Raw genomic sequence first — 264,412 nt, forward strand, 5'->3', positions numbered from 1 at the left:
TCGCTTTCCTCATTACTCTTCCTGATATGATGCCAAATTGATCATTAGCCATTTATGTCAACTTCCAATCTATTTTCTGTTTAATCCGTCATTGCTTATTGACAGTACTTTTGATGCATGTGACAGAAGGGTTAGTGTTCATTAATTTGTACAGTCCTTTGCATTTGCCCTCTTGGGTAATGCAATAGTTTTCTACTTTATCTGATTTTCATCTCTTTAGTGCAAGAACTCTTCTTTTGTTATTGGTGTTTCCTTAATGTTTCCATCAATTAGTTTTTCGTCTTCAGTATACTTGCCTAAACTTCTGATTTCAGCACCACACAGGTCCTCAATATATTCTTTCCATCTGTCACTTACATATTCTATGTCAAGAAGCAGCTTCCCATTTTTATCTCTCATTATGTTGTGTTGCATTGCATGGTACTGGGGACCTAGAAACGATGAAGAGGCTTCGCCCCTGCCATAGCCCACAACAGGCTACAGCAGTCCACTCACTCCACTGCCGCCCCACACCGAACCCAGGGTTATTGTGTGGTTCGGCCCCCAGTGGACCCCCATGAGAATGTCTCACACCAGACGAGTGTAACCCCATTGTTTGCGTGATAAGAGTAATTATGGTATACATGTACAGTCTTAGACATACAAACTGACCGCCAGCCGGCCGCCACAGAGACTAGTCCGAGTCGTTCACTTAAGGTGGCCAACAAACCTGACCGCCTCTGACAACTCCGACCTTCTGCACAATCTGGCAACGCTGTAAGATGCGGAAGTGTGAAGAGGAAGTGTTGTCTACTTCCGAGATGTTGTTGCAGTGTGGGAAGCCGTGGTCTAGTGGTAATCGTCGTGCATTCGATACTTATAGTCGCCTGTTCACGTCCAACTTTTTTTTTTAACACATTTCGGCCCACGTCTAAACTTACGAGTCTGATTGAACATCTAAGATAATTCGCTTCACATTCTACCCACCAGCAATAACAAGTACTTCCAGAAACAATTCCACAGGACAGCTCGTGGCTGCGTCGCGATCAGAACAGCTTACGGTTAAGCATTGTAAAATTGAGTCGCAAATGGAAAGGGTGTAACATCTGCAACACAATATTTACTTTCGGTATAACAGAGGGGTGAATGCAGAGGAGGTAGCTAGAAATATTTGAACTGTGTGTGGAGCGAGTGCTTTTGGGAAAAATACGCCAGAAAAAGATATTCTTGTTTCAACAAAGATTGTTCTGGCATGAATGATTTTCCACATTAAGGAAGTCTCGACTACTGAAATATGTGATGGATTACCATTTAACCATCATGCGACATTTCTATTCAACAGGCAAATTTCAGAAGTCTGGTGTAAGAGTACTGCATGCTCTAATTCTAAATAACAAAAATCAACGGAGTGACTATTATTGAACATCATCAGGTCACTCATTGAGCATTCCTATGCAGTAAAAGAAGAAATGAAAGGCTGATCCTCACCAAAAGACGTAAACTCGAGCAAAGCGTAGTGTGAACATAATATTTTACATCTGATAGCTCCTAAAGTGTGTTTGGGCCACGAATTCTGCCCCAAGGGGTGCGTGCATCACAGCTGGAATTTGTTGCCAACGTCTGAGACACCTTTCGGTCGCAGTGTAAGAAAATCGACCGACAAAACTACATCACCTGTGCTACTGCATGATAACGCACTCTGTTGATTTGAGAAACAAAACTATCCTGGAGATTGATAGGAAAGTCGTTTCTCAGGCACTTGTCTTGATAGGGCAGCCCTCTCTCAAGCAATTGTCCCTCTCGTCATACACCCGTAAAATTTTACCTAGACGAAAATACTCTTCAGACTATACTGGTTTAATGACATCGTTAGAACCAGTAGGTTTCTACGGGCGAAGAATTTGTAAACTACTTGAGCATTGTCAGATTGTTTTAGATAAGCTGATGGAAAACGCGATTAAAATATTCATTGTACTAATACAAATTAAATTCAGCTTACTACAGAAACATCACGACTGCAGTCTATCTTAATAAAGCATTAAGTATCCGTAAGACGATTGAGCCTATTTTAACGCGAATTAGTAGGATGTTACCGACTTTTGACTTCGAAAAGGTCTGTATTTTCTTCATGTCCTGTATCATTCGCTAATATTGTGAAAATGTGGCAGTTCATAGATGAAAGTATGTATTCACAACAACAAAAAAGTATGTCAGCAGAAAACAATACCAGGATTATGAATTTTGCAGTACCGTCATGTTTTCGCTCTGACACTAAGAGGTACTAAAAGTAGCAAGGCGAATTTTGCTCGAGCGTTCAGTTACGATTCCCTTATTGAGTTTGTATCTGCCTGCTTGTAGCTCTGCTACAAACGAATTAAATACTGGCTTTCAGCGAGTCTCTAAAGGCGAACGAAAGCATTGTGTACCTGACAGGCAAGCATATTTCCTAGAAGCCTAGAAGCTAGCGAACAGGTGCGGTGTCTTTGTCTTACTTATTGGCCAGTAGCCGCTATGGCAGATAAATCGCAACATAAGAGACGAGAGTAGTTGTATTGCCCGTGTGGAACGACTTTTTTTCCTGGAATCTTCTTTTACGTTGGTTCTAAAATCAGAGCTGTTCTTATTAGGCAAAACCCCTCCGGCTCTCAAAAATGGCTCTGAGCACTATGGGACTTAACTTCTGAGGTCATCAGTTCCGTAGAACTTAGAACTACTTAAACCTAACTAACCTAAGGACATCACACACATCCATGCCCGAGGCAGGATTCGAATCTGCGATCGTACCCGTCGCGCGGTTCCAGACTGAAGCGCCTAGAACCGCTCGGCCACTCCGTCCGGCCCCTCCGGCTCTGCAATTTCTTTCATTTGTTGAAAAATATATGGCTTCCTTATAGACCTCATATGCATCCAGTGCTTAATAACTTAAAATTTGAAAATGTTTCTGAATGTGTGTTTGTTAGGTATTTTTCCGTCGCCCTTTTGACTGTTATAAATCGTGTTCTACAAGGAATGCACGCCATTGGGGCGGCAATCTGTAATTTATTTTACCTTAATTACTACTTCAAGTTTGTTCTACAATTTAAGGCATATATGGGAACAAACATGGAATACATGGAAACAATGCAGCTACTCAGTGACAGGTATGGGGGTGGCATTATGGCCAGGCCTCGGTCTTCGACCGCTGCCCTCTTTGTCTCCGCCTACCTTGTGCTGAAAGTCTTCTCAAACTTAAAAAAAAAAAAAAATAGTGCAGTGGTCAGCACGTCTGTCTAGTAAGCATGAGGTCCAGGTTCGAAGCCCGGTCGGTCACAAATTTTCATCTGCCGTCGCTGCTGTATTTCAAAGCGCTGTGACAGTGTGGACGTCGGTCCTTCGATATTTAAGATGCAATTGTTTTTGGGGCAACAGAGGTGATTTGCGAACATTAGTCTTGCCATCAATGTAAGGGCACTTCAACGGCATCCAACCCTTAGTCATTGCTTTGTGACGGCGCTAACCCATGTCACATACATGCTAATCAGATTGTAGCGCACATTTAGTCAAATAACGAATGGTCAGTATACAAGCATTTACGAACAGTAGAAGCGAGACTGCAGCTAACTGATCACTTAACCAAGTGCAACATAGAGTATCTGTGTAATGCGTCATTCCACCTGTATAGCTGATGCATATGGAATATGTTAAGCAATTCACTGCAGAATTAATGTAATACCCGCACGGGGATCTCAGTAGTCATACTGTATCATTAGCAGCTCGCGAATGGAGTACTACGTTCGTTAAATCGGATTACTTAAGCTTATGCCAAATAAAAAGAAGCGACGACGCCACCACACCATCTTTATCTAAGTAGGTAGTCAGCGCTAAATTATGTGCGCCACCATTAACGTTGCTATAAGCAGTTTGACAACAACACCACCACAACTACTGACAACATGTACCATTATCATCACACAGTTGTAACTCGCAGTGATTACAAGTTGCTGATGTTTGTCAAGAATAGCGGAAAGCGCCTCATGAATGTGAAGTTCCATTTGCATTACGCCTCGGACGGAGAGAATCCTAAATAACAGTAATAGGTCACCCAGCGAAGAGAAGAGTCCACGTATTGTCTCAAGTTTTTGCAGTTTGATATTAATGCTGTTCCCAATGGTTTCACACTAACGGGTTCTTTTGGCTGTCGGAATACTCATATGGGAATTATCAAAGTGTAATTGCTAGAACGCTCAACTACCTTAATAACACCTCATTCTGGATTGAATACGACGTTAATTTGACGGAAGTGCACGCACAGTTGAGTTGCCTGCCGCATGGATTCTGTGGAGTGTTGTGGCAGCTGGCAGTCATTGCTGAATACAGACAAGTGCAAATATCCTCACTGCTCTAGGGGAACTGGTCTTTCTTGCATTTTTCCATACCGTAATTAGCACAATAACATAAGGCTTATTCTGGTGAAGAACTTGATGCCCACAAGTCCTTAAATAAGAATCTCCGAGAGGTAGCAATGCATGAAAGGAAACAGGCTGTTGGTCAAAAGAATGGACAGCTCCCTGCTTTTTGCGTTTCCGATAGCGCCTACGATAAGAATCTGGTGTCATATTATGCTTCAGAACCCTAAAATGTTTATTTTTTTACTTTATACTAAAACAAAAGCAATGATATGAGAGGAGGAAATGACTTATATTCTTCTCAGGCACTTAAGTTTTTCGTGTTTATTTTCTCACTTAATACTAAAATAAGGGCGTTGATATGAGAAGAGGAAATGAAATATACACTTCCAAGACATAAGAGTGCGTACATGAAAGTCCTGCAGTTAATTTTTGTATGTTGGATAAATTTTGATATCACCTCACCTTCCTTTGTGAGAAGGTTCCTATTTTCTTGGGATTCAAGTAGAGTGGACATTTCATCACTGGTTAATACTCTGATGACTAATGACATGATACCCGTTCCAATTGCTCCATGGCACCTGTGAGCAGAGTCGCACGTTGGTTACTATAAGAACATGCAGGCAGTGAAGTCCGCTCACTGCAGTCAGAGCCAAGGTGATTTCTTTCTGTTTATGGCGAAGCGTCTGCTGCAGTGTCCGCTCTCAGCCAACATAAACAAAGCGCGGCGGCATTGGGAACTGCTAATCGCTGCACTTGTCGCGAGCCGCGACAAGAGCACACTGTCTCTCCTAACGATATTATGGAGTTAATAGATTTTACTTACTTAGCGTAATATGCAGGACATGGGTTGAGTAAAAATTCAGTTTGTAACTTCCCATCGCATTAAAATGCTTTACAGACATATTTGATGCAATATTTATTGTTGGTTGTCTCTCTAATATTAATAGTATTGATTCACATTGTGCGTGAACACGAAAACACACACACACACACACACACACACACACACACACACACACACCACACACACACACACACAAACACGCACACAAACAGTCATTGATTCCAGTGAGAGTGACAACTACTGTATGTTGAACAACACATGCACCAATCAATTCCTCAGTTGGCGTCGAGTGGATGAGATTTTTCAATTACCTTGCATTGCAAGAATTGTAAGGAGGAGACTGAAAGTAAATGGACTTGTATGCTAAAAGCTTGACCGATTATCAGATAACTGTCCACATGGGTTTTGTGGACAGTACACTTTTAGTAACCAACCCACCCACCATCATTACGTAAGATTTCTCGAAGGCATAGGGGCATTGATTTCATTGAGTCGTCGATAGTGTAGCGTGATAGTTTACTTCCCACCATAAGTTTTCTTTATTCATCCAAAGATCGCTTGCATTTGTAGGTCCACATGGCAGTGACCTTGTTACCTCTGCCTACATATTCCCTATCTGATTGATGTTCGGTGATCGTGGAACAAACGGCAACAGCTTTATCCTCTCTTGGTCCTGAAACCAATCTTGCACTACTTTGCTATGATGGATGGGGCTCTGCTCCTGTAAATAAACTGTTATCTAGTTACTTCAAATATTTGTATTTAAATAACGTGCTTGTAATATGCATATTGTATTAGTATTTTCCACAGTGTTTAAGAATTCAGGCCCTGTCATAGATAAGTGATTTAGATTCAACAGTCCGATTAAGAATGTGGTTTACACAGTATATCATATGATGAGAAGCGTAGTCGGATATCCACATTAAGACTGACTGGCTGAATCCGATTAGAACGATCTGGTATCGAAATGAAACTACAGAAATCGGATGATTTGAACGTCTGTATTGCAACAATGCTGCGCACATAAATTTCTTTGATGCAGTAACATTTAGCAACTATTTAAGAAAAAGTGAGTAATATGTCTACTAGCAGCAATTTAACGTAATTATAACCCATATTTATGTGATGGAAATATTGAATTGAACAATACAAAAATGGTTCAAATGGCTCTGAGCACTATGGGACTTAACGTCTGAGGTCATCAGTTCTCTAGACTTAGAACTACTTAAACCTAACTTACCTAAGGACATCACACACATCCATGCCCGAGGCAGGATTCGAACCTGCGACCGTAGCGGTCACGCGGTTCCAGACTGTAGCGCCTAGAACCGCTCGGCCACTCCCGCAGGCCGAACAACACACATCTATTTCAGTGGTGGGAAGATACTCCATATCGGATTTGCTGGTGATATAATGGTTATAATAATAATAATCCGTGTGGCGAATAGGGGAAACCACCCTCATATGGGTGGTACCGAGGAAATCAAATACTTGGGATGAACCAAATACTAACACAATCCTGAAAGGCTACTCAATCCGTTGAACCCAAAATCCAGACACGCCTGACTGAAAATCACCGGTACTCTGGTCACCGTCTGTTAGCTCAGTGAGCTCGGCTGAAAATATTTGTTTCCAAAGGCTTCAACACCCTCTGGACCTGCCCGGTCCATTTATCATCCAGGCCAAACCAATGAAACACAAGCAAACATGAATTGTGCAAGCAAAGTCAGCTTTACCCCAGGTGGTACACAACCTGCCCGTCGACAGGCGGCAGCTGGATTTTCGGATTTTGGGGAGTCCAGGCTAGCACGACAGAGAATATCGGAGATCTCTGGTAAATTTCCCTAAAAGCAGAAAATATGCATTTGAAAACTAAACATCGATACATTGATCCAAACACGGAAACTAAATAATTTCACATAAGAAATCGACCGACAAAAAATTCTCATCCTTGCTCTTCAAGAACCACGACTAACTAACAATGACACCTTGCATTACGGAACCATCGCATCTTCAAGAACAAAACACAAGAAAAGATACGGAAAGGCGCACCAATCTTCGACATGGCATTTCTCGAACACAGGTCTATCATCAACTGTGTCAAAGAAATCACACTCATCAACAATCGAGTTATGACTATGCTCATTCATAGCCCCAATAAAAAATATACACTCATCAATGGACATGCCCCCACCAACATCGAAAATAAGAAAAACACAAAAAATGTCGAAAAATTCTGGAACACCCTCGAAGAAACTATGAGCAAAATTCACCAAGATGACGTGAAATTACTAATGGGAGACTTCAACTCTCTATTTGGGACCGAAAAAGCTTATAGAAAAATCATTGGTACAAATTCAACACACCGAAACGCTTACAACAACGGTACACGTCGGACTGACATTTGCCAACAATTCAACCTCAAAATGATGTCTACCCACTTTAGGAAAAAAACAGTTTCCAGGTAACATGCTTGGCTACCAGCTGTAAGCTGCTTTCGTTCGCCTTTAGAGACTCGCTGAAAGCCAGATTTTTAATTCGTTTGTAGCAGAGCTACAAGCAGGCAGATACAAACTCAATAAGGGAATCATAAGTCAACGCTCGAGCAAAATTCGCCTTGTTACTTTTAGTACCTCTTAGTGTCAGAGCGAAAACATGACGGTACTGCAAAATTCATAATCCTAGTATTGTTTTCTGCTGACATACTTTTTTGTTGTTGTGAATACATAATTTTATCTATGAACTGCCACATTTTCACAATACTATCGAATGATACAGGACATGAAGTAAATACAGACCTTTTCGAAGTCAAAAGTCGGTAATATCCTACTAATTCGCGTTAAAATAGGCTCAATCGTCTTACAGGTACTTAATGCTTTATTAAGATAGACTGCAATTGTGATGTTTCTGTAGTAAGCTGAATTTAATTTGCATTAGTACAATGAATATTTTAATCGCGTTTTCCATTAGCTTACTAAACGCAACAGTAATCATCAAATAGAAATTTATCAGCAGCAGAATTTTCTTTCGCGATATCTAAAACAATCTGACAATGCTAAAGTAGTTTACAAATTCTACGCCCGTAGAAACCTACTGGTTCAAACGATGTCATTAAACCAGTGTAGTCTGAAGAGTATTTTCGTCTAGAAATGAATTGCCTTGACGGTTGATCGATCAAGAGCGGGAAAGGTAAAATTTTACGGGTGTATGACGAGAGGGACAATTGCTTGAGAGAGGACTGCCCTATCAAGACAAGTGCCTGAGAGACGACTTTCCTATCAATCTCCAGGATAGTTTTTTTTCTCAAATCAACAGAGTGCGTTATCATGCAGTAGCACAGGTGATGTAGTTTTGTCGGTCGATTTTCTTACACTGCGAGCGAAAGGTGACTCAGACGTTGGCAACAAATTCCAGCTGTGATGCACACACCCCTTGGGGCAGAATTCGTAGCCCAAACACACTTTAGGAGCTATCAGATGTAAAATATTATGTTCACACTACGCTTTGCTTGAGTTTACGTCTTTTGGTGAGGCTCAGCCTTTCATTTCTTCTTAGGAAGTTAACGATAAAGGCATTATAACTCGTCACCAGTAACAGTGCTGCATAGGAATGCTCAATGGGTGACCTGATGACGTTCGATAATAGTCACTCCGTTGATTTTTGTTGTTTCGAATTAGCGCATGCAGTACTCCTACACCAGACTTCTGAAATTTGCCTGTTGAATGCAAATGGTGCATGATGGTGAAATGGTAATCCATCACATATTTCAGTAGTCGAGACTTCCTTAATGTGGAAAATCATTCATGCCAGAACGATCTTTGTTGAAACAAGAATATCTTTTTCTGGCGTATTTTTTCCAAAAGCACTCGCTCCACACACAGTTCAAATATTTCTAGCTACCTCCTCTGCATTCACCCCTCTGTTATACCAAAAGTAAATATTGTGTTGCAGATGTTACACCTTTTTGCACTTGCGACTCAATTTTACAATGCTTAACCGTAGTTCATGATTTTCAAGTATGCAAAATCCAATGCTTAAATGCAAGATGATAACTAGAACTTCAAATTCGAAAATGACAGTTGATACATACACTGACAGCGTCGCGCCGCGTTCACCTGGGCGGCGCCGAATTTCAGGCGGCGGGTGGCGTTTGGCCGGTAGCCGCTGCAGCGCGAGGGAAATGGTGGAGCGTAAGCTGTTCTGATCGCGACGCAGCCACGAGCTGTCCTGCGGAATTGTTTCTGGAAGTACTTGTTATTGCTGGTGGGTAGAATGTGAAGCGAATTATCTTCGATGTTCAATCAGACTCGTAAGTTTAGACGTGGGCCGAAATGTGTTTGAAAAAAAATACAGTTGGACGCGAACAGGCGACTATAAGTTTCGAATGCACGACGATTACCACTTTTTTATTTTATTTTATTTCTTTCTTCTTCTTCCTGTACCACGGCTTCCCACACTGCAACAACATCTCGGAAGTAGACAACACTTTTTCTTGACACTTCCGCATCTTACAGTGTTGCCAGATTGTGCAGAAGGCCGGAGTTGTCAGAGGCGGTCAGATTTGTTGGCCACCTTAAGTGAACGACTCGGACTTAGTATCTGTGGCGGCCGGCCGGCGGTCAGTTTTTATGTCTAAGACTGTACATGGAGAAAGTGTTTGAGCATAGTGTAACTGAGGTGGAATAAGGGGAAGCAGCCCGCATTCGCCAAGGCAGATGCAAAACCGCCTTAAAAACCATCCACAGACTGGCCGGCACACCAGACCTCAACACTAATCAGCCGGGCAGATTCATGCCAGGAACCAACATGCCTTCCCACCCAGAAAGTAGTTTGTTAGACCATGAGGGTTCTCATTATGTTACTTATGGTACTTTGTCAGTGCTGCAACAGTTTAGTCTTGGACTGAGCTTCCTTCTTTTTCTCACATTTAAAATCGTCTTCCATTTCTCTACTAATTTTTCCCATCTTCTTAGCTTTCTTTAAATGGTCATCATTGTTATCTTGTTATTGATTGCTTTATAGTGATCAGGGCTCTTTCACTTTGCTATGACAAGTCGATAGTCATGATTTATTTTAGCACCAAGTAACTGTGACTAGATTATAATTGGTTCCTGTGCCTCTGCTTTACTATTACATGATCAGTCACACATCTCCCATTATCACCTGGTGTCTTCCATGTGTTGTGTCTTCTCTTTAGACTTTCATTATGTGTGTTTGTTATAGCTGCCTCATGTTGTTCACAAAATTCTAATACCTCTTCTCCTTTCACATTCATTTTGCCATCATAGTCTTCAGTGTGTATCATTTCCATTGATTCTTCAATGGAGTCATGTTTTACATTTCTTCATCATTACCATTTGCAGATGGCAAATGTGCTTGAATTATTGTAATGTTAATTGGGCTAACGTTTAACTTCATCATCATTAACATTCTATTACACATTTGGTAGGTATTCATTACATTATACATCCATTTCTTTGTTCACATTGTCGCTACTCCATTCTTCCCTGACAGTTAATTTTCACTATGAACCATTCTGAAATTTTCTGATCAGAAGTTGCCATTTCTGGCCCATATTGTCTCACAGAGTCCTAAAATATCCAGCTGATACTTTGTCATAGTCTTTTTGACTTTATCTAGTTTTTCAAGGTTTAATAGTGTTTGCACATTCTATGTCCCACTGTTAAATTTATCTTTTCCTTCTTTCCCGGTCTTCCTGCTTCTTCTCTCTGAGGATTTCATGGAATGATTACTTGAGAAGCCTTGCTACTCCTCCTACTGGATGCTGGGATACGAAATGCATGACCAGTAATGCAACGTACATTACTAGAGACTGCCATGGTTGCCACACATGGGATATCAAATAGATCTTTAACGCAGTAGTTTCCCATTGCTTCCCACATCTCCATGCCACTGGCTTTAGTGGCTCATCTGCCTTCTGTTAAATAAAATAGGCAAAATAGCATCAGAGTTCAAGAAGAATGTAATAACATCAAATCCAAATTCCAAAGAAGGCAGGTCCCAACAGGTGTGAATATTACTGAAACATAAGTTTAATAAGTCAGTGTTGCAAAATACTGACTGGCATTACTCCCAAAAGAATGGAGAAACTGGTAGAAGCTGTCCTTGGTAAGATCAGTTGGGGTCCCTGAGAAATGTAACAACACATGAGGCAATACTCACCATATGACGTATTTTAGAAGATAGACTGGAGAAAAGTAAACCTATGTTTATTTTAGAAGATAGACTGGAGAAAAGTAAACCTATGTTTATAGCCTTTGTAAATTTATAGAAAGCTTTTGAAAATGCTCACTGGCACACATTCTTTCAAATTCTGAAGGTAGCGGGGATCAAATACAGAGAGCAAAAAGTTATTTAAAACTTGTACAGAAATTAGACTGCAGGTTTAACAGTTGAAGGACGTGAAATGAAAGCAGTAATGAGCAAGGAAATGAGACAGTGTTGTAGCTTATCCTCAATGTTAGTGAATCTGTAGATTGTGCTAACAGTAAAGTATGCAAAGGAGAAATTTGGAAAGGGAATTAAAGTTCAGAGAGCAGAAATAAAAGCTTCATGAACTGCCAATGAGATAACTATGTCAGAGATGGCAGAGGACCTGGAAGATCAGTTGCGTGGAATGGGTAGTGTCTTGGAACGAAGTAATAATGAACATAAATGAAAGTAAAACAAGGGCGATGGAATGCACTCAAAGCAAATCAGATGATATTGATAAATTACATTAGGAAATGAAATATTAAAAGCAGTTCATTAATTTTGCTATTTGAGCAGCAAAATACGTAACTGCCAATGGCCAAAGTATATAGGAAATAAAATGCAGATGGAAAAAAAATCTGAAAAGGAGAAATCGGTTAACATCAAATACAAGTTTATATGTTAGGAAATCCTTTCTGAACGTATTTGTATGGAGTGTAGTAATGTACAGAGGTAAGACATGGATGATAAACAGTTCAGACAAGATTTTGAAATGTGTAAATTCAAGGGAGATGACTGCTATCAGCTGCACTGGGACACTAAGTGGAATCAGCAGCGACAAGTGAAAATGTGTACCAGACGAGGATTCCAACCCGGGATCTCCTGCTTACTACGCAGGTGCGGTAACCACTGCGCCATCTGGGACACAGCATTATCACAACTGCACGGACTATCTCGGTATGCCTCAGCCGATGCACACTACCATCGAGCGCCACCTATCCGCAGTCACAGCTACGGAATCTGTACAGTGTCTGTTCTTTCAAAGGAAGAGGCACCATGCATTAAAATAATTCATAAGCCTGGTTGGGCGATGGATTCACTTTCTTCAGTGTGAATGCACAAATACATCAAACCTCCTGTGGGAAACACTAAGTAGTGAACAGGAATATAATAGACAGGGATTGCAGATAGGTGGCACTCAGTGGGAGTGTGTGTCAGCCATGATGCGTACCGAGATACTCCGTGCAGTTGCAATAATGTGATGTCCCGGATCGCGCAGTGGTTACCGCACCTGCCTATTAATCAGGAGACCCCAGGTTCAAATCCTGCAGCTGATAGCAGTCATCCCCTTTCAATTTACATACAGTGTTTCACAGCTGCAGGACTAGTGTGGTGTCTGTTCTTTCAAAGGAACAGACACAATGCATTCAAATAATTTTGAAATGTGGTGTTACAGAAGAATTTCGAAGATTAAACAACTAATGAGGTACTCAGTCAGACTTGGGAAAAAGAAATTTATGGTTCAACTTGATTAAATAGAGGGACTAGCTGATAGGATACATCCTGAGGTATAGAGAAATCATGAATTTGGTAACGGGAGGAAGAGTGTGTCTATGTGTGTGTGTGTGTGTGTGTGAGAGAGAGAGAGAGAGAGAGAGAGTGTGTGTGTGTGTGTGTGTGTGTGTGTGTGTGTGTGTGTGTGTGTGTGTGTGTGGAGAGGGAGGGGGGGTAAAAACTGTAAAGAGAGACCAAGGTCTGAGTTCACTAAGAAGGTTCAAATCCATACAGGCTGCAGTAGTTATGCAAAGAAGATAAAGCTTGCACAGCACAGACCAGGCATGGGCAACCACTGATGACCTGTGGGTCTGATACACATTCTTACTTAAGCTTGCAGGCTGGCTCATCGCATGATGCAACAGCATCACTCCTAGCACATTAGCACATAAAATAAAAACTGTAGTACCCATGATGTTAATGTGTATGGGGTTATGCACCTGTATCAGTGGCACCCCTTTCCCGACATGACATGCCAAAAGCTATGCCTCACATCACATCTGTGAGACTTCATTTATTTTATGTTTGTCCCCTCCACATATCTTTAAATTTATTTATATGTTGTGAACATTATTTCTTTACTTATGATATTTTACAACAGCTGTCTGAAAAACTTATCTTAAAAAATTCTGCAATGCCATTAGTAAAGAAATAAAGTTCATGACACACAAATAAATGTACACATCTAAAGATGGGGTACCAAGCATCCTGAAATGTCAACAATGAGAAATAAATACCAATAGTAAAAGGAACTGGCTGCAGTTAAATCATTACAAACTACTTTCAGTTTAAACAGTTCAAAATGGTTCAAATGGCTCTGAGCACTATGGGACTCAACTGCTGAGGTCATTAGTCCCCTAGAACTTAGAACTAGTTAAACCTAACTAACCTAAGGACATCACAAACATCCATGCCCGAGGCAGGATTCGAACCTGCAACCGTAGCGGTCTTGCGGTTCCAGACTGCAGCGCCTTTAACCGCACAGCCACTTCGGCCGGCCCGTTTAAACAGTTGCAGTGATCTAACATGTCATGATGGACCAGAATTGTTTACTAATGTTAATACAAGAAAGAAACAGAAAAAAATATGGCAAAGAGAGAGGCAACACCAGCCAACACACAATTAGGGGTAACTTGGCAATTTTTGGCCACAGCTAGGTCATTAGGGAGTTTGAAACTTGGTGTGTTAATATCTACAAACATTATTAGCAAGCATTTTTGAAATATCTCTACAAAAATGCTTTTTATAACTGACCGCACATGTACAATTTTTTTTCTGTAATACTCAATATGAGGGCATGCTGAAGGTAATGCCTCCAAATTTTTTTATTCTGTTCTCAGTATTGGTTCAGGTAATGCATATTACACACGTACTCAGTCAACTTTCCTGCTTCACTAACACAAGCTACAGCCCTCTGCCACTAGAGGGCTCTGAATTGCAGCATATAACATGGTTGTGTGTAACATAAATATGTCACTGCATGAGAAACAGCATGCTGCAATAGAGTTTCTAACCACAGAAAACATGCCTCCAATTGAAATCCGTAGAAGAATGAAAGCTGTTTATGCTGATGATTATATCAATATCAACAATCTGTGCCACTGGGTTGTTGTTGCTCGTAATTAAGGAAATGGTGGTGCTAACCTCAACACATGTGACACAGCTTGGAATGGATAACCATGTACAGTAACCGACGAGACTCATTGGAATCAGGTTGATGAACTCATCAGAGAAAATTGTCAGGTAACACAGACAAATCAAGGGTAATTGCGGCATAACACAACAGTGTTTACAGGCCACCATTGCAGCCTGTGGTACATAAAACTGTGTGCATGGTGGGTGCCTCAGATGCTCAAATCTGACATGAAACAGAGGAGATTGGACATCTGTCAACAATTTCGTTTGGGTTTCGGGCATGAGACTGGTGGGTTCCTTAACAACATTGTGACAGGTGGTGAAAGTTGGTTTCACCATTTTCACCCCAAAAATAAGAAATCATCTATGGACATCCACTCCAATGGATCTCCTATCCCAAAAAATTTAAATACTATCCCATCAGTAGCAAAGCCATGCTCACAGTGTTCTGGGATGTCCAAGGTGTAGTGCATTTAGAATTCATGCCTAAATGCACCACCATAAACTCTGCAAGGTACTGTGAGACCCTCAGAAACTGGAAAAACGAATTCGAAGAGCTCGTCCACACATGGAGCACCCTCTCCTTCAACAGAACAATGCCACACCACACATGAGTGCTGTGGCATCTGTAACAATCCAATGCCTCGAATTCATTTTTGTCACTCATCCTCTGTACAGTCCCAATTTGGCCCCATCAAATTTTCATCTGTTTTCAACACTTAAAGAAGACCCTCGAGGATTTCAGTAGTGATGAGGCACTGCAAGCAGAGGTGAGGTTGTGGTTCAGTCAACAACATCAAACATTCTACAGTGACACTATGAACAAACTGGTCTCTTATCGAGAGAAATGTGTTTGTTGCCAGGGTGACTATCTTGAGAAATAAATATGTAGACATGAAGAATAAAGATTTAGAATGTTAATAAAGTTTGTTTTATTTAGAAACCTTTATGAGTCTTCAAATTAAAAATTCAAAGGCATTACCTTTCAGCATGACCTCATAAATTGGGCCATCATTTATTTGTTAAATTTAAAGAGCTTAAAAGTCTAAATCACTTGAACTTAGCATATATCTGCTGTATTTTACAGAAGCCAAACTGGAATAATGTGAACAACATAATGGCGAATATCCGAAAGTGTGTCAGGGACAGAGTGCAATGTGAGCATCAGACTCTCTCTCCCACGAGGTTTTTGTGCACTCTGGACTGAAACCAATAGCAGGCCAGACTCGGCTTGTGGGTCGCCAGTTGCCCACCTGTGGTATAGACAATCATGGACAGTTTCATAAAACCAGTCTTAGGACTAAACACAGCAATGATAGGACATCAGCTCGCCCTATTTGCCCAAGAAATTCACAGTGCCGTAGACACTGGCGAGCAGATTGATGCCGTATTCCTGGACTTCAGGAAGGCATTTGATACGGTTCCGCATTTACGTTTAGTGAAAAAAATACGAGCTTACGGAATATCGGACCAGGTTTGTGATTGGATTCAGGATTTCCTAGAAGAAAGAACACAACATGTCATTCTTAACGGTTCAAAATCTGCAGATGTAGAGGTAATTTCGGGAGTACCGCAGGGAAGCGTGATAGGACCTTTATTGTTTACAATATACATAAATGACTTAGTTGACAACATCGGTAGCTCCGTGAGGCTATTTGCAGATGACACGGTTGTCTACAAGAAAGTAGCAACATCAGAAGACTCGTACGTACTCCAGGAGGACCTGCAGAGGATTAATGCATGGTGCGACAGCTGGCAGCTTTCCCTAAACGTAGATAAATGTAATATAATGCGCATACATAGGGGCAGAAATCCATTCCAGTACGATTATGCCATAGGTGGTAAATCATTGGAAGCGGTAACGACCGTAAAATACTTAGGAGTTACTATCCGGAGCGATCTGAAGTGGAATGATCACATAAAACAAATAGTGGGAAAAGCAGGTGCCAGGTTGAGATTCATAGGAAGAATTCTAAGAAAATGTGACTCATCGACGAAAGAAGTAGCTTACAAAACGCTTGTTCGTCCGATTCTCGAGTATTGCTCATCAGTATGGGACCCTTACCAGGTTGGATTAATAGAAGAGATAGACATGATCCAGCGAAAAGCAGCGCGATTCGTCATGGGGACATTTAGTCAGCGCGAGAGCGTTACGGAGATGCTGAACAAGCTCCAGTGGCGGACACTTCAAGAAAGGCGTTACGCAATACGGAGAGGTTTATTATCGAAATTACGAGAGAGCACATTCCGGGAAGAGATGGGCAACATATTACTACCGCCCACATATATCTCGCGTAATGATCACAACGAAAAGATCCGAGAAATTAGAGCAAATACGGAGACTTACAAGCAGTCGTTCTTCCCACGCACAATTCGTGAATGGAACAGGGAAGGGGGGATCAGATAGTGGTACAATAAGTACCCTCCGCCACACACCGTAAGGTGGCTCGCGGAGTATAGATGTAGATGTAGAATAGAAACTTATAGCCTTCTATCTTTTTTATTTTTATTGATGCTCTACATTAATGGGTTGGATATTTCTGACAGTATGAAGCTGAGTAAGCTGCAGTTTTTCATACTTTAAATGTAATCCACATGTGCAAAATCAGTTAAAATCTTTAGCAAAAAATAGTTGATGTTTCTTTGCTCATCTTCACAATAATGTTTGTATCATCTGCTAGTTGTGTCTCCTGATTCAGGACCGTAATTGGCCCATGATTAAACACTGTGGACTGCCCATTGTCATTTCTTCCTGAATAATTTTCTAATACTGTTCCTTAAACATGAACTAAATCAGATATGCACTGAAACATGGATTCTACAAAAAATAATTTCTCTAATAGAATATTATTACCCACTCAGTCAAGGGTCTCCAGTAAGTCACAGTAGATACCAACTGTTAGTATTTTATCATTTAAAAATTTTATTATGTGGTCAATGAAAGTATGAATATCTGTCATCGTAGAGCACCCTTTTTGATATCCAAACTATGATTTACTAATCATTATCACATAGGTGGTTGCAACCCTGGAGTGGATTACCTTTTCAAACAGTTCGGAAGATTATATGAAGAATGAGATTAGTCTATGGATACAGACATCTCTGGAATAGCCTTTTTTATAGATAGAATTAACAATTGAATATTTTAATTTTCCTGGGAAACTACTCCGACATAATGGTGTAAATTGTTACACATGTAAATAAGAATTAACATATTATAGGGCCACAACCTTTTAGTGTCTAATTACAGAAATCTATAGCTGCGTATGAACTTTTACTGTTGAGGTCCATAATGATTTTCATTATTTTGGATGGGGATGTGTGAGAAATTTTCATATCACTAAATCTCCTCTTTATTGCATTTTTTCTTTTTTTTTCAGTGTAATGTTACACTTTCTCTACTGAATGTCTCGACTACATCTACTTTCCTACTTTAAAAAAGTAATTGTTAAAAATATCTGCTGTACAAGAAATGTCATTTGTAACATCCCATCCTCTTTTATACAAATGGCTTCTTTCCCTGTCTCCTTTTTAACAATACTCCATGCTGACTTTGTCTCATCTGTCAGTTTCTCAGTTTCTGAGATGCTCATATTCATGGATCTTTTGACAACTTGTCTGAAGATGATACAGCACTGTAAATAATTCAGATATATACAGAAATACTTTGAAAACCTTATTAGTTCCGGTTACTTTATGAAGTCCCTTTTTTGTTCTGAACATACTCTGATTCCTATAGTAATTCAAGATTTTGTGGAAGACTTTGTAGTACTGCTTTTGATTATGTTTTTAAGAAATCTGCTGTCAAAAATGATTACCTACTTACTAGCAAATATGCTAAATTCAGACTTGGAACTAGGCTTGTGTAAAGTCTGTCCCAGTCAACATTTTTTAAGCTTCCTCTACAATCCTCCTTTGGCTTGTCACTGATCACCTTAATTTTTTTCATTCAGTGGTGATAGTGAATCACATTCTGACAATCCATTTGCCATAGAAAATGCATATGTGTGTTCAACTTCTGCTCATTGTTACAAATACATTATCTAACATATTACTGCTCTCTTAAACTACTCAGGTAGGGAAAATTATGATTGATACTAAATTTTAAGTGTCTAAACCATCTGTAGATCACTTTTCAAGCCAGATTTCTTTAAGAAGTTTACTTTAAAATTGCCACAATTCAGTAATTCCTTCTTTCTGCCCAACAGGCAGCACAATAAAGCATCAAAATCTATCATGAAAATTTCAGGCATCAGGCACTTGCTAAGACATTATCTGACCCCAATAATCCCAGAGATTTGCCTTGTGTGTGTTGGTGGACCATCTTGTAATCCCATTGGACACACCAACAGATCAACTGACATAATCATGCAATAGTCTGCGAGGGCACTAGGCACAGCACAGAAGGATACATTCACTGGGCCAGGGCATGTGATAAAACACCCACGGCAGATTTAATGACTGCCTCAAACTGCCACACTCTCACTTGTCACAACCAGCTGATGTTTATAGCAAGGTCTTTGGTGTACCTATTGACAGTGTCTCTGTGTTAAATAGTTTATTCACAGACTGCGATTTGGACTTTGTTGTTGCCTACTGTTGGTGTTTGGCTAGCACACACACTTGCCTGTCTACCTAATGCTGTCTTTGCTCACAGTTCAACCAAATGTTATGTTTTCAGTGAATGTACTGACATCATATGGCTGGACTGAGTGTGTCGTTCATATTCAAGTGCTTCCCAGTTGAAACTACAAACTCTGTGCTTCTACACTAATATGTGAGCTATTCAACAAACTTCCAGAGTACTGCATAGACCAAGAAGTATCAAATACCAGAAGTCTTTCATTTTGTGTATTTCCTGAGGAGTCAGGAACTATAGCTACTTGTGATTTATTTGTACATAATTTGTGTTTAATTTTGCCAAAAAGCAGACTTACATACCCCTCAGGCTTTCTGCTAGTACAACTGCTAACTTGTCTTCACCTCTCCTGTTCAGGTGTAGGAGATAAGAAGTGTAGCCCCATATTCCACTGGAATAGCATCAATATGTGCAGCCATCTCAAGGAGCCAGTTTATCTCTGTGTTTAATCACTCTATAGCAGAGTTAACCTGTACGGGCCATAGTGCCACAGGACCTACACAAAGCCCATACTTGTGTGTTCAGTAGTTGCTCCTCGTTTGTCCCTGTCACACACCGTACTGTATTTTACATTATTAGCAATGCTATTTTCTGCTCCTCCAACTACTATCACATGATCATCATTGCTAAAATCATTACACATTTGTTCAAAGCTTGCTGTTGCATTGATAAGATTAACACCTGGTTTCACAAATCTTGTGACCTGGTACTGTCAGCTTCATTCTTCTTTGTGTCACTGGCCTACACCCTTCCTGTGACTGCTACATAATTCTGCAGAACTCTTCTTTTCAGTTCGTTTCTCTCCTGGCATATCTGTATGGATCCTAGCACTGTTCTGCTCCATCCAACATTCCTCTATACCTCTATGAGCGTCTCCCTTCTCTAATTCTGGTAGAAAGTGAGATTGATTGGTTAACTGAATTTTGAATTAGTTAATAATGTAAATGACATGTGGATCAAAAACTTAATATTGTGATACAGGAGTGATAACAATACATGATCTTATATGCTAAGATTGTAGGTTTTACACTCTCAGCTGCATGGTCATTAGTGCTTAGGAGTTGAATCTCACATCATGATACAACTCAAATCCACCACAATCAGATGGTGAAGCTACATGAATGGCACTGATTCCTCATCATTCACATTTCATGTGGCCCAGTTGCAAGCAGCCAGTAGTTCTTGCACTTGCCTTCACATGGGTGATAACTTACCAAGTGCATGATGCATGAACTACCACATGGGTGAGCAAACGTGGTGGCTAGCTAGGTCACAACATACACTAGAACTAAGTGAAGATTACAGTTTGGGCCTGAAGACCTCTACATCCAGCACACTATATCATTAACCTAGTTCAAACAGATGGAGCACAAGCTGCTTAGTAGCAAAAGATTTGAGACTGTTCTTACTGAATTCTATAAAAAAACATTAATAGTTACCTAACCTTACCAAGCTTTGGCACTGTCAATTTATCATTTACTGGTGTACCTTAAACATAAGTACTATACTACAGCCAATTGTTTATAGCTCTTACCTAACTTTAAACTCAATCTTTAAAGGTGTTATTCAACTTCAAACTATATATTCTGCTTATACTCTGGTTCAATTGAAGAGGAGAACTAGTAAATAAAAATTACAAAGTGCGACTTGTGGCTGTTTCCAAAAACTTAGTTACCAACACATTTTGATTGGGAAGAGGGGGGGTGTCAACTACAACGTAAGAATAATTTTTATGGTAATTTAATTAAAACAGCTATTATATGTGCAATACATCAAGACACTTTATTTCAGTTATATGGTAACTAAGTACCAAGGACACAAATTACATTTAAAATGGAGCTTACAGTCCACAAATTGTACACATACATCAAGGACTTCCATGCAAGCACAACAGACATACATATATTGATATATTGCCCAACTAAACATCAGTAAGCCAGGATAACAGTAGCGCCATTTTATCATGATATGTCTGAGAAACAGACATAAAGGTGTCCAAACCACAATGAAGTAAAGCATCTTTACCCTGAGAGGAACATAGAACTGTTAGTGACATTTCTGAACCTTATTTAGAAGTTTGCCACATTAAGTAATTTATAGTAGTTGTCAAAACATTGTAATGTGAAAGACATTTAAAAAGGTATTAAAATATTGTAATGTCAAACAAATTTCAGAAAACATAAAGACAGGCAATCTTTAACATCCTGAAATTGAGATTGTATGGAAATGAAAATTTACTGTTACACACTGAAAAACGAGCGAAATTTTTCACCACAGAGGAATTCCTATATATGGAACAGTGAAGAGTATAATTGCCCCTTTTCAAGGAATTTGTAAAGCTCAGCAAGTGACTCTTTTACATTATACTATAGTTCTCCATCTTTATCTTTTGATTCTTGTAGAAATTAAACAATTAAAATGTTTGCCAGATCTTATGCCATACTACCCGATCATTACTGAATTGACGGCGATCTAAAAAATTCATTTATGGAATTTTGTTCATAAATTGAGTGACATTATCTTCATATAAGAAGTGGAGGTTAATTTTATGAAGAATAACATATGGAGGGGAAATGTTGCATCCATAAAACGGCTCCAAAACGCAAGAGACATAAAACGTGTTTCCTTTTGTGTATTTCCCATTTTACAAATAATAAAGGAATGTTTGGTGGCTACTACTGCAAGGGAACTTATCGCTAATTTGTCTCCAACATTTAATGTGGATACTGGTTGGGCTGTTTTGTGGTTATTAGTTATCTACAAGCTGCACTTTTCACATCAAGTAGGTATCACATTTATTCCTTGAACTTCAAGCTCTATACTCATAATTCTAAAACAAATTAAATAATATGTAGTACTAAGTATGACACTAAAGAGGAGGGGAGAAAGCTACAAGTACAAAAGTTTCCTCCCTCTTCACACGTTTAATACAGTGCTGAAAGTTCATTCAAACTATAATCTTGTTCTGCCTTCTAAATGTTAGAGAAGCAGTCTAATTTCAGTTTTTACTTACTTCTTAAAGTAATTAAGACTTCAAACTATAATACAAGAGGAAAATGTACAGTACTAATTTCCTATCTTAGATAAGACAATCTAACATACCATGATAACACAAAATCATCCCAGTGCACATAAGAAAATAACACAATTCAATAGATGAAATCTTAGGTATGGTGGTTTAAAATAACTTAGTTGCATACAAATCCTACACAGTGCACATAGGAGAGAAAGACAATTCAACAGATTATAAATTCTTGTCATATAAAAAATGTATCCCTCTTTTTCATTCATACATGGCACAACAGCTTCGATAAACAAAATTTCTTCTAGTATGCTCAAAACACTATGTGATGAAATTTGAACATTCTTACAAGAGACATCTGAATAAGATTAGACATTTAGTCTAATGACAAAAAAACATTATAGTTTCTTCTGGTGTCAGGTTTACAAGCATGTCTTTCACCTGGCTCACTGGTTTAATCTACAACTATAAGCTAAATGATGTCAACACTGACAAATTTGCACAATAAATATTTACACAAAAAGCATATCTATCTACATGCCTTCTACAGCACAGAGTAAATACTTTTATTACATTTAAACACCATCTAATACATACACTTCAGTAATACACATTAACAGTCATATTATCACATAACAAACTTCGCTATACTTGTGGCAAGCCTGAGGTACCGCAAGGAGAGGGTAAAGAGGAGCTGCATGAGTAATAGCATGGAAAAAAATTGGATCACCTAGCTCTGGTGACAGTATCTTGCAAGAGCCCAAAGTCAGGGATACAGTGAAGACTCAAATGGCAGCTACGGCAGAAAGGAGTCCTTTGGAACGGCACAGCTGGTAGAAAAGGCACCCTCCCTCTTGAGGTTAATAAAAGAGAGAAGCTGTTGCCTCGCAGCTGGTGGGGTTGGTTCTCCAAAGATTAAGGGAAGAAAACCCTAATAAAACATCACCCATCCTTTGGCAGAGGTTGGACATAGGGCTGACACCCCTATCCGTAAGAAAACATATGTTGCAAAACTTCAACAAAGGAAAGCTGCACTGATTAAAGGAGATGGGTTCGACATGGAAGGGATTGACAGTAATGGACAAATAAGTCAGAGGAGAAAAAAAGAAAACATAAAGTACAAGTCAGATTTATATATTGGAAATGGAATGTGAGAACTATGTACCGACAAGGAGCTTGTGAGTGCTACTGGATCAAACAACCACACTGAAGCAGAGTATCATAGTGCTGCAAGATGTAAGGTGGTCAGGAAGTCAGATTCTAAAAAAGAGAGAAGCTAATATATTTTACAGCTGCAGTGAGAGTACGCACGAGTTTGGCACAGGGTTTGTGGTACATCACAAATTTAAACACTTAGTAACTGGGTTTACACATATTAGCCCACAATTATCAATACTCAGGATAAAAGGGAAATTCTTTAATTATTCTATATTTAATGCACATGCATCAACAGAAGAATCTGAGGAAGAAGAGACAGAGGTATTCTACAAACTTTTGGAAGGATTGTCTGAAGAATCATCAGCCCAATTTGTGAAAGAAGACTGTGGAGGAAAAGATACAATCATGAACTGTACAACATTTACAAAGACCCACCGATCAGAAAAATAGTGAAATCATCCTGATTGAGGTGGGCTGGGGGGATGTAGCATTGATGAGTGATGTGGAAGTACCCGAAAATGTATTACTAGGAAATCAAGGAGGACAGAGAGTGCGAGATTGGCCTAAAATCAGATGGGAGGATGGAGTCATTGAAGATCTCTGGAAAATGGTTTCCAGAAATTGGAGAGATCCAGCAACAATTGTAGAAGAGGACAAGTCTTACAATGAGCTGCTGAACCACAAAAGAAGAATATAGGCTAAATGATGCCAACAGTGAGGAATAATTCCGTAAAAACACGGGAGAACTGCCGGATGTCAGTAAAGTCCTGCCACGATATTTCGGAGCAGAGTCTTCTGGCCATCTTCAGGTGAGTACCACTGTAGTAGTACTACTACAGCGGTACTCACCTGGAGATGACCAGAAGACTCTGCTCCGAAATATCGTGGCAGGACGTTGCTGACATCCGGCACTTCTCCCGTGTTTTTACGGAACAATCAGTACATCGGGAAAGCTTTAAACATCAGTGAGGAATAATTTTTACATGAAAAAGCATACACTGTCTACATGTCTTCCACAGCATAGAGTAAATACATTTACTACATTTAAATATTATCTAATAGACACAAAACACTCAATAACAGTGAATATTATTTTACAACAAAAACTGCTCAACATAAACAATTTCATGCTGTGCAGTTAACAAGAATCATCTCATACAAAAGGAATGTGAGTTCTGATGAGTGGAGGGGAAAGAGTGGAAGCATTTTTAATAAGTCCAATTACAAATTTAAAATACTCTAAAAGCATAAAAGGTCAGTTATTTTACTTCCACAATGCCACTGTGGAAAGCCTATCTCGTACAGTGTCTCTGGTGACGACAATGCAGCACCTAAGAGACTTGAGTTTATCCTATACTTAAGTATTTAGCTCAGGCAACAATCACTACATGAAAGATACAAACTTTCCTTGAAACAAAATTACACTACAGCATCTTGAACTTCCAGGTTGTTATTCAAATGGCCACATAATGAACACAATTTTCCCCTCCATAATCTTTTTACTTGTGGTTCACATCCTTAGTCAATATCACAACTTCAGATTCCTTTTCGTGTATTGCCATTACATCGTTCCACCTTTTAAATAGATCAGATTATCAATAAACTTTTTGAGTATATGAACAAACAATACTTTTCCAATGTGGAAATGGGAAATCTGATTACCAATCATACAGCACACATCATCTAGTGTTGTAGGTACCAAATAAAGAAAACAACTGAAGCTATAGGTGAATATCTCATGCAAGATATGGAACTGAAAGTGATTTCTTCAACATAACTCACCCATTATCAAATAGGCTCCAACCTCTCAGTTTTTCTGGATGTTGAACATCCATGTTCTGTTGTCTACTGTATTTCACCCTACGCTTAAATAGAGGGTCTACATTTTTCCACACCTATATCTATATTTTGCAGTCATCCTTTCATGAGCACATCCATTTCACTTAATTTGCCTGTATCTCTGTAACTGAACATAAGACTGAGTTTCCATTCTTTTTTTACTATCATTACTTTCTCCCCATGAGCCCTTTCTTCAAAATATCATTTTATTTCTTTTTTCCATTTCAGTCAGAGCCTTCCTCAAATTACCAGATTGTTGAAAGCACAATTCCTTGTGGCTCCAGAAAAGCAACAATGTTCTGTTGTATTACTCTTTCTGTTTTTAAGGAAAACTTAACAAATCAGGAAGTTAAAAAGTAAATGCTGGACAGAGTGCACAGAACAACTGTGCCCATAAGGTACATAGTGGTTATTTTCAAGCTAGATGTGTAAACTAATCCAATCCTTACGTCAGACTCAAAATATGACACATCCATCCAAACTGATAGTTGTTTTGATACCTGAAACCACGACACAAGACAATTCTCACTATTTTTGAAGTTACATACAGAAATTAAAAATGATGATGGCTTGTAACTGTAGGTTACTGAAGTGGGAAAAACCTCTACTTATCAATAGAGCCAACTGAATTGTCTTTCCTGTGATGCAAGGACAGGAACAGAGAGATAGTTACTTGAAAATTTATGGTTAAAACAGGGAGGGAGAGAGAGAGAGAGAGAGAGAGAGAGAGAGAGAGAGAGAGAGAGAGAGAGATGGTGAACTGAAATATATGATAACAAGAGTCTTAGTAACAACAGTTATAACTCAGCAAATGCAAATAAATTATTTACTCGTACTTGTATAGACAAACCTACTCAAGAAAAAGCATACTGTCGTTCCCAAGGGGATAATAGCCAGCTTTCATTGTCTTTCAATGACACCCCTAACTTAGCTCATCTTACATTAACATACTGTACAAATCACATGTTTCAGCATAGTTCATTAATGCTCAGTAGTAGTAGTAGTAGTAGCAGTAGTAGTAACAGGAGCAGTTCTCCCTTTTAAGGGTAAAACTGGAATTATAAAACATGAAGCCAAAAAATTGTATTTGTTCAGCAGTAAGTGTTGCTTTCATCACAACAAACACTGACATAAAAATCTTGATACACAAATTCAATGTTTAACATTGTATATGACATTTAGTAATGATAATTCAATAATATAAGCATATATCATGCACAACAACACAGCTTAAAAGTACAACTAGGAACTATACACAGTACTACTTGTAATTTACACACACACACACTTTTCAGTTACACAGTTCACTTGATTACAATATGATCATAAGAAGTAATGTTACTCCCGGTCCATAGAGATCAAGTGAATGTAAATCAGAAATGCATACACCAAGCTGCCAAATGATACTGCATAAGAGCATCTGGTAAAATTGTTATCCTCTCATATTAATTATCAAATGAGGCATTATTCTCTCTGGACAATACAAATGATATGATTTTCCTTTGAGCACTTTCACAATCGTATTCAACAGCAGACAATCCTCATATATAGGTGCCATATTTACTCCCACTCTACAAGTAGTAAAGACCTGTACTGAACCCATGTCCCAAATTTTCTACTTTTCACCAAATAAAAGAATGACAATTACTTGATGTCTTTTGAAAGGGAGAGGTATTTGCAGTTTACCCCTATAAACTGCTTGCATCACAACACTGTTATTATTTTTCAGTTCTTCTAAACAATGTAGTCACATTTGAAACTTTGGTAAATGCAGCAGTTGTCTTACTTTTTCTGCCAAGTTTTCACAAGTGTGTGGAAAGCACAGTGTTCAGAACACCAAGTTTTCACTCAAAGAAGGCATTTGAGGGTGTCAGAAACAAAGGGGGAACAAGTAACATTTCATACAAAAATGACATAGTGCATCTAGAGCATGGTAAAGTATCACTGCTAAACTGTAAATAAAGAGAAAACTAGTAACAAGATGTTACAAAACAGTTATTTCCATGTGTTTATATATAAGAAAAAGGAAGTAACCCAGATGGGACAGTAAAATATACAATAATGGAATAACATATTAAACAGTAATCTTTCCTATTTTCTTTCGCTATTAAAACGAATGAAAGGCATGGTGCTCATGTAACATTACGTAAATGTTTTGTTGTAACTTCAAATAGCAATTTTATGACAACTGAATTGACAACAACCAATAACAAAAGCATTATAGAGAAAACATAATATACATTCTTTTTGATTCACAATATTCTGGAAGCAAATGGATACAAGTGCATACAGACTTTTACAAATTGTAACATAATACTGAACATGTATATTTACCTGTTATTTCAGCAAGCAAACAGAAAATTCTACAAAGTATTTTTATGTCTTGTATAAAAAATTAAAATAAAACAAAAATTAAGTTGAAGGGAATTCTAAAATCTTGTGAACTTAAACTCCAGTTTTCCAAAAACTAAAAGAAGTGTACTTATATACCTTTACTTCTGACCCCCCCCCCCCCCCCCCCACACTCACACACACACACACACACACACACACACACACATTTAGTACAAGATGCTTAGTCAATATTAAAACAATAAGATACCACCATATGTTTCCTGGGATTATTTTTAATCACTGTCTAGAGTTTATGTGTAGTTTCACAGTATTCATTTCTAAATAAAATGACAGTGTTTTAGCAGAGCTAATATTCTGTTGCCTTTGTTGAAAGATATAAAAACAACACACAACAGTGTTTAAACTTTTAGTTTTATAACAAGACAAATGATCAGAAAAAATAGTTGGAAGTGGTTAATAGTCTCACATAAGCTATGTTTATGAGAGTGTAGAACTTGGTGTTCCAATAGCATGTGGTTTTAAAACATCACATACACATGCATGCGGCATTATCAGTAGTCAAAATGTATCTTAATGAACAAACACACACTTATAAGATGACTGGAACACTAAAGAATGATATAGTTGTGATAAAGATGAGGACGCGTGAGAGCTAAAATTTTGTGCATACATCAAAAGTATCACTCAAAAACGCCACAATTTTCACTAGATGATTGTTCATCAATATAAATTTGTATAACCTTTCGTTTCAACCTCTCCCTTACACATACAAACATACTTCTCCACTACACTCATTTCATGGGATAGTATTTTCCATATTTTGGTGATATTTACTCATATTTGATAGTCTTCATTCCTATTCATGTCAAATACGTTACAGAAATAAATGCAATTAAAATGATGAGAATTACATTAATTTACAGTCATTTGTTTAACACTGATGAGCTATTTAAGTCCTGTAATTTTAGTTAAGTTCCTTTGTAGCTTCTGCTTATAACAAACTATATCACCAGGACTGAATATCTGCATTTATTACCTATTTCACAATGAATCTACTGGGGACAATAATAAAAACAACAATATTATGAAAAGAATAGTGTGTGACTCCTCATCTCCTCTATACAGTGAGTAGCAATCTCTCCTTTTCATAATAATGTTAACTGAATTATAGTTATACATCTCTGTTTCTCGGTTTTGTGTTTTTTTAGATTTTTGAAAGGTATTAGGCTGCCATTAACACATCTCAGTCCATTAAATGGGCAGGCAAGCTGCTTTAATCTTCTCTCCAGGATACCTAGAAAAAAAAGGCAGGTTGACTGGTAGCAAAGTAAAACTGAATACAGTGAGAAACTATGAATAATATATATGTGATGTCTGTTCTTTCAGACATGTCTAAAAGAACAGCTACCACATATATTATTAAGGCAAGGACACCCAAAGACCCCTTCAGTGCAAATGCTCACCAATCTCAAACTCTTGTGAGATCATCAAAATGCCATGAGTAATGAGAATAATTGACAAGGGGCACTACAACAATAGTGTGTGCATAAGTTGAGAAGTTGGATCTGACAGGGGGTACGCTAACGTTGTCCACAGGAGTGCGATGATCACTGTGTCTGCATCGCGCAGTGGTCAGTGCATCTGTCTAGTAAGCAATTGACCCAGTTTGAATCCTGGTCTGGCACAAATTTTCAACTTCACTCACTGATTTAAATCAGTGCCCACTGGCAGCTAATGTTTTTAATTTCTTCATGTCTAAATTATGAATAAAGTGACTAAAATATTCTTTGACAAGGATGCATCACTATTAATTACAAAAACTGACACAGGTGAAAGATATGGTAATAGATGCAATAATATTCCTGAACAGAAACCATTTTTGTGACAGTTGCATGGGCACTCTGTGTAATTCCAACTACATTCCACAATGTGTAAGCTGAATACAGAGGGGATTGAAGTCACTTGTGTGTAGTCACTGTTAGTGTGCCAAAGAAAACTGCTTTATAAATACACCAACAGTAATTAATACCTATATTTAATGCACACTTTTAATATGTACATTATCCAAAGTTTACATCTACAGATTGTCTAGTTGCCATTTGGCTTAGCCCACAGCTAATAATACTGATTAGCAGTACCTGCCTGATGGTTCCTCATAAGCTAAGAGCTTTAAAAGACCCTTATTTCTGGGAATACTCCTCTATAATTACTACAGCTGACTTCTAATACACTAGAAAAAATAAAAAAACTTACATTGTTCTCATTTTAACATTTACAACATTGCATTACAATGTTCCATTTTAAAATTTGATTGATATTTCCCTTCTAGTCATGATACGACTTGTTTTTGAGATATCACTCTGTAACAGCACAATAAGAACAAATGAGGAGGAAATATAAATATGAGCAATCTGTGATATTCTGCATTGAACACAGCATGAACTAGAATAGCTGTAATCTCATGATAGCTATGCACATTCAGTGGTGCATTGTGTGATGTAAAAAAACTAAAGTTGTCATCAACCCAAAGGTTAGTTTCAACACAACCACAGACATGGTATGCCACTGCCTTCATGTGACCTCTAAACTGACTTACACAGACAGTTATACAAGGACACACAGTTTAACGTAGATTCTCAACCATAGTGCAACTCATCATTTTTTTCACATCAAGAAACATTACTGCTTTGTCAGACAGACAACTGAATACTGTGATTACTTTTTTTTATTTATTTTTTAAAACTTTTTTAAAACTTTTATCTCCAGAAATTGCATATGCTAACACAAAATATGGTGAAAAACATAATATAAGAAAAAACAATGAGCAGTAATTTTAATGATCAGTATGAGCTACTAAACAATGAAAAATATTGATATCAACTACCAAAGTTTCCCCTGCACATGTAAGATGACACTGCATTTTCTTTCCCTTTAATGACAGATTTGGGAAAATAGCATTTTTACTTGAGTAAATATGGTATTAACATAAAGGATTAGGAATAAACAAAATTAAAGTTAAAAAGATATCTGTGGCAACAGAAAATGGCACCATGTCAATAGTATCAAGGGAACCACACTGTCTACAGATATCCAAGAGGATGTGGTGTGCATAGTGACATAAAAACAAAGGATTAATAAGAAGATGCAGAATTGCACACAATAGTCATTGTGGCATGAAGACTCACTAAATCAGTCTTTGGTGATTATACTACACCTAAAGTGAAATTACAAAGTAATAGTCTGAATTTTGATGGACAGGCACTCTCACAAAACATATATCTGGATGTAACAAGAGACTAGGTAACACAATATGCAACTAATTATAAAAAATATTTGAAAATTACCCAAAGTTTTGAAAATTACCCAAAGTTTTGAAAATTACCCAAAGTTTTGAAAATTCTTTTTCTCTTTTTAATCTTCCAATCCCTTTGCAGCTTATTGCAGAAATATTAGTCACCTCCTTAAAAGAGTACACTAGTCACTTTAGAGTGCAATATATCATGTAGAAACGATATCAGGCAGTCATGTGACCCTCTGCCACTGGAGACATGGCAAAATGACAGGAAGGAGCTATCACGATTCGATGTGCCCACGACAACATCATGAATGAAGTTGCCCAATTTGTTGGTGTATTAGTGCAGACTGTCCAGTGGAAGGCAGTGGCATACATGGCTGTGCCTGTGTTGAAATCAACCTTTGGGTTGATTAAAACTTTACTTTTTTTTACATCACACAATGCGCTGCTGAATGTGTATTGCTACCATAAGATTACGGCTATTTAAGTTCATGCTGTGTTCAAAATGGAATATCACAAAGAACATTGTGAACTGAATTGTGTATGGGATGCTGAAAATGAGATCGACATTGTGAATACAGTTTGCTTGCTCATATATATATTTTCTCATCATTTGTTCTTATTGTGATGTTACAGAGTGATACCTCAAAAATAAGTCATATCATGTGTCTGGCTAGAAGGGAAATGTCAATTCAATTTTAAAATGAAACACTGTAATGAAATGTTGCAAATGTTAAAATGAATAAATGCTGTACCACTCATCACCATGTAACATGGCATAACTACAATAGTCATAAAAAGATCATAACCAATTGGGACCACAGGTGAGTGTCACACCTTGTCAATGACAATCTGCCCCACACTGGATGGGAAGTGCTGCTGTGAGTGAAAGCAGTTCCAACGCAAGCAGTTCCTGAGTGAAAGTTGTGAAGAGAACTGCACACAGTCAACATTTGAATTCAGGTACCTCACAAAAGGTCATTGCTCAAATATAATTGAATGTCTTCGATGGGCCTAACAGCAAAGCATCTGGATAGTAGCTGACTAGAGGTGTGTAGCAACAAGCTGTGACTTTGCCTCTTTTCAAATTAGGCAAGCTGCTGAGTGTACCAATAGCCCATGAGGTGTTTAAACTGTAGTGTGTGGAGGCTGTAGTTCAGGCTGGTCTCTGATGTTTTGCAGCTATTTGTCGTTGTCCACTGATTCAGTTAACTACTGGACATGAACCGAGATGTTTATTTCAACATTCCTGGTGTTGCCTTTCCCTCTACATCTCCATGTTTACTATGCTGCATACACTCCAACCTTCCCAGATGACAACAGCTGCACAAATACATTCCTAGTTTGACAAACACTTGGAACCCCTATCGTGCCTCAATTGACCCACTAAATCACCGAAGCTTAATGCCACAGAAAATATCTGGGACAATTTGGAATAGCACTCAAAATATACCAATTAGCATCCCTGTAGTTTTGTAGCTCTGGAGGATCTAATCGTCAACGAGTGGCTTCAGCTGGATATGGCATACCTGAATAAATTTGTGGACAATTTTTCCTGCTGAACTGAGGACATCATCAAGACAAAAGACTGTGTTACATGATATTAGTATGTAGTCTCCTGCTGGTAATTGATTCTTTGTCTAATGTGCTTATATTACAACCTAGTACTGACAAAGAGAAAATCTGCAGCATGAAAAATCTTTTGTAACATGATGTTCTTGATCTTACACAGGGTGTATACGCAGACAAGGAAAAAAAATTCTTGGATTTTTCCTGGATTTCCTGGTTAAAAATGCACTTTCTCCTGAGTGAAAATACACTTTTTCCATGTTAAGTGACAGTATACTTTCCCTCAGAACTGTAAATCTTTTGAATGGCTATGGTTTTATACACCAGCGTAGAATTTTGTGGCACTTTAGAAAATGAAACTCAGGGGAAAAAAAATAATAAATAAATAAAATTCGGAATGATCTTTGATGTGCAGCAACAAATACACTGCATATTTTCATATAACGAAAGTATAAATGTGAATTTCATCAAACACCGCCTGTTACTTTCCAAAGCATTGAAATTGAGATTGAGACTGCAAAGCGCTTTTGTAAGCCAGTCATAGCTCATGTCAAGTTATCTCACCAGCTGATGACAGTGGATATTCAGAGTATAGGAGACGTGATTTAGTCAGCTAATAGCAACATCACTGCCTCAAGTAGTGTGAACACACAAACAGGAAAAAGTAATAGTTTAAATTAATATACATAGTGTTGCTACAAGAAAAGTGAAGCTTTCACATATAATATTGGTCTCGAAGATTTGTGGGGACGTAGAACTATTGGCTCTTCCTCCCAAAAATATCGCTCCTGTACCACAGCAAGATCAGTTCTCTGTAGTACGAGCTCTATGCCACATGCATTGTGAGAATAAAAGTATTCATAATAAGTGACAGGAGTGAGAGTGATTATTTATCATCGTAATTACCATGCACACTCACAACTACTAATAGATCAATAAGCTTTTTTGTGCATGTTACACTTCAAGATACATCACACAAATGTGCCAGTAAAATTTTTAATAATGACATTAATGTCATTCTTCTGGGCACAAAATTCTTCTAAATGGCTCATCCTCAAAGAGCTGAGTTTTAAATGAGAGTCAAACACTCTGTGATTTAAGAAATTCATCATACATTCTCACACACTGTTCATCTTGTGCAAAAGGAAATTTATTTTGAAAGTAACGCTTTTCAAACCACCATTCACTTTAATAAAAGCCAAATTTCTTTAACAAAATGACAAAAATAACATCATTGTTCAACAAGGCAATTAATTCTTCATTGTCAGAAAGATGGAAATAAAATAAGATCTGAAATTAATAACATATTTTAGCATTCCATAATTATGTGAATGTATTTTAATTCACTTGATAGCTCCCAGCCACATAAATCCATTTTGTTTTCATTTGACATGAGAGCTGTGAAGGAACAGGAAGCGGCAAAATCACTAAACGTTAAACAAGCCATACTCAAACTCAGACTGCTCTGCACATCAGACTCGGATCAATGATATTTCTGAACTGAGCAATATTAGATAGTGGAGACCTTCCCCCCAACTGACCCTCCCTCGAGAGTTTGAGATACGATGCCAAAAATTTAAAATAATCGACTTTTCAAAAATATGTTCATTTTGTAGTGCACATCTTCCTGAAGGAGCTGATACATAAAACATATATTTTCAACGTCTTAAGTGTGCCAACGTGCAGTGCCCTGCCTCTTCACACAGCATTCATCTATCGCACATCACCATATTTTGCTCTGTGGAATTCAAATGTGTATAGTCTGTAATGGATACCACCAAACTATATTCAGGACAATTCAAATTAAAACATCCTGTGGTGCCTCTCCTGCTCTCAGTCGGCCATTCTGACATCCTGCCTCTCTTTAAAACAAAAACTCAATTAGTGGTGGATGGGATTATTTGTAACCAGGAGAACAAGGACTCTTCAGAAAATTTGCACTCTTTATTGCCTGTTGTCGTTTTGTGTGACATAAAATTAAATATAGGATACATAAAACCAGTAAAGACAAGGGATAAGTAAGACAGTACACTTTTCTTCAATCCTTAGGTCCTAGCATTTTTTTCTCTCTAATCTTGCTACAGCTTTACATGCCGTGCTTCCCTTTCTGCGAAAGGATCTAATACCTCATCAAAATTCATCAAACATTTTGCTACATGAAAAATCTAACTGTCATCTAATATTTAAAAGTCTATTTTGCCAGTGTCCGCTAGATGAAACAAAATAGGCCTGTCTAATATTGCAGCAGTTGTAACACACACCAAATAAACGAGACTGTTTGGGCACAAATGGTCATTTTTATAGTGCAACAGGATATAACTCACAAAGTACCAATATCAAATGCCTATTAGGCCTACTACAAGCAAAAAGCTTTATGTTAGGAAATAGTTTCACATTTCATTCATACACTCCAGCTTCTCAAGCACGAAACTGAAAAGTAGTAGTACGAAATATTTGTATAAATTTGGAATTGTCATACTCTTTCATAATTTGTGTGATGTCCCCATTCTTCTTCTTCCTCATTGTAACAAACAATTTTGTTATAATTAATTCTTTAACTATTCCTGCCAGTGTCAAATTTTATTCTCTTGTTTCGTTATCTCGTGTTTATTCTACAGTTAGGCGTTATTACGTGTTCATACAACACATTTTCCACGCTTCTCCCAGAATAGAACTTAAGTGGCCCTTACTTGCGTAACGATCTGGCCAAACATTTTCTGTCACAATGTCATTTTTCTGGGTATACCGAGAAGATAATATGTAATCTTCCTTACCTGTTATTCCTGTTTGTCATTTATTTCCTCTCTGGTAATCTGAATCTATGGATTTTGCTAGTAATTATAACAAAGCTGATCATTCGTAAACACAGTCAACCACATAAACAAACAGCGATTGGCATTGGCCCGTTCAGGTTTATGCCACTCAGCTCATGTAGCCTGTCCCCTTTTGTCTATAGGAAATGAGCAATATTAGATAGTGGAGACCTTCCCTCCAACTGACCCTCCCTCGAGGATGGAAAGTTTATTTCCAGATGCGACCATGATTCCCCAGGCACGTACACTATGCACGCATTCAAAAATAAACTTATTATTCAATCTGTAATCAACTTAGAATGTGTTCAAAAATGTTTAAGAGCCAACAGGGTTGCGTTTCAAAATCATGTGAATAATCGATAGACCAATGTGCGCTGGGTGCTAGGCGCTTTGTGAAACAAGGCTTTTTTCCTCGAGAATATGAATTTGGCGACCCCATTGAAATTGCCGCCCGGGCAGATACACCCCCCCCCCCCCCTCCCCTGAACCCAAACCCTAGATCCAGGCCTGCAACGCATGCATGAATCTGGCAGCTTGGGAGCACCAGTAAAATTTTTCTGGGTAGCATCTGGCTGCTTGCTGCTACTGCTTATACAGCTAACAGCCACACTACTGTAGCCAGAAGTGGGAGAACGCACTAGTCATACTTAACTCCACTGTGCATGCACATGAGCCCACTCACCACTGCTCGAACAAATCTAATGTAAACAGTTGTGATGTCACGCTCATCGGAGGCAATTTGTTGTTACAAAGCATTGTATAGTCTTCCTAAGGCCTTTGACACAGTTTACTGTTGACAGACACTTGTATGAGCACTGTGTTCTGTTGTTGTATTTGGAAATTTCCCTTTGCAACTTAAGCTTTATTTTCGTTCCCCCCCTCCCCCCTCTCATTCATGTTATATTGCTGCAGTATTATTCTGCAGTAGCAGGCTAGAGTAATATCCTTTGTTAGAGTATCGGTTCTTACCAGTCAAAATTATAAAGATTTAACTGACAACTAAAACAATGAAAAGTTCCAGGAATTCTAAAAAATTCCCGGGTTTTTCCCAGATCTCCCGGTTGTCCCGGGTCATATACACCCTGTTACATGAATTCAGTAAAGTCCCAGTAGCTTGTGCATAATATCAAGCACACCTGATCCATGATTACATCTCTTGACAATTTCAGGCCTTAAGATTTCAATATATTTTCCATTTTTCTCATCCCACCTTGTGGCATGCTCCTCAATAACTATCCCTCCATAGTTAGAAGACAGCACAATGTCTTTATTGTCAATTAATTTAACAAAGACATCATCATTATGTACACTGATAACTTCTTCACTGTATCACCTTGGTTTCTCCTTTGGTGTAAGAGGGAAATTGCCACAGTGATTTATTCTTATGGTTCCAGCTGCACATATATATGTACTCATCATTTTCAATACTTACAGCAAAGCATATGATGAAAAGCAGCTATTAACTTACAATCTTTGGCCTGTAGAAGATATCCTCTGACTTAAGCGTAGAATCACAGAAGAACCTTAGCCATCCAAGGTAGGAAGGGTGTGAAGTATTTCAACAGTGCCTTGAAATAAGAGGAAATCAAAGGCCATTCCTGATTTTCACACAAATTGACTTTCCTTTTACATATTGCTTAACATTCAGTTTTCTGAAAAATGGAACTATCTGTTTATCACTACAAAATTCCATTTTCAAATGCAGTTGCGAGCGCACTTTTTAACTGAATCATGTGTTAGTCCCACCTTGAAACACACAACCTGGCAACTAACTGGACTTTTCAAACTCCTTACCAAGTATAAATTATTTCTCAACTGAATAATTAGAGATTCCATGTCATATTGGTATTTAAAATATGTATGACAAAGTATTATTTATTTCAATTCATTCTCAGGTGAGTTGCTTTTATAGCACCAATTTCTAAATGAAAGCCAATTAATTTTTTATTTCTTCAGAGGTTTGTGTTTTTCCCTTGTTATGGGCAGGATAGACATATACAAAAATTTGGTGTCTGACAATCTGACAATGAGATATTGTTGATTTTTCTTGTTAATAGTCCAGAGTTCTATACACCTCATCAAAATGTTCTTTAAATCACGTGACAAACGGATGCTGTTTTGTGAAGTTTGGTCAGAACATCCTCTACCATCCAACTGGTTTCCCATTCACATCATCTTTCCTAATAGTCATTCAGATGACACTACCAAATGATAATCTTGGCATATTGTTTTCCTTTTTTTAGTGACTGCCAAACGCACTGAGTTGCATTCCACTTCAATATAAACCAATAACCATGAATTTTAAATCAGTGGTTTATAGGTTAGGTATTTCCTGAACAGCAATGAAGCACAGTGTAGCAACGAATTTGTTTGGATTCTGTCTTCCACAGTGATTACTAAAACATAAAATGCAGTTTACCACTGCATGGAAAAATTTGAAATATTCGTACAAATAGCTTTCAATCTCACATCTTCCCTGATTCCCTCTAGTTTCGTTGATTAAACAATATTCTTGTTTTATTTTACACCATTCATTGCAAAACTAAAAGATTTCAATTGTAGCTAGTAAAACAAAGCATTTTTTGTGGGATCAGTTGATGCCAACAAAACTTGCTGGAGATCAAAGTTGCAACTTACAAAATCCCCATCTGACTTTAGTGCTCACTACTTATTTTGTTTCTCCTCCTCTCAAGCCATATCTTTTGTTAAAAGGTGAGATATAATTAGATGTAAGTTTATCTTTATTGACTTCAGCCATACAGTAGGCCATGCTTAGATGACAGAGATCTATTTTTGGAATGACAAAAACTGAGACTGTACTCCTCGGCAAATATGTCTGTAAATATGGACTTTAGCTGTTTCAAGACCATTTTCTGTATGTGCAGATTTGTAAAGGGAGTATATGAGTGTGATATTAAACAATGGACTTTTTGCCCAGAGTGACAATAGTGGCATTCAACAACACATTGGTGTCTGTTCTTTCGGACATGTCCAAAAGAATAGACACCACAACGCCACACATATAATTTTGATATTTTAGAGCTTGAGGTGCTGGACTCCCCATTACATCTTTATTGAGTGTTCATAGCAGCAACATTCTTCATGAAAGTTTGCCAGTTGAAAACGTCAAAATTAATGGAAGACTCAGAAACTACAGTAGAATATTATAGAAGTATATATTAAATGAACAAAAATGCACCCTCCTCCATCTTATTTTTATGGTAGATCTACAGAGTACACATATGATTAAAAAGGAGTAATAACCAGATGATAAGTAATTTGAAACATGTAACGTGAAGCAGTGTATTTGTCCCAAGTCCTATGTAGAGAGGCTTGTAAAATAAAAGACTTATTCATGAGCAACATTGAAAGCTACCCATAATTTTAAAAATGTAGCTAATCAATACAAAAATGTAACACACTGCACTTTCTTCAAAACCAACATGACAAAGCATAAAGACAGATCTGGCAATGTTCAGTGCTGTAGCTGAGAGGCTGCAGTTACCTTATATCTACATATTTATTAGCATAATTGATAGCTAACCTATGAAAATGTTGTTGCTCACCTTCACTGCCATGGATAATTGATAATTTCTTCCACAGATGGTCTTGCATCTTCAGCCCGTATCAAACACTGGCGTAAAACCTCAGTCAAACCCCTAGGGCAATCAGCCCTGTACGGATACTCTATTGGTATATCTGCGTCACTAATAGCCGATATCTTCTGATCAAGATCTTTAATATGTTCAAATGGTGTAACTTTGTACAGAAGGTGATACAATATGCACCCTAAACTCCAGACATCACTCTTGAAACTAGACTGCAAACACAAGAAAGAATTATTAATATGAACAGCCATATAGTGGCTAAAAGTTACATTTTTAAAAGGCTGCCAAAAAAATAAATAAATAAATGTGCTGTGAAATTAAAAACATTCTGGAGGTGATCTATAAAATAAATAAGAATAACTTAATACTGTTGAGTAAAGAGACAATATCTAAATTACAATTGTTGCACAGTTACCAATGCAAACAGTCACAAAGTACTGCATGAAGCTGTTAACATTCCCCATCAATTTCTACAAATAAACTGATAATTCCACACTACTGCAAATATAAGAACATGACAGTGATTGAATTCTGAATGTTTCCCAGTGAACCAAGTATGGTGTTTAAATGCATCTTAAGTTCATTGTCACGATTGGAGCACATCAATTTGCGATGGTTTTTTAGTGGCCCAAACACATGGAAGTCGCAGGGCGACATATCCAGATTGGAGAGGAGATGTTCAAGCTGCTCTCACTCTAACTTGGCCATTACACTTTGTGTGACCTTGGAGACGTAGGGATGCATTGGCGTGAAGCAGAATCACTCCCTCCATGATTAGCCCAGGCCATTTGCTCTTGATGGAATTGTGTAGGCTACAAAGTATCTCATACTACACATCACTGTAAATGGTTTTTCTGAGCTTGTGGAATTCTATCAGTATCAGCCTCTAAAAAAGAGTGTGAGCATCATGTTGCCTGCTGACAGCAAAGCTTTGAATTTTTTAAGGGGAGGTGATGGTGCATGCTTCCACTGCACGCCATCCTGCTTTGTCTCTGGCTTGAAGTGATGTCTCACTTCATTATCCCAAGTGGTCTATGCAAATTTCAACTGGTTTGTTTGTTAAGATGTTTCATACCTTTTCATCTGATCACTCCTTATACTTACTAATATGTGGCAACTTTAGATTATATGAGCATTTCTTTCCATCATAGTATGACAGACACACCTGTATTGAGGGCTATGGAACTTCTAAATTACAAACAGCACATGCAGACAGGCCTGATTATTCCCCTGTAATTACTTGTAAGTGACAAGAGGAAAGTTCCCACTATATCAATTGGTTGCCTAAATCATTAGTTATGTGTCCTCAGGGTCTTTCGCGACGGCATACATGAATAAAACGTTCTCGGATTTCAAGCCGCATCAATTCAAATAAAATCCTCAATCTTTCGATGACCATCTCCGCCATCATCGTCAGGAGTTCACTGACTGCCAGGGCTGCTTCAGTTTCTCGCTTATATAGGCATGATAGCATCATCAGCAGCCAATCAGATCGACCCAATGTGGCGCATGCCTCATCTTTCTGGCAGGTAGAAAGACTGAGGGCTGTGCGGTCTCAATAATCCACTGAAGATCATGTGGCAAGGCTTTCTGCAGTTTCAGAAAATCAGGCTTTAACTTGCTCTTTGGCAACTCCTTCCAAAAGGGAGGCATGGCATAACTCTGATCAACAGCATCCTGCATTATCTTGCTCCTCAGAACCTTTCACTTACAGGGGCTTAAAGTTACTTCTCTCCAACATAAAACCATAAAAGTAGAAATTTTGATAGGAAGAGATGCAAGTAAGTGAGTTTTTATACCCTGAATCCCACTTATCATTTCACTTTAAATGAGTACAGTTACTGGTGATCTTATGTTATGCCGTGACCATAAACAAGGCCAGAAACTGTGTGTTGCAGGCATGACGTTAGTGTCAGTCACTTTTCACATGGCTGGTTCTGCATGGCTCTCTGCCATGTTAGTAAACCAAACAAGCTCTTCTTTCATGTCCTCAGTCATACTGCTGCAAACTTTGTGTACAAAGAAGCTCTATAAGTCAAAACTAAATTCCATACAAAGAAAGTCTTGAACACAGCTATAAATACACAACCATTGCCAAGTTTCTCAGCTAGTGTCATAATAATAATTTTGCGGGCTCGTCTGTTGCTTGTACTTTTGCTGCAGTTAATACGCCTAGTTCCTCGTTTTCTGTGCCATTATTCTTTCCAACTAGGTTAATGGTCCTAATTTCCTCTTTGCTCCCATTCTCTTCTCCTCATGAATACGCATAAAACCTTGGTTACTATCAATAACTACTTTTACAGAAAATTTAAGTACTCTTCTATTGTCTTCTTTATAAACCCTTTCTCACATACAGCAAAATCTCTTTCTGCCTTGTGTTTTGCTAACTAGTCTGAGCCCATAATAATTACTATCTGTAATTTTGGAATCACTGCAGAAATTCTTCAAATTTGATATTTAACAGTACTTAAAGACTTTATTGGTTTGACATGCACTCTAACAGGACCTTATTGTAAAGCCACCAACTGGAAGGTATAGCTACCTCCTAGTTTAGTTCTTCATATTGCCCCTTTGAAATTGCATACAACTTGCCACCAGAACTGACAAAGCCTATAGTGTTCCCTCTACATACTTTCACCTTGACAGTAACAATGACCATCTCTCATTCACTCGCTTTTTCTTCATCCTATATCAGTTCTTGCTGCTCTTCACTAGTGCTTAAGTGTACGCAAATAGTAAATGCTTTTGCGTTGTTATAATCGTGTCAGCAGCAGCTATTGGCCCTCAGCAGTATGTCTCATCACAAGATTCATTTGGAACGAATGAGTGTTTCCTATGATGTCATTGTATGCCTTGTCATTGTGGCTTAAAATCCACTGCTTTTCTTACTCAGTGTTTGGAGGCTGTTTCTTTGGTGTCTTTTTCATATTAATGATGATAATGCTGATCTCCACTGTAACCTCCTGTATCACCCCTGATGCTGTGTCCTCATCCATCTGTTTCACGTTGGCCCCAATAATCTTCTTTCATCAGTGTTCTCCTTAGATACTGGTGTGATACCATCATATTGTCTATGAACAAGAACCTTGATGATGCCATTTTGGGAGATATGTGTTGCCATCTCCAACTGCTTACATGGCATGAAGTTGGTGACTGTGGTTTATGCCAGAGTTCAGACAATGTCTCAATACATCCCTCTGGCAAAATGAACAAGCGATTTTTCTTTGCAGTAGGTTCAAAGGTTACATAATGTAAGTGGTCCATGTGATGAATTTTGCATAATACTTTAGCTCACTTCTCAGAAATTACTTAATGTTCCTGCAGATTGGTTGATATTGCCGATCAGTTGCTTTTACATGGTTTGGTTTTCTATTCTTACAATGGATGTAATCTAAGAAGTTGACATGGTCAACATGGCTTAAGAAGAATCTGCATTTGTTCAATTTGCATGTGATACTGTTGTATTTCTGAGGTAATCCACATAGTTAGGTATTTACTTCGTGTGGAACTGAGAAGTCATGGGAAAATAGTATGGGTAGTGATGGCACTACTTGATTGTAATTTATAACACAATTGAAATAGGTTGTTAATAACAATGAATATTTGTGACACACCAAAGAAGGACAACAGTGGATAAGTATATTAATTCAGTGAATAATAATGGTCAGGAATAGGTTAGGCGTCAGTAAGTTACTGCACATTAAAGGCAACCATTTAAGTCCCTGCAGAATTGAAGCAAATAATTTAGCTTATACATAACTGCGATAGTGCAGCTCACATACTCAGTACAACTCGCTCTAGCATTCCTTGACATTGCTGTATATCTAATTTGTGTTTGAGTGGAGATATCAAAAATAAGAGAATTGGGTATGGATGGCAAAAACTTAAATGAAAAAATTTTTATAGTTTCAAAATTATTTACACAACCTTGTGTTGAAGAAAAAGAATGGATGTGAATGGTGTGCGTAAGTGAAGTGCTTACAACAAGATATTATCTAAAATGATAAGAACCTCATCCTGAGCAGTAAAATGAAATATAGAGAGGTCCCCAGCGAACAATGATAAAGTTTAATCTTCACCAAAGCAATACTGGCCAAGATAAAATAACTTGATTGACCCCATGCACTACTTTGCGCAGAGCAAGTGTGAATTTCTGGTGACTTTGAGCTGTTACATCTCGGGCAGTATTTTGTTGAAAGAAATGAAATCGGCCATCTTGTACAACTTTATGCATTCAATAATAATGAAAAGAATTTAATAGGCATATTCAGAAAGAAAATTTTGGCATAATCGCCTGAAAAAAATGGTGTCCGAAAAAAATTTCGTAGTTTGGCTTCCTATATTGTGGGGACTAGATGTATAATGAACATCAAACTTGGCAAGTAGTAACCTAACAACTCTAGGTTCCCAAATATTAAGTTTCATTTATATACTAGTGTCCAATACTGAATAAATTAAATGCAGATTTGAAGATTTTGTAAAAAAGTTAAAAACTACGGAATTTTTTGACCCGATTTTGCAAGAAACTGTTGCTTATAAAACTTTCCCAACTAGTCTTATTAATAAGACTACGCTTTTAACTGCAAAAAAGTGTATTTGATTATCCAACAGGGGGATGACAATGCTGGATAACTTGAATCAAAGTTGGGCACAAAAATCGTGGTACGAAAAATGTGAAAAATTCAGATTATTGTGTCTCATAGAGTTAACACATCCTAAAAATGAAACTTGACACATAATAGCTCAGTAGCACAAGGATGTGGAAAGCAAAATTTCATTCATGTACTATTTTCGAATAATCTACGAATTCTTCAGAAAAATGACAATTTTTGTGAAAAGCTGGACATAGAGCATATTCGACACTTATTTTATAAATAAAGTTTTCTATTAAAGCTAGAAACCAGTCTCATTTGAAATGTTTTTTAAGCCCCTACAGAACACTGGGCTTAATTTCCATCATGGGCTAACAATATTATATAAATTGTGGCAAAGTAACTGGAAAAATCGCGCTGCGAATAAAATTTTAACTTTGGCTTGTTGTATCTTGTTGATTAAAGGCACAATAAACATGAAACTTTGAACACAACAAGTTAGCAATCTAAGGTTTTCCAATAAAAACTATCATTCACTTGCTGCTTTCCAAATTTGTACAAAATCAGTTCAAGCTTGATTTTCATAAAGAATTACAAAAATAGATCACATTCAACTTGCTTGCAGAAAATCTGTTTTCCATTCTTAATTTCAAACATATCACAGCTGAAGAGAGCACATTTTCAAGCATTCAGAAAATCACATTTGATTTTCCAACTTGCAAAAACAATACCTGAAAATGATGGACAAATTTGTGAGTATGTACCACACCAACAGGCTACATTGCAGTACCATGTTGTCCGTGTTTTGTTGCACGTGGTTTTAATTTTTAAAGTGACAAGTAATATCACTCTATATTGTGTCGGTCCATGGTGGCATTGTCACAACTGGTTGAAGAACATGACCAGCAACCCCATTATTGTAGGGGTCACACATGCTTGTGGTGGTACCTATCTGCTTACAAAGCCGGTTGCCAAGTACCTTATCTCCAATTCTCTTATCTGTAGGAGTATCTCATATAGGCGGCAAGGAAAAAGTAATATCAACTGTTATTTTAAACTTGTTTACATTGTAGTTAACATTTTTTCTTAATTTTTGAGCCACTTACTGCAGTTCATTTTCTGGAAACTGATTACAGCGTAAACTGTAAACAGTATCACTGTATACCAACGCAATATAGTGACATATTACTTGTCAATGTACAAATAAAAGTATGTGCAACAAAACACGGTCAGCAATTTGTTGAAATTTAACCTGTTGCTGTGGTACATTTCAGGTACTGTTTGCGCTCACTGGAAAATTGAACATGATTTCCCGGATGCTTGTAAACATGCTCTTTCCAACTGAGGTTAGTTTGAAATCAGTTATGGAAAACATATTTTCTAAAACTAGTCAATGTGGTCGGTTTTTGAGGTATTTACAAAAATCAAGTTTGAACTGATTTTGAAGAAATTTAGAAAGCAATATGTGAATGATATTTTATACTGAAAAACCTTATGTTGCTAAGTTATTGTTGTTCAAAGTTTCATGTTTATCATGCCTTTAATGAACTAGAGACAAGAAGCCAAAGTTAAAACAACTTCATTCGCAGTGTAATTTTTCCAGCTAGTTCACTTCAGTTTATGTAGCATTGTTAGCCCATGTTGGAAATGAAACCTACTGTTTGTTGGTGGGGGGCTTAAAACATGCTGTTTCAAATGATACTGGTTTTGAAGCTTTAACAGAAAATAGTGTTTTTAAAAGAATTGTTGAACATACTCAATTTTCACATTTCACAAAAATTGTCATCTTATTGACAAATTGGTAGACTACTAGAACATAGTAGGTGAATGACATTTTGAATTCTACATCCTTGTGCTACTGAGCTATTGTGTATCAAGTTTAATGTACAACATGTGTTTACTACCACAATTTTCACTCACAATTTTGATTCAAATTATCTAGCATTGCTAGCCCACATTGAATAATCAAATACACTTTTTTGTGGTTAAAATAATTGTGTTTCTGATGAGAGAAGTTGGGAAAGCTTTATAAAACATATTTTTTTACAAAATCAGGTCAAAAATACATCTTTTATCTTTTACAAAATTGTCAATTTCGCCGTTCATTTATTTAGCACTGAAAAATGGTACATAATTGAAATTTTATATTTTGAGAACCTTGCATTATTACATTACTACACACTCAGTTTCACATTTGTCACACTTTTAGTCCCTGAGATATAAAAGGAAAACTTTGGAAATTTTTTGGGTGTCCATTTTTTCAGATGATTTTTCCAAGAAATTTCTGTTGAATATGGCTTTTAAAATTCTTTGAATTGTTATTCTTGAGAAAATGCATAAAGGTGTATGAGATGGCCAAATTCCATTTCTTTCAATAAAATATTGCCTCAAATATAACAGCTCATTGTTGCCAGAAATTCACACTCATTCTGCGCTAAGTTGCATATGCAGCCAAACAAGTGACTATATCTTGACCAGTATCACTTTGATGAATTTACTAATGTTCGTTGGACACATGTCCAAATGTTCACATAAAATTTGAACAAAATCCATGATGCCTGAGCAGAAAAACTTACAAAATGAGACGACTTATCATAGAATTACCCATATCCTACTCTTCTTTTGCATTTTTAAGTGGTGGTTATGCAGGGGATGATGGCTGATTTACCCTTTCACATGCACCTGTTGCTGCTGCAGCAATAGCTGCTGTTCCAAACAATCTAACCAGCACCATGGCAGCATCAGGAATTTTCGATCCATGGTTGTTGGAATCATGCAGTTGGTTACTTGCTCACTACCTTGTCATTAGTTATACATCTGGATTGCACAGAATGTAATTTACCCACAGTCATAGTTATAATGAGGTACACAACAGTAGCATCTGAGAAGACAAGTAATGGAAGTCAAATTTTTGTAAGTGAGCATTAAAAACTGGCAGTTAGTATCTTGCAGATTTGATGTAATAACCAGACATTGTCACCATCTTGGAGAGGGAGAGAGGGGCGAGGGAGGGAGGGAGGGAGGGAGGGAGGGAGGGAGGGGGGAGGGGGAGGTGGAGGTAGGGAGAGAGAGAGAGAGAGAGAGAGAGAGAGAGATGTACAACTTTAATATTAGGAAAAGGAAAGGAAAAATCATTGCCCATTCAGTATGTAGGATCCATTGCAGCATCTCCTGGAATAATTTGGAAAAAGAAAAACCTAAATTAGGATTCCTGTGTTATGTAAACAAGTCTCATTCTGTTTACATTAACTGCTTGCATAATTCCTAAGGACTTAACAACTCAAACAGAGTTGAAATACTCATAGGTGATTAGTAATGTCAAGTGTTCTATCCACTTTCCTCATAACAAATTCCTATCACACAAGTGAGTATTAAGTATTTTTGCAGAGTATGGAAGGAGCTTGCCAAGAGAAAAGCATTCAACTACTGTTGGATAACCTGTGGTTTTTGCAGTGTTTGATGTGGCAAGATCAGGTGGGGTATTGGGAATATTAGTGTAGAGGGAACTAATGATTTAATAAAACGTTCTCGGTTTTCAAGCCATGTTAATTCGAATAAAATCCTTGAGCTTTCGATGACCATCTCTGCCATCACCGACAGGAGTTCACTGACTGCCAGAGCTGCTTCAGTTTCTCACTTATATAGGCATGATGACATCATCAGCAGCCAATCAGATAGACCCAATGTGGCGCGTGTGCATAAATCACCCCAGGCAGCTAGCAAAGCTATTGCCCGTGGCAGCACCAGTGATGCCAGGTGGGACCAGGGGCAGGCGCCAAGTTGGAAACTGCCGCTCCAGCGTCGTGTATCTGTCTTTGCTTTCTTTCGATGTCCAATGCCTGCCCCCATGCCCTGCTGAGTGTGTACCACTGGTCTCTGTTGAAATTGTTGTTGTTTAAACAAATCTCAGCCACTTCCTTTATAGCGGAGTCACAATATGGAGGTGCATACTTTTGTATTTTTGAACTGTATTTTATGTCCATTTTCTAGGCAATGCTCCGCTATGGCCAACTTCTCAAGCTCCCTTTGTTTTATATGGCGCTTGTGCCCAGTACAACGTCCTGCAACCGTGCAAATTGTTTGTCCAATATACATGCTCCCACATTCACAGGGTACACCATACATGCCAGATACTCGAAGAGCAATGTCTTCTTTAACAGGGCGCAACATATCTCGTATCTTGGGGGCGGGCCAGAACACTGGTCTTAGCCCATCTTTCTGCAGCAGACGTCCTAACTTGCTGCTAGTTGCTCCACAGTATGGCAGGAATGCAGTCCATTTGGCCTCTTCTACTGATTCACCAGGTGTCTTTCATCGGCTGCCCTTGAGAGCACTTGTGATGTCTCTTTCGCTGAATCCATTTTCCCCGAAAACACATTTTAAGTTCTGCAATTCAGAGTGTAGGTGGTCACTGTCAGAGATAATCTTGGCTCTACGAAACAACGTGTTCAGAACCACTTTCTTGTGTACAGGGTGGTGGAAACTATTGGCGTTCAAGTACCAATCAGTGTGTGTTGGTTTCCGGTACACTGAATGACCACACTAAGCTCCTGCCTTCCGCTCAACCAAAACATCCAAGAATGGTAGCTTGCCGTGCTTCTCCATCTCGACAGTAAATTTAATGTTGGGATGGACACCATTCATGTGATCAACGAACTGCTGGAGTGTATCTTCACCATGAGGCCATATCATAGTGAAGATACACTACAACAGTTAACTGACTGCACTCACTGCCATCACAGCTTTCAGTTGTTATGGTGTATCGAGAAAGACTGGACTGTTTCCTTAGCATTTTTATCCATAAACAAAATGAAATCAAAATGTAATGAGTAGGCATCCAAATCACAAAGCAAACTTAATAAATTTGTTTTTCACGGCACACAATATAAAAACAGCCTATCGAATGAAGCAAGGCAAGTTCATCAAGTTTTTAATACACAAAGCAAAATAAGTAAATTTGTATATCATACCCACTGTTAGCTCATCTTCATAAAGGTAAGACTGTGGAGTTTAATTCTGTCACTGACATAAATTTGCAAAAATATGTCTGTCAGTTAGTTAAAAAAAACTAACAGTGCCATCCATGTACTAAGCCATGATTATTAAATATCCAAACTACTAAGAAATTTTGATGAAATAAAGCCTATACATAGCCCCAGCTACGTCATGAAAACCTCATAAAAATTTGTATAATAGTTTTGAAGAATAGAGTGTTCAAACAGACAGACAGACACAATGGTTTTATAGTTTTATTATTAGTATATGCACTGAATTGCCACAGAAACTGGTATAGGCATGTGGATTCAAATAGAGAGATATGTAAACAGGCGGAATATTGTGCTGCAATTGGCAATGCCTATATAAGACAATAAGTGTCTACCAAAGTTGTTACATCGGTTACTTCTGCTACAGTGGCAGGTTATCAAGATTTAAGCGAGTCTGATCGTGACGTTAGGGTCGGGGCACGAGTGATGCACACAGCATCTCTGAGGTAGTGATGAAGTGGGGATTTTCCCGTACAACCATTTCATGAGTGTACTGTGAAAATCAGGAATCCAGTAAAACATCAAATCTCTGACATCACTCTGGCTGGAAAAAGACCCTGCAAGAACGGGACCAACGACGACTGAAGAGAATTGTTGAATGTGACAAAAGTGCAACCCTTCTGCAAATTGCTGCACATTTCAATGACGGTCCATCAATAAGTGTCAGTGAGTGAATCATTCAATGAAACATCATTGACATGGGCTTTCGGAGCTGCAGACCTACTCGTGTACCTGTGATGACTGCACGACACAAAGTTTATGCCTTGCCTGGGCCCGTCAGTACAGACATTGGGCGGCTGTTGATGACTGGAAACATGTTGCCTGATCGGGTGAGTCTCATTTCAAACTGTATTGAGGGATGGACATGTATGGGTGTGGAGGCAATCTCATGAATCCATGGACCCTGCATGTCAGCAGGGGACTGTTCAAGCTGTAGAGGCTCTGTAATTGTGTGGCGCATGTGCAGTTGGAGTGATATGCAACACTTGATATGTCTAGATACCACTCTAACAGGTGACATGTACAGAAGCGTTCTTTCTGATCACCTGCATCCATTCATGTTCATTAAGCATTCCGACGGACCTGGGCAATTCCAGCAGGACAATATGACACCCTACACATCCAGAATTGCTACAGAGTGGCTTCAGGAATACTCTTCTGAATTTAAACACTTCCACTGGCCACCAAACTCCCCAGGCATGAACATTATTGAGCACATCTGGAATGCCTTGCAACGTGCTGTTCAGAAGGGATCTCACCCCCTTCTACTGTTATGGATTTATGGACAGCCCTGCAGGAGTCATGGTGTCAGTTCCCTCCAGTACTACTTCAGACATTATTCGAGTCCATGCCACATCGTGTTGCGGCACTTCTGCATGCTCACGGAGGGCCTACATGATATTAGGCAGGTGTACCAGTTTCTTTGACTCTTCAGTGTAGTTGGTGGTGACTTCAATTTATTACATTAACAGTATATATAGTATTAGTATATATCATATTATAAGTATATATTTGGACAATAACTATGAGTACATGTGTTCTTTCCTCCTCCCACTTTTCCAATGAAGACTAGTTGAGATTTACTATTTGTATAAACTACTTCACACAGAACTAAATTCTCCAAGCACTGTGATGCAAATGGACTCACATACTCAGTCTGTTTGTTCTGCAAAACAACCATTAAGTAATGTATTTGTAACCATTCCATGAAGCCACATTATCCAAGCACTGTAGTCCAAATAACACAACATGCTCACTGTGTTTGCTCTAAAGAAAGCTCAAGTTCATCAGCTACATTACTATGTTCAAGTTCTTGGGTAGAGGGCTATTCAGTGCTCTTCATCTTCACTGTACATTTATTGGTTACCTTTACTGATTTCACCATTTATATTGTGCAATGAGTATTTCAATATTGTTTTCAAATAGTATATTACTTGGAAATTTCTCACTTAAAAAAAAAAAAAAAAAAAAAAACTCAGTGAGGCAATGTATTAAGTGTATCATACTTTTAACTGGAGAAATGTAACAATATTATGAAAAGGTAGTTGATACTAACCATACAGTGGAGATGCTAAGTTGCAGCTGGCACAACAAAAAGGCTGTCAGAAAGTGAGCTTTCAGCTGCCTACGCCTTCGTCACAAGTAGACAAAACACACATACACACACACAACTGCCACACACATGACCACAGTCTCTGGCTACTGAAGCCACTGTTGTGGCTACTGTTGTGCCTATCTGTGACTCAGTGTCTCGACTATATGGTGAGTAGTAACTATGCTTTCCTCCATAATATTGTTACATTCCACCCTGGATTTTTCTTTGTTTTAACTGGAGAAGCCTGATTCAAATAATGTGACCATCTTGGTACTGTAAGATGATATTTCACTGTTTAATTTCTCTTTATCCCCCAACTTAAACCTACAACTGTCTCACATACAAAGCAGAATCCTTCAAAATCAGTTACTCATTCTAAGTGTTCAAACAAAGGCAACTTTCAATGTAAATCAAGAAAAAATTGTAGATACAATCACATACACAAATCTATCTTATATACAAGTAATTGCCACTTTTCAACTCACTATGTTATTTTGGGCTGTTTCGGGGCTCATGTAATTCACTGCTCCATGATACTTTGTCCTCCGAATTTTGTCACATGGAAGTACAGTTTTGTAAGACGATACAAAGTCTGTCAGCTTTAATACACCACGGAAGAACACAAAATTTGATGGTTTTAAGTCACCATGAATAACACCTGGAACATCATCAGCACAATAAATGAGGCTGCTTATAGACATAAATCTGAAATTTCATTTAATCTACAATAATCTTTACACTCACCGCATTTATGCACTTCATTGACTGTTGTTAACATTTCATTCCAAAAATACAAAATATCATGCATGTTTAAATCATCGACGCTTTCAATTAGTTGTGCTAAGTCCACATCTCCCATTTCCAGCTGAATGAACAGTGACCGTACAGCCTGGTATTCTTTGCTGAAACAGAGATTACTGTCATTTTTATCTACATCAGTATAAATGAAATGTTTGCACTGAGTCTTGTGGAACTGAGAATAACCTTAGTCATTAATAAACATCTGTAAGAAACTTACTACTGAAACATGGTAACTGCTCTTGGACATGTCTTCAAGTGCTTCAAGATATCAATTTCATTCTGCTGGTTTAAAGCTATTTCAACATCGTTTGATATCAACACACATTTTAGTGCATACATTTTCCGTTCTTGCATTTCTACAGTCTGTAAAGAGAAGAAACACAATGATCAACAGGTATTGTAGCTGAAATGTGATGTGATTATCTTGTGCATGGCATCGTTTGATATCAACACACATTTTAGTGCATACATTTTCAGTTCTTGCATTTCTATAGTCTGTAAAGAGAAGAAACACAATGATCAACAGGTATTGTAGCTGAAATGTGATGTGATTATCTTGTGCATGGCAAGCTCCAAGTGCCCCATTACAACTTTGTAAAGTAATTACAAATTGAAAGTGGAACAATAAAAATGTACATGAAATGATTGTATGGGGCTCTCATAAACCACAAGTCCAAACACTAATTATGGAGGCTATTTCTTAAGTAGCAATACAATGTAACAACAGAATTTGAAAAATATATTTGTTCTGAATAGAAAATCCCACTTTTCACTTTTTAACTAAAAAAAAAAAAGAGAATAATCCCTTAGAAAATAAAACCATCCAGTTATTTGATATGGTAGAGATATTCTTCAGTATCCCTTTATCACATTTCCTCAATTTCCATTCTCCTGGGGAGTTTTAAGGAATTGAAAAATATAAGTCAGAAATTCTTACAATGATTTTTTCCTCCTATCTTCATCATCTGCCAGGCCTCTGACCTAATGAACTGAAAGGCTGCTAGGTTATCTTCTGAGAGCCCGGAACTGAATTTTTGTAGTGCTGCCCACCTGTTTCATATAACAGACCAACATTTGTCATTTCAATAGGGGACAGGCTATTTCCTACATTATCTTGAACTTTTTGTGTGGATTCAGAGTGATATGGAAAATCATGTTTGTGATGTGATCCAACCAATTTTAGACACTATTTCCACTGAAACAGCCCAGTTAACAACCAGTTTTAGACACTATTCTGTTGAAACAGTCCGGTTGACTCCACTGAGCATTCAACACGGCAGTTGGCTTTCAGGACTGCTATGTCTAAAAGACATAGCAATACTGGAAAATTGTCATTGGACTGAAGATCAGCAGACATTTCATATTTGGTAATGTCAGCATGGGCAAGAGAAATGTCAGCATGGGTAAGGAAGCAAATGGAAATGTTAATAAGTAAGAGCAATCTTGTGGTTAGTTAAAATCTACCACTTGATTTCTGTTCAGAAGACAACTATGTTCCAATAACACAAGGCATTCAAGAACACAAGCCCTGGTAAGTTGTTTTTGTATGTCCACAGCATACAATATGCATCAAAATCTAAAACAAGGAAGAATGACAAGGAGAAATATTTAATTAGCTCTATGGGAGCTCTTTCATCAAATGGGCCACAAGGAAGAAAATATGGAGCAAATAATATGATTTTCAGTGTTGTGTGGATGACAATCATCACTGCCAGCTACCTGTTTGTTAGATGAACAGGAATGAAAATGTACGCAATATTCGTGAACACTGCTGCAACAATTTTCAGTCAATTTGCCTATAATGTCCATGCCTATTAATTAATTTGAGCCATTCTGGCATACTAATCTATTATTTAAACAATAGAAAATACAGGATGGAATAATGACAATATTATCAAAAGCATGGATTGCTACTCACCACATAGAGGAGACAAGCACAACAAAAAGATTGCTATACCCTTGATATTTTGGCCAAAGGGCCTTCTCCTAAAGTAGAAAACACAAACAAGAATGGCACGCACGCACACACACACACACACACACACACACACACACACACACACACACACACACACGATCACTGTCTCTAGTGTGCATGCTGGAATTAGGGAAAGAAAATGGGTGAGAGTGGTTCATAGGTCGAGGCTCAACAGGTTTCTCTAGCACACGAAAGTTTGGAAAATAAACTTGAAAATGCAAAGAAGAGTGGTCAATTTGATGGTCTAGGATTAATTATATTGGGTGGGAATAATGTCAGATGTGAAATACTGCACCCCTCATCAATGTGGTCAGATAGCTGTTATTTATTTTTATCTTAAAAATTTTGCCTCAGTGGTAGCCATCTAAAACAGTGGTGTACCAACATGAAGGTCAGCTGCTTTCACTGCCACATTGATAGACCCTAACATTTTAACTAACACAGGAAAGAGATACCTTCTTTGGATGTCACCTTCTGTCTTTTGATTAAAATCAATGAATCAAGATGAACTCATATCCTGTTACTTTGTTATTCTTACAAGTTAGTTCTTCTTGTGGACTATTCACTTGAGGTCTCATAATTGGTTATGTGTAGGCACTCATGTTGACACATTCATCCCAATGCTAATGTTGAAAGATTGGGGTTTATGAACCACATTGGTTAAATGAGAAGCATGGGAAGTACTGATTCATGCTGGTAGAGCTTGTGTACATGGGTAAACCTAATACCCATTTAGTCATATTCTCCCTTCCCATTGACAGGATCCATCTGCTCTTGCTAGAGCAAGGACATTGATGCAGAGCAAGTCAGAACTTGACCATCATTCTACAGGTCTCTCATTATTATAGTGCATCTAGCAACCAAATTGCACAAGCTGAAATGCAACCCACTGTGCAAAAACATGAACATTTGCATCACTTCAAGCCATATGCAACATTTCATCTGCAACAATGTGAAGTTCAGCAAGCCACCTTAGTGTTTAACCATCGTCAAGAGTGGCAGCTTGCCTAACGTACATGCAATGCTACAGCCAGAGAGCTCACCAAACAAATTAGGAATAGCTGACAGAGTTCCCTCAGATTCTCACTATTTAGCACCATCCAGGGAGCATGAGCATGTTAAAGAATGCTACATACATGGATGGCTAGCATTAGACCAGTTCACAGTTCTATGCATGTTAGCAAATACCAGTCACCAACCCCAGGTATTTCCTTGACTATTGAGCTTTTGTAGTTGTACACAGTTGGGGTATTTAATCTTTAAGGAGTAACACCGTCATAGAATTTCCAAGAAATCATTTGTTTTTTCTGGCTTAGAAGATGCTTTGAACCTTCTAAAATATGAGGCACAAAGTCTAATCCCTGAAAGAAAGTTTTCAATGGAACTCTGAGCTCCTCCTCTAGCACCTCAGATGGCCTTACACCATGTTCACCAAATTTATACCCCCTGTAGTGTCTGGATATAGTTAGAAGCATTTCAAAACAATAATACATTAGATTGGCATCAGTATATGTACCAAGAAGACAACTCGTTTGCTTAGAAACTTGATTTTTGTGTGCATTATTTATTTTTGATAGTTTATTTGTGATCTTATCCAATGCAGCACTGAAGCAGTATGTCATAAAAGCGTCCAAATAATAGATATGAGGCTGAGAGCAGTTTGGAAGGAGTCACTGCCTCTGCAAAGAAACTGAAATTCAGTGACCAAAATTTTGATGTGAAGTATGGATCGCACTATAGGCCTATAAATTTACTTTCAATTTTCTCTTTTATTTCTCAACACATTAAATGTAAAACATGCAATGCAGACATCACATTGCAAGAACAAAGTCATTGAGGCTTAGGCATCACAATAATTATTGCTTGTCAACTGCCCAGAAGTTACTATACCAAACAGTAAGAGTATCCAGCACACATATGAAATCAACTCCCAAATCATCAAAGCAATGCAACTGCTTGAAGTAAGGCTAAATGGAATTCTAAAGTTTTGTGCATTCATGTAATTGCCACAACCAATATTTCAGTTGTTCTATGATCAACTAGTGGATATGATTTCTATCACAATGGCAACAGTATGATAGGTCAGTCCTGGAATAGCAGATTAGTGGTAAGAGTTTATTGTTTTCGTTAGTGCATGTTTATAACCACATTTCAAAAGTTCAAATACATTTCTGCCAGAAAATGAATTTTCAAAAAATGTCACAGAACTCCAACAATTTTCAATCCTTTTATTTAAAAATTTAACAACAACTTTGAAATAACATTTCAAAGTGAATCATGTAAGAGATTTTTGATGAGTTAAATTAACACTCCATTACATGCTAAGTATGTGACAGATACACGTTTGAGCATGTTTGATGACAGGTTTAGCCATGCACGGGCAATGTTGTCTTCCTCTCTTCTGTTCCTCAAGCACGCGTTCCTTAACAGGTTAGTCAAGCATTGTTGCATATCCCACACATGAGAGGCAATTAATTTACTTTTGTATCTGATAGATATGTCTCATGTTTTTTAGTAAGTATTTCTAAATGTTTCATTTTTTTTATTTTACCCTTCAATTTTCGTTTTAGTGTAGATTGTGATACCTTGTGATTATAATTATTTTTGTGAAAATGCGATTTGTGTACCTGATACATACTCATGTAGCTCTCTGATACAATACATGTATTTATGTTAGTTTGTCTATTCCAAATTTTCTGACTAACTTTACTTTGTCCATGGTACTTGTACATAATTTGTTTTTCCAAAACCCAGATTTTTTACTGTCAGATTCAAAATAGTGACAAAAACAGCACAGTATGATCTTGATAACCCTGTCAACATCCAACAAATTCATCAACTTCTATTTGATGGCTTTGAGCAGAGTGATGACAAAGAAAGTCTACTTTCATTAACTTCAGCTCCTGAAAGGAATATCAAACCTCATTCTAGAGGTTCCACAAGATGGAGTAGACACTGAGAGGAGAGGTTCAAGAATACGAAGAGAATTATGACACTGAACAAAGTGATTCAGACCTCCACCTAATTTTAGAGACATTGAAACCTCTTATATTTGTCTCAAAAAGCAACTCCCAGGCACAGTCGGAAAGGCAAAAGAGTCACAGATCATTTTGGAAAGCTGGCTCTGTTTATTTTATGACAGCATGTTAAAAATAGTTGTAATGTTCACTAACTAATATACTGCTAGCATCCAACATAATTATTCATGTGAAGAGATGCTAAAAGACCGACAAAATTGAAATAAAAGCATTTATTGGTGTTCTCTATACTGCTGGAATTTATAAAGCAGGGAAACTGCGCCTTTCAGATTTATGGGCTGGTGATGGATTCTGAATTGAGATACTCTGTCTCACCACAGGCATCAACAGGTCTCACTTCTTATTTCAAACTCTAAAATTCAATGACAGGCAAACCAGAGAAGAGAAAAGAGCACTTAATTATCTTGCCCCTATAAGGGGCAATTTTTAAAAATTCATCAAGAGGTGTAAAGAGATATATCAAGCAGAAGACTTCACCATCGATGAGAAATTGGAGGCTTTTAGGGGTATGTGCAACTTTATTCAATATATATCTCCCAAGAGAGCCAAATATGGAGTTAAAATATTTGCTGCTGTAGATTCAAGCATGTATTATACATGCAACAAGGAAATTTATACAGGCAAGCAACCTGATGGCCCTTTCCAGGTTAGTAATAACTCTGTGGATGTTGTTCAATGCCTTGTAGCTCCTCTCAGAAAATCCAGTTGTAATATAACAGCTGAAAACTGGTTCAGTGATGTTACTCTCCTTCGGTCCTTGTCAACAAAAGACAGCCTGTCGTATGTGGGGACTTTAAAAAAGATCAAATGGCAAATTCCAAAAGAAATTAAAGATTTAAGAAACAGATAGGCATTCTGCAGCATTTTGCTTTCAAGAAAGAAGGCACTATAGTTTCATATGTGCCACACAACAAAAAGAATAAGAAGAATATGCTCCAGATTTCCAGTATGTATCTGGATGGAGCAATTGATGAAGTAAGTGGGGAAAAAAGAAAACCAGAAATGATTATGTATTATAATAAATATAAACTTGATGTGGACATGGTTGACAAAATTTGTTCTGCTTAGTGTCCACAGAGGCATGAAAAGGTGGCCAATGGCAGTGTCTAAACACAGTTGGTATCAACAGCTAAGTTATTTGCCTCGGAAATTGACAAAACATGCTACCTCTCTGACTTTTCCTTCCTCAGCTTGAGAAAAAGGGCATAAATGGATCATTGCATTAGGTGATCATGGCTCCCACTATGGCCTTATGTCATCAAGAACTTCTTCCTCAAGATCAAATACCACAAACTTCAAGCAATTCTGCAACATCTGATGCTGAAGCCCATAAATGTAAGTGCCACCAACCTTGCTGGGACAATGAAAACAAAACGGTCCAAAGGACGTGGCCAATATTTATGCCTACAACCAAGCAACTATTTTTGTGTTGGTAGCTGTAAAATTGATCATGACAATGATGAAAGTAATTCAGAGTGACGTTCTGTAAAAGTAGGGGTTATTGGGGACATTTTTTTGTTTGTTTCTTTTTTACTAGTACTTGTAGTACTAGTCAGGTTTAACTCTTTTGACTGAATTTCTATGAACTAGTTTATTCAAAAAGTTTATACATAGTTTATTTAATAAATAAAATCCTTACTTTGATGTTGTATGTGTACTTTTTCACCTGAGGAACCCAAAACGTTACTTTTTCTGTTAACTAAATGTGTATCTCACAGATACAAGGTGTGTATTGGAGTACAATTGGATGACGTGTGTAAATGAGTGTTAAACAATATCTGTTAACAAATAACTGTCCTTTTCTTTGGTGAAAACTGGTTCTCTTTATTCAAACACTTGCCAACTACACAAAAATTAATATTCCTAAAATCCCCTATGTGATTTACTAGCTATACTCTGTTATAACTTCTTTTTTGCACACTGTGTGGTTCTTTAGTGGATACAGGAGTGCAGAACAGATGCTGTTCATGAACAGAGGATGAAGAGACTAATTTATTCTACATCCCATATCAAATAGTAAAAACAATACAAACAATACATAACTCTGTAGCTGTAGTTGCAGCATCAGTCACTACCAGTGGCTTTGGATATTGAAACTTATACAGATACAAAAGATTTATAAATATGTCGCTCTTCAATACAATGTCTACACAGATGATGTCATGCCCTGGCCACTATAAAAATCTGTAAATGTTAGAGATGGCAAAAACATAAAAATGGCTCAGTGCATGAATGTTCAAACTTTAATACACCCACTGCTACAGCTCCGGAGAGGGAATGCTTGCATTTCACTTGCAACAGCATAATCGTTTGTGGCATCACCCTTGTCCTGCAGTGGCAGCTGTAGGAAATGCAGCGGCGTAACTGGAAGTATATGTATTTCAAAGTGTGGCTAACTGGGTAGTGGCTGATACTACAAACTCATGTAGATTACATAGATTATTTTCTTTTTTCCAGATTCAAACTGGCACTAGTTAAAATGTGTGTCACAGATAGGCTGTTACAGTCGTGTTATGCCTTAACACCCAACTCTGGCTCCAATTACAATGAACATCTTCATAATAGCAGCCTTCAAATACCCTACAAGTACAGACATATGTGGGATCAATGCATAGCTTGCTCCCTATTAAGTACTAATATTTTCATTTCCCAATCACAAGTGAATGTTGACTTGCTCAGATAGCTCAGCACCTTAAAGCATCCATTTCTAGGACATGGGCAGGAGCATCAGCCCATGATCAAATTCACCTTGCAGTTTAACTAAGGGGTCTTGTGTGCTGATCAGCCTGGATGTAATTTTTAGGTTGCTTTCCACATCCCTTTAGGCACATATCACACTGGTGCCCATGTTCCACCTCAGTTAAATGACGTGACACACAGAAGTACCATACCAGTCCCGATCTGGCATTTGGTGGATTTAAGGCACCACACTGGATAGATGGATGGATCTGGTATCTGATCAGGTTCTGTACCAACAACTGGGCACGTTCTGCTGAGGATATTCCTCTCTATTTTATGGAGGTTTAGGGTGTGCTACCAATTTCAAAGCTCACATCACAATGAAACCGACGACATGCCCAAAACTGATGGTGTGCCCCAGTTTTTTTCATGCCTACTCAGTCCCTGTAACTTTACTGGTGCAAGACAAATTGGAACTACATCTAGTTACATCTTTGGTTGTTATCAAACCTGTCTTCTCTATTGATAGGACTACTCTGTTGGTAATTGTGAAGAAAACTAACAGCAGCCTTCAGCTCTGTGGTGTTAAATTCACAGTCTATTACTGATACCTATCCCTTACCCTGCCTGGACGAACTCTTTATATGGCTTTCCAGGTGCCAATATTTTTTCCAAAATAGATTGTCAGAAGCCTGTTTACAATTCCCCCTGGGTGATGATACCAAATGTCTTCTCATAGTGAATACCCCCTTTGGGTTATATCAAGACCAGTGACTGCCATTTGGTGTGGCTAGCACCCATGTCAGTTTCCAATGATTTTTGGAGCAACTCACAACTTCTGTGCCAGGGTGCATTAACTACCTGGATAATACTGTGGTCTCAGGTTCCTCAGCAGATGAACATTTGTGCCTTGTTCACAGTGTTACAGGCCACCAGTTTGAAATGTCACTTGGACAAATCACAATTTCTTTCATCCACCTACCATCGCCCTCAGTTTTGAAGTCTTGCATGCTGGTGTCAAGCCTTTACTCTAGCACGTCAAAGCCATTACAGCTTTGCTGCATTCACCAACATCAAAGAGTTGCAAGCCATTCTCAGGAAGATTGCATACTACCATAAATGTCTTCCTGGTGCAGCCACACTGGCCCAGCCATATGCTCTCTTACAGAAAGATGTTCCTTTTCACTGGTCGCCCACCTGTGAGAGTGCTTTTACCCTATTAAATACACTTGGCACCTTGCTTGGTTAGCTTCCAACCAGGCCATCATCTTGTTTTCACCACAGATGCCTCCCTGTATGGCCTTAGGGTCGTTCTCATGCACAAATATGCAGACGGTTCCCAACGCCCTATTGCTTATGCTTCCAAAACTCTGAATCAGATGCAACAGCACTACTCACAGATACAAAAAGAAACCCTTGCTATTGTGTATGCGCTGAAAAAATTTCATATTTTCCTAAAAAATTCTAAGTTTCATTTGATTACTGATCATAAACCTGTGGTTTCTCTTTTCAACAATTCTGCATCTTTGCCAGACAAAGCAGCTCACCACCTGCAATGCTGGGCTCTGATTTATCATGCTATAAATATGAGATTCATTTACAACCCACACCACAAAACACTTATGTGGATGTTCTTTCTTGGTTGCTGATTGGTCCCGATCCAGCATTTAATCAGGATGAAAGCATTTAATCAGGATGAACTGTTGTGCTTCCATTTAGACATTGAAGTCAAAATACCGTGGACAAAATTGCTGGCCTCTCGGTATGTGTTTTGGCCGGGTATTAACAATGAGATCACATGCATTGTGACAGCCTGTCTGCAGTGTGCCACCCATCAAGTGGCGGCATGGGTATTTCTTTTCCCGTGGCCTGGCCCCAGCGCCTCTGGGAGTGTATTCATGCTGATTCTGTGGGACCTTTCCTTAACTCCTTTTGGCTTGAAGCGGATGCTTTCTCAAAGTTCCCTTATGTGGTTTGTTGCCCATCCATATCCATTGCAGCTACAGCTCTCAAAGATTTTTTTCCCTTAGAACGACTGCTGTATACACTTGTCACAGATAACGGTCCACTGTTTGTGTCTCACGATTTTGAAGATTTTTGTACAGATAGTGAGTGGCATCTGGCATGTTATATCCCCTCCCTTTCATCCTCAGTACAATGTAGAGGTGGAGCAGCTGGTGGTGTACATTCAACACCCAGATGAAAAAATATATCATTCAATCTTGTCTCGACACAGCACTTGATAGGTTCTTGAGTTCATATAGGTTCACTCCAGTCAGTGAACGCAGCCTGATCAAGCTGCTTCACAGCTGCCAGCCCCATATGCCACTTAATCTGCTCTGGCCAACACCCAGCCCCCCATCAGCACCCACACACAGTGATTCCATCCGGGCTCCATAGCCTGGGTCTGCAGGTCTGACCAGTGCATTAAGTGGATATTAGCAGTCATCCATCATTTTTCAGGCAATGCATCGTGCACACCTCTGATGGCTTGGTGTTATGACACAACAACCAGCTCCGACCACGTGTGACTGACAGTGCACCAGAGAGCCCTCTGCTCCTGTGGCCACATTCACCATCTGTGCTGGTCCACATGGCATGGTCCACACCTCCTCCAGCTCCAGTGCCATCTTCACTCTGGGGGCTGACTGAAGAGTAATCAATGCTGGGCCACCTTCATGTTCACAGCCCCTGTCACCGGAGTCGTCTTCTCCACTGCCTACATTTTTGAGTGGCTGACCAGATGTGGACATGGGTACAGCACCATCACCAATGCTCCCTTTGATCTCTCATGGTGGAGTGGGTGCCATATTTTCCTGTGCCAGCATGACACCTGCTCCAGCAGTCGTCACCTACCGATGAAGACATGGACATCTCTACATGAACACTTCTCCTCAAGAGGGAAGGAGTAATGTCATTATATAGTGTGAGTGAGCATACTCAAACAGTGCATGATACACGTGCCTCCGCAGCCAGCCTAGAGAGGTCGCTACACAACCTGGACCTCTGTGTGTACAACAGCCCAACATAAGCCCTTGGCCTCACTTACATTTACTTGATTATTGTATGCTTACCTACGAAACTGTATATTGATCTGCTCTATAGTTATTTGTACTGTTCCATACTTCATTCATTGTTATTGAGGATCTCTTCATGTGGAAGCAAAACAAAACTTGGTTGGTGTTACTTCTGATATTGTGTCCGTACAACATTACAACAGTTTTATAATTCTATAATTTATTATAAAATCACTTGGAAATTTCTTTTGAAACCTTCTGAAATGTGTGACACTGAAAGGGTTATAGCATATATAAAATAAAACAAGCTTTCTGACAAAAGTCTTATTTAAACTTAATTACCCGGCACATAACACTTGATGGTCCATAGCCCATAACATCCACAATTCTGAAACGTCTTCCTCTTACGTTGACATAGAGTGGGCTTCTGATGCGTGCATATTCAAGTCTGTTGGTATGCTCTTGTACATTGGCAGCAGAAGCAGATCTTGGAACATCATGTCCTCGACAATGCCTACAAAATATTTTAATGTGAATATTGTTCCATAAATACACTTCTAAAGAATAAACTTTATGTATCTATTCAAGAGACTATATCTCAATACAAAGTTCCATTTTTTGAAAATTGATATATAGTCAACTGGAAGTATGTGACTTTTGTAAATGTTTGTAAAATAACTGTATAGTGTATAGTATTTTGTCACAACTGAAGATGTCAGTTGTCTGCCATAATCAGTAATATGAATATTTTGCAAGCATTTAAATGATTGTTGATGAAATAAATTATTATACAAATTTAAGTTGTCATTAATACCTTTTACTACCAGTACCACTTTGGTTATTTGTTGCAGTATTGTCAGAAAAATCATCTGGGAGAGCTCGTTTATTGGACTGCTGCTGCCGTGGGCCTTCTTTAGTGGATTGCTCCTCTGATGTCTCTGTACTGTAATATGAACACAGATTAAATAATAACAATGATTTACATCCCTGCTCACACACCATTACATATCAGCTTTAGTTCCAAACCTCACACAAATGGGAGACAACAACTGAATTTAAAGCGCATGAAGAAATGCTTATAATGCAATATTCTCTACAGTAACTCTTGCTTGTCATTGCTTTTCTATAATATAATGTTTGAAACATTGTGTTTACTGTAAACTAAGGTGCTCTAAACTCTTCTGCCTATCTGAAAAAGCAAATACTAGAGACACTGAAAAATCTATGGTCATTGCTCACCATATAATTTAAACAGAAAGAATTTTATTACAATTTGGTTAGCTATTCAGTCACATATTTATTAGAATCAGCACTAAATATCAAAAACTCAATGCTGATGGCTGTTGAGATTATCATCTCACTAGCTTAAGTTGTATTTAAAATAGAGAAGTGCTTTTCACAGTCAGGGTGCCTACATGGACAAGGAAAAATAATTCCCGGATTTTTCGGTTGAAAATACACTTTCTCCCGGGTGAAAATACACTTTTTCCATGTTAAGTGACAGCATACTTTTTCTCGGCACTTATCAATCCTTTTATGGTTTATGGTTTTATACACCTGTGTAGAATTTCCCAGCACTTTAGAAAATGAAACTCAGGGGGAAAAAACACATTTTGGAAAGATCTTTGATGTGCAGCAACATATGCACTGCATATTTCCGTGTTACGAAGGTATAAATTTGAATTCCACCAAACACCGCATGTTGCCTTCCAAAGCATTAAAATCGAGATTGCAACGCGCTTTTGTAAGCGAGTCACAGCTCATGTCACCTAATCTCACCAGCTGATGACAGCATTTGACACGTGATGTAGTCAGATCACTCTTAAGTAGCGCTAACACACAAATAAGAAAAATTAATGGATTAAATTAATGTACAATTGTTGCTACAAGAAAAACAAAGCTATCACATATAACATTGGTCTCTAAGATTAATAAGCTGCAAGAGGAGCTAAGCTTCCACATGTATTGTTGATATTTTTTGCACGTCATACATCACATAAATGTGTCAGTAAATTTTTTTAATAACGACGTAAATGTCTGATCTTCTGGGCTCGAAATTCTTCATATGGTCGTCCCCAAACAGTTGATTTTTAAATGAGAGTGAAATGCTCTGTGATTTAAGAAATTCATCGTACACTCTCTCACATAGTTTATCTTACATAAAAGGAAATATACTTTGAAAGTAACGCTTTTCAAAGCAATATTTACAATATTTTTCCGTGACCATTTAGAAAGGTACATTTCAGCAGTTGCCAGAGAGCGCCAGATAACAGGCGTCACTGCACTTGCGCAGCTACAATGACACATGAAGCCCGCATGTTCGTACGTGTGAAACATTAAAAGATCTTGCATTAAAATGAATCTAATGTAAGAAACTGTCACGTCATGCTCATTGGAGGCAATTTGTTGTTAAGAAGCACTGCACAGTCTTCCTAAAGCCTTTGACACACTTTGCTGTTGGCAGACGCTTGTAAGAGCACTGTGTTTTGTTGTTGTATATGGCACATTTTCTTTGCGACTTAAGTTTTATTTTCGTTTTTTTCACTCGTTCATGTTTTGTTGCTGCAGTATTATTCTGCAGAAGCGGGATACAGGAAATTTTTTGGTTAGAGTATTGGTTCTTATCAGTCGAAGTCACAAAAATTTAACTGAAAACTAAAACAATGAAAAATTCCCGGAACTCAAAAAGATTCCCGGGTTTTTCCCGGTTTTCTCCCGGATGAAAAAATTCCCAGGTTTTTCCCGGATCTCCCGGTTGTCCCGGGTCGTAGACACCCTGACAGTACTGAGAAATTTAAAAATAACTTGATCATTAGCTTCACAATTTTTTCTAGTTCTTTTCAGAAGTAATCTGTTTTAGCAGCATCAACTATTAGTAATTAATATATCTGAAATTTTTTCACACAAGATGCTTCTCACTATGTTCCAATGGTATGGCGAGGAACACAAATGGTTACAAGGGAATAAAAAACTGTACATGACTAAATACTTCAAAATAAATGAATACTGGTTCATTTTATTTTCTGTCTTTTCAGAAGTATAAACTTTTGCTGTTGAAGCATTTCTCTGAAAACCTCTTACACGATAGTGATCACTGATGCCACTGAAATCCAGAAGAAACAGCATCTTGTTAGAAAGGGTATGCAATACATTACTTACAAATAAAAGGAAATTACAGCAGGAAGCCCTAACAAGTGAATAATCATTTAAAACATTCTAATTTTAACATTCTGTTTCCAATACATGCACCCTGCTAAAATAGAACTGGAGGAAACATTGCTTAAAAGCATCTGAATCAGAATAAAAGGGAAGAACGGAACCAAATGACTAACTGACTTGAATATATCATCACATTTAAAAACTGGTTCAGACAAATGACTTCAGTTATGTTTGTTTCTCTGTAATATTTAGGATCATCACTACTGAAAATGAAATAAACACCATGTATAAATCCAAAAAGCATAGTTTCTGGCAAAAATTAATAATACAAAAACATACACATCATTTTTCAAGATTAACTGGGAGGGATTTCATTGTGTTCTAAAATGCTAATATCATGTAATCTATAGCCCAACAAACTTGTGTTTCAGAGGAAAACAGACAAAGAACTTAGTGATCCCAAGATCAAATGAAAAATGGAACACTAAGAATGAAATTCTTAATCTATAGCCCAACAAACTTGTGTTTCAGAGGAAAACAGACAAAGAACTTAGTGATCCCAAGATCAAATGAAAAATGGAACACTAAGAATGAAATTCTATAGCCCGTAGTATTTTCTTCTCTGGAAAAACAATACCGTAACAAGTACGTATGCATAGTTCAGCTCAAGTAGTTTCATAGTTTCACAATACACCACTGTCCTTCCCAGTACACAGTCTGCTTTGGTACACTATACAAGGCACGACAATAAAGTAATGAGTCTGATGTGAAAAACAATGTTGCTTACCGTTTTAGTCAAGTTTAGTGTTGTCGCCTTCAAAGTAGTTCCCTTCTGATTGCACACACTTCTTCCAGCGCTTCTGCCATTGATGGTAACATTTCTGGAACTCATCTTCTGTAATATCCTCCAAGATTCTCATCACAGCTTTTTGGACATCTTGCGTTGTTTGAAAATGGTGTCCCTTGACTGCCGTTTTGACTCTTGGAAATAGAAACAAGTTGCACGGAGCGATATCTGGTGAATAAGGTGGCTGTGGTACTACTGAAATTTGTTTTGAGGTTAAAAATTGCTGTACTGACAGAGCAGTATGGGATGGTGCATTATCGTGATGCAGAATCCAATTATCAGCAATGTTGTCACGGACACGAAGAACTCTTTTATGAAGTCTTTCTAAAATTTCTTTGTAGTAATATTGGTTAACTGTTTGTCCAGGAGGCACCCACTCTTTATGAACAATTCCCTTGGAATCAAAGAGACACAGAAGCATGCATTTCACTTTTGACTTTGACATGTGAGCTTTTTTTGGTCTGGGTGATCCCTTTGAGCACCATTGCGAACTTTGGCATTTTGTCTCTGGATCGTACTAAAAAAACCAACTTTCATCACCAGTGATAACACGGTTCAACAATTCTGGATTGATTTCAGTTTGCTCTAACAGATTGGATGCCATATTTTTCCGTGTTTTCTCGCTGTTGTGGTGTGACATTTTTGGGGACTTTTTTCACACAAATCTTTCTCATACCCAGATCTTCAGTTATTATCAGACAAACCATTTCTCGATTGATGTTCAGTTCTAATGCAATCATTTTCATGGATAATCTTCAATCAGATCGTACAAGTTCACGCACCCTGGCCAAGTTGACATCCATCTGTGAGGTTGATGGTCGTCCACTGTGGTCTTCATCTTCAACATTCGTTCTGCCTTCACTAAACATTTTATGCCAACGAAAAACTTGAGCTCTTGACATAACCTCCTCTCCAAAAGCCTTCTGAAGCTTACCGTAAGTTGTCGTCACGTTTTCACCCAATTTAACGCAAAAAGAAATGGCATACAGTTGCGCAATATTATGCGGTTCCATTTCTGTGACGACAGACACAAACACGTGTTAACTTATTACAGCACAACTCATGACTGAGCAGTTGCATCGATGTCCCGCTTGGACTATAAGCAGCTTACAGACCAAGATCAAAGATATTATGCGTATGCAAGCCTGCAGGGTTGCCACATCTTGCAAAGAAAATCAGTCTCATTACTTTACTGTCGCACCTTGTATGTACATTTGAGTGTACTCACATACGTTTTCCCCTTTAAAATGTGTCTTGAATATGATTTTATACAATGTGTTCATGTTTTTAATGTTCTCTTTAACTGTACTAGTAAATTTCTTATTTAAATGAAAATAAACATACTACATGGGGTAGTCATAGCGTTTTAATTATCACCTAGGGTAAATGATGCTGTAACTATGAGCATCTGTATAAAATCATCCAAGAGGGGAAAAGACTCTAAAATTGACATTTTAATATAACTAATTCAGGGACTTTAAAAATGTGTTGCATCCTAATAACTTATTCTGACAGGGAATAGACAAAACTTATTGTACCTCATATGTCTGACAGTTATACTCTCAGTATGTATTTTAACCATACCTAAAAGATAAGCCCTTTTCATTAGTATCTGTGAAATCCAACAAGTTACTAAACGTAGTTCAATAATATTTGCAAAATGTATTTTTACTCATACATGAATGGTGTGTTGATACTGAAAGAAATCCTATTGGATATTAGCAAAAACATCCATCAAAAAATGCCCTTGTTTGATACTCCTCTAATTGGAGGAACAGGAAATAAACATATAAAAATAATGCTTATTCAACTTTGATACCATCAGTTTTGCTCGCAAAACTTCACGTCTGCTGAAGCTAATAGTTTTATTTCATTATTTTCATGGCTTCTTTTATTTAATGCCGACTGTCATAACAAAAGTACAACCAAATGTAATTTGAAAGCTGTATTTTTGGGTTATTTGAGTAGAATGTAAACCAGGGCCAGTGTTCAACAAGATGAATCTGAGAAATGTTTCAAAAACAAATCCCAAATTGACTGGTGGAACTGACTGTTCAACAAGATGAATCTGAGAAATGAAACTTCCTGGCAGATTAAAACTGTGTGCCAGACCGAGACTCGAACTCGGGACCTTTGCCTTTCACGGGCAAGTGCTCCACCATCTGAGCTACCCAAGCACGACTCACGCCCCGTCCTCATAGCTTTACTTCTGCCACACTCCGCTGAAGAGTGAAAAACTCATTCTGGAAACAAGCCCCAGGCTGTGGCTAAGCCATGTCTCCAGAATATCCTTTCTTCCAGGAGTGCTAGTTCCGCAAGGTTCACAGGAGAGCTTCCGTGAAGTTTGGAAGGTAGGAGACGAAATACTGGCAGAAGTAAAGCTGTGAGGATGGGGCATGAGTCATGCTTGGGTAGCTCACTTCTGGAGTGCTAGTTCTGCAAGGTTCACAGGAGAGCTTCTGTGAAGAGAAATGTTTCAAAAACAAATCCCAAATTGACTGGTGGAATTGACTCACCAAGCTAGGGCTGAACGAATATGGTCCTTGTTTCATTAGTTCCATGTGGTGTTGTGGAATCATGTCAAATGGACTATACAACTGGTAACACACAGCCTACATGTTACACTGTGATGAAAAGATTTGGGGCTGCATTTTGGTAATGTCCTCTAAAGGTGCCCATCCACCATCACTGTAAATCAGTACAGAAACTGCCGCCGTGCCCAGGAAATGCTATAATGTATCATCAACAGTCTAACAATCAAAGTACTTACTAAAGCCATAGTATTCCCCTATCCTCTCGGCATTGCTGAATTTGGGGTTTCGTAGTATAATAGACAATCATTTCTATAAAAGGTTGAGAATCCCATTCTGATTAAGGAGTCTGTGATCCAGATTCCAGGATGGGGTAAGTGCACCCTCTTGCCCCCCCCCCCCCCCCTCTCCACCGCATTGAGGATGCCTTTGGCTGTGACCATGAAATTTAGTGAGGGCATTAGTTCTCCTCCACATATTCATCCTTCAATGCCACACATTTTTTCCAAACAGTGGGAGACTGCAAGGAGATCTCAGTTGTTGTAGAAGTCTGTACTTTGGGTGATCAGAAAACATTCCACATTGAAAAACCCGTCTTCATCATTCTGGAAATGCTGGAGCAAGTGAGGGGAGCGGGTAATTTGACAGCCCTACGAATCTGCAAATGTAACTGTGTCTTCTTAGATATTAAATAGTTACACTTTTTCAAATGATTCATCAGTTCTTTTAATGCTGAAAATGTGATTGTCAAAAACATTAACTGTTCTGTTACTATTCACTACATTTTTATGAGCAGGCACACTGCTTGTTGACTACCCAGTGCTCTCTACCTGTCAGGTGGATGGTGTTATTACATGCCAGCCCACAAAGCCTGAGTAAGTGTTTTTAGACTTCACTGAAGTCCCTTGAAAAGCTAAAGAAACTGATGTCGACATGGTCAAGCAAGACCAGTACATCTGAGGTGTAGTAGGTGCTTCAGAGATGGCTCAGTAAACAGCATTTCGTTTCTGCACTCATGCACTTCTTGGCATACAGCACTGGGATCGAAGGGCTTTTTTTCTTTTAAATTTTTGTCAACCAGGTTGTTAATCCAAGATCCCCATTTTCTTATGACACACAATGTTCCACCACTGAGCCCAACAACAGCCTAAGAAGCATCAAGTAATTATAGCTCGAATGAGATAACTCTGTTACTAACAGGCTGCAGTAGCAGAGGTCAATGTTGCAGGTTGGCAGGCAGCTATACTTGATATGGATCTGCATGTACCTACAAGCAAGGCAACACCACAAGCATGTGATGCTTGAGAAAGAACTATGATCAGTTGGTGACTTGCCCCTACCACTTGACTTGCTGAAACGTGAAGACAAAGCTATTTTAATCAAATTGTAGTACTAAATTCTATCCACAACACAGCACTTTGAGGAGAAAATCTAACAGAATGTATGGAACCATAATTCTCCAATATTTATAGACTATTATTTTAAAGGATTCATGAAGCCAATAAAAGACACTGCTGATGTCTGTTTCTGTTTAAAATTATTAACTTCATCTTAAAAATGAAAAAAATGACTCCTCACCCTATAACATAGGAGCAAGAGTTACAGAACTACTTCCTCCAGTCTACCTGTACAAAGTAAAAGAAATTAAAACAGCATTAGGAAACACAATTTATGCTTCTGCCACCTTACTCAGATTTGCAACTAGAAGATATACAGCAGCTATAGCTATGAAGATTTCTGAGAATTTACTGGTATAATGACAACAGAAATAAAAATGCCGACTGATGCATGTAACCATAATGTTTATATTGTCAAAAAAATTTTAAAATATTTACTCACTATTAAAATATTTATTTACTATTAACCATCACGGGTTCATTCAAAACAAATCTCACCCAATGTCTTACGAAGTTCCTTAAAAGAAATAATACATTATTACTCATATGCATACTTACTCATCTTCAGGTACCGCCTTGAAGTAACAAGCTCCCAGTCTCACATAAAAATGTGGTTCCCTAAAATACAACAACCTTTTATTATTGAACTGTGTCACTGCACAAAAGTTATATGGTTTATTATAGGAAGTACATCACAAAAGCTGGATGCAGCCCACCTCATTTCAGTAGCATCAAATGTACTGACAAAGGCAGTGGCTGAGGCAAAAGAGGATCATTAACTTTTCAGGGCATACAGAAAGGAAAATTTTATTACATACACCTTCAAAAGCATTTGTAAAGTCAGAATAATTTATTATGTGTAGCAAGAAATTTTAATTTGCCATCTGACTGATTAGAATTTAACTATGTAAGACTAAGAGAAATGTATAGAACAGAAACTAGACAGAATATACACTACCTATTATCTCCACGTTTTACTTCTGACGCAGGCAAAACTTTATAAATATCAGTTGGTAACTGCAAATAGAAACCAGGCGAACTGCAAAAGGAATAAATTACTTCAGAATTGTTACAAGTAACTTTCGTTGTTGTAACTACAACATGTTAATCATACTAATAGCAATGACAGCAGACACTTTCAAGTAATTATGCCATTAGGTATTTCATTAATTTTATTTCTACATCTTTTCCAGAAATCATGTTATGATGTATATCTTCAGCAGGTGTCACAGGAGTGAAATTAATTTTGTGATGCCTTTGCACATGACTGGCTCAACATGAATAACAAAGTTATAAAAACATCTACATATATACTCTGCAAGTGATAATATATTGGATGGCCAAGTGTACTTTGTATGAGTATTAGCCATTCCCTGTCCTATTGCACTCATTAATGAAGTAAGGAAAAATGACAATGGCAATGTCTGTCTGTCTGTCTGTCTGGCTACTTGCCTCCATAAAGAACATAATTTCTATTATTTTATTCTTAGTATCCTTATACAAGATATGTGATGGAAATGGAATCGTTACACAACCTGCCTTGAATTCCAGTTCACTATATTTACCCAACACAGGTTCAACAATATTGTCTTCCATGAAGAGATTTCCATTTAAATTCCATTTAAATTTTCATTACATTTTCTATGGGCTTTACTGGCCTAGCAGCATGTAACCACATTCATTTAACATCTGCTGTCAGACATACCCAACAAGGTATCCAGATGGCACAGTGGAACTCTAGAACTGCTCAGAGTCCTTCATTTGGTTTCCCATTGCCTACAACTGATTTCTCATTCCCACTCCATTTCACATTGGCTCAAAGTATTAGCCCCATATACTTTAGCAATGTGACAAGCTCTAAATGTTTCAAATTAATATTATAAGCTTCCCTACCTTCTTTATGAACAGTATCTTACATTTACACACACCTAAAGAAAACTGCTCTATTCAACAATGATACTTCATTGTAAACAATAGGAACATCTGCAAAACACCTTTGAGTGTCACTGACCATTCCGAATAAGACACTGCTCTATGTTGAGAACATTAATGCCCTTATTGGGACTGATGACCATAGCAGTCTGGTCCTTTCCATCCCACAAACCAACCAACCAATGCCCTTATAACACGTCCTTGGGACTTATTCAAGATTACTTTTCTGATAAACATTCTCCACACATATTCCTCTGTCTTACTTTTTCAGCTTGATTATAGTATTAACTATGCCACCACGTATGGCTACCTCAACGTTAATATAATGGGGTGAATGTCCGAGAAAGTACCTATCATGCAGAACTTCAGGTGGAAGATGTGGAGGGTGCGAGGGTGGAGGGTGCAGAAGGGATAGGCAAATGAAGTTATCTTTTGACAATTTATATAACACGCACACATATTTAGGCATTTTTTAACTTAACAAGTGACTAAAACATCAAACACACCTTATTAGAAAATATTAAATCTAAAAATAGTTTTAAATACTTGTTACAAATTACATGAATTATGTCCTACGTTAAATCATAAAATTATGACTGAAATAAATAATCAGTTACAAATTTCCACATTTTGCTGTTTCTCTTTACTGATATGTTTCCTCTTAATTGACTGTGTTTACATGAGTAACGTTTTGTGAGACTGCATTACTTCTTTGAGAGAGGCTTCTTTCCCTCCAAAAACACCTCAGCTCTAGACTGAGTGCTGGCACATTCAGTACAAGATGCCATAGAGCACTGGATATTCTGCCTGCAGCCGTTACCAGCTATCTGCTGATGTAGATTACAGTTTCCTGCAGTGCCCAAATGCCCCACACCACCACAAACAGCACCACATCTGGTAATACAGTATACTGGCAAATTCAAGACATCTGCCTGTCAATGCCCTGAGTTTGTCTCAAACTCACAAAAATTTAAACCTAGAATAAGTGACTCATTGAGAGTTCATAAAAGGAATGGACAATAATTTTATCAAATACTGCGCAAAGTCGTGAACTTCTAATGATACTGTAGGTGTTGTGGCATTCTTAGATGAGGAATGACAAAAATTAGATGTCAAAATGATTCCTGGGAAACAGAAGTAAAGTAAATCTACTTCTGGCCCATTCTTGCTGACACTGAACATCTTACCTATGGTATCGATAGCTATGATGCCACAGCGTAGGTGCAAGTTCATAGGTTGGCACTACGACACCAACACAGATGACAGCACCCTCTAACCGGCGCTGCGCAGCTCTATGAGCGTCACTCCAGATTCAGCCCACTTGTTGCGAGTAGACGACCAAGCAACATTGTTTCTATTTCATAGTGGGCGAGCCACTACAGATTTTGCCTTTGTAACTTGATGGACGGCTTCGCACCTATGTTCTCATCTGTATGCAAAGTTTAGTAAAAGAGTTATAACACATACCCAGTACCGAAGCATTTCACCATTTCCTGCTCCTACTTGCTTCCTACATTCGGCCTACCCTTCAGATATGGAGCAGACCCACGCGCCGCCTTCCAGGTGGGATACAAAAGTCGGCGACGAGCAGGTACAAAAAATTTATTTTCCTCTCCTCTTATTTTTTTGCTCTGTACTGCTTTCTTTTCGTGCTAGCCCAGTGTGACTGCTTCCACCGTTCGCTATAAGACTTTCATTTGTGTAAACCATGGCTTCGCCACAGGAACAGGCTTCACTGTTCGATCTAGTACGTTTTCAGGCTCAGCAAATATCGCAGCTGCTTGTTGCCATAAATGGACTGGTCACACTACAAACTGCAGCTACTTCGGCACCTCTGAGTCCACCGCCTGTACCAACACTGATGATGCCTCCAGTGCCGCCATTTTGTGCCTTCAATCCTGATGTTGAACGTTGCCCAGAATAAATCGCCCAGCTAGAGGCACACTTCACAGAATACAACATACCAGGTACAGAGCGGCTTGCCTTTTTCATTACCAACGCAGGTGCTGTGTTACACCGTGTGCTTGTAAAATTGTTTCCCACCACCCACCCAGAAACTAAAACTTACGATGAAGTGATTGACACTTTGAACTCCCACTTCCGTGCTAGTGTAAATATGGTAGCTGCATGCTACAAATTCTTTTGTCTCCAGCGTGGCACTACTCATCCCAATAAATCATGGTTAGCAGACCTTCAGGGACTAACATCTGATTGTGACTTTAATTGCTCGTGTGGACGCTCATATGTGGATATCATGATTAGAGACGCTATTGTGCAGAATGTAGCAGATCACTGCACCCACGAACAAATCCTAAAATTTAAAAACCCGTCTTTGCAGGAAGTAGTGGACTTGCTAGGCAGACAAGATACATTAGACACGGCTGCTTCCACGTTCGACGTGACCCCGAGTGTGTGTACTGTTAGCATGGCACAACACGTGCCCTCCCGCCCGGCCCCAGCACAGCCAGCCACGCCACGCCGCTCGTGCACATGTGAACAAGTTTCACACCTGGCACCTACTCAGAAACTGAAATCATGTCCGAACTGCTTTTGTGCCCACCCACAGGACAGTTGCCCATCCTGTCAAGCACAGTGTTATTTTTATAATAAGAAAGGACATGTGCAAGCTGTGTGCAGTAAGAGAAATTCTAATTCACAACTTCTCTCCCGTTCGCGTGACTCGTGTTGGTGTCACCGCAATGGAAACTGCCGTGATCATGATTCACATCAGCCTATGGACATTAATGCCATTTATTGAAAGCCTCCTGCATCACGTGCTTCTACAGCTCTTCATGTGCATCAAGTTTTGCCAGACACTTCTTCTCGCATTCAGCGTGATGCGAGGAAACTTTTTGTGACTTTGCACATTTGTGGACGTTCTGTTCACATGCAGCTGGACACTGGTGCGTCAGTTTTTTTACTGAACAAATCAACATATGACCAGCTTGGTTCGCCCCCACTTCATCATTCGCATTCCACGCTGACTGCAATTATTGGACAGGAAATCTCAGTGCTCGGCGTGTGTAGTTTGCAAGCCACGTATGGTGCAATGACACGTACAGTGTCTTTCCATGTGTTCCGCTCTAGTGATGCTACAAACAATTTTGGCATGGACGCATTTGAACATTTTTGGCCTCGCAATTCAGACAATGCTGATGCTTTGTCTCCTTTACCTATCGGTCCTGACGCAGTGTTTGATTGTTTGAATTGTCATGCATGTTCATTGATTCGCAAGTTAAGGAATTAGCTGATGGTTTTCCGGTGGATTTTCGTCGCATTGCTTCCGCGACAGCCGCCAATGCGTCTTTGCAGATTCTTTTGCAGTATATTCGTACTCAATAGCTTCCATCTGCTACCCAGATTAGTGATCCCCTTGTAAAGTGTTACTTTGTGCAACGTCACAAATGGTCTGTACACCATGGTGTTATCTTGTTACGAACTGACAATGATCAGTCTCGTATGGTTGTACCTCATTCGTTGCAGTCGGAAAACCTCTCATTGCTGCACACTGGTCATTGGGGTATTGTGCGGATGAAACAATTAGCATGGCATCAATCTGCTCCATGCCAGCGCTTCTTTGCGTGGCTGACTACTACTGCGCCTTGGCAGTGCATTCATACTGATTTTGCGGGTCCTTTCTGGGACACCCATTGGTTGATAGTTATTGATGCATACAGCAACTTTCCTTTTGTTGTACCTATGTCTTCTACTACATCTGCCAGCACTATTCAGGCTTTGACGTCTATTTTTTGCATTGAGGGCCTTCCTGAAGTTATTGTCTCCGACAATGGCACCCAATTTGTGTCCTCAGAGTTTGAAGCGTTCTGTGCTGCTTATGGCATTCGCCATCTGACCTCAGCCCAATTCCACCCCCAGTCGAACGGCGAGGCTGAACACTTTGTGCGTATGTTTAAGTCACAGATGAGCAAGTTGCATGCCACGCACTCTCGCGAGCACGCACTCTGGACTTTCTTTGCTTCATATCGCTCCCAGCCGCATGGCACCCGTTCCCCAGCGGAATTGCTACATGGCCGCGTCCATCGGTCGCTCGTGCAGCTATTGCACCCATCGCCACGCGCTCCCACTGCTTCACTTCGTTCTGGCTTGGCGCCATAGCATCTGGTGTTCTATCATGTTTCCTCTGGCAGGCAGCGCTGGGAGCAGGGGCGCATTCTTCGCCAGCTTGGCCGCACCTTATTTGTCATTTCTGGTCCCTCCGGCACTGTGAAGCGACACCGGAACCAGATCCGTTTGTGCCATCCTCAGGTTTTTGCTGCTGGTTGTTTTTTGGCAGAATTGGAGGCTTCGTGGCTTCCACTGCCTGAGCCCAAGACTCCACCGACGGCGCCTCCATCGTTCGCGCCTCCGCCGTGAGCGCTCCTGCCGTTGTCGCCGCTGCCGGTCCGGTCACCTGCACCAGAAGGGCACCTCTCACTGCCACCACGGCCCCACCTCCGGCCGCCACCGTTGCCGTGTTCCTCCACAGTGCCGGAACTGATGGACACTGACGCTGCCATCATGATACCGCTGCCGTCGTCACCCATGGAGGCCGTTGCTCCGCCTCCTCATCCGAGCCTATTCAGTGGCAGTGCATGGCCTGGGCAAGTTTTCCAAGGGGCGTTTTCCTCGCCCCCTCGTGAGCAATTCGGAGTCGTGGGTGGGCAGCATGGCCCGGCAGTTCCGCTGTCCGCCGCCTCAGTTACACCACCTCTGGGTCCTTCCACCAGCCGTCGGAAGCCATACCCAATGACGCTGCATCATCTCAGGGGGGAGGGATGTGGTATCAATAGCTATGATGCCACGGCGTAGGCGCACGTTCGTAGGTTGGCACTACGACACCGACACAGGTGACAGCGCCCTCTAGCCAGCGCTGTGCAGCTCTACGAGCGCCGCTCCAGATTCAGCCCATTTGATTCCGAGTAGATGACGAGGCAACATTGTTTCTATTTCCTAGTGGGCGAGCCACTACAGATTTTGCCTTTGTAACTTGATGAATGGCTTGGCACCTACATGCTCATCTGTATGCAAAGTTAGGTAAAAGAGTTATAACCCATACGCAGTCCCGAAGCATTTCACCATTACCTGCTCCTTCTCACTTCCTACATTCGGCCTACCCTTCAGTTACAGGAGCAGACCCATATGTAGCCTTCCAGGCGGGATACAAAATTACCATTACACAATTAACAAGCTGAGATACCAGGCATTGCTGGGCATTTATTTATTCCAATCTTCTCCTAATCTATCTCTTTGTCTTTCCTCTCACTGCCCACCCTCTCCTCCTCCTCACGCCCACCCTTGCCACCAAATCCATCTACCTCATTCTTACCCTTCTCTCTATCCGTTACTTTTAAAAGTATGACATGCAATAAGTCTCTCATTTGTGCTGTCCAGGTCATGAGAATGAGCTCTGCAGTGAGCCAGTAATTTTGTCAGCGTCTTTCAGAACCTAAGATCAAGCCAAGAGATGTACAGGGGAGGAGGATATGAACAGAGAGGAGGGAGGAGGAAATGTAGGTGTTAAATATTAGACTTTATGTAAGCAAGAAGAAGTTTAAAAAGGTGTGAAATTGTGTTTCAAGTTTGCTGTAAGTCACTAAGTGCTCTTATTATCAAACACTGGATGAGTCTATTCTCGATAATTTGCACTCTATTTTAAGAAAACCTAGTTTTTCACACATCTCGTGTTTATGATGTCATATGTCCTGAACTATGTGTCTCATAATTACATAATCTTGCAGGTACAGTGGTGGCAAAATGTGTTGCAAATATAGATAGTAGTAAAAAAGTAATAAACTGAAATCTTATGCCTGATGCAGCAGTTTTACTGCATGAATAGTGAAATTGTAGCATTACATATAAATTGACGGTGGAGAGGGGAAGAAAGGTAAGGAAAGGGAGGGGATCACTGCTGTCAGCTGTATTGGGACATTATGTAGAATCAGCAGTGACAAGTGAAAATGTTACTAGAATGAAATTTTCACGCTACAGCAGAGCGTGCACTGATATGAAACTTCCTGGCAGGTTAAAACCGTGTGCCGGATTGAGACTCGAACTCGGGACCTTTACCTTTCGCGGGCAAGTGCTCTACCAACTGAGCTACCCAAGCATGACTCACACCCCGTCCTCACAGCTTCACTTCTGCCAGTACCTCGTCTCCTACCTTCCAAACTTTACAGAAGCTCTCCTGTGAACCTAGCAGAACTAGCACTCCTGAAAGAAAGGATATTGCGGAGACATGGCTTAGCCACAGCCTGGGGGATGTTTCTAGAATGAAATTTTCACTCTACAGCGGAGTGTGCGCTTATATGAAACTTCCTGGCAGATTAAAACTGTGTGCCGGATCGAGACTCAACGCGGGACATTTGCCTTTCGCGAGCAAGTGCTGTACCAACTGAGCTACCCAAGCACAACTCACGCCCCGTTCTCACAGCTTCACTTCTGCCAGTACCTCGGCTCCTACCTTCCAAACTTTACAGAAGCTCTCCTTTCTTTCAGGAGTGCTAGTTCTGCTAGGTTCGCAGGAGAGCTTCTGTAAAGTTTGGAAGGTAGGAGACGAGGTACTGCCAGAAATGAAGCTGTGAGGACGGGGCGTGAGTCGTGGTGGGGTAGCTCAGTTGGTAGAGCACTTGCCTGTGAAAGGTAAAGGTCCCGAGTTCGAGTCTCGGTCCGGCACACAGTTTTAATCTGCCAGGAAGTTTCATATCAGAGCACACTCCGCTGTAGAGTGAAAATTTCATTCTAGAACCTTCCCCCAGGCTGTGGCTAAGCCATGTCTCCGCAATATCCTTTCTTTCAGGAGTGCTAGTTCTGCTAGGTTCACAGGAGAGCTTCTGTAAAGTTTGGAAGGTAGGAGACGAGGTACTGGCAGAAGTGAAGCTGTGAGGACGGGGCGTGAGTCATGCTTGGGTAGCTCAGTTGGTAGAGCACTTGCCCGCGAAGGGCAAAGGTCCCGAGTTCGAGTCTTGGTCCGGCACACAGTTTTAATCTGCCAGGAAGTTTCAAGTGAAAATGTTGACCAGACCGGGATTCGGATCCAGGATCTCCTGCTTACTATGCACATGCATTAACCACTGCACCATCTGGGACACAGCATCACCACAACTACGCAGACTATCTCACCACACCTCATGGCCAATCCATATTCCCATTGAGTGTCACCTATCCACAGTCCCTGCCCATTTCCTCCACATTCGCTCTCCGAGATTACCACAGTAGGTCTGACATATTTGTGCATCTGCAGTGAAGACAGTGGATCTATTGCCCAGCTAGTCCCATCAAATTATATGAATGTGTGCTGTCTGTTCTTTCAGACATACTTTTTTTTCTTTTATTCTTTTGTCGGGGGGGGGGAGGGGGGGGGGGGGTTCAGTGAGAAACAGCTTCGTAAAGGTTTGAAATTATGTATAAAGTTTGCTTAAAGTTGCTACGAGCTCTCATTCTCAAATATTGGATAAATATAGTCTGTATATTTGCACGCAGTGTGTTACGCTTCTGTTTCATGCCCCCCTCCCCATGCCTTTGAGAGGTAAGTGGTTCTTACTCCCACTGTGCTTCTTTCCAAATAGCAAATGATATGTGAAACGAGTTTAGTTGAAATCAGTTCATTAGTTTAGGAAGAGATGTTATATATACAGGGTTGCACAAAAACACAGAAACACTATGAGAAATGCACGCTTGAACATAAATACAGATGATAGCTGGGTTGTGCCATTGTATTTGACCAAAAATGTCATCAATATGTTGCAAGTTTCAGTCATGTTCTGTGTAATTGTGAGGGCCTTATGTCATAGCTAAGTGAATATGAATGTGGCCAAATTGTTGGTGGTCTTATGATGGGTGGTTTAGGAGGCACAATATTGAATATTTATACCACATACAGGGAAAGCAGAGGAACATCATCCACTACATCACAACATGCATGAAAATGTGTGTTGAATTATCATGACAGACAGCCACTGAGGAGCATTGTGATTAAAGATAAGTGAACCACAGCTGCAAAAGTCACTGTAGAACTGATCATCACACTAGTTGAAGCCTTTCAATATCAAAACAACATAAAGGGTGATCCATAAGCAGAGAACTGCTGGGCAAGCTGGAATTCTAAAGCCACTCTTCAGTGATACAAGTGCCAGTGGGTTCGATGATGATTTAGGTACCTGTATCTTGGTATTCCGTGGGCCCCATCATTACTCTGCAAGGTTACATGACTGCCATGGTTTCTGCAACAAGTCTGGCTAATCACGTTCATACCAAGGTACGATGTTTGTTCCCTGTTGTTGATACAGTGTTCCACAATGACAGGGCCCTTCTTCACACAGCTTGCATCATCAAGGACTGGTTTTGTGAGGATGAGGCTGACTTGTTGCATCTACCCTGGCCACCACAGTCACGAGATCTCCATATTATTGAGCCTTTGTGGTATACGTTGGAGAGGATGGTGCTTGATCACTATCCAGCTCCATCATTGTTACCTGAACTTGCACTATTTTGCAGGAAAAACAATATAATATTCCCTTGAAAACAATACAGTTCAAGATGAACAGAAGCTGTTTGGAAAGCCAATGAGTTTCCCATGCCGAATTAAGCACGGTAATGTGTTATGGTTTTGGTGTTTCCATATTTTTGTCCAACCCTGTACAAATATCCATTTTCATAAGTTATAGAGATTATAACTACCGAACCAAGTTGTACAGAATTCCTCTATAAGCACACAGCAAGAAGTCGTGTAACTTGCTTTAATACATGAAGTTTTTCTGACGGTGAGGAAAAAGGGTACTGCATCACTTCACCCAATTCTTTTTACCATCCAACATAATGAACCATTAACAACGTATAATGAGGCTGAGTATATAAAAACCAGTCATGTGAATACATAAATACATGAATAAGTCTGACAATTTGCTAAATTTTGTAAAAACACGTTTTTTTTAAATGACCATATTTAGTTACTAAAGTACTTGATAAGTGTCCAAGGTTTGTTTCTAAAATATGTTACCCCTTGTAACTTGAAAATAAATTAATAGAGCAGTACAATAAATTTACATCAAGAGAAAATATAGCGTAATTAGCAATAGCATTACTGACAAAGAGAATGAACACAAAAGGTAATGTGTTACTCTGTACGTGGCTTTACATAATGATCTGGTTGCAATTCTTCTAGTTTAAGCTATTTGGGATTATCTGTCTGATTCTTACATTCAAAAACAGTGTAGTATTTGAAGTTAATCTCCTAAAAAGGAAGGAAGATAACAGTGTGACATACCACTGGCAACAAAACTCCAACTATGGTAGTACAATGATAAACAAATGGAATGGTTCTAGCATTCAGCTTAATGAATTTGGAAAAACCATGGCTGAAGATTTGAACCTATTCCTCCCAGATGTGGACATGATGTTATAACATCTGTGCTACATATCTCATTTAGTGTAAAATTGTTTTCGTTAGTATGATGTTAAAAGAGCACTAGCCCAGCAGTTGATGACAATAACTAAAAGAATGACGCAGTAGTTCACTGAGAGGTTAGATCCCATTAAATCAAGAATTAAGTTCATCTGCTTCCAGTCTCACTATGCAGATTTGCATTTAACTGAAATGTTAAACTAATAGCTAATTTAAAAAAATAAAACACAGAAATTTGAACTTAGAGCCAACTGTTTGTACTGTAAGTGCAAAATATGTAATTGAAATAATTAAAGGCACCCAGGAAAAGAATAATGAACATCTCACGAAACAGAAGGAAGCACTGATGGAAAGAAAGAAATTATGAGCCACAATTTCTCAGACGAAGTATTAAAAGTGAGGAAAAACATGTTGAAAAGTATCAAAACTGCTGCTAATGCAATCATACATTTACAAATTTCATTGTAACTACTACACTGAAGTACAAGTAGCTAGTTAATATTTAATTAGTTTACTTTTAATTTGAATTTGTCATTTTTATCCAGCGAACAAGGGAATTAACCATTATATAACTGGTTCCCAAACATGTGGCTGGACTATCTACAGGAAGTGAACATTACCCATCTCCAGCAGATATGGTCTTACTTTTAGAGAAATGTTAGGAACAAACAGGAATCAAGGACATGTATTCTGCATATTTCTTTAGCATATCAGTGCCCAATCAACGTTACATAAGGTAAGCACTGCAAATTTGTTTGAACATTTAACAAAATTCATATATGTGACTATTAAGGAACAGACTAACAACCACCAGAGAAACAATAAAAACTAAACTTGTAAGGTAACTGAAACCGTGATGTCTTAATTGTGCAGTTTAGGCAGCTTGGGATGGCAGCAATACAATATTTTTTAGCTGAGTACAAAATAAGATCACAGTTTTATTCATAACTACCAACCTTGAATTGCGGAAAATTGCCCTGTGACATACTGTTGCTCTACCAACAACTGGATTAAGCTCCCTAGGTACTACAAAAACAATTCTGTCACGTTTTGGATCAATTGGATGCTTCAAAAATGCAGCTAGAGCTCTGCACTTCACACAGTTCCCATCTGATCCATGCATACATTCGAAAGGTAGTGGTATGCTGTTCTGTTCAACTTGTTTTTGCTGTTCAACTTGTTTTTGTTGTTCAACTGTAACTTCCTGTTCAACTGCAACTTCCTGTTCGGCTGCAACGTCCCGTTCGACTGCAACTTCCTGTTCGACTGCAACTTCCTGCTCGACTCCGACTTCCTGCTCGACTCCGACTTCCCGCTCGATTCCAACTTCCTGTTCGACTCCAACTTCCTGTTCGACTCCAACTTGCCGTTCGACTCCAACTTGCTGTTCAACTCCTACTTCCTGTCCAACTCCTACTTCCTTTTCAACTCCATCTTCTTGTCCAACTCCAAACTCCTGTCCAATTCCAAATACCTCTCCAACCCCAAATTCCTCTCCTAATTCCTTTCCAACTCCAAATTCAAATTCCTCTCCAAATTCCTCTCCAACTCCGAATTCCTCTCCAACTCCAAATCCCTCTCCAACTCCGAATTCCTCTCCAACTCCGAATTCCTCTCCAACTCCAAATTCCTCTCCAACTCCGAATTCTTCTCCAACTCCAAATTCCTCTCCAACTCCCAATTCCTCTCCAACTCCCAATTCATCTCCAACTCCCAATTCCTCTCCAACTCCCAATTCCTCTCCAACTCCCAATTCCTCTCCAACTCCCAATTCATCTCCAACTCCCAAATCATCTCCAACTCCCAAATCATCTCCAACTCCCAATTCCTCTCCAACTCCCAATTCCTCTCCAACTCCAAATTCCTCTCCAACTCCAAATTCCTGTCCAACTCCAAATTCCTGCCCAACTTCAACTTCCTGTCCAACTTCAACTTCTTGTCCGACTTCAACATCCTGTTCAGTTACAACATCCTGTTCCATTTCAACTTCCCGTTCAACTTCAACCTCCTGTTCAACTATAAAGTCCTGTTCAACTTCAACTTCCTGTTCAACTTCAACTTCCTGTTCAACTGCAATTTCATGATCAACTGCAATTTTCTGTTTAGCTTCAATTTCCTTTTCAACTTCGATTTTCTTTTGAACTTCAGTTTGCTTTTCAGCTGCAATTTCCTGCGCAACTGCAGTGTCACGTTCAACTGCAATGTCAGGTTCAACTGCAATGTCATGTTCAAATGCAATATCATGTTCAAATGCAATGTCGTGTTCAAATGCAATGTCATGCTCAAATGCAATGTCAGGTTCAAATGCCATTTCATGTTCAAATGCCATTTCCTGCTCAAATTCCATATTCTCTTGCTCTTCATTCTGGTTATCCTGCTCAGCTACCTTCTCTTTTTCTATTGACTTGACCTGTTGATGCTGCTTGTCTTTTTCAGTCGGCTCAACAAGCTTTTCGTGTTCAACTGGCCCATCTTGTTCATATTCTTCAGCAACGCTGCAAACAAAACATAGACTTGTTAGAATGCAGTTACAAATACAATCAGCATTTTTGACAAAGGAAATCGTTTTAGCACTAAATCAACATATATAAGCCAATAAGGTGGGAAAGTATGAGACAATAATGAAGACTAATGCCACATGTCTAATTCAGCTTTTGAACATGTTAACACATAAACATATTTTAATATCATAAACAGTTTCCAATGCAGATACATTCGGTACTACTATCAGTTACCATACATTTGGATTGGTGAGGGGATGGAGAGCAGAAGGGAAGGGGGAGAGATGGAGAGAGAGGATGGAGGAGGACAGGGGTAGAGGAAAGTGGTAATGAAATGGAATATGATAAAATGATGGATGAAGTACTTAATACTCTTTTTCAAAACTGCTTCAGTCTTGGTAATCATAAGTACGTCATCATTGCGCAGATACAAAACTGAGATCAATAAATGTTTCCCAGGAATTCAAAAACAATTTTAATCGCCAAATATACTAAAAACCACTACACCTGTTGGGTTATCTGATAGATGCTAGTTCAAATATGCGAAATAACTGGTCTGTATGCCAAAAACAGTTGTCATGATTTTGTTTAATCATAGCGAGAGCACCAGCAATAGATTCTACAAAGAAGGTATTATGCATCTGAGACAACCTACTTCACAATAGGAGTCAAGAAACACGTTACTTTGTACAATGTAATCTCAGAGAATGACCACTAGTGGAAAATTATATTTACCTGGTTGCATGAAGAGTGGTATCGACATTCTTCTTGCATACTTTTCATAAATGGAATAAAAATAAGGAGAGGTACGTGACACACACCATATGATGGCTAGCAGAGTACACCCCAATGTAGATATAAAAGTCTGGCAATGAATTTGTCACCTGCAGCTCTTGAATAAGATATGTTCACCAAATTAAAACTACAGTGTAGATGGTACAAGAGAGGCGTTTTGCACTCTAATACATTGCTTCCATCTACAAATATTTTGCGCAAAGGCAATAAAAGCACGAGGGATTTGAACTAGTACGGAGATTTTTCAACAACCATTCTTCCTTCGCACCATTCACCATTAGATCAGTGTAGTGGAGAGATAACAATGTACACCACATGGTGGCTTCCTTCCTTCAGCACACACCATATGGTGGCTTCCTGAGCACAGATTTAGTAGTTATAGCCAACTCACTTGATCTAAATTTTACAGCATGTTGCAGAGTGGACGAAGTTAAGACTCTTCAACGTGGCCCCTCTAGCGATCTAGTAATTGACCAGTGAGCTGACACTTGAGTGTTGGTCAGATTTTATCATGACATGTCTAAGAACACTTTGACTGTATTTCTATTGCAAGCCAATAGTACTTAGCTTGCATACAGGGTTCAGAGTAGACATTTTTTCCTATATCTTCGTAAAAATGAACTGTGACTGTCTGTAATATTTATTAATTTCTGCAATTGCTTGAGCATTTTACGCATTTTAGTGTTGTGTCAGCTAACTTTGGAGTACTTTGGCGTAAGCGCCACTCTCGCTTCTTTCTGTCTGAATTTGTGACCGTTATGAACAGCCAGTAACAGGGTCACCATACTGGTCTCTTTCCGGCAAAAAAGAATAATCTGAATTTGTTGGCCTTTCCAGTCTTTGGGTACGGATCTTTTGTCGAGCAAACGGTTGTATATGATTGTTAAGTATGGAGCTAATGCATCAGCATACTTCGAAAGGAACCTAACTGGTATACAGTCTGGACCAGAAGACTTGCTTTTATTAAGTGATTTAAGTTGCTTCACTACTCCGAGGGTATTTACTTTTACGTTACTCACGTTAGCAACTGTTCTCGATTCGAATTCTGGAATACTTACTTCATCTTATGTTGTGAAGGCATTTCGAAACTCTGTGTTTAGTAACTCTGCTTTGGCGCACTGTCTTCGATAGTATCTCCATTGTTATCGCGCAGAGAAGGCATTGATTGTTTCTTGCCGCTAACATACTTCACATACGACCAGAATCTCTTTGGATTTTCTGCCAGGTTTCGAGACAAAGTTTCGATGTGGAAACTGTTATAAGCATCTCGCATTGAAGTCTGCGCTAAATTTTGAGCTTCTGTAAAAGATCACCAATCTTGGGGGATTTTGCGTCCGTTAAAATTTGGCATGTTTGTTTCGTTGTTTCTGCAACAGTGTTCTGACCCGTTTTGTGTACCAAGGAGGATCAGCTCCGTAGTTTGTTAATTTATTTGGTATAAATCTCTCAATTGCTGCCGAAACTATTTCTTTGAATTCAAGCCACATCTGGTCTACACTTATATTATATATTTGGAATGAGCGCAGATTGTTTCTCAGGAAGGCGTCAAGTGAATTTTTATCTGCTTTTTTGAATAGGTATATTTTTCATTTATTTTTGGAGGATTTGGGGATTACAATATGCAATCTCGCTACGACAACCCTGCGTTCACTAATCCCTGTATCGGTTTTGAGGCTCGTTATTAACTCAGGATTATTTGCTGCTAAGAGGTCAAGTGTGTTTTCGCAACCGCTTACTATTCGCGTGGCCTCATGAACTAACTGTTCGAAATCGTTCATCAAATTTCGGGCATGCAGCCGCGCAAATAAAATTTCCTCCACTTATATTTCGGCCACGTATGGTCCGGTCATCCTCAGAGTGAGTGACAGGACTGACGACAAGATGCCAAGCGTGGCCTTATATGCTCCACCGCGGCGGTACTGCGCATGCGGATCACAGATGCTGGTCGGTGGCAAAGAAATACGCTTACACATGCGGGTACAGACATTCGATTCGCTTATCGATGTATGATCGGCGGCGGTGACACCATGACGACTTCTCTGCAGTTTAATTACCCCAAGAGCCGGATTCCATGCTTTGTCCAAATTAAAGCCATTATCTCTGTTCACATTAATGGTGAATTTTATGAGCAGATTGATGGCGTTGCTATGGGAATCCCCCCTCTCTCCTCTGGTAGCTAATTTATTCATGGAAGACTTCGAGGACAAGGCCCTGGACTCAGCAAGTTTTAAACCAACGGTCTTCTGGAGGTACGTGGACGACACATTTGTGGTATGGTTGCACGGGATGGATGAATTACATCGATTTCTTGAGCATTTGAATTCCATCCATGCTAGCATCAAATTTACTACAGAAATAGAAAAAGACGGATGTCTCCCCTTTTTTGGATGTTGTCGTTCGCCGTAAAGTTGATGGGACATTAGTACATGCCATGTATCAGAAAGCAGCACACACAAATCTATATCTTCATGCCAGTAGCTGCCACCACCCTTCACAGACCATAAGTGTCCTTAAGACCTTAGGGCATAGGGCGCACTGTACATCCGATAAAGACAATTTGCAAGAAGAGCTCACATACCTCAAGAGCATTTTTAAATCGAATGGATTTTCTCTGCAACAAATTCGTAGAGCATTCAGTGCAAAACCTAGAATACAGGTATGTGATGGGGAAGAAGATAGTAATTCCTTCAGATCTAGCGCGTTTTCGCCCTATGTGGGTGCTCTTTCCCCGAATATAGGCCGTATTCTTGAGAAACACTGTGTTAACGTGATCTTCCGGCCCCCCACGAAGATTGCAGCTTTACTCGGCTCTGGGAAGGTCGATTTACAGCTTTGTAAAGCGGGTGTATATCAGATTCCATGCGGAAATTGTGAGAAGTCGTACATAGGTCAAACAACGCGCACCGTTCATGAGAGATGTGTGGAGCATCGAAGATACACACGCTTATTACAGCCAGACAAGTCAGCTGAGCCCGAACGTTGGATTGATACAGGACATTCCATGAATTACAGTGATGGAAAGATTTAAAAAATCCGCATGCGCAGTACCGCCGCGGTGGAGCATATAAGGTCGTGCTTGGCAGCTTGTCGTCTCCATCCTCACCCGACGCATCCACCAGTAGCGCCTCCTTCCCTCTACCCAATGTGGCTTTCGGCCGTCCTTCTCTACCGATGACCTTCTCCTTCAGCTCACTCACCACCTCACCGAACAGTTAAATTCCCGTCGCTCCGCCATCTTCGTCTCTCTCGATCTTGAGCGCGCCTACGACCGTGTCTGGCATTCCGGTCTCTTCTTCAAGCTCCAAACCTTCGCCCTTCCTCTTAACTACGTCCGTCTGATCGCCTCCTTCCTTTCTCACCGTCCTTCCTATGTCACCATCCATAACACGGATTCCTACACCTTCCACCTCTCCGCTGTTGTGCCCCAGGGTTCCGTCCTCTCCCCTCTTCTCCACCTTCTTTACACGGCGGACATGCCACCGCCTTCACCCCCCTTACACCTTCTCCAATACTTCGATGACACCGCCTTCCTTGCCCTCGCCCCCACCCTGCAACGCTCCCTGCACCTTCTCCAAGCCCATCTTCATTGGTTCACCACTTGGTGTAACCAGTGACAGCTCAAGGTCAATCCTTCCAAAACCCAGGCGATCATTGTAGGCAAAACCACCCCTTCCTTCCGCCTCCTTGATTTTTACCTCGCCGTATATGGCTGTCCTATTAACCTCACCCCCATCCTCAAGTATCTTGGCGTCACTCTTGACCGTCGTCTCTCCTGGAGCCCCCATCTCCGGACGATCCAAGCCAAGGCACACTCCCGACTCCGCCTCCTCAAGCTCCTTTCTGGCCGCACATGGGGTCTGGACCCCTCCACAATCCTCCACACCTATAAATCCCTCATCCGCCACATCCTCTGTTATGCCCATCCCACATGGATCTTTGCCCCTCCTACCTTCTACAAGTCCCTTCAAATCCTGGAACACCATGCGCTCCGTCTCGCCTATCGCATCCGCCTCCCTTCCCCCATGCGGATCCTCTACGACTTAATTCCTTTCCCACACCTCCTCCTCTTCCTTGAACGGATACAGATCCTTTACACCTCCCTTAAACTTGATCCCCTCACCCGTTTGTCTCTCCCATCCTTTCCCACCCCCATCCACTGCCGCACCTGTACATCTCCATCCCACCCACTCTCCAGCTTTCCACACTCCATACCCTTGCCCAGGGTGGCTTCCGCCAACTCCCACTCCCTGATGATGCTCTCGTCCTCTCCATCTAGCCCTCCTACCAGCTTTGATCCTCCCCTTCCTCTTCCTGTGTTTTTCCTCCAGCACACCCACTTTCCCTTCTCTCCCTCCTCCCTCCCTCCCCCACCCTGGGCTTCCACACCACCCTCTACCCTCCCCCTCCCTTCTTCTCTCGCACTGGCATCTTCCCCCACCCACTCCCTCCTACCATCACCTCTTTCCTCTGGCAGGCCCCTGGCTTTTTCGTGTGCACAGTATGTTTTTAGTGCGCTGGAGATCGTCGCTAGTGTTTGTCTTCCCGTCAGTTAGTGTTTCTCCTTCAGTGCTCTTCCGTTCACGTGGGAAACTGTGTGTCTCCGTTGTGTACAGTGCTGAACGTTTTTATATAACAGAGCGTCCTTGAACGCCTTCATTTATTTTAATATGTATGCCTCCTGTTTTTATCCTCCATGTATGTTTGTTTGCACGTCTTCCTGTTTCATGTTCGTTTTTTCTGAGACCGAAGAGCGGCATAGATAGCTGCTGCCGGCCTACCTTTCTGTAAAGGTTTTAAAATTACAATAAACAAAAAAAATCTTGTCGTCAGGCTTGTGACTCACTCTGAGGATGCCCAGACGATACGCGGCCGAAATATCAGTGGAGGAAATTTTATTTGCGCGGCTGCATGCCCGAAATTTAATGGACTATTTATTCCGCCGCGAGAAGTTGAAAATGCACAACTGCTCGAAATAATTTTCAGAGAATGCGTTTAGCACAATTTCGGATGATATTTTATGCGTACCTCCGGAATTAAACATGTAATATCGCCAACATATCGAGGGTAAATTAAAGTCACCACCAACTATAATCGTATGAGTCGGGTACGTGTTTGAAATCAAACTCAAGTTTTCTTTAAACCTTTCAGCAACTGTATCATCTGAATTGGGAGGTCGGTAAAAGGATCCAATCATTATTTTATCCCGTTGCCAACAATGACATCCACCCACACTAACTCCACTAACACTAATCTACTTCTATTTCGCGACAAGTTAAAGTACTTCTAACAGCAACAAACACGCCACCCGTTAGGTTCTTCACAAAAATTTCGGCTGAGCTTATATTCGGCTTTAGCCAGCTTTCAAAGATTTGACCATCAGTGTTTTCTATTAGCGCTTGGAGCTCTGGTACTTTCCCAACACAGCTACGAGAATTTACAACTGTTATACCAATGAGTCCTGTATCTACGTTCTTCCTGTGTTCGGCCTGCACCCTTTGTGACTGAAGCCCTTCTAGTGTTTTCCCGAGACCCTCTAACCTAAAAAAAACCGCCCAGTCCACGCCACACAGCCCCTGCTACCTGTGTAGCCGCCTCCTGCGCATAGTGGACACCTGACCTATTCAGAGGAACCCGAAACCCACCCACCCTTTGGCGCAAGTCGAGGAATCTGCAGCCTACACTGTTGCAGAACCTTCTGAGCCTCTGATTCAGACCCTTCACTAGGCTCTGTACCAGAGGTCCGCAATCGGTCCTGTCGACTATACTGCAAATGGTCAGCTCTGCTTTCATCTTGCAAGCGTTGTGCAAGTGTTTGTGCAAAACAATTTACAATGCTGAGATGAAATTTCACATTTTTTATCTATAACACAGCTGTGTGGTGGAGTCACAAGTAAAGCAGGAAATGAAAATAATGGTATTTATTGATTAAAAAAATCTAACGACGGGTCGACTGCAACATACTGCAACTTATGCCACTGCAACAGTATACCTAACAGTAGCAATCTTTTACATCATTAACAATCAAAAAAGCGCAAAGAAAATATTCCATCAAAATTTCACATGGAACTAGAGGCAAAGAAATTTCAGTGGTAAGATGATAATCCGGCAGAGCTACATATTGCCTACATCCCTGTCACTGTGTTCTTTGCATTGTAGACCAACTGATTGAAATTACCATAGATCATGACCATGGGAACACACTGTAATTCATTAAAGTTCGTATGATAGAATGAAACGCACTTCGTCGATTAAAAAAAATGACATTTCATCTGCACCAAAAGCAATCTCACTGTAAAAAAAATGTCGTGTCACTAGGGCCTCGCATCGGATACACCGTTCGCCGGGTGCAAGTCTTTCGATTTGACGCCACTTCGGCAACTTGCGCGTCGATGGGGATGAAATGATGATGATTAGGAGAACACAACACCCAGTCCTGAGCGGAGAAAATCTCCGACCTAGCCGGGAATCGAACCCGGACCCTTAGCATTATTGACAATTTTTTTTATCTCTGTGTCTGGTCGTTGCGGACATCACAATGACATCCGTTCAAGTTCGTTTGTTGACCCTTCCACTCAGTTTTTTTATCCACTCAGCTACCGGGGGCGGATTAGTAATCTCACTGAAGACCTTTGGAATAAGAAACTATGTTAAGACAGTCCAGCAAAATGTGAATCACCATCGAACAGGCATAACAACAACACAGAGGGGGGGGGGGGGGGGGCATCCTTGCGACAGAGGAGATGACCATGGGGCAGGCAAGTACAGCCGATGTGGAGCCTGCAGAGGATGAAGAAGTCCTTGCAAGAGGCCCGCATGCATGACCTTCACAAATTTGTTCGTTTCTTTATTGCTAGAATTTTGTTCGACAAAGTCAAGAGTACACCATTTCGTATTTCAAATCCCTAGAATCTGAGAGCATAACACCGACTGAAGGTCCAGTTCTGGAATACTGATCTCAAGAGGTGGCTTGCCGGAAGCCAATTTGGTAGGCCTGTCAGTACGTTCATTCCCTGGGATCCCGCCATGACTGGGGTCCAGACAAAGACCACCAAGTGTCCACATTGTTCGATGGCAAAAAGGGAGCCCTGTACAGTCAGGACCAAGGGATGGCGAGAGTAGCTCTGGTCAAGAGCTTGTAAACTGCTCAAAGAGACCCTGCAGATGAGGCAGGACTCACTAGTGTAGGAACAAATATGCCCAAGGGCTCAAGAGATGGCTACCATCTACACATTGAAAACACTGCACCCATCCAGCAAGGATTGGAGTTCATTGCATCCTGCATGAACATAAGCAAAGCTAACGTGACCAGCGACCACTGAGCCATCAGTATAGACTACTTCTGAATCACAATATGCAATGCACCAAGAATGTAGAAGAATTGGCAGTGGACGGCCTCAGGATGAGTTGAGTCTTTTGGACCTTGTGATAGGTCAAGACACAGTTGTGTACAGGGTATGCAGCAGAGTGTACATGAGCGGGCCCAGAGAAGAAGTGGTACAGGCAAAAGCTAGAGTTCAGATAAAAGGGACCCAGTGCAGATGGAGCTTTAAATCCAGACTAGGGCTACCATTGCAGATGGTGGATGTCCATATCTGGAAGAGGGGAAGGTAGTTTTGGTGCTCAGGAGAGCAGCAGATGCATAACAAACAAACAATCAACAGTTGTTGGTGCAGAACCCACAATGGTGGAACCCCTGCCCCTGCTAGAAGGCTGATCATGGAGTTTATCTGAGGGGCACCAGTTGGCAGTTGTACCGCATAATGGTGTATCAGGTCCTGCATCTGTAACATTGAAAATGATTCTGGGGCTGTATGCGAGACTCCCATAGTCCTGTAGTCTAGAAGGGACAACAACAATGCTGAGTAGAACTGTATTAGAGTAGAGTGGTCCACACACCATTTGGTGTTGCAAATGCATCAAAGAGCATTGAGGTGGAAGCATCATGATGGCTTTAGTTGACGAAGATGGGGAACCCATGTCAACTTGGCATCAAAGACGAGGCCCACAAAAAAATGACAGTCCACCACATTGAGGGACTGGCCATCAAGGTGCAGATCCAAATGAGACTGGACCATACAGCGTTGATAGAAATGCACAGCGAGGGTATTGGTAGCAGAGAAATGGAAGCCATGAGTGATAGCCCAAGATTGCACTCGGTGTATTCCTCCCTGCAGTCTGCTTTCAACAACAACCATCACAGATGAACAAAAATAAATGCAAAAATGTCAGTATACAAAGAGGGGGTCATCATATGCCCTGCAGCCGCCACCAGACCACTGATAGCCTCTAAAAATTGAGGGACACTAAAAACAGACTGCTGTGGAACCCCAGTCTCCTGCAGGTAGGAGTTGCCATGGGAGGTGCCGATCTGTACCTGAACAGTGTGACATGAAAGAAAGTTCAAGATAAAAATCGGAAGCAGGCCCAGAGACCCCACTCATGTAAGGTGGCAAGGATTTGGTGGCACCATGTGGTATCATAAGTTTTATGCAGATTGAGAAAGACTGCAACGAGATGTTGACACCAGGCAAAAGACGTTTGGATAGCAGACTCCAGGTGGACTAAATTATCTGCAGTAGAGTGGCCTTTTCGAAAACCATCCTGGATCTGAGCCAAAGTTTCGCAGGATTCAAGAACCCAACACAGCCTTCAACTCAGCAAACATTCAAGTAACTTACAGATGACACTGGTTAAAATGATCAGATGATAGCTGTCCATCTGAAGAGTTGGTTTACCTGATTTCAAAGCTGGAATAACGATGCTTTCTAGCCAATGGGAAGATAATTCCAACACTCTCCAGAAAATGTTGAAAAGGGCAAATATATGACGTTTGCTAGCCATCAATAAGTGCTGAAATGGCTCAAGAGCCATGTCGGGGCAGACAGCAAGGGAGTTAGCAAATTCACATTTGCTAAATGGGGCTTTATAAGGCTCCAGATGGTTAGGAAGGAAAGATAAAGGGGAGTAGTTCCAGATAATGTTTGAAAAGATGGAACGTGGGCGGATAGTGGACTGACACTGAGTCCTGGCTAGTGAGGATAACACTACTCATGGAAATTCCTGGGACACTAAAAGGACAGCAGCCAAAAATGCGCCCGATCTTTGCCCATACCTGCAAAGAGGGAGTGTGTGGCCCTATGGCAGTGGCGTATCATTCCCAACAAGTCCATTTCTGGCATTTCAGAACATAACAAGCCCAAGCATGAAGCCATTTAAAGGCCAGGAGGTGGTCAAGAGATGGATGCTCTTGGTAGCATTTGAGGGCATGACAGTGGTCTTCAATAGCTGCAGCAATTTCAGGGTCCACTACAGGACAGACTTCCTTCTGGCAGAACAAGAGAAAGAAGGAATCAGTGAAGCAGCTGCCAAAAGGATCATGTCAGTCAAACTCCATATAGACTCACCAATGCTGTCGTGGGGTGGAGCGGTTGGGATGGCAGCCAAGGAAAAGGCATCAAAATCCACATAAGTAAAGGCCCACTTTGGATGGTGTCCAGGCAAGTGATGCTGAAGAAAAGATAAGATGACTGGAAAATGATCTCTGCTGCACAAATCGTCATGAACTCCCCGTTGAATATAGGCGAGGAATGCAAGGCTGCAGATGAAAAGATCAATTGTCGAGAAAGTGCCATGTGCCACACTAAAGTATGTGGGGACTCCCATATTGAGGAAGCCGATATCAACCCCTGCCAGCAGGTCTTCAACAATCCTGCCCCAGTCAGTGGTCACATTACCATCCCACAGAGGGTTATGGGTGTTAAAATCCCAAAGGAGGAGGAAGGGAGGAGGGAACAGTGGAAGGAGGGCAAGAAGAACAAGAAGTGTAGGAAGCCACTCTGTGGGGAGATAAACACAGCATATCATCACCACAGAGTCCAAATGGATCCAAACAGCTACTGTTTCCAGCGCAGTATGAAGAGGAACTAACCGTGTCCCTGTAGATCAACATACAGCCACCAACAGAGGCTCGCATGGGGCTGACCTGGTTCTGACAGAGGTCTTGGAAACGAGTTGGTGAATCAGTATCCACAAAACGAGATCCCTGCAATACAACACAAGTTACTGAGTAGAAAGAAAGAAGTGACTGCAATTCCAGAAGGTGACGACAGTAACCATTATAGTTCCATTGGAGGAGAATACTACAAGAGAACGGATGGCCATCGATTGGGCCATAATTGGTCATTGTGCCGATTCAGTGACCATCAATGGTAAGGATGGAGTGACATCCATGAATGTCTGATTGGACCTTGATTTACAGGGAGGGGGCAACACCCCATGGGATGTCGGGGGGTGTCTCATCCCAGGACTTACGCATCTACTTCTCGTTTGGAGGGCGAGAGGTGGTGTGGTCAGGAATAGAGCAAGTCACAACAGTATCAGCATCTGAAAGAGAACAAGTAGCCTTGAAACCCACACAACGTGTCCTGGAGACGCCAGGAAGGGATATTCCCAGAGGGAGCCTGATCCCCAGTGGGTGCCAGAGCAGAGGGTTCCTTCTCCAGCCGAGGTTCTGTGAGCAGAGGGAACAGGAACCGCCACAGAGGACGAAAGGGTAGGGGGGCAGGATAGATGTAAGAAAGGAGGAGGAGGAGGAGGAGGAGGAAAGGACCCAACAAAAGCAAAGACTGACGTTAAAGATACCAGGTGGAGACAGTCAGATTTCTGTTGAGCCTCAAAGTTGGATAGACGGTCGACTGCCTTGTATTCCTTAATCTTCCTTTCCTTTTTGTAGATCTGGAAATCTACGAAGCGAGGAGAATTTGCGCCAGAACTGTTCATGCACTTGGGTCATCGGGTGCAAGGACTCCACACATGCAGAGGGCAGCTACAGTCGCCACTAATAGGATTTGTCTCACATCGCAAAGATGTGACCCAAATGGAGATACACAGGACGTGGGATATAGGGCCTCACATCACAATAGTAAACATAACTTTGACTTTTTCCAGAAGGGTAACCCTCAAAGGCCAGAATGAAAGTGCTGGTATCAAAATGATTGTCCTGAGGAGACCTCTGTACTTGCCAGACGTAACAAACGCCGCTCCACTCCAGATTAGAATGGGGTTCCTCGTCAGAGCCCCAGTAGAAAATATTGCCCTGGGTCATATTTAAGGACTAGTGAGGAGTAATGCTCCACTGGGACGTCTCCTAAGCACTCACAAGCACGAAGGGAAGCTGATCGATTGGCAGAAGAGGTTTTAATCAGTAGGCCACCAGATCACATCTTACTAAGTGAGTCAACATCGCCAAACTTAACTTCGAGATGTTCTACAAAAACAAGAGGTTTGGTAGCGGCGAAAGTCTCCACGTCTTTCCAAGAACAAATCAAGAAACGGGGAAAGGGTTTCGCCCCAAGCCAGTGGGCCTGCCCTTCCTCCCAGGGAGTGGCCAGAGAGAGAAGGCCGAGGAAGCAAAAGCAGCGGCAGAGAGATAACCGTTCCTGTCTGAAGAGATGGCTGTGGAAGAGTGGCCAAAAGTACGGAGCTTAGCACGCTTCATGTGCAGCGTTCACCCTGCTACCAGCCACTCTGATCAGGTGCTCACCCCGGAGGCGCCACCCTGCAGCGGCAAGGGCCACCTGCCTGGAGTTTCGATACCCCAAAAAGATGAGTAACCACTTCTAGACACACACAAGGCGGTGACAGACCTTGTACCTACAAATAGACCGGACCTTATCGGCAATGTCATTATAAAAACGGGGATTAGCGATCATGTTGTCATTATAACAATCTAGATTACGAAAGTTAATAAATCAGTCAAGAAGGCTAGGAGAGTGTTTCTGCTAGATAGAGCATACAAGCAATTACTAATATCTCATTTAGACGGCGAATTGCCATCACTTAGTTCCAGTGATATGGGTGAAGAATAATTATGGGCCAAGTTTAAGCAGATTGCAAATCATGGTCTGGAGAGTTATGTGCCTAACAAGTGGGTAAATGATGGAAAAGACCCACGATGGTTTAATAACGAAATTCGGAGGATGTTGAGGAAGCAGAGGCTGTTGCACTCTCGGTTCAAAGGGCAACGCACAAATGACGACAAGCGAATGTTAGATGAGATTCGGGCGTCTGTGAGAAGATCTATGCGCAGAGCATACAACTACCCCTATCACATCTCAGTAAAAGATCTGGCAGAGCACCCGAGGAAATTCTGGTCTTATATCAAATCGCTAAGCGGGTCTAAGGCTTCCATTTAGTCCCTTGTTGACAAGTCTGGTGTGGCAGTTGAAAACGAAAACAGTAGTTTTAAATTTTACGTTCAAGAATTCGTTCACATAGGAGAGTCGTACAACATACCGACATTTGACCGTCGGACGGACTCCCGTACGGACGACGTTGTAATATGCACTCCCGGCGCAAAGAAACAACTGAAAGATTTGAAAGTAAATAAATCACCAGGTCCGGATGGAATCCCAGTTCGATTTCACAAAGAGTACTCTACGGCATTGGCCCCTTACCTTGCTTGCATTTATCGTGAAACACTCGCCCAGCACAAAGTCCCACGCGACTGCAAAAAGGGCGCAGGTGACTCCAGTATACGAGAAGGGTAACAAAACGGAACCGCAAAATTACAGACCGATATCTGTAACTTCTGTCTGCTGCAGAATCTTTGAACATATTCTCAGTTCGCATACAATAAATTTTCTTGAGATGGTTGAAATAGCTCTGAGCACTATGGGACTTAACTTCTAGGCAGGATTTGAACCTGCGACCGTAGCGGTCGCGCGGTTCCAGACTGTAGCGCCTAGAATCGCTCGGCCACCTCGGCCAGCTCTTGAGATGGTCTTAGGAAGCATTGCTCGTGCGAAACTCAGCTTGCCCTTTCCTCAGATGATACACTGCGAACTATGGATGAAGGGCAACAGGCAGATTCCATACTTCTAGATTTCCGGAAAGCATTTGACACGGTGCCCCACTGCAGGAAGTTAAGAAAGGTACGAGCAATGGAATAAGTTCGCAGATATGTGAGTGGCTCGAAGACTTATTAAATAATAGAACCCAGTAGGACGGCGAATGTATATCAGAGACAAGGGTGTCGTCAGGAGTGCCCCAGGGAAGTGTGATAGGACCGCTGTTGTTCTCCATACACATAAAAGATTTGCCGGACAGGGTGGGCAGCAATCTGCGGTTGTTTGCTGATGATGCCGTGGAGTACGGTAAGGTGTCGAAGTTGTGTGACTGTGGGAAGACACAAGACGACTTAGCCAAAATTTCCAGTTGGTGATGAACGGCAGCTAGCCCTAAATGTGCAAAAATGTAAGTTAATGCGGATGAGTAGGAAGAACAAACCTGTACTGTTCGGATACAATATTACTAGAGTCTTGTTTGGCACAGTCAAGTCGTTTAAATATCTGGGTGTAACGTTGCAAAGACCGCGGCGCGTACGTTACGACGGTAGGCCTGAACACGCTCGCTCGCTCAGCTACAGACAAAATGCGTTTCTAAACCTGTTAACTAGCATCTGGGTGTTTAAGTACTAACTAGAATTGCATCTTCTATTGGAATCTGGCATTATGAAGACATATTGATTACCAGTATTACAACAAAATTTAATTTAAAGTTCAGTGCTTGTTTATAGCATTTCGTATCTTCTGCTTAACAGTCCTCATATCATGCATGATATCACAGGATATAATCATTTTGGCATGATTGTAATTTTATTGTACCCCAGTACAGCTGTAACAAATTACAGGCCTATGAACTTCCGGTCATTGTAGGATTAATAACAAAAAAAATGGATCTGTGCACTATGGGACTTAACTTCTGAGGTCATCAGTCCCCTAGCACTTAGAACTACTTAAACCTAACTAACCTAAGGACATCACACACATCCATGCCCGAGGCAGGATTCGAACCTGCGACCGTAGCGGTCGCGCGGTTCCAGACTGTAGCGCCTAGAACCGCTGGGCCATCGCGGCCGGCAGATTAATAACAGTAAGACTCCATAATAGCGGATTCCAGTAGAAGATGCATTTCTCATTTATACGTACACACCTATTTACGAGTTAATTTAAGCAGAAACATAGTTTGTCTGCTGAGCCGAGCGAGCGAGCGAGCTCAGGCCTTCCTTCGTGACGAATGTGCCGCAACCTGTCTTTTTCGTAGGCCTCGTTGCAAAGCTATATGAGATGGAGCGAGCATGTGAGAACTGTCATAGGGAGGATGAATAGTCGACTTCGGTTTATTAGGAGAATTTTAGGGAAGACAGGTTCACCTGTAAAGGAGACCGCATATAAGCGACCTATTCTTGAGTGTTGCTCGAGTGTTTGTGATCCATACCACGTCAGATTGAAGGAAGAAATCGAAGCAATTCAGAGCCGCGCTGCTAGATTTGTTACCGGTAGGTTCGAACAACACGTAAGTGTTACAGAGATGCTTCAGGAACTCAAATGGGAATCCCTGGAGGGAAGACGATGTTCTTTTCGAGAAACTCTGTTGACAAAATTTAGAGAACCGGCATTTGAAGCAACATTTCTACAGCCGCCAACATACACTGCGCGTAAGGACAACGAAGATAAGATACGAGAAATTAGGGCTCATACTGAGGCATACAGACAGTCATTTTCCCCACGATCTATTTGCGAGTGGAACAGGGAAGGAAATGACTGGTAGTGGTACACGGTACACTCCTCCACGCACCGTTCGGTACGTTGCGTAGTATCGATGTAGATGCAGATGTAGACAGCTCACATACCAGAAGGCTGATCTTTGTTGTCAGGAGTCCCAGAAAAGGGGGGGGGGGAGGAGGGGCGACAGGAACTGACGTGGGAGACGCGACGGGAGAGAGGGAGTTCTTTCCAAAATGGCTCACACAACGAAAACAGAATTTAAGTCAAACCCAAAGCCGAAAAAAAGGGAAGAATGGAAACACGAAACACAAGATGGAAAACGAACAGTGTAACCGAGGGAATAAACGGAAGGAGTGGATATGAGGAAGGGAATGAAACCTGGAAGAGAAGAAGGGCTGCAACACCTCGGGGCCTCGTGGGCGCCACGCACATAACCAAAAAAGGGCTGCAGGCCCCATGGGGGTTTTAAGTGAGAGGTCGAAGGGCATTTTGAATGCGCTTCTACGTCTGATTGTGGTGAGAAAGGATATAATAGATATCAATTTCTTCTTTATAGAAGAGGAAATCAAAAACTATGAGCAGAACTTCGGAAGCTGCGTGGGTGTTATGTCAGAAGGTGTATCAAACACGACTGGTTGCGGTAACTCTATCTGGTCGAGGCTGAAAGCCGAGTCTCAGTCTTGTGTGCAATTCAAATATGTCTGTCATTCACTAGTCCAAAGCATTCAACATGCAATAAGCAAGTTAGCATCATTCAAATGTTACTTCTCTGTCTGTCAAATGGTTTTGTCGTAGTGAACTAGGAACGAATAAAGAACTATTTAGTGTCATGAATGCTGCTATAGAATTTGAGCCAAATCGAATAGGCCTTTGACAAACCTTTCACAATTCGATGGCTTGTGTTTGGGAACGCTGCGTTCAATACTTTGGTGAACAGAGAAGAAATAAAAGCGTATTTCAGTGTGACGAAATAGCCAAATCCAACTGAGACTGATGGAGGAAATGACATCTGACTGTAAAAATTATTTGTTGTTTGTGCTGTACAGGAATTTGGAAGGCTGAATAGTCTTGTTCAGTTAGCAAAAGGAGGCCACCATTAGCTGCACCAACAGGTGATCGGACACCACAAGAACGCACAGAACGAACTATTTGATATCAATGGACAGAAGAAGAAAATTCTTCTAGTTAAATTTTGGAGTCAAATTTCGGACGGAATGTAATTGTTTCTTTCAGAAATGGAACAGTATTGTGGCTCACAAAGAACTGAGTTGAGAGGTGTATGTCTATGCAAGAGGAAACTCTTCATGACACGTAGGGATTTTCATTGGCATGGGAAATTTTTGAAAATTTGTCGAAATTAAATCCTGATATAATTTTAAAGAGAATTCAAAGGTCCATATCTTTCGAGTTATCATTTATCCACCTCGCTGGTTACACAGTCAGCATAAATGAAGAACAATATAGAAATTGCTGTTTGTTAACTGGAACGATGAAGCTGTCTTTGGGATTCCGAAAAACACTGCATGGATTTTCTTCAACATCAAGGATTTAAAGAGCTTAAGTGTACGCTTCCGCGGCTGTTGTTACAATCAATAAAATTCTTCTCTGTATGTGTCCACCGTCAATGTGTAAAATTCCCCGACGTTTCGGCCACATTGCAAATGGCCTTCCTCAGGGTGTTTTTGCTATCTGATACTTTGCAACAGTGGCCCAAAAGTCGGAAATTTTTACACATTGGCAATACGGTCACATAATCAGAAGAATCGACGTTTGTCTATACTTGCTTGATACCTCCGACAGCAATGTTGTAGTCCAGAGAATGTTTTCTGTTTTTCACTCTATTAAGATAAAATCTAAATCTTCTTGACACTATTGTGAGCATCAGGTCACGATTCCTAATCACAAAGAGATGTCGCAAAGCTTCGCTTAAGTTCCAGAAATGCCGAACTTCTCTCTTGAGAATATATATGTTCTACTGTTGCCCAGCGGAGATGTCTTTGATCTGGAAATTTTTTGGTGAGGTAAATATGAAAAAAATGAGTTTGGCTCTTTTAGGAAGGTTTGGTTTTTTCTCGGATAGTTTGGCCTTCAATTATAATTTTATCTGGTAACCCTCTATTAGTAATTATGTGGTCATTGACCAGTGAGTTGTAGACAGCAGCAGTAGCAGAACCTAGTTTATAAACAGCTTTCGGCTCAGTCGTTTCTTACGTGCTTCTGTGTAGAAATAAAGTGTAATTGTTTGTCTCCTTTGAGTAGTGCTCATTAATTTTAGTTAGTAAGTCAGCTGCATGTTCCATGATTCAAAAAAAAAAATAATAAATAAAGACTCTTAGCACTATGAGACTTAACATCTGAGGTCATCAGTCCCCTAGAACTTAGAACTACTTAAACCTAACTAATCTAAGGACATCACACACATCCATGCCCGAAGCAGGATTCGAACCTGCGACAATAGCGGTCGTGCGGTTCAGGACTGAAGCGCCTACAACCGCTCGGCAACATCGGCCGGCTCCATGATTCATTTTGCACGATAGATCGTAATGATGTGGAACGAGTCATTTTACATTCACATCGCAAATTACTTTGTACATATAGTTACAGTCTGGACATTTCTACGTTATTTTCTATTTTTTAATTACAAAATGGAAAAAGATATACAGATGAGGGTTAGTAATTCTTCCCCCCCCCCCCTTTCCTCCCACCTTTTACACATCACAGTAATATAAATTTTTCTACGGAATAGAAGGAGTGTTCGGGGAGAAGCTTCCTCAATTTGTTTTCAAATTTTACTTTGCTGTCTGTCAGACACTTCATGTCAGTGGATAAGTATCAAAAATTTTTGTTGTAGCATTGTGCACCCCTTTTTGTGCTAAAGACAGTCTAACTGTGGAGTAATGGTCATTTTTCCTTCTGGTACTGTAATTAGGTACATCACTGTTCCTTTTGAGCTATACTGTATTATTTACAACAAACTTCCTGAGGGAATAAATATAGTGTGAAGCAGTAATCAGAATGCCCAACTCTTTAAACAGATGTCTACAAGATGATCGTGGGTGAGCACCACACACAATTCTTACAGCATGGTTTTGCGTAATGAAGACTTTCTTTCTGAAAGATTGTTGCTACCAGTTTTACGAGTAACAGTGTCGTGCGAGCTGACTTTTTAATGTCTTTCGCACCATCATACGCGCGTCTGCCATTATGACTCAGATTAAGTATGCGAGCGTCGGAAATAGTCAGTAGTGCTCTTGTCGCTGACTATAGTATAATTCGCTGGCATTTGACGTTTAAGATCCGAAGTTGCAACGGTGTCGCGACAAGTACAGTATGTAGGCAGCAACCACGGCGCTCCACTCTCCGCGGCAACAGACCAGTCTTTGAAGTCTCTACCTCATATGCAACTTACGTAAAAGCTCAGTAATTCACATTCGTCATAGATCTTTATGGTGTCTCTAAACATGTAAAAATCTGTCCATTTATTTATCGCCAGTCTTACGCTAATGCAGTAATACCCGACCTATGTTACCCCGTTTTACGAAATAAACCCGGCTTACGAGAGGTTCGAACGTGTTTCTTGAGGAATCGTTTTATCCAAGGATCTGGCTTGACTGATGCATTCTATCTATGTCATTAAAACGAAGCAGAACTGATTCACGTGCCTCAAACAAGAAAAGAAAATCAGTACCTTTGGAATGTAAAATTAATATAAATTAATATAATCAAAAGACTTTGATGCAAAAATTAAAATTTGTAATTTGGCAAAGGAGTTTGACCTAGTGGAATTAACGGTCAGAACAATTACAAAAGGTTGTCGAAGCTGTGAAAATTGCTCAATTTTTGGATTCGAGTCTCATTTCTAAACGTCGTGGTATCATCGATCACACAGAAAGAATATTAAGATTATCGTTTGGTAATCAACTAAGAGTGAAAAAGTCTCCTGTTGATCAGAACACGGTGTGCTCTCCAGCTAAGCTGGTTTTTGAGATATTTTGACTAAAGTTCAGTCTTGATCACATCATGTATGTTTTAATGATATAGGTAACCGGTTTCGGTTCTTTCTACAAAACCATCATCAGACCTGTGGATAAATTTTAAGAAATACCAGATACCAATCTTTAAATAAAATGAAAGTGTCTAATGATGTCAAAATTTAACAAGGTAATAAAATTAATTATACCCATGGCTCCCTTAGGATGGTAGGCGGAGCTCTCCTCGCTGCTATACAGTCAACTGATGGTTATGAGTGCTGATCACGAGCTTAAATATGCAGAGGCTCCGCCTACTTCCTGTCACACTACTTCACAACTGCCAATCAGCGTTCATAATATGACGCCATCGTCAAAGTATAAAAGTAGGAAATACACTAATAACATAAAATTGATTCATTTAAATGTCTGATTAACAGATAGTTAGTATGTCAACAGCTTATTTACAGTTGAGCATGAAAATCGAAAATCTATTAACTACCTAGATCTCACTATAACTAATAACAATGGGAAACATTTATTCACCATATACAGGAAACCTACAACCACTGATGTTATTATTAATGCCACATCATGTCATCCTGACAAATATAAAAAAGCATTTTTTAAGTCTATGATACACCGAATACTAAAATTACCGCTAGATGCTAATGAGATCAAAAAGGAAATGACCATCTTAAAACAAATTGCAAAAACCAACTCTTTCGACACACGACAGGTAGATATCATTTTTAATAAAGTACAACAATCACAAAGTACTCCACTAATAGGTAATCCAAAATATATGAAGATGACATATATGGGAAACATATCAGATAGAATTACTAATTTATTCAAAAATTCTGGAATAACAATAGCATTTACAACTGACAATACTTTACAACAAAAATTAAGGCATACCGTAAGTAAAGATAATGGAAAATCTACCAGATCAGGAGTGTACAAGATCCAATGTAGAGACTGTGAGAAAATATATATCGGCCAAACAGGTCGAAATTTTGCAGTAAGGTACAAAGAACATACGTCGGGTACATCACGAACAAAGTCTGTATTTGGCCATCATATAGCATTCAATAATCATGCTGAGGGGACAGTACAACAGAATTTACAAGTTCTTCATTATGCAAATAAAGGCTTACTTATGAATATCCTATAAGAAATCGAGATATATGCTCATTTGAAAACCAAATCATCAATGCTGCTCAATGAACAATTAGATTTTCGCGAAAAATATTATTACGACCTTTTTGACGAAATTCTATAATAAAAGCATCTACTCTTTTGTTTTTTTTTTTAAATATAAGACTAGTTATACCCATGGCAAACGCAATGTATGTAAAATATGCTGCACAACATAAAAAAATTATTAAATTGACATTGATTATTATAAAAACTATTAGATCGATGATTTTAAAAAATTTAATCAGCACTCTCATCAGTTATTCAGATATACATAATGTGGAACGTACTCTTGGCTGCTACCCTACTGCTATAAAGAATATTGCTATAAAAGCTACAGTTAAAATAAGACGATTCTGCAGCATCCGACAAAGATGCAATTGTGATGTAGGCGACTCGGTATAATCGATATATACCACAACGCCAAGGACTTTCACATCTTTGATGTAACTGGCACTGTAATAGTATTAAGGTTGCCCATAGAGGGCACAACTATTACACATCGTAGTTCACTGTTTTTATCCAAAATATAAATAAGCTCTTGACATACTAACTATCTGTTAATCAGACATTTAAATGAATCAATTTTATGTTATTAGTGTATTTCCTACTTTTATACTTTGACGATGGCGTCATATTAAGAACGCTGATTGGCAGTTGTGAAGTAGTGTGACAGGAAGTAGGCGGAGCCTCTGCATATTTAAGCTCGTGCACAGCATTCATAACCATCAGTTGACTGTATAGCAGCGAGGAGAGCTCCACCTACCATCCTAAGGGAGCCATGGGTATAATTAATTTTATTATCTTGTTAAATTTTGACATCATTAGACACTTTCATTTTATTTAGAGATTGGTATCTAGTATTTCTTAAAATTTATCCACAGGTCTGATGATGGTTTTGTAGAAAGAACCGAAACCGGTTACCTATATCATTAAAACATACATGATGTGATCAAGACTGAACTTTAGTCAAAATATAACAATTAATTGATCACTGCTTTCCAAAAATGTTTACCAAAAATGGTTTTTGAGAGACTAAAAGAAGCTGGCGCGGCGTCGAAAGCTTAAATGTTTAAAGCTAGTAACGGTTGGTTTAGCCGATCCAAAAGTCGTCATAATTGGCATAACATCGCAGGAAGTGGAGAAGCGGCAAGCGCAGATAAAGAGACTGTGTCACTCTGTCCAGAGAAGATCAAGGTGATTACAGTAGAAGGTGGCTATAACATCCAAACCATATTCGACGCAGATGAAACTGATCTGCTCAGGAAGAAGATGCGTCAGAGAACTTACATCGCGTGTGCAGAGAAATCCTGACCAGATTTTAAAGCCACCAAAGATCTATTGATGGTGCTGGATAGCGCGAATGCAGTTGGTGATTGTAAATTAAAACTTGTCTTTATTATCGCTCAGACAATCCAAGAGCTTTACAAAATACATATAAAGCTGGGTTGCCCGTGATTTGAATGACAGGCTCTCTTGTTGAGGACTGGTTTGGTCAGTAATTCATACCTGAGAAGTCGAACGTTACTGCCAGTTAAAACAAATCCCATTTAAAGTGATGCTATTAATCGACAACGAACATGGGCATCCTCTTGTTACTGTAATTAATTTCGGCCCACGAGTGAAAGCTGTATATTTGCCACCGAATACAACCAGCTTGCTCCAACCTATGGACCAGGCAGTCGTTACAACATTGAAAGCTTACTACACGAGACGATCGTTTGCGCATCTGCATGAAGTTATGAGACAAAACAAAGAGGTCTCTGTCCTGAGTCTATAGACCCAGTTCAGCCAGAAGATCAAAATGACTGCTGCAAACTTGATAGAAGGCCTCAGTGGAATTGAGAAACAGTTACAAATTTTAGAAAAAATACGCTCCAACAAGAGGCGCATTTCCGCAACAAAAAGGGGATAAAAAATTTAGTACCGTGCTACGAGGAAGCTTTGTGTGAGAAGACAAAAATTTGACTCATCAGACGACACTGTTAGATTTTATGAAGCTTCCTATGTCATAGTAACTTCGGTTTACATTGCTGCATAATACTGTACTATAATTTGTTATTCTATTCAACATTTCAGTAAAATATTTTCTTCTAAATTACACAGTTTTCTTTAGTATCTGGTTCCAAGTGGACATAATTTTTATATATTTATAAGCAAAATTGGACCTAACACGATTATAGCTCTGTCCCACCACTATGCAGTATTTCAGGGGATGATTGTACGCATCTAAATAAGAAAAGCATGTCTTATAACTATGAATTCTTCAAAGCATACATTCTGACATATGAACACTTGCGCAGAGGAAATGCTCAACATAATGTCGATTCAGCTCACGGCATGCCGCTGCCCTTCGATGCAAGGACTCGCACTCTCTTTCAAATCGCTCTCGTTGTTTCTGAATGTGCTGAGATGCACGGATGACACGACTGCGTAGTGTCTGCACATCGTTTATTGGAGTGACATAGACGAATTGCTTCATGTGTCCCCATAACCAGGGAACGAGCAGCAAAGGTATTGAACCTTCCCGGCCAATCCACCGATTTTCAAATGTACTCGTCGTGTACCCGACGCACAATGCAGAGAAAATGTGCTTGTGCGCCATCATGCATGAACCACATCTGTAGTCTGTCCTGACAGGGTAGTACATCCTGCAGCAAGATAGGTAGTAGGTTCTTCAGGAGGTGATAACGAGCGCCGGTTATCTCTGTGGTAGCACGTATGGCCCTAGTAATCTATCGCCAAGAACGCCTTCCCATACACTGATTGAGAATCGATCCTGATGCGTTGTTTCTTGAAGCGCATGGGGATTTTCATCGACCCACACATGGAAATTTACAATGCCGGCTCATGTAAACCCTTCCTCATCACTAACTAAAATCTTGGAAGCAAATTGTGGATCTGCTAACACACTGTCGCAAGAACCACTAGCCGAACGGCACTCTGGCAGGATGATCTTGTGTCCGAAGGGCCTGGACGCGCTGAACATGGTACAGATACAATTGCTTATGACGTACCGGCCAGACCAGAGGATGACTAACATCTTCAGCTGCTGATATTCGTTGTCAGTCTGGAACCGAGCGACCGCTACGGTCGCGGATTCGAATCCTGCCTCGGGCATGGATGTGTGTGATGTCCTTAGGTTAGTTAGGTTTAATTAGTTCTAAGTTCTAGGCGACTGATGACCTCAGAAGTTAAGTCGCATAGTGCTCAGAGCCATTATTTTTTTTTTAGAACTGTTGATATTTTTAAAAATATTGGGCATCCAATATGCTGATATTTAAAGAAATCGTTTATCAGCCCTCCACATATCGAAAAAAAGTACTGATATGTCGATGGTAAAAATATCGACGTACCGGTCTATAAAAACATCGGCTGTACATTGTAAATATACTGCCCATTTTAGGACTGTATATTTAAGTCTTAATTTATAACTAGATATTCTGTTTATCAACAAGCCATCAGCCTGCTTATCCCCCATAGAGCAAGAATTGAAAAGAAAACGATGCACGTTCACTCTTGGCGATAACCACTTTGCTAACAATGACTACTACATGTAAGTGGCACAATGAAAGGTGTCCGATGGGTCCGTCGCTCGATTTCGCCAAATATCGGATTTGTCCGGAACACTTCACGTCGACGTCCCTGTATTTTCATTTCTACAAACGCCAACGACCTAGCAGTTGTGTCAAAACAGCGTGGTGAAGTTAAACGTTGCAGTCTGTTAGTAGCGCCGAGGGCCGCTTAAGTCAGCATTTCCCCTCACAAGTCTCCGCCCACCACGAAGACCAATCTTGTCATTTAGATTTTTGTTCATTATTTTTAGCAACTGTTTTTCAAGAATGCCGATGTGAAGTACTAGCACACTAGTTGCGTTAAAAATTGTTTTTTAATGCAACTGTTATGCTATTTCTTCACATTGGAAATTTTGTTACTCTATTACCCCCCCCCCCCGTGGGATCTGATTTCTTCTTTGTGTCACCTTTACTTGCTTCACACAGTCAAAGAGAAAGACTGGACGTGGTAAAAGCTCAAAAAACAATAAGAGTCCTTCACACAGTGGAAGTAAAATTGTGCTCTGCTACAATTTCAAACATTTACCGAAAATTGCGAAAAAATATAATATAAAATAGAAATATCGGCACCGGTATTGCCATTTTGATATCGATATGTCGGCAGAAAGTATCGCCGATGGATATCGATGGCTTTTGAAAAAAGTATTGATATTTTATCAACAGCCATAGTCCACTGCACCTATAACACGCTCCTCCATATCAGGTGTGCGAACTGAATGAGGCCTTCCACTGACTGCTTTGTTAGGTGCTATGGAACCTTTCCCCGAGACACTGGAACAGTCGGCTGAACAGGTTAACAGGTGGTACCCAGAATGCTGGAATTCGTTCAATGTACAGGTTATGGGGTCTCAGATTAACTCCATCTGCTAAACTATAGCAGCTAATCACGTCTGCCATTTCCCTTGTGAAATAACAGACCTCCATTTTTAGATTGTGTCAGAATATCTGCAAGAAAAAAAACTTGTTGTACAGCACCACAAAAATCACAGTAACATGTACTTTAAATGTGACATGTGCGTAGGTCAAACGTATTCGAACGTAAAGAGATTTAATAAGACTGCAGTACAATCACACAACGTAAACGGAACAACTCACTGCAGACCACTGAGCCAACTAATGTTTACATCGATACTGCACAGCAGTACGCTGTTGACCCTGGTACGACACGAACCGAGCGTCAACGCAGCAACGGCGCTCATATCCGTAACCACATCTTCGTGATGCGTTTCTACCTTGCAGTATTGCACGCCGGGGTTATAGTTAACGTTAATTATCGGGCAGTCGTCTGTACTGGTCCACTGGGGGCCGTACCGCACAATAACCCTGGGTTCGGTGTGGGGAGGCGGTGGGGCGAGTGGACTGCCTGTAGCCTGTTGTAAGGTTGTGAACCACTGAGGGCTATGGCGGGGACGAAGCCTCTCCGTCGTTTCTAGGTCCCCAGTTCCCATACAATACAATACAATACAATTATGGTGTACGCGTACGTGGACCCAGTATTTGCGCAGCAAGTAGGAACAGTCTGAAAAGCTTGTGAGGGTGTTCCTGGGTAGGCTGTGATGAGAAATATTCGTAACGAAAAAATTCGGTACGTTGCGCCGTTTCCGAGTTAATTAGCATTGAAGTTAGCCAATTACTCACTTGCGCGCTCAAATTCAAGCATTCCGCCAGAGACGGTGTTGTCTAACTCGTTCTTCAATTGGGTTCCTACAACAAAAAGAGCGCGATACAAAAACTGGACATGGGACGGTATTAAAGATCGAACACGAGCCATAGGCTGATCAGTCTCGTGTGCTATCATCTACGCTACGAGGACAACTGACACTCATTGTATCTGGCGAGCCAATTGGATTTGCACAGACAACCGCCTGATTGTCTGAATTCAAAAAAATGGTTCAAATGGCTCTGAGCACTATGGGACTTAACATCTGTGGTCATCAGCCCCCAAGAACTACTTAAACGTAACTAACCTGAGGACATCACACACATCCATGCCCGAGGCAGGATTCGAACCTGCGACCGTAGCGGTCACGCGGTTCCAGACTGAAGCGCCTAGAACCGCACGGCCACACCGGCCGGCTGTCAGAATTCAATGCTAATAACTCGGAAACAGGGCAAAATATCAATTTTTTTCCTGAATATTTATTTCTCAGCACAACCTACCCTGCAACGTCCTTATGAGCTTTTCAGACTATTTCTATAAACCCAACAAGAAGAAGGAGTTGTGAGAGATACACATAATTTGCTAGAAGTGATTTTACATATGAAAGATGACGTCGATTCAAATTTCGCGTCAGTCGCATAAATGTGGCGCTAGTAGCAAATCATGTTTGCTTTCAATACGCGCAGTGAGGGTGAGGGCATCAATTATCTTTGAGATTGCACGTAGTGAGTTAATGTTAGTCAAGAATGCCTTTAAGGCGACGAAGACGCCATTATCAACAGGTCACTGAGTTTGAACGAAGTGGTGTAATAGGGCTACGAGAAGCTGGATCTTCCTTCTGCGAAATCGCAGAAAGACTTGGCGGGGATGTAGCCAACATATGTGATTGCTGGCGGCGGTGGTCACGAAAATGAACGGTCGCGAGAAGACTGGGCTCCAGACTCCACGTGGGAATACCGAGAGGGAAGACCGTCTTGTTCGGCGTCGTCAGCATCGACAATTCAAGCAGCAGCTGGCACCAAAGTGATACAATGAACTGTTAAAAATCGATTACTTCAATGCTGCGTGCCAGCGTGCATTCCACTTAATCCAAACCACCTCCTCTTGCGACTTCCGTGGTGTCAAGCGAGAGCTCACTGCTGTGCAGAATGGACGTCTCTTAAGCCGTCGGCACACGGACCGTGCATCCGAACGTTGAGCGTTGAGGGTGCAAAGTTTCTGACGTCATAGCGTGGAATAGCACGCTCGGGAATCTTTCCGAACGTGCAGAGCAATATGTAGCATGTCAGATATTCTGAGCGTGCGTCTGAGCGTTGACCAATGAGATGGCACAACGTCACCTACGTCACAAGCACTCCGTGTCCCTTCAGTACAGAGTTGTGAGGCGCCATATTGGCATTCATTTCAAGCCTATATGTATATATGCCGTTTCTGAGCACCAGCAAATTGAGAATCACAGGAAAACCCGTTGCTAACTGTGTGATTCGTTACAATAAAATAATGAGAAACATCATATTCGTGGCAAAAGAATTATCGTAACTTGCGTATTATGAGAGCAGGCTATTTGAAGGCAGCGACACACTGAAGATCCACCCAAAATGCATTGTTCTTGGTGCAATTTGTTATAATTAAATTTCAATTAGTAACATATCTACGATTAAGGATTTTAGCACAGGGTAACATAACCTGATTAGTGGGAAAATGTTTGTTGTTGGTTTAGCGTAAGGAGTAGAGTCACTGGCCAATAAAGCGTTTTATAGCGACACAGTGGTTCGCGTCTTGATCCAACCAAAATTTTTTTTCCTAACATTCGTGTTTTTATTAGGTTCTGATACTTTATTATTAGTTTAACATAAGCATGTACTATAATATTTGATGTTATGTAAATATAAGTTCACCTTTTTTTTGAGGGGTGACTTTGTTGGATTGGCTTAATCTACAGGACAGCTTGCGCTACTTGTATGAAGATATTTTGCTCCTTTTTCTTTTACGCCTTATAGTTCACATGTTTCAAAGATTCTGCTACTGCGTAGGAATAGTGATCAAGTAAGACTGGCCTTGGGGTTTTACTAAAATGTGGGAGTGATGACATAATGTTTATTGCATGCAGAGAAGTATTCCAAATTTGTAATGCACTGTTTGTAATGGAACTTTTATAAGCCTGTTTCTTTATTAATTGGACATGGTACTTTCCTTTTCGTGGACGATGGAGGAAATGTGCGTTTTAATAGAGCTAGCGTGGGAATTTTACGCGCGCCCTTTGAGTAAACCGTGTGATTACGAACTAGAAGCATCCCTCAACTGCCGCTGGAGTGCGTTGCGATCGCGTATACCACGTTGGGGCCCATGTACCGTATGCACAAATCGCATCATTCCTGAGCGTTGAGCAGCACGTTGAACTTGGCACGCTCCACGTTAACGTTCGACACCACGGTCCGTGTGCCGAAGGCTTTACGATTTCTGATGAAAGCACGTTCTACCTTGGTGCCGCTTACTTGTTGGGAGGAGGCCAGGTGATCTTCCAACCAACCTGTCAGCGACCCAGACACACTGGATCTACACCTGATGTTATGGTCTAGAGCACGATTTTGCATGACAGCAGGAGCACTTTCGTGGTTATCTCATTCACCCAGACTGCAACTTTATATGTCAGTCTGGCGACTCGATCTACTGAACAGCAGTTCAGGGGGTGTTTTCCAACAGGATTACGCTCATCCACACGCCGCTGTTCTAAAACAACATGCTCTACAGAGTGTTGACATGTTGCCTTGGCCTGCTCGATCACCAAATCTGTCTCCAAACGGGCAAGTATGGGACATCATCGGACGACGACTCCAGGTCCGCCTCCGGTAGCTGAGTGGTCAGCGCGACAGATTGTCAATCCTAAAGCCGTCGGCACACGGACCGTGCATCCGAACGTTGAGTGTTGAGCGTGCCGAGTTTCTGACGTCACAGCATGGAATAGCACGCTCGGGAGTCTTTCCGAAGGTGCAGAGCAATATCTGGCATGTCAGATATTCTCAGCGTGCGTCTGAGCGTTGACCAATGACATGGCACAACGCCACCTACGTCACACGCACGCCGTCTCCCTTCAGTACAGAGTTGTGACGCGCCATATTGTCATTCATTTCAAGCCTATACGTATATATGCCGTTCCGAGCACCAGCAAATTGAGAATCACTGCAAAACTCATTGTTAACTGTGTGATTCGTTCCAATAAAATAATGAGAAACATCATATTCGCGGCAAAATAATTATTGTAACTTGCGTATAATGAGAGTAGGCTATTTGAAGGCAGCGACACACTGAAGATCCACCCAAAACGCATTGTTCTTGGTACAATGTGTTATAATTAAATTTCAGTTAATAAAATATCTACGATTAAAGTTTCTAGCAAGAGTTAAGCTACTATCATTAGATGCTGCAGACGCGATGTTGGTATAGCGTAATGAATAGCATCATTGTGTACTAGTGAGGTTTTTTTTGTTGGAGCGGTGGTTCGCGTCCTGACACGACAAATTTTTTTTTCCTAACATTCGTGTTTTTATTAGGTTCTGATACTTTATTATTAGTTTAATATAAGTATAGACTGTAATGTTTGATTTTATGTAAATACAAGTTCACCTTTTTTTGAGGGGTGACTTTGTTCGATTGGCTTAATCTAAAGGACGGCTTAAGCTACTTGTATAAAGGTATTTTTTCTCCTTTTTCTTTTACGCTTCGTAATTGACATGTTGCAAAGATTCTGCTACTGGGTACGAACAGTGATCAAGTAAGACTGACCTTGGGGTTTTACTAAAATGTGGGAATGATGAAATAATGTTTATCTTATGCGGAAAGTATTCCAATTTTGTAACGCACTGCTTGTAATGGAACTTTTATAAGCCTGTGTCCTTATTGATTGGACATGGTACTTTCCTTTTCGTGGACGATGGAAGAAATGTGCATTTTAATAGAGCTAACGTGGGAATTTTACGCGCCCGTTGAGTAAACAGTGTGATTAACGAACTAGAAACATCCCTCAACTGTCGCTTGAGTGCGTTGCGATCGCGTATACCACGTTGGGGTCCACGTACCGTATGCACAAATCGCATCATTCCTGAGCGTTGAGTAGCACGTTGAACTGGGCACGCCCAACGTTAACGTTCGGCAGCACGGTCCGTGTGCCGACGGCTTAAGGGGCTGGGTCTGATTCCCGGCTGGGTCGGCGATTTTCTCCGCTCAGGGACTGAGTGTTGTGTTGTCCCAATCAGACATCATTTCATCCCATAGACGCGCAAGTCGCCGACATGGTGTCAATTCGAAAGACTTGCACCCAGCGAACGGTCTACCCGACGGGAGGCCTTAGTCACACGACATTTACATTTTTGACGACTCCAGGGTCATCCACAAACAGTATCAACCGTCCCTGCACTGCCCGACCAAGTGCAATAGGCATGGAACTCCATCCCACAAACCGACAAGTCGCCTGTACGAAACAATGCACGCACGCTCACATTCAACTTTCTGACGGTGCCCCCAGTTATTATTGTACCAGCATTTTACGTTTGGAATGGCTTTTTCTTGGACTTACATTAACCTGTGAACCTGCAACGTTCATCACTTAAATACGTTACCTAGAAAAATGTATACATTAAGTTTCATCACTCTACATTAATTATTTTTTGGTGTTATGATTTTTTTCTGTCAATAACATATAATTAATGAAACTTTCCTCATGCCAGAGGAATAGTTAGAAACTTAACACGCCATATCTCGAAGACTACTGAAATAACTGAAATTTACTTTTGGCTAATTACCAAAATACCTAGCTCTACAACATAACTTTCGAACGCCTCATATTACATGTAGAAACGAAAAACTTTTTTCATGTTTTTCAGTATTTTACTCGCTTCAAGTATCAAGTTTAACAGTCTCTGTGTTCTACAAAAATCACGTAAAAATTCTGGAATTCATGTATGAGATACATCTCTGTAGTGCAGTGTGACCAGATGCCCCGTTTTTAACGGGACTGTCCCTTTTTTACGTTGTGTGTCCTGTTGTCCCGACAATTTTTAATGGGACGCCAAATGTCCCGTTTTTCTGCAGACCCTTACTTGTCATTAACTTTAACCTTTTTATTTAGTTTTCTCTGGGCTTTTATTGTTTTGTGCATCAGTTTTGTCTTATACGATTTCATACTTTCTTACCGATATCCAAGCGCAACCCCAATGTTTCAGGGAACACAACAGGCCTAATATGTAAAGACGGTGGAAGAAACCCACTGCACCACCAGAAATTCATTCAAACTTCTTTGTCAGTGGAAAAGTGAAAGACATTGTCGATGTTTCATGAGTAAACATGATTGAGACTACGCTAAAGACGCTGTTCAAGAATACAAGTCCATGGAGAACTGCTACAGATCACAAAGTCGACAATGAAAAGGGAACCAGAGATTCCTGGTGGGAAACAGTCCACAATAGGGCTAGTGACTGCATCAAAGAGGACAACACTTAGGATGGAGCCTTGAGACACCCCATACTCCTGGATAAAGCTGTCCAACAAGGCCAAACTCACATGTATCTTACAAATTCGTTCTTTTAAAAATTCCTGAAAGAATGGGGCAGTCGGCCTTGGAAGCCTGATGTGTATAAAGTAAGTAGTATTAGTAGTAGTAGTAGCTTTATTCATCCATAGATCTTTTTTACAAGGATATAGGGCATGTCAAAGTATTTACAAATTTAGATCAATTTGAAATAAGCTAAATCATAGACACATCTATTTACAGACCTCTAGTTAGAGACAATCATTAGATTTACTCCTGGTGTATAATACTTTTTTTACAAATAACTTATTAAATAATGTAATGCCACACTGTTCACTCATATCTCACTATCAGTCACTGCACACACTATACACACATTGTTTCATAACACTTCACTCACTGCACACACACACACACACACACACACACACACACACACACACACACACACACACACACACTCACTCACTCACTCACTCACTCACTCACTCACTCTCTCTTGATCTCTGGGCCATTTTCTGTACCGCAACATCCCATTTGCTATCCCGAAAAACTGATTCAGCATCCCTCTATAACAACTGAGATGTTGAGCTCAGAAAGAGTAACAGGTGTTAGTATTGTGCTATGTATAGCTTGGGGGTAAGTATTTCTAGAAAGGAAAAAAAAGAAGGAAAAAAACATAAAGTGAAGGTGTTATGTTGAATATTGGATATTTCATAATAATTATTATTTATTTGTATAACATTTTTTATCAAACCCCTACTCTGTTTTAACTAAGTAATCCTTCAATGTATAAAATGTATTGCATAACAGGTACTTCTAAGATGCCTTTTTAAATAAGTGTATTTTGGTAATTTCTTTAATCTCTTTTGGTAATTAATTGTACAGTTTTATTCCTTGGTAGAAGACGATGTTTTGAGTTTTATGTTTATTTTTTCCTGGTAAATGTAAGTTGAGTCTATCTCTTGTTACATGGTCATGGACAGGGCTGTTTGTGCAGAAATTACCAATGTTATTTTTGATGTGTACAACTGAGTGGTAAATGTATTCACATGGAGCAGTTAAAATCCCCAGTGTTCTGAACATATCTTTACAATGAACCCGAAAATTGTGTTCATATTTCGTGCATTTCTTCCCCAAAAACGAATTTCATAGTTAAGAATTGAGTGTACATATGAATAATATGTAACAGAAAGACACTGCATGTTACACACTGATGATAGGATTCTAAGGGCATAACATGCTGTTGACATTCTGTTTGCAAGTACCTTTGTGTGTTCACGCCACTTCAAATGAGAATCAATATTCATTCCTACAAGTCTTTAGAGGTGCCATCTACATTTAATTTAACATTATCAATTTTCCTCTTCAAACTGAAATTCATGGCATTAGGTTTCATTATGTCCAATGTCACTTTATTACTTATTGACCAATCATAAACTTCCTTGAGAATTTCATTTGCTTTCTCGGCAAGGAGTTCTCTTGTTTTCTCAGTGATTATAATATTGCTGTCATCAGCGAAGAGGATTTTTTCACCATGAGTAACACTACTGGGAAAGTCATTAATGTATATCAGGAACAGTATTGGTCCTAATATGCTACCTTGCGGAACCCCTATATTAATGTATTTTGGTTCTGATAAGTGTTTTACTAAATGTTTGGATATATTTTAAGTGTGTGTTAGCTTTACTCTTTGTACCCTATCTGTTAGGTATGATCGAAACCTGTCGTTAGCTAGCCCCCTTATTCCTAATGCTTCTAATTTATTTAATAGAATCTTGTGGTCAACTGTATCAAACACCTTAGAAAGATACAAAAGTATGCCTGTGACACACTCATCTTTATCAAGAGCATCAAGTACAACTTTTGTGAATTCTACTATGGCTGACTCCGTATTTTTGCCACTTTGGAAACCAAACTGTGATTCGCTTCAAATATTGTATTTATTCAGGTAATTAATTAATCTGTATTTCGTAATTGCTTCTATTATTTTTGAGAATGCTGACAGCAGGGAAATGGTCTGGTAATTTTCTATGTCTTCTGCATTACCTTGCTTACGCAAAGGTACTGTATTTAGTGCAACATTATTTACAGGTGTTATATTTGTTTCGGGGAACTTTTGCTGTAACTTCTCTGCAACACTTGAAAAATGCTCGTTTACATAGTTTGCTAAGTGCTGTGGATCATTTATTACTTTATCCCCCTCCCTTAGCAGTATAACATCCCAGACTGCTTTGCTTTTATTCTCTGCATCATATATTATTTTGTCATTAAATGACGTTTGCATCAATCAGCACCTTCCTATAGATCTTTTTGTATCTATGATAGAAATTTAAGAATTCTGGATCATTGCGAAGCTTTTTCATGGAACTGGTGTGTTTAAGTGATTGGGAGGACTTCTTAATACCTGCTGTTATCCATATGTTTTTGTGAGATGTTGATACAGACGTGCATACTTTTGGAAATGCCTTTTCAAAGTTCAATTTAAGCAATGTGGAGAATTTAGAGAATTTCATATGCACATTGGTTTCCTTACACAATTCACATTGCTTTCCTTATACACTTCGTCCCAGCTTTGTTTTTCTAGTTCTTTTGAAAAATCTTTTATTTTGATTTCTGATAGATGTCGTTTGTAGGCTCGTAGTTTACGGAATGATTCGATGCCTGACTTTACTGTTGTTATTTGACAGAGATGGTCTGATAGTCAGAGATCTTTTACAGCTACATTACATTTTTCCCTGTCCATATTTGTGGCCACATGGTCAATTACTGATGAAGTCGTTGTGATAACCCTTCTCTACATCTACATCCATACTCCGCAAGCCACCTGACGGTGTGTGGCGGAAGGTACCCTGAGTACCTCTATCGGTTCTCCCTTCTATTCCAGTCTCGCATTATTCGTGGAAAGAAGGATTGTCGGTATGCTTCTGTGTGGGCTCTAATCTCTCTGATTTTATCCTCATGGTCTCTTCGCGAGATATACGTAGGAGGGAGCAATATACTGCTTGACTCTTCAGTGAAGGTATGTTCTCGAAACTTTTAACAAAAGCCCGTACCGAGCTACTGAGCGTCTCTCCTGCAGAGTCTTCCACTGGAGTTTATCTATATCTCCTTAACGCTTTCGCGATTACTAAATGATCCTGTAACGAAGCGCGCTGCTCTCCGTTGGATCTTCTCTATCTCTTCTATCAACCCTATCTGGTACGGATCCCACACTGCTGAGCAGTATTCAAGCAGTGGGCGAACAAGCGTACTGTAACCTACATCCTTTGTTTCCGGATTGCATTTCATTAGGATTCTTCCAATGAATCTCAGTTTGGCATCTGCGTTACCGACGATCAACTTAATATGATCATTCCATTTTAAATCACTCCTAATGCGTACTCCCAGATAATTTATGGAATTAATTGCTTCCAGTTGCTGACCTGCTATTTTGTAGCTAAATGATCTATCTTTCTATGTATTCGCAGCACATTACATTTGTCTACATTGAGATTCAATTGCCATTCCCTGCACCATGCGTCAATTCGCTGCAGGTCCTCCTACATTTCAGTACAATATTCCATTGTTACAACCTCTCGATACACCACAGCATCATCTGCAAAAAGCCTCAGTGAACTTCCGATGTCATCCACAAGGTCATTTATGTACATTGTGAATAGCAACGGTCCTATGACACTCCCCTGCGGCACACCTGAAATCGCTCTTACTTCGGAAGACTTCTCTCCATTGAGAATGACATGCTGCGGTCTGTTATCTAGGAACTCTTCAATCCAATCACACAATTGGTCTGATAGTCCATATGCTCTTAACCTGTTGCCTGGATTTATCCTAAAAAAATACCTGCTTTTCCTATCTAAGACAACAGGTATTTGACCATGTGTGGCCCGAGATCCACCCCCTATACTTTCATGAGGGATACCAGTCATCCAGCAGGTGTTGTATGCTTTCTCCGAATAAAAAAACATACAGCAACAGTCCAGTATTTCTGCAGAAAACCGTACATGACATGGGCTGACAATGTGAAGAGATGGTCAACTGTGGAATGACGCACACGAAATCCACATTGTGCAGTGGTTAGTAAATTGTCAGGCTAGAGCCACCATATCAGCTGGTCATGAATCACAGCTGCTGAGAGGAATGAGGCGGTAGCTAGGAGGAGGATGTTTGTCCTCACTAGGCTTAGGTATGGATATTCACATCGGCATCTGGGAAAAGTGCCATGTGCCCAAATGCGATTGTATGTATGAAGGAGAAAGTGCTTGTCCACAAGAGAACAGTGCTGCACCGTCTGAATGTGAACATCGTCTGGCCCTGGGGTGGAAGATCAGGATCAGGTTTGTTCATGGTCGAACTCCCTAATAGTAAAGGCGGCACTGTAGCATTCACGATTCTGAGAGAAGAAGGATATCGCATGACCCTCCACTGCTCGTTTCTTAGGGAGGAAGGCGGGGTTATACTGGGTGGAGCTCGAAATCTCTGCAAAAACAAGGATAGCAGTAGGGTCCACGACGACATCATCTGCTATGATGAGGTTGGGAATCAGGAAGTGAACCTTGGTCCAGAGAGTGGACAGAGGTTGTCCCACACTACGGAAGAGGGAGTGAAACTGTTGAAAGAACTAGTAAAGGAAATCCAGCTAGCTTTTTTACTGTTCCCGAGAATGCGACGACATTGTGCAAGCAAATGTTTATAACGGATACAGTTTTTATTGTACAATGATGGATGCAAGTCTCCACACACAAATCGCATTGCGGCACACCTTGCTCCAGAAGAGGACTGAGACATGGCGCAATACAGAAGAAGTGCGCAGTATGGAAAATTCTGCAGTGGTAAAGATAATGTTCGCAAGATACTCTACCTGCTCATAACAACTGGGGAAATATTGTTTGTCAAAGGTTGCCACGGAAGAGTAAAGCCTCCAGTTGGTCTTAGTATGATGCCAACTGTGTTAACACCCAGGTGGGTCAGGAGTAACCACACGTATAGCGCACGGGAAATGGTTGCTCAAATATGTGTCTGAGAGAATGAACCACTCAGGACAACAGGCAAGCTGGGCAGTGCAGAACAAGAGATCGAAATGGGAATAGGTGTGTGTGGAGCCTGAAAGGAATGTGCAGGGTGAGGCATAAAGGACAGACATTTTATTTATATATTAATATTATATAATTACTTGTGCTTCAAAATTTTTTATTTACAGAACAATACTGGAATTATGTTGCCATTTTATAAAATTAATGCTTGAAAACAACAGCTTCCAAGTGATGGCCGTCTTCAGTGATGCACTTCTCAAGCCACTCTTGGAAGTTGGCTTCCACTCTCTCCAACATTGCTCTGTCAATTTGAACGACTTCCACACGAATTGCTTCTTTCAGTTCTTCAAGTGTACATGGCATACGCTTGTATACACGTGACTTAAGGTAACCCCATAAAAAGTAGTTGCACATAGCCAGGTCTGGGGAACGGGGAGACCAACCGTCACCAAATGGGAAATTACATGACCATGCAAAACAATCAGAACAACTTCTACTGACATTCTTGTTGTGTGTGCTGTGGTCCGTCCTGCTGAAACAAACTCAACATATAGGAATATGCTTTTTCTTGGTTCAGGTAGAACGAATTCAGTGATCACCCGTCCATAACGTTCTGAGGTTCCAGTTACAGTGTTTCCATTATCTTCTTGGAAAAGGTATGAACCAATGACACCTGTGCCAGTTACAGCACACCAAAAAGTCACCTTCCGACAATGTAATGGCCTCTCATCCATTAGTTTTGGATTTTCATAGGCCCAATAACGACAGTTCTCTGATTTACCATGTCGTTCAAATGAAAATGAGCTTCATAACTAATAATAAAAAATAAAAAAAATGTTGTCATTTTGCTAAAGTATGGTCTCCATTTCTCGAGCAAAATTTAGCCGCTTTACATAATCTGTAGGGTACATACAACTGTTGAACGATTGGCATTTTGTAGGGGTGAAACCCTAGATCAGTATGCAAAATACGCCTAACTGAACGATTACTGAGGCGCAGTTCAGTAGAATGTCTCCCAACAGATCAACCAGGGCTACAGAGTATGGCTTGCCAAATTCTTTCAACATTTATTGCAGTGCATATTAAGCGAGGAGCCAGTGGTGGTTTTCTATTCATTACTGTTCCTCGGAAACGAAATGATTCAGCCCAATGTAAAATGGTGTTGTCATTTTACGCGAGACTGAAATGGCGACGAAACTCACGCTGCAAAGCAGCGATAGACTCATTATTACGCACAAAACTATCATAAGGAAACACACAATGTTGCCCAGTCCACAGCTCCATGACCTCGACTAAATAAAACAACAGTATCTACCAAACATGTGACATCAAAATGGTTCAAATGGCTCTGAGCACTATGGGACTCAACTCCTGAGGTCATTAGTCCCCTAGAACTTAGAACTAGTTAAACCTAACTAACCTAAGGACATCACAAACATCCATGCCCGAGGCAGGATTCGAACCTGCGACCGTAGCGGTCTTGCGGTTCCAGACTGCAGCGCCTTTAAGCGCACGGCCACTTCGGCCGGCCATGTGACATCAGTTCCCCCAATTCTACTACCTGAGCGTGAATACTGTCTGCTATAAAAATGTCCATACTTTCTGCCTCACCCAATAGGTGCTCCAGTGTTAAGACAGGTGAGGCTGAGTTGACTAAGGAGGTCAGCCAAGAGAGAACATCTCATACAGATTCTGCAAGAACCCCAAAGGGGATGGTGGGTGTTAATGTCAAAGAACAGCAATAATTGGTGAAGCGGCCGGCCAATAACCTGGAGTAAGTCTGCCCTCATAACAGCCAATGATGAAGGGGTGTAGAAGTCACAAAGGGAAAATCTGGACTGCAACAGCTTTCAACCGGGTGTTCACTGAGAGGATTTCGCTATGGATATCATCCTGAATGCTCAGCATGCCTCCCCCATGAGAGGGAGTGCCATCCTCAGCGGAGAAGGTCAAAGTGGACCAGACACAAACGCGAGAGGTCAAAGCGGTCACGAGGACGTAATTTCGTTTCTTACAGACAGCAAACAACTGGACATTACGATGTCAAGAACATCAATAATTCCCCCTCGTTGGCTCTAATGAAACAAAAGTTCCACGGGAGCACAGTCATAGATGGGAATGGGCCGGAGGGAACAAACAAAGAGCAGTCACCTCGGCGGCTGTCGAGTGCCAGCCTGTGAAGACCCACTGTTACAGGCCACAGAGGCTTGAGGATCCTGTCCCATGAGATCTACACAGTCATCGGCATTCTCACTGGTTCGGCCTGCAGATTACAGGGCAGAAAAATGGTTGGCGGTGTGCACCGCCAAAATGTGGCGGGGTGAGGGTATCACACGGCGAAACTGCTGAAGACGATCTCTGAATCGGCAAAGGAGAAGACCATTTCCCTTTGTTTTAATTTTATAGAGCCTTTACGGTTGGCAGACGAAAACTAAAATGTCTGTTGGCTGGAGGGGCTAACAAGTCTTCACAGTAGTGTTCCTTTTGTCCTTTCTGATATGCCAGCTGTATAGCAGGTGATTTCGCTGCCGGGGCTGACGATCTGGTAGCTTGTTGCACAGCTGTAAGAAAAGAAGATGAGGACGCTACAGTGATACTGGGCGATTTTACAACTACAGTACTGAATTGGAGGTCACACGTCTGCGAGGCTATGTTCTTCCTAGAGCAAGGTGTAGCAAGAACAGTACTATAAGTGCCGGATGGTAAAATTCACCGCTTTCAAGTAATCAACAACTTGTGAGCAACAGCTTAGGATACTTTTCCCTTCACTCAGATCTGAACAGCAAGCTCATCGAGATACATGAGACACTCTTGGGATGACGTGACATGATCGCCATTACAACTGATACAGCGGGGAGAAGCAGGTGGGCAATCACCCTCAGGAACATCTCTACCACTAGTAACACATTTGGCCATGTTTTGACAGGATATGTGAATGTGATTATAATGTTGACACTGGTAGCAAAGCATTGGGTTTGGAATGTTCTGTTCGATCGTGATGATTTCATAGCCTGCCTTAATCTTGAATGAAAGCATTACTCAATCACACGTGAAATGTGAGAAAACCTGTGCGTGGAAGCATTAAGTTTGCATCAACCTTTTTCATTACACAGCGGACCACAGAGAGATAATTTTTGATTTCCCCCATGTAAGACCATCCAGCAGCTGAGGCTAAATAATATCACTTGAGGAATTCAGTATACGACAGGCCTTGATACAAACAGGATACCCATGGGGGAGCAAAGCTGTAAGTAGTTGTTGGGCTTGAAAATCACTATTGATCTCCAGAAGCAAAGTCCCATTATGTAAGCGAGAGCAGGATTTCACAGGGCCTCCACTTCCATCAAAACCTTTCTGCCTAATAAGCGAATTAACTGTAGCAAAAGACTGACTTTCTTCAGTACATGACACCATGAGGAATCAAGGTTCAGCTGGGACAGTCATTGAATCTTTAGCTTCAATCAATTTACAGTTAATATATGTTGACTGACATGGAGATGACTGGTTCATTACGAAAAAATACCCCATGACTGTCATGGTCTCTGATGGCACCCTCAGAGGGATGGGCTCACTTGCCTTAGGTGATTGTTCACACCTCAGATCACAACTTCCAAACTCCCTAAAGAGGGACCAGTTGGCAATTTGGTAGGTAATATCTGGGCAGTCATCCCTCCCTGGGCCTGGTCTGTAACAGGGGGTACATACGAACCCTACCTGTCGACATGGGGTTCGGAAATACGCGGTGCCCAGTCACATGTTACACGTCAAAAGCGTGGGCTGGCTTGGGAGGGAGAAGTGACAAAGAGAAACCTCAAATGCTGACGCGGAGGAAGGAAAAAACAGACGAGGGACTGTTCCAATGCCAGGCTACTGAAACTTCAGAGCATATTCCCGAAAATATCTACGACGTGTTCTCCAGTGAAAGGGAAAAAGAATAGCAGGAGGACAGACATGAAGCACAGAAAGAGGTGCTCCAAAGGCTTGGGCCCTGTAGTACAGAGGCACGAACTCACCAAGGAGTAGTGAACCCCTGGGGGGGGGGGGGGGGGGGGGGGGGAGAATGATGATTTGTAAACGAAGGCCACTGATTGTCATATCTGGGGGTAGCCATTAGATTGAAAACCAGGAACTCCTTGTAGGGACCACTGTCTCTTAACAGGGGCTATCCGCAGTGCCACCCACAACACATGCAACCTGAAGTATAAATTACCACAATACATACCCCTCTTTTCAAACAATTTGAGCGGGTATGATGCTCACTTTATCACTGAGCACTGATTTTGGTATAGAGAATAATCAGGTCAGCGCCCTACTTGACAGTGTTGAGAAATATATTTCATTCTCTAAATGAATGACGCCAAGAATTATGCTCCGTTTCCTGTACTCATTACATTTTATGCAGGCACCACTATGGAACTTGTGGAAACTCTGCCTCAGGAGGATACGCACATTACTCACAGTGCATATTCCAATAACACAAAGTTTCAATATGTGACAAGGAAGGTGGTTTTTCCATACGGGTATTGGGACTGAATGGGAAAACTCAACGAAAACAGACTACCCGACGTAACTGGATTCACCAGTACGCTTACCAGCAAAGCCATAGTGAATGCAGAGTATGAACAAGCTGTGAATCTTTGGCAAGAGTTCAACACCGTAAATTTAGGGGAGTACGTAATACTTTATATGGGCGGCACACTACAGCAAATGTGCATTTTCTTGCTGATGTTTTCGAGGAATTTCAGAGTGTATGCATGACCACATACACACTGGATCCTGCTTTTACTATACAGCTCCTGGGTTGTCTTGGAATGCTGCGCTCAAGAAAACGACCTTAAACTACAGGCCAATGCTGACATGCTTCTTTTCTTATGTACTGGATCTATGGCGGACTTTGCCAGCCGCTGTGACCGAGCTGTTCTACGCGCTTCAGTCCGGAACCGCACAGTTGCTACGGTCGCAGGTTCGGATCCTGCCTTGGGCATGGATGTGTGTGATGTCCTTAGGTTGGTTGGTCTTAAGTAGTTCTAAGTCTAGGGGACTGATGACCTTAGGTGTTACGTCCTACAGTGCTTAGAGCCACTTGAACCATTTTTATGGTGGACTTTGCCAATGTGTCGATAGGAACACCAAAGCAAATAACCCATGGCTGGATAGGAGGTCAACACATCCCTTGATTTGAACTACATCATGTACTTTGATGCAAATAACGTATATGGGCATGCCATACAACAACTGCTGCCTACTGGCGAAATTCAATGGCTGTCTGAAAACGAATCCACATGATGTACCAACGCATTCGACATGTCTCCTTACATGGCCAATAATCCTTACAGTAGTGTTCCACAAAACAAGACAGTTATCGTCCTAATGAAAGACGAGAAGAAAGGGTTGCCAATTGTGGAGTTTGTGGGTCTCAGGTCCAAAATATACGCATATCACAGCAAAGTGTGGCATCAAGGACCCTCACAACTGAAGATTGCTTGCAATGCATTTACAATGGTGTTTGCAGTGGTCCACCAAAGCCGCAGCACGTGGTACAGCAAACTAGTATTTAATTGTGAGGGCATTAGGTGTACACTGTTCTGCAACCTAAAATCAGTCCCTCGCCTCATGACAATGAGAGGGCCACCCATGAGGACGGGATTGAAATTCGCCCATACTCACATTCACTTGATGAAAGTGTCTGCGAATAGTGGTTTTATGTGGAATAGTATGATCCATTTACCACAGTGTAAATATTTTTGGTGTAAATATACATGAATATCAAATGTTCTGACATAGTTGTGTGCTCATAAATACACAGGGTGATATTTTTTCCATAGTGTACATACTCTAGGGATTGATGAATGAGAGGACACGGAAAAAAATGGTCTAATGAATTTGTGTCTGGGAATGCATGGTTTCCATGCGAGAGACCATTTATTCAATCATACTTTGTAACAGATACTACAGTCTAATACATGCTGTACCATGCAGCCACAGTTACAGAATGTATGGTTTCTTCCTACAGGATCGTGCCCAAGCACCCTCTCCTGCCATAGTCATTGGTAATGTTGTGTCCGATTCACTTCTCTTGCTGACTCACATTGTAGTGGATGTGATACAGTGTTGTACACAATGGTTTCATATTCAGATCGTGTGCTTGTTGACATAGCATTTTTCTTATGGAAAGGCAAATGGCAACGGGCATTGTTTGCTACAGTTTTCCACTGTTTAAGGCAGGATCATTTCAGGAAGAAAGAAATCACGGAGAATGTACCCGAAATGTTCAGACACCAGACTTGGAGGAAAATGTGATTAACACCATGAAAGGTGACCACCATGTCAGTACCAGGCAGTTGGCCCGTCACTACAGAGTACGCCGGACGACCACGTGGAACATTTTCCATGACAATTGTTACTACCCTTATCACTTACAGCGTGTGCAAGACTTACTAGCAACGGACTTTCCACATCGGGAGCTTTGTCACTGGTTTCTGCACCAGGCAACCACAAGTCCAGGATTTTTGTCATCCATTCTATTCACAGATGAGGCCACCTTTATGTATAGTCATATCTTCAACTTCCATAACAGTCGTCTGTGGAATAGTATGCAGAACCCCCTTGGTACGGTGACAGCGAATCATCGGCATCGGTGCAGCCGGGATAATTGGTGACAGTATTTTGGGACCAGCCATCCTTCCGTGTTGCTTAATAGGCCGGAACTGTCGGTATTTCTTGTGGGTGACTGCCTCTCCTGCTGGAAGCAGTGCCACTAATGATTCGAATGGTTATGTGCCTGCTCCATGCTGGTGCTCCAGCCTACTTCATTGTTAACAACCAGATGCATCTCAATCGTGTCTTCCCTGGTTGATGGATTGGACAAGGAGATCCAGTTGCATGGCCTGCTCATTCACCAGATCTCAACCTGTGCGATTCCTGGTTATGGAACCATCTCAAAAAACCATGTACACAGAGTTGATTCCAGATGTGGAAAAACTAGGAGTGTATTCATGCTGCCTTTGACACTGTGCAGACACAGCCTGGCCGATGTGAATGTGAGAGGCAGAACACACTATGCCACAAACATGCATGCGTTGAGGTGCATTGAAACCATTTTCAACACATACTGTAACTGTGGCTGCATGGTACAGTGCATATTAGACCGCAGTGTCTGTAACAATGTATGATTGAATAAACTGTCTGTAGCATGGAAACCAAGCATTTCTAGACATAAATTCATTAGACCTCTCTTGTTCCATATTCTCTCATTCATCAATCCCAAGAGTTTGTAGATGGTGGAAAAATCACCCTGTATATATATGCACACAATGTGTACAGTGGTAATGCAAATAGACAAAACTTGTGTAAAATATATACACAACATGTGTGCTGACAGAATGCATACTTGTTAACAGTACTTTTCGATGAAAAAATGTGTACACTTTAAATAGTCCCTGTACACCCATGGAAACAGAACAGTAATCCTCGTCTCATTAGTTTTAGTGTAGATATATTCAACACTCAATCCATGGAAAATATTGTGAATATTTTCAACCAGTGCTACCTATAAAAAAATTATGAACTGGATTGCTTTTTGTTGCTTTTTTTAGTTTATTGTGTATATAAATAGTGTGCATGACACACATAAGGCAGTTTTTAACATGAGGGATATTAAGAAAGTGAAGTTTAAGGTGGAGAATAACAAAATATATGTACTGTTTGCATGGTATTTCACCTATTGTGCTGCACATATTGGGGTATGGGAGCAGGTGGCAAATGACCATGTCTGCTTCCAATCACATACAGCAAACACGTGTATTTTACCTGTGTTTGAGGAGAACCACAGATGTAGTATCTGGACGAACTTACACACACACACACACACACACACACACACACACACACACACACACACACACACACATATATATATATATATATGTGTATCGATGTGGGAGCAGGATAAAATCAGTAAAAAAGTACATAGAATGTAAGATAAAAGATTTATTTCACATCCAACTTAAAAGCAATTTTACATTTTCATAAGCATACACAACGCTATTTTGACACTACTTCTTCGCAAGTCAATGGAGCACAGAGCACCATTAGAATTCCAGGTCTTCAATAGCTGCATACTTGTAGATTGCACGTATCTATGTGATGATTTTTCCTTTGGTGTAGACAATGGTATCTGTATAGTCGAATAATCAAAGCGATGTCACCATATCTTTGAAGAGTACGCCAGTGTTGTCCCAGTGAATTCCATGGAAGAAACATGTTAACCACTTTGCACTGCTCCGTGTTTTAGCTCACGTCGCATCCTTGAAAAGCTTCAGAGACAGCTTGCTGAAAATGTCTCTACTATACTACCATGTTTTGTCAATACTATGAATGCAATATATTTAGATACAAACTGTCTGCACTCATCATCATAGAAACCTTGAATGCCTGCAATGATGTTCACACTTTGAGAAGCCATAGTGAATTGCTCTGGGTATGGCACAACACTGTTCATTTATACAGCTCGCTGCACAACATCAGTGAGCAGGTAATACTTAATCACGCAGTCATGTACAACTTGAGGATATGCCACAGTGCAGTCTGGGAAATTTTGATTTTATTATGTCAATCTGTTTTGAGAAGTCTATACGATAATCAGTGTCAGCTCCTTGAATTTCTATGAGCTGAGTAGGCATCCTTCCCTTCAACATCCTCATAGTAAGATGCATGGAACTTCCAGTTCATTTCAAACGCTAGACTGTATACATTTTCATCCCACTGCAGCAGTAAATTGTCATATAGGTAGAACTCTGAATTCAAGTAGACCCAGGCACTAGTTAACTTGCAATAGTCGAATGCAGTGGAATTATTTGCTATTTACCTCATTCTATTGGTCTGAAATGCAAGTACGATTAAACTAGGTGGCTTTAATAGCCAATGTTTGCCTGGCTGCCATCAGCAGCACTGGGTATTCATACAGTTCCCATAAACAGCAACTTAACTGTAGATCTGCACCAGGATAAGAATTTTTAAAAGCTTCAAACACTCCCATCCACTATTGTGATGTGAGGCATTTTTCCATACCATTTTTTTAAAATAATAATCTCATTCTCCTCGGGTTCCTCCAATGTACGAGTTGTTACGCATCACACTCTGTACCACAGTAAGTTCCCGTTTAGCATTCATAATTATTTGTTGCATGTATTCAAAGTACCCTATAAGCAGTTTCAGAGGTATGCAGGCAGTAAATATCTTGTACTTGTCCACTGTTCTACCCACAGGCTCATCTATGAACCATCCTGCATTTTCTAATTCATTAAAACCCGAGGATGATGCACAGACATATGTATTACGGGTTAATACTATGAATAAATTAGACATACAGTCAATTTCAACCTCGTTAAATTCATGTAATATCTCCTGAAACAGGAATGCTAAGCCTTTACATGTAAGCTTCGACCCCCCTTGTAGAACCGTCCTTTTTCCTAAATACCCCATTCAAATATATGAAACTGTTGTATGGATAGGTTAAAGCGTCTTGGAGCTGGATGACAATCCTAATTTCATCATTCTGGTTAAATTTGGTTGACAAATAACGCTTATGCAAGAAGTATTCTTGGCATACAATTCGCCCATCATATTCCACAGGGACCATTATAATGGGCAACATCAGTGCAGGGTTTCCGGCCTGCTGACTTAATAAAGTTTTAGTTCGCACTTGTTATCTATCACCATAAGGTTCTGCTGTGAAGTGTTGTGCCACGGGTTGTGTGAACTGGTTTTATACCTTACACCCATCCTGTTTTAGATGTACTTGCACAATGATTTCCTCAGCACAAAAGTCAACAAGCTGTTTTTCTAATCCACAATATGCAACTCCAGATAGGTCAATGTCTGAACTGTCACTGGAAGGTATATAGCGTTGGTGGGAATCTCAACAACCTTGTACTCCGATTCAACTGACAGGAAGAATCCGTAAATTGTATGAATCAATCTATTGATGAGTCAGGAGTTCGTTGCAATGTTACACTTGATACAGATTGTAATGGCAGGGAGCATATCCACAGTCTGATCAGGTTTGTAAAACTTATTAGAATTTTCTTTCAAAACCTGTAATTTTGTGAAACCCAATAGTTGTCCTATTGCGTCTTTCTGATTAAAGTCAATCATTGCATTCACTGTCCTATTTCGGATTTAAGTGTGCGGTCGTTTGCACATAGCTTGATCTGCTTTCCACTGTTTCAAAACTTCATTTAAATCATCTGGGTTCTATTTTCACAATTTCTTTTCTATCATTAATTTCCAGATGCAGTGTGTTAGCCTCTGTGACATTGGGGAGGCTGTTGTATGTCTCCAGCCCAATACTCCATTTCCCAGCGTTTAAATCAATTGTTGGGAAGTAAGTTGCACATAATACTGACAATCGTTCTTTTAACGTCAGAGTACACTACATTGCGTCTGCATCTTAACTGGTGAATGGCTGCTTCATGCATCTCCTTATATATCCTCCTTCATAAATGTCAGGAACATGACGCATAGATAACTACGCAGGTAAGTATTGAAGTCTTGATAGCATTCAAATTTCGTAATACTTTTTTCTGCTGCTGAAGTACCGTAATTCTTCCGGAGGTTCGGAGGTTGCAGGTCACCAAATGAGTCGAAACAGGACAATTTTTTTTATTTTTTATTTTTACACATACGCCACCTAGTGGCCCTAACGTCAAGCTATAGAGTTCCAGATAGATCATGTGGCCATGGATCAGAAATTCCATAAGGAAATCTATAATGTTAAAGTGCTGCGTGGTGTCGATGTTGATTCAGACCACTACATTTCAAAAATTAAAATCGAACTGACACCTAAAAGAAAAGGCAAACCTCAAAAGTTAGATACAAAGAGAACATAAGACCCTAGTTATATTTATTAATAATCAGATATATTACGAGAGATCAAGAATACCTTTCAGTGATAATCTAGAAGCCACTGTCAATTGATTAAAAGCCTTGGCTGAAGAAGTAGCTCCTGTACGGAAACGCAAGAAACATGCTTATTGGAATGAGGAGTGCGATGTAGCGATTCATCATAAACATAAGGCCTGGTTAAATGCCCCCCCCCCCCCAAAAAAAAAAAACTGGAAGCTCCAGGGAGGAATTAATAAATGCTAGACGATCAACTGCCAAAGAAATTACAAGGGTCAAAAGGCAATTTCGTAAGGACTCGCTAAAATCTATCGAGAATGCTTTCAATCGCCAAAAGACAAGAGGTTACTATCAGACATTTAAACAGTACCAGTCGAAATACACTCCACCTACTCTTATGATGAAGGATACAAACAGCAAGGTAGCACATAACAATTGTGACACTTCAATGATACTGGCTAAATATTTCAAACAGTTACTACATAGCGCAGAACCTGAACATCGTTTGGGAATGGACCCTTATCCAAGAAATAAAACGCATTTAGAAAGAGCTATACCACCACATCCAGATAAAGTACAAGCAGCAATTAACTCACTTTGGACTTATAAAGCAGCAGGTGAGAACCAACTAGTGGCAGAACTTTTGGAGATGTGCAAATGTACAATATATTCGGAACTTAAGCAAACACCTTACTAACATTTGGAATACTGAGACGTTACCAGAGGAATGGAATGTTGCAATAATCCATCCACTACACAAAAAAGGAGATAGATCAGATCCAAATAATTATAGGGGTATATCCCTGCTGGATTTTACTTATAAATTTTTTTTTTCAAGGTTCTCTGTTTCAGAATTCATGAAGAGCTTCATGGTGAACTAGGAGAATATCGAGGAGACTTTCGTCCAGATCGAATTATTATTCTCAAATGGATAGTGAACCATCAAAGGGTCAAGAACAAGAAACTAGTGATCACCTTTGTCTATTTTAAAAAAGCCTACGATAGTATCCACCGTGAATCTCTACTGTCAGTTCTTGAAGTATTTAGTTTACATCAGAAACTTGTCAACCTCATTGCAGTCACCCTTCGAAATACCAAAGCTAGAGCAACGTTCAGAAATGAATTCTCTGAATGTTTTGAGATTCGTATTGGCCTTTGACAATTGACATTATTGTTCAGTTGTGTGCTGGAGAAAATCATGCGTGAATGGAACAAGATATGCCCACCATTTGTTAAGATTTGAAGAAAGATTCGACTTAACTGCCTTGCATTTGCAGATAATTTGGCGCTGTTAGCAAACTATATTGAAGAAGCAAAGGTTCAGATAGAACAACAAGAATGATTATCAGCAAAGGTTGGATTGCAAATTTCGTTTGAGAAAACAGAAATGATGCCCAGCTACCCAGTTGACACATCCCATATCATACTCCATAATGATCAAAAAATTAAAGTAGTAAAAAAGTTAAATATCTTGGTGAGATTATTACCTGGAATGCTAGTGAAAGAGCATCAATAGAGAGTAGAACTACATTGCGAGTGCTGAGAACCACATGGGCAACCTACAAAAAACGATCTCTCTCAATAAATGCTAAATTTCGACATTACTCCTCCGCCGTTAAACCGGAAGCAGCATATGCAAGTGAAACACTACTCAAACTAAATACTCAAGCAACAATTGACAACTGACAAATTGCAGAAAGTTGATATAAGAATACTCTGAACAATTATCAGTAAAAAATATCAAGTTAATGGGCAGTGGAGGCTTTTGCCCAATTCAGTAGTGTATAAAGAAAGTGAATCCATTATTGATACAATGCTACAATGCGGAAGAGAACGATTGCATTTTTTGGCCACATATCTCGCCTACCAAATACCAGAATCCTGAAGCAACTTTTTGAATACTTCTGAAACAATAAAACCAAAAACATATGGTTTAAAGAAGCACAAAGTGATCCGGATGAACTGAACATCACCACACACCAAATTCAACACAGAGAAGAGAAACTGCTTCTGAAGCACAAATACACACGGCTGACATTCAAACCATCAGAACGGAAGAAGTGCGTCATATCTGCAGAAGAACGAGCAGCCAGATAACAGCGAATGAAGAAAACGAAGAAATTGCTGACTGCTAAGACCTAAACTTAATCATTGTAGACTTTGTTGTATCACATTTGATTTCAGTGCTCCAATGAGGGCGTAAACTATGTAAATAAATAATCAAATAAGCCACCCAGTATGTTCCAGGTCCTCCAGCAATATCTAATTTCTCTATTGCTCATTCTCTGGATTTTCACAATGTCTTCAGTAATATATCCCACATAAACACAATGTGGAATCTTGGAATGTTGAACTTTTTTCTGACAAACTTAAGCACATCTGTATTTGTAAGTGCTGTATCTGGTAGGATGGCTAAGGGGCCTTTTTTTATTTATGAAGAGAGCTAGTCCTTTCTTGTCAGGGGTTCAGGTACAGTCCTCTACTGATGGTTGCCACTTCCATCATGTTGTTATGTCTTCTTGACTTCTCTAGTTGCTCCTGGGAGTTATGTGCATTCTTGACTGTCCTGGAGATAACTGCAGCACCGCCAACCAGTAAACCCACTGCCGAGAGACCTGTGAGGGCTGGAATGAGGAATAGTATAATTGCACCGAACGTCCTGGGTAGTAGCACAACCCTTGGTGCTTTAACCGCTCCTTAAAGCTTCAGAGTGCTTTTAGCTGCATACATCGCTGTCAGGTTCTAAATTTTTTTTTTAAAACACACCCGCCTCTTCTTCTTCTTCTTCATCATGTTATTGTTCTTCTTCCTTAATGTGTATGTTCTGCATTTATAATTTGCTTGAAATTCGTACCCACGCCCAACTTGATTTTACTATGCATGGTGTTTTCAACTGCAAATGCTGCAGCGTTGACCAAAACCAATATCCCTTCTCCTTGGCTTTATCAGATAAATCTGCAGCATATCGTCCTGGGAGGTCTTTCTTTGGTGCATATGCAAGGTCATGTTCCAAACACACCTTGTCAAACAGATTAAGCTTCGTATCACTATGTGCCAAGTGTTTTTGAAGCTTTGTTTCGGGTTCACATTAGTTATATCCCATAACATGTAATTTGACCGGCAGCTTGAGAAGCATACCACACAACCTCTAATGCATCTCCTATCACGTATGTTATACTCCTATGGTAATTGTGGTCTGTGCACCCCATTGTATCAATGGTAGGCAATGAGAGCCTCGCAACTCCATTTTCTTAAGTTTTACAGAAGCAAAAGAGGTTTCTTAAAAAATATAGAAAGTGATATAGATGCTTTTACAACATGTGTGACAATAAGAAGCATCTTGCAATTGACAGATTACAGAAATCCATGCACCTTCAAATCTTTCTTTCATAATGAAGTTACTGGTCACTGGAATCACTACATTTCGATAGGCAGATGGAGTTACAAGGTTTTCATTGCCTCCCATCGATATTGAAAATGGTCTGCATCAATCCAACTGATCAGTGTTGCAGGAAAACCAAGCCATTTAACTAGTGCTCTAGTCCCTTGATATTTTATGACAAGTCCTACGAGAAACACATCTGGTTCCAAGCTCTTCTGCATTTCCTCTCTGTGAAAGCAGTCATTAATTTCAGTACCACTGTTATTCTTTAAGATGTAGGTTCTGGGATTTGTTCTTTGCACTTTGGAAACTAAATATCTCAGTTGATCAGATTGGTAGGTATAATTTCTCAAATGCAGTCTTGTGTTTTGAGCTACGTCCCAAATCACCTACATAAAATTTTTGTTTACATGGCGCCAGCATTTTGATACAATTGTATGCTGTAGCCATGAGTCCATTATCAAGAACATCAATTAGTCTCATTTATTGTGCTACATTTGATTTGATTATACTCCGCAATTATTTGTGAGAAGATATCTATCCGTCTGTATGAGCTGCGAAGATTAAAATGCGTCCACATTTAACCCTATATTGTTCCATTCAGATATTCCATGATATTCGCCTTCAGGTGGTTGAATGTAGAGTAGTAGTGTATCCCACACCGCCCCATCATGGTCTTGAAATATCTGTAGCTGAACTCTCCACCATGGTCCATCGATTCATTCCTCTCTGCAACAAATGCGCGAACACTTGTCTACCATTTCTTCCCACATTTGTTTCCACAGGTAGTGCACAGGCAAATTTAGAGTGTATCAATGACCATTAAAATATACGAGGGCTATCCACAAAGTACATTACGTTTTGGAATTAAAAATAAATAAGTAAAGTATTGGAAATTTTTTTATTATATACAGATGAAAGCCACACTTAAATACTACTTTTCTACATAGTTGCCATTTAAATTAAGGCACTTATCGTAGCGATGGACGAGCTTGGAAATTCCTTCGTCGTAAAATTCGGCCGCCTGCGCCTTGAACCACGTGGTTACCTCTTTTGGGACAGAAAAGGTGTGATTTTTGTGGATTTCCGGGAAAGAGGAACTCTCAAAGGTATTGCCAAACTCTGCACAACCTCAGGAGAGCAATACAAAACAAGCGCAGGGGAAAGTTGGGCTCAAATATCTTGCTGATTCACGACAACGCCCGGGCCCACACGGCAAATGCCACTCGTGAAGTTCTCGAATCTTTTAAGTGGGAGTTGTTTCCTCATCCGCCGTACAGTCCCGACCTGGCACCGAACGACTTCCACTTATTCCCAGCAATGAAGAAGTGGTTGGCTATGCAGCGTTTTGATGACGACGCACAGCTTCAAGAAGAGGTAACCACATGGTTGAAGGCGCAAGCGGCCGAATTTTACGACAAAGGAATTTCCAAGCTCGTCCATCGCTACGATAAGTGCCTTAATTTAAATGTCAACTATGTAGAAAAGTAGTTTTTAGGTGTGGCTTTCATCTGTATATAATAAAAAAATTTCCAATACTTTATTTTTAATTCCAAAACGTAATGTACTTTGTGGATAACCCTCGTACTTCACAGTCACCTGTGAATATTCCCTCATATCTACAAGATCCACGTGGCATAGATCATCCAAATCTTTAATCATAACTTGTCTATGAGAGTACGTTTTGTGTGCTGGTTTGTGTAATTCTCAAAATACTGCCCCCATATTTATTCAATGATTCCTCTGTCACTAAGCTCAGAAATTACTGACTCCTCATCATTCAAGTAAGCTGTATTACTAGAAGCAACCAATGCCATGAGCAGTCATAGCCAATTTATTAGCTCATTGGGGTGGTCATAATACACACTCATGTCCAAAATTAAAGCAACAAGCAGAAATTTTGCAAAGTTGCATATATTTTGCCACGAAATAGTATGAACAGGTGATAGTAAGGTAGAAACTATGTAAAGAATATACGAGGCCTGTTCAGAAAGTAAGCTCCGATTGATTGCCAAATTGAAACCACAGTGAACATCAGAAATGTTTTACTTGTAACAATTAGCTACATCTTTCAGCTACTTCTCTACGTAGTCGCCGTTCTGACTTAGACTTTTGTCATAGCGTTGTACCAACTTTTCAATAGCCTCATCATAGAAGGCAGCCGCCAGTGCTTTCCGCCAATTCTCCACGCTGGCCTACACCTCGTTGTCTGTGTCAAAATGTTGTCTTCAAAGACAGCGGTTCATGTGACCAGAGATGAAACTCAGAGGGAGACAATTGCGGACTGTATTGTGTGTAATCTAACATTTCCATTTGAAAACGATGCAGGAGCATCTTCATTGCCCCTGCAGAATGCGGCTGAGAATTGTCGTGAAGACGAAACAGCACGACAGTTATGTAATGTTAGCTGCATAGCTTCAGGCGAAATTTCTCACCAGGCCCTCGTACTTAGTGGCAGACACTATTTTCTAGACATCTTTACGCACTCACTGCGAGCTCAGAAATGAGAAGAGCGACGTGATGCTAACTGGGGTTATACTAGAGACACTACCCAACACATCTGTGCAAAGCTTTATCGGATTTTCATAGTCGTTTCCATTTCGCGACCGATCGGAGCTTACTTTCTGAACGCCCCTCGTATAACACAAACAACTGCTACACGCATAGCGGTAGATAAAAATGTGCTTCGTTTTCTGGAACTTAATCAATTTGCACAAATATTCTGACAACTGGTTAATGTACTCAGTATGGGGTGTAGCCACCTCTGGCAGCAAAACAGGCCTGACAATGACGGGGCATGCTGTGAATGACGTCATAAATCTCATGTTGTAGCAGTAATGCCCTTTCTTCCCGCAGAGCTGCTTGGAGAGTGGTTGGTAGATGCTGATGTGATGCAACATGTCTCCCTAGTGCATCCTAGACACTCTATGGGATTCAAGTCGGGACAGGAGCAGGCCACACCCATTTCCACGAAAATATCAACGACCCATGATCTATGGGTAAGTATTATCGTCCATCAGTATGAAGTGTGGGCCCACAGCACCTTGTAACAACCGCACGAGATCCCTAGATCTCGTCATGATACTTGACAGCAGTTAAAAGTTGCCAATTTCATCAGAAGGTGTTCGAGTGGTAAACATAATCCCTGCCCACACCATTGCGGTCCTCCTCAATATCAGTCTCTTTCCACACTGTTTGGATCCCAAAATCATGTTCCACATGCCCACCAGATGCGAATCCATCGGGATTCATTCTGCACACCAAATTGGGACTCACCTGTGAAAAGAACATTGGCTTACTGTTTGACCGTCCAGGTGGCATGTTGACGACTCCACTCTAGACGGACCCTTCTGTGAAGATGCATCGGAGGTACACATACAGGAGGTCTCCAACAATAAAGGCCACTCTGCTGAATCCTTCCATACATGGGTTGCCTTGATAGAGGCATCCAGTACTAAGGTGGTAGCACCGTGCCCTTACACCCAATGCATTGTCTGTGACTGTGTACATAGCGATTATGGGTGTGGGACTAACTGGCAAACACTATCACATTTCATAGGTGTCCTGACATCATTGCTGGCATGATTGCCTGTTGACAGGAATGTGACCCTCTGAGTAGAACACAAATGTACTGACACCTGTTGAAAGTTCGTATGATTATATCATGACTTACACACATGACGGGGTAATAGCTGTTTGTTACTTTAATTTTGGACACCAGTGTACATACTGTGGGAATCAATCATTCACTCTTATATTGAGTGTCAATACCATCACCGGTGCATGTTCAGCATATAACATAGGTTTTATATTTTGTGCTGCTTTAGCTTTTTCGTACTCCATTTGCTTCCTGACGTACATCTGCCAAATGCAATATTTCACCACACATGTTCAGATCTTTTGATTAATAACTTAGGGATTACGGAAGTCTTAGAAAAATAAGGTTCGGTAGACCTGGTATTTGAAATTCCCTATCACCAATCTGTACTGTGTTACAAGTTAAACTTACAGGCTGCATGCCCAGCATGTATGCTTTTACCCTACTGATGCCATATATTCTATCATTAGCATCACTATGATGGTTAATAAAACTGGCAATGGCATCATCACATAATTTTACCAAGAGGTGCCCTTGGGATTTCGTAATATGCTTAACTGTTCCTCTTAGTGTCTTCTCCTGCTCCAAATGTCCTAATCTTATTCATTGTAATTTCTCTTGCATGGCCTTCTGGGTCTCAACAACTTTATGCTTAGTCAGCACCTTGTTATATACTACGCAGAGTTCTACATGGGGTATACGTCATGTACATTCTATTCAATTGCATCAACCTTTACAGTTAAGTTGTTTACTTTCTTTTAAATTACATTAATTGTATCACTTAATGAACTGATCAATCTCACAAGGATCTCACAATATGTCAGTAGTTCCTTGTGTACATTCCCAACTTTACGGTTGAGAACCTAAATTTTTCCATGCATGTGCAAGTGAGTATTCTGTCTATGTATACCCACCATCCTCTCAGGCTGAGTGCTCAATATGCATGCGAACTAGTCCATGGTGTGATGTGTACCGATGTAGTCACCTGTCATAATTTCATCTACACCTATCACCATTCAGTTTTCTTCTTTTATGAATAAAAAGAAACGTGTAATGTGTGTGATTCCAGCAATCTCCACATATCTGTACGAATTCATTGAATGACATATCAGTTATTACACGTTCTTGGTAAATGTGATTTAAAATTCAAACTGTCTCATTTGAAGGCTATACTGAGGTTTGCACTATCCCTCGCCAACTGTTTTGGGATTCTGGAATATGTCTAATTCCAATAAAATATGTCGATGCCCACATGATGTCCAAAATAGAAATACCTTCAAATTCGGCCCTGATTTTCCACATCATCATCGAATATAAACATGGTGTTTGACTTTTTCTGGTGGAGGGATATCGCTGCTTTCAGTGAATGTGGTGTATGTTACACCATCAACGCCTTGCAATATCTCTTGATCTGGGCTGAAACAGCACTGTTCAAAGCAGATTCCATCCCAGAGTGTTAGCAATGACATAAGAACAACTTGCTACAGTTAGATGGACCCACAAGTATCACATATATATTATCAGGTAGGAGTATCCCATTCTTCTTCTTCTTCTTCTTCTTCTTCTGCTTCTTCTTGTTGTTTTCCACACCATCACAGGACCACGCGCTTACAACAAAGCCCTGTGAGGAGGATGCTTCACCCACACTGCAACGATACCAATCACATATTGGCGTGCAACTGACTTTTATAGATGAAACATTTGTAATAACAGTAATAAGAATAATAATAATATGTAGCCGCTATAGCCCAATCACCTTTCTGACTGAGCTAAAATGGTTACATTATAATGAGATGGTTATGAGGTACGAAATATAAGAAATAACACACGATTTGCAACTGTATATATATACTACTTTTATTTATTTTATTTACACTTCAGCAATGGTACTTAGGATGCATTACATTAACAAAACCACTCACTGATTTTTCACAGTATTTCTTGAATAACTGTTTCTTGTATGCACTAATTACTGCACATATTTCTCTCAAACTGATGAGAGCCTCACAAAACTCAGCTACTCCACATGTAAATTTAATGCAGATGGCCTTCATAGCTATCAGTCAACTTTGGAATGGCACTGATACAAGAACTAAAGTGCTGTTCTAAATCATCTACATGTACACTACACAAATGTATATAGTTCACATTGTCATTGTACATAGCTTGATTACACGGTAGCTATAGTTCTGGACACACTAACAAAGATGTATCACCATCCATAATCCATATAATTTTGCTACACTGGGGTCCGTAGTCATCTTAGCATTGATTACATGACAGTTCTTTCCATTCGAGTCCAGTAATCTGCACATTGTCTTCATTGCATTTTTTATCTCCATCATCACCACACACCAGTCACTGTCTGCTGCTTCTGCGCCTATATTCAGATGTCTTGAGCCACTAGCAATTAAATTAGATCTGGAAATGACTACCAGTAGTGCACAGGGACCAACTGGTATCTTCTCATCCACCACATTCACACATTATCCTTGCAGTGTCACTGGAATGTTCTGTGGCTCAATGGATGGTGCATATGTTTCATAGCTTGATGAGAACCCCAGCGCACTTCCGCAAGTCAGGGACAGACTGGGTGTCTTCACTGATGAGTGACACAGTCAAAAGCAGCTCCTTGTCATGCTCAAACATGCCACGTGCCAGTTGCTGCTGCAGGTTCCAACAACCTGGAGGTCACTGCAGTCTTGCCAAGTCAGAGGCCACTGCCACAGCTGCAGGTCTCGCCAAACTGGAGATCATCTCAGCTGTTGAACAAAGGAGAAGAACCATTACATGGGGACAAAAAATGGCACTGGACAAAGAAGACGCAACAGCTAAGACTTGTAATGAGTACTTACTCTTCCATATTTTTATGTTCAGTTGGGACGTACTGGATGAAGTTGCCTGCTGTTGACGATGCTTCATGTTCCTTCCACTGACGGTCTGGTAGGTTAACGCACTCGCCTTATATCCCTAAACTCAAAATCTCTTGACAGGATGCAATTTTGCCATTGCTTTCCGCCAGTTTTTTCATCCTTGATGTCACAATTTTAAACACACACTTGTGGTGACACTGTAAACTAGCTCAGTTGGGCTGGGGTTGTTGAAGAGCATACGTTGATCTCTTAAGCATATCTACTGTCCACTTCTAAAAAGGTAGACAGTTCCAGCAAAACCACTATCTGCATGAGTAGCAAAATGCCACTGCATCACCATTATTTGCTGAAAAGTATTCCCTTCTTATGATCCTCCATTATCTTTCCTTTCCAGTCCTAATGTAGGGCACTATGGTCACAGTCCTCAATTGAACGCTCACATGAAATAAAGTTATTAAATTCCTCTCTGTTCAATACCAACATTTCATTAATTGAACAGATTTTGAGCATTTCCCACCAATTTCCAACAGGATACCAGCCGAAAGAAAGAAACTAAACTATGCCATGTCCTTCCACACCAACAGCTCATGTCAGTCTGAGCGATTTTTCCCAACACTTTTTTTCCAGGAGGGAGAGAGGAAGAGGGGAGAGTGTGGGTGGTATGGGGAGGGGATGGATGTCTCTGATTGGCTGTGGATTTCCCAGACGGGGATCAGAAGACAGCTGTGGAAGGAAGGGTCTGCCATCTTGAATAAATTAAAACTGCACCAAAATCACCCTTATTCCCATACCTATGATACTGTTTGTTTTTTTTTGTTTTAAATTCTGGCAGAATTCTGGGAAAGACTTTGTTAGAATATGATTCAACATGACAATATGTATATTTTTAAGTATGTTATTAAAATAAATGTCTATTTATGTGTATGAATGTTAGTTTTCAGCAGTGTTGATATATATGAAGTATATCTCTTATTACTACTGCCATGTTTTGTCCCTTTTTTATTTCTATTTTTCAGAAATGTCCTGTGTTTTTACATACAAAAACTGGTTACCCTACTGCCATGTGCCAAAATTTCAAATTTCAAAAACTTGCAGACTGCTTGGCGCAGCAGAACTGGCAACCCCTCAACAGGCAACAATGTGACTGTCCTTTTAATGTACTGCTTGTAGGAGCAGTCCAGCCCATTCACAACTAATTTGAATAGGACTGTACTAATACATCTCCAATTTTTAAGGAATCAAATGAACATGTACAAAATAATTTCAAATGTATTATTACAAATGTGTTTGTGTGTTAAATATCAGCTTTAAGTATTTAATAGAAAAAGTTTAGGAAAGGTTTGAAATTATGCTTCAAGGTTGTTGGGTCTTCCTAAGCACTCTCATTATGAAATGCCGCATGAATACAAACTGGGCAATTTGCACTGCATTTTAATCACAAGCGGTTTTATCACACATATGAATTTTTATGACATGTCTCCTGAACTGTGTGTCGTAAAATCACAATTTTGCAGGTACATTCAGTGTGTATATGTAGATACAGTTTGCAAACTGTGATGAAAACAGAGTTTGTAGTAAAGAAGTAATAAAGTTAAACATCATGCTTGGTGCAGCTGTTTTACTGCACGAACAGCAGAAATGTAGTAAGTGATAATTGTTTTTTTCCTTCCATCATTTTGTGAGAGGCGGAGGCAGTTAGCGAAAAAGTCTGTAATTGGTTTGAAATTATTCGTTAAATCTGTAGGAGGTCGCCATGTGCTCTCATTCTCAAATGCTGGATGTTTAATCCAGGCATTTGCAAACTTACTTATGTCACCTGAGACAAAAAGGTTGTAACTAAAATTTGTCTTCAACTTTTAACATAATATTATACCTAATAATGAGTAAAATATGACAGAATTTTGAATTTGGTCAATAATTATGTGAAATAGTGAAAATCAAATTTTAGTTGCCTCTGGAAGCTGTTAGGTAGGCAACCTACAGATCGGCCTGGGAACTGTGCCCTGGGTTCCTGGAAAGTAGTTTGGTAATACAGATACTCTGCTCAGAATTACTTCATGACTGGCAGCTACAAAGGAATAGTGGAGTGAGATTCATGCGAGAGGCACAATATTGTAGCCTACACCCTTTACATAGGTCTCGACAGTACGAATTCAGCCAATCTCACACAACCTGTAGCAGCAGCAACCATTCGTGTTTACCGAATGTTCACCCCCAAATCAGGCAGCTTGCTATCCAGTATTATGCTATATCTGGTTTCATTTCTTAAGGCTGCAGGAGCAAACATCACCATTTGTTGTGTCTTATGTGATGCTTAACAATTCTAGAGGCAAGTTATTCAGATGTTACGTTGTAATAGAACACCACCACATGCAAGAAAATCTACACGCGAGGAAATCTACACCCATCAAAAGAAGTTTTGCATCACTCCAGTTCCCAGAACTCCTGAAGATAGACGTTGACTTTGGATATTGTATCAAAGACACAGCCCCTTTGACTGTTCAGAGATGTCACTAAACCCAACCAAAGATGTAAACAACCATGCATGAGCAGCGCCTATTAGAAACAGGGAGGGGGGGGGGGGGGGGGGGGGGACCAACAGCCGATCAGTTCCAGTCATTCCACCAGGAAGGAGGTACACGGCTCATGTTGCCTGTACTTTAACCATGCCTAGATGGTCACTACCGCAGTTCAATCGCATCCGCATTGTTACCTTGTGCCAGGAAGGGCTCTTAACAAGGGAAGTGTCCAGGCATCTCGGAGTGAACCGAAGCGATGTTGTTCAGACATGGAGAAGATACAGAGAGACAGGAACTGTCGATGACATGCCTTGCTCAGGCCGCCCAAGGGCTGCCAATGCAGTGGATGATGGCTACCTACGGATTATGGCTCGGAGGAACCCTGACAACAATGCCACCACATTGAATAATGAATTTCGTGCAGCTGCAGGAGGTCTTGTTACGACTCAAACTGTGCGCAATAGGCTGCACAATACACAACTTCATTCCCGATGTCCACAGCCAGGTCCATCTTTGCAACCACGACACCATGCAGCGCGGTACAGATGGGCCCAACAACATGCCGAATGGACTATTCCGGATTGGCATCATGTTCTCTTCACTGACGAGTGTTGCATATGCCTTTAACTAGACAATTGTCAGAGACGTGTTTGAAGGCAACCCAGTCAGGCTGGTTGCCTTAGACACACTGTCCAGCGAGTGCAGCAAGATGGAGGTTCTCTGATGTATTTGGGTGGCATTATGTGGGGCTAACATACACCGCTGGTGATCACGGAAGGTGCCATAATGGCTGTATGATACGTGAATTCCGTCCCCCGGCCAATAGTGCAACCATATTCGTAGCATATTGGCGAGGCATTCGTCTTCATGGACGACAATTCGCACAGCCATTGTGAACATTTTGTGAATGACTTCCTTCAGGATAACGACATCACTCGAATAGAGTGGCCAGCATGTTCTCCAGACATGAACCGTATAGTACATGCCTGGGCTAGACTGAAAAGGGCTGTTTATGAACGACATGACCCACCAACCACTCTGAGGGACCTATGCCAAATCGCCATTGAGGAGTGGGACAATCAGGACCAACAGTGCCTTGATGAACTTGTGGATAGTACGCCACAATGAATAAAGGCATGCATCAATGCAAGAGGACGTGTTACTGGGTATTAGAGGTACCGGTGTGTACAGCAATCTGGACCACCACCTATGAAGGTCTTGCTGTATGGTGGTACAACGTGCAATGTGTGGTTTTCATTAGCAATAAAAAGGGCAGAAATGATGTTTATGTGAATTTATATTCCAATTTTCTGTACAGGTTTCAGAACCAAGGTGACGCAAAACCTTTTTGATGTGTGTATTAACAAATTTTCAAGAACCTGCTTTAAATGATTACTCTAGGGATGTACCACAACCCCCTACATATTGCTCACATAGGGATCATGAAGATAAGTTTAGAATAATTACTGCATGCACAGAGGCACTCAATCATTCTTCCTGAGCTCCATACATGAATGGAACAAGAAGAAACCCTAATAACTTTTACAATGGGACATACCCTCTGCCATGCACCTCACAGTGGTTTCTGCAGAGTATGGATGCAGATGGTAGCAGCTGTAGAACCACTTTGCCTCCTTACATGATATTGTGGTACAGCATCCAATTACCCACCTGTTTATGAATATTATACATTTCAACCCTTTGCTTCCCCTCCTTGTAGCAGAGAAGCACATCACATTCAATGAGAATCATTTGTACTACGTTCTTGCCAATACCTCAGTTCAGTGAGGATTACTTCCTTGTTTGGTTTATGTTAATATCATGATTGTTCCTTGTACAAATTCATGATCAACTTTGTATTCTATTTAAAGAAAATAAATGTAATTGTACATTTTTAGGATGGCATTCATCTGCTAAACAATCACACCCACCAGAACCCTTTCCCATCATCATTTTTGGATAACTTTGATCAATTAATTTAATGAATAAATTATACAAGAGGCTAGCTGCCCCACATACGATTTATATCAGGGCCATTATAAGATTGTGTTGCACACCTGGTGCAGATTCAATACAAACCACTTAGGTGTGATTTGCATAACATCATGCTTCTGCCCCCTAACTTGTATCAGTTAAGTGCCCCACAATAGCAAACACACAGCTAGTTCCCACAGTAAGTTACAAAAATATTTAAACAATGCCATCCTCTCAGCTGCTGTATGTTGTTCTTGGTATCCTATTTAAACAATAGGAATTCTGGAAAAAATATACACTATATGCTTAATTTTCTCAACATCTGCAAGGGATACAAGATAGGAATCTGCTCTCCTAACTTGTACCAGTGGCTGCACAGATTGTATAAACTTAACCTTTGAGCTTAAGGGTATGTACTAGTCTAATAAGGGGATGCCAAGACATTGGGATCACAGATTTACTTCAAACTTCTTACACCTTTAGTAGATCTTTAAAGCAACATAATGTGCAAGTAGTAAGGTGCACTACTTTGGCAATTCCGAGACAATCGCAAGAAGTGTTATGCCTCTATTACATAAGTGATGTATCTGTGTGAAGCAGCCAGTCATAAAAGGTTGTGGTAGTGAAGTGGTTAGCGTTAGTAGTTTGCAAGCAGGTTGTGGCTGATGCGGCTGCTAGAATCCCACCTACCACTAATTTTTTTATGTATATTTTTTTATCACTCTTCACATTATGTAATTTATATGATGTTCGAGAGGCAATATAATGAAAAAAAAAGTGTATTTACATGCAGTTTCACAATTTATGTTTTCCATGTCTGTATGACAAATACCATCCTGCAATGTGTGATGTCTAGAGCACATCCGATGAGTAATTGTGCATTACTCTCGTGGTCTAGCACATTGTGACTTACTATAGTACTGATTGTGAATAATGTCATTCATACCATTCTTGAAAATTGGATTACAAATAGTAAATAGTCAAATAACATGAAATTCATTACAACTTCATGAAAATTCACTTTTTTCATTATATTACCTATCAAATGTCATATAAATTAAATAATGTGACAAGTGATGAAAAAATATAGTTTAAAAAGTAAATGGTAGGCAGGATCAAACCATTACATGACCCACTTGCAAACCGCGAACACTAACCGCTTGACCGCCGCGACTTCTTAAACCAGCCCCTCCGTACAGATACAGCAGTTGCATAATAAAAGGCGTAAAACTTCTCCTGTGATTTTATCGGAATTGCCACAGTAGTGAACTTTACTACTTGCACATTACGTTGCTTTAACGGCCTACTAAAGGTGTACAAAATTTGAAGTAAATTCGTCATGCCAACGTAGTGGACTCCCCTTGTAAATTTAATGAAATGTTTCATATTTTATCTTAACAGACTCAATTTGTGGACAGTGCTTCACTTCATGATGATTGCACCACACACTAACTAAAGAACACTATCTCTCTTCAGTTTCTACTTATTCCTCTTTTACTTCTACAAATAAAAATTGTAACTTTATCCTTATTGAAATTTCATGACTGTAAACAACTACACTTGCAGTATCGTTTAACTTTTGACTGCTTATCCAACTGTTTCATGTTTACGACCATTTAGATGGGTCCATGATGTATTACATCATAGTGTTGTAACCTATATTTCTGTATATCAGCCATTTTGTATGCCCATTTTACGGAATAACCGCAAACAACTATGGTTAGAGTTTTTTGAACTTCAGTTTTCTATAGTTCATTATTTTACACTTTTGGCTACCTTAATGGGTAAATGAGATTTTGTGCCCAACTTATTTTGACGTAACTTACATATTTTTTCCTTTTAATGCTTCAGGCGTCATACTTTGTTATCTTGTGAGTTCCATGGATTATATCATCTGGAGGATTTGACATATAATAAGACAGTTGTCAGACTTACATACCAATAGTTGGTAACAACTAGTCAAAGTCGCAACTTTGAAATTGACCCTGTCAAACAAACACACCCTCACCTCCACGCCCCTTTGATGACAAATAATGGTGTCAGTCAAGCACTACTCTCACTGGCATTATGATCTAAGAGCAATATGCAATCACTTGCATGCATTTCTACAGGTCAACCTGCATGCCAGTACATATATGACTTCTAGCCACTGTTACAGCTCTCAGATCCTCTCCTGCTGGATGGCACATATCAGTATGACCACACCTTCTCTGTGGGAACCTTTAGCATCACCTAACTGCCATCTGTCTACGAGTTAATGATAAAAGCCCAAAGATGTATATTTATGTTCTCACAACAAATTATAATTGGATATCTCTTTTATACATACATTTGTCACAGACTGATTGAACACTATGTATACCAGGTACTTTATATAATGTAAGGCACCTATTTCTTTATTTGTTGTAAGCTTTTCTGTGACCATTTTATATATACTTTATTGTAAAAACTGTCCGATGTCCTGTATGCCTGATTGGCTATCGCTGATGTAATTGGTGTACAATGGGTGGAGCACCGTGTATTTAAGCAACAGCTGCCGTGTCACTCCTTAGCAGTTAGCATTCGTGAAGGTGCAGCACCTGCTCTGTTTACAGCCACAATCTACATCATGGTTATACTTTCATCTTTTATTACTTAAGATGCATTTTGTATATTACTACATCCTTCTGATTCTACTGAAGGTAAATATTTCTGTGTGGACCTGAAGATGGTCTAAAACAGACCGAAACTGGTAACCTCATATAAAAAATATTTAAAAAAGTGTATTGCAGATGTGACTGATATATTCAATTTTGAATAGCAGAATACTTGACTATCCATCATGGGTGGAGCAAAGACAGCTCTCTGGGAGAAGAACAACCAACAGCACGGTATGGCTGTCGGCTAAGTCTTCCAGAGGACTGCACTCAACGGGGCAGCAGATGCCATGGGAGCAGCCATTGAGATTGTGTCAACCACCCCACGCTGCCACCAGCTGCTTCCAGCAGCCTCTCTTAGACCATGCACTCTCCAAGCCTTTCAGCACTTAAAATTACAGTCTGTAGAGGTCTTGTCATGCATGTTGCCACTACATAAATTTCAGACAAACAATTATCAATACAGAACAGTGGGTTTTACGCTACCTATTCACATATCGGGAAAAAACAGTTTTGCATGCAACAGCAAGCTACAATTCGCATCCCCTCCAACCTCATTATTTTGTAACATCCAACTAAGTATAACTAGAAATCCAGTCTGTGGTATTATTGTCAATGACATATGAGCAAACTGCCAAGGTCAGAGCTCTGTAATAATCATTTTTGACATATTTACCTCAGTTGTACATATTTTCCATAAACTTTCATAATTTTACCCAATTACTCTAGTTCCAAATCACTGCTCTCGAAGGCTTGTCACATCAACAAAACATCTCATTGTGTTGATCTCGGGGTGCTACCAACCAATGACATTGCAGCATGGTTCTCAATTTTCGTATTGTTGCTGGATGTACCATGGACCCTGCCTGTTACACTGTCTACATCAAATGACACAAATACTGTTTTGTAGTGTGGTTATAGCAAACAGCAGAGGGAGATACTGAAACACTTTATAAATTCAGTAAGATTTTATTCTGACTGGCCCTCTCTCCCTATATGGATGAGAATCATACATTGCTCTCGCAATCATAGGATGAAGTCTGATATTGAAAGATGTCACCAACATCTTTGATGATTACCACCCCAACGAACGAATCATAGCCATAGCAGCACTCTGCTCTTTATTTTGAAACCACTTTCCCCTTCATTGACCCTATTGGCTAAGGATCCACTGAAAAACCCAAGATGGTCTATCTCTGCATCTTGTACACGTTCCTCAGTCTTTGACTCACAATCCATGCAACATTGTCTGTGTGATTGTTCCAACTTAATTTAAACACTGGCCAGAAGTGGATGCACTACCACCTTCTGTGTTTCATGGAGGCACAGAGTGAACTGAGTTAAGACAACTGGACTGTGTATTAACGACTCAGTGGAAAGAGAGAATGTTGTCACAGATCCGCCAATCGTGTACATGGTGTAAGACCACTGTTAATCAGTGCTACCTCCCAAGACATGAAGCAGTAGAGAGACAGTGTGTGAGTAGTTATGGTGGTGTTTATTATTGTCAAATTTGGAAGACTTCGAATCATACGGAATCTCTCAGAAAGACGAGGAGTTTACTGTTGGTCGCAGCATTGTGGAGTGTTTACAAACTAGAGGTACTACCGTCCAAACGAGATGATCTCTACATTGTGCAAGAACACCACGTCAAACTGCAACTGCATTTAACAGGACGCAATATCACAGGACAACTGCATGGTTGGGGGGTCTGAACAGTTGTGTGCCAACACCTGAACAGTTTGTGAAGAGGTCAAGAGCATACAGATTATGATCAGGTATGCTTCTTAGATGGAAGCTGTATCACATGGCATGACCCCAAAATCTGTGGACACATTCAACATTAGTATGGCACTGTGCACCTTTCAGGACTTACAATGTGTAACAGCATGTAGAGGAACTGTTGGTATGTTAGGATATTTGACACAACGTAAATCTCATCAACCACAGGTAGCATGCAGTACACCATTAGTCATCAACCACGCTGGTGGAGGAATGGAGTGATTTACCATGAGTTTCCTTCCAACCCTGTCAGCGTGTAGCACAGCGTGCACCACTGTACCACTCTGCCTGTGGTCATCACATCTGAACTTACAGGTAGCAGCGTAAACGTTGAGCAATCTGAAGGCATCAGCAGCAGGCATTTGAAATATGGCAGGTCTAACACCTACACCACGATATGGACACCAAATGAAACATTCACTGTATTCTCATTCCAATGCCATAACTAACATTCTGCGAAAATTAGCTCCCAGCCAGATAAGTACAACTACCATAAATTACAGGTGTATATCTGAACATTCAGATGAAATAAATTTTTATGGTTAAGGAGTGCTCCTCAAACAACAGATATATGCGCATGCTCGCGTGCAATTTAACAACTCAGACTAGAAGGAAGTCTGTCGCGTGACTGAGCGCGCACACACACACACACACACACACACACACACACACACACACACACACACACAAACAAAACCAGACCCATGTTGTAAGTGACTGCAAGATCAACATCATAGTCATTATCATATGATGTTACATTCCACTTCGCTGACAGTGGTGGTGGAGATGCTGAGGGTGATCCGGTGCTTTCTTCCAGTGGTAGTAGGTGCCACCTTGGTGGTGGAGGTGGTGATTGCGGGCTATCTTCCAGACTGTGGTGGTTGGGGCTATCTTCCAGAGGTAGTAGGTGCAACCTGGTGGTGAGGGTGATCTTGGTGAGTTGGGTGTACCACCTGCAAATAATAATAAAATGATATTAGCCCCATTGCACAGTCATTTAATCACTTCACATCTCATGCATGTAACCCCTGATGAGTCAGTCTTTGGCATAAGTAAAATTTTAACATCAGATACTTGTTCACAACAATCTCTACGTGAAAGTGATATCACAGATGTTTTGCATATAACACCAAACACATTGTGGCAGATTGAACTGCTCAAAGTAGTGATTAAAGATAATGAAAGTATTCAGCTCAGGGTACTTTACCTATCCTGGGTCATAGCATTTCATATGTAATTCTCACTGGATAGAAGCAGATGAAAATCAATCTTTTAGATTTGCAATCCCATATTCAGTCTGTAATGCAGATCCTCAGTCCTTATTGTGCTACAGACTGCACAAACTATGTATTTTCTTTGAATTTCAAACTTTTCTCTTTGTTAAGTTGCTCTATAATCTGTCTTAGTTTACCTGCACTAGAGGTTAACAGTATAGTGTTCCCAGGTAAAAACAAAGATGGTTCAACCATATTCCAATAAGAGATATTCCTTCGTTTTTTTTTCCGATCCACACTTCTTCTAGAAATGTCGTGGGATCTCTTTGCTGGATTCCTCTTTAATTTCTCTCGACCCTAAAGAAGTCTATTAGACTGTGCAGGTAGGACACACCCCTTTGAAACATAACATATCGATAGATTACACAGAAGGGGTCACATTTCCAATACATTTCTGAAACAGAATCATGCTTCTAGATGATGTTGGGTGAATAATGTAGTTGTCTTCAGATGTTGCTGCATGAAAGTACATACAGCACAAAAGAGCAGCTCTACAAGTTTGTATGAGTGAGCAACGTTCACACATATATTTAAACAACCACCATCTCATTGAGTAACTAATCTGAGAGTTGAACTCAACACTCATCCACAATACTGTCAAGGTTATTACTGTTTCTATAGAATATTGTAACTCAAAACAACCGACTATTATGCGTGAAATACATACATAATGAATGAAACTGAATGGCAGCTGATAATTCACAATGCATCCAAGTCTGCCCTGCATTTCAAAATATGATTTACACAATTCAGAGACACGAGACAATAATGACACACAAATTTATTTCTATATATGATAATTCATAAAAATTAAGTTGTCTGGGTGGTGCTACTTACTACGAGACTAAGACACTTTGAGAATACCTCACTTCAATATTTCAGTTAGACCATTAGCTTCCAACATTTGTGGCAGAAAACCACGTATAGCAAACGACAGGTCTCAGTTCATTTAGACTGGAGATCACAACTTGTAGGGTTGACTTCCTAACTTATCCGTTATGTCGTTAAGAAGGGATTCACCTTTAATAACCCTCATTAAATCGTCAAACCTCTAGTAACTTCTCAATATCAAATAATGAATCTCTCTCTCTCACACACACACACACACACACACACACCAAGGACAAGAGGCTACAGTGGGAGGTAGTTCGGTCGTCTGCAGGACGTGCTGTATTGTCTCCCTCACAGAAAGCATTCAGGATTAAATTTTACACGGTTATGTACTCACATTTGATCAGCTCCTCCTCCTCCTCCTCCTCACACTAGATCTTGTTGAGGAAGACCCTACTTCATCCCAGATCTCGTCCTCTGTGTACAACAGCAAAAACATTGCTTATATCATTAAAATTGCTGAAGCACATATGATTCAAAATGTAAGTAAGTATTTTTCAACTGTGGGAAAAGCACTCTAGATACTGAATTCCACACACACACACACACACACACACACACACACACACACACACACACACACTGCTGATTGAAGGTGCAACAACAATTTTATCACATACCTCTGTAAAATTTCTCCATCTCTGCTGCTGCTGCTGCTGCTGCTGAAAATGTTTCTTCATCCACATATGAATCCCCCTCGCCTGAGAATGTTGTGAAAAAAGAAAATACGATACTCATAATCACAGTCTTTCAAACTACACATGTATGTAGATGAATAAACACAAACAAACTACTGTTAAGTGAATAATTACAGAGAAAGAGATACTTACATCATCAAATCCTCAGAGCCATGGTGTGAAGTGCCCGATGACGACGTGGATAACTGCATGAGCCACACTCACTATCCTCCTGCATAATCAGAGCCAGCAAATTCGAAACAAACAGCTCACAGCTGCCTCATCAAGGAAAGTGGCACGTGTCCAGCATCACTTCATGACTGACACCGCTGCACTAGTCCACTGAGAGGGGGAACACAGATGAGACTGGCGTCAGTTCATGACGGAGATGTCCACCGGAATGATTAGCGCTCAAAACAGGTCATTGTCACATCAGCCTTCCCAGTGTGGGCCCTGGCACTGGCTACCAACAAAGACAAGACCTCGCATCTGCTGCCTCCTGCATCCAATTGTTGCCCAATATGACCACAGCAATCTCTCCCCCTCTGTATTCAGGTTGTAATAGTTTTTATGGCGATACCAATTTCACTTTACAAAAAGATCTACATTGTAATCAGAGAGAGAGAGAGAGAGAGAGAGAGAGAGAGAGAGAGAGAGAGAGAGAGAGAGAGAGAGAACGAACTTAAACATTTATTTACCCCTCTGAAAAGTATCCAAAACTAGGTAGCTGAAAGTATTGCAACCATCAGATTCTTCTTCATGAGACTCATCCATATTTCAATTTGAAGACATTGGTTGAGTCTAACTCAGGAGATGACACCATCCTTAGTCCGAATAAGTTAGCTTCAGATAAAAAAAAAAGATCATATCCTCTTCTTATTTCACTAGCAGAGCCGTCTTACTGTTATGTATAGTCAGACTGGTACAGTCGATGTGTGTGTGTTCATTCATGCAACATACTTTCCTCCAGTTGATCCAGTTGACGTTTATAAACTGCCCTTTAACACTTTTCAGTGCATTTTTGACACACACACACACACACACACACACACACACACACACACACACACACACACACACACACCAATCATTACATGTGTAACTGACTGTCGTTTGAGGAGCACTCCTTACCCATCGGATTCATTTCACCTGAATGTTCAGATATACACAAGTAATTTATGGTAGTTGTACTGCTCTTGCCGAGAGCTAATTTTCGCAGAACAGTAGTTACGGCATTGGAATGAAAATACAGTGCAAGTTTCATTTAGTGTCCATATCATTGTGTAGATATTAGACGCACACACATTTTTAATGGCTGGTGCTGATGCCTTCAGGTCGCTAAACATTTACACTGCTACCTATAAGCTCGGAAGTGATGACCGCAGGTAGAGTGGTACGATGAAGCATGCTCTGCAACACACTCGCAGAGTTGGTAGGAAATTTGTGTGGTATATCATTCAATTCCCACACCAACACAATTGATGGTGTACTGCATACTACCAATCCTTGATGAGATTTACGTTGTGCCAAATATTGTATCATACCAATACCCTATCACATCAAGAGTTCCTCTACATGTGGTTATCCAAGACCTGAAAGATGTGCAGGGTTACAGTAATGTTGACAGTGTCCACAGATTTTGAAATCATGCCATGTGATACTGCTTCCATCTAAGAAACATACCTGATCGTAATCCCTACGCTCTTGACCTCTTCACAAACTGTTTAGGTGTTGGCAGAACATTATACACAGATGATCAGAACCCCCAACCATGCAGCTGACCTGTGATATTGCGTCCTGTTAAATGCAGTTGCAGTTTGACGTAGTGTTCTTGCACAATGTAGAGGTCATCTCGTTTGGACGGTAGTACCTCTAGTTTGTAAACACTCCACAATGCTGTGACCAGCAACGACCTGCGCATATTTCTTCCAGTTTCTGTATGATTTGAAGTCTTCCAAATTTGACAATAATAAACACCACCATAACTGCTCACACACTGTCTCTCTCTACTGCTTCGTGTTTTGGGAGGTAGCACTGGTTAATGATGATCTTACACCGTGTACATGATTGGTGGACCTGTAACAACATGCTCACACTTCCACCGAGTGGTTAATACACAGTCTAGTTGTCTTACCTCAACTCCCTCTGTTTCTCCACAAGACACAGAAGGTGGTAGTCAAAGGCTGAGGCATATGTACAAGATGCATAGAGAGACCATCTGGAGTTTTACTGAGGATTCTTAGGCAATAGGTTCAATGAAGGGGAAACTGGGTTCAAAATAAAGGGCAGAGAGCTGCTATGGATCCGATTCATTTGCTGGGACGGTAATCATCAAAGGTGTTGGTGACATCTTTCAATATCTGACTATACCCTATGAATGTGAGAACACTGTGATTCTCATCCACATAGGAAGAGAGGGCCAGTCATAATAGAATCTTATCGAATTTATAAAGTGTTTCAGCTACGGAGCATAGTTTTTGCATCCCCCTCTGCTGCTGGCTATTCCCACACAACAAAACAGTATTTGTCATGTGTTGTAGACAGTGCAACAGGGTTTACAGTACGTCCATTTTTAAATGGTTCAAATGGCTCTAAGCACTATGGGACTTAACATCTGAGATCATCAGTCCCCCTAGACTTAGAACTACTTAAACCTAACTAACCTAAGGACATCACACACATCCATGCCTAGGGCAGGATTCAAACCTGCGACCATAGTAGCAGTGTGGTCCCGGACTGAAGCGCCTAGAACCACTCGGCCACAACAGCCAGCTCATCCATGTTTTATACTCACAAAGTAATGGAGGGGGTGGTTTAGCAACAATGCAGAAATTGAGAACCATGCTGCAATGTAATTGGTGGATAGCATCATGAGATCAACACAACAAGATTTTCTGTTGATGCCACCAGTCTTCGAGAGCAGCAGTTTGGAACTAGAGTAACTGGGTAAAAATCGTGGAAATAGAGGGAAAATACAAACAACTGAGTAAAATATGACAAAAATGATTATTACAGAGCTCCAATGTCGGCAGTTTGCTCATCCTTCATTGACAACAATATCTCTCACACTGGATTTGTAGTTCTACTTTGTTAGACGTTACAAAATAATGGGGTGGGAGGAGATGTGAATTGTAGCTTTCTGTTGCTTGCAAAACTGACTGTTTTTTCGCAATATGTGAATAAATAGAGTAAAAGCCACTGTTCTGTACTGATATTTGCGTGTCTGCAATTTATGTAGTAGCGACATGCATGACAGATCTCCACAGACTAAATTTAAGCACTGAGAGGCTAGGAGAGCATATGGGCTATGGGAGGCTGCTGGAAGTGGGCCACGGCAGTATGGGTTGGTCGGCATCAAGATAATGAATAGTGACCACCCACACTGACCTCAGCGGCCACTTATCTCGGAATCTGGCCCCCTGGTGAGTTACAGCCCCCTCGAGCTGCATCTTCCCACGACAAGATGTAGCCGAGGTTGGTAGGATGCTGTTGGCCATTCTTCTCCCAAAAATTTGTATTTGAGCCATTAGTGACAAACAGTCAAGTATTTCTCTATTCTTCCAGGGGTCAGCCTTTCGTAGATGTATGTTTGATTTCTGCAGACCTGAAACAGTGTATCATTGTCAACCCAATACCGACCAAAGCAGATCATCGCCAGTAGATGGATCCGAACCAAGGCCAGGATGCACTCTTAGTATAACATAGTCACTGCTGTTTTTTTAATAGTTGCTCACTTACAAGAGGACTACGTCCTTCGCCTCCTGAGAAACACACTGGACCCAGTCACAAGAAAAACATGTCTATCCATCCTGGACTGTTTGTTCAATATTGATTATCGTGAAGTCTTCTACTCAGCACAGTGTGTGGAACTTGCTAGCTTAATGCATGTTTAAGGACTACTGGATAGGGTTAAGTGCTTATTCTGTGGTATTCTAAGTAAGATTCAATGTTCTGGGTTCAACATTCATTGCAGCAAGCATAAGTTCATACCATGAGAGTAAGTTTACACTCATTTAGCTGGAGGTTTCTATGATTTTCGTACTATATCCACTATTTGCACAGTTGCCGTCACAGTATTTGTTTTAAAAGGGTAAGACCACACACTTTACAAAATGTGAGGTGAAGTCTGTTGGTACAGTATCCATTCTACCAAGCATAAAAATCACACCATGAGAATACTTGACGGAATACTTAATGCACCAAATGAGTGTTCTTGTTTATTGAGTCATTTTTTTAGGTAAAGAGCTGCTAAGAACGGCAACACTTTCAGCACACATGCAGCATTTTACATCACAAGGAGCAAGTGACATATAGCAAATGTGGGCACTGCTCTGCATCTGTCTTCTTCCTATTTAGTGGCCTGCAAAGAATCTAAAAAAGTACGTCATTTTACGATCGCCAGATTTGTGAATGAGGGTATTAGAAAAATATTTCCATCATCTTCTGTAGATAAAAAGGTGTTGGTGTTTATTTCACATGCTGCTCCGTATATGATCAGAGCAGGAAAAGCCCTCCGAGTATTTTATCCAAATTCGATTCATATGATGTGCATTGCTCATGGAATACGTCGTCTTGCTGAAGAAGTACATTACATGTTTGTTAATGTAAATGAACTGATTTCATCCACAAAGAAAGTATTTCTAAACGCTCCTGCTCGCATCAAGACCTACAAAGAAAAACTCCCAAATGGGCCTTTATCTCCCAAAACAGTGGTAACTAGTTGGGGTACGTGGGTCGAAGCTGCGTTGTTTTACGATGATCATTTCGAGGCCATTAGCGGGTTAGTAAATGACTTCGATAGTGCAGAGGCTTTGGCAGTTTGCTAGTGAAAGGAAGCTTTTAATGATCCTGGTACTGAAAAAGACATTGCTGAGATTGGCACTCATTTTCCCATATACCTGCAAGTATTAAAATGCTTGAAACTCAAAGTTTGGCGTTGAATGAATCTGTTCAGTTAAAGAATAAAATTATTGTAGTGAACTCATTGCCGGAAGTATTCTCAGGAAAACTTAAATAAAAGTTTGAAAACACTTTAAACAATAACCCAGGCTCTGAACCATTGTGCCAAACTGATAGTTTTATTAATAGGGCGGGTGAACTTTCGCCAGAAACAGTAAGTGCCAATACGGCACCCAAATTCAAATACCGCCCAGTTACCTCAATTGATGTTGAACGGTCCTTTTCTGATTTTAAGATGTTTTGAGTGATCGAAGACACAATCTTACTACCGAACATTTGAAACAGTACTAGATCGTTTATGTTTACAATAGTAGAAAAATGTAAAATAAGTTGTAAATGATGCTTTGTTCCAATAGTATTAACTAAAAGTTAATGCTGTTCAAAAAATTCATGATAGTATGTTGTTTTTTCAATAAAATATTGCGGAGTTTTTGAGCGTGCCCTTCTGCTTGCGATATATCTCGAAGCTGGTCCTGTACATACCGATTGTTTCGCTGCGACTCACTCGCATCGCATCCGCTTGTTACCGACAATTCTTGAAACGCGGTATGCGTCTCCATTTTGCAAACTTTTAAAAAATAATCCCAGAAAGGCCCCCTTCCTAACCTCTACAAGAAAGTATTCAGAAAATGATATCACCGATTCTTCGCGTGGCCGGCGCTCTTCCTTATAACTGATATGAACAGGTTCGAATCAGAAACATAATGCACGCAGTAACTACCATGTTTTTTATTATTATTTGATAGACACTTTTCATGCATTTTTTAGCCTTTTCATGCATATTTTTAGGTTTTTACGATGCATATAATCCGGTCTTTAGGATGACTAATAAGAAGGAGTGTTAACTCAAATGTAGGAAGTAATTCTGCACCTCTGATTGATTGGCTGTAAGACCTAAACGTTGGATCAATTCAGGGAACTGCTAGAGCTCATGAATTCTGAGAGCAGGCAAGCAGCCGTCTCAGGTGCTTTCTGGAGCTCAGGTTACGTCTGCAGGTTTTTCAAATTTCTGAAATCGGAAATGCTTGAAACACAGTGATCGATACAATTATTCTGCCAATATGGTAAGATTACAACAATTCGTAAGTGCGTTCTTATCAGCTCTTCCGGTTGTTGTAGGTGAGCGTTGCAGCTTAGTGAGGTTGCACAGTGTTGGTAGGTAGATAACTCTTATTCAAACTTTGAGTTATTAGCTGCCTCCATATGGTGTTACTTGGAAGTGAGGCACTTAGCGAGGGCCGGCCGGTGTGGCCGTGCGGTTAAAGGCGCTTCAGTCTGGAACCGCGTGACCGCTACGGTCACAGGTTCGAATCCTGCCTCGGGCATGGATGTGTGTGATGTCCTTAGGTTAGTTAGGTTTAGTTAGTTCTAAATTCTAGGCGACTGATGACCTCAGAAGTTAAGTCGCATAGTGCTCAGAGCCATTTGAACCATTTGAACTTAGCGAGGTTCATTGTAAGATGACTTGTTGGCGTGAAAACTCGCGAAATGTTTGGGTTTTGGTGTGACTCTCGACCCTGAACTGTTATCCAGTTCTATCTTCGTCAAGATTCGTGCGAAAGTTGCAAGAAAGCAGTTGGAGATGCTGTATTGACTATCACACAAGTGGTGGAATCTAGTAATTTTTCCAGTGTCGTTAAATTACAAGGCATTCACCATTAATATATTTATATTAATTTCAACCCCTGTCTCGAGGGTAACAATGAGGATGGAGATCCTTATTAAGGCTGTTTTACAGCTGTTGCAGTGGTGATGCTGGTTCAGGTCCGCCGACAGACGTTTGCTTCCTATCTGGTGGTGCAAAACCTCTCGCGCATCGCTCGACGGTAGCAGAGGATGTATTCCCACCGCCGCCGTTGGTGAGAATTCACGTGACGTCACAGCATCTCGGGAGACGAGATCATGTAACATTAAAAATGCATACTCACCGTTCTCAGTCGAGAAGCTGTGCTGGAACCGAAACTGTGATTCACTAAGTAAATTATTTCTACTTATCATAGAATGAAGGCTTTCACGAGCGGATGACGTAGCTGCTGGTTAACCTTCCAGGATGTGAGGTTGTGGTCCAAGAAACTCTTCTCTTGATAACGTTTCGTCTACGACTGCGCTGGAGATCCTCAGAGGCGCTCCTCCGCTGAGTCTTGGTCGGCAAGACTCAGCGCAGGAGCGTCTCTGAGGAAGTCCAGATCAGTCGTGGACGAAACGTCATCAAGAGAAGAGTTTCTTGGACCACGAACTCACATCCCGAGAGGTTTACCAGCAACTATTTCTACATGAAATTTGACACCACTACTGAGTACATTACTTTCACGAAATATTTTTGGAAATGTGTTAAAAATGAAACTGTTTAATAATTAGATATACATTACTTGACATCTTTCTTATGAAGACGTCTACAATGGGATTTTTAATCCGTCTGGAAAAATTTCGTGGGGCAGTGAAGCATTACATATCACTAAGTACATGACTCATCAAAGTAGAGTAGTAGAGTAGCTGTTTAGGAACATGTTCTGGATAAAACAGATACCACTCAAGCTTTTGGTTTTGAACACTTTTACATTTCTATTAATTTCATAAAAGGAAGTTGGTGCTACTTGGGTTGGCAGTCTTTTCTCTCATCACATTCCATATACGTTTAATTATATTATCAGCGTTATCTATTTATGCAATGACGTGCGTATTTCTGGACCTTAGAATAAAACTTTTATTAATATACGCCAGAAATATTTGTAAAATGCAACTAACAGACGATCTTTACTTACTGCGCTCCACCTCCACAAAGCCTTCGATATTTTGGTTGTGGTAATGGCTATTTTTGCGGAAGACATTTCGTAAGTGACTCAGTTCCTGTGGTAGATACGCACTATTGGGCGGTTTTCGATTTTAAAACTAGGACCCTCATAACAGTGCTGATCTGAGCCAATGACGGATGTGAGTATGCAAATACATTAACTTGTGAGTGCGATTTCTACACACATTGTTGCAGAAACAACCATTCAAAGTTTGACGGATGAAGACTTCAAGGACGAGCAACGCATCATCCGGCCAGAATAAATGAGTCAATAAATTCAAATTAATTATTCGGCCTATATCCTGAACTTCATTTGTTCATCGTTACTGAACTGATCGAAGAATCGAAAATCTTCAATTCTTTATGCCTTTCAGTTCAGAATGTGTTGCTGACGAAGCGACAAAAGCAACTACGCTTAGAGAGAAGAATGTCTAAGGCGACACCTTCAAAACTGTCCACAATCAGGTTTGCTATGGATACAACTAAAAGGTTCCACATCGCATTGTCATCCATCTGGTCGAAATTATGCCCGCCGTACAAAAAATACAACTATGTCAAATTGTCTTAAATAGTTCAAAAACTGTTTCTAAGGGAATGGAAAAACAGTTCTACAGACTTTGTTGTTAAAAATGGCGCAAATAATACAGTCATTCATCACTAGCAATGCTTAGACTTTGATCTGCATAGAGTGTGGCAGTCAGTTGTGAACTTGTCTAGTGCGTAGTACTCCTAAGTCAGCTGATTCGAGCTGTTTGAGGTAATGTTTTTTGTTATCTGACAAACAATGAACATAGGAGTAACTACAGAACAGTGTTATTTATTTTGCAAACACTGTAAAATATGACCATGATTACAGTGAAGTTTGTGGTCTGTTTGGGGAACTTTTGCAAATCTCCAGCCTCCATCTCGACAAGGTACCCGGATTTAAATTTAAGATTTGAAGATACTGGATGAGTACCCGAGCTTCCTCGTTCAAATAGGCCAAAGTCTGTTACAACAGAACATTCTTAATGTTGTCATGCGATGTTTTGTGCAATCACCGACTAAATCTCAAATAAAAGCGTCCAAAGAATATGGAGTAGCAGAAACTAGCCTACGAAGGATTAAAAAAACTGAAATTGAGGCTATATAAGCCTACTTCAAGCTCTCAATGAAAATGATCCGGACAGGCGTATGGAATTTTGCGAGTTGTACACAATTCGACAAGAAGCCGACGCCAAGTTATACAAAAGCATTCCACCCGGCAGATTAATGAGAAGTGGTCTGTGCGCCGGCCAGTCTGGATGTTGTTTTTAGACGTTTGCTACATCCCATTGAGTGAATACCGCGCTTGCTTCCATGTTCCGACTCAGACGCAAGCTACGCAAACATTTATAATATTTTCTCTCACTTGCACGCACAATTTAATCTATATAAGATCAGTCTGGATTCCGTTGAACTGTGGGAACACGCGAGGCAGTACTGACCCTACGACTTAACTCAGAAGATAGGTTAACGAAAGACAAACCTACGTCTATAGGGTTGCAGACTTCGGAAAAATTTTGACAATGTTGACTGGAATACTATCTTCGAAATTCTGAAGGTACCATTGGTAAAACACAGGGAGCGAAAGGCTATGTACAACTTGCACAAAAATCAGACATCTGTTATACAGAGTCGAGGGGCATGAAGGGAAAGAAGTGTTTAGGAAGGGCGTGAAACACGGTTGTAGCCTGTCCCCGATATTATTCAACCTGTACATCGAGCAAGCAGTTAAGGAAACCAAAGAAAAATTTGGAGTAGAAATTAAAGTTCACGGAGAAGAAATAAAAACTTTGAGGTTTGTCAATGACATTGTAATGCTATTACAGACGGCAAAGGACTAGGAAGTGCAGTTGAACGGAATGGATAGTGTCTTGAAAGATGGATATAGCACGGTCATCATCAAAAGCAAAACAAGAATAATGGAATGTAGTAGAATTAAATCAAGTGGTGCTGAGGGAATTAGAGTAGAAAACGAGACACTTTAAAGTAGTAGATGAGTTTTGATATTCGGGCAGTAAAGAAACCGATGATGACCAAAGCAGAGGGGACATAAAATTTAGACTAGCAATGGCAAGAAAATCATTTCTGAAGAACAGAAATTTATTTACACCCAATATAGACTTAAGTGTGCTGAAGTCTTTTCTGAAGGTATTTGCCTGGAGCGTAGCCGTGAGGATAATAAAAAATTTAGACAAGAAAAGAATAGAGCGTTTCTAGATGTGGTGCTACAGAATAATGCTAAGATTAGAAAAATTGGATGGGTAGATCATGTAACTAATAAGTAGGTACTGAACAGAACTGGGGAGACAAGGAATTTGTGACAAGACATTACTAAAATAAGGGAACAGTTGACAGAACACATCTGAGACATCAAGGACTCGCCAGTTTAGTATTGAAGGGAAGTATTGGGGAGGAGGGGGGGGATCGTAGAGGGAGACCAAGAGATACAGACAGTAAGCAGATTAAGAAATGTAGGTTGTACTAGTTGCTTGGAGATGATGATGCGTGTACAGGATAGAATAGCATAAAGAGCTGCATCAAACCAGTTTCGGATTGAAGGCCGCAACAACAACAACAACAACAACATCCGCAGACGGATGGAGCACACTGATTCTGTCTTGAGAAGTGAGTAGGAGACATGACCTTAACTGTTTGGTCTTCTTAACCGCTTACTTAGCTTCGGACACCGAGATTCTACGAATCCCCATGTAGTGATGAGATAAGAGAAACTCTCCTGGCGTGAGTTTATGGGCATGCATTTTCAGCACTGGGCTAACTTTTTTTTTTGTATAACTGCTGTCTATTGCCAATTCTGTAAGTTATCTAGGAATACTTCAAGAAGTGGTGTTAGAACTTTTGAACATGTGCATCTGGTTAGATAAAAGTTGATATGGCCACAAGATTGAACTCCCTCTGCGTTATGGAGTTATTGTGAGTGCCTTTCTAAACGAAAATTTTGATGACTGGATTGGCAGACCGGGTAGTTCAAATGGCTCTGAGCACTATGCGACTTAACTTCTGAGGTCATCAGTCGCCTAGAACTTAGTACTTAAACCTACCTAACCTAAAGACATCACATACATCCATGCCCTAGGCAGGACTCGAACCTGCGACAGTAGCAGTCGCATGGTTCCAGACTGTAGCGCCTAGAACCGCTCGGCCACGCTAGCCAGCGCCCCATCAGAATTTGAAAACCTACTGTGCCAGAAGATCTGCTACAAAATTTATGAGCCAGTGTTGAAAAGATGCGATGGTTGCTTAGAACAGTATGGCAACAATTTTAGCATCTTTTGTAGGTTCACTGAACTCTAAATGTGTTTCTGTGTTGATAATAAATCTGTATTTTCATTTGTTTAATATTACAGCACCAAACGCATTTTTGACAACTGACTTACGGCCCACCCAAGAACACTGGCCCGTTGTTTTGCTAGTATTCTTTCTTACCATAAGCATCTAGACACTTATCAGTGAACATATTATGGGACGAGTCCACACTTCGCCTTTATGACAGCTTTAACCCTACTGAGGGCACTTTCAATAAAATGTCTCAATCTCTGTGGAAGAGTGGCAGCCCATTCTACCTCAACAGCCGAAAACTAGGAAGACAGACGTAGGACGCTGGGCTCTGGAGCGAAATCGACGTTCTAACTCATCCCAAAGTTGTTACATTTTGGGTTGGGTCATACTGACACAAACAATAGTAGTCTCTGAACAATCCCTCTACTGTATGCAGCACACAATGCTGTAAAATGTGTTCACACCCTTCCACAGTCAGCGTTTTCTTATGTGAGTTTGTGGACCAAGCCTTAACCACGAAGACCACCCCCCCCCCCCCCTCCAAATCAAAAAACCATCTCCATCGTACTTCACTATTAGCACTACAGATGGCAGGTTAAGTTCTCTGGGCATTCGCCAAACCCCAGCCCTTCCACCCGACTGCCACAGGGTGTACTGCCATTGGTTGGAGGGGGGCAGGGACCAAACTGCTACGTCATCAGTCCCTCGTTCCGATTAAAAAAATTCCGCAAGGATTGGAGTAAAATAATCGAGACATACAAAAAAAAACACCTGGATAAAAGGAGAAAACCACAAGAATGACAGAAGGGCAACAAACACTAAAATGGACAAAATCGTACAAGAAAACGACAGAGAGACGCAAGAAACATGTAGAAGAGATCAAAACAAGAGAGCAGATTACCATGGCTGGTTGACCACGAGAATAAAATGGAGAAGCCAGCCACTCTGCAACACATTAAAACCTCCACCCTAAAAGCACTAGGGTGGAGGACACAGAGGGACAAAGGACATGCGCTAAAACTTAGATCAAATGATAAAACCCATCCTCACGAATAAAAAGTAAAACTAAAGCTGCTGTTGAGGCACTGTCGTCCAACACCGAAGGTACGGTGCTGGGAAAGTTAAAAGTCCCCCGCAGAGCGGCTAAAAGTAGGCAGTCCAGCAAGAGGTGGACGACCATTTGTGAGCCACAGCGACACAGAGGTGGGTCCTCGCGACGGAGGAGGTGACCATGCATTAGCCACGTATGGCCAATGCGGAGACGGTAGAGGACAACTGGTTCCTTGCGAGAGGACCGCATGGAAGACTTCCACATATTCGTAGTCTCCTTAATGACACACAGTTTGTTGTGCGTACTGTTATGCCATTCCGTCTCCAAAAACCGAAAAACCCTGTGGCGTAAGACAGAACGAAGGTCAGTTTCGGAGATGCCCATCTTCAGAAGCGGTTTCCGCGTAGCCTGTTTGGCCAGCCTGTCGGCAAGTTCGTTGCCTGGGATGCCGACGTGTACTGGGGTCCACACAAACACCACTGAACGACGGAACCATTCCAGGGCATAGATGGACTTCTGAATGGACGATACCAAAGGATGGCGTGGGTAGCACTGCTCGATAGCTTGTAGGCCACTCAAGGAGTCAGTAAACAGGAGAAATGACTTGCCAGGGCATGAGCGGATGTGCTCAAGAGAACGAGATATGGCCGCCAGCTCTGCAGCCATCTGGCAAGGAGTGCTGTTCAATATGTTTTCCACGAACAAGGCAAAGCCTACGTGACCATCAGCCATCGAGCCGTCGGTGTAAACCACTTCATGGCCCCGGTACAAGTCGAAAATCTAGAGGACGTGATAGCTGAGAGCCGCAGGGTTAACGGAGTCCTTAGGGCCATATGAAAGGTCCAGAAGAATCTGCGGCCTCCAGACAGAAGGGACCGGACGCGAACCGCAATCGTAAGCCCTGACCTGGGCCGCCGATGCGGAAGATGAACTGCCGTGGTTGGGAAAAGGAGACGGTAATTCGGATGTGCAAGAGAACTACGAACTTGTGCAACGTAACTGGCGAACAGTTGTGCACGCCTAACCTTCAATGGAGGGACTCGGGCCTCCACCAGGACACTGGTCACCGGACTCGTTCTAGAAGCTCCCGTCGCTAGGCGAACGCCACAGTGGTGCACTGGGTCGAGTAAAAGCAACGCTGAGGGCGCCGCCATACCGTAAACCGGACTCCCACAGCCAAGGCGGGATTGAACAAGGGCTCTGTAGAGCTGCAGCAGCTTAGAGCGATCTGCAGCCCAGTTGGTGTTGCTCAGGCAGTGGAGTGCATTGAGGTGATGCCAGCACTTCCCCGTAAGTTGACGAAGGTAAAGTAGCCGAGTAAATCGAGCGTCGAAAACCAGTCCTAAGAATCGATATATCTCCACTACAGCGAGTGGATGGTCACTAAGGTAAACTTCTGGTTCTGGATGAACGGTGCGGTGCGACGCCGACAGAAATGCATGACACACGACTTGGCAAGCTGAAAACTGGAAGCCGTGGGTTAGAGTCCATAGCTGCGCCTTGTGAATGGCTCCCTGTAGGCGCCACTCAGCAACACCAGTACTGGAGGAGCAATACGAAATGCCGAAGTCATCGGCATACAGAGAGGGTGAGACCGACGGCCCTACAGCTGCTGCTAGACCGTTAATAGCCACTAAAGAAAGAGACACTAAATACGGAGTGCCCCGCGGAACGCCATTCTCCTGAATATGGGGGCGGGGGGGGGGGGGGGGGGAAGACTATAAGAGGCACCTACTTGGACATGAAAAGTTCGGAGCAACAGGAAGTTTTGGATAAAAAACGGGACTGGGCCCCGGAGACCCCACCCATACAATGTGGCAAGGATATGATGTCGCCAGGTCGTGTCATACGCTTTGCATAAGTCAAAATAGATGGCAACCAGATGTTGGCTTCTGGAAAAAGCTGTTTTGATGGCAGACTCGGGGGACAAATGATTATCAGTGATAGAGTAACCCTGGCTGAAGCCGCCCTGATATGGGTCCAGTAGACCACGTGACTTCAGGACCCAACCCAACCGCCGACACACCATACATTCCAGCTGCTTACAAACAAAGTTGGTGAGGCTGATGGGCTGGTAGCTATCCACATCAAGCGGGTTTTGACCGGGTTTGAGCACCGGAATGATTGTTCTCTCCCACCATTGCGATGGAAAAACGGCATCGCACCAGATCCGGTTAGTGATGACGAGGAGATTTCGCTTGTCGTCAAACGAGAGATGATTAATCATCTGACAGTGGATCCGATCTGGCCCAGGAGCTGTGTCGGGGAAATTCGCAAGGGTGCTGAGGCGCTCCCACTCTGTAAATGGGGCGTTATAGGGTTCACTGTGGCGTGTAGTGGACGAGAGGACTTTCCATCCACCGTTTGAGGGTGGGAAAGGCTGTGGGGTAGTTCTCAGACACAGAGGCTCGAGCACAGTGCTCTGCAAAGTGCTTGGCAATCGCGTTTGCGACGGTAGATAACAAGCCATTTGTGTTAATGCCAGGGACACCTGTTGTGGTCTGGTACCCAAAAAGACGTCTGATCTTCGTCCAGACTTGGGAAGGTGACGCATGGCACCCAATGGTCGACACGTATCTCTCCCAACACTCCTGTTTCCGTCGTTTTATAAGCTGGCGAACGCGGTCACGGACCCGCTTAAAGGCTATTAGGTGCTCTAGGGAAGGGTGCTGCTCACGCCGCTGGAGAGCTCGCCGACGCTCTTTAATTGTCTCAGCGACTTCCGACAACCAACAAGGGACTGTCTTTCACCAGGGGCACCCTAAAGAACGAGGGATTGTGTTTCCAGCCACAGAAACCAATTGTTGCAGTGACCTACTCATCGATAAAGTTAATGGTACCATGTGGGTCAGATTCAGCGGTGACAGCAGAGGTGAAGGCTTTCCAGCCTGCCATATTTAAAGCCCATCTGGGTAGGCGTCTGTGAGCAGGACGATTTGGGGTTAAATGTCTTAGCATTGAAGTTAGACCTAGATCGCTTAGAGGCCAGCAAGAGATGACATAGTACGCTTCATGGCGTGTCATCCGCACTGACGCCACCCACTCCGACCAGGGGCCCTCCCCAAGGGGGCCACCCAGCCGCAACAAAGGCCATCTGGTAGGATGGCCATTGCCAGGAGTCCCGTTGCCCCAGGATGATGGCATCTACTCCTTGGCATACGTGGGGAGTTTACGGCGCAGGCATCAGCAGAGCAGTCCTTGTGTGGTCAGGGGGCTACAACCAGAAGGGTACATGGTGGCCACACAACGGACTGGCTACCCTGTTGGATATCAGGCGCAAACGAGCTAAGAAGTCCATTATCGTAGACTGCGCAGAAAGTGATACTGCACAGAGGATGGATGGAAATGCACCCAGGAAATTGACCTCGCCCAACAGCTGGAGAATGAGCGGAAGTGCAGATCCATGTCAATGAAGGATGCAAGAGGTCTCAGCACATGATGGACACTATGCACCATGTAAGGCGCTCTTCCCCAATTGGCTCGCTCTTCGGGAAAATTTTGAAAAATATAGGTCAAATCCTACAGGGGACCACCACCTCTTACGACAGGCAGGAATACCTCGGGCCTTTTCTAGCCCCTGGACCCACAGCAGGGTGTAACGCCATTCATCATCCTAAATCAGCCGTTTCCAATCACCCACTGTCCACTCTTTATGCCACCTCAAGCGTCGTTTAGCACTGACTACGAAAATGTGTGGCGTGCTATACCCCATTCCTTTTCACGTCCTACGCACAGTCACTGTGCTAACTGGGTTGTTCTTAGCACTTAGGAACTCACGAGATATTGCTTTCACTGATTTCATGCGATCTTTTTACGACCACCTTTTGCAATGCTCGACGGTCCTGTACATGTTTGGTCTTGGTATAGCTGTGGTTTTTCCTTCTTGATTCCACCTCACAACAACAGTCTACTCGGACACTTTTAGAAGGTTTGAAATTCCCTGATGGATTTGTTACTCGGGACATCCAATGAGTCCACGTTCGAAATCACTGAGCTCTCCGGACTGACCCATTCTCCTGCTACTGCTTTTCTACTGACAACCTAATACTACCCGCCTCCGCTGATACTGGTGGGCTGCATCTCGTGATATCTAGTGGTCAATTCCACACTACATAGGGGGTCCAGATACTTTTGGTCAGATGATACATATTATGGACGTCAGAGCTGATAGCACTTACCCTCTGAAGGAAATCATTCTTCGGAGGCTTTAAGGTACAGAAATGCGCTATAAAACTCGCCAGTAGTCTACAGCCAGACAGTCAGAGAAGTATCGTTAATGTGTTCAGAATAAGAATTAACGAAGATCATCTCGCAAGGCTGAACACGAGGGTTCATGTGTACATGAACAACCATTAAATTCCTGTTGACATGACGTGACAAAGAGCTGAGAATACCAGAGATAATAAGAACATTTCTAGAAAGTAACAAAAAGCGTTATTAACATGGTCTGGACTTAACAGCCACATGGCCGCGCGGTCTAGGGCTTCTTGTCACGGTTCGCGCGGCTCCTACCGTCGGAGGTTCGAGCCCTCCGTCGGGCATGTGAGTGTGCGCGCCGTCCTTAGCGTAACTTAGTTTAAGACAGGTTAAATAGTGTGAAGGCTTAGGGACCGATGACCTCAGCAGTTTGGTCCCATAAGATCTTACCACAAATTTCCAATTTTTAACACCTACATGTCCTGTGTAGCTTGACAGACATCTGTGGATTAGCTGCTACTAGTTCTGTTTTCTATTCATAGGGTAGTCCATTTTGTAACATCAAGTCTTTGGTACTGAAGGGTCTTACTACCCTTTTTCTTTCTTCTATAAGCACAGTTTACTTTGTAAGGGCACTACATGTACAGAGAGAACTTTTCAAAGACTTTGTGCAGATAAAAATGCAACAGGTTTAATAAATATAGCAATAAATAAGTAATTTCATGTTCGTGTTGTATGATGATTAATGAAAGATTTGAGAGGGTGAAACCTACAGCCGGCTCATAGCCTATATCAACATGTCCCAGGTCTATTCAAAATATTCCGGAACATTCCTATTTTCGCGCCAATGGTGTGCTGGAGCGAAATGCGGTTGGCATCTCTGCACACGGCTGTATTTAATATGTAGCTGCCGGAAGTTCCACTGTTGTATGTCTTTTAGTTACTGTCCAGTGCTGTATTGAGTAGAACGTTGTAACATTTTGCGAATTTCTAGATCGCGGAGTTAGAGAAGCAACGCGCCTGCATTAAATTTGGGGTGAAACTCAAGAAAACTATTACAGATACACACCAAATGATGCAGGTAGCCTACGGTGATGAGTGCTTAGGCGGTATTCAGTGTTACGAATGGTTCATCCAGTTTAAAAATGGCCGGACGGAATTTAAAGATGACCCTCGTTCACGACGCCCTTCGACGCCTACCGATGACACTCATGACAGGAACGACAACGAAACTGTGCGTTCCAATCGAAGACTGACTGTCCGAAAGATTGCAAAAGCATGTAACATTTCAGTTGGATTATGTCACGAAATACTGACACAGCATCTTGGAACGCAGCGCGTTGCTGCCAAGTTCGTCCTATGTCTCATGAGTCAAGATCATAAAGATCTTCGCCTCGAAATCTATGAAGAGCTTTCGGTTTGCGCAAATAAGAACCAAATGTTCCTTAAGAGAATCGTAACTGGGGACGAGACGTGGGTCTACAGTTATCATGTTGAGACCAAGGTTCAATCTCCACAATGGGTAGGGAAAGGTTCTTCAACACAAAAAATATCCTGTCAGGTCAAATGTCAAAACCATTCTGACAGTTATCTTTGACTTGGAAGGACTAGCTCATCACGAATTCGTGGCACAGGGGCCAACTGTTTATCGATGGTGCTAACGGGATATGTTGCGACGCCTGAGAGAAAATGAGGCGAGACAATTCATGGCTCTTGCATCACGATAACTCACCTGCACATTCATCCCTGTTGGTGTGTGACTATTGCACAAAAACCGAAATCACTGTGCTGCCTCATCCTCCGTACTCTCCACATCTGGCCCCAGCGGACTTTTTTTTTTTTACTTCCAATGTTGAAATCCCGTTGAAAGGACGAAGATTTACAACGGTAGACGAGCTAACAGAAAATTCGCAGACGGCGCTTCCAGCAAGAGGCGTACCAAGACTGCTTCCGGAAGCGAAAACCGCGTTGGGAGCTGTATCAATTGCTGAGGAGAATATTTCGAAGGAGACCATGCACGATAGGTAAAAAGTAAGAAAAATTATGTGGACCGAGTTTCGGAATTTTTTAAACAAACATCGTATACGGCGCAAGCCGCCTTACAGCGTGTGCAGGATGGTACTTCTTGTACCACTGTCATTTCCCCCTTTTCCTGCTCCAGTAGCGAACGGACCGCACGAATAACGATTGCTGGTGAGCCTCCGTGTGACACTGAATTACTGCAATTTTACCTTCATGGTCTTTTCGCTGAGATATATACTACTGGCCATTAAAATTGCTACACCAAGAAGAAATGCAAGATGATAAACGGGTATTCCTTGGACAAATATATTATACTAGAACTGACATGTGATTACATTTTCACGCAATTTGGGTGCATAGATCCTGAGAAATCAGTACCCAGAGCAACCACCTCTGGCCGTAATAACGGCGTTGATACGCCTGGGCATTGAGTCAAACAGAGCTTGGATGGCGTGTACAGGTACAGCTGCCCATGCACCTTCAACACGATACCACAGTTCATCAAGAGTAGTGACTGGCATATTGTGACGAGCCAGTTGCTCGGTCACCATGGACCCGACATTTTCATTTTCAATTGGTGAGAGATCTGGAGAATGTGCTGGCCAGGGCAGCAGTCGAACATTTTCTGTATTCAGAAAGGCCCGTACAGGACCTGCAACATGCGGTCGTGCATTATTCTGCTCAAATGTATGATTTCGTAGGCATCGAATGAAGGGTAGAGTCACGGGTCGTAACATCTGAAATGTAACGTCCACTCCTCGAAGTGCCGTCAGTGCGAACAAGAGGTGACCGAGACGTGTAACCAATGGCACCCCATACCATCACGCTGGGTGATACGCCAGTATGGCGATGACTAATACACTCTTCCAATGTGCGTTCACCGCGATGTCGCCCAACACGGATGCGACCATCATGATGCTGTAAACAGAACCTGGGTTCATCCGAAAAAATGTGTTTTGCCATTCGTACACCCAGGTTCGTCGTTGAGTACACCATCGCAGGCGCTCCTGTCTGTGATGCAGCGTCGAAGGGTAACCGCAGCCATGGTCTCCGAGCTGATAGTCCATGCTGCTGCAAACGTCGTCGAACTGTTCGTGCAGATGGTTGTTGTCTTGCAAACGTCCCCATCTGTTAACTCAGGGATCGAGACGTCGCTGGACGATCCGTTACAGCCATGCGGATAAGGTGCCTGTCATCTCGACTGCTAGTGATACGAGGCCGTTGGGATCCAGCACTGCGTTCCGTATTACCCTTCTGAACCCGCAGATTCCATATTCTGCTAACAGTCATTGGATCTCGACTAACGCGAGCAGCAGTGTCGCGATACGATAAACCGCAATCGCGATAGGCTACAATCCGACCTTTATCAAAGTCGGAAACGTGATGGTACGCATTTCTACTCCTTACACGAGGCATCACAACAACGTTTCACCAGGCAACGCCGGTCAACTGCTGTTTGTGTATGAAAAATCGGTTGGAAACTTTCCTCATGTCAGCACGTTGTAGGTGTCACCACCGTCGCCAACCTTGTGTGAATGCTCTGAAAAGCTAATCATTTGCATATCACAGCATCTTCTTCTTGTCGGTTAAATTTCGCGTCTGTAGCACGTAATCTTCGTGGTGTAGCAATTTTAATGGCCTGTAGTGTATGTACGAGGATGCAATTTCGGTTGGCCCTTCTAAGAAGTACGGTCTAATGCAGAACGCCTATCTTGCAGCATCAGGAGCGTTTCGCTCCTGCAGCAACCTATGGTCAATGCTGTTAGAAGAGCACGATCCTTCGCATACTCTACGTACGATCGTGGTGACGTCCCCTGAAGTCCAGTGGCGTACCCACTATTGAGCGATTTTAGTTGTTTATCCCATGGTCACTTATTTCGCTGTGATCTTGACATTCGTGCGACAATTTCAAGGAGGAACTAGAGAGCGGTCCTCCTCAGTGAAACAGTTCTGGAAAAGGCGTTTACTATTTCCACCACTGCCATCCTCTATTTCGATGCCACTAAAGTCGCAGGGCTGGATTCTATGCGTTTACTACTACTCACAGCTAGCACTAACATGGCCTCCCGATTAACCATCCCCATCCGATGGACGGATCAATACGGTAATGTGCCTACTCCATGAGAAAATCGCAGGGATTTGGAGTTTAATACACACGATTGGTGCAATATTTGGTGGTCAAGAAATCTGTCACCAACTCACCTCCCTTTACAACCCAAAAAATTGATAGTCCAACCCAAAAAATTGATAGTCCACATTTTTTCCACCTCCAGGATTTCCAAGCAGCTAGCTACGAGTCGAGCGACACAGCACAGACGTGCGTTTGTGACATCGACAGCGGAGACAGGGTGAAACGACAGAAATACACTGAAGCGCTAAAGAAACTGGTTCAGGCAAGCGTATTTAAATACAGAGATAGGTAAACAGCAGAATACGGCGCTGCGGTCGGCAACGCCTATACAAGAGAATAAGTGTCTGTGCAGTTGTTAGATCGGTTACTGCTGCTGCAATGGCAGGTTATCAAGATTTAAGTGAGTTTCAACGTGGTGTTACAGTCGGCACACGAGCGATGGGACACAGCATCTCCGAGATAGCGATAAAGTGGGAATTTTTCTGTACGACCATTTGTGTACATCAGGAATCCGGTAAAACATCAAATTTCCGACATCGCTGTGGCCGGAAAAAGATCCTGCAAGTACGGGACCAACGATGACTGAGGAGAATCTTTCAACTTGACAGAAGTGCAACCCTTCCGCAAATTGCTACATGTTTCAATGCTGGACTATCAGCAAGTGTCAGCGTGCGAACCATTCAACGAAACATCATCCGTATGGGCTTTCGGAGCCGAAGGCCCACTCGTGTACCCTTTTATGACTGCACGACACAAAGCTTTACGCCTCGCCAGAGCCCGTCAACGCCGACATTGGACTGTTGATGACTGGAAACATGTTGCCTGGTCTGACGAGTCTCGTTTCAAATAGTATCGAGCGTGTACGGGTGTGAGTATGGAGACAACCTCACGAATCCATGGACCCTGCATGTCAGCAGGGGACTGTTAAAGCTGGTGGAGGCTCTGTAATATTGTGGAGCGTTTGCAGATGGTGTGATATGGGACCCCTGATACGTCTAGATACGACTGACAGGTAACACATACGTAAGCATCCTGTCTGATCGCCTGCATCCATCCATGTCCATTGTGCATTCCGACAGACTTGGGAAATTCCAGCAGAACAATCCGACACCCCCACACGTCCAGAATTGTTACAGAGTAGCTCCAGGAACACTCTTCCGAGTTTAAATACTTCCGCTGGTCACCTAACTCCCCAGACGTGAACATTATCGAGCATATCTGGGATGCCTTGCAACGTGCTGTTCAGAAGAGATCTCCAACCCCCTCGTACTGTTGCGGCACTTCTGCGTGCTCGCGGGGGCCCTACACGATGCTAGGTAGGTATGGCTCTGCAGTGTAGTTACCCGTGGCAGTGTCGGCACAGTTCAAAAGGACTTCATGTCGCCGGTGTACGGCGTTAACTTGTGTTAATATTACTGATTTCGTTGATACTACTTTGTATACAGTACGGACGTGGATTAAAATAGGCAGCAAATTGTAAAATTGCCCTATATGTACACTATCTGCTTAAAAGTACCCGGAAACCCCTATGTAATTCGGAAATGACCACCATGTCAAGCGAGGCGGAACCCCCACTATTAAAGGAGGCGAGGAGTATTGTTTGTCAGTAGAGAAGCAGTAACACCAGAATGGGTCGGTCACGAGAGCTCGGTGACTTCGAACGTGGAATAGGGATCGGATGTCACCAGAGCAAAAATCAATCATGGACATTTCAAGCCTTCTTGAGCTGCCCATGTCGACTGTCGCTGATGTGATAGCGGAGTGGAAACGTGAAGGAACAACCACAGCTAAACCAAGACCAGGCAGACCTTGTGTAATGACGGGCAGGAACCGTTGCGCGTTGCGGAGAGTGGTTGTTAAAAATCGCATTAAATTAGCGGAAGAAATCATTCGTGAGTTCCAAAGTGCTACCAGCGGTCCAGATAGCACAATGACTGTTCGTACTGTGTTAAAAAGAATGGGGTACAATGTTCTCGCACCTCCTCATAAGCCACATATTTCTATACTCATTGCTAAGCGACACATGGGATGGCGAAAAGAACGACGCCACCGGACAGTCCATGACTGGAAACGAGTGGTTTGAAGTGATGAATCACGCTATGCGTTGTGACAATCCGATGGAACAGTTTAGGTTTGGCGAATGCCTAGAAAACGTTACCTGTCATCATGTGTGGTGTCGAGAGTGAAGTGCGGAGGGGGGTGGTACTGCAGTATTAGAACGACGGTTTAAACCGGCGTCCGGCCATCCTGATTTAGGTTTTCCGTGATTTCCCTAAATCGTTTCAGGCAAATATTGGGATGGTTCCGTTGAAAGGGCACGGTCGACTTCCTTCCCTATCCATAACCCGATGGGACCAATGACCCCGCTGTTTGGTCCCTTCCCCCAAATCAACCAACCAACCAACCAACCAACTTCGGTATGAGGACGCCTTTCGTGGTTACAGTAAAGTCTCCAACAAATGCGGAAGGACATGAACACTTTGTATAGCATTGTGTACTGCTAGAGTGGAGGAACAGTCCAGAGACGGTAACTGTATCAGCATGACAGTGCACCCTGTCATGAAACAGCATCTGTGAGGCAATGGTTTGTGGACAATAGCAATCCATAATTGGACTGGCCCGCCCCGAGTCCCGACCTCAACCCAATGGAACATCTTTGGAATTGGATATAACGTCGATTTTGCTCCAGACATTACTACGAGGGTTGAATGAAAAGTAATGCCTCCACCTTCGTTAATTGGGTTTGGATGGGAATATTTTAATAAAACAAACGCAGAAATAATCCTTAGAATGTGATCTTTAATTACCAATATTCACTTTTCCACATAATCACCAGCCAACTGGATACATTTCTGCCAACGATGAACAAGTTTTCTGAAGCCGTCACGGAAGAAGTCGACACACTGGTTCCACAATCAGCCTCACAGTTCTCTCAATGTCTTCATCAGAACCATAACGATGTCTCCGCAGATTGTCTTTCATTATCTGGAACAGATAGATGTCGGACGGTGCTAAATCTGTACTGTATGGAGGATGCCGTACGGTGGTGAGATTCAGTCTCTGAAGTTCTTCTGTGGTGGCACGTGAAGTGTGTGGTTTGGCATTGTCATGCCGCAGGAAAACATTTCCCTTTTCCTTTCGGAACCTTCTTAGCCGTCGCTTCAGAGTTCGCAGCGTTGTGATGTTGTTGTTGTCTTCAGTCCAGAGACTGGTTTGAGGCAGCTCTCCACGCTACTTTATACTGTGCAAAGCTTCATCTCCCAGTACCTATTGCAACCTACACCCTTCTGAATCTGTTTAGTGTATTCATCTCTTGGTCTCCCTCTACGATTTTTACCCTCCACGCTGCCCTCCAATACTAAATAGGTGATCCCTTGATGCCTCAGAATATGCCTTACCAACCGATCCCTTCTTCTAGTCAAGTTGTGCCATAAATTTCTCTTCTCTCCAATTCTAATCAGTATCTCCTCATTAGTTACATGATTTACCCATGTAATCTTCAGCATTCTTCTGTAGCACCACATTTCGAAAGCTTCTATTCTCTTCTTGTCCAAACTATTTATCGTCCATGTTTCACTTCCATACATGGCTACACTCCATACAAATACTTTCAGAAACGACTTCCTGACACTAAAATCTATACTCTATGTTTAATTTCTCTTCTTCAGAAACGCTTTCCTTGCCACTGCCAGTCTACATTTTATATCCTCTCTACTTCGACCACTATCAGTTGTTTTGCTCCCCAAATAGCAAAACTCATCTACTACTTTAAGTGTCTCATTTCCTAATCTAATTCCCTTAGCATCACCTGATCTAATTAGACTACATTCCATTATCCTCGTTTTGCTTTTGTTGATGTACACCCTATATCATCCTTTCCAGACACTGTCCATTCCGTTCCACTGCTCTTCCAGGTCCTTTGCTGTCTCTGACAGAATTACAGTATCATCGGCGAACCTCAAAGTTTTTATTTCTTCTCCATGGATTTTAATTCCTACTCCAAATTTTTCTTTTGTTTCCTTTAATGCTTGCTCAATATACATATTGAATAACATCGGTAATAGGTTACAACCCTGTCTCCCTCCCTTCCCAACTGCTGCTTCCCTTTCACGCCCCTCGACTCTTACAACTGCCATCTGGTTCTTGTACAAATTGTAAATAGCCTTTCGCTTCCTGTATTTGACCCTTTCCAGCTTCAGAATTCTAAAAAGAGTATTCCAGTTAACATTGTCAAAAGCTTTCTCTAAGTCTACAAATGCTAGAAACGTAGGTCTGCCTTTCCTTAACCTTTCTTCTGAGGTAGGTCATAGGGTCAGTATTGCCTCACATGTTCCAACATTTATACGGAATCCAAACTGATCTTCCCCGAGGTCGGTTTCTACCAGTTTTTCCATTCGTCTGCAAAAAATTCGTGTTAGTATTTTGCACCGAGGTTTATTAAACAGATAGTTCGGTAATTTTCACATCTGTCAATACCTGCTTCCTTTGGGATTGGAATTATTATATTCTTCTTGAAGTCTGAGGGTACTTCGCCTGCCTCATACGTCTTGCTCACTAGATGGTAGAGTTTTGTCAGGACTGTCAGTAATTCTAATGGAATGTTGTCTACTCCCGGGGCCTTGTTTCGACTCAAGTCTTTCAGCGCTCTATCAAACTCTTCACGCAGTATCCTATCTCCCATTTCATCTTCATCTACATCCTCTTCTATTTCCATAATACTGTCCTGAAGTACATCGCCCCTGTATAGACCCTCTATATACTCCTTCCACCTTTCTGCTTTCTCTTCTTTGCTTAGTCTGCTTTCTCTTCTTTGCTTAGAACTGGGTTTCCATCTGAGCTCTTGATATTCGTGCAAGTGGTTCTATTTTCTCCAAAGGTCTCTTTCATTTTCCTGTAGGCAGTATCTACCTTACCCCTAGTGATATGCGCCTCTACATCCTTACATTTGTCCTCTAGCCATCCCTGCTTAGCCATTTTGCACTTCCTGTCGATCTCATTTTTGAGACGTTTGTATTCCTCTTTGCCTGCTTCATTTACTGCATTTTTATATTTTCTCCTTTCATCAACTAAATTCAATATTTCTTCTGTTACCCAAGGGTTTCTATTAGCCATCGTCTTTTTACCTACTTGATCCTCTGCTACCTTCACTATTTCGTCCCTCAAAGCTACTCATTCTTCTTCTACTGTATTTCTTTCCCCTATTCTTGTCAATCGTTCCCTAATGCTCTCCCTGAAGCTATCTACAACCTCTGGTTCTTTCAGTTTATCCATGTACTATCTCCTCAAATTCCCACCTTTTTGCAGTCTTCAGTTTTAATCTACAGTTCATAACCAACAGATTGTGGTCAGAGTCCACATCTGCCCCTGGCAAAGTCTTACAATTTAAAACCTGGTTCCTGAATCTCTGTCTTACCATTATATAATCTGGGACCTTCCAGTATCTCCAGGCTTCTTCCATGTATACAACCTTCTTTTATGATTCTTGAACCAAGTGTTAGCTATCATTAAGTTATTCTCTGTGCAAAATTCTACCAGGTGGCTTCCTCTTTCATTCCTTACTCCCATTCTATATTCACCTACTACGTTTCCTTCTCTTCCTTTTCCTACTATCTAGTTCCAGTCACCCATGACTATTAAATTTTCGTCTCCCTTCACTATCTGAATAATTCCTTTTATATGATCATACACTTCATCAATCTCTTAGTCATCTGCGGAGCTAGTTGGCAGATAAACTCGTACTACTGTGGTAGGCGTGGGCTTCGTATCTATCTTGGCCACAACAATACCTTCACTATGCTGTTTGTAGTATCTTACCCGCACTCCTATTTTCCTATTCGTTATTAAACCTACTCCTGCATTACCCCTATTTGATTTTATATATATAATCCTGTATTCACCTGACCAGAAGTCCTGTTCCTCCTGCCACCGAACTTCACTAATTCCCACTATATCTAACTTTAACCTATCCATTTCCCTCTTTATATTATCTAACCTACCTGCCCGATTAAGGGATATGATATTCCAAGCTCCGATCCGTAGAACGCCAGTTTTCTTTATCCTGATAACAACGTCGTCCTGAGTAGTCCCCGCCCGGAGATCCGAATGGGGGACTATTTTACCTCCGGAATATTTTACCCAAGAGAACGCCATCATCATTTAACCATACAGTCAAGCTGCATGCCCTCGGGAAAAATTACGGCTGCTAGTTTCCCCTTGCTTTCAGCCGTTCGCAGTACCAGCACAGCAAGGCCGTTTTGGTTAGTGTTACAAGGCCAGATCGGTCAATCATCCAGACTGTTGCCCCTGCAACTACTGAAAAGGCTGCTGCCCCTCTTCAGGATCCACACGTTTGTCTGGCTTCTCAAAAGATACCCCTTCGATGTGGTTGCACCTACGGTACGGCCATCTGTGTCGCTGAGGCACGCAACCCTCCCCAGCAACGGCCAGGTTCATGGTTCATGGGGGGCGTTTTGTTGTTCCACGATCAAGGAAATCAACATGGATAACACCATCTGCTTCCCTGAACACTGTCGCCATGATTTTTCCAGCTGAGGGCTGCGTCTTGAATTTCTTTTCCTGGTGCGAGTCTTAACTATGAGGTTGATGTGAAGTCTTAAAACGTCCACAATAAACTTTTTACACATTCGTGAAACGCAGACTATCAAGATATCCGATAGCAACATTAAATGTCATAATAATCACAAGAAGCTTAACGTACTGCTTAACTAACACATTTACTTCCTACGTCGAATGAACACGGGCAGTAAACAAAGATTACCCAAAAAAATTATGAACAACGCAAACAGACGATTCGGGATCCCTTAAAAACAATTACGTTGGAACATCAATCTACACTAGTTTCTGTTGTGGACTGGGTGTGCTCATATGACCCTGTTACATAGTTTGATTGCCTGCGAGCTATATATCTTATACGGTTACATAATTGTTTAAAAATACCTCAAGTTGATAACGCCAAATAGTGAGGATTCCTAGTTAATTTTATCACTTTCTCTGATGTAACGTTCAAATAACGTAGCGATGTTCTAGTACAACACTTGTAATTACATGTGACAATTTACATTAGATTCAGACAAGTTTTATCATAAACTGGTCATTTATCATGTTTTATATAGTCTGAATATTATCCACTACAGAGCAAAATCGATTCCTGAAAAATGTACAACAAACAAAAGCAGCTCTGGTACATACAATGAAATATATCAAAAATTACAACTGGAATCTACAGTTTCTCTATAGCTGAAGTCAAACTTTTTTATTATTTACTCGGTGTGATAGCGACCATTAAATTCCTTCTGACATGAACTAGCAATGAGCTGAGAATACTAGAGACAGGACGAACATTTATAGAAGATAGCAGAAACAGTTATCAACTGAACATCGATTTGCAACTTTGGAAACAGTGTGGCAATTTTGAAACAGTTTGTGATTTAAGAAACACAGTATTCACAGGCGATTAAATATAACTAGATACGGTACTTAGATCTGAGGCCCGCACGAAAAAAGAAGCTGGTTTTGTGCATAAAAATGTGCTAAAATCAGTGACTTACAACAAAACCAGAACTTGGGAATCTATCACTAACATCATGGAGAAATTAAGGCCGAGATTTCTCGTCCCTCCAGCAGTCTGACACATGGCCCAACGGGCCATGGTCAGTACGTGAAGACCCAGCATTAAATCAAAATACAGCTAAACTTGCTTTCTGGAAAATAATATGTACTCTTAACATGAACTAACTGTAGATGCGTTCAGGGTATGTTTCCTGAATCACTCACTTATTAAGTGTCGTGACACGCCCGTGATAGAACAGAAAGCTGGCTGAACACAGAAATGAAATTTTAAACTGAAAGTGGTATATGAATCGGAGAGAGAGAGACCAGACAATGATTGTACCGGAGTATTTAATCTATACTACTATACAGGGTGACTTTTTTCCACCGTGTACAAACCGTAGGGATTGATCAATGAGAGGATACGTAACAAAAAAAGTCTAATGAACTTATGTCCGGAAATGCATGATTTCCATGCTAGAGACCATTTATTAAGCCATACTTTGTTACAGAGACTAGGGTCTAATACGCGCAGTACCACGCAACCACAGTTACAGTGTGCATGGTTTCCTCCTAAAGGGTGGTACTGTTCCTCATACGTCTTGCCCTAGCGCTCTCGCCTGCCACAGTCGTTGGTAATGTGTCCGATTCACTTCTCTTGCTGACTCATCTTGTAGCGGATGTGATAGTGTTGTACACAATGGTTCCGTATTCTAATCGAGAACTTGCCGACATGGTGCTTGCTTACTGAAAGGCAAATGGCAACGAGCAGCAAGGTCGTATCAGGAGACCTATCCCCCACCGACAACAACCACAGCATTCAATGTTTGCAACAGCGTTTCGCAGTATACCTCAAACGGGGTCGTTTCACAAAGCAGGAAATCATGAAGGCATAGCCGAAATGTTCGGACACCAGACTTTGAGTAAAATGCGATTAACACTGTGGAAGGCGATCGCCGTGTTAGTACTAGGTAGTTGGCCCACCAGTACAGGGTATGCCAGACGACCGTGTGAGGCATTCTCCATGACAGTCGTTACGATCCTTGTCACTTACAGCGTTTGAAGGGCTTACTAGCGACAAACTTTCCACACCGGGAGCTTTGTCATTGATTTCTTCACCAGGCAACCACGATTCAGGAATTTGTGTCATCCATCCTATTCACAGATAAGGCCACCTTTACGCGGAGTGTTATCATCAACATTCATAACAGTCGTCTGTGGGACAGTATGCAGAATGCACGTTGTATGGTGACAGCGAATCATCAGCATCGGAGCAGTCGGAGTAACTGGCAACAGTATTTTGGGACCAGTCTTCCTTCCACGTCGCCTAATAGCCCGGAACTGTCGGCGTTTCTTGCGGGTTACTGCCTCCCCTGTTGTAAGAAGTGCCATTGATTATTCGAAGGGTAATGTGGCTGCTACATGATGGTGCTCCAGCCCACTTTGCCATTAACGTCCGGAGTCATGTCTTCCCTGGTCGATTGATCGGACGAGGGAGTCCAGTTGCATGGCCTGCTCGTTAACCGGATCTCAACCCGTGCAATTTCTGGTCATAGGGCCATCTCAAAAGTACCGTGCACGCATAGCCCTTACCGGAAGCGGAGACACTGAAGCAGCGTATTCAATCTGCATTTGACACTATTCGGATGCAGCCAGGCCGATGTGAACGCGTGAGACAGAACATGTTACGGCGCATACACGTATGTGTTGAGGCACATGGAAAACTTTTTGAGCACATACTGCAACTGTGGCTGCATGGTGCAGCGCGTAGCAGACCGCGGTCTCTGTAATAGTGTATACTTGAATAAATGGTCTCTAGCATAGAAACCATGCATTTCCGGACATAAGTTCACTAGACCTTTCTTGTTCCGTACCCTCTCATCAATCAATCCCTAAAGTTTGTACACGGTGGAAAAAATCATCCTGTAGAGAGACGAGTCATTGTTTAACATTGTTACGAAAAATCTCGAAAAGTTTTTGACCGATGTACTTCAAATTTCTACGTTGTTCAACAGGAAACGCTGTAAGCAAAAAATTTTTTACACTTCTTGACAGATTTACTTCAGATTTTTACACAATACGTTAACACACATTCCAACGGACGTAAGTTATTTTTTAAAACCAAAAATGTACAGATTTTTATGTTAAAACCGACTATGGGAAAGAAAACCCTGTGCCGTGAAACATGTGCAATTTCGATTTCTTCCTCGCAGTTAGTTTTAACTACGATTGCAGGGCATTTAAGCCATTAGACAAATCGCTTCGCCCACTTATATTCTTTCTCCTTATGTGTAATTCTGTCCTTGGGTTGGGTTGTTTCGGGGAGAAGACCAGACAGTGAAGTCATTGGTCTCATCGGATTAGGGAAGGACGGGGAAGGAAGTCGGCCATGCCCTTTCAAAGGAACCATCCCTGCATTTGTCTAAAGCGATTTAGGGAAATCACGGAAAACCTAAATCAGGATGGCCGGACGCGGGATTGAACCGTCGTCCTCCCGAATGCGAGTCCAGTGTGCTAGCCACTGCGCCACCTCGCTCGGTACTGTCCTTGAAGCTACTGTCTTTACAGATCCAGCAGCTGTAGAGGTCTCTCATATCCCGTATACCAGCTATCCCGGCCGATTACTCCGTTCATTTTAAGCGAATTCAACTACCCATCCAGGTTTCGTTGGCAGTAACAATAGATAAGGCTCAAGAACAGAACGAGTGGGGAAGAGGAGCTGAACAGAGAACCGGTGGGGGCGGGAGGGGGGGGGGATGGATATAGGGAGGGGGAAGGAGGAGATCGAGAAAGGGGGGGCGCTAGGGGAAGGAGGAGATAGATAAAAGGGGGCGGCGCTAGGAGGAGTTGGGAGGGAGGGAGGGAGGGAGGTAGGGTGGGAGGGAGGGAGGGGGGATTGGAAGGAGGTGATGAAAACAGATAGGGGAAAGAAGGATATTAGGACGTGTATTCAATTCCCATACATGTTTAGCTACTGCGAAGCACTGCTGGGTTCGATAGTATAGTAAAATAATCAGAAGCGTCTAATGAGATTTCGGTGAACATCATTCAGTATTAGTGATAACCTGGGTGAAGATAAATGACGTAAGTATGCGAAGAAACTGACTGGCCTATTCCATTGACCATTCACAAAGACCGAAGTTGTGAAACGATTCGGAAACAATCTGAAAAATATTGCGTGAATTCCCCGAACCATGCTTCAATAATTAGAGGAGATTTCAATTTGTCAGTTCTAGATTGGGAGACGCATACTTTTAGAACGAGTGACAGGAAGACAGATTCGTGCGACGTTGTATCAAACGTCTTTTCGCGAAACTATTTTGAGTCTTTGCTGGGAAAATACACTCGTGACAGACAACAAAATGAAACGAACACTTCCGTTCAAAGAATGTACAGATGGGAATCATTTGCTTAAAGTTGTTATAGTATGACTGATAGCTAGCTGTGGCCGAAGGTTAATCAAACGAAAATAATACTTCTACTTACGAAGAACGGTGAGAAATTGATGGACAATTCCCTAAGCGGTCAACAGCAAACATTTGGCACTCGGGAGAACATGGGTATGGAAGATCGATGACGCATATGTTTCTGTCGTAAATGGTAGTGAAGAAGTGGAAGGACTCGCAATAGTTCAACAACAATCTTTCAAACATACTATAAAATCAGACAGAGACCTTTTTTGCAGCTTCAAACGAAGCAGAATCCTTGCCAACAACCACCTGAAATCAACAAAAGTGAAATGACAGCTATACAAGAGATATTAAATGAATTAAGAAACTAGGCTTATAAGCTGTTGTCACAAAGAGCCTAAATCGTTTGGTCCGACGTCAAATTAGACAAGTCATACGTAAAAATTATATAGCTGAGCGCGTAAAAAAAGGTGAAGACACTTAACACAGGAAATGCGGCTAGGTATGATTCTATACCGAATGTGAGGGATAACTGGTCAGTCTTCTAACAGTTACTCAGTGGTCGCTGAAACAACGTAGCGCTTCACGTGGTTGGAACAGGTCACAGGTTGTTCAATTCTTGAAGGTTTGCGGTAGAGGTGTTCAAACTAGTCCTGTCTTACTGATGTCAATTTGTTTCACAACGATGGAAAAATTTCTGTGCTGGTGTATGACATTTTAGGAGAATTTTTTTTTTTTTTTTAGTGAAACAACATGGACTTCAGAAATACCGTCTATGGAAAATCCAGCATGCTCCGTTTATTTTCGAAATCTATGAGCTTTTACATAGCAGTCAGCGGGTCAATACTGTGTTTCTTGACTTTTGAAAAGCATTAAATAGCGCAACACCGTCACCCAGTGCACAAAATACGTGATTTTCGAATTAGGAACATGTACGCGCCCGGACTGAAGAATTGCTAGCAAACAGAACACAGTACATGTCCTTAAATGCAGAGATGTCGTCAGAAGCGAAATCAGCGTCCACCTCATTTCACTGAACTGTAATAGCATCGTTACTCTTCATGATGTACATAAACGAGATGGCAGATAACGTCTGTAGCCAAGGCCGCTCGCAGGAGACGCAGTTGAGCCCAGGAGACGTCGACAGAAAACTTATGAAGACTTGCAACGGACCATCAACTTAGATAAATGTAATGCAGTATACATCAACTGACGAACGCCACTCAAGAAACCGCGTTTGACGAATTGAAGACTTGAAATAGAAAGGGCTCTAAGTGCCATAATAAGGAATTTTGAAGTTTTGTGTGAAACTGGATCTATATGTCAAGCCCAATAACGTACAAAAGGCTCAAATGCCACGAACGAAAATGTAGTAGCAAATTCAGTCAACAGATGGCATGTGGTTTAACAGCCATACCTGTTAACATAATATGAAAGGTTATGTTCCGCGGGCTTACGCCTCAGTGATAGTAAAATGACGGAGGCAGCAGATGTCTGTAATAGTTTGAGTGGAAAGAAACGACAAATTAAAGCAGAACGTACTGTGGCAGGAATGAGGAAAAATCTGAAAAATGGAGGGAATGAATACATAAGTTCAAGTAATAAACGTATTCCTGCAAAAGTTCGTCCAGCAAAGGATGTAAGTCTCATTACCGATCGCTACCCTACACATTGTCCGCCCTTGGTAGCTGAGTGGCCAGCACGACAGAATGTCATACCTAACAGCCCGGGTTCTATTCCCGGCTGCGTCGGAGATTTTCTCCGCTAAGGGACGAGGTGTTGTGTTGTCCTTATCATCCTTTCATCCGCATCGACACGCAAGTCACCGACGTGGCGTCAACTCTTAACACTTGCACCAGGCGAACGGTCTCGCCGACGGGAGGCCCTAGCCACACGGCATTTCCATTTACCTATACCATAACTGGGCAGAATGTTAATTCTTGAATTACCAAATGTATTTCTCCAGCACATTTAACGGACACAATACAGCAATCCGCACAAATAAAGACACTTATCGTCAGTAACATGAATCCATTTGACTTCTTAGGTTTCAAGAAAGCAGCAGATTGTGATGTAAACATAACTACTCTAAACGTATCCTAAGTAGGGTGGCTATTGTTAGACAAACATAAGCAGACGACCAGGAGAATCTTAAATGAAACTGAGGCCTGGGAAGGTATCCTTACTTTGAGACAAGATGTGTGAGTACAAGATATCAAGAAAATGCAGCTACCTGCCCTGGATGTTACAAGCCACATCTGTGAAGAAAAGAAGAAAGATTTGATTGGAATGATGCAGTGCTTGATAAATATTGACCACATACATTTTTACAACCGCAGAGGAACTTTTGCTATCTTTTTGCTGAGTAAGGAACAGTGGCACTTAGAGATTTTCATTGTAATTCCGCTTTCAGTACTTCTACAATTCAATGTTTGTAATTTCCTGTGGAAACTAGATCCATACTATGCTTAACTTTCAAAAAAAACACATGAATAGTGAAATTATGACCATTAATTACCTAGTATACTTAAAACTAACTTTCTTCAAATTCGTGATGTTTTTATTTCAAGTTTCGGGCGCGAGAGCATCACAGATATGGTTGACACAATGCAATGAAATGCGCTACACGAAATCCGGCGTGCATTGTGGATAGTCTCTCTCTAAATACTTCGTGACTCTCATTTCCAAGTGCGACAAAAATAAACAACTTGGGTAATGCCCACTACGGTGCAATTTGAGGCATTCTGCCTTATGCGATGGGCTTTAGGCAAGTCTGTTCTTACCGCATATCATTAGTGAATGGAATAGGAAGGGGAATAGAATGACTCCAGTATGCCATATACTTCTGCCACACACCGTGTGTTGGCCATGGAGTATGAATGTGGATGATGATGATTATTATTATTTCTTTCTTGTCTCAGACGTTATGTCTGGTTAAAAATGGAAGGTGACGCGGACCTTGATCAAGCGTGACTTCCTTTTAACTGTATGGTATATGTTACATTGCATTTAGGAACTTTCGGGTAATTGAACAAGTGTCAATTATTACAGATTTCTGTAGTTGTATATATAAGTTTGGATGTAGCTGTATTGCATTGATGTACTGATGGATATTGTGTGGCATGACTCCTGTAATTGGTAGTATAATTGGTATGATGTCAACTTTATCCTGATGCCACATGTCCTTGACTTCCTCAGCCAGTTGGATTTATTTTTCAATTTTTTCTCCTGTTTTCTTTTGTATATTTGTTGTATTTGGTATGGATATTTCGATTAGTTGTGTTAATTTCTTCTTTTTATTGGTGAGTATGATGTCAGGTTTGTTATGTGGTGTTTTATCTGTTATAATGGTTCTGATCCAGTATAATTTGTATTCATCGTTCTCCAGTACATTTTGTGGTGCATACTTGTATGTGGTAACATGTTTTATAAGTTTATGTTGTAAGGCAAGCTGTTGATGTATTATTTTTGCTACATTGTCATGTCTTCTGGGGTATTCTGTATTTGCTAGTATTGTACATCCGCTTGTGATGTGATCTACTGCTTCTATTTGTTGTTTGCAAAGTCTGCATTTACCTGTTGTGGTATTGGGATCTTTAATAATATGCTTGCTGTAAATATATGGTGTTTATTGTTTGATCCTGTATTGCAATCATGAATCCTTCCGTCTCACTGTATATATTGCCTTTTCTTAGCCATGTGTTGGATGCGTCTTGATCGATGTGTGGCTGTGTTAGATGATACGGGTGCTTGCCATGTAGTGTTTTCTTTTTCCAATTTACTTTCTTCGTATCTGTTGATGTTATGTGATCTAAAGGGTTGTAGAAGTGGTTATGAAATTGCAGTGGTGTAGCCGATGTATTTATATGAGTGATTGCTTTGTGTATTTTGCTAGTTTCTGCTCGTTCTAGAAAGAATTTTCTTAAATTGTCTACCTGTCCATAACGTAGGTTTTTTATGTCGATAAATCCCCTTCCTCCTTCCTTTCTGCTTAATGTGAATCTTTCTGTTACTGAATGTATGTGATGTATTCTATATTTGTGGCATTGTGATCGTGTAAGTGTATTGAGTGCTTCTAGGTCTGTGTTACTCCATTTCACTACTCCAAATGAGTAGGTCAATATTGGTATAGCATAAGTATTTATAGCTTTTGTCTTGTTTCTTGCTGTCAATTCTGTTTTCAGTATTTTTGTTAGTCTTTGTGTATATTTTTCTTTTAGTTCTCCTTTAATATTTGTATTATCTATTCCTATTTTTTGTCTGTATCCTAGATATTTATAGGCATCTGTTTTTTCCATCGCTTCTATGCAGTCGCTGTGGTTATCCAATATGTAATCTTCCTGTTTAGTGTGTTTTCCCTTGACTATGCTATTTTTCTTACATTTGTCTGTTCCAAAAGCCATATTTATATCATTGCTGAATACTTCTGTAATCTTTAGTAATTGGTTGAGTTGTTGATTTGTTGCTGCCAGTAGTTTTAGATCATCCATGTATAGCAGATGTGTGATTTTGTGTGGGTATGTTCCAGTAATATTGTACCCATAATTTGTATTATTTAGCATGCTGGATTGTGGGTTCAGAGCAAGGCAGAACCAGAAAGGACTTAATGAGTCTCCTTGGTGTATTCCACGCTTAATCTATATTGGCTGTGATGTGATATTATTTGAATTTGTTTGGATATTAAGTGTGGTTTTCCAATTTTTCATTACTATGTTTAGGAACTGTATCAATTTAAGATCTACTTTGTATATTTCCAATATGTGTAGTAACCATGAGTGGGGTACACTATCAAAAGCTTTTTGGTAATCAATGTATGCATAGTGTAGCGATCTTTGTTTAGTTTTAGCTTGATATGTCACCTCTGCATCTATTATCAGTTGCTCTTTACATCCTCGTGCTCCTTTGCAACAGCCTTTTTGTTCTTCATTTATAATTTTGTTCTGTGTTGTATGTGTCATTAATTTCTGTGTAATGACTGAAGTTAATATTTTGTATATTGTTGGTAGGCATGTTATGGGGCGATATTTAGCTGGGTTTGCTGTGTCTGCTTGATCTTTAGGTTTCAGATAAGTTATTCCATGTGTAAGTGTATCAGGGAATGTGTATGGGTCTGCAATGTAACTGTTAAATAATTTAGTTAGATGTGAATGTGTTGAGGTGAATTTCTTTAGCCAGAAATTTGCTATTTTATCTTTTCCAGGGGCTTTCCAATTGTGAGTAGAATTAATTGCTTGGGTGACTTCACGTTGAAATTATCACTTCAGGCATTTGTGGTATCATCTTGTATGTATATGTTTCTGCTTGTATCCACCCTGTTGTGTTGTACCGGGTTTGACCATATGTTGCCCCAGAAGTGTTCCATGTCTTATGTTTGGTGGATTGTCTATTTTAATGTGTGTGTTATCTATTGTCTGGTAAAATTTCTTTTGGTTTGTGTCGAATGTTTGGTTTTGTTTCCTTCTATTTTCACTTTTTTTGCATCTTCTAAGTCGTTTGGCCAATGCTTGTAATTTCTGCTTCTTTTCATCTAATTGCTCTATCACTTCTTGTTGTGAGATTTTACCTAAACTTTTCCTTTTTTTCTGACATTTCATTTCTTATAAATTGTGTTAGCTGTCCGATGTCTTTTCTCAGTTTTTCTATTCTGATCTGTAGCCTGTGTTGCCATGCTGGTTTTGTGGGTTTCTTCTGTGTGTTGGTTGGTTCTGATCTCTGCCTAGTGTGTATATTTAGTGTAGTGAGTGCTCCTATATAAACCAGTAGTTGTAACTCTTCCATAGTTGTGTTTTCATTTATTTTGTTGTGTATGATTGTGTTGATAGTTTTTATTGTTGTTCCGACTTGTGGGTTATTTGGCGGTCTATGCAAGAATGGTCTAATGTCTGTATTTGTGTCTTTGTATTCTATATATGTCAGCTGAAATTTTTCTTCTATATCTAACATGTGTGTCACTTCGTGTTCTATTTGTGCTTGTTCGGGTGGCTGTCTTAAGATTTCGTTTTCCTCTGACTGTTTAATTGATGCATGTTGTTCTTTGTTTGTTTGCTCTGGGATGTTTGAGTCCATTACTGTATTTTCTTCTTCTTCTGATTGCACATTATTTTGTTCCAGTATTTGTTGTACTTGTTGTTTGATGTTTTCTAACTCTGACTGGGGTATCCTGTTATTTTTGATTATTACATGGATCTGATCAGCTAGTCGTTGTTCTGTTAAAAATTTTAATTCTGGGTATCTGGTAATAAATGTTGTGTATACTTGTGATCTGTATCCAGTTGTGTTGGTTCCTAGGTTTGTTGCTTGGTAATTACAGAACATGAGGTGTCGATTAACTTCATCTGACCATGTCATCCTCTGTCTGTTTTCCTTCTAGGGTGGTTGCAGGAAGCATATCCTGCAAAACACCTCTATTTGGATTTGAATCATTTTCCAGTTGGCTAGCAGTGTCGTTACCATTGTGGGCGGGCATAGGGTTCAAGCGTCGCCCCCGACCATGACGGCGCTTGTCCGAGGCTTCTTTAGTTCGGTCCTGAACCAACTAATCACACTAAAAGGGGGGTGAGCCCTATTAGTGGTCTGTTCTTTTCGTCGCCTTTCACGACTGGCAGAACATACCGGAGGCCTATTCTTTTCCAGGGCATCCACGGGTTTTATTATTATTATTATTATTATTATTATTATTATTATTATTTGGTCATCAGCCACAAAGTTGGTTTGATACGGTTCGCTATTCCTGTCATATGCCAGCTATTTTCTTCAATTCAGCATAATTGCTGCATCACACGTCATCACAGCACCTGCCTTATTTCATTTCTAGGCCTGTTTCTGAGATTTTCCCCCTCCATCAAAGTTTTAATTATTATTTTCAGCAACGGCTCATGTCGTGATGTGCGTGAAACCATTATGTCCCTCAATTTAGTTCCGTTCCTTATTAGACATTTGTTATCCTTGATAGTTCTTCGTACCTTACTCTATCAATCCGAATCACCTTCGTCTCATTCTAATCGTTTGTCTTCCTCAGCGTTCATATTCAGCACCCGTACCGCGCTCCAAATATAGCTTTTCATTAACCTTTTTAATCTCAAGAATTACCCGACCGGGTTGCCGAGCGCGTTAAAGCATCTGCTTCTCGGACACGGGGAGGCGCGCCGGCCCCGAATCGAAACTGCTTCGCGGGTTAACCACGGGGGCCGATGTGGTTCCTGGCAGTTTTCCACATCTACTGAGGTAGATACCACATCCACCTAAGTAAATATCATCTGGTCCCCACGTCTCGCCTCAGATAAACGATGCGCGAATACTTTTTAAAGATGTCACATCTGATCGTGCGATTACACTAAACGCATAGAGAAGGGGTACACGGATTCCCCCACGCAGGACAGCTGGCAGTAGCTTCAAAATGCCTCTGGGAGTACCGACGCCATCGTAATAATAGCCTATATACGGGTATGGTTGGTTCTCCGCGAAACTGGAGAAGTACCATACCACTCCCCGGCATTGGCTGAATAAAGGGCAACGGGAAAGAAAGCAAGGTCTACAGATTTAAATTTTTTGGATGTCAGCAGCTGTTTCACTTTACAGGAACACCTGCCTTGTGCACACTTAGATACTATGTTCGTCTTGAATCTTCTTTCCTTACCTATTCAGCTTCCTAGATAGAAACATGCGTCAATCTCTTCAGGTTTCTCTCTTGTCCATTTAGCAAACCAGCATGCCCACCTGTTGCACCCACCATTACCCTGGTTTCCTTCTGGTTTATGCTCATATGGTGGCCGACGTGCATATTTACAGCGTATCATTTGCACATGTTCCATTTCATCACACACACTTTACTCCTATTCACTTTTGGTGATTACTGCAATTATTTCTCTACGGCATTGGTCCCTTACTTAGCTTGCATTTATCGCGAATCTCTCGCCCAGCGCAGAGTCCCAAGCGAGTGGGAAAAAAGCAGGTGACTCCTCTATGTAACAAGTGTAAAAGAATAGGCCCGAACAATTACAGACCAATGTCTAACATCGATTTTCTGCATAATCAAACATATTCAAGTTCGAATACATTTCCTTAAGATGGAAAAGCTTCTGTCCACAAATCAGTGCGGTTTTGGGAAGCATCGCCGGTGCGGAACTCAGCTTGCCGTTTTCTCGTATGTTATCCAACCTAACTAACCTAAGGACATCACACACATCCATGCCCGAGGCAGGATTCGAACCTGCGACCGTAGCGGTCGCGCGGTTCCAGACTGGAGCGCCTACAAGCGCTCAACCACAGCGACCGGCTGGCTGAACAGAGAAATGAAATTTTAAATTAAGAATGGAATATGAATCGGAGGAATAGCCCAGACATAAATGATCTGGCGGACAAGGTGAACAGCAGTCTCAGGCTGTTTGCTCACGATGCTGCGATGTAAGGGAAGTTGTCGTCGTCGAGTGAGTGTAGAAGGATACAAGACAACGTAGACAAAATTTCTAGTAGGTGTAATGAATGGTAGTTAGCTCCAAATATAGACAAATGTTAGAGTACATCATTAGTAATGTGCAGCTTGACACAGACAAGCCGATTAAATACCTAGACGTAACGTTGCAAAGCAATATGAAATGGAATGGGCATGTAAGGATTGTAGTAGGAAAGACGAATAGTTGACTTCTGTTTACTGGGAGAATTTCAGGAGAGTCTGGTTCATCTGTACAGAAGACTGCATATAGGACACTACTGCAACCCACTATTTAGCACTGTTCGAGTGTCTGGGATCCGCACCAGATCGAATTAAAGGAAGATATCGAAGCAACTAAGAGGCGGGCTGCTAGAGTTGTTGGCGGTAGGTTCGGACAATGTGTAAGTGTTACGGAGATCCTTCAGCAACTCAAATGGGAATCCCTGGAGGGATGACGTTCTTCTCGAGGAGCACTATTGAGAAAATTGAGAGAACCGCCATTTGGGGCTCAAAGAACGATTCTACTGCCGCCGATGTACATTTCGTGTAAGGACCACGAAGTTAAAATTAGAGCTCGTACAGAGGCATATAGGCAGCCGTTTCTCCGTCGCTCTATTTGTAACAGGAAAGGAAATGACAGTAGTGGTACAGGGTACCCTCCGCCACTCACGGTATGGTGGCTTGGTATGTAGATGTAGATTATATCACGCTGATTTTCAGTCAGCTTTTCCAAATAGAGATCGTCTCCCTCGATAAGTGTTCTATACCCAGTATTAAATACTAGTGGCAACAATAAGCAACACTTGCTCACAATTTTCGCAGTTTTAGCCTCTTCTATGATACCATTGGCTCTGACTGCTTCGCATAAAGAGCATGGACTACACTTCTATCAGTGTAGTTGATATCGCACTGCCAAAAATTGGTAAACAAGTCTTCTCCAAGCCTATGAACACAGAGCGTGCAGCAAACAGTAATTGTTTCATACAAATACAGTAACACATTGTAGGATTATGCAGCCTATTTTTGTCACCTACAAAATTAGCTGTAAATTTGAAAGAATAAATAGTAATAAGACGAATGCCTAATAATATTAATAACAATAAACCGAAATAACGTCAAAACGAAGTCTGTAACTGAGAATGATTTAACAGCTTCACAGCTTGTTAGCAGTTTCGAACAATCACTGGTCACCTTAGAGCATGCCAAAACACCATGTATCTAGTAAGCAACATACTGTGACACCGAGCGAGGTGGCGCAGTGGCTAGCACACTGGACTCGCATTCGGGAGGAGGACGGTCAAATCCCGCGTCCGGCCATCCTGATTTAGGTTTTCCGTGATTTCCCTAAATCGCTCCAGGCAAATGCCGGGATGGCTTCTTTGAAAGGGCACGGCCTACTTCCTTCCCCGTCCTTCCCTAATCCGATGAGACCTATGACCTCGCTGTCTGTCTCCTCCCCCAACAAACCAACCCATACTGTGACAATCACAGATAATGCATCACAACACGTACCAACTGGTCTCCTTCTAAACTGATCTCTGACACGATGGCTAACTATCATTCTTAGGAGGAGGAATACAAGGCTGCGGGACTGCAAAATTATTTGGCCTGCTACGTTAACTCCAGCTGGGCTATACTTTGATGCTGTTCCATGTACTCCTTTGCGCAGTATGCTTTCACTAACTGAACTACCATGTTCAGAAATCCTTACGAAATATTTACAGAATTCACTAATTTCTGCCACGATTTCGTCTTGTTGATGTTTATCTTTCGTCTACCTTTCGCCCTTGTAGCTCCTCATTATCTCTCTAAACCTTCACCACACTGGCCACGTACGACTTAATGCAAGTTTCCAATGCTCATTATATCTTGGTTACCTTCTCTGATCGTTCGGAATACACACGGAATCAGGTATGAGTAATTAAAGGTCATGAGCGTTCATACTAAAGACGTTATTTATCATATCCTGGAAAAAGAAAGAAGATTATGATTTAATACCCTGTCGACGACGAGAGCTGAAACAAGAATAGGGTGGGTAATACGCCTGGACTTTTCAAGGGAACAATTATGGATGAAATTCGCCTTAGGTGCTTTAAGGAATCATCTCCTGGAAGCTCACTTGTTATACTATCCGAGAGTACTTAAGGAAAGCTATCCAAATTTTTTCTAACAGAAAGGTGTGTTTGAAAGTCTGTATCATAACTGGCGCACTGACTTGCGCCTTTCGTGTAAATCTATTCTTTCATATCGATTTACTTCATTTAGTTTCAATCGTTGCAACAGATGCCTACAGTGGTGTTTATACGTTAAAATCGTCAAAGCTGCACTTATCATGCTTGCTGAACGAAAATCCTAATTTTTAAGTAAGCCGTTCGTGAAAGTGGAGGCCTTCCTTGAACTTTTACCTAAAAAGAGTATACACTATCTGACCGGAAGTATCCGGACGCGTATTATACTGTTTTCATCATATGAATAAAACTGATTTTTTCTTCTCCGTTTGCTTCAATCTCATTGGATTTCGTTTCACGTGGGACGGAAGCCAAGCTATGTCCAGTACAGTAATGCACGATCATAAGGTTACGTTTTATACTGTGTTACACGTACACAGACTGAGCGACAATACGAAACAATCGCTTTACCGGCGCCAGCTAGTCCAACTAACGTGCAATGCTGCGAGCAGTTTCAGTTCAGACGTAAACGGCAATGAGCAGAGAAACAATAGAGCTTCTAATGGCATTCACTTTTTAAGGAGAATGAAACAATATTCGGCAAAACTCCAGCACTACCGCATGCTTCTTAGGTAACCAGACGGAGAGCATAAAATGCTCTCGTTCTCATCTAACATAGCATTCTAATTCCAAACAAGAGTGATGAAAATTCCTAACTTAAATAAAGGGGAATTTTTCTAAGCGAGCTATGCGTGATGCGAAAGCATACTGCAGGGATTTCACCGTACTGTTGAATAATGAAGCCGCTGAAGGTATTAATTACAGTCAGTCGTCTGGTAATCTCTTAGCTACTTCCTTATCCGAATCCGAGAAATATATTTCAGTTCTGGAACTGTCACTACGTTGAAAACGAGTCGATCAACAACAGAATCCAAGAAGCCACCCAGACACCGCATTTTCTCCTCTTTTTTATGACGCGCCGTTCTATACCCCGCCAGTGTGCGGCAGTGACGTGTGAAAAAGCTGCGCGCGTTAGTTCCAGTACGTCTGGCAGTTTAGTCTTATTATTTCTCGCAACAAATCTCTCAAGTTGGCTCCAGATCAGTTATGTTGGGTCCATGTTGTAATGGTACAGCGGTAAATGTAAAAATGCAGCATTTTTATGGTGTGCTCTATGCTGTGAAAATGATTGCTTTTCATGTTTCTACAAAATTTATAACTCTAGTTCGTGTGAAACTACACCTGTGGTATAAAAGAATGGACACACTTCAGATAAACAGCATTTGGTTTTCCATTTTTGTCCTAAAGAATTGAACTGTTATGTTTTCTTAATTTAAGCAACACTTACTACCAACCGTTCATAAAATAACGATAATTAGGAATTTATACACTACTGGCCATTAAAATTGCTACACCACGAAGATTACGTGCTACAGACGCGAAATTTAACCGACAGGAAGAAAACGCTGTGATATGCAAATGATTAGCTTTTCAGAGCATTCACACAAGGTTGGCGCCGGTGGCGATACCTACAACGTGCTGACATGAGGAAAGTTTACAACATATTTCTCATACACAAACAGCAGTTGACCGGCTTTGCCTGGTGAAACGTTGTTGTGATGCCTCGTGTGAGGAGGAGAAGTGCGTACCATCACGTTTCCGACTTTGATAAGGTCGGATTGTAGCCTATCGCGATTCCGGTTTACCGTATCGCGACATTGCTGCTCTCGTTGGTCGACATCCAATGACTGTTAGAATATGGAATCGGTGGGTTCAGGAAGGTAATACGGAACGCCGTGCTGGAACCCAACGGCCTCTTATCACTAGCAGTCGAGATGACAGGCATCTTATCCGCATGGCTGTAACGGATCGTGCAACCACGTGTCGATCCCTGAGCCAACAGATGGGGACGTTTGCAAGACAACAACCTTCTGCACGAACAGTTCGACGACGTTTGCAGCAGCATGGACTATCAGCTCGGAGACCATGGCTGCGGTTACCCTTTGACGCTGCATCACAGACAGGAGCGCCTGCAATGCTGTACTCAACGACGAACCTGGGTGCACGAATGGCAAAACTCATTTTTTTCGGATGAATCCAGGTTCTGTTTACAGCATCATGATGGTCGCATCCGTGTTTGGCGACATCGCGGTGAACGCACATTGGAAGCGTGTATTCGTCATCGCCATACTGGCGTATCACCCGGCGTGATGGTATGGGGTGCCATTGGTTACACGTCTCCGTCACCTCCTGTTCGCATTGACGGAACTTTGAACAGTGGACGTTACATTTCAGATGTGTTACGACCCGTGACTCTACCCTTCATTCGATCCCTACGAAACCCTACATTTCAGCAGGATAATGGACGACTGTATGTTGCAGGTCCTGTACGGGCCTTTCTGAATACAGAAAATGTTCGATTGCTGCCCTGGCCAGCACATTCTCCAGATCTCTCACCAATTGAAAACGTCTGGTCAATGGTGGTCGAGCAACTGGCTCGTCACAATACGCCAGTCACTACTCTTGATGAACTGTGGTATGATGTTGAAACTGTATGGGCAGCTGTACCTGTACACGCCATCCAAGCTCTGTCTGACTCAATGCCCAAGCGTATCAAGGCCATTATTACCGCCAGAGGTGGTTGTTCTGGGTACTGATTTCTCAAGATCTATGCACCCAAATTGCGTGAAAATGTAATCACATGTCAGTTCTAGTATAATATATATTTGTCGAAGGAATATCCGTTTATCATCTTGCAATTCTTCTTGGTGTAGCAATTTTTATGCCCAGTTGTGTATTTGAAATCAAAACAGGAATTTCGCGTGCAATATGTAATTAGAAACAAGAAGACGCGCATTATTCATAAAAAAAATCACGTGTTTTACAATAATGAGATGTAGGTACTTCAAACTGAAAGAAGAAAAAAAATGACCAAGTCGAGACATGAACCAGCGATCTATGAACTGCACCAGATTATCAGTCTGTTACGCTACCCATTCTGTTGTACATCCATATGTATTGCATCTCAACTGTATCAAATACAGACCCTAGGAAAACTTCAAAGCCAATTTTTTCTGTAAATTTATGAAAAACATTAACAATAACCTATTTCTCGGCCCTATTTAACCGTGTTCCAAATGCGTGTTTCACCATTCTGCGTGTTAAAAGCGCGTCAATCAGAGCACAACAGTACAGAGACTGTGACTGTAAACAATTTTTGAAATAAAAGCTACATAGCTGCAGTGTAGAAATACGTTTATGGCTGTTAATACATTAGAATATCTTAAAGTTTCATTTAACGTAGCTTATTAATAAGATATCTTTCCAAGAGCGTAACAACACCAGCGTACGTGTGCTACAGCTTCTTGCCATCATCGCGTTTGTCTTCGCTTACATCGTGTTTATTCTTATGATGAATAGAGTATAGTGGGCATTAGGATGGGCTGTGTCCAGCGTTCCTCTTAATGATTGCTTGAACTTTGTTGGGGACACTTTCAATAAAGTGTCTGAATGTTTGTGGAAGAGTGGTAGCCCATTCTTCAAGAGTCGAAACCGGAAAAGATAGTGATGATGGACACTAGGGTCTGGAGCGAAATCGACGTTCCCACTCATTCCATGGGCATTGCACTGGGTTCAAGCTGGGACTCTGGGCAGGTTAGTCCAATTCAGAAACGTTACTGTCCACAAACCATTGCCTCACAGATGCTGCTTAGTGACTGGGTGCACTGTCATGCTGACATGAACCCAATTATCGTCTCCGGAATGTTCCTCTACTGTGTGCAATACACAGTGCTGTTAAAATGTGTTCCCAGCGTTCCTCGTTTACAGTTACCTTACGCGCAGTACGGGGACTTTACCCTAACCTCCAATTACTACAGAAATGTAAGGCTCACGAGGTCATGCTCGAACATGCTAACCATTCTAGCACATTGGAACTCACGAGCGATTCCTTCAGCTGATTTCATGCGAGTTTTTACAACCACCCTCTGTAATGCTCTACAGTCCCTGTCCATCAGCACATGAGGTCTACCTCGGCACGGTTGAGCTGTGGTTGTTCCTTCTCGTTTCCAATTCACGATAACATCACCAACAGTCCACTTGGGCAGCTTCTACATCTACATCCATGCTCCGCAAGCCACCTGACTGTGTGTGGCGGAGGGTACCTAGAATACCTCTATCGGTTCTCCCTCCTATTCCAGTCTCGTATTGTTCGTGGAAAGGATTGTCGGTATGCCTCTGTGTGGGCTCTAATGTCTCTGACTATCCTCATGGTCTCTCCGCGAGATATACGTAGGAGGGAGCAATATAGTGCTTGACTCGAAACTTCAACAAAAGCCCGTACCGAGCTACTGAGCGTCTCTCCTGCAGAGTCTTCCACTGGAGTTGATCTACCATCTCCGTAACGCTTTCGCGATTACTAAATGATCCTGTAACGAAGCGCGCTGCTCTCCGTTGGATCTTCTCTATCTCTTCTATCAACCCTATCTGGTACGGATCCCACACTGCTGAGCAGTATTCAAGCAGTAGGCGAACAAGCGTACTGTAACCTACTTCCTTTGTTTTCGGATTGCATTTCCTTAGGATTCTTCCAATGAATCTCAGTCTGCCATCTGCTTTACCGACGATCAACTTTATATGATCATTCCATTTTAAATCACTCCTAATGCGTACTTCCAGATAATTTATGGAATTAACTGCTTCCAGTTGCAGACCTGCTATTTTGTAGCTAAATGATCTATCTTTCTATGTATTCGCAGCACATTACACTTGTCTACATTGAGATTCAGTTGCCATTCCCTGCACCATGCGTTAATTCGCTGCAGATCCTCCTGCATTTCTGTACAATTTTCCACTGTTACAACCTCTCGATATACCACAGCATCATCCGCAAAAAGCCTCAGCGAACTTCCAATGTGATCCACAAGGTCATTTATGTATATTGTGAATAGCAACGGTCCTACGACACTCCCCTGCGGCACACCTGAAATCACTCTTACTTCGGAAGACTTCTCTCCATTGAGAATGACATGCTGCGTTCTGTTATCTAGGAACTCTTCAATCCAATCACACAATCGGTCTGATAGTCCATATGCTCTTACTTTGTTCATTAAAGGACTGTGGGGAACTGTATCGAACGCCTTGCGGAAGTCAAGAAACACGGCATCTACCTGGGAACCCGTGTCTATGGCCCTCTGAGTCTTGTGGACGAATAGCGCGAGCTGGGTTTCACACGATCGTCTTTTTCGAAACCCATGCTGATTCCTACAGAGTAGATTTCTAGTCTCCAGAAAAGTCATTATACTCTAACATAATACGTATTCCAAAATTCTACAACTTATCGACGTTAGAGATATACGTCTATAGTTCTGCACATCTGTTCGACGTCCCTTCTTGAAAACGGGGATGACCTGTGCCCTTGTCCAATACTTTGGAATGCTACGCTCTTCTAGAGACCTACGGTACACCGCTGCAAGAAGGGGGGCAAGTTCCTTCGCGTACTCTGTGTAAAATCGAACTGGTATCCCATCACGTCCAGCGGCCTTTCCTCTTTTGAGCGATTTTAATTGTTTCTCTATCCCTCTGTCGTCTATTTCGATATCTACTATTTTGTCACCTGTGCGACGATCTAGAGAAGGAACTACAGAGCAGTCTTCCTCTGTGAAACAGCTTTAGAAAAATACATTTAATATTGCGGCCTTTAGTCTGTCATCCTCTGTTTCAGTACCATTTTAGTCACAGAGTGTCTGGAAATTTTGTTTTGATCCACCTACTGCTTTGCCATAAGACCAAAATTTCTTAGGATTTCTTAAAGAGAAATGAAATGTCCTTGACTGATTTGTTCTTCAGGTGACACCTGATCCTCAGTCCACGTTCAAAGTCACTAAGCTATCCTGGCCGACCCAATCTGGGGTTACTGCTTCTCTACCGACAACACAATACTCTCCGCCTTTTTTTTTCTTTTTTTACACTGGCAGGTCCGCCTCTTGTGATTATAGTGATAACTCCGCATTACATAGGGATGCTGATGCTTAGTATGTCGTTAAGGAGATAAAAAAAGGTCATCAGTCTACCATGCACCCTCCAACACGTAAGCAGTGTACCCAGTTTGTCTACGTATACAGTAAATTCAGTGTGCATGTGTGAGAAAGCGTTCCAAATGGCTGTGTAGCGTGTATCTGAGGCGGGGAACGGGAACCAGCCCGGTATACACCTAGTGGGATGCGGAGAAACCGACTAAAAACCACATGGCTGGATGACATACCGACCCCTCGTCGTTAATACGTCGGGCGGACCCGATTCGGGGCCTGAACACCTCTCCCCGTCCCTCAAGAAGTCACATCAACACGCGCGGCCACCCGGGCGGGTACATAAAGATGTCTGGGTACTTTTTATCAGATACTGCAGTAAATTATTTGTTGTTCAGGTACTGAAAGATCGTATCTTCGGTGTCGTATGTCGCATACGAAAATAAAACGTGGCACTGCGCTTCTCACTATACATAAATGTGTCACATGAAAAAAAGCAAAAAAAATATCGAAACAATAAATTAAAATTGGAGTTGAATGAAATATTTTGACCATATTCCATTGATCTATCACAGGAAAGTGGCCTTTGGCGATATTCTACTCTCTTCTGGACAAAACAGGAATACGTACAATGTATTCGCAGTAGCGAATATGAGCAGCCACCAGCTGTATAACGGAATGACAATGAAAATTTGTGCCAGACCGAGACTGGAACCCGGATTTCCCGCTTATCGTGAGCAGTCGCCTTACCATTAGGCACCCGAACACGACTCACGGGCAGACCCAAACTTCCATATGTTGTCAACCATCCGTCTGCAAGCAGCATCCGTTCATTCATTAAGTATACTCCCGTACAGCGAAGACATTTTAATTGAAAGTCGCTTACCTGGTGCCAGCGGATAAATAGGATACTGCAGTGCCTTTATTGTTTAGAAATACGATGCAACGTTCGTTTGGACAGGCATGCACGCAATATCGTATTTATCCGCCAATACTGGACAAGCGACTTTCAATTTAAAAAATCCCTCTTGTACGGAAATATGTATAATGAATGCACGAATGCAAGTTTCAGGCACATGGATGTTTGGGTATGGCCGTGAGTCGTGCTCGGATAGCCTAATGGTAAGGCGACAGCTCGCGATAGACGGGAAATCCGGGTTCGAATCCTGGACCAGCACACATTTTCACTGTTGTCATTCCATTATACAGTTGATGGTTTCCCATATTCGTAACTGCGAATACAGTTCATGTATTTCATAATGGCTGTAGTCGGCGCAGTGCCTGTTCTTTCAGATATGAATGGCTGTCCTAAGGTACACTGCATCGTACTTCCGAACAACACAGACACTGCAATATAGTGTCGTATCGTACAAATCAGGAGTACGGGCAAAGTGATTTGTGCTTAAAATCAGAATGATACAAAACTTTCAAAATACTATTTCGCAAATAAATATCTTATCTGTATTGTGAATTCTAATCTTAATGAAAAATAAGCTGTGCCATTCTTCGCACGTATGCTTGGATTTTAATGCAGCGCTTCAAAGGTACTTAACGAATAAAGGTTTCTGTACAAAAAATGAAGTTGCGAGAGCTATTGTTGTGCCAGTCTCATAAAAATCATGATCAGGTGCTGTCCATGTTGCTTGTCTCCTGTACGGAACAAGCTAACTTTATTAAAATGAAGAAAGCTCACAGTGAGCCACAATAAATAAAAAATTAAATTATTGCCAATTTGGTGGCTTTATTTTAACATCAGCAAAGTCCATTACCGCGTAACTTAGACAACAATGAATGTATCGACGAAGTAATTATACTGGAGAATTTATGAAATAAAACTCAGTTGGTAAGACCACGGCGACTGGAGTAGTTCGGCGTGTCACGTATCTGGTACGACGGCAGAACTTCGTTAAGCCGTCGGCGTGAGACACAACCGCAGGATGGGCTAGACGCGCGGAATCAGTTCAGTTACGACCAATCGGAGGTGCCCAGCACATCAGACAACATCTGAGATCGTACAAACTCTGGCCTTTTCTCATGCTGCTGTGTAACGTACTTCAGTTCACGAAAAGCCGCTGCCACTAGAGTCCAACTGCCACTGGGATCAACATTTTGATGACGGGGGTCGTCAACTATCGCCGATTGCAGCAGTAGATTGTTAGGCCACAGGGCAGCTAATCACTTCACAATGCAAAATTGAAAAATAACCAGTGAGAAACCATGGGATCTACAACTACCTTATCACTGACGGCTAATGAAGCAACGCAAATTACGGTTTAAAGTCCTGTCAACGATGCGGTCATTAACCTTTCTAGTATCATTACGAAAACAGAATCATTACTGTCACACTGAACAACTGTAATGTACGTTTTTATGTTAGTTGATTTAGGTATTCCCAATGTATCCAATGTAAATTACTTGGGGTCTATATGACCCCAGTGGTACTCAGTGGAACAAAAAAAAAATCCTGGTCGTAGGACGGTTAATCGACGGAGCGTAAGCTCGATTAAGACAGCATAAATAAGGAAAACGACCGCGCTTTTTCACATTTACGTAAGTACTCTCCACGTTACTGTGCAGTGCGCTACAGACAGAAAATCCCACATAACACATTACGAGAAACGAAGGGAAATCTAAATTTTGATTTGAGTGCTGCTCTTTTGCGAACTCTAAATAGAGCTCCTAAACCACCGTTTGGTTACAGATTATACTGTTCCACGGCATGGACGCAGGAATAGCTGCGCCGGACGCTTGGAGCATGGAAGAAGTGTAGAGTGGACTGGTGTGTGTGTGTGTGTGTGTGTGTGTGTGTGTACGTAGTACACTTCGACAGAAGGATACGAGCCAACGGGGCACCATCCAGGAAGACGGCTGGCGTATTTTCGTGCTCTAGATGTTTACAAAAGATGAAATGGGGCTCTGATACGTTTGTCATAGTCTCTCACAGGCGATCAATACAGGAATCTACTACACCGTCATATACATCCATTAGTTCGCCTACGAAGGAAACTGTAACTTTCAGCAAGACAGTGCATCATGTCATTCCTCGCGAATACTGTCAGTGAATTCGAGTTACACTTCACATGCACGAGAATCCTTGCCCCACACACTCCAACTCATCTGGCCTAATTCTACAGAGCACATACGGAGTGCCATGGGGCTAGTGCATGCCTTGGGTCCTGTTTCGACTTTCTTCCCCGAGCTGTAGGAGGTGGCTGAGCTATTATGGATCACGATGGCTCACTAACGGTTTCAGTGATACACAGAGTCCGTATCACACAGTTCTGCCACCGCTGCCTGGGAGAGCATTATGCTGGTTGATGGCTGCTTTATTCATTTCGTGGTGCAGTTGCGCATTGTAGTTAAAGTCTTCTGGCTTTCTCATGGATTAAATGACTGAGCCTGCAAAGCATGGAAGCTGTGGATCCACTGTATGTAGTGTATACATCAGGTGAACTTCCTCCTGCAAGGATCTGTCTATGCCGTTTCAAAATGGGGTAACTGCTTCTACAGTTTATATGATACTCCACCTGTGGTGTCACCGCCAGACACTACACTTGCTAGGTGGTAGCCTTTAAATCGGCCGCGGTCCGGTAGTATACGTCGGACCCGCGTGTCGCCATTATCAGTGATTGCAGACCGAGCGCCGCCACACGGCAGGTCTAGTCTAGAGATTCCCTAGCACTCGCCCCAGTTGTCAGCCGACTTTGCTAGCGATGGTTCACTGTCTACTTACGCTCTCGTTTGCAGACACGACAGTTTAGCATAGCCTTGAGCTACGTCATTTGCTACGACCTAGCAAGGCGCCATATTCAGTTACTATAATTACTTCAAGAATGTATTCTGAACAGATAATATTGTGAATCATGTACCATCAAGATCGACGGTCATCATAAATGGATTAAAGTTAATTATGAAACTAATTACGTCCGCTTTCTGAATTCTCATTCCTTATGTTCCAGACCTCACGTCAGTATAGTTCTTCCCTCTTCACGCCAGCCTGCGTGAGCTAACACGCGTGCATTTCGGCCTCCACTCGTAACACGGTGTTGGCTCTTCTGCTAACACAAAACCACCTACACACTTACCAATGGCTGTACGACCTACGCAGACAAAACTGACATTGCCAAGTCTCTTATAACAATAAACTGCCTTGGTCATAACCGAGCGAGGTGGCGCAGTGGTTAGCACACTGGACTCGCATTCGGGAGGGCGACGGTTCAATCCCGCGTCCGGCCATCCTCGTTCAGTTTTCCCGCGATTTCCCTAAATCGCTTCAGGCAAATACTGGGATGGTTTCTGTGAAAGGGCACGGCCGACTTCCCTCCCTAATCCGATGAGACCGATGACCTCGCTGTTTGGTCTCCTCCCCCAACTCAACGCAACATATCTTAGTCATCAAGGCAAACACAAATAAAAGACATTCCAGTAACGTTTGATAATGACTTCATAGCTCTCTTTTTACGGGAACATAAGTTTCGCTGAAGTACACTGCCGGAAAAAAATAGTACAGCTGCAAAGACGACGTCGATTCTGGCGCGATGACGGCATACGCCACCTGGGGAATAGTACACTACTGGCCATTAAATTTGCAACACCAAGAAAAAATGGAAGATAATAAACTGGTATTCCTCGGACAAATATATTATACTAGAACTGACATGTGATTACATTTTCACGCAATTTGGGAGCATAGATCCTGAGAAATCAGTACCCAGAACAACCACCTCTGGCCGTAATAACGGCCTTGATACGCCTGGGCATTGAATCAAACAGAGCTTGGATGGCGTGTACAGGTACAGCTGCCTGCGGCTTCAACACAATACCACAGTTCATCAAGAGTAGTCACTGGCGTATTGTGACGAACCAGTTGCTCGGCCACCATTGACCAGACGTTTTCAATTGGTGAGAGATCTGGAGAATGTGCTGGCCAGGGCAGCAGTCGAACATTTTCTGTATCCAAAAAGGCCCGTACAGGACCTGCAGACTGCGGTCGTGCATTATCCTACTGAAATATAGGGTTTCGCAGGGATCGAACGAACGGTAGAGCCACAGGTCCTAACACATCTGAAATGTAACGTCCACTGTTGAAAGTGCCGTCAATGCGAACAAGAGGTGACGGAGACGTGTAACCAATGGCACCCCATACCATCACGCCGGGTGATACGCCGGTATGGCGATGACGAATACACGCTTCCAATGTGCGTTTACTGCGATGTCGCCAAACACGGATGCGACCATCGTGATGTTGTAAACAGAACCTGGACTCATCCGAAAAAATGACGTTTTGTCATTCGTGCACCCAGGTCCGTCGTTGAGTACACCATCGCAGGCGCTCCTGTCTGTGATGCAGCGTCAAGGGTAACCGCAGCCATGGTGTCCGATCCGATAGTCCATGCTGCTGCAAACGTCGTCGAACTGTTCGTGCAGATGGTTGTCGTCTTGCAAGCGTCCGCATCTGTTGACTCAGGGATCGAGACTTGGCTGCACGATCCGTTACAGCCATGCGGATAAGATGCCTGTCATCTCGACTGCTAATGATACGAGGCCGTTGGGATCCAGCACGGCGTTCCGTGTTGCCCTCCCCACCGATTCCATATTCTGCTAACAGTCATTGGATCTCGACCAACGCGAGCAGCAATGTCGCGATACGATAAACCGCAATCGTGATAGGCTACAATCCGACCTTTATCAAAGTCGGGAACGTGATAGTACGCATTTCTCCTCCTTATACGAAGCATCACAACGTTTCACAGGCAACGCCGGTCAACTGCTGTTTGTGTATGAGAAATCTGTTGGAAACTTTCCTCATGTTATCACGTTGAAGGTGTCGCCACCAGTGCCAACCTTGTGTGAATCCTCTGAAAAGCTAATCATTTGCATATCACAGTATCTTCTTCCTGTCGGTTAAATTTCGCGTCTATAGCACGTCATCTTTGTGGTGTGGCAATTTTAATGGCCAATAGTGTAGATGTACTGATAATGGTTTCAACGTCGTCCGTCAACAGCTAGCGTAGTAGCATAGCTACCAGAGCGCCATTTGTGTCTACCCTTCAATAGGGAACACTCACCGCCAGAATGCTTAGTGTGGTGCAATCATGTGAAGCAAACAGGCAACCATGCCACGGAGAGGCACTCGAGCTTCCTACAGCCAACTGAGCTTGTTTGAAAGGGGTCAAATTGTGGCCTTCCGAGTGGGGGCTGGTCCTTTAGGAGAATTGCCACACGAGTTGGACGTGCTTCGTTAGGTGTCAACTATGCTAGTAGAAGGTGAACATTGTCACACCCGTAGACGAGGTCCTGAACTTCCACGCTCTGGGTCCACGCAGCTCTCTCTCACACACACACACACACACACACACACACACACACACACACACACACACACACACACCAGGATCGCAGTACTATAAGGGCAGCAGTGCAAAATCGTACAGTACCGCAGCACATATAAGACAGATTATAAGCTCAGACGTATGAACACGAACTGTTGCGAACCGGTTATTAGCAGTGGGACTATGGGGATGCACAATTCTAGCCTGTTGTCCTCACGCGACAGCACCGACGTGCACAGCTCGACTGGTGTCGTCAGCGGATCACTTGGAAGATGGAATGGCGCGCCGTGGTTTTCAGAGATGAAAATAGATTGTCTGGACGCAAGTGATGGACGTTTGCATGTACAACGTAGATCTGGTGAGTGCTGTCTCGTATAGTGCATTCAACTAAGACACACTGGCCCCACCCAGGTCTTATGGTCTGGGGTACAGTAAGTTACAACTGTCTTTCACCTTTGGTATTTCTGGAGTGGATGGTAACCAGCTCTCTGTACATGCAGAACGTTGTTAGACCTGTTCTTACAAGAGGAAGGTGACATGTTGTTCCAACAGGATAATTCCGCCTATGTAACTCAACATGCTCTGCAGCAAGACGTGCAGCAACTTCCCTGACAAGTTCCAGATTACCTCCAATCGAGCACGTGTGGAATATAATGGGATGAGAAGGGACTCGTGCGACTCATCAACCAACAACTCTTACAGGACTGTGTGAACAGGTCGAGCAGACATGGAATAACATATCGCAGGAGAGTATTCGCCATATGTACAACCGACTGGATGCCAGAGGCAGCGCCCACATTGCCGCCTGCGGAGGCTACAACATGTTTCACGGGAATTGTAAATGGTTGCGGAAACACACTTGACCTCTTAGCCACAAACAATCCAGAGCAGATAGAGAGCATCATGACTGATACTGGGATTAGCGATCACAAGGTCTTTGTAGCTAGGCTCAGTACCGTTTCTTCCAAATCCACCAGAAACAAACGCAAAATAATTTTATTTAAAAAAGCGGATAAAGTCCCACTAGAAGCCTTTCTAAGAGACAATCTCCATTCCTTCCGAACTGACTTTGCGAGATGTGGCTCAAATTCTAGATATAGTAGCAACAGCAATTGAGAGATTATACCTCATAAATTGGTGAGAGATGGAACTGATCCCCCATGGTACACAAAACAGCTCCGAACGCTGTTGCAGAGGCAACGGAAAAAGCATGCGAAGTTCAGAAGAACGCGAAATCCCGAAGACTGGCTAAAGTTTACAGACGCGCGAAATTTGGCACTGACTTCAATGTGAGATGCCTTCAATAGGTTCCACAAGGAGACATTGTCTCGAAATTTGGTAGAAAATCCGAAGAAATTCTGGTCGTATGTATAGTACACAAGCGGCAAGACGCAGTCAATACCTTCGCTGCGCAGTGCCGATAGTACTGTTACCGACGACTGTGCCGCTAAAGCGGAGTTATTGAACGCAGTTTTCCGAAATTCCTTCACCAGGGAAGACGAATGGAATATTCCAGAATTTGAAACACGAACAGCTGCTAGCATGAGTTTCTTAGAAGTAGACACCTTAGGGGTTACGAAGCAACTCAAATCGCTTGATACGGGCAAGTGTTCAGGTCCAGATTGTATACCGATTAGGTTCCTTTCAGATTAACGCTGATACAATAGCCCCCTACTTAGCAATCATATACAACCGCTCGCTCACCAATAGATCTGTACCTACATATTGGAAAATTGCACAGGTCGCAACAGTGTTTAAGAAGGGCAGTAGGAGTAATCCATCGAACTACAGACCTATATCATTGACGTCGGTTTGCAGTAGGGTTTTGGAGTATATACTGTATTCAAACATTATGAATCACCTCGAAGGGAACGAACTATTGATACGTAATCAGCATGGTTTCAGAAAACATCGTTCTTGTGCAACGCAGCTAGCTCTTTATTCGCACGGTGTAATGGCCGCTATCGACAGGGGATCTCAAGTTGATTCCGTATTTCTAGATTTCCGGAAAGGTTTTGACACCGTTCCTCACAAGCGACTTCTAATCAAGCTGCGGGTCTATAGGGTATCGTCTCAGTTGTGCGACTGGATTCGTGATTTCCTGTCAGGAAGGTCGCAGTTCGTAGTAATAGACGGCAAATCATCGAGTAAAATTGAAGTGATATCAAGTGTTCCCCAGGGAAGCGTCCTGGGACCTCTGCTGTTCCTGATCTGTATAAATGACCTGGGTGACAATCTGAGCAGTTCTCTTAGGTTGTTCGCAGATGATGCTGTAATTTACCGTCTAGTAAGGTCATCCGAAGACCAGTATCAGTTGCAAAGCGATTTAGGAAAGATTGCTGTATGGTGTGGCAGGTGGCAGTTGACGCTAAATAACGAAAAGTGTGAGGTGATCCACATGAGTCCCAAAAGAAATCCGTTGGAATTCGATTACTCGATAAATAGTACAATTCTCAAGGCTGTCAATTCATCTAAGTACCTGGGTGTTAAAATTACGAACAACTTCAGTTGGAAAGACCACATAGAAAATATTGTGGGGAAGGCGAGCCAAAGGTTGCGTTTCATTGGCAGGATACTTAGAAGATGCAACAAGTCCACTAAAGAGACAGCTTACACTACACTCGTTCGTCCTCTGTTAGAATATTGCTGCGCGGTGTGGGATCCTTACCAGGTGGGATTGACGGAGGACATCGAAAGTGTGCAAAAAATGGAAGCTCGTTTTGTAGTATCACGTAATAGGGGAGAGAGTGTGGCAGATATGATACGCGAGTTGGGATGGAAGTCATTAAAGCAAAGACTTTTTCGTCGCGTTGAGATCTATTTACGAAATTTCAGTCACCAACTTTCTCTTCCGAATGCGAAAATATTTTGTTGAGCCCAACCTACATAGGTAGGAATGATCATCAAAATAAAATAAGAGAAATCAGAGCTCGAACAGAAAGATTTAGGTGTTCGTTTTTTCCCGCGCGCTGTTCGGGAGTGGAATGGTAGGGAGACAGTATGATTGTGGTTCGATTAACCTTCTGCCAAGCACTTAAATGTGAATTGCAGAGTAATCATGTAGATGTACCTCAGAACTACTTGTGTTATTGATCTGTAATGTAATCATTTCATGCACTCCATATGCACTGTTGCAACAATAAATCTTGAGTGAATTAGAAACCTCTAAATCTATGAACTAGCCTAATTTTTTTCCAGCAGTGGTGAAACTAAATACAACTTGCCATGATGCCCCAGTCCATTAAGCACAGACACCTCTGTGCAGCCAGAATTATCATGGGTACCTGCAGTTCCTCACATACAAATATACAGACGTAAAACGTTAAGCACCTGGAAGTAATGATCCAATATAGATGTAGTTCCACACATGTATATGTTATGAATGGATATGTAAATGATAATGTAGATTTATGGTCTGCGACTTCTAGAACTGAATTACTGTTGTTACTCTGTTACGAAGCAAGTGGGGGTATTTAATGGGCTGAAGATGTGTCAGATGGTAAGAGTACTGTGAACGAGTGGCCAAATGCCGTAATGAAAGGGAATGTGAGGGGAAACTAAATGTGTTGTCAATTCATACTTTTAGCTCCCCATGCACAAATAATGATTTCACTGTAATGCCCCATATCAGCCAACACTATTGGTCGGAGACTTCCAGCAGCTGGGCTACTGAACTATTATCCCATGTAAAGGGTACCCAAAACTACAACTCAGACTGCCGGATTTGGAATGGCTCCGTACGCACACAGCATTGAATGCTGAAGAGCGGCATAATTTTCAATGATGAATCTTCAATCTTCATTAAGCACTACCTTGGATTACCAGTGTCTGCCAGTAATGTGTGCCATGGCCAAGAGACACATTCTGCCAATGTTTTCAAAAGATACATGGGTATTTCTCTAGTGTGATGGTGTGAGCAGCTACCACATATGACTTCAGGTCACCTCTGATAGTGGTTCAGGGAAATTCAGTGGGATAGTAGTAAACCAAAGAAATTCTGAGTCATGTGTTAACTCACATGGGACAGCATTCTGGCACCATTAATCCACACATGATCTGTGTTTCTGTGACATGTCTGCATGACATGTGGTTATCCCTTGACCAGCAAGGATCTCCAGTCTGTACCAGACAGAACATCTGTTGTGATTCTTGAGTTGCTCCCGGCGTATTTGATAATCAAAATATCCACGGGTGTACTGCCGGTCTAGTGTCCATCTGTTGCACCAGTTTGTATGTCAATCTCATCACAATGTCAGTATACATATTAACAGCCAGTTGAATAGTTTTTCACAAGATTATACAATAGCTGTATGACATTTCCCAACCAAATCACTGCATGCATCAAGTTCTAGAGAGAGCAACATCCTACCAATGAGGGACCAGCACTGTGCCTATACTGCAAAATTTCTAGTTCATTCAATTTTATGATGTAATCACTGAAATAAAACTATACAATCTTTCATCACATGAAGCTTCATTTCATGTCATTTATCTTCTTCTGGATGCTCAACTTTATTGTTGGTGTGTTCAAGACATCTGTGTGTAACTAACCTCCATATTCAAAACATGCTGGTGTAATGATAATTATTTCAGAAATATACAGTTCAAATCCTGATGGTGGAAAAACTTGCATAGCCAGAATTTGATAATCCAATGCAATTTGAACGTATTATCTAGTGTCGTCCAGCCTCACGCTTTTACTTTACTCTTAATATCAATAAAAATTACAAAGTGAGTACAGATCACTTAACCATTCCGGTCTTGCTATGGATTATTTGTTTATTTCAGGATGAGTACTTTTATTGTGATATTTTTCCAGTTAGGTGTCCACCAGCTGCTCCATCACCAGCATGGTAAATGCTTACTTCAGAAAACGCAAAGTAACATATATTCTTTTAAAAGCTCCAGGCATCTTATGTCGCATTACTCTGAAGTACCATGACCTTTTGTACAGTAATCACCTTTATTATATCTTCTCTCAAAGAAACAGTTTCATACAGGTATCTTCTCTCGATGATATAGTAAGCCACTAATGTTGTGTAACTAACCTCCGTAGTCAAAACATGCTGGTGTAATGATAATTATTTCAGAAATGTACAGTTCATATCCTGATGGCGGAAAAACTCGCATAGCCAGAATTTGATAATCCAATGCAATTTGAACGTATTATCCTGTGTCGTTCAGCCTCACGCAAGTGATGAGCAAAACAAAAAATATGTTATCTGTGCAAAGGTGGACATTGCAGGCATTATTACTTGAAAAAAAATCATTAATACACAACTTAAACAGTAGTCCAAACTGTTTATGTCATAATTATTTTCATGTCTGCAGATGACTAACTAGAATACAGTGCTGTTTTCTGTCTATCATATTTAACTTAACCACCCAATGGCAACTCAGGGTGAGTATTCCATAACAGCAAACTTTCTGCAGCAAGTGATACAGTACTGAAACAATAGATTTATGACTGTCAAAAAGCTCTGAATCCCTTGGTTACCACAGTCCATAGGATTATAAAAGGAAAATAAATGATGTCCTGTCATCAATGAGGTAATTAAAGATGGACCAGAAACTTGGGATGAAAAAGGACAAGGAAGGACTCTGGCTGTGTACTTTTCAAAGGGACCATTTCAGAATCTTGCACTGAGTAATTAGTCGAAACCACAGAAGTTTCACGATCACTGATTCAATAGTTCCAGGAATATAGTCATTTGTTTGACCCATGGCAAAGCTGCGAACAGTACTCCCGTGAGTTTTCCGCAACTTTTAGATATATCATCTCAAGCAATATTTCCAAGAAAGACACAAGATTACGCAATCTTGTACAACTTTTTGCATTCTCTTAAGAGAAGTAATATAAAAAATTTCCTGGGCGATTGGCATATGGATAATTTGAAGCAATGCCGGCTGAAAAATAAGACGTTCGAAAAAAAAGTGAAGTTTAGCTTTTTATATCTACGGAAGTAAATGCGGGATACACCTGAAACTTTGCACGTAATAACTTGCCAACAAAAGGCCTCAGAATATAAAATTTCATTCTCATAATGCTTTCCATTACTTTACAAACAGAGCGGAGAGTTGACGAATTTTCTAAAAACGCCAAAAATGATTATTTGCGTCCCACTTTTACAAAAATGGTTCAAATAGCTCTGAGCACTATGGGACTCAACATCTGAGGTCATCAGTCCCCTAGAACTTATTAAACCCAACTAACCTAAGGACATCACACACATCCATGCCCGAAGCAGGATTCGAACCTGCGACCGTAGCAGTCACGCGATTCCGGACTGAAGTGCCTAGAACCGGACGGCTACTGCGGCCGGCCCACTTTTACAAAAGTGTCTTCTGCAAACTCTGTTAAACCGTTTTCATTAGAAAGACAACGTTCTAAAACACCTAAAAAACTAAATTTGTTTTGAACTGCGATCATATAAGGCGCTATAAGACTACGACTAGGTGAAGCAAAGTCGGAAAAAGAAAAAGGCTTTGGAAGAAAAGGCAGTATTTTGCTTTATCACTCCGGAAGTGATTGCGGAATAAACCTGAAGCTTTGCACGCAGTAACTTACCAATACAAGGTCTTATATTATAAAATTTCATTCTCCTACTGCTTTCCAATAGTTTATAAACTGAGCGCAAATTTGACGATCTTTCTAGAAACGTCAAAAATGTTTTAAACTGCTTCCATTAGAAATACCATGCTCTCAACCACCTAAAATACTATATTTCGTTTTGCAGTGGGATCATAAAAGGCAAAAAAATGGTCACTGGGGAAATTATCAAAATTCCTGATGACTAGGAAATCAGCTTCAGTAAAAAAAAACGCAAATCAGTAATTTTTTTGGCTATACAAAATTCTAGAATGAGATTTTCACTCTGCAGCGCAGCGTGCGCTTATATGAAACTTTCTGGCAGATTAAAACTGTGAACCTGAGCAGGAGACCTGTAAAGTTTGGAATGTAGGAGAAGAAGTACTGGCAGAAGTAAAGTTGTAAGGACGGGCCGTGAGTCTTGCTTGGGTAGCTCAGTTGGTAGAGCACTTGACCGCGAAAGGCAAAGGCTCCGAGTTCGAGTCTCGGTCCGGCACATAGTTTTAATCTGCCAGGAAGTTTTCGTACAAAATTCTCTTTATAGAAAATGAAATTCGAATATAGAGTACAATAAAAAGAATAGTTTTCTATTTTTTGTGGCTCTAATAATTTGAAGTAACCACATTTGAAAAGCGTATTTTCTGTATTATCAAAATTTCTTCCCGGTCAATCCCATCAGTGACATCATCTGGCCAGTAGTGTGGTTTTCCTGACGACATTCTACAGCAAATTGACGAAACAGGTAAAAAATTGAAGTAACTTGATATAAATATAAGCTTAGGATCCTACAAGGGAACTTTTCTACCTGTAGCTTTGGCCTCTGACACTTATAGAAATGTATCAGCAGCTTGGGATCCTGTGCAAAGAAATCTTTACCAAGCTTTGGAGCCAGTCGTAAAGAAACTTCCCCGTGGCTGCTCTTGCACAGCTATCGGGCGTGGCCCCTATGGTGATGGGTATGCTAGTTTTCTCACTTTCAAAGGAACCAACAGTGGTTAAGCCACCATCGATCATAGCAAGACATTTATACAATATTCCATCAGTACACTAATGTTCCGCATTAACAGCATATTATGCTAACACAAAGTACGCTGTACCTTAAACCAGAATTAAACTAGCACACCAAGAGCATTACACAATAATGGAGACACTAATAATTCTCTGTAACACAGATCCATTAAAAAATTTTAGAAAACTGCTATGAACTTAACCAAAATTTACACAATGTGACAATGGTATAAAACCTGCGGGCTATTTATACGATGTGTGCTGTAGCTGTTGTGCAACAGCTTTACTATGATATCCGCTGCGTTAGTAATGCAGTTAATTTACGAAACAGAAAAACAAATAGGTCACGATAAGCCAGGCCCAGTTTGACGTTTCGCGAGTTATTTGCACCTTATCTAACTTCCTAGTCATCAAGACTAGGGAGGGTACTAAACAACTGTAGAATAAAGACATGTCAGATACCATCTTAAGTAACAGAGGAATATGGGCTCTTTTTCAATACACTTCCATCTTCTTGTTTTTAGTGCATTATATGCTGGCACTGCAAAACCAAATATAGTTTTTAGGTGGGTTAGAACAGGGTCTTTCTCATGGAAGCGTTTTAAAAGAATTGTAGAATAATCGTCAACTTTGCGCTCAGTTTGTAAACTATGAATGAAATCTCATACCCTGTCACTTTGTTTAGGTAAAGTTATTGGGTGTAAGGTTTCAGGTGTATTCTGCATTCACGTCCGAAAGTATTAAGAGCTAAACTTAACAGCCTTGTTTTACTTTATTTTTTCGGCCGACTACGTTTCAAATTATCCATTGGCACATCGCTCAGGAAATCTTTTTTTTATTACGTGTAAGTGCATCAAGTTGTAAAAGTTTGCTTAGTTTTGTTACTTTCAAGAAAATCTTGCCGGTGATGGTATCTCTCAAATTGGCCGAAAACTCACGGGTGGACCATTGAGAGCTGTGCTACGAGGACAAACAAATCACTATCTCCGGGATTATTGAATTAATGATAGTGAAAGTTTACCATGGGAACAGGCTTGATTGCTAATTGCTAATACAAAATCCGTGATTGTCATGCTACAACCCTCTAGATCACACAGCATGGAATGCCCGGCGGGGGCGGGGAGGGGGGGGGGGGGGGGGGGGGAGAAAGAGAAATCGGCTTCTGCAATGTCATGGAAGGGACTAACCACAGAATATAAAACTATACCAGTATTTCACTGATCAGAATTCACAATCACTCAATCAACAATTACCATATTTCTTAGCGTCAATTTTCCATCTGCAAACTACACCAACATTAGAAAAAAAATGCTTTACCCAGAGAGTGTATTTATTAAACTTCTGCTTTTTCTCCCCTTGCTTTGCAATAATCCCTGATGCAACACTCTTCGGGAGGAGGTGGGGGGGGGGGGGTGGGGGGGGGGGCGGGCTTGGGAGGAAATAAAGTTGCAAAGACTTATTTGAAAGCAATGTATTATAAAGGTTTAATTTGAAAACTGTACCAATTACAAAGTGTGAACCGCAGCTGGTATTTCATGCCAGAGAGGACACCACCATGAAGAGAGAGACAATATTAAGGTAGGCCTATGTTGAGTATTTGAAAAGTACTGTCGCCAAACATCTATTGCATTTGACTCCACTTAAAGAACGTCAGTTATAGTCGATCAATGGAATATTAAATCGTTAGCAGAATCACAATATACACTTCCATATTTATTTTACATTACACACATGAGAAAAATATATTCAGGCAGAGCGTCGGCCATTTTAGTTGCCAATAGTTTTACCAGCTACAAGAAAGCAGAAAGGAAGTAGCGTAAAAGGGAAATAATGTTACAAGATCTCACGCAGCTAAAACAAATACAGATTTTTCATTTCATTAGAGATTACACAATTAAGAATACACAGTACACAAACAATATTTTACTGTGTATAGGTATATTATTTTATAATGATTTCTTTACGTCCATGTATACACCCAGCACAGATATTTTCCAAACATGGACATAAAAAAAAGTCAAAACCGAATGGAACGAACAAGGGAATTTTTTTATTTACACAGTTCATCTAGTATCAATACATCTCTTTACGGCTATCAGATGAACTGGAAGAAAAACTACTACTGTAAAAATAAATTTTTCTGATTAGACCATAAACATTCTATGCCTGAAATGTCAAAAATTTCAACTCTTCAATAAACAAGTGACTCAGTTCTGGGAAGAATGGCAAATAAATGTGTGACAGTTGTTCACACTTACAGTTCTTCTTCGTGTGGTCCTGCTTGGGTTGTGTTAGTCTCTCGGCGTTGATTTTGTTCTCCTACAGGAGTGTTCAGCTGCTTTGCTTGCTTTTTCACTTGTTTGCCTTTCTTCTTTTCTTGTGAAATTCCGCCCAATGCCTGTATCAGAACGCGACGCATATCGATGCTGTTTGCGGGTGGCCTGTCTTCCTCCATGTTTAACTAATTGATGAACGATTATATACGCGGCAGATGTTATACAAAGCAAACTACGAACTTAAACGGCCATAACAAGTCGCCGACTTAACGGCTATTACACCGACAATTTAGAACTCCATCTACATATTTTGACGTTGCAACGGGTACAACGCCAAACAAACGTCCCCTACCAGTAATCAACACGCATCCCCGCCTAATATTCCCAAACAAACCGACTTGCAAACGCTTCAACACCGAGACCCTGCCTATCGATTCAGACACTCCTAACGGGTCAATACTTTCGTATTATCAAACATTCTCGGCATCCAAAGCACACCCACAGCGAGTAACGCAACAACCGTATAATCGATTAATTGCATTCGACTAGTCGAATGCAGAAGAGAAAATATTAGTGGCATCGCTCCAGAATACATTTAGTGTATTACAAAAACCATTTCTTTCGTAGAAAAATGGTTAAAAATGAAGAACTTTATGTTTCAAGACGACGGCGCAACGTAACCAACGGTAATCAGTCCGCGTCAGCCGAGGCGGCCGAGCGTTAGCGTTCTCGTAAAGATAACTTATTTAAATCGTAATAACAGTTAGTGCAATATAAATTATTCGTTGAGTAGTGTATTAGTGTTTTTCTAAACTTACTATTAAAGTTATCACTTTTCTTTATATATTATTCCAGTACACGCGAAACGATTGTAAGGTCGGCTTGTAGTCATAGCTTTGTTTATGTTCTGGCTCGGGTAACTTAGAGAATCGCATTTCACTGCTCCGTTTTTCTTCTCGGTAATTTAAGTAGAGGCTGTCCAATCATTATTAAGTACATATTTCCAGTAAGTAGCGTAAATCTTTAATTGTTCATTTAGGAACTTTTGCACTGATAATTTGTCTACATTCAGTTTGCGTACATGAAAGTTACATTCTATCACGATTAAGTTAAATGACATGCTGCAGTTAAGTGAGTTCTGAGTTCTTGTTGTTAGGAAAATAATTGATTTTTACGTTATATCATATTCCTGAAAGCCCTAACCTGTTGGCCGAATTTTTGCGGCTCGTAAATAACGAAAATTAGTGTTATGTGAAGTGTGTTAAGTGATTCAATTCTGTTTTTCAGCAGTGATCGGAGTTGCAATGCGTGAAAAATGTGGATTTTGCCGGAGGGTAGTCAAGGAGGAAGTAATATGTGAAGACTGTGGGTTTGAATTTCACTTGGGTGACTGTAATGGGGAGCTGAATGAGGAACTCAGCGAGGACCTCCCATGGAGCTGGCGAGAGCCTTGTGCCAGTAAAACGCCTGGCTGCGTTGACGTTTTGGACCAGAAACCGATAACACGTGACTAGCTGCTGTACATGACTGGCTGCATTGACAGAAGAACATCTGGTGCTGAACTCTATGCTCGAGTTAAATGTGACTGCATATTCGTAGCTTTGAAATTTGTATACTTTTCCCCGTTTTGATCCTTCAGTTATCTACATCCACTAAACAAATTACCGAGTATACTAAAAATGGCTGACTGCTATTGGTGCCAATTACATTTCTGTTGTGCTTAACAATTTTCCCCTGACAGAAAGTATGTGATTACTATTTTTGTAACAGATGTGTATGACCCTGTTGTTGAAGTAGGCTCGAGATTAAACATTGGTCAACATTTTTTGTAATGTGTGTCATCTAGTTAATTATCACCATGCATTAAGTATTGGGAAATGCGTTATAGCATTGCAGCTTTTCCTGCAAAAGTAGTACAATAAGATGATACCACGCACTGCTGGCACATTGGGGATTATTTTAAATACATTTACATAGACATTGTAAGTGTAATTATAACTCTATGAAGATGAATTACTTCAGTATTGTGTGACTGTTTGTCTAAACCAAGTAAAAAACCTTCAAATTTCATAAACACTTCCCTGTTACTGCTTAGTGCAGGATACAAAACTAATATTTTTCTAGGTGTTTGTGTGACTGATAAAGGTACTTCATTAATATCATCATTCCAGTGAAGTTAAAGCTACTGAGATTTATTCAGCCTAAAAGCGAAATCAAGATTATTACCATATGTAGGATCATGTCTGTGTACATCACCTTTTTTTGATGGATGACTCATTCAAGTTTTGTTTACTTTCGGAATAAGGCATCTTTTTAGCGTACAATGGTAATACAATTAATGTTGCAAATTATCGAGAAGGATGCCCTATGTGATTCAGTCATGCACTGTATTAAATATTCCATTCAGAGATTGTTTTCCACTGGAATATTGTTAGTGTATAATATAGTTCTCATAGAGACTGATACAGACAAGAAAATGTTAACAGAAGAAAGTGTAGCGTTTAAGCAACTGTTTTTCATTTGGAATAGTTTCTGCTTTTTGAAGGATGAAACCATCTTTTTAGCTTGCTGTACACGTACTGAGTATGTGCTGACCATGTCCTTTGAGATCTAGGTGTGTGATTACCAGCTGGTGCAGTGTACTTATTTATCTGTCACTGAATTTGTGATGGAAAATGTAAATAACATCAGCCTGAATGATATTTCAAATAGGGATGTCATGCAAAAAACAATTAAGGATACCTACCATGCCTACTTTCTTTTCAACCTTCAATGTTACGTCATTTTGTGAGGTGATTTGGCAGCAGCTAAGCGAGTTTTCAGAATACATAACAGGCTATTAGAGCTGTGAAGGATGTAAGACTAAAACCTCCTATAAGCCCATGTTTAAGAATTAATGTATTCTACCATTAACTTGTATTTACGTTATGCAGGCTCCTGTTTTTTTTTTTTATTATGTAATGGACAAGTAATAGGAGACTATTTGAACAGTCACAATGTTGCTGTTACGACATTGTGACTGTTCAAATAGGTGTTGCTATTGGGGGACAAGAAAGGAGCCTCCACGAAGAGTATGTGAATGCAATACACATACTCTGGCGTCCCCTGGGCAGTTGAATACCGGCTGATCCTTTCACTCCAGAAGCAACATGACAATCCTACAGAAAAGGACCTTATCAGGCCCAGCACTGACGATTATCTCTGTAAATATTGAAGGCCTGTCTGCATGCAAAGATCGCCTACTACAAGACCTCTGTCAGAAAGAGAAATGTGACGTCCTGTGTCTACAAAAAACTCACAGAGATAGCACACTCAAAAGACCCAAGATAAATGGCATGCGACTAGTAGCTGAAAAGCCACACTGACAGTATGGCAGCGCAATCTTTACCAGGCCAAACATACAGATCCTTTCAAGCAGTATAAACGACATCATTGATACTGAAGTGCTAACCATTGAACTAAGTGACTGCACTGTTACATCAGTGTACAAACCACCAACTGTGGACTTTTCCAGCTCCAGTGTAAACAATTTTAATAAAGACAGAATTAATTTTGTAATCGGTGATTTCAACAGCCACAGTATGCAGTGGGGCTACCAAGAAGACGACGACAATGGCACGGCTGTGATCTGCTGGGCCGAGCTAAACAACCTAAAACTGATACATGACAATAAACTGCCTTCTTCCTACAACAGTGGCAGATGGGGTAGAGGTTATAACCCGGACCTCATCTTCGTCAGCCATCAAGTAACGTCCCAATGTTCAAAAGGAGTTTGCTCACCAATACCAAACACCCAGCACCGTCCAATAATGTGCCAGATAACATCTGTTGTTAAACCCCATATCATACCTTTTCGCCGTAGGTACAATTTTAAGAAAGCAGAATGGTCAACCTTTCAAAACCTCATGGAAGATTCTGTAAACAACCTGCCACCTGAACCAAGATTCTATGACAATTTCGTGAAGGCTGTGCAGTGGTGTTCCAAGCAGTCGATCCCTAGAGGATGCAGAAGCAATTATGTTGAAGGCCTTACGCCAGAATTAGAGGATCAGTTGCAGCAATACCTGACATTGTTTGACGCAAACCCTCTATCCGCGGAAACTACCACTGCGGTCAAGCAGCTAACCGAGTCACTAGCTAAAACCAGGAGAGAGAAATGGCTGAGGACAATAGAGGAATTGGACATGAAAAGGAGCATTCAGAAAGCCTGGACACTCCTTAAACGTCTCAACAATGACCCGACTTTCTCTCCAGGACACGCTCCCGTCACAGCCGACCAAATAGCCCACCAGCTTCTCAAGAATGGGAAACCCGACACCAAAATCAGGAAGTCGGAGACCAAAATAGACAGGATTGAACACCAAGAAAATTCAACTCTGGCCACCCCTCTCACAATGGCAGATCTGGACAAAGCCATAGCGAAATGCAAGCTAAGGAAGGCCCCGGGCCTGGAGGGGATTTTTGTTGAACAGATTAAACACTTTGGTCCCAACGTTAAACTATGGCTACTGAAACTGTTTAACAATTGCATGGAAACAGGTCAGATTCCCACAATCTTGAGGAAGACTTAAGTTATTGCCATTTTAAAACCAGGCAAAAATGCTGATGACCCCAGAAATTTCCGACCCATATCACTTCTCTGCCATATCTTTAAAATCTTTGAAAGAATACTCCAGGATCGCCTCTCCAGTGCCATAGAACCCTACCTAATCCCCCAACAAGCAGGTTTCCGCCCAGGGAAAAGCACTACATCTCAGGTAATTAACCTCACGAAGCTGATTGAAGACGGCTATGAGAACCGGAAAATAACCAGTGTCGCCTTTATAGACTTGACAGCCGCATATGAGACCGTCAACTTACGTCTGCTAATGAAGAAGCTGTATGCCATTACCAGGGACTTTAAATTCACATCCACAGTTAGAAGTCTGTTAGAGAACCGTAGGTTCTCTGCGGAATTCCAAGGGATGCATAGCAGGTGGCGGGCCCAGAAAAATGGTCTCCCTCAGGGCACCGTACTGGCACCCTTACTTTTCAACATATACACCAACGATCAACCACTGCCAGCTGGTACGGAAAACTATATCTACGCCGATGACCAAGCTATCGCCGTACAGGGTGACTCCTTTGAGGATGTTGAGACAAAGCTCATGGATTCGCTAGACATGCTCTGTCAGTACTATGCCGACAATCAACTCAACCCGAACCCTAGCAAAACACAAGTTTGCGCCTTCCATCTCCGTAACAAGTAGGAATCCCGTAAGCTGCGTGTCTTCTGGAAGGACACACTCCTCGAACACTGCGTTAACCCCAAATACCTAGGAGTAACCCTAGACAGGGCTCTGACGTATAAACAGCACTGTATTAACACCAAAATGAAGGTGAGCGGCAGAGATAATATTCTTCGGAAAATAACGAACTCCTCCTCGGGCGCAAAGCCAGAGGTAGTGAGGACCACGGCACTAGCAGTTTGCTTCCCAGCAGGCGAATATGCAAGCAGTGTCTGGTACAACTCTACCCACGCAAAACAGGTCGACATTGCTCTGAACGAGACCTGCAGGCTCGTCACTGGATGTCTGAAACCGACGCCAACAGACAAGCTCTACCATCTTGCTGGGGTTGCACCTCCTGCAGTGCGAAGAGAAGCGGCAGCCTATAGTGAAAGAGCGAGGGCTGAGATGGCAGAGAGCCACCCCCTCCACAAAACTCAGCCAGCCACCAAACGCTTGAAATCTAGACGCAGTTTTCTCAGAGCAACCGAAGCTTTTAGCGACCAACCTGGATCTAGGGTGGAGAGATGGAAGCGGTCGGGAGAAGGGCACTGGATGGAACCAAAGGAAGAATTGGCACCAGGTTACGATGAGGACTGGGTGGTCTGGAGATCATTAAACAGGCTACGCACCAACACTGCACGGTCAAGGGATAACCTTCCGAAGTGCGGATATTCTACTACATCTAATCTCTGCGACTGTGAAGAGGTGCAGACGACCCAGCACATGTATAACTGCCCTAAATGTCCTTCACACTGCACTTTAGAGGAGCTGATGTTGGCAACCCCAAATGCTGTCGACGTAGCCCGCGTATGGGCCAAATGCCTATAACATTTTGTTTCTGTGCACACATATTTGTATATATATTTATATATATTTTCATATGCCTGCAATTAATTTTTTTCTGTGTGCTATTCATTTTTTTATATTCCTGTATCCATGGTGCTTCTGACACGAATAAAAAAAAATGTTGCTGTTCGTAATCTTCAGTCCCAAGATTGGTTTGATGCAGCTCTCCACGCTACCCTATCCAGTGCAAGCCTCTCCATCTGTGGACAATTGCTGCAGCCTACATAGTTTTGAACCTTCTTGCTGTATTCATCTATTTAACAGTATAAACTGTGGAAGAAGTAAGTAAATTCCAGCAGCAAATATAAAACAAAAGGAACAAAAAAAATAACAAAAAGCAGGTGATATGAGAGTAGGAAAGAGTAGCACACTTCTAGCAATTACTTTCAAATTGGTAGAACATGTGCAGGCATGTGTTGTCTGAAGCTGGGTGGGTATGGTCACATGATGTCAATTTCCGGTCAAAAACGTCAGCGCAGCTACACGTTTTGGTGACGTGAGACACTCCGAACAGAACTTTGGGCTACGCAGAAAAGACAAGAGAACAGGAGGCAAAGATTTGCGTCCTTCACACTGAATTAGAACGCAGGAATTTTGAACCAGAAAGGTTGAAGGAGGAAAAAGATTTTGGAAACTGCAACAAGCAATGGGCAAAAGGAGAACATATTTTCAACTTCATCTACATTTGAGCTAATAGTAGCAAATAAATTTGACTCGTTACCCGAAGTAGGAGGGGGAGAACCTCATTGGTGCAGCAGACTTCTAGCAAAGAAACTAAGTGTAGGTCAGTACCAAAAGGGAGTAGGAAGAAAAGTCTTCTTGCTAGGTAGTAGATATTGGAGGGGTGTAGGCCAGATGGTACAGTATAAACTAAGAACAAGATACCAGATCACAAGTATTGTGAAGCCAAGTCCTAGCCTCAGCCAGAAGGCAGACGACGTTGGAAATTTGTGTAAAGATTTTGGCAAAGGCGATCAGGTTATTGTAGTAGGTTGAGTGGATAACAGTCTGTGTTATGGACAGAAATTACACCATTATGGATAACCTAACAGGTGTAGCAGCTATCCACACGTCTGTGAATTTTGTGGAGTTCCTGCAGTGCCATGACCAGTGCTGAGTTAAGACTGTTGTGAACCATGTGAGCACTGTGTTGAGCAGACTGCTGCTGACTGAAATGAAATTTCATGAGTGCAGTGCCTGTTGCTACAATTGGGAAAGGAGTATATACTGAGCATGGCCAACATTTGAACAGGAGATTGTTGCAGAAAATGTATGAGGGGCCATCATCACACAAGGCAAGATCCCTGTTGTTACTGGTGTCAGAAAGCAATCTGTTTTCAAGTCAGAATCAAGACTCAACACACTGGTTTGAAAGAAGTCAGAATAACAGAAGCCCACAAAATACTTGAGACTGCACAGAAAAGTAAGTTTAGCTTATTTCATCAACATGTTAGAGGACTGGGTTATAAGGTGAACGAGCTTCTTGTCTGTTTAGAAAATTTAGAGAACTCTGAAAAGATAGATTTCTTCTGGCTGTCTGAACACCTCATAAATACAGGGTTATATAGGTTTCATACAAAAGATTACGCCCTAGGAGCTTCTTCATGCAGAACTAATCTGGGAAAGGAGACATTGTTAGACATATTAAGACAGAACACAAGTTCAAAAACATTGAGTAAATTTTGTGGTGACAAGCACATAGAAATGTGTGCTTGTAAATTAATACTGAAAACTGGTTCATTTTTTAATTGTAACTGTAGATAGATCATCACTGGGAAATTTTCAACTGTTTATAAGTAATTTCGATTCCTTACTATGCTAGCTGTCAGACAGCAGCAAGCGATTGATGGTCTGTGGTGATATCAGTGTAGATTTCTGAAGGGATTCCGAAACGAAAAATGATCTGGAAACCTTATTGGGATCCTGCAATTTGATCCCAGTACATAAATTTCCAACAGAGGTGGATAAAAAGATTGTGACCCTAACTTCTTCTTTGGTGGCGCTCAAAACAAGAAAATAACTGTTTACCCTATAGCAAATGCCCTCTCTGAACATTATGCACAGTTAGTTAAGATGGATAACATACTGCCTTACACTCTGGACACTTCTCAATGGACATCAATTACAATAATTAAAGACCCTAGGAGAAATGTATTCAATAATAAAACTGCCTGGCAGATTAAAACTGTGTGCAGGACTGAGACTCGAACTCAAGACCTTTGCCTTTTGCAGGGAAGTGCTAAAAACGCTGCAGAGCGAAAATTTCATTCTGGTTTTCAATGACATTTCAAATGAGATGACCTTGGATGAAATTTATAATGAAATGCTAACATGAAATTTCATCTATTCAATTACAAATTTGCATCATTATTTGAAAATAGCTTCCCACAAAAGCTAATCAGAAAGCATATTTAACAGCCATGTGAAAGACCATGGATCATTAAAGGGATTAAAGTATGCTGTGAAAGGAAAAGGGAAATGTGTCTGTTGACAAGAACAAGGAGAGATCCTGCAGTAGTTATACACTACAAAAACTACTCAGAATTACTAAAGTTATTAAAAATAAAGGAACATGCCCATTATGTCAGACATTAGTGATTCCAACATTATACTTAAGGCTGTATGGAATGTAGTGGAACGAGACACAAGACAAGCAGCCACAGAACAATATAATATCACTACTGAAATGACTGGAGGGGCTGTAAATAAAGAGTTACAGGTAGCAAATATTTGTAATAATCATTTCTTAAACTTAGTAAGAAGCATGGGAACGAACAGTTCAAGAGAAAAATCACAGCAGTATGTTGCAAAAGCAATTCTCACAAAATTCAGTCATATGAATGTATCACCAACTTCCCTTCTGAAATAAAGAAAGTTATATATTCTCTTAAAAGCAAAAACCCATCTGGTTTTGACGCTGTTTCCAATTGAGTACTAAAGATTTGATCCCATGTAATACACCCTGTCTTATCGAAAATACATAATGTGTCGTTAACTCAAGGCATTTTTCCAGAGAGACTGAAATACACCATTGTCAAACACCGCCATATGAAATGTGATAGGAGAGATGTTAATAAGTGCTGACCTGTTTCACTGCTGACATTATTTTCTAAAACTTTTGAGAAGATGTGTATTCTGAAGTAATATCTCGCCTGAGCAACAATAATATCCTCAGCAAATCACAGTTTGGAGTTCAGAAGAGATTTTCTACTAAGAATACCATTTACAAGTTCACTCACCAAATTTTATAACCATTGAATAATAAAATAGCACCAGTCGGTATTTTCTGCGACCTATTGAAGGTATTTGACAACAATCACAACATTCTCCTAGATAAATCTAAGTTTTATGGGATTAATGGTATAGCCCAGCAACGGATAATGTTATATCTTACTAAAATAGTGCAGATAACTGTACTCAGTAATTCAACCAATGTAGTCCAGGGACATTATTCTGACAGTGGAGAAATCACATATGGGGTGACCAAAGGATCAATCTTGGATCCACTATTGTTCGTCATATATGTAAACGATTTTCCATCTAAAATGCACCAAGCAGAATTAGTTCTCTTTGCAGATGACAGTAATCAATGTAACTATACATACAGAAAACCAAGAAATGGTAAACAATGTTCTTAAAAGTATTATTGACTCATTATCCTGGAAAGGTCTTACTTTCAGTTTTAAAAACACACAACGGATTCCATTCTTCACATATTGTGGTAGTACACCAACAACAGGTGTATCACATGGTGAGGAAATAATAAGAAGGGTGAAAACTCCAATATGCTTAGGTCTCCATAGTGATGAGAATTTAATCTGGAAAAAGCACCTTTTTTAGCTCCTAAGGCAACTTAGTTCAACCACATTTGCACTTGGAATCATTGCAAACCTTGGGCAGAGATAAATCAATAAATTGACATATTTTGAATATTTTCGTGCAATAATGTCTTATGGAATAATGTTGTGGGATAAATCACCTTTAGAAAAGAAAGCCTTCATTGCTCCAAAATGTACTGTAAGAGAAATATGTGATGCACACCCACAATCATTTTGTAGACACCTGTTTAAGGAGTTGGACACTGTGGTTGCTGCTTCACAGTATATTTACCACCTAACGAAACTTGTTTCAAATAATCCACTGTAGTTCAAAAGGAACATTGATGTACATAATTACAGTACTAGAAGAAAAATAACATTTATTACCCCTCATTATGGTTGTTGTTACCACCAAATGGGTGCACAAGGCTGCATCTAAAATATTTGATACCTTACCCAGCAACATAAACCGCCTGATAGATAGCGAATTAAAATTTGAAAACAAACTGAAAACGTTTATCTTTTATAACTCCTTCCATTCTGCATAATAATTTCTGTTACTGTAATGTGTAAAAGGTGCTGGATAGGAATTACTAATTCACACCCAGTAGCTGTTCAAATCGGTTATTATTGGTTTCACCATCTTAGCAATTTCATAACCTCACTTTCACCGTTTGTGGCTGGGCTAAGAGAATTGAAATGTTTTTGAAGTATTTTCAATTAAATGCAGTAACCTTAAAATGGCGAAACCATTAATGATTTATCAGTGTTCCAGTGTTCCAGTTGTGCTCCTGATTAGTGCTCTGAGTGCAGCAGCAAGAGGGGCTGAGAGGTGACGGGAAACGGAAAGTGAAGGCTGCAGTTGGACATCACCATACCAAAGCAGTCGGCTTGTCAGATGAGAAGCAATTTGCTCGCCACATTACTTGCATTAAATTAGATTTATACTCTGCATTGGGAATACTATGGCGTCTACCCATTTGTCAAAAAAAGGAAAATTAGATACTCCACATTGTTCAATACCAAATCGGAATTGCCATAATTTTCGTACTGTTTATCGGCCACGCAAAGTGCTTAACATGGTATTGCTCTATTATTGGCTGGGAGAAATCTTATTTGAGCGTCATTACAGCTCCAACCACAAAGATGATATAATGAACTTGTTTTCTGATGAACGACAGCCAAGACTGCCGAACTCAAGGTGGCCATTGCGGACAACAATGAGTTACGCTTAAGTGGAGTGGTGACAAAACCTGTTATGATCAATGTCACTGATTATTTGGATTCATTTTAGCCTGATTTAAAATTACTTGATAGTTGACATCTGTCGCTTGCCACTACAGTGTTACCACGCCTGCCTCTGACTACTGCTGAGTTACAAACGACGTACGAACACAGCTGACACTTCACAAATGCTGTTAATGTGTAACACAGAGCAATGTTGGGAGCAGCTGCCACGGGGTGTGACGAAAATGGAAGATTCTTTGTCGACAGCCGATTTTAAGTGACCAATGACTGACTGAACTGTGGCAGACAATGGCTTTTGTGGCGCTGGATTTAAACTCATGTAGTAACCTAACCACAACCCCCTGACGTGCAGTGTATCTGAAAAAACAGCGATCAACAGTCTGAGGCGAAAATAAAATCACGATCGCTTCGTTCATGACGTTTAAGGCTAACTTCAATGACGAAGCTCAAGACAGAAAATTTTCATAATATATTTGTTTGCACAGCCATCTTCAGCAGCAAAATTTCACTCTTAGCGGTAAAAGCAATCCGTAATTTTTCTCTGTCACTCTTTACCAGAAATAATCCTCACATGCTGCATTACTAACCGATGAGCAATTCTGGTAGGCAGTTGGCTGCAGATTGTAGGCGACATAAGTAAATTCCAAACGAAAAAAGAATGAGAGGAAGAAAGGTAAGAGCAGAAAAAACTCAGAACGATGATCAAAATGACATGGCAAAGTATCAGAAATAAAAAAAATTCCATTTCAACGAGTTAATTAAATAAGAATGATATAATGTCCCACAACGACCTATCGATATCCTGCATCCTATCTTATACTAGCCTAAGCCTATCTTTTTTCCTTATCATTCTCAAAATCGTAGCGTGCAAAGGGCAACGACTTGAGGGGTGGAAGAAGATGGCCAGTCACTTCAAAAGAAGATCTGGCGAATCCCAACTGTCATCAAGACGGATGAACCTTCTCACAACTGAGTGTCGTCTGTACTCCAGTGAAGTGGCCACAAAAGGCGTCTGATCCCTGTAGGGCTGCCTGATTACATCCTCTGGGGCTAACCACCTTAGCAGTAACCACACTTCTGCAAATGCGGTAGGCAAAGTTGAAACGTCGGCTTGTGAAGCAGTCATGAAACGTGACAATTACAAATATGCCCAGGGGGCTAATCCCTCGTTGACCGAGGTCAAACAGGCTATCGGATTCTGGGGAGCCTGCATCATGTGCGAAACAAAACTGCGAACCTAGCAGAAGCTCAAAATCCAATCTAAATCATAATTCTGATAGTGAAACCTGCTGCTGGGGGGCCAAAGCAACCTTCTATGTTTGGCACAGCCTTTGTAGTGGATCGTAGATACCTGGATAGTATCACTGCGTGGAAGGTCATAAACGAGAGGCTGTCAAATCTGACAATGAAAATAGGAAACAAAACCTATACAACAGTAAATGCACATGCACCAACAAATGAGAAGAACAAAAAAGACGAAGCAGGAACTGAACATTTTTAGTCCACTTTGAATAAAGTAGTGACAGATGTGGACAAAAGAGGTGTCACTATTTTCGTAGGAGATTTTAACGCGCAAATAGGCACAGAAAGGAAGTTTAGAGGTCCTGTGAGAGATTATCCAGCCCATAAGAGAACAAACAAGAATGGTGAGAGATTAGTGGACTAGTGTAGGAGACACAAGATGAGAATAATGACCACTCATTAGAATGCTAAGGCAAGCAAGAAAACCACGTGGGTCAGCCCTGGAAACAGGATTGGGGAAAAACAGCTACACCATGTAGCAATCAGTGATAAGAATCATAGAGAGATTATGAACACGAAAGTGAGGAAAAATAGCAGAATGGAATCAGATCATTACCTTCTCGAAACAAAATGTAGATGGCTACCCAACAGAGCAAGGAAACACAGGACCATAAACACTCACAGAATCGATCTAGATCTTCTGAAACAACACAGAGCAGAGTATACAAAGAGAATGGTAGTTCAGAATGATTGGAAGAGAGTGAGAGATTTGATGGAAGAAGAAACAGTGCGACTGGCTACTAACAACAAGAAAAGGAAGCAGGAGTGGTGGACGGATGAATGTGAGAACGCATTCGAGACCAGGAGGAAAGCATGAATGAAATTGTATTCCTGTAAAAATCAAGAAGACTGGTCGAACGCCCAGAATGCGACAAAAATTGCTAGAAAAATTATCAGAAATGCCAAGACAAGTAGACGGAATGAGAAACTTGAAGAAGCAAACACAGCCTTGCAGAAACACAAATCACGGATCTTTTTATGAGAAATGAAGAGCAGAATTAAAGGCTTTACGGCAAAAGAACGCTTTGTAGTAGGACAAGATGGCAAAATAAAAATAGGCGAGAAAGAAGTGTGAGAGAAAATGGCTAGGTACTTGAGAGATTTGCTGAATGCTGAAGTACTGACAGTAAAGTGGACACACTTACGCTCTAGGGACGAGGGATAGTCTAGACAATGTACCCAGCAGGGCAGAAGTAGCAGAAGCAATTAAAAACCTCAAAAACAATGATGGTATCTGTGCTGAAGAGATCAAGTGGAGTGGGCCTGAAATAGAAAGAAGCATGTACAATATAATAATGGATATCTGGAGAAATAAGAAAATGCCCATAGAGTGGAAAGAAGCCATTATAATACCACTACACAAGAAAGGGGACAAGAAAGTACTGAATAACTACAGGGGAATCTCTCTCTTGAACATAGGATACAAGGTTTTGTCGAGAATCTTGCTGAACAGAGTTGAAGAACAACTGGGGTCGATAATAGGAGAGTACCAGTGTGGCTTTAAAAAAGGGAGGAACTGTACAGAACAGATATTTGGAATAAAAAGGATGATAGAACACAGACACAGGAAAGGAAAAAAGATGATACTGACATTTGTGGACTTCCAAAAGGCCTACGATTCAGTTGACAGAAGTAATCTGCTTGATGTGTTAGAAGACAGAGGACTGGATGCTAAAACACGTGCAATAATAAAGGAAATGTTAAGCAATAGCCAGGATCAGGCATCGCAGTACGCTGTCAGACAGCTTCGAAATAAAAACAGGAGTCTGGCAAGGGGATGGGCTGTCACTAATTTTATTTAACCTGGTTTTGGACGAAGTAGTGAGACAGTGGAGACAATTAGATAATAACATGAAGATCAAAGGTGTGCAAATAGTGTACAAAGTCAAATATAATGCAACAGTGGACTGTCTGGCATTCGCAGATGACATGGCACTTTTAAATGAGACAGTAGAACAGGCAAAGACAGCACTAAAAAATCTATCCGAAACAGCAGAAAAAGTCGGACTGAAGATTGCATATAAGAAGACGAAGACATTGAACACTGAGTCTGACTGGAAGATAGATGGCCAAGTGGTTGAGAAAGTCAACAGTTTTCGTTATTTGGGGGAGAAGATAACTGGTGGCATACAGAGCAACAGTAGCGCAGTAGACAGGGCACAGCTTTTGCAGAAGCTTCAGTACGCAGTGAAAACAACATATGGCAAGAAAATCTGTCACGGAATGCCAAATTGCGACATTACACAGCAACTGTAAGAAATGCTGCTCTGTATGCATCTGAAACATCACACTCGGCAAGAAGGAGAAGTATAAAATTTTCAGACATATGGGGCACCAAAAGACATGGGGATATCTGGATGCACAGACCACGACAGAAACTGTATGAAAATATTGAAACCATTTCGAGCGAGATACGGAAGAGGAGGTTAACAGTTTTTTGGGCACATCATGAGGATGCATGATTAGAGGTTGACTAAGAAGATATGGAATACAACACGCAATACGGGAAACACCTGGGTGAAGGAAGTCAGAAATGACTGGAAGGCTGTAGGAACAAAAGAAAGGAATCTGCAGGCAGTAGTACAGGACAGGAAGAAGTATAAAGGGTTGGTGGATGGTCACAGGTGTCCAGACAGCAAAATCAAAGTTTTTTTAACAGAAGAAGAAAGAAACCGAGAAAGTGAGAGAATGAAGAGGTATTGGAAAGAAATAAGACGTGCAAAACAAACCACAAATGATCATGAAGGGTCCTAACGAAGCAGAAGAAGAAGAAGAAGAAGAATGATAATCAAAGTCTTTTGTCAAGATTTGGACAAAAAAATATTTCGCTGTATTTGACGAGATTCGAACCTTCGATCTTCTACATGTCAGGTGTTTATGCTAACCACTCCACTATGCCACTACACTGTAAAAGGTTATTGTATTTATGACTCTGGAGTCCCAGTCACGGGGATTAATTAACAGCCTTCAAAAATTTGGCTTCACACAATATTGAGTGAAGTTTATCTAATGTAAGCCAATCTGTGATCATAATATCTGTATGAATGACACTGTGTCACGTTTTGTGCAGAAGGATCTAGTAGTGTTTGATTAGTGCTATGTATGAAACATACATATTTCGTTAGCATCATTCTGTGTGTGTGTGTGTGTGTGTGTGTGTGTGTGTGAATTCCTAAGGAAACCATGCCCAAGCAAGGACACGAACCTCCGGCAAGTGTGGTTGCGCAATCCATAACACGGCACTCATACCGCATAGCACTCCGCATGGCCTTTGGTGTGGTTAGCATTTGTGCTGAAATACGCAATAAAAGTGATAGACCCAGGATTTGGGACACAAACAAATCAGGAAAGAAAGCCACACAAGGCACAGGAAGAGAACTAATTGTTGTGACAGTTTGGCAATGACGAACCGTTCAGGTGTGGCGTTGAGAACTTTGAATGGAGGAAACCAGCTAGAACGCATGGAGTGTCAACTAACAAGTAATTTTAATCAGAATATAACTGTGTTAATCCAAGGGAAGAATCATTTTATAACAGATATAGTGGACAACATTGATACTATGAAGCAAAAGGAAATCATATGGAAAAATCAACTTAAAGTTCTTGACATGGAACATTTCTCATAACTCAAGCCAGTCATTTGTGGACCAGACATTTATCAAGGAGATCTGAAGACATTCCACCACTGAAGATGGATTTTGAGCTATTTGTCAGACCATTCCCGCTTTTGGCTGCTAATGTACCCATTACGCCCAAGTTGAGTTGCCAGATCTACACTGTAATACCCAGCTCAACGACCGCCTTTTCTCCAATTACGAAATCTACATAACTTTTATAAAATTTCACCCCGAGAGCAATTTCCTTGACTGCACAGAGAAATCGCTAAGGTGATTTCAATTTTTGTGAACAGGTTTTTTTTCTGTTATGAAATTGGCAAAGTCTCACCCACGTTAAGGTGTAACAAATTTTAATTTATGTGACTGTATGTGGTTTGACTGTACACGAACCATAGTCCTGGATGTATTACATACTCAGAAATCGACATATAAAAAACACAGCTGTTCATAAAGCTTTATGTAGTTCTGCTAGCCATATTAACACTATATAATGCACCTACTTAGTTGTGTAATATAAGTTATTGCTCTGACAGAAAAATAAAAAGTTGAAAATAAACACATGTGATAAACTCTTGCTTTAAAAGGAAGCTGCAGTACACACATTCATAGAAATAGTTGCACTGTGTTGCAAACACCTCTTCCTAAGTTTCTGGTGTGTGCAGCAATCAGCATAAAGCACTCTCTCTTACACACTTGCTGGGAATAGTGCAGTGATTGGAGAAGCCAGAGCGCTCAGCAGACTCAGCAGCACTCATGGAGAGCTAGCACGCTCTGGGACCGCAGATCCTGGGCAGGTCTGGTATAAAACACTACAAATGTACTATAATAACAATACAAGTTAACAGAGGTTACTATTAACAAGGAACAGAAAACCTTTTCACAGTGCAAACAGAATTAAGGCCCATTTACAATAGACATCAATAGAACAGAACATTAAGCGACATCTGCATCAAATGGTGGAGTGTTCACACTAGACAGTACTTCATCAATACGTCAGTTCACTTAGCCCAGCCCCAAACAGTGAAAGTGAGCTGATGAAATTCCATCCATGATACAAAAAGTCAGAATACAATTTTATATGGTAAACTGCTGAGAACTGAAATATTTCAAAACGTTAAGGTTTGTTTACTAGGGAAAATATATGCATAAAAACACAACAGACAATAATAAATCTATAGATAGAGCCTGTCTCCCCTAAACGTTGTGATTTTTTCCTATGTAGTAAATAACGTGAGGAACAACTGCACTTAGCACCTTCAATAGTGCTGACATTTCCACTTAGATTCCACTCAGTTCGATTATTGAAATACCTAAATCATTTTTCACTTTCAGATTCCTCGCCTGTTTTGGAGGAACTGTCAATGTAAAAAACATCCCAGTCATCATGGAACATTTGCAGTGACACACAAAACGAAACGAAGTAATCAAAATGAAGACTAAGGAGATGCAAAAGCATGTAATTCACTGCTATAACAAGAGTGAGTGCGGTGAACATAGTTAACTTTCGATGTTGGCAGACGATGACACTCTTCCCCCTATCAGCATCAATGTCAAAACTTTCTTCCCGAGAAACCCTGACCTTAACTTCCGGTTCCTTTTCGGTGATGGTCTGTGTGCATGCCACCATTTGAAATTGTGCAATGTTTTGACGTTTTGTTCTGTACAGTCAACTCTGAATAATCTCAAACAACGCTAATCATCTTCAACAAGTTACTATGTTAGGGTAACTGATACCAAAAGAGCGTACAAAAACGTGATAACTGTCGGTTTACATCCATTCTCAGAACAGCGCGGAAAACGCATTGTACCAGGGCGAAATAAAGCTGGATTTCCACAGAAACTGTAAACTTCCATATGCATCTCCACATCATAGGCTTCGAAGTCCAGTAACTATATCTAGCCGTTCAACCATAATATCCACTGGCATTGTTTGCAAGGTGACATCAACAGAAATAATTCGTTCAAGAGAAAACGTAGTTCTGCAGTATTAAAGCATACTGAAACGTCAATCAAAAGAAAACAGTTCCACAAATATTTAGTACTGGAAAGGCTTTGTCGTAGACATCGTTTGGAGGAGTCACACACTAATAAAAGAGTAGTCGACACAGGAGGAAATGTAGTTTGAAAACTATTTTCGAATGAGTAAATGTAATTTTGAAGTGCCTTTGAGCTGTTGTTTCCTCTACACAAAAGTCAGATACACATATGTAAAATGATATGCTAGTCCACATTAAGTTTCCAGTAACACCTACATATCTGGCAACTAGGTACACAGTTATTATCACTGTAATATTCTTACTGAATTGCTGAAGTACCATTCACACTGTAGATCCAGGTACGAAACGTCAAAACATCCCACAACACCTTCCAGATTGTGACATTCACTCAGACTGAAACGGAACGTAGTGAAAAACGATGTCACTGTTAAGGATTCCCGCAAAGAATATTGATGTAGTTGGTGGAAGAGAGGAATTAGTATCGTCAGCTATCATCGAAAAGTAACGTAACCTTGACTCCCTACACTTACGATGTCACTGTGAAGGATTCTCGCAAAGAATATTGATGTAGTTGGTGGAGGAGAGGAAGTGGTATCGTCAGCTATCATCGAAAAGTAACGTAACGTTGCACTCTATTGGTGGATTTTGTGCTATTGGGTATTCTTTCTCTTAATTTTATGGTGTGCTGTGTTTTCGTGAGATGTTCCAAAATTTCCATGAGGGCTTGAATGTTTTTCCTGTGAGCGTTCTTCCTCAAAAGGGGATGATTGTATGAAAGTGAAAAAGTCAGATCTGTTGAAGGAGAAAAAGAGTTTTTATGTTATCAGCACAAAGAAAAACAATAAAACACAACAGAAGAAGTAAAAAGGTGACATGTTTCCTTCTAAATATTATTTGATGTCTTTGTATGTATACATTTTGTCGAGCTAATAAATCTTGATGTTTCAAAATGTTTGGATGCCACTTTTCGTATTTTTTCACTTAGGGGTTTGAGAAATTTACCATATAATAGCGTGAATAACATTTATTATTATTTTCATTGCTCATTCCTTTGGTAGTGGCAATAATGATATATGCACCCCATCAACTTTGTAGTTATGTGTACTCCAATTTTTTGTAAGAAGCAACGTATTTCATATTCTGATTTCATCCATCCAATACTGAACTAAGTGATGTGGTATTCTTCTGATGTTATGGTGCTGTTTTGAAATATACTGAAAGGTGTATGGGAAAGTAAGACACTTCTTCAACAGTTCTGCTTTGTTTTTATTTGTGTAATTAATCATTATTCTGAGGTGTCAGTTAACATCCTGTCCATTAATGGAAAGGTCAGCTAGTGGTGTGTTCACAACAGAAAGAATACCAGCACAACATCACTACACCTAGTAAAGTATCAAATGGGCGAAGTGAGGTTATAATATTTCATATGTGATACAAAAAGTCAGAATGTAGCATCAGATTGGAGTAACTAACAAGAATAGTATTTATTGATGACCACAGTTCATAACTGATTCATTGACCAATATTGTATGGTGAATTTTGCACTTACTGAGTGATATGGCGAAGTGCTTGGCACACTGGACTCGCATTTGGTAGGATGACAGTTCAAACCTTAATCTCGCCATCCAGATTTAGGTTTTCCATGATTTCCTTAAATCACTCCAGGCTACTGTCAGGATGGTTCCTTTGAAACGGCATGTCTGATTTATTTCATTCCCCATCCTTGCCCTAATCCGAGCTTGTTCTCCAGCTCTAAAGACCTTGGTGTTTCAAAAATCGACATTTATTGACTTGAGAAAATATATACATACAAATATCAAACAATGTTTAGGGGGTAATATGTAGAGCCTTTTTATAATATCCATTGTATTTTAGTTTCTGTGTAAGTATCATGACAGAGAACCAACAGGGGGTTCCGACAGACCACTTGGCTCGCCCAGGTTTTGTTGGGGATATGCATGTTGCAGCTTTCTCTGTGTCTAAATTCGGCTTAAATCATCAAGTGCGCTTATTTTCCAAGCACCAAAATCTTTCCAGGCAAAGATACTTGGTGTTCCTGTGAGGCAAGGAGCTAAAATTGGCTGAAACGTAATTCTGACTAGTTATGTATTGTCCCATCCAAAGATACTCATTAGGAAAAATCATTTTTAAACATTTGACGACCTGGCGTAGTGCTAGTGACAGTCAGTGGTGTTCAGAGAATATAAATTCGCAAAAAAATTTATCAGTTCTCTTAATTTCTTGGCTAACCATATCCTCAACATTATGACATACTCGAAAATCAGTAACCAATTATTTGTAACAAGCAAGGAATTCACATGTTACCCCTGCCCATTTCACTGGCAGCCATTAATCGTATTCCTAGATTACTGCCTAACCATTCCCTTTGAAATCGCGATAAATTTGGTAAAAATGGCCAAATATTTATGACAAGCAAGAACATTAATGTCAATATTGGTTGTTTCACCAGCAACAATTTCATTGTTCGTTTTCTAATCAGACAAAAATCACAAAATCTGAGAAATTCATTCCTGGGAGAGCGGTCAAGTCCCAGAATGTGTTACAAACGGTTAGGTGAAAATTTTTTTTAGGAGATAGCAGGACATGAACTTACTTCAATACACACCATAATCCATGTTTAAGACTACTTATACGCTATGCCAAAAACTTGCAACCTGGGCCCACTGTATTGTTCATACTGGAGTATCTTGAGTCTTTTACCGCTGATCATCATTACTGACATTTAATTATTAGAAATCGAGTCGAGATTGACATTTTTGTGATAAATTTGCGATGTGCTGTTGCCTTGAAAAGGCATACTGCGAACTGTAGTACCAAAACTGCGAAATACAATAAATCAGTATGGCCTCTGTCATCTACATAGACACTCCGCAAGCCAGAGTACAGTGCATGACAGAGAGAACCCTGTACCATTTCTAGTCATTTCGTTTCCTCTTTCTCTTGCAAATACCGTCTATATGCCTCGAATGAGCCCTAATTTCCCGTATCTTATCTTCTCGGTCCGTATGCGCAAGGTATATTGGTGGCAGTAGAATCGATCTAAAGTCAGTTTCAAATACCGGTTCTCTAAATTTTTCCAGAAGTCTAACTTGAAAAGAACGTCTCCTTCCCTCCAGGAATTCCCATTTGAGTTCCTGAAGCATCTCTGTAACACTAAAATGTTGTTTGAACCTACCGGTAACAAACCTAACAGCCCACTTCTGAATTACTTTGAGGCCCCCCTTCAATCCGACTTGGTACAGATCCCAAACCCTCGAGCATTACTCAAGAATAGCTCACACCAGCCTCCTATATGTGGTCTCCCTTACAGGTGAACCACTCTTTCCCAAAATTCTCTCAATAAACCGAAGTCGACCATTTGCCTTTCCTACCATAGTTTTTGCATGCTTGTTCCATCTGATATCGCTTTGCAACGTTACGCCCATATATTTCAACGACCTACTGTGTCAAGCAGAACACTAGTAATACTGTATACAAACATTCATGTTTGATCTTCCTACTCCTCGGCATTAACTTACCTTTTTCCACATTTAGGTCTAGCTGCCATTCATCTCACCAACTGGATATTTTGTCTAAGTCGTCTTGTGTTTTCCTAAAGTTACTCAACTTCAACACCTTACCGTGCACCAAATCATTTATGTATATAGAGAACAACGGCGGTGCTGTCACACTTCTCTGGGGCACTCCTGACGATACCCTTCCTTATCTCTGATGAACACTGGCCTTCGAGGGCAACATACTGGATTCTATTATTTAATAGGTCTGGAGCCATTCAAATATATTTGAACTTATTCCATATGCTTCTACCCTCGTTAACAGCCTGCAATGGGGCACTGTTTCCAATGCTTTCCAGAAACCTAGAAATATGGAATTTGCCTGTTGGCCTTCATACATAGTTCGCAGTGTATCATGTGAGAAAAAGGCTAGGTGAGTTTCACAAAAGTGATGCTTTCTAAAACTATGCTGATTCGTGGATGTAAGCTCCTCAGTCTCAAGAAAATTTATTATATTCAGACTGAGAATATGTTGAAGGATGCTGCAGCAAAAGAAGTTAGGGATATTGGACTGTAATTTTTTGGGTCCATTCTTTTACCCTTCTTACGTACTGGAATCACCTGCTCCTTTTCCCAGTCGATTGGGAGTTTGTACTCGGCAAGAGATTCGTGATAAATGCAAGCTAGATAAGGGGCCAATGCCGTAGAGTACACAAGAGCATCGAATGACACATCATTTTTAGGTCACTTGCTAGTGACAGCAGTGTGGCACTAGCTTCTTCCATTACAAAATCTGTTGCTACAGATGGTCTTTGACTGAGAACCGACTCATTGGCTAATAGCATAGCGACTGTCATTGATGAGAAAGAATTTAATTTCAGGATATAAAAACTCCTTAACCCCTCGTCAGAGTACAAACTCTGGATAAGCTATCTGTTTATTTATTATTATGTAGAGAAAAAGTTTGACGAGTATGGCAGGCACAACTATAGAACTAGGAAGTTAAAAACTATTTATTTTAGTTTAGTTTGTGAGACAAGTTGCACAGGAGACCTGCAACCACTCTACAATTAACTGTGCATACTATTAATACTGTGTCAGGTTACTAAATAGCAAGGATCCACTTGTTACTGAAACTTAATTGATGTGTTACAGGCATTGGCTCATCATCAGGCTGTCTGTCTGACAGAACATTACAGTTGCTATAAAAGCACAAATGACAGATGTCACATTAAGTATAAACTGACTCATATAGAGAGACCATCTCGTTTATGCACTCGATCCATGCTTAACGTAAAGTATTTTGTAATGACAGTGGGACCACATGCTACAAAACCATATAACTACAGGAGAAGGTCTGAATTTATGCAGAATGAATAAAATATGTATTAAATTATGCCAGTCCTATATACATAAGAACATTATACTAAACCAGCTGTAAAACATTCCAAACACGGGGAGAAAGGAAGGGTGCCGCCATTAGAATATAAAACTGCAGTGCAGGCTTAATGTACAAGGATCATCTTGCTGTAGCTAGCGTCCAATAGCTGTCAGAGGGTAATCGTGGCTACCTTTGCATATAGTCTTATGTATAAGCGGTTGTCCACATTGCAACAACATGGGTACCTAATCTGGAAAACATCTGAAACATACTGGAATCGCGATGTAGTTGCTGGGCACTTATCTGTCGGTTGTGGTGCATTGCTGCTAGTACAGCCATTTCATTAGCTTCTCCTGTAACACATTTACCTCGTTTCCGTTTGCCGGTCTGTACACTGTCATCACACATAAAGGCGCTGACAACCTTGTAAAAGAACGAACGAGAGCGAGGTTTCACTGGAAAACGCTCGGCATACAGCAACCTCAACATTTCTCCTACAGTCTCCGTAAATCAGGATCATTTCAATGTTTTCTTCCATGGTTGCAATTTTTATCGTCCACTCGCACCCCTGTTCTCCAAATGATAGGTAGGTGTGCAGGCAATAAACACTGCACAAGTATTGTAATATCTAGAGCCACTATTTTTTATACATCTTCACAATACATGGGCTCTGGTAATAGTTTACAGCCTGTTACGATTCGTCTTAGTTCGCTACGCGGCCACGGTGGCGCGTCGAGTAGTCCCCTGTTCGACAAGATGGAGGAATACAACGCTGTGAATGTGGTTTTCAATTAGAAGTTATGAAATACTGACCTTTCCTACTCTCGCTTCCATGTGCCAATGGAAATTCAAGAGCCATTCAGTAGCACGTCGGAAATTACGGTTGCGTACCAATTTATATTCTTCCGATTACAGCACCATCTGTGGCGAAACAAAGAAAGTGCTTTAGACAAAACATGTGTAATTACATGAATTCCTGGTGTCTGTTTTTTCGGACATGACCAAAAGAACAGACACCAAGCAGAATCTGCAGCTGCGATACGTCATATGTAAATTGAAGGTGCAAGGGGGAGAAAGGAAAGGAAAGGGAAGGGATGGGTGATGTCAACTGCATTGGGACATGACGTGAAATCAGCGGCAATGAGTGAAAATGTGTGGCAGACCGGGATTTGGCGCGAGGAGCGAGAGGGCTCTCTGTGTAACATAGTCTGGCAGACTGCAAGCTGCTGTCCCCAGGGGCGGGGCTGGGTCTTTAACTCGCGCGCCTCCCGGTTGCACAGCTGTTTGTGGTCACTGACCGAGCTGCCCTCAGCAGATGGCCAGAGATGGTGGGCTCACCACAGCAACGGTGGTCGGGTGTTTCCCTTCAGCACTCTAAATGGGGTCCGCAAGTTGCACTTGAGGGAGCAGCCAGCCATGTCTCAGTGGCATGAGTAGGGACACTACATCTGCAAGGCTGGGTGGCCAGAAGCTGGTGTAGTAGATTCCAGCTTTGACATTTGAGCTGACTCACGAACGCATGCCACGCAGTGCCATCTCCAGGATCAATGGAAGGCCCGCTGTGTACCTTCGATGTAATAAAATCAATGACACACTTGCCGGGGTTTCTTTGTATGTATTGGCGTAAGTCACAACTCTGTCCCAAACCATACTTCTCGGTAGTTCAGATATAGTACAACCCCTGAGTTCGGGGGGTCGTAACAGTTTGGTGTCAGGAAGTGGTCATTTTGCTTTCCAGCACAATACATTGTGTCGGAAATTGTTCGTCCATGTCCAACACTATATTTTGGTGAGAGAATTGAGTGGTGGGTGAAGCAGCGGCACTTGTCGTAGGTTCAGTGGTAACAGCTCAGCACGATGTGGTGCAGCGAGTCTAAGGTTTATTTGTATTATTTTTTATGTTTGTTCTCATTGACAGAGTTAATTGTGTGAGGTAGAGTACACTATATTTAGCGTTACTTTTGTGAAGTCACAGAAACCTGTGGACTTATTTTTGTTTAGAGGTCATGTTGACGTGATAATTTAGTACCAGTAATGTGTTCATTTTGCAAATTGTCTGGGCACGATTTGTTTCGTACCAGAGGTGTAGCAGCTGTTTGTTCCGTACGTAGTAGTGTAGTTGCTGGGCACTTATCTGTCGGTTGTGGTGCATTGCTGCTAGTACAGCCATTTCATTAGCTTCTCCTGTAACACATTTACCTCGTTTCCGTTTGCCGGTCTGTACACTGTCATCACACATTATCTACGAGGGCCATTCAGAAAGTAACCTCCGGTTGATTTAAAAAAATACACCAAGTTAAATAAAAATATTTTAATATATACATCTTACAACTACATCTTTGCACTATTTTTCTACATAGTCTCCATAGCGATTGAGGCACTTATCGTATCTCTTCACAAGCTTTGAAATTCCTTCTGCATAAAAATCACCCGCTTGTGCCTGGAGCCAGCCTGTGACCGCATCTTTGAGCTCTTCATCGTCATCAAACCGCTGTGACCCGAGCCATTTCTTCAAATGCATGAAGAGGTGATAATCACTTGGCGCCAGGTCTGGGCTGTAAGGTGGATGGTTGATAACGTCCCACTTGAAGGACTCAAGAAGGGCCGTTGTTCTGCGAGCAGAGTGAGGTCGGGCGTTATCGTGCAAAAAAACGATACCGGAAGTCAGCATACCACGGCGTTTGTTCTGTATAGCCCGTCGTAACTTTTTTATTGTTTCACAGTAGACGTCTTGATTAATGGTCGTACCACGTTCCATGAATTCAACCAACAACACCCCTTTGGCATCCCAAAACACCGTTGCCATCAGTTTTCTGGCAGAAAAATCTTGCGAGGCTTTTCTTGGTTTGGTAGGCGAATTTAAATGTGCGCACATCTTTGATTGTTCTTTTGTCTCAGGGTTCACGTACTTAATCCAGGTTTCGTCACCGGTCACGATTCTGTTTAACAATGGTTCTCCTTTGTCCTCATAACGTGACAGAAAGTCTAATGCAGAGGCCATTCTTTGAGTTTTGTGGTGGTCGGTAAGAATTTTGGGCACCCGTCGTGCACAGAACTTACGGTAACCCAATCTTGCTGCCACTATCTCGTACAAGAGAGTCTTAGAAATCTGTGGAAAACCAGTAGACAACTCCGACATTGAGAAACGTCGATTTTCACGAACTTTTGCATCAACTGTCTGAACGAGTTCATCAGTTACCAATGATGGTCTACCACTCCTCTCTTCATCATGAACGTTTTCTCGTCCACTTTTAAATAAACGTACCCATTCACGGACAACTCCTTCACTCATAACTCTTGGTCCGTACACGGCACAAAGCTCACGATGAATAGCTGCTGTAGAATATCCTTTGGCTGTAAAAAACCTTATGACAGCACGCACTTCACATTTGGCGGGGTTTTCTATTGCAGCACACATTTCAAACTGCCACAAAAACTAAACTAGCGCAGGTACGACGTTCACTCGACCATTGCTTGATGTCGACTGACCTGTTGAGTGCGTGAACGCACAGATGGCGTCGCTACTCCCCCCACAACCCGCACTGCGACCAATCGGAGGTTACTTTCTGAACCGCCCTCGTATATAGTAGCTGTACTGAGTGTAGGTGGTCGATGATTCGACGGAGGAATAAATTTGAAGTTACATTTTTCTGTAGGATTAAATGGGTGTTTGTATTCTGCTTTTTTTTAGGATATTAGTTGAATTAGGATGGAAGCAGAGAACGCAAAAGGTGGAAACACACGCTACTACCTTACAAGGGAACCTCCCCATCGCACCCCCCTCAGATTTAGTTATAAGTTGGCACAGTGGATAGGCCTTGAAAAACTGAACACAGATCAATTGAGAAAACAGGAATAAGTTATGTGGAACTGTGAAAAAATAACCAAAAGTACAAACTGAGTAGTTCATGGCAAGATATGCAACATCAAGGATATCGGAAACGCAGCAGCGCCATGGTCTCGTGGTAGCGTGAGCAGCTGCGGAACGAAAGGTCCTTGGTTCAAATATTCCATCAAGTGAAAAGTTTAATTTTTTATTTTCAGTTTATGTGACAAAGTCTTATGTTTTCATCACTTTTTTGGGAGTGATTATCACATTCACAAGAAAACCTAAATCGGGCAAGGTAGAAGAATCTTTTTACCCATTCGCCAAGTGTACAAGTTAGGTGGGTCGACAACATATTCCTGTCATGTGACGCACATGCCGTCACCAGTGTCGTATAGAATATATCAGATGAGTTTTCCTGTGGAGGAATCGGTTGACCTATGACCTTGCGATCAAATGTTTTCGGTTCCCATTGGAGAGGCACGTCCTTTCGTCTACTAATCGCACGGTTTTGCGATGCGTCGTAAAACACAGACACTAAACTTATTACAGTGAACAGAGACGTCAATGAACGAACGGACAGATAATAACTATGCAAAAATAAAGAAAGGAAAATTTTCACTTGATGGGAAGACTTGAACCAAGGACCTCTCCTTCTGCAGCTGTTCACGCTACCACGAGACCACGGCGCTCGTGAGCTAACTGTCTCCATGATATTGCCTATGTCGCCCGTGGGCTACTCAGTTTGTATATTTTGCTTATTTTTTCACAGTTCCACACAACTTCTTCCTGTTTTCTCAATTGATCAGTGTTCAGTTTATCAAGGCCTATCCACTGTGCCAACTTATAACTAAATCTGAGGGGGGTGCGATGGGGAGGTTCCCTTGTTAGATGTAGTTGCTGCTTTAACTCAGCAAGTGCAAGCGTTAATAGAGCAGTTTGATGGCATGCAACGAGAAATTTCGAACTTAATCTTGAGTTAGATGTTCGTAAAGAGAGTCACGGTCAGTCGCAATCAGAGTCGTGGGGAAGTAAGTTTGGATTGAGAATGCCTTCTGTTCCATACGACCCGGCAGTTGTGTCGCACTGATTAATGCCTTCTCGGGAATGGCACGGAGGACGTGACAGTTTTCGTTAAGGCTGTTAGGGACGCTGAGAAAGCACATGGATGGTCGGATGAAGTAATGCTCTATATTGCTAATATGCGTTTGATAGGAGATGCCAAAGCATATGTTGTTTACCACGAGATATTGAGTAAAGCACTTACGCTACAGGAGTGGGCCGTTAGATTCTGCCAGCGATACCAAAAGCAGAACAGTGCACGATGTTTCCGGGAGAAATTAAGTACTTTGTCGACGCAATGCATAGAGTCTGTGGAAGCGTTCTCGGATAGCATCTGTGAGCTAAATGCAAAGACATATGTATGAACCCAGAATACAGAAGCTAATAGGGTACTGTTACAGGAGGCAGAAAATAGAGCGGTGTGTTTTTTTTTTTTTTTTTTTTTTTTTTTTTTTTTTTTTTTTTTGCGTGGTATACCCACTGAAATGTTACGGAGAGTATGGATGGAGAAGCAGAGGACTCAGAGTCAGCTCTTAGGATAGCAACACTTACTGAGGTGGCGAATATGACCACAAAGTAGAGAGTATCCCACAGCGTGTTCGCTTCTGAAGTCAAGTGTTATAGATGTGGTCAGGAGGGGCATGTAAGGAAGCCGTGAAAGCAACCAGAGTGCTATGCGTGTGTCGAAGTGGTCCACCAGACATTTGAGTGTAGAGGTAGGAAGGGTGGAAAGCACCGGCAAGGGAGGCAGCCGTTAAACGCAAACAGCATTGCTTTAACCGTCGGAAGCCAGTCGCGATAGACCACTAACACGGCACAAGTTAGTGCATAGACGGGATACAATGTGGTTAATGCGTGGCAGGAAACACATAATTATGGTGGACACAGGTGCAAAGGTGTCCGTTATCAGTCTGGTCCTCACGGGAAAGAGGAGACTGGGGCCACCACGGTATAGGTTACGTGCGGTTGGCGATAATAGGGTGGGATCATTGGGTACGACAGTACCAAACTAAATTTAGTGAAAGCATGAAGTTGTTGCCACGCGTAGGTAAAGGTTATTCAGTGATTCTCGGGCTAGACTTTCTCAAAAAACACCAGGCTGAGATTGATCTTCTGCAATGCACAGTTAACTCATTGGGACTTTGCTTCAGCTGGGGGAAACACTTGCAACTGAGACAATGGCGGAAGGTTCACTTATCGTGGGGGTGAGACCAACTAAACTGCGTGTGTTTTCAGAAAAGATCGATCAGCTGAATAAAATACAAACAGGTATGGGAAAGATAGTGTGTGCTTCGGTGGATACCGATTTGCTAAGGGAGACATTATATGTGGTTGAGCCGATCTTAAGCAATGAGGAGTTGGATGGTTCACCTTTGTTTTATCCACAGGAGTTTAGTGCATGTGAGTGACATTAAAGGGGGGCAGATGATTCCGATTAGCGTAGATAACTTTGGCGGAGGTGGGGTGGTTCTGTCAAACGTGCAATAATAGCCACTCTGGAAGTTTTGGAAGATGAGGACTTCGATAGGTCGAGCCTGGATGAAAGCCACAAGCAAACCGTCGATACCGAAGTGTTATGAGGGAAAGTAGATCATTTGAAGGGCAGTGACCGAATGACTATGGGTATCTTGTTGTTGAAATTCAGTGATTTATTTTGTGCGGATGGAGAGTTACTGGCGACCCCGCTGACACAACAACACATACTGACAGGCGATAGCGCACCAATTTATAGGAAGCTATACCGTATAGAAAAGTAGCTACAACCATTGGTAGAAGATTTTTTTGAATAATAACTACGGGATGGGATCATAGAACCGAGTGATAGTCTTCGGAACACATCTTTTTGCTGTGACTACAGATATGTAAACACAGAAATCATTTTCGATGCTTATCCCATTCATAAATCACGGAAACTTTGGATAATCTAGGTCAGCAGCTGTTCTTCATACCTAAGGACCTCAGCAGCGGATACCATCAATTGGAGGTGACGCCTGAAGATAGGCCGAAAACTGCGTTTACCGTCCCAGCAGGGCATTTCCTTTACAACAGCGCTCCATTTGGACTAAAGAACGCACTGGCAACTTTTCAGCGGTTGTTAGAGGGGCCATGATATAACTGTCTATTCAAAGGATTTAACGTTTCATGTGAGACTTTTGGAGGATATCTTTAATAGACTACGATCAGCAAGTTTGCCGTTAAGTGTTGGCAAGTGCCATTTTGCACAATCACGGGTAAACTAACTGGAGCACGTGATTAGCGAGCCTTGCTTACAGACCGATTCTCGTCTTACAGATGCAGTTCAAAATTATCCTGTACCACAAACAACTAAGCAGGTAGAGTTGTTCATTGGCCTCTGGCTTTGCGAAAATAGCCGGACTCTTGAACAAACTACTGAAGAAGAGGGCGAAATTCCATTGGTCGCAGGAATGTGAGGTGGAATTAGAAAAATTCAGATCTAGTACTGGTTTTTCAGGATTTCGAGGAAGAGTTTATCCTTTCGTGCGATGCTTCAAATGAGGCAGTAGGTTGTGTTTGGGACAGATGGTAGATCACAGCTTACACTTCAAAGCAATTTAAACTAGACGGAGCATAACTACTTAACAACGGAGAAAGAGATGCTGGCGGTCATATACGGTATTTTCGATGTTGTCTGTATGGTAGGAAGTTTAAGGTCGTGACAGGCCATGCCTCATTGAAATGGTTGCTTGGTTTGAAATATCCATCTAGTAGATTAACTCGGTGGGCGTTTAAGCTAAAGAATTCGAGTATCAGATAATCCGTAAGCCAGGGAGATCACACGCAAATGCAGATTCTTTAAGCTGCAGGGTAGCGATGTTAAAGTACGCTAGCGTTGAAGAGTGGCAGCGGGCACAGGCGTGGGGCAAGGAGTGCCAGGCATTTAAGACACAGCCACATTTCGTTATGCATGAGGGTATGCTGTGTAAAGTGACGAAGGGTGGACAAAGTGTCATGGTTCCAGCGAGTTTTCGGAAAAAAGTTTTGCAGCAAGCTCACGACCATATGTTGTCAGGCCATGGTGTGTGACGTGTGGCGGACAGATGTGTACCAGAGCAGTTTTGGTGGAGGAGCAGAAATAGTGACTTGGAGCAGCATGTTAAGTATTGCGTGCCTTCCGTGCAGAAGGCCGACATTACGCATCACAAAGTTCCGTTGCGAAGGTTACTAGAAGCGTCCAGTCCGTTTTCTATGTTAGGGTGGACGTCCCTCGGGCCATTTAATAAAACACCTGCAGGAAATACACTATGTTATCAAAAGTATCCGGACACCTGGCTGAAAATGACTTAAAAGTTCGTGGCACCCTCCATCGGTAATGGTAGAATTCACTATGGTGTTGGCCTACTCTTAGCCCTGATGACAGCTTCCAGTCTCGCAGGCATACGTCCAACCAGGTGCTGGAAGATTTCTTGGGGAATGGCAGCCCATTCTTCACGGAGTGCTGCACTGAAGTATCGATGTCGGTCGGTGAGGTCTGGTACGAAGCTGGTAGGATTCAGGTCAGGACTCGGTGTAGGCCAATCCGTTACAGGTATGTTATTGTCGTGTAACCACTCCGCCACAGACCGTGCATTATGAACAGGTGCTCGATCGTGTTGAAAGATGCAATCGCCATCCCCGAAATGCTCTTCAACAGTGGGAAGCAAGAAGGCTCTCAAAACATCAATGTAGGCCTGTGCTGTGATAGTGCCACGCAAAACAACAAAGGGTGCAAGCCCACTCCATGAAAAACACAACCATACCATAACACCACCACCTCAGAATTTTACTGTTGGCACTATACACGCTTTCAGATTATGTTCACCGGCCATTCGCTATACCCACACCTTGCCATCGGATCGCCACATTGTATATCGTGATTCGTCACTTCACACGACGTTTTTCCACTGTTCAATCGTCCAATGTTTACCCTCCTTACACCAAGTAAGGCATCGTATTGTATTTACAGGCGTGATGTGTGGCTTATGAACAGCCGCTCCACCACGAAATCCAAATAGTTTTCTCAGCTCCCGCCTAACTGCCATAGTACTAGCAGTGGATCTTGATGCAGTTCGGAATTTCTGTGTGATGGTCTGAATAGATGTCTGCCTATTACACATTAAAACCATCTTCAACTGTCGGCGGTCGCTGTCAGTCAACAGACGAGGTCGGCCTGTACGCTCTTGTGTTGTACGTGTCCCTTCACGTTTCCACTTCACCATCACACCGGAAACAGTGGACCTAGGGACGTTTAGAAGTGTGGAAATCTCGCGTACAGTCGTATGACACAAGTGACTCCAGATCACCTGACCAAGTCCGAAGTCAGTGATTTCCGCGGAGCATTCCATTCTGCTCTCTCACGATGTCTAATGACTACCGAGGTCGCTGATATGGAGTACCTGGCAGTAGGTGGCAGCACAATGCGCATAATATGAAAAACGTATGTTTTTGGGGCTGTCCGGACACTTTTGACCACATAATGTAGTTACGTTCTCACGATTAGCGATCATTGTTCTCAGTTATGGTAATGGTATCGATGTTGGACCAGTTGTCTACTACTGTAGCACAGGCGTTAGTGAACAACTGGATACTGACGTTTGGGGTGCCTGAGACTATAATTACGGACCTGGGTACGAATTTTGTCTCGAATTTAATTAAGCAACAATGCCGCATGTTGTATATACAGCAGTTACGGACAAGTCCGTTTCGTCCGCAGACCAATGGGAGAATGAAACTCGTGTAGAAGAAAATTGCAAACATGTTGAGATATTACGTAGGTTCCAGGCATTACGATTCCGACACCTACTTACCTTATGTACAGTGAGCTTATAGGTCGAAGGTTCATATAGCAACGGGCTTGTCGCCATTTGAGGTGGCGTATGGCAGTAAATGCCATCTCCCTTTGAAGTTTTTATTCCAAAATTATGACCAAATGGTGAGTCGTTGAGGAATTTCGCCAGAAGAATTAGGGAAGTTTGGAGGAATGTACAAATGGCAAACACGAAGGCACTAGAACGCCCGGAACAACCGAACAGATGCATGCAGTACCGCTTGTGGCAGTGGGTAATATTCACTAGTCCCTATACGTCGAAGGAGAAAACGAAGGAGTTTTTAACAAAATACCAGGGACCATACCAGGTCGTGGTAATGACATAACCGGTCAATGGGAAGATACAGTTCCGCGCAAATGTATAGCACAAAACCGTTTAAAAGAATGGTAGAGGGGATACCATAGTTATTGGCAATCAATCAGGTGTTGAAAGTTACAGAAGGTAAGAAGGAGGAACCTGGAATTGGTGAGCAACAAGGTAGATGCTGTGCCATATAGATTAAGGTCGCGTAAGCAAGTTGTATAATTGGAATTTTGTGAGTTTTTTTTGTTTAGTATATGATGGATTATGCATTTTTATTGCCGTAGGGACATTTGTTGTTTTTTGCGGAGCTGTTAGTTTTTCATGTCTTTATTGCTGATATTGTTCTTTTGTGGATCGTGCATTCTCGGAAGTAGGGTGGGGGTGATGGAGTAATTTTGTTCTACAGGTGGCAAATAGTAAGGACATTCTGAGGAATGAGGATGGTCCTGCTGTTGCTGTACGTCTGCAAGGGCAAGGCAGGATCAGATAACGGTTGTTCAGCGTCTAGAATCAAGTGTAATGTTCTCGAGACAACCGAGTTGTTGCTGGTAGACTCCTTATTATCTAATTCGGCTCGCACTTTTCAGAAGCTGCTGAAAGGGTGGCAGGAAAGTGAGTACAGGAAAGTATCGTAACCATGTGATGGAACATGTGTCGGTCTCACAGACCATACCTCAGCAGTTATAGGTTAAGAATTTACAAAACACTCTACAATCAATCTTTGATACAAATGAAGAGTTTCAATGTGGGAAAGGAAGGTGAAAAGAGTATGAAGCTGATATACCGGTATGTGGTTTTGTAAGTACCGTTCTTCCCACTACCGATCTATGAGGCAACAGTTATTGATCATAAATAATAATTTGTTTAGCCAAGAAACCATCAAAGGATAAAAAATGTATTAACTTAATTAGAGCCTTCGTTATGAATGCGAATTGTCTTGTGTAAATTTAGCTTTGTATTTTATGTATTGTATATTAACCGGGGACCTAGAAACGATGGAGAGGCTCCGTCCCCGCTGCAGCCGCAGTGATCCACAACCCCACGACGACTACCGCAGTCCACTTCACCCCTCCCCCGCCCCACACCGAACCCAGGGTTATTGTGCGGTTCTGCCCCCGGTGGACCCCCCCCTCCCCCCCAGGGAATGTCTCACACCAGACAAGTGTAACCCCTATGTTTGCGCGGTAGAGTAATGGTGGTGTACGTGTACATGGAGAACTTGTTTGCACAGCAATCGCCGACATAGTGTAACTGAGGCGGAATAAGTGGAACCAGCCCGCATTCGCCGAGGCAGATGGAAAACCGCCTAAAAACCATCCACAGACTGGCTAGTTGACCGGACCTCGACACAAATCCGCTGGGCGGATTCGTGCCGGGGACCAGGCGCTCCTTCCCACCTGGAAAGTCATGCGTTAGATCGCACGGACAACCGTGCGGGCCCAAATTTAGGTTTAGTCATTTAAATCCAAAAAAATCCTGGAGTAGCATATTGGCAATGTGCTCCACAGTCTCCTGCAATGCTGCGTTTCTGGAAATGTTCTAATGGAAGTTCATAAGAATGAATGCGACTTTTAGAAGTGGTTAATATTTGAATTACAGAACTGTTACGGTGTGGCACACTGAATTTTCTGGTCCATTCAGTAGATTACTTGCCGGAAATAAAGAAAGAAAAGGAAATTAGCGTTCAATGTTGAGCATGATCTTGTTCAAGCAGTTATCATGGTCAAAAAATAAAAATAACCTGAATCGTTTTCCTAATAAAAAATCTGTTCCATAATTTGAATAATACCAGTTAGTAGTCATGATGGAAGTGCTCAGCTGCATATTTTCTTACATGGTAAAGATTTAACTACATTTAGTGTTTACAGCAAAGAAGATATACTGGCAAATATAATGATAGTGTGTAAATGTCCAGATCATGCAATACTAGCTGGAGGCGACTTTAACCTACCAAGTCTAGACTGGGGTGCCTCTGGATTCATTGTGACAGGCGATACAGTCAGACACACTTGGGAAGTACTTTTGACCACATTTTCCAAAACTGACATGGGCATCTAGTTCAGCAGTCCACAAGCAGGGGAAAGCTCTTAGACCCTGTAGCTACAACAGGCGAGAACTTATCGATGGCATCAGTATAGACATGGTGATTAGTGATCATTAGTCATTGTTGTTACTATTGTTACGAAAGTTGATAAATCAGACAAGAAGTCTAGGACAGTGTTTCTGCTAGAAAGAGCAGATAAGCAGTTGTCACAATCTTCTTAATGCAAACTGGACACCATTCAGTTCCAGTATGATGGATGAAGAGGAAATATGGGCATAGTTTAAGCAGACTGTAAATCTTGCTCTGGAGAAGTAGGTGCTTAATAAATGGAATAAGGACGCAAAAGACCCACCATGGTTTAACAATGAAATTCGGAAAATATGGAGGAAGCGAAGGATTTCACTCTCTCAGCTCAAAAGAGAATGTACCAATGAAAACTGGAAAAAGTTAGCAGAGATTAGTGTGTCTGTGAAAAGATCTAGCCACGAAGCATACGACAGTCACACCTTAGCGGAAGATCTGGCAGAGAACCTGAGAAAATTTTGGTCCTACGTAAAATCGCTAAGCGGGTTTAAGGATTCCATCCAGTCACTCGTTCACCAGTCTTATGTGGCAGCAGAATATAGCAAAACGAAAATCAAAGTTTTAAATTTCGCGTCTAAGAACTCGTTCACTCAGGACAATCACACGAACATACCATCGTTTTACCATCGCACAGAGTCCATTGTGAAGGACATAGTAATAAGCATCCCTGTCATAGTGAAACAACCGAAACAGTTGAAAATTTGGCATCTTACTTAGCTGGCATTTATCGCGAATCTCTCACCCAGTAGAAAGTCTCAAACGACTGGGATAAAGCGCTGATGACTTCTGTATCCTGTATAAGAAGGGTAAAAGATTGGACCCACAAAATTACAGACCAATATCCTTAACATCTGTTGATGCAGAATTATTGAACATATTCTGAGTTTGAATATGATAAACTTCCTTCAGAGCGAAAAGCTTTCGTAAATGAATCCGTACGATTTGAGAAACCATTGTGTGTGCGAAACTCAGCTTGTCCTTTTCTCACATGATGTACTGCAAACAATGGATGGAGGCCCTTCATTGAAGAGCACCTGACAGATTCCATTCTTCTAGATTTCCGCAAAGCATTTGACACGGTGCCCCACTGCAGACTGTTAACAAAGGTATGACTATATGGAATAGGTTCCCTATGTGAGTGGCTCAAAGTATTTTTAAGTAACAGAACCCAGTACATTGTCCTCAACAGTGAGTGCTCATCACAGACACGGGTATCATCAGGAGAGCCCTGGGAAATGTGATATGACTGCTGTTATTTTCTGTTTATGTAAATGATCTGGCAGACAGTGTGGACAGCAATCTGCAGTTGTTTACTGATATTTCTGTGGTTTACAGGAAGGTGTCGAAGTTGATTGACTATGGGAGGTTACAAGATCACAGAGAGAAAAATTATAGTGTTGTGATGAATGGCAGCAATCTCTAAATGTAGAAAAATGTAAGTTAATGCAAATGAGTAGGAGAAACAAACCTGTTATGTTCGGATTCATCGTTAGTATTGTCCTGATTGATACAGTCACGTTCTTTAAATATCTGGGTGTAACATTACCAAGTGATATGAAATGCAAAGAACATGTGAGGATTGTGATAGGGAAGGTGAATGGTCGACTTCGTCTTATTGGGAAAATCTTGGCAAAGTGTAGTTAGTCTGTAAAGGAGACTGCATACAGGGTGCTACTGCAACCTATTCTTGAGTACTGCTCGAGAGTTTGGTATCTGCACGAGGTCAGATTAAAGGAAAATATCGAAGTAATTCAGAGACACGTTGCTAGATTTGTTACCAGTAGGTTAGGAAAACGTGTATGTATTATGGAGATGCTTTGATAATTCAAATGGGAATCCCTGGAGGGAAGGCCACGTTCATTTCGAGGAAAACCATCGAGAAAATTTAAGGAACAGGCATTTGAAACTGGCTGCAGAAAGATTTTACTGTTACCAACAATCATTTTGAATGAAGGCCTTGAAGATAAGATACAAGAAAATGGGGCACATATGGAGGCATACAGATAGTCTTTTTTCCTTGTTCTGTTTGCGAGGCGAACAGGAAAGAATATGGCTATTACTGGCACAGGGTACCCTCCACTACGTACTGTATGGTGGCTTATGGGGTATAGATGTGGAAACAATGTTTCCAGATAATAATGTAGTCCCCTCAAAAATAGTTTCATGATGTAGGAATAGTAAACTGGATACTACAGTAATCTTCAGTAATCTCTTTCTGTCAAAATACTGTTTCCATTATTTTAAAACCGTTAAGGGTTAGAAAATACTATGCGCTAATCTCATTCTGATCATTATGTCACATAATTAAACCTGCCTGTTGTGATATAAGCATATGGTAGCTGTGCAGTTTCACTGGATCACCACCTGAAAATGCTGATGTAGGATCTATCCTGAAAATGAATATGCCGGTGGTTCTTTTTGTAGTTTCAAATTGGAAGTTTACCAATCTTTAACCACATTTTTAAGATGGTACTGGAGATGACCAGATCTCTTATAGTCTCCATTGCTTACAAACAGATAGTGTGGACACACATGGAGCTTAATAGTTCTCATCTTGTCAGAAAGTAAAAGTGCATGCAGTATGTATCAAGTTTTCAAAAGAATTTTCCCATGTGATTTAGTAAATATGCCACTCAATAATTGTTATAACCACCAACATTCCTCAGATAAACAGAAACCACACATTTGTCTATAAAGTATACCAACCCAGTATCGATTAAAAAAATCTAAATATTAGCACTAATCTGTCCCAAGGCTAAACTGAACCAAAACAGGGACAAGGACTGTATGCAGCCAGTAACAACCCTGTGTGAAAACTAAAGTAAGGCTGACTGAAATGACGCTAGGTTTGGCCCTACAAATACTTGGTCTAGGATATTGTTCAGCTGCTTTAATCTAAAAGAGTTTATAAATGCAATAGGTGAGAATGTTTGCATTTCACTGGTTGACAAGATTGTGATAATATTTTGTTTACATATTATTAGGTATGAGCAGCAGCTAATGAAACATGCAGTACTAATTTGTGCCTACGTAGTGGGAATACTGGGTTTCTGACCATGGGATCCATCTCATATGTTACAATTTGGTTATTGAAAATTTAGCTATTTTTAATTAGGGATTCTTGCTCGTCAGTATGACTGCCACTGGATTCAGAGACGTCAGACGATCAAAGGTATGTTAACAGATCTCAGGAATTTGTAGTGGTTTGTCTATAATTGGAACTGATAGTTTCGATCAGGCAAAACCCTTAATTACTAATATCCTTTAAACTAATGCAGTTTGGGCTAATGTAAGCACTTCACTGAAAAGAGGAAAATAGCCCTCTGAATTTACCTAACAGCTCATAAGACTTTTCCTATAGCTAGATGCATGAAATTTTATAATTGCAATAACTTGTGATTAACATCTTTTCTGATGAAACTAATTAGCTCTTTGCTGCCAGGACAAACTGAATGATTTGAAGAATAAAGTTTTGTTGGGGAAATTTGTTTCTACCATTTTGATAATATGCACATTATGTGCTTAATGTAGGATCATTAATGTCGGAATTTTGAAAAGAAAGTTAGTGAAAATTTTATATAGACCTTAATACACGAAACAGGAGTGCGTACAAAGTAGGTTGTTGGTCATCAACCTGCGTTGTCACAAGTCCATTTGAAAAACGTTCAGAATTAGGAATCTGAGATACATTAAACATTAATAATATCGTTACTAGTCAAAAACAAAATGTGCCAAAAATGTATCTGCAATGAACAAAACTGTATTTATTACCATATTTATGTATTGTACAGCTACTGTGTAGAAATTCGAAAGTATTTATTACAAATATTATTAAACAGTTTTTGATGTTGCTGAGCGACAGTTATACAATAATTTTTAATTAACACACCATCTTTTGACTGTATTGTTGTTTATTTAATTAAGAAGCAAGTATCGGCATTTTACGCCATTTCAAAGTGATTGAGCTTATGTCATTAACATATATTGCAGGACACCAAGCTCAAAATTGCCATAAATTAAGAAAAATATTCACTCCCCACGAAATGGCAGATGTAAAATCATCATTTTGTAAAGAGATCAGTAAATAATAGTGGGAGTACTTCTAGTTAATAAAATTAGATTGATGTCCTGCAGTATATGTGAATGACATAAACTCAATCACTTAAAAATGGCATAAAAGCCCAAAACCTGGGTTGTAAATAAATAAACAACAATACAGAGAAATGACACTGTGTTCATTTAAAAACCAAGTATTAATATTTTATTACAATTATTGTTAGTATTTGCAATAACCTTGTCACACCAGTTTCCATCACATCACCAATGTTAAGTGCTGTTGGCCTTGGCTAGTTCTTGGATGGGTGCTTGTCAGGGCCTGCTGAGTGCTGTTGGCAAGCAAGGGGCCATCAGCCATTGTGAGGCCAATTAGGGAGCTGCTCATTTCAGAAGTAGCAGCTTTGGTAACGAAGGTTGACAATGGCAATGGATGTGGTTTGTTGAGGACATGCCCCTCCATGTCCACATCCAGTCATGCCTAGGGGCTAACGATGACCCAGAGATTGGTTGGTACAATTGGACCTTCCCAGGTTTATTCAGATTGAGTTTAGTTTATTTTCAATATTAAAGAGATATTATTTTGTACTAATTTTCACTCACTATAGTATATTATTATGTTTCTTAACAATCTAAAGCTTTTCTGCAACAATACATGGTTAAGACAAAATCAAACAGCACATATATTTTGCTCTTTGCTGCTTTATCTCTAGCAAATGGCCTACTAAATTATGTGATGATGCAACACCTAGATAAATTATCATCTACATACCAGTGATGGCGTACAAAACAAAAGTTGTTTAATTTTTTTTGTAAGTTTTAACACAAATTGGCTCCTATTTTGTGTAACACTAAAACTCCACTGTCTCTTTTATCAATATCTGTAACTACAGCATTCATTTAGTGATGGGAAAGAGGTTTTCTGTGATTTCACTAAATCGCTCCAGGCCAATACTGGGATGATTCAATCGAAAGTTCATGACCAATTTTCTTCTCCATCCTTGAAACAATCTGAGGTTGTACCCCATCTTTAATGAACTCATTGTCAATGGGAAGTTAAGCCCTGATCTTCCATTCATCCATTTTCCAAACTTCTTCTTTTATCTGCCTCACTGATAACTGCGAATAACATTTCATATTATGTCACAAAGTAGTATTGCAGATCATTGCCTTTGCTGATAAGCTATGGACTCTCAGGAGTCATCTAGTAAACAAGAGTCATCCATTCGCCCATTACCCACTCTACAACTAATCTTATAGAACTGATAAAGTATCTAACGAAGAGCCTAAGTGTCTGTATATATGAGGAGACACTTACTCAGTGTGAAAAGAATTCTAATGTAGAGAAGTTTATACATATATAATTGGGAATGAGTTGTTATGATTATGTATGTATTGTAGGTAGCTGTGAGAAGAAGTTTATGAAAATAGTATTTATACCTTGATATACACTCCTGGAAATGGAAAAAAGAACACATTGACACCGGTGTGTCAGACCCACCATACTTGCTCCCGACACTGCGAGAGGGCTGTACAAGCAATGATCACACGCACGGCACAGCGGACACACCAGGAACCGCGGTGTTGGCCGTCGAATGGCGCTAGCTGCGCAGCATTTGTGCACCGCTGCCGTCAGTGTCAGCCAGTTTGCCGTGGCATACGGAGCTCCATCGCAGTCTTTAACACTGGTAGCATGCCGCGACAGCGTGGACGTGAACCGTATGTGCAGTTGACGGACTTTGAGCGAGGGCGTATAGTGGGCATGCGGGAGGCCAGGTGGACGTACCGCCGAATTGCTCAACACGTGGGGCGTGAGGTCTCCACAGTACATCGATGTTGTCGCCAGTGGTCGGCGGAAGGTGCACGTGCCCGTCGACCTTGGACCGGACCGCAGCGACGCACGGATGCACGCCAAGACCGTAGGATCCTACACAGTGCCGTAGGGGACCGCACCGCCACTTCCCAGCAAATTAGGGACACTGTTGCTCCTGGGGTATCGGCGAGGACCATTCGCAACCGTCTCCATGAAGCTGGGCTACGGTCCCGCACACCGTTAGGCCGTCTTCCGCTCACGCCCCAACATCGTGCAGCCCGCCTCCAGTGGTGTCGCGACAGGCGTGAATGGAGGGACGAATGGAGACGTGTCGTCTTCAGCGATGAGAGTCGCTTCTGCCTTGGTGCCAATGATGGTCGTATGCGTGTTTGGCGCCGTGCAGGTGAGCGCCACAATCAGGACTGCAAACGACCGAGGCACACAGGGCCAACACCCGGCATCATGGTGTGGGGAGCGATCTCCTACACTGGCCGTACACCACTGGTGATCGTCGAGGGGACACTGAATAGTGCACGGTACATCCAAACCGTCATCGAACCCATCGTTCTACCATTCCTAGACCGGCAAGGGAACTTGCTGTTCCAACAGGACAACGCACGTCCGCATGTATCCCGTGCCACCAAACATGCTCTAGAAGGTGTAAGTCAACTACCCTGGCCAGCAAGATCTCCGGATCTGTCCCCCATTGAGCATGTTTGGGACTGGATGAAGCGTCGTCTCACGCGGTCTGCACGTCCAGCACGAACACTGGTCCAACTGAGGCGCCAGGTGGAAATGGCTTGGCAAGCCGTTCCACAGGACTACATCCAGCATCTCTACGATCGTCTCCATGGGAGAATAGCAGCCTGCATTGCTGCGAAAGGTGGATATACACTGTACTAGTGCCGACATTGTGCATGCTCTGTTGCCTGTGTCTATGTGCCTGTGGTTCTGTCAGTGTGATCATGTGATGTATCTGACCCCAGGAATGTGTCAATAAAGTTTCCCCTTCCTGGGACAATGAATTCACGGTGTTCTTATTTCAATTTCCAGGAGTGTAGAACTATATATCAACGTGAATTATGCTAACGATCATATGTTTTCGTGAGTATTTGTTGTGATTACCTGATTTTAGAAGTATTTAAATAACTTTAAGCCCTATATGTGAACCCCAGGTAAATGTATACGAAATTACTGTTAATTTTAGACAATTTTCTGTATTCAGTTGATGACATGCAAGCTAAGTATTTTAAGTCGTTAGATTATATGACTGTTCATATATTAAAAATACACTCTCTGCACATAAAATAATCAAATGGGACCAAATAAAAATCAACCAGTCAATCGAGTAATACTTAAGGATGGTCAGCCATATAGAATTAAAATCAAAAGTGGTAAGTTTCTCTTCTCACTCATGCATATTGTTTTGTGTGTATTCACTTTTAAGCCAAGGTGCGATTCTTCCACAATGTGTATACTGCAGCGAGCTGTGCTGTATACAAAATAGCATAATGTTTAATGTCGCTGGCTACCCTGTTGTGGCTATCCAGTTCATACCCAATCGTCAGTGATTATTTGTAACTTGGTAATTATCATTTCTGGAAGGTTCTAGATTCATATTATGTTTATAATATTTCTATCTTCTGGAATATTAGATGTCTGTGTAAATAGCAGCACACTCCATTTGGGATCTGAGTTCTGTGCTGTCTGGAAGTTGGTGTCCATAATAAATATGCTTCCAGCGTTAAGTGTTGTACTTCACTGATGACCTTGATTATGGCTTTAGAAATGATTGTGGTGAAGATGCGCTGAGTTCCTAAATTTTTTTTGGTTTCCATACAGTTATTCAAAGATGAATCTTTTTTGCACTGAGTTTTGTAGATGGTAGCAAAATCTGAGCATTTTGCTCCAGCCGACTTAGCACATATTTTTATTGGAAACTGAGGACAATGGACTGAACAACATTACATCAGTATTTACTGCTATTGCAGGTTAATACTTACAGCCACTATGAGCGCCAAGTGCAAGCAATTAATGCTTATTTTTCCTTGGGTAACAGGTCAAGTGCTGAAGTGTGGCACATGAGCACAAAACGGTTTGTCTATACTGATAGGCATAGCCCACTTAGTGGGGTAGTTATGACCATACAGAAAACATCAGGTAGTAAATTATGTGACATGTATGTGCGAATACTGAAACATAGAGAGGAAAAAACAACACACTGAAGTGGGTAAATATTAAGGAACCAATGATCACAATATCTACACTTATGCCCCTAACACTTTGTATATAACATCAGTCAGTGTGCTTAAGCTGAATGCTGAGATTTATTACCATCTAGAAACTCTGTGCACCAAAGAGTCATCCTTGAATAGCCATAGGGAACTGCTGGAAACATTTAGAAACACATCACAATCACAATCAGTTCCAAATCCAAATTAGGCTTATCAGTAATTTACACCACTTAGCACTGGAAACACATTTATTACAGACCTCAACACAGACACACACACACACACACACACACACACACACACACACACACACACACACACACACACACACAGATCAGGGCGAGTCACTTAAGACAGAATACCTCATTTATTTCATAAACAGTTCCAGATACCAAAACGTGGTTTTAGGCAAATGATATTACGCTAAGGGGCATGTACTTTAGTATGCGATGAAGAGTTTTATCTCTTGTATCAGTTGCGATACTGAAGCAAGCTTTATTTTTAAATAGAATTTTATACTATTTTAATGGCACCTGAAAGTACCTGAAAAGACGATAACAGTGATATAATGCTTGTTATTGTTGAAGTTTGAACTATTCACAAAAGAATCCGAAAAACGTACGAAAATAGGATCACAATGTGGGCAGACAGCTGCTGCAGTGCAGACACCAAGAGGCACTCTTCTCTTGTGAGGTTTTTTAGTTATATGTAGCAAGCCAGGCCCATGCTACAAAGACAAAACCTCATTTCCTATATGACATAGACAGTGGGTCAACAATGATTTTCGCGTTTGGAAGTATAGCATGTGCTTGTTTCTGGTGCATCAGATGTGGCTTAGGAAAACTATTTGAAATATGTGTACATTTCCAGGTTTTGTGAAAAAAATTGCAGCAGAGTGTGCATTGACATGAAATGTCCTGGTAGCTTAAAGCTTTGTGCCAGACCGAGAACCAAACACAGGACCTTCACTTTCGCAGGCAAGTGCTTTACTGGTTGAGCTTGGAAGGTAGGAGATGAACTACTGGGCAAAGTAAACCTGTGAGGACGATAGTGAGTTGTGGTTTGATGGCTCAGTTGGTAGAGCACTTGCCCATGAATAGGCTAAGGTCACAAGTTTCCCCAGCTCAGTATACATGTCTTGTTTTCCCCAGAGCAGCATTTTTGATGTGGGATACACACTCTGCTGCTCCACACATCTCTCCACTTCCCTTAATCATTTAATAGCCTAAGCAACCAGAGTAACCATTTCCCCATACTTTGCTATCATAAGCCACTCATTACCACCTACTTCGTCCCAACGTTCCCATTTCTTGGGCAAGCCCTTCATAACAATCAACAATGTAACTGACATGTGTAATTTTTATCTTTTCTAAAAAACACATAAATAACATAATCAATTTTTTATGACGATAATTGAGAAACTCACATATGTGATATTGATTTATAAAATAATAATCATAGTTGTTGTTGTTGTGGTCTTCAGTCCTGAGACTGGTTTGATGCAGCTCTCCATGCTACTCTATCCTGTGCAAGCTTCTTCATCTCCCAGTACCTACTGCAACCTACATCCTTCTGAATCTGCTTAGTGTATTCATCCCTTGGTCTCCCTCTACGATTTTTACCCTCCACGCTGCCCTCCAATGCTAAATTTGTGATCCCTTGATGCCTCAAAACATGTCCTACCAACCGATCCCTTCTTCTAGTCAAGTTGTGCCACAAACTTCTCTTCTCCCCAATCCTATTCAATACCTCCTCATTAGTTACGTGATCTACCCACCTTATCTTCAGCATTCTTCTGTAGCACCACATTTCGAAAGCTTCTATTCTCTTCTTGTCCAAACTAGTTATCGTCCATGTTTCACTTCCATACATGGCTACACTCCATACAAATACTTTCAGAAAAGACTTCCTGACACTTAAATCTGTACTCAATGTTAACAAATTTCTCTTCTTGAGAAACGCTTTCCTTGCCAGTCTACATTTTATATCCTCTCTACTTCGACCATCCTCAGTTATTTTACTCCCTAAATAGCAAAACTCCTTTACTACTTTAAGTGTCTCATTTCCTAATCTAATTCCCTCAGCATCACCCGACTTAATTCGACTACATTCCATTATCCTCGTTTTGCTTTTGTTGATGTTCATCTTATATCCTCCTTTCAAGACACTGTCCATTCCGTTCAACTGCTCTTCCAAGTCCTTTGCTGTCTCTGACAGAATTACAATGTCATCGGCGAACCTTAAAGTTTTTACTTCTTCTCCATGAATTTTAATACCTACTCCGAATTTTTCTTCTGTTTCCTTTAATGCTTGCTCAATATACAGATTGAATAACATCGGGGAGAGGCTACAACCCTGTCTCCCTCCCTTCCCAACCACTGCTTCCCTTTCATGCCCCGCAACTCTTATAACTGCCATCTGGTTTCTGTACAAATTGTAAATAGCCTTTCGCTCCCTGTATTTTACCCCTGCCACCTTCAGAATTTGAAAGACAGTATTCCAGTTAACATTGTCAAAAGCTTTCTCTAAGTCTACAAATGCTAGAAACGTAGGTTTGCCTTTTCTTAATCTTTCTTCTAAGATAAGTCGTATGGTTAGTATTGCCTCACGTGTTCCCACATTTCTATGGAATCCAAACTGATCTTCCCCGAGGTCCGCTTCTACCAGTTTTTCCATTCGTCTGTAAAGAATTCGTGTTAGTATTTTGCAGCTGTGACTTATTAAACTGATAGTTCGGTAATTTTCACATCTGTCAACACCTGCTTTCTTTGTGATTGGAATTATTATATTTTTCTTGAAGTCTGAGGGTATTTCGCCTGTCTCATACATCTTGCTCACCAGATGGTAGAGTTTTGTCATGACTGGCTCTCCCAAGACCATCAGTAGTTCTAATGGAATGTTGTCTACTCCTGGGGCCCTGTTTCGACTCAGGTCTTTCAGTGCTCCGTCAAACTCTTCACGCAGTATCTTATCTCCTATTTCGTCTTCATCTACATCCTCTTCCATTTCCGTAATATTTTCCTCAAGTACATCGCCCTTGTATAGTTCCTCTATATACTCCTTCCACCTGTCTGCTTTCCCTTCTTTGCTGAGAACTGGGTTGCCATCTGAACTCTTGACATTCATACAAGTGGTTCTCTTTTCTCCAAAGGTCTCTTTAATTTCCTGTAGGCAGTATCTATCCTTACCCCTAGTGAGACAAGCCTCTACATCCTTACATTTGTCCTCTAGCCATCCTTGCTTAGCCGTTTTGCACTTCCTGTCGATATCATTTTTGAGACGTCTGTATTCCTTTTTGCCTGCTTCATTTACTGCATTTTTATATTTTCTCCTTTCATCAATTAAATTCAATATTTCTTCTGTTACCCAAGGATTTCTACTAGCCCTCGTCTTTTTACCTACTTGATCGTCTGCTGCCTTCACTACTTCGTCCCTCAGAGCTACCCATTCTTCTTCTACTGTATTTCTTTCCCCCCATTCCTGTCAATTGTTCCCTTATGCTCTCCCTGAAACTCTGTACAACCTCTGGTTCTTTCAGTTTATCCAGGTCCCATCTCCTTAAATTTCCACCTTTTTGTAGTTTCTTCAGTTTCAATCTGCAGTTCATAACCAATAGATTGTGGTCAGAATGATGAGTTACCCCTGAACATAAGTCCATATGATGTTGCTTAACGAAAATAATCAAAATATGTCAAGTTACTGATTTCTCTCTCCTCACCAACTGGAAGTGTAAATGTGACTGAACTACTCTGTTTTAGAAGTTCCAAAACGTGTTTTTTCCAGATTAAAGTCTCTTCAATGTGGAGACTAAAATTTTCTAAGTTTCCGCCCTAGTCATTATTTGCTCATCATGTGTCACACTTATGCGTCTCTAGATGTGCAGAAGTGAAAACGTTGTGTCTTTTAAACTGAGATGAGACTATTTGCAGAAAACTATTGCATGATATTTTTAAGAACATTATTTAACATTTTTGAACTGTTTACAATACTGTTGTCATCCACTTAAAGAACTAATTCTGCTGTTGGTCTATTATTCGGAAGGTCGCTGACATATATGAGAAACAATAGAGCACCTAATATTGAGTCTTACAGTGGATGAACTATCAAGTAAATCTTTCTGCACTCTTTTGGTTAGATAT

General features: G+C 41.1%; 1 protein-coding gene across 1 annotated transcript; it reads right to left on the reverse strand.

Annotated features, from left to right (window-relative positions):
- Window positions 1-27,831: 27,831 nt before the first annotated feature.
- LOC126470648 (uncharacterized) lies at window positions 27,832-217,481 on the reverse strand. Its single transcript, XM_050098630.1, has 11 exons — window positions 217,017-217,481; window positions 82,379-83,917; window positions 71,049-71,129; window positions 70,649-70,708; window positions 62,971-63,099; window positions 62,499-62,670; window positions 51,662-51,807; window positions 51,388-51,545; window positions 51,129-51,301; window positions 38,870-39,123; window positions 27,832-28,920 (listed from the first exon to the last, which is right to left on the reverse strand). Exons 1-10 carry the CDS (start codon window positions 217,211-217,213, stop codon window positions 38,872-38,874), a joined length of 2,907 nt encoding a protein of 968 aa, XP_049954587.1. The 5' UTR covers window positions 217,214-217,481; the 3' UTR covers window positions 27,832-28,920; window positions 38,870-38,871.
- Between the last annotated feature and the right edge of the window lie 46,931 nt (window positions 217,482-264,412).

The sequence above is a fragment of the Schistocerca serialis genome, chromosome 3 (genome assembly GCF_023864345.2).
Source record: "Schistocerca serialis cubense isolate TAMUIC-IGC-003099 chromosome 3, iqSchSeri2.2, whole genome shotgun sequence".
Classification (NCBI taxonomy): domain Eukaryota; kingdom Metazoa; phylum Arthropoda; class Insecta; order Orthoptera; family Acrididae; genus Schistocerca; species Schistocerca serialis.

Coding starts and splice junctions, on each gene's coding strand:
- LOC126470648 (XM_050098630.1), bottom strand. CDS start 217,213: ATGGAGGAAGACAGGCCACCCGCAAACAGCATCGATATGCGTCGCGTT. Junction 83,918..217,016: donor GGACCACACGAAGAAGAACT/GTAAGTGTGAAC, acceptor TTTTGTTTGCAG/CGTTGCTGAAGAATATGAAC. Junction 70,709..71,048: donor GTAAAACGTGGAGATAATAG/GTAGTGTATATT, acceptor GTTGTATTTTAG/GGAACCACATTTTTATGTGA.